This window comes from Leiobunum rupestre, chromosome 1 (assembly GCF_980474605.1).
Source record: "Leiobunum rupestre chromosome 1, qqLeiRupe1.1.hap1, whole genome shotgun sequence".
NCBI lineage: Eukaryota > Metazoa > Arthropoda > Arachnida > Opiliones > Sclerosomatidae > Leiobunum > Leiobunum rupestre.
Genome location: NC_143384.1, coordinates 80,468,323 through 80,708,039, shown reverse-complemented (window position 1 = coordinate 80,708,039; position 239,717 = coordinate 80,468,323). Strand labels below are relative to the sequence as shown.

The window sequence follows — 239,717 nt, the reverse complement described above, 5'->3', positions numbered from 1 at the left end:
TTAAAATGTTAAAAGTGATTGATCACGCAATTGATCTAAGTTAAGTAAGTTTTATTATGGAATAATTCGAAACAAATTTGTTTTTAGAACTAATAAATTAACTGAGTATCAATTTAGGAATTATTGATAGGCTGGCAATGATTACATAAATATTATTTTATTTCAACATCGTTACGTCCTCTTTTGGTTGTCATCGAAAACTAGATAGGTAGCAGACGCTATTAGCGTTTTACAGTCAGTAACCTAAGGACATTTTATGGTAATTATGTGTATTAGATGGTTATGATGGATAGAACTACAAATATGTATTTTAATATGATTTTACACAGTTTTGGGTTTTCTCCAGGGTAACACAGACCAACTTTTATCTAATTTGACAATAGGAGACACTAGATCATACCAGCTACCTCGAAACCACTTGGCACTGCATCGCCGCCTAGACTCACTTCGGTTGCGAATACATTTTGCCGCCATTTTGAACATAACATGACTGGCTACACTGTATCAGGTTTATTTACTAGTAGGCGCCTAGTTACAGCATTTAAATACCAGCTCGCATCATCTCGCTCACGGTTTTACAATTACTTCTTAATCGTTTTCGGGATTCTTTTTTAAGTTAACCAAAGTATAACCATTATATATAAAAATCTGACGGACAAAGTAAATATTTCATTTTGAAATATACTCCCCTCGTGTCGGTTACCTTGGAAATATAATTGAAATAAATCTAACTGCAAAGTAAGAATGTTATGTGGCAGTAGACTAAGCAGTAGACTAAGCAATAGACTAAGCAATAGACTAAGCACTGGCAGCAGTAGCCAAAGCAGTAGACTAAACATTACACTCAACAGTACTCAACAGTAGACTAAACCGTAGACTAAGCAGTAAGTTTGGCAGTAGGATTTCTCTAAGATGGCAGTAGGATTACTACTACCTTGGAAATATAATTGAAATATATTTAACTGCAAAGTAAGAATGTTATGTGGCAGTAGACTAAGCAGTAGACTAAGCAATAGACTAAGCACTGGCAGCAGTAGCCAAAGCAGTAGACTAAACATTACACTCAACAGTACTCAACAGTAGACTAAACCGTAGACTAAGCAGTAAGTTTGGCAGTAGGATTTCTCTAAGATGGCAGTAGGATTACTACTACTACAGTCAAATACTGTTCTCACAATAGTTATTAGTAATAGCAGCGCACACGTTTCGACGCAAAACAAAGTCAACAAGTACGGATTGGAACGTTGGGTCCGACAAAAATCAAGACGCGTTTTTCTTTTAAAATAGGGCGGAGCCGGAATAAAGACCAGTAGTCCAAAAATTATTCATAAGTGGTGATAATGTAAGTCATTTGAATTTCGACCGAGATAAGAAACGTTGGAAAATGGGGACAGCTGCATCCGCAAAAACACATTTTTTTTAAATAGCAGTACTTCTATAGTTATAATTTTTCAGTAACAACGCTGTACCTTCTATAAAAGTCCTTCAAATCTTTTGATTGCCTAAATTTTATTTTGTTAAAAAACCAAGAACAAACGTCAAATCCATTACTCCCACAAATTTGCATTTTTGCAAGAAATTCGAAATGTTTAAAATTTAGATTTGTCCTAAAGTAACTGTCCGTCTATTTGGCTCAAGTATCAAGAATGACAATTAGCAAAATATATCACCGAATTAATTTTCAGTGTTATCACGCAATCAAAGTTAAGTTCAGCTAAGGTATCCAGGGTGTTTACAATAGGTGGAGTCTCTTCACTTGCTCTGGGACAAAAAGGTGTACGCCTTTTACGCTAAATTAAACTTTGCTTGTTCTGTCGGAGATAATTACTGTATACAATGAACTATTTGGAAAAGTCAGAATATCGGGGCTAAACTTTTAGCTGCTCCTTAAAAACAAGAGACATGTCTCCTAAATATAGTAAAGACAGTAAACTGATCGTCCGCTTATCCAGAGTTTATCTCGGAAATCGTTTTTATTCTTGCTATTCGCCACCATAGAATCGGAGTAAAATAACGTCTTACCCTACTCCGAAATCCCAGAGCAAGATAAAAGTATCCACTTAATATGCAAAATAAACTATTATCAAGTACTGTAATAAACTAATCAGTTCGGTTGCCAATCCAAGTCGGAGAAGTATTAAATGGTTATTATGTTACTTAAAAATATTGCAGTTAAATTTCAAATACAATTTCTAGACAAGATTTTTATCAATCAATAAGAAATGCTAACTGCAACTACGCTACAAAAACTATTAATCAAGGCCTTGATAAACGTGTAATCCATATGTTTGTAAATACAATAAAATCATACATAAAACACATCTAGCTGTTGAAATTATATGCTACTTTGATGAATTTGACGTTATTTTTAACCTATAGAAAACCCGGGGGTATTTCAAAAAAGTAGTAGACCTGAGTAGTTTAGTTCGGTTAAAATCATTATATTTGATAGCGTGTCTTTAGAAACGTATAGAAGCATTTGGTTTCGTATAAATGAAATCGGGAATAAATAGGTGTCACTAGGAATTATTATAGAATGGCCAAAATATGTACCTTTACATAAGGTTCTGTAGAATTTCGTTTAGTCCAACGAAACGGGTTTTTAACAATTTAAAAGATCAGAGGTAGAACTGATTTTATATTGTCATTAGTATATGCTTTAACATAAGAAACACTATCTTGTTTAATTTTTCATTTCCGAAATAAAACGGAAGTTAAACAGGCAGATTGATTAATTGAGGGCGGAGTTGAAGGTGACCCTCTGCTGCGGAAAGACAGCTTGCGTATCCCCGAAATTGCAACGATGATAATTCTACGATAATAGGAGCCCATTAACCGCAAATAATAGGGCTGAGAGTTTTGAAAGTACTTTGAATAAATCATTTAGCTGTTGAACGAGTAACTGGCGATCTGGACGGAATTTGCATAAAGTCAAAACATACATGGTCCGATAAGAACTCTAATGGATAACTTCTATTACTTCTCCCTCGTCAAAAATTCTCAAAGTTTAATTTTTTAGCTGGGCGTACCACTCGTTCGGAGTGGCGGATTACAGGGCGGACGGAAATTTTTATAAATTGTCCCGACTTCCGCCGCCCAAAATACCGCCTTCGCCATCAGGTCCTCGCTCGTTACAACGACAAGGAGGATCTAGCCACTGGGGGGAGACTCTGGAAATTCCCCTTGTTACATATCTATCTATTCGAAAGAATGATGGACGTAGAAACATTATTTCGTTTATTTGCGTAGAAAAAAAACAGAGAATTATTCTAGGAACCACTAATGACTATCGCCGAAAAAGGACGTTGCAACTTCATTAACTTCGAGATTTTACGAATGGGTACGTCTAGGGTTGAAGTTCTTTAAACTCAAATTTTTTAAACCACAACTTTTCAAATTTATTTTAGGGCTGTGCAGTTAATCAATTTATATTAGGGCTGTGAATTTAAACAAATTATTTTAGGGGTGTGCATTTAATCAATTTATTTAATACGGATTCCGTCATTTAAAAATTAAAATATTTCAATAAATTCAAACTTTTTTAGGACTGTGAATTTAATCAATTTATTTTAGGACTGTGAATTTAATCAATTTATTTTAGGGCTGTGAATTTAATAAAGTTATTTTAGGGCTGTGAATTTATTTAATTTATTTTAGGACTGTGAATTTAATCAATTTATTTTGTGGCTGTGAATTTTAGCAAATTTATTTTAGGACGGTGAATTTAATCAATTTATTTTAGGGCTGTGAATTTAATAAAGTTAATTTAGGACTGTAAATTTAATCAATTTATTTTAGGGCTGTGAATTTAATCAATTTATTTTAGGGCTGTGAATTTAATCAATTTATATTAGGGCTGTGAATTTAATCAATTTATTTTAGGGCTGTGAATTTATTTAATTTATTTTAGGATTGAATTTAATCAATTTATTCTAGGGCTGTGAATTTAATCAATTTATATTAGGGCTGTGAATTTAATCAATTTATTTTAGGGCTGTGAATTTAATCAATTTATTTTAGGGCTGTGAATTTATTTAATTTATTTTAGGATTGTGAATTTAATCAATTTATATTAGGGCTGTGAATTTAATCAATTTATTTTAGGGCTGTGAATTTATTTAATTTATTTTAGGATTGTGAATTTAATCAATTTATATTAGAGCTGTGAATTTAATCAATTTATTTTAGGGCTGTGAATTTAATCAATTTATATTAGGGCTGTGAAGTTAATCAATTTATTTTAGGGCTATGAATTTATTTAATTTATTTTAGGGCTATGAATTTATTTAATTTATTTTAGGGCTATGAATTGATTTAATTTATTTTAGGGCGGTGAATTTAATAATATTTTAAGTCCTTTTCTATATAATTCAGTCTTTTTAAAAAAATAATTATGTAACTTTAAATTTAATTACAACGAATTTAGTGATCCCAAAAAAAAATTAAAATTCCGATGATGGAGTAAAATGTAAATTTCACAGTTTTTTATACTAACTCTATTATTTATTTCAGAATAATTATAGATAACTAATTTCGTGGGTCTCCCAAATAAATCTGAGGTTCTCATTAATCCGTCTTCACGATCATCGCAATTCGGTAACGCGAACCTCATTGTAATTTCTACGTTAGAGAATTGCATCGCGTGGAGCCCTTAAGCCGAGTTAAAGTTCGTCAGAACTATTACTGTTCTTCTCCGCGACCCAAGATAAATAAGAATAAATGTATCGACTAAAATGACTGCTTCGAGACACTGTCCTCGTTATAATATAAATGACGGCAGCGCAGGCGGAGTCTCCAATATTTAAAAGCTATGATTGAAATCATCTTCCTTCTCCGACTTTCTGATTATACAATTTTCGGTTTTCCGTCCCGCGCCGGGGTAGAATTCCGTAATAATGAAAAGTAGGTTGGCTAATGATAGGTTTATGAACGGTTTCAATTGTGTTCGCGCTATTCATTCGTCGCTGCGGATGAAATCGGCGAGAAGAAGAATTTTCACGGCGAAACCATTTTTCCTCCACTGATTACATTGTTGCCTCGTCTATCAGCGGGAAGGGAAGCTCGATTCCAACCCTAATTATCATCATTTGCAGCCTTGTTGTTACTTAGTTATTACGAACGAAAATCCCATTGAATGGGAATAAAAACAGATATAATTAACTTTAGCGAGGTTAAGTAAATGTTAACTTTAAAAAAAAATGGACGTAGCAAAAATGAGGTAACTTTATTTCTTATAAAAGTTCCATTTGTTCACGATTCTTTGTTCTTAAACGTTAACGATATAAAAAAATTCATATTTACAGTTATTATGAGGATTTGTTCCTGTTCTTCAAGTTTCAAAAGAAAAGCCCGTACACTCTAGAGAAAAATGATTTTAGAAATCTTGAAATCAGTTTGAAAATCCCGAAATCTGTTCCAAAATCTCAAAATAGGTCTAAAAAATCAGACATCAACACGAATATCGTGCACTGAAATCCTAAAACAGTTTCTGATTTCTGAAATCAATGTTGGCTCGCGTGGCATGAAGAGCTTGCCACCAGCCTTCTATGCATTTTAACATGGCCATCCGAATTAATAGCTTTATAAGTCGCTTGGTGACTTAGGCCTAAGGTGGTGCCTTGGGTATTAGCCTAGCTGATTATTATTATTATTATTATTAAATCCCGCAAGTGTTTGATCCTGCGAAGACGATTGCTGAGTTTAATTCTGGTTCTCTACTATGTGTTTAGAATAGGTTTATTTTTAGTTTTACATTTCAAGAGCACTGAATACACGTAACCTTCAAATCTTGGAAAGTGATGATGCAATTTTTTTATTTATACACCTTGTATTCAAACAAGACCAATGAATGACACTACAAACGCTGCAACTGATTTTTTGTTTAAACGGCGGACTCAGAGGAAGGGGGAAGGGGGACTCACCCCCCCCCCCCCCCAAGAAACAAAATCCTGGGTGCACCACTGCGTTTCAACTATTTATGCTAACTATAGTATTTAAGTATTACGTTGCTCTGCACGGATGATCTCGCTTTAATACTTAGTATTCAATACTTCATTGAAGACAAATACTACAGCTTTATTGCTTATTTGTAGTTAGGATTTAAGAAAGTACAAAAAATTTGTGAAGGGAGATTGGGCACTCTACTTGTAGTTTTATTGCGCATTATATATCTTCTACCTAGATATGTTTGGTACCGTAGCTATATCTCCCTTTAATTTGAACATTCTCTGTTGCAATCCAGACATCCTATAGAGAGCTTACTTTAGCATTTAATCACGTCCGAAGATAACGTAATAGAAAGCATATTTGTATCGTCTGCTTAGTGGCTCAACAACATATCAAAGGTGTTTATTAAAATAATGTAAACTCCGTCTTACTATATCTATTAGTGTTGTTGAAAAGTGCGACATCAAATTGTCAGAAATTCATAAAATTGAGAATGAAAATTTAAACAGTCCTTTCTCTTCTTCAAGTATTTTACTTTTTGCGTTTACTTATTATAGGATTTAATGCATTTCTTAAATTGGGGTACCAATATTATGGAAGCACTATAGGTAATGGCGTCCAGGTGATTTTCGATGGAAACCTCCCAGATCACCGTAGAAACTTGAAGCATTTGTAGACGTACAGCACTCTCCTTTATATTTCCATATTTCTTCTATATTACTGTACGTGTTCCATTCCTCTACAATCGGGGTATTGAAAAGCGAGTAGGAGACTGCGGGACTGGAAATGTTAAGCGGCTAAAAGTAATCGCAATATGAATTCGATCACGCGACGACCGCGAAAATACTTTTCTTTTCTTTTTTATTTCGCAGACAAAACATCGTACCGTGAAAAGTGGCGGCAGCGCACACATAATCAAGAGAAAGAGCGAGTTCGAAGCCGACGGCGGCAAAAAAAGGTACGTTAGTTCTGTTGGCTGGCCGAGTATAATTGCGGATACTCGGCGGGGTTGACACGCGCAGCGCGTGTTTGATGGATCACTTATAACGAGGAATCGTTGGCAGCAATGACATCCACGAAGCGGCGCAACATCGACCCGTGTTATTTTTTCTCTCTTTTCGTTATTAGCCTTTCGGGGATCATTCACGCAGAAAATTAGATTCGAGCGTGTTTCAAAGGGAGATCGCGAAGAGCCGAGGCTGGAAAATTGAAAGGTAATCCATAAATGAAAAGCAGGCATTGCAATTGAATTATCTACGATACTTGGGTCTAATTCAATGCAATATTTTAAATGATAGTTTTTTAATAAATAAAATTGTTTACAAGAATTTTTAAAACACCACTATTGTATAATTAAAACGATACATTTAAAACCACTACGTTTATATTTTTTGAATTTATATAACTTTAGAATGATGCCCAATTATTGCTTAGTTTCAATTTGGTTATTTGTTTAATTTAATAATAATAATAATAGATTTAAACTAATTAATGAAGTAATGACTGGTTAATTAACATTAGATTCGTTCTTAGAGAAGCTCACAAATTGCTTAGCAAACAACTTGCTAATATGAAATGCAGCTTAATTAGCAGACTGAAACCGAGCAATTTATAGTGCCCATTTTATTTGATAGTTGTGCCGTATTTGGGTAGTTCTAAAATTCAGAACTAACAAAAATTTTCATTCGGGAAGTCATTTTGGATAGTTTAAAAATTGAGTTTTGACAATTATGTCATTGAGAACCGTATTTGTAAACTGATGATCACTTGCAGGTCATCACGAGGAGACACTTGCTATTGACAAAATGACAAATTATCACGTGACTTAGTTAAATGTTATACTTGCTCGACACAATATTTCTATCGTAGATTCATTTAAGAGCAATTATCATTTAAGAAACATTTCTTACCTTATACCACAACGTCAATCACTTCATATGGATAACATTTTTGAATAAATATTTAAGTACTCAATTGTTGTTTCACGTGGTCGTAGGTTCCCCTAAACTTAAACCTCGAATATAATAATAATAATAATAATAATAATCAGCTAGGCTAATACCCAAGGCACCACCTTAGGCCTAAGTCATCAAGCAAGGATGGAAAATAAAATTCAATTAAAATCAGTTGAATTCTATTATATTCAGTCAATAACCTATAGTCCTGTCAACGCTTCTGTCAAAACCTCACGTTTCAATTGTATAACAGATTTTAATGTTGACATAATTTAAATAAACAGAAGTATCAAAAACGTGTAGGCTTACTATCACGTGATAAAAGCTTCGAAAACATGTAGTTAACTAATATGTGGAATTTTGTGGATAGGCACAGAATTGGAACCAATTCGGTGAAAAGCCAAAAGGCGAAACTATAAAATGCAGGGGGGCTGAAAATATGGTAGTCACGTGACTTTGTGGAGAGCTGCAGCGCCATCTATCCTAAGAAATTCATTTTATTTTGATAGTGTCGGTTTACATTTTGATTTTTATCTAATTATTATTATTATTTAAAACATCTCGTAATTGAAAGGTGGAAGTTAATTAGCTGCCTGCAGTATCTGGAAGGAATAATTTTTTTATTTACCGTCGCACGGCCAACTATGAACACGAGTTACCTAATCGAAGTTGGCTGTGATATGGTAGTCCCGTGATTTTGTTTTCCCATTTTAACAAGTTAATTAAGACCAAATTTACTTTATATTTTCGCCTATTTAGGGATGCCGGACTCTTCTTGAATAGAACAAGTCAGATACGTAGATACCATGTCAAACCCAAACCCATAATATATTAATGCCATGAACTGTTTCTTCAATATTTCGGCTCGAAACTGATATTGACGGTGATAAATAAGTTGTACATTCTCAATTTTGGGAAAAACATCGTGAAACTGAATTTTCCCATTGGTCAGCGAAACTTCACCCCGGGTCACTGATTGTGGTGAAGTAGAGTTCCAGGATGTTAGTCCTGAACAAAACCAAGGAACATGGAGAAAGGTAGCAAGAAGAACTTAGTTTCCTTTTGGAAAAGAAGTTTCATGTAGGAGATCTCAAGTTGCGGTGCAGGTCGTCGCCAAGTTAAACGCGGCGCGATGTTAGTTCAAGCCGCCGAAATTAAAAATAAATTATACTAACAAAAAAATATGTTTTAATATATTGTAGTTCGCCGCGGAATATATTAACAGACCACAAGTACATGATCGTATTTATTTTCTTCACCATGATCTCATCTTGGGTCTTCCTCTTTGGCGCCAACGATTCCGTCCTTTCATTTCATCGAGACTTTGACTTGCATCATGCGCACGTAAAATTGATAAGTACTTAATAATAAAGTTTGACATATGGTATGTTTTAATTTTAATTTTAATCTGGCATCCATCTGCCAATTATTATAGTTAGTTTTAATGTATTATATTTCGTTATAGCGTGTTGCATGTTTTTGTTTCGGGTTTATTGTCGGGGTTATGTATTTATTTCTATAATTGTCGGGCTTATGTGTTTATTGTCCATAATTGTCGGGGTTTTTTGGGGGATTAGTATCGCGTATTGTAATAAATGTGAAACTTAGGTATGGAAAACTAAGCCTTATCACTTCACCTAAACTCTAATAGAATTAAGTTCCTAGCTGCACAGTTATAGTAGTAGTAGTTAATGCTAACAATTGGCATACGTAGTAGGCCTACCAGACATAGTAGAGGTCAGGTATTAAAAATTGTTACAAAATTAAATACTTATTTCATTTATACGAATAGAAAAATGGCTTCCATATGCACGATATAATTGTTTTGTCAATTAAAGGTTCAATATCAAATCATTTCCTAAAAGAATGGTTTTATAAAGGGGTTTTAATACTCTTCTAATAATGATGTGATGTTAGGATAGATTAGGTGTGGTGAGGATTGATTAGATGATGTTATGTGAGGTTAGATGAGGTAAAGATAGGTTATGTGAGGTTAGATGAGGTAAAGATAGGTTATGTGAGGTTAGATGAGGTAAAGATAGGTTATGTGAGGTTAGATGAGGTAAAGATAGGTTATGTGAGGTTAGTACAGATTGGATGAGCTGAGGTGAAGTGAGTACAGATTGGGTGAGCTGACTAGGTGAAGTTAGTATAGTTCGGGTGAGCTGAGGTGAAGTTAGTATAGATTGGGTGAGCTGAGGGGAAGTTAGTATAGATTGGATGAGCTGAGGTGAAGTTACTGTAGTTCGGGTGAGCTGAGGTGAAGTTAGTATAGTTCAGGAGAGCTGCATGAGGTGAAGTTAGTAAAGTTCGGGTAAGGAGGATGTTAGATTAGGTTAGATGACGTAAGGATATATTAGCTGAGGTTAGGAAAGATAGCATATGATTTTAAATGAAGTTAGATAAGGTAATGATATATTAGCTGAGTTAAGGGTAGATTAGATGATATTAGCTGAGTTTAGGGTAGATTAGGTGATATTAGCTGAGTTTAGGGTAGATTAGGTGATATTAGCTGAGTTTAGAGTAGATTAGGTGATATTAGCTGAGTTTAGGGTAGATTAGGTGATATTAGCTGAGTTTAGAGTAGATTAGGTGATATTAGCTGAGTTTAGGGTAGATTAGATGATATTAGCTGAGTTTAGGGTAGATTAGGTGATATTAGCTGAGTTTAGAGTAGATTAGGTGATATTAGATGAGGTTAGGAGATATTAGGTGAATTTAGGTGAGACAAGGATATGTTTCAGTATATTTATACTTCTCTAATATTGAAGAAATGTAGCTCAAATATTCCTTTCGATCATTTGCCTTATTAAATACATTGTGGTACATTAAAAAGGAAAGAAAAAATTAATATTTATATTTTTGAACATTTAAGCCACTTTTTTAGAGTTCAGACGAATGTATAAAATCAGTTTCACATAACATATAATTTTAAAAATTCTAAAAATTATGTATTTTTTTAAATAAAATGGTGAATTTATATTCAAAGATGTCAGATTATATTCAAAGGTTTCATATATATTTTTAATAAAATGTTCAATTTCATTTTCAAAAATATACAAATAATTGAAGAAGTTCAAATACTCTGACGTTTTTCTTATTTTACTCTGAATGACGGCTGAAACGGAGTGAAACCTGTACGGCTAACGCGAAGATGTAGTCTATATCGTTCATAATCTACACGTTGTTTTCCCCTCACGCTCGGTAGCTTAATCTGATCATCTCTTATATCGATCGAACGACTATAGTTCCGTTTCCGCTTCCTAGATGGCGTTAGCGACTCGTTGGAAATCGACTTGGGCAAAAAGAAAACTTTCGTAAACAAGACCGTGACTGGGATAAAATGCAGTGAATTTTTCAGGTGTGTTTATATTTTGTGGGGGAAAATATCGGATCCCTATTAATTTCCAGGGTTTGTATTTTCTCGTTATTTCAAGACCTGTAATTTAAACATCAACTCTAGCTGTTATTTGCACATTTTTTTCCATATGTTATAAATCCACTAACACAGATTTTCAGAAAAACAACGACTTTTAATAAATTTGTATTTATATTTTAAATTAAATATAACACGGAAAAATTGGTTGATATAAGTATAGATTTTTTAAAAATTATATAGTAGAAATTATTTTAAATGAATATTGATATAAATTAAACAAATAGTTTAAAAACATTTAATTTGATAAACAATATTTAAAATCAATTTATTTTGATTTATCTATCTATTTATTTTAATTTTAGTAATTTTTTAATTTCTATAAAATAAATTCAATTAAATTTCAATTTCAATTTCAATTCATTTATTTAGTTATCAAAATATCACAATGCCTTAATACAAGGAGTTGACGGCCAAGTCAATAGTGACTTATATTAACAAAACGTAATTTTAATAATTTTTAATTTCTATAAAATTAAATGAATAACAGAACGCAATTTTAATAATTTTAAATTTCTTTTAAAAATTAATAACATAATTTTACTAATTTTTAATTTCCATAAAATAAAATAAAATAAATTAAAATGAATAACAACGTAATTTTAATAATTTTGCAAATTGTATAAATTAAATAAATAATAACGTAATTTTAACAAAATTTTAATTTGTATAATATAAAATTAAAAACACAATGTATAATAAATTTTTAATTGATATTAAAAACAAATAACGTAATTTCAATAGATTTTTTATAGTGTTGTTAATTTTCCGGAAAAATAAAATGCGGCAAAATATCCAAAACATTTTTCACAAATCGGAAAAATAAAAAATTGAAACATAAATTACTTTTTAAGGGTTTTTATTGTTTTTAACTTTTCTTTGATATAAAATGTCTAACATCAGTAAACATACTACAAAATATTAATAGTGTTACATTGTTAACCAGATTAAACTAGTTTAGAGGTTTAGTTTTACTTTCAGATTCGAAAAATTGAGGCGAAAATGCAGCTTTATTTAAATTTGTAAATAATATATTAGACTAATCATGGAATGAAAACTTTTTAATTTTTTTCGGAAAAATGCCTCGGTCATTTTCTAGAAAATGTTTCGACTTACAACACTAGATTCTTAACTTCTAAACTAATAAGGTAATTTTAATAGATTTTCAATTTCTATTAAAAAATAATAACGTAATTTCCATAGATTTTCAATTTCTATTAAAAAATAATAACGTAATTTCCATAGATTTTCAATTTCTATTAAAAAATAATAACGTAATTTCCATAGATTTTCAATTTCTATTAAAAAATAATAACGTAATTTCCATAGATTTTCAATTTCTATTAAAAAATGATAACGTAATTTCCACAGATTTTCAATTTCTATTAAAAATAATAACGTAATTTCCATAGATTTTCAATTTCTATTAAAAAATAATAACGTAATTTCCACAGATTTTCAATTTCTATTAAAAAATAATAACGTAATTTCCATAGATTTTCAATTTCTATTAAAAAATAATAACGTAATTTCCATAGATTTTCAATTTCTATTAAAAAATAATAACGTAATTTCCATAGATTTTCAATTTCTATTAAAAAATAATAACGTAATTTCCATAGACTTTCAATTTCTATTAAAAAATAATAACGTAATTTCCATAGATTTTCAATTTCTATTAAAAAATAATAACGTAATTTCCATAGATTTTCAATTTCTATTAAAAATAATAACGTAATTTCCATAGATTTTCAATTTCTATTAAAAAATAATAACGTAATTTCCACAGATTTTCAATTTCTATTAAAAAATAATAACGTAATTTCCATAGATTTTCAATTTCTATTAAAAAATAATAACGTAATTTCCATAGATTTTCAATTTCTATTAAAAAATAATAACGTAATTTCCACAGATTTTCAATTTCTATTAAAAAATAATAACGTCATTTCCACAGATTTTCAATTTCTATTAAAAAATAATAACGTAATTTCCATAGATTTTCAATTTCTATTAAAAAATAATAACGTAATTTCCACAGATTTTCAATTTCTATTAAAAAATAATAACGTAATTTCCATAGATTTTCAATTTCTATTAAAAAATAATAACGTAATTTCCATAGATTTTCAATTTCTATTAAAAAATAATAACGTAATTTCCATAGATTTTCAATTTCTATTAAAAAATAATAACGTAATTTCCATAGATTTTCAATTTCTATTAAAAAATGATAACGTAATTTCCACAGATTTTCAATTTCTATTAAAAATAATAACGTAATTTCCATAGATTTTCAATTTCTATTAAAAAATAATAACGTAATTTCCACAGATTTTCAATTTCTATTAAAAAATAATAACGTAATTTCCATAGATTTTCAATTTCTATTAAAAAATAATAACGTAATTTCCATAGATTTTCAATTTCTATTAAAAAATAATAACGTAATTTCCATAGATTTTCAATTTCTATTAAAAAATAATAACGTAATTTCCACAGATTTTCAATTTCTATTAAAAAATAATAACGTCATTTCCACAGATTTTCAATTTCTATTAAAAAATAATAACGTAATTTCCATAGATTTTCAATTTCTATTAAAAAATAATAACGTAATTTCCACAGATTTTCAATTTCTATTAAAAAATAATAACGTAATTTCCATAGATTTTCAATTTCTATTAAAAAATAATAACGTAATTTCCATAGATTTTCAATTTCTATTAAAAAATAATAACGTAATTTCCATAGATTTTCAATTTCTATTAAAAAATAATAACAACGTAACTTTAATCAATTTTAATTTCTATAAAATAAAATTAATAAGTGCAACGAAACCAATAAATGATCATTTAAAAACTAAAACTTTAACAGTTTCAAGATACAAATCTTCAATCGTCTTTGAGCGCTTAGATTATGACTCTCTTTGAACTGGCAGTAATTATTTATGCGCAGCTTCTCATCACGCGAGCGCCTTAAATTTATTCCGTAGCGCCATCTACATTGAGCAGTTTACAAAGCGGAGTTTATTGAACGAATTCAGTCTCTTTATCGGGTTCGATCGACGTATCACGCTAAAAACGGATTTGACACGGATGACTTTGTTCAATGGCACGACTGCAAAGAGCGATTATTAATTGCGTATATTTGTAGCACAAACACCAGATCGTTCTGTAAATGGGCGGGTTATCAACACCTTGCCTCTCTACAGGTATTACTGACTACTACAATGTTATTGAGAAAATGTTATCTAATCTGCTTCGTTCATATTTGAGATTTTTTGTTGCGCAAGTCATTGGGCAGCATTTGTCGTACTACTTTGGTCGCGCTACTAATCGAACAAACTTTGTCGGACAATTATTAGACCAACAACTATCGTACAACTTAAGCCGCGCACTTCACGCATACCCATAGGGCCAATCAGGGCCATCTTAAGACATGGGCTAAATGGGCTACAGCCCAGGGCCCCCAGCCAGTTTTGGGGCCCTGGAAAGGCCAGCCATACAGCTTCTACTCTAGGGATAAGGGTTTAGTTGGTTAAATATTATTTATGCTCATTTAATATTATGTATCTTTTAGTTACGTCTAAAGTAATTTGACTCATCGCCATATCGCGTATCATACGGTACCTAAAATATCTGTCAGTAAAAATCTTATTTTCAGTAGGCCTATGTTATACTTTTGAAATTAAAAGTTTTGGTTGATTATTGTGTAGTTGATCGCAACGGTCTTAAGAAATAATTTAGCCCGGGGCCCCAAAAGGTCTTAAGACGGGCCTGGGGCCAATCTCTGTCGTACAATTTTAGTCGGGTTAGCTCATAGGTCAACCTTTGTCGACAATGATAAAATTCCCTCGAATTAGTTTTAAATATGCTCACTTTAATATGATACTATCAACAAAACTTCATATTACGGGAATAAAACTGTTTGGATTTTATTATGCGATAAATTTTAAAATAAAAGTTATTGGGTGAATTGCACAAAAAAATATTGTAAAAATATTTTTTGCTTCTATTGATATGCATATCAATTGCAAAATAATTCGCGTATAACAAAATTTAAAATTTTAATGTCAACATATCGATTTCGTTTTTCGTGAGTAATACCTGACTTGCATAAAAAAATTGCTTGTCGGTAAAAATTCGACAATTAACGTCAAATACGAATAACAAAATTAATGAATACTTCATATCATATTACATTTAAAGGTTATTTATCGTAATACGACATTGAATAAATGAAACGTAATTTGAATATAAACAAAAAGTTAACTGAAAATTAAAATAAGTTTATAAATTTTATTACGTCCGGAATAAATTTGTAGTTCGAATTTTCCGACGTCGCGAGTGCGGTGGCACACAATATTTGTAACGAACCAAATAAAAAAAAGTATCGATAAAAACAATCGATTTATAAGAAACCCCACTGAGGTTATTAAATTATTAAATTCAATATAAATGGTAATTGGTATCGTCCAGCAGTGTTATCAGCCGAATCTAATTGTTTCGGGCAAGTACGATTAATTCGATAAATTAAATTATCGGACTCTTTTGAAAGGTTGTTTTTCCATCTGACCGTTATCAATTATTTAAAAGACGACCTCAACAAAAACATTATCCTGACGAATATTGTTCCGCGAATATCGATTTAACTTCGATATAGTCCTGATCTGACTTTGTCTCCTATTAACGGAGAATGGTCTGACTTGGGCGAATGGTCGGACTTGGGTTCCGTGGATGGTAAATCAATCTGTTTAATGGGATTAAAAAAACCCAATTCCCTGAATAATTAAAATGAAAGTACCCAAGGTACAGACGGGGGGAAAATATAATACAATTACTTATATTTTTTTAATCCGTCGATGATAGTTCGTTGATAAATAATTGATGACACTATGTCTTTAGAAAATGACCCACTTGCCAAAAAAAAGGGCAGATTTCGGGGTATCGCCACAGAATGATGGAATATTATTTTATTCGAGGTAACTACGACTATTAAACACTCTCTCTTTCTCGCAGTAGGACTCGCGAAGAGCAGCTTTTCGGCAGGGGGGAGGGGAACTGGCGCGAAAGGGGGGGGTGCGGGCGACGTGGTGGAGCAGGGGGGAACGGGAATCGGAAGATTTAAGCACGTTATATTCGCGTGAAAACACGAAAAAGGGATTTTAAATAAATACGCCTTTTATTCGATTACGAGCGAATTTGGCCTCCTATTTTGATCGTCGTGAAGGGAGGCTGGCTCAGCTCTCTCGCTTCGTTGGAAACCTCATTGGACGATCTCGATCGAAGCGCGGGCGGAGCCTGCCGCTCCGACTCTCGATTCCGACCGGCCCCGCGCGCGCCAAGAGGAAGCCGGGTCGCGCGATTTAGGCGCTGCGAGCGGCGACGGCTTCCACCTCGTCCATTTCCCCTCCGTTTCGCTTCGGTGCCGACTACGAACGAAACGCGCCACCTCTCCGTCCCCCCCGCGCGTTTTATTTTTTCCCGCCCCTTTCGTTACGCCGGAGCGCGAACGTTTCCCACGCAACGCCAGCCGAAAAAACCCGCCCGAGTAATAAGACGCTACAGTGCGCCTAAACTGCGCGCTCGGTGCTGCGTGCGTTGTCCCGGCTACCCGCCAAATTTCCCTTCGCCCCGAAAGCGCGTGAAAAAGCCGCGCGTCAATTTAGCGTCTCAGAAAACACTGATATCGGACCGAGATAAACCGGAGAAGAAGATCAGTCCGAAAGCAGCTTTCATCCCTTTCTCCTCCGGCCACGCCGCGCGTGTGTGTTGTGTGCACGCGAAACAACAACGCGTCTTTGGACCAGATTAGGACAACTTTAATTCGACGCGGTACAGTGATGGACGGAAACTTTCGCTTTTGACAGTTTATTTTTGCTTTTCGCCTCTGATCGACGAAATTTGGCGTTTCGCGTTTCGTTTTCACCGTCCGTTTTTGGCAAAATGCCGGTGCGATATCTCCTTTTACACGACAACGATTGTTTTCAACGATTGACTTTCGAATCGCGAAAAGTGCGTAAGTAGTGGAGCATTCCTTTGGGACGAAACAATTATAGCGCGGCGCGGTCAAGTACTTGACCATTAAATCCCCCCAACGATTTGCCGGTCCGCGTGAAATCTAGGGAAGCGTCAGTCCTCGCGAGAGAGGGGGACCCGTTACGGTGGCTAACCGTCAAGGACCGCACCAACCCCCTTCCTCTCTGCCGAGTCCGTCGGGTGGCGCCGAGCTGTTCGTCTCGGAGAGTCTCGCCGGTATCAAGACTTTCATAGGCAACGGCCGAAATATGATGATGGATACCCGATTGCTGGAGACGTCGTTCGCGTCTTCGCACAACCACGTCCTGGCCCGTCTCGGGAGACCCATTCCGGGGCCCTTCGCCCACTTTACGGCCCCCATCGCGCCGTACAGTATGCCTCTGCCCCATCCCTACGACTACCGGCAAACGACGCATCATCACGGAGCGCCGGCCGCCGGAATCCCGTACACCATCGACGGCATCCTCGGCACGGCGTCTCCGCAATCGGCCGCCAGCATCGCGGCGTCCGTCGCCGCCACCGTCTCCGGCGCCGTCACCACGTGCGCCGGAGCCGGAGCGCCGGGACAGATGCACCATCACTTCAGGGCCGAAGGACTCCTTTCCGCGGCTGCGGCTGCCGTCAGAGCCCAGAATAAGAAAGGTAACGTACCCGTTTATATCGAAACTAATTTTCACTTTGAGTACTAAGACGCGTTATCTATAAACATTAATATTAAGGATTGTGGCACCTTTTATTTTTTACACCTTATTTATTAATATTTGTTTGTTAATTGTATGAAGCGCGGCACTTTTAATTAATTGATTAATTGCAGGGTTTTTGGCAAAATATGTTTATTCTTGTTCACTAAGACTTTCTTTAAAAGCATAAATTATAGAGTTAAATACACTCTTAATTATGGTTTCATAAATGGCACAAAATACCTCATGAATCTAAGCCATTATTTAATTGAAATCGCTATAGTTTAATCGAGGGTTTCCTTTATTATTTAACAAATTCAACTTTTAATTACTCGTTTTCAGAATAATAAATTCAACGTTAAATAACTGGTTTTCAGAATATTAAATTCAACGTTAAATTACTCGTATTTGGGATAAATCATATTCAACTTTAAATTACTCGTATTACTATTCAGAATATTAAATTCAACGTTAAATTACTCGTATTTGGGATAAATCATATTCAACTTTAAATTACTCGTATTACTATTCAGAATATTAAATTCAACGTTAAATTACTCGTATTCGGGATATATCATATTCAACTTTAAATTACTCGTATTACTATTCAGAATATAAAATTCTACGTTTAATTACTCGTATTCAGAATATAATATTCTACGATTAATTACTCGTATTCAGAATATAATATTCTACGTTTAATTACTCGTATTCAGAATATAATATTCTACGTTTAATTACTCGTATTCAGAATATAAAATTCTACGTTTAATTACTCGTATTCAGAATATAAAATTCTACGATTAATTACTCGTATTCAGAATATAATATTCTACGTTTAATTACTCGTATTTCGAATGTAAAATTAATATATTTATAAATAACCTTCAAGGGTTTTAAACTTTACTGAATTAAAAAGTAAATCTAAATTTTCGTAACAAAAATTGAACTCAAAACACAACAAATACTCGCTTCAAAAACAGGACCTTCTATATCGTTAAAAGTAACTAGTAGCCCGCCAGGCTGATTAATTTCATTGGCTACTGTATTTCCTTGTCTCTTTTACATCAATCTTCGACATTCTGAAGTTCCAATACACTGTCTATCACCGTCTTCTAATTTGGCTGAAATCCAATATTAAGGAATGCTGGTCGTAGACAAAGTCCGTCCAAGCCCAATTTGTTATCCCACGTTTATGAACGGATATTCACACTTTTCTGAAAGTTAATTTGCTTATAAAGTTGGTATGCAACTTACGTTAAATGGTGGAAAAAAATATAATTGAAAAATGTTTAATGTGGGGCTTTGCGATTGGAGACGGTTGATCAAACTAACTTGGCAGTTCTAACTGAGGATTATAAAAGTGTGTATTAGCACTTATTAAACTATTGAAAAGAAATGATTATTGCCATTGTAAAATGGTAGGTGATAAACTTGAACCCATATTTCTATGCAGTATTTTTCATCATTTAGTACAATTAAATACCTGTGATATTTCGTTTGTCTTTCCATAGACCCGGATTTCCTTCGTGTTAAAACATCGAATGTTCGAAGCAGTTTTCATAAAACACCAAACTATACTGGAAAAGGTCACCATATTCTTTATCTTTTATTTTAATATTTGCAATCGAAAAACTGAATTCCGTATGAAGCAAGTACTATAGAGTAGTATCACTCCGTAGCTTTGGCCATGGCCGCCATTGTGGGCGCGAATTTTTTATGAATAGGAAAAAGCATGGGGGACGTCGTGTGACGTAGCACTGCCATTACTCTATTGACTTTGCTTGGGCAAAACCAGTTTCCAGTAGAACTTCAGACCTTAATTGTGTCTTCACGTCACTTACCTAATTACCAGATTTATTGGAAGCATTGAGATAGTTTTGGGAAGAGGTTTTGGGTGTAAATATGAAATGTAAAAGCTTAAATTCTAAACTAATAATCTTATAAAGATGAAAGAATATTAACAGTTAACTCTTAATTTTCTTTTAAAATTTTTAAATCCAGTCTATCGGTGACTCGTATTAATTAATTTAATTAATTTGTTTAATTGACTTTATAAATAATATAGAATTGTATATCTAATTATTACATAAGTATCATAAGGCTATATGTCTAATACTTTTAGAAATTCGTCATTTCGAGTTTAATTTGGTTTTATTAAAGTTGATCAGTCAAATTCCTATTTAGCCAATCGGATCTTAAGCAAACAATGTTGACGGATGTTGATATAAACTCCATCGTGACTTGGTGCCAAACGCATTTAAATCTAAAATTCAAAACATATCACCTTCGTTTTCAGTAGTTAATTTTATATATTGCATCATTATTTTGTCCAAGTAAGCGTTAGTTTTCATTTTAAAGGTGTTTTAAATTTCGATAAGCGTTGGCCTCAATTGTAAAACTATCGAACGGAGGAAATTATGTTCCCCAGAAGTATAGTTATATTATGTCGCCATTAAGTGCCTTTATATGTGTAGTATTTCTTAAATGTCGTACTTATATTACTCATGTTACTTATGGCTCTAGCTTAAATAATATTGTACTTTCAATATAGTTAGACTGCAACAAATGGCTTAGATTAAATATTATTATTGGATAATAATATACCGTGATGAAAATGATATAATTTGAATCCTGTAATAGAATCTCAAGGTGACCTTCAACAAAGAGTACAGACTTCTTAAAGTTTAAGGAAGATCATTTACCGTTATGGTTATATTATCATTACGACATTTAAATTCCAATCAAGTCTTCATTTACGCTCATTTAGGAGTACAATTTATTTAAATATGGATGGTATTGGCTCTAGGACCATTTACGTAATTTTATACTACAGCACAAGTAATGCAAGAACATAAACAAAGTATGAAATTTCCTCTTCTTAAATGCTAATTTTCTGACCGAACCTTTTTTCGACACTGACACTGGCATATTATCGTTCTTGGTATATTTGCCTTGGGCATATTCAGACACAAAGTTTCAACGTGCTGAACCAAACGTTGTTTGCTCAATATATGCTGAACAAAACATTGATTGCTCAATATGTGCTGAACCAAACCTTTATTGCGCAAATGTGTACCAAACCAAACCTTGATTGCACAAATATATGCTGAACCAAACCTTAATCGCGCAAATGTGTACCAAACCAAAACTTGATTGCACAAATATATGCTGAACCAAACCTTAATCGCGAAAATGTGTACCAAACCAAACCTTGATTACACAAATATATGCTGAACCAAACCTTAATCCCGCAAATGTGTACCAAACCAAACCTTGATTGCACAAATATATGCTGAACCAAACCTTAATCGCGCAAATGTGTACCAAACCAAACCTTGATTGCGCAAATATATGCTGAACCAAACCTTAATCGCGCAAATGTGTACCAAACCAAACCTTGATTGCGCAAATATATGCTGAACCAAACCTTAATCGCGCAAATGTGTACCAAACCAAACCTTAATTGCGCAAATGTGTATCGAACCAAACCTTGATTGCCCAAATATGTACCGAACCAAACCTTGATTGCACAAATATGTACCGAACCAAATCTTGATTGCCCAAATATTTGCTGAACCAAACTTTGATTGCTTAATAACTCTGACAATCAATTGAGTGAAATTTTGGCTAATTCTAATACTTAACTGTTATTATGTTACTTATGGTTGAAGGATACGCAATCCCCTCGTGTTTGCTACTTAAAAGTCGCGTTCACATCGAAAACCTTTGGGAACAACGTGGAAATCAATATACCGCGCAGTAACCCAGTGAATAAATAAATATTGACTGGATCTAGTTTCAATTATGTGGTAATTTTTCACTATACAAATAATCGAAGGTGCCAGCCATTGAATATACCGGTACAACGGTTATTTTGGCTGCAAAACCACGATTGAAACACCGCTGTAACCGAAGCTACAACTGTGGCTCCTCGCACACTTCGCTATAGAGGACATTCGCGCGTGTACTGTGCGGAACAAAATACGTGACCACGGTACGGTTGACTGTTTTTCTGGCGATCGGATTTTGACGAGTTGAATTCCCAATGAGATCTCCTATATGTATAATTGAATGCCTATTAAAATGACTTAACAATTAAGCACGCCAATCATCAACTCTCGGGGTCACGGGTCACCCCTGGATACCCCTTCCTTTTGGGAATAAGGCGCAGCCTACGACCGCGTGACCCAGAATTCGAAATCAACATTCTTAGGACCAAAATAGGGACGCATTTTTGCTAATTGAAACTTAATTTGGCTGATAGTTTCAAATTCGCTTATTTATTTCGTCGATCCAAAAAAAAAATAAAAATAACCTTTTTAGGCTAATTCGACAAAAGGCTAATTTAGCAATTGAATTTATTTGGCCGATCGACATTGCTGTCATAGGAAACGCGAGTTTTATTGGCTCTAACTTATCGCAATATAGTTTCTTTAGAGATATTTATTTTATTTGATATTATTGGTTAAATTTTTTAGAACTTTCCAGTAAGTCTAAATCATATACAACTTTTAACCCTGAGCCCTCTCATTTTGTTAATCACCATAAATTTGTTTAGTGAAACAAATGTTAAAGTAGTGTAAATTTAGAGCATATAATATTTAATATAATTTACATTTATTATTTTAATATAGTTTTTTTATTTTTTAAATATAAAACACTAAAGCATTTTTGAATAAATTACTTCAGTTATTACGTCACTAAGATTCAAGCTAAATGTTTTTGACCCGGCAATAGAATTATTATAGTATAGTTGAAATTATAAGGATGTATTTTCCTAAAAATCGTTCTCATAAATCTTATTTATAAACCGACAACAAAACTCATATTTTTTCTTTATAAAATATCTAGGACTTTCCTGTGGACACTCCTGGGTTTAATAGTACCATTTTACTGATAAGCATTTAATATATTTTAAATTAATTTTCAAACGATGAATAACAATAAATCTAATTAAAAAGCACTTTAGAAATAAAATATAACTTATATAATAACTTCGGCCAAAAAATATGAATATTTGAATTCTTTTAGTACACACAGTAATTAATAAATTTTTGTTAATACAATACACTTGATTTGTCAATACATTTACACAAAACACTCCTGAAATAAAATATAACTTCTGCCAAAAAATATGAATATTTGAATGCTTTTAGTAGACATTGAATATTGAAATATGTACTCTCATTTTTCGTATAATTTCCCATCTACTTTTCACGCGTAAGTGTTTACGCTTGGCCCAAATTAATATTACTTTTATACATTAAGTAGTTGTTAATTATTTTCAACTCGAGCGTGTACGCCTTAAATATACGAAGGGAATCATTTAATTCTTTTATCACGAAAGGTTCGTACTTAACACTAATGGATTTTTCTCTTAAAACAGATGCATTCTTAATGATTTGATATTATTTACTTCATCTTGGCGAACACGGCACCCTGAGATTGTACACGCTCCGTGTACGCGACAATTCAATGCGCGCGTTGTATTTATTTTGGTCATAACAAGGCAAGAACTTAACAACAAACGCCGTACGTGACTGATGTTTGTAAAACGCGTGGATAATTACTCTCTTAAAGAGGGCCGTAGTTGCCAATGCCGCGAACCTGACTTTGATTATGACTACAAACGAAAAGTCGATAATCGGAACAAGACCACGTTTCTTGGCGACCGTTGAACTGGGGAATTTTCTTATTTCGTCGACGCCAAAATGACCATTGCAATCAAACGCGATGTTTCAATAAGAAACGATGAAGAAGCCTGCGTGCTTGGCGCACCGATATTTTTTTCTTGCGAAACGCGCAAATCGCTTTAAAGGGAGTAGAAAATTTCCTAGTTATGGTGGGATCAACCTAATTTAACATTTATTCCACCAGGTTTAACAGAAGCTTGGAGTATATTGGCGCTATAGTTACCATGGTTCATACAGTCGCGGAAAACCTGGATATATCATGGAATTAGATTGTCGACAAAGTAGTTAAATAAATATCAGAAAAATAAATTGTCCAAAGAAAAGTGAGGGATATATCGGGGAATTAAATTTTGACAGAAAGTCAGGGAAATGTCCGATAATTAAATTGTTCGAAGAAAAGTCAGGGAATTAAATTGTTGAAAGAAAAGTCAGGGATATAGCGGATAATTAAAGTCTTACAGAAAAGTCAGTTAAATATCCGATAATTAAATTGTTGAAATAATATCAGGGAAATATCAGGGAATTAAATTGTTGAAAGAAATGTCAGGGATATAGCGGATAATTAAAGTTTTACAGAAAAATCAGGGAAATATCCGATAATTAAAGTTTTACAGAAAAATCAGTTAAATATCCGATAATTAAAGTTTTACAGAAAAATCAGGGAAATATCCGACAATTAAATTGTTGAAATAATATCAGGGAAATACAAGGGAATTAAATTGTTGAAAGAAAAGTCAGGGAAATATCAAATAATTAAATAGTCGACAGAAAAGTGTAGGAAATATCACATAATTAAATAGTCGACAGAAAAGTCGGGTAAATTATCGAAAGTTTAGAAGGTTCCGTATGTTTGCCCTAAAGAGTACAAAAATCAGGAAATTATCAATGGGAAAACCTAGAAATATCAGCGATATCGGTTTGCTAGTAGTTGTATGGACCATGGTGACGTTTAGAGCCAGTTGTAACGCGTGTTAGAAGACGATTTATCAATTTAGAAAATACATTATGCAAAGTGCTTTTGAAGCGTAGACCTTCCAGTTAGAACGTCGTATGCTTAACCTCTCGTTTATTTTTCTACAGTAGCAACATTAAAATATAGGCCTAGATAGTTAATAATTTAATTTAATTTAGATATAAATTAATACAAGGGTAAATCGTTTAAATTCGTGATTTCATTGTTTTCCGTCGAATCTCAATGCAATTTTAAAGGCAAACACCGATATTCTAATAAAATTGGAGAAAATCAAGTAGCTCCGCCTCCTTGCCGTAATTGTGACGTTTGTCTAGTCGAACCAATAATATTTTTCCGCAACGTCACACGGCGGAAATCTATATTTAAATGTAAGCGTTAGGGTGGCGCTTTAAGCGTTGTGGTCAAATGTTTAATTTTCACGCATGGTTGATGGGAAAGACAATGCTGGAAGCTGATACCGTATTATTTTCGTTATTTCAGAGAAGTAATTATATAAGATTTATTAGGTATAATTTAAAGTAAATGTATTACGATGCGGCGCAATTTTAAAAATTGTAGGGTTTTGGAAAAATAAATTTTTACAATAAAGCAGCATATATATATACTGCAGATATGGGACTGGTTTCGTACCATTTTGTGCAGTGTAATAAGTTAGCTACAATAACCACACCGCCATCTGTCGGTAACCAGAAAACTTCAGGTGACGTCATAGGTCATTGAGGTACTATCCTTCTTCAGATTGGTTTCAAATTAAAAGTACAATTCAGCAATTTTAAATTCACCAGTCAGAAAGTATTCGTTTGGAATATAGCTAAGGTGACCTATGTGAATAGAATATTTTTCAAAATACTGCAATATTAAGAATGGAATAATAATGCAACATTGAGAAATCATTATTTCACTGTATGTAAAGGTTTTGTTGAAATCTTTGAGAAGCAAAAGCGACTCAATGTGGAGCAGTCTCGAGGGGTCCGACCTTCGTAGAGATCCCGTACACTACAGATTTTAGAAATCATAAAATCAACTTGGAAATCCATAATCAAGTTCGCAAATGTCTAAGAAACAGAAATCAACACGAAAATCATGCTCTGAAATCTCGAAATCAGTTTCTGATTTTGGAAATCACTTTGAGTTTCAAAATCCCGTACGAAAAATTTCGAATTGTCCGACCCCTCGAGCAGATAGCATTTAAGGTTTTATGCCATAGCGAGTCCCTTTTAATATTTCTTTTTCCATTGCCGGCTAAATACGACACGTGCTAACAACGTCTTAATCTTTAGGGCCACGTACGTTATATTTACGAGTGTATACACGTAGAAAATATATCCTTAATTCAAGAGAAATATTCCTTTTAATATTCTGGTGGCGATTTCCTTTCGACTGGGGTCGGTAGTTTCTCGTAACAAGAAATAAGAATACCCTAAACAGGAGCTTAAGAGCTACCACCCACATAAAATCGTAAACACCGTCTTTCATATCTTAACTATGACTCCGCGTTGGGGTACTTAGCGTTCACGGTCCATATAGTATGGACCACCTTTATGTATAAATTGTTTAAATTTTCTAAATCACAGGCGTCGTTGTAGAACGGCATTATTACGACCCGGGTTTACTGTTTACGACACCGCAGGATATAGAATCCAGAAAGTATTGAGATTAACTGAGAATATGTACCCGCCGTTATAGTTTCTGTTTTCATGATCCCCTGAAGATAATAATCAATCATCCAAAAAATATCCGAAAAAAACCATTATTTTTGCATGTTAAATCGTTGTTTATTCGTATAAAATGTTCAAAAAGAAACAGTTAACCCAAATGTTTATGATTAATCGAAATTTTGTTGGTTAATTTATTTGTTCCGCTGATCTCTACACAGAGAGAGAAACTTGCACCGGGGCCATATTCAAATGCAAAAGGGGCGTGGTTTTTCGTCCGGGAATCACTATTCCAACAGGATGGTGATTCCATTTTCTCTGTCCACTCAAATAGAAACAAGATAATGGAGTCGAATTTTTACACTGGCTAAGCAATATTAGTTTCCTTATGCAATAATATTATGATTACTATTTTGGTTGTTTTTTTCCCCTCAATACTCCGAGTTTTATTGACATAGAGTTAATTTTTAATAACATGATATATTCGTTTGGTGACACGTCTCCTTTATAATGATTATTTCAAACGTTGTTTTGGCGTAATGATCTTGTTAAGAACCAAAGTGTGTTCAGTGGGAGGGAGAGGGATCTGGCATTGTGTATTGTAGAGACAGCTGCTGCTGTTTGCGCTAGTCATCGATCTGTTGTGGACGTGCACTCTTATTGTTATAGATTTATTATTTAATAAAGCAGCGTCGTCAGCTTAATGGGTTAATTTTGGAACAGAGCGTCGTGTTGATACCACGAGTAGGAAGCCGCCATCTTTGTTTCAAACGTTCCACGTTTTTAGCTTATTGTAGCCAAAGACTATATAACGCTTCGCCACCTATACTCGAAATCACTGTTACCTGGGTACACTACCAAAGGCAGGGATTTTTCTACGTCCTCCGGAAATATAATCCCCCAAAAGATAGAAATGTTTGCTGAGAGAAAAGTTTGATATATTGATTGACACCAAAATAAACTACGAACGTAAAAGAGCTTGTAAAATATTTACTATTTAAATAAATACATTTTTTAGCTAAAATTCAAATTTGAAGTATCACGGTGACCTCACTATCTCGACCATTTTCATTGGTCTTAACAACGGTTTCTTCGCTAAAAAGGACGTGGCAACACTGTTTTAAAATAATACATAACCAAAGACTAGCGATTGGACAGAAAACCTTTGATTTTTCTATGTAAATTTACACGTTGATTTTCCTGTGCGAGCTTGAGTGCAAAGTCCGTAAGTTCGTTGTTGCCTGGGTGCGATTATTTATAAGTAGCACCGCTAAAACCACTGTGGACGATTAACGCCATCTACTGATCAGTTAATGAAGTTCCGCGTATGAGTATTAATGTTAAATGCCGACCAATTTACTGCCCCAGGTAACAGTGATTTCGAGTATAGACAGGGGTGTTCCTAGGGAAAACCTGTTAACACCTCTGTAGCACTGGAAAAGCTTGGGTAATATTTGGACCCGCGGCTAGAGGCGCCACTAGTAACACAGCTCAAGGTAGGGAAATTTTGCGCCAGCGTCGAGATGGAGCCACAATCGGTATGCAAGTTGAGCCATAGAACACGCCTGTCTAGTAAGCGAAGCGTTATATAGTCTTTGATTGTAGCTTACATAGCTTAGCATTTTAAAACGCAAAAGTGTCTGCTTAGATGACGTAATCCAGCCGTTAATTCAATGATGATATCATAATTGACTCTTAAATCTTTGCCAAAGTTGAAGCTGGTCAGCTTGGTCCACTTGAAATCGGATCTATAACTTTGCAGTAATTAGAATAGTTAACATATAGCAAATGATTATCATTTTCTAACTTGTATAATTAGCGTTTCCAAGTTTACATAAATGGACTGCTTTGTATTCTTGTATGACAGCGATTCATAGAATGTATGTTTTAGGCTAAATAGTTATCATAATAATTTTAATTATGATAACGTAGACATATGAAACCATCGTAAGTTAAGAAATAATAAAACAAAAAAATGCTAAATCTTAATTTTTAAAGTATATATGTAAATTAACCTACCGTATTTTCTTACGAATAACTGTTATCTGCCATATAGTCAAAAGTAACAGAGTAATTGTAGAACGATTTGCAACACAAAACGGGTAACAGAACTATATGAAAATGTTCCAATATCGATTATTCTTTTCTGAATAATAATAGATCAGAACTAGAATATTTCCTATGTTAGTAAATACACTTCAAATTCAAAGATTTTATTTAGAGCATTAAAAAACATCGTGCTTATAATGCGCTTATGTGTTCTAGTAATGTGTCAATTGTTCCCCATGCGTAGATCATTTTTGAAACAAGTTAATATAACATCACTTCAAGTACACATAATTATCTATGTGATCTCTTAAGTACAATCGGTCTCGGACATAATTTCGTCTACTAAGTTTACTAGTTGGTCTCGTAATTGCCAACATTGATATAAGTTTTGTTTATCTCACTAGAGAAATTCTTTAAAGATTATTTATTTATGGCAATCAACAAACGCTTGTTAGTTTAATTTAACTGAATGCGAAATATCAAAGAACTCAGGGCGCAAGAAGTTAATCAAGACAACCGTATTGACTAGAAATGTATGCTAATTGTTGATGAATATATTATATCCCCATTCTCAGAGTCTGGAATTGTGAACTTTTAACCCTTTTTCGGAAACGGCACTATTAAGTTACGTAATCCAATTTCGAATTAAAAATTTAATGAACGAATTATATTTACCACCTTATTACGTTAACTAATTGCCGAAAGAAATTATTTCCATAAACGTGAACCTCATATTGCGCGTAAAATTTTAAAAATGGCGAAACCCTTAAATCGCGTAGATAGAGGGTTGGAGAGAATTGCCTCCTGGTGTTTATAAATAAATTAAAACACATGCAAAGGGTAGCTGCGCTAATGATAAGTGTCTATGTTGACTCTATAGTTTGCGAGAGGCTTTTATTAAAGCTCACACAACACAAACATTATTATCTCACCGGCATTATACGGACACGCAAATTGTACAGCGCTTCTATTGGAAGGCTGGTTACGTGATAATTACTTGAGGAGTCTTAATTACGTACACCGCGACGCGAATATTTTTCACCGCGCGAATTTAATAGAAATTGTATCTTTGCCAAAGAAATACCCCCGAAATTAGTCTCTTGAAATTATATTAAAACGGCCAATTAAATATCGCTTGCAAATGAGATAACGAAGAACAGACGCTGGTCGGTACAACGCCACTCTGAAACGGTTGCGTTTTCGTCGATGAATGTACGTCATTAACCGGCGTTTGCGACTGTAATCGTACGTGTAGAATTGTGACGGGCCATCTCGTTAAGAAGTATTTTCTAATTAGACTCGGGTTCATTATTCGCTCAGCCAAAAATTACCCATCTTCATTATTGGCGAAACTTTGAATAAATTATGTCAATGCGATGGGATCTGCTAAATCCGTTCTGATGGATGTCTTTTTATTTACCTTTCTTTCAGCCTAACGAGCTAACTTAATTTACACCTAGTGTTATAATATATTCACCGTCCCCTCGTTGCTAAAATCCACATAGGTGGCGGCACTTGATGAGTCGTTTCTTCCTCCACCCATTGCCCCAAGGGACGACCGTGATCGCGTCCCGGCATGACTTACAACCAGATTCGTTTTTTCCCGCTTCGCAGATGAAGTTATAACGCGCGGTTAAGACTTATTTTAAATTTAAACCCGCGTTTTTAATTGTCCTATTTCGAGAAAAATTTGTACGCTTTCCTCCGACTAATATTTGTTGGCATTTTGAATTAATTAAGTATTAAAGCGCGGAGATTAAATTATTCAATTTCGATAATTGTTTTTGACGTAATTCTATAACGAATGTCTACGCCACACGTAGTCTGCTGAAAGCGTTGTATTTTAAAGAATTAGATATGTCGTACTTATGAATACATATTATAGACTTATGACTTTAATGTGCTTTATTTAAAAGTATGAACCAAATAGGAAAATTGGCTGCTTACATGTGCAATGATTTGTTATTAACGCCAACATCACTAGCTTCTGTTAAACCTAGTGGCATAAATGTGAAGTTCGTTGATCCACCATGAACATGGAAGTTAATATTCCCTTTAATAACAACTATAATGATACTTATCAAATTGGTAAAGCTTAGAAAAGTTAGTAGACTAAACATCATTTCATTACCGGACTTAAAAGGTTTAACAATATCGTTAAATATTATTGAATTTGATTATAATTCAAAATTGTCCACGTATGAAGCATTCAAACTAACTAACGCGGTGACTAATATGTACTATTTCTTATGATTATTATTATTGAGTTGTTATTTTTGTAAATGATATTTTTAGCTTTTGTGTTTGGTAGTACGTGTCATTGTATTTAAGTGGCATGATGAAATTTAATCCCTATAGGCTTTATTTAAGCTTATCAATTCTAATTTTCTTCTCTGAAATTTGAGCCGCGAAACCCGCAGAACTTGAAAAAAGTAGCTTCCATAATTTGAAACTTGAGGCGTTTAAAATTTGCATGAACTCCTTAAAGAAAGCAAAGAAGCTCGGAATTCTTTATCGAAACTATATATTTTAACTTACTTGATGAAACTTGAGATGGCAACAATCAGTATGAATTCTTTGATAGAAGCTGCGAAGGTTTGAATTCTTTTCGATATTCCAACAATTCTAACCAACTTGATGAAACTTGAGACGGCAAAAATCAGTATGAATTCTTTGATAGAAGCTGCGAAGGTTTGAATTCTTTTCGATATTCCAACAATTCTAACCAACTTGATGAAACTTGAGACGGCAAAAATCAGTATGCATTCTTTGATAGAAGCTGCGAAGGTTTGAATTCTTTTCGATATTCCAACAATTCTAACCAACTTGATGAAACTTGAGACGGCAAAAATCAGTATGAATTCTTTGATAGAAGCTGCGAAGGTTTGAATTCTTTTCGATATTCCAACAATTCTAACCAACTTGATGAAACTTGAGACGGCAAAAATCAGTATGAATTCTTTGATAGAAGCTGCGAAGGTTTGAATTCTTTTCGATATTCCAACAATTCTAACCAACTTGACGAAACATGAGGCACCTAAAATCAATATGAATTCGTTAATGAAAGCAGAGGTAGTTGGAATTCTTTCCGTTATTCCTACAAATCTAACCAACTTGACGAAACATGAGGCACTTAAAATCAGTATGAATTCTTCATTGAAAGCATTGAAGGTTGTAATTATTTCCTTTATCGCTACAATTCTAACGAACTTGACGCATTTTCGGAATGCCAAATTTCGTAAAAGTTTTGCCCAATACCGCGGTAGTAATTTCCAATGTGGTTTATATTTTGCTAGTTTAGAAATAAATCGGTTTCTTTGTGTTAAATAAGATTTTTGTGTCATTTTTATTAATTTTTTCTTTTGGAAATTTCATAATAATTTGTGTATACGGGTAATGTAACCCTAATTTAAATGAATCAGAAATAAATTAAGTTCTTGAAATTATTTTCATTTCAACAGCGGAATTTTTTTGTAAATTTTAATAAATATATAAATGCATAATAAAAGGTTTAAATTAACGATTTCAATGAAATCAAACTAATTTCATTCAGATAATTCCGGTAATATGAATGTGGTACGACAACAATTATAGTGATTATTCATAGGTGAGTAGAAGTATAGTAAATGATTTAAATGAATGTTCTTTTCAATTCCTGTATTCCTGTAATTTCTTAATTTAACATTCAAAATTCACAGTTTTACGGTAACTACAGCAACAATTATTGTGATTATTCATAAGTATATAAAAATATAATAAATGATTTTTTAAACCAATTTGATTTAAATCGCTGATTGAAATCAAATTGATTCAAATCGGACAATTCCTGTAATTTCTTAGTTCAACATTCAAAATTCCCAGTGGTAGAATAGGTCCAAATCCCTCAAATTTCCCCCAAATGGAACTTAAATTTACGTGTCTTTCAATGAACTCGCGCTGTATGCAGATACGCGCGGCGTTTTGACAAGGAAAAAAAGCGATTGAATCGTTAACAAATTTTACACGTTAAATGGTCTCGCAGTGTCTGTATGGCAGCATGATGGTTCTGGGCTACTGCTGAACGCGACTCTAAGCGAGACGCGCAACACGTTCAAAGACGAAATTAATGGTCTTCACGCATGAGCGGCCTTACCCTTGAAAATCCAGCGAAAGCTACGCTGCAGGGAATAAAAACACGGGACGACCAGGGGCAAGCATATTCATTCGGCTATGGGGACTTGTTCGCATTCGTATATTGATCTAAGAACTGGATTGGACGTTTTATTGTTCATTTGATATGGTGTATATTCTTCTTTAAAGGGACTGATTTTTAAGCAATTGTAGTATAATTTTAATCAATTGTAGTATAATTTTAATCAATTGTAGTATAATTTTAATCAATTGTAGTATAATTTTAATCCATTGTAGTATAATTTTAATCAATTGTAGTATAATTTTAATCAATTGTAGTATAATTTTAATCAATTGTAGTATAATTTTAATCCAATGTAGTATAATTTTAATCAATTGTAGTATAATTTTAATCAATTGTAGTACAATTTCAATCAATTGTAGTATAATTTTAATCCAATGTAGTATAATTTTATACAATTGTAGTATAATTTTATACAATTGTAGTATAATTTTAATCAATTGTAGTATAATTTTAATCAATTGTAGTACAATTTTAATCAATTGTAGTATAATTTTAATCAATTGTAGTATAATTTTAATCAATTGTAGTATAATTTTAATCAATTGTAGTATAATTTTAATCAATTGTAGTATAATTTTAATCAATTGTAGTATAATTTTAATCAATTGTAGTATAATTTTAATCAATTGTAGTATAATTTTAATCAATTGTAGTATAATTTCAATCAATTGTAGTACAATTTTAATCAACTGTAGTATAATTTTAATCAATTTTAGTATAATTTTAATCAATTGTAGTATAATTTTAATCAATTGTAGTATAATTTTAATCAATTGTAGTACAATTTTAATCAATTGTAGTATAATTTTAATCAATTGTAGTATAATTTTAATCAATTGTAGTATAATTTTAATCAATTGTAGTATAATTTTATACAATTGTAGTATAATTTTATACAATTGTAGTATAATTTTATACAATTGTAGTATAATTTTATACAACTCTAGTATAATTTTAATCAATTGTAGTATAATTTTGTCAATCGTAGTCTAAATTTTAATCAATTGTAGTCTAAATTTTAATATATTTTAGTTGAAATTTAAAGATAATTGAATCTGAATTTCCATACATTTTTCCTCAAAAATCTTATAAATTTTGATAATTCTTTTTATTAACTTAACTAAACAATTTTACAAATTTTACTAAAAAATGTAATAAACTTTACTAAAATTAAATATTTAACAAATTTTACTAAAATATTTTATAAATTTTACTCAAAACATTTATAAACGTTTAATATATTTTACTCAAAACTTTTATAAACGTTTAATATATTTAACTAAAAACTTTTATAAACGTTTAATATATTTAACTAAAAAATTTAATAAACGTTACATAGACTTTAGTTAAACATTTTATAAACTTTCCTAAAAATTCTACAGTTAAATTGTATAAAGTTTAAAAGGCTCGAGGCTCTATAACCTAGTTGGCAGCCATTAAATCGGTAAATATTTGCATTTGGCTACTTTTCCGTGACGTCACTGGCAAACTAAACATTGCGGGCGTGGTGAAAAATGCGCACACGTTCGGGCTAACGATGACTTCAGGAATACAGATAAAAAAGGTAGTTTATAGACATAATTTCGGTCATTTTTCCAATATTGAAAAATACGTTAATTCAAATAACCTAAATTAGGTAAACATAGATATCATTTTGAGTAAAAATATACTCATGTATTAAAATAACTTAGGCTATGTGTCTTACTAACATTGGTTGTTGTAATGCGAATAACGCCATTGTTTGGTTTCATTTGACTCCCTAAAGGAATTTGCGTACCAGCAGCCAGAACCCAAAGCAGGAAAATGTTTCATTGAAACGTGATTGTAGTTAGATAAGATAAAGATCAAATGACTTGAATTCGCTACAGCTAGAAGATGCGACGTTTGAACCGAATTATGTATGACAAGATAATTTTTAACCTTTCTTAATGGCTACAAAATGACTTTATGCTGGTTGTCTCTTCGATTTATCTTATGGCCGTGTAAGCTGATGGCCTACGAAAGTATATAATGACACTCAAGCCCTATTTACACGTGCCAACATTTTAGTTCACAGAACACGTTGCGCTTACGTTCACACGCTCCAAGAAATGTTTGTGGAGATTTCACGCGTTAACCGACAAAGGAAATTACTCTACATTTTTAACAAAAAAAACCCCTTACCTAATAAAAAAATATATTAATTGACAATAATAAAGTTATTTTATTTTAATATTATCATTTAGTTTTGTGTAATAGAAATGATGTGTTCGAAAACTATTATATTTAAACATTTGCAGTTAAGCCATGGTCTGAAAAACCCGACAAATAAAGCATTTCTATGGCCAACACGTTGCGGAAAGGTTTTACCCGTTCGGTTTTTGACTCTCGTATTGGCCAACAAGGTTTGGGAAAAATGTTGACTCGTGTAAATAGGCCTTCAGTGTTTTAGATGCGGTTCATTAAAATTACTACATGAGAACTAGCTATCATAGTTTTAGGATTTTTTACCTATGAGATCTATCTATACGTCGTCATGACTGACTGCCATAGACAACAATGTTATCAAGGAGTAAGTGTAAAAACAATGTGTTAGAGACAATATTTTCTGAGTCTCATTTGCTTCATGGATCTAATGAAATATCTTCATTTTTGCACAACAGTCGTTTGGAAGTTAAACCTACGTGTCAACAACCCATAATTTCACACAGATAAATGAAGTCTAGCTTTAGAAATATAAAATATAATTTGTTTTTCAAAATAACGCATCAATATTATTCGTTGTGGCTTATTTCCTGAGAAAGTTTACAAAGTACCGAAAATAATGTTGAAATAATAGCCAAATTTCAAACTCACAAAGCAATTTTTAACATAATTTTATCAGGGCTCCAAGGTCCCTAAAGTACATTATTTTCAAAACTTACAGTGGAAAGCACCAACAGCTTAAAACACCGTCGTTTAAGTACCAAAATATTGTGTTTGATGTTGAAACACGAAATCAATTTTTGAGATTCAAGAATTTAAAAGTTATCTTTTGAGATAATTAAGTTTAAAGAAAGATTTCACATTGGTTCTAATTCGGTTTTCTATTTTGAAAAAGGTGCTTCCAATTTTACCCTATTATGAACGTGAAAATAAAAAGTTTGAAAAGTTCCCGTACAACAGAACATGCAGGTCACAATAATGAATTCTTGTTTTCGATATTGCACACGCACCACACAATAATATTCTTGTACATACGGGTCGCGTTATGGAAAATAAATGTTTTTGGTAATAAAACCTGTAACAATAGTCACTATGTCTTATCCATATTTGATAAAGCGATCAATGGAGATAAACAGAGATACAACGCGACCTTTAATTAGAGATATTTAATCTCTCAAAGGTTCATGATTAATTTCGTGACCTCTAGTCGAGCAATATTAACGCGAACTACCGAATGATATTAAACATACATGTTTAATGCATACTGTATGCTCTTCAATAATACAGGTCGTTATACAGTATGTATATGCAATTGCGCGAATGTCCCGTATTTGATGGCTCCCTAGAGATAAAACTCACTGAAACATACTCGACCACTTCGTTTTCACTTTCGTGTTTCATTTCATGTTCACTTTTTTGGTACGTGTCCGGCAAATGCTTTATAGCTTTCTTGTGGCTTTGTAATTTGGATAGAGGTTAGCACCACAAATTTAGGGTAAATTGGCGGCGGGAGTTTCGAATTTGACCTGTTTACGGTTGAATTTCTAAGTATACCCGCGCCCGTTATACAATTTTGGAAAATACCGTCTATTTCTTTATATTTTAAAGTGATGATTAATTAATTTAAAAGATACCTCAAAAATTCCGTTCGGCAAGTCCAGGGTAAGTATAGAACGGGTAATGCCGAGATTACCACGTTGACGGACATAAACGCGCGATTTGATGATTATTTAGGAGCATAATACTATTATGAAGCTTAAAAAAATAATCTACATGAAATATTTATTGACCACTTTGAATTTACACAATAGATATTTCTTAAAAGGAATAATATACCTTTAGTATTTCAACAGAAAATAGACCGAGTTACCGGAAATTCGTATTAGTATCTTTCCGCCAAATGTATTAGATATTTTCCTTTCTTAACCTGTGACCAATCTCATTTTGACTGTTTTAACGGTTGAAGAAGAGTTTTATCATCAACTTAAACTAACAGTTGAACACGAGTTGAGTTTCATATTGAGTAAGATATATATATTTTTTAATTTGTACAAGATTAAATTTTCTCCTTACGATATCATTTACCGAAAGAATACCTGAAAAATAACAACGAAAAATATTAATTACATTCGGAACCACTTTTCAGATTTTAAAAATAAACCTTTACCTTTCTGGTCAGTTTTACATTTCGTCAATAACCACCCAAATTACGTTTGGTACAAAAATGACTTGATAAGATTTATTGGACCTGTAATACATAAACTTATAGGTCCTTTTTGTAGTAGTGAGGAACCATTTTAAATGATTCGCAAGCGGTGGTATTTTTTTCAATATCCAAATATGAATCCAACTGGAATCAAGAAACACCCCAGTTTCCAACCAATTTTATTTAGATCAATTATATTTGATGAAATCTGAATACAGCGGAATTTCATACGTTGTAAGTGGACCAAATCGAGGGGTAAGACAGTCTCAGATAATCTGTACACCGAGTTCGCGCATTTAGCACTGTTAAAGGTACATATTTTCAAGAGTTCGTGAGTTCCATTTAGCACTGTCAAAGGTACGGCAGCGTACACCGAGTTCGCAGAGTGTCTTACCCCTCGGACCAAATATAACACGTTTTAAATTGTAAAGTTCGATCAAAATCGAATTTCGATTTTCCCAATTTTGGATGTAAATTTGCCATAAAATTTAATCCACCATTTTTGTAAGACGTACAACGATATTGTCTTGGTCACGGCGTAAAAAACTAGGCTAAAAAGCGCCACAATATCACATCACGTAGTTCATTTTCATTATATGAGTGTTATAGTAAATTTTCAACGCATTTGAAACCGTTTCCAGCGGTTCTTGGATCGATTGCGTTTCCCGACTCTTTATATCTAAATTTCGTGTAAGCTTGATGTTAGAAACTATGAGAGCTTGATTAAATGTAAACAAAGGGTGCTTGACGGAAGGGATAATTTTAGCTTGTAAGCGAATAATTACTGGAATAATATAGTCGTTTAACGTGCGTGGTTGCTCAGCCCTGTTTATATTTCTGGCGACCGAACGGACACTTTGAGAACACGCCTCGGACGGTAATTTAAATTTTTTCCCTTCAGTAAAATTATCATTTAATTGTCGTTACGGAAGAAATTAAATTCTACCAATAATTAATATCGAGAAAAGACGCCCCTTAAACCCGAACCAAATGCCTCTTTTATGACGGGCCAAGGGTCGTCTCGCGCATGCGTTTGTCTCATTAGAACTTTTCTCTAAAGTGTGCCTGTTTCCGTCATTAAAGCTTCTTTTCTCTAAAGCGTGTTTTGAAACCGAAGTAAATAGATACACTCTAGCGATAGAAGTATCCGTCTTTAGCGCTGAAGAATAAACTGAGTTGCCACGGGTCAGGGAAATCGGGAGAGGATCGATGGATTTTGAAAATGGGTGTAAACCGTTCGGGATATGTTAAATGTCAGGGAATTTAAACAATTTTTTAAACGTCAGGGAATTTAAACAATTTTTAAAATGTCAGGGAATTTAAACCATTTTTAAAATGTCAGGGAATTTAAACAATTTTTAAAATGTCAGGGGATTTAAACCATTTTTAAAATGTCAGTAAATTTAAACAATTTTTAAAATGTCAGGGAATTTTAACAATTTTTCGAACAATCCGGAAATATCAGGGAATTTTAAGAAAATTTTGAAAATTAAGGGAAGTATCAGGGAGTTTTAAAAATATTTCAAAATTTAAGGGATAATTTTAACAATTTTTTAAATGTCAGGGACCGTAATTATATACTCATGTAGCTACACTTTTCTCCCATCTTAACTTAGTTAATTGAAAGGGGAGTTTTTAAAAGTGGTATATGAAAGGTGTACCCTGGTAATGATAGTCACTACTCGGTGTTGCTCCTTCATACTCCCGTAGGTGTGTTTCACAACGATTAATTTCTTCTACCTTTGACGTTAATTGTACTACTTCGAGTTAACGATGAAGCTAAATTATACTTATTTTACTTAGTGTAGTTGAAATTTCGATGAGTGAAATTGCTCGACAAGGCTTTGCCAAATTAATATTTAATTCCTAGAATGTCTTCGGGTGAGCGTTCAAATAGAGGCTATAGTTGAGGCTACATATTCGCTGTTAAAATCTCAATGCAGTGGTGAAAAAGACAATGTACAAGTTGTCGAGCTATTCAATTAAACAATGGAACAATGAAATACCAAAACAACTATGAAATACACCTATATATTTAATAATCCTGACAAATAGAAATACAATTAAATCAATTAATCCAAAATTTATAAAATTTATTTTCAAGTGTCTTTGAGTGTTTTTACATTTTCATAATTTATAAACTTTGTGTACTTTTTCACTGAACTATAGTTTAAATAAATATGATCATAAATATCATTTACAAGAAAAAGGTTAAACTACGAAGTTTAATTTTTACATTTTAAATATTTACACTGGCAGCGGCTGACTGTACATAGAGTGGGCTTCTATTGAAGTGGGCCCTCGTAAATATTAGACATAATTAGACTACATAATAGCCTTGTACTTTTGGGTGGGGCCCTTGGTCTAATGGGAATTCTAATATGTTTGTAAAAGTCTGTGAATTAAACACAGGGAATTTTAACATGTTTCTAAAAGTCAGGGAACTTTAACATGTTTCTAAAAGTCAGGGAATTTTAACATGTTTCTAAAAGTCAGGGAATTTTAACGTGTTTCTAAGAGTAAGGGAATTTTAAAAATTAGTATAAAGGTCAGGAAGTTGTCAGGGATTTTAATTTCGGTTGCAAATAGGAAATATTTACTTAAATATAGAAAAATACAACATTTTGGCACTAAATAAGTCATGGAATTTGAATCGGAAACCACTAGAGCCGTGATGCTGTCTACAAATCCTTTTTTTTACATTTATTTAAATCTTAAAACCCTTTGCTGTAATGAATTTATTTAAAGCAAACTCGCTTTTTAAATCGAAATTTATCTTCCGTCAACGTCTAGATTGATTGAATAAAACGCAGTTTCTCACGAAACTCGTTGTAGTCTCTTTGATACAAAAAAACGATAATTGAAAATACTTTCACTTCGAGCGTGTTTTCTAATTCGCTAGAGCGCAACGGCATTCAAAAGGCAGTCGTAAATGAAACACTTGACTGTGTAAAATCGTCTTTACACGCATTGCGTCGTAAGTAACGTAATTTCTATAAGTATGACTTTCTTCCCCCGCCCCTTAAAATATGGGAATAGTGTATTGGTTAATTTTTGGTAAAGGTTAGGTGATCACTAAGAGTTGGTCTGTACACTGATTACGCCGAGTACGCGCAGTAAGTTAACGTGAAAAGTACACGCAGTAAGGTTACGCGGAGAGTACGCGCAGTAAGGTTACGCGAAGAGTTCGCGCAGTAAGTATACGTGAAGAGTACGCGCAGTTAAGAGTACGCGCAGTAAGGTTACGCGAAGAGTTCGCGCAGTAAGTATACGTGAAGAGTACGCGCAGTTAAGAGTACGCGCAGTAAGGTTACGCGAAGAGTTCGCGCAGTAAGTATACGTGAAGAGTACGCGCAGTAAGGTTACGCGAAGAGTTCGCGCAGTAAGTATACGTGAAGAGTACGCGCAGTTAAGGTTACGCGGAGAGTACGCGCAGAAATGTTATGCGGAAAATACGTGCAGTAAGGTTACGCGGAGAGTACGCGCAGAAATGTTATGCGGAAAATACGTGCAGTAAGGTTACGCGGAGAGTACGCGCAGAAATGTTATGCGGAAAATACGTGCAATAAGGTTACGCGGAGAGTTCGCGTAGTAAGGTTACACGAAGGGTACGCACAGAAATGTTACGCGGAAAGTACGCGCAGTAAGTTTACGCGAAGAGTACGCGCAGTAAAGCCCCATTTTCATGCTCGCTGGTAGCGGGTAAAAATCGACAAAATCCGCTTCCGCTATACACTTTTTCACTTTCCGCGTTGATCTGATTCAAACAGATATTTTAGCTTTATTTTCACGCTTGCGAGTGGCGGAAGCGAATTTTGACGATTTTTATCCGCTACCAGCGAGCATGAAAATGGGCCTTTAGTATACGTGAAGAGTACGCGCAGTAAGTATACGTGAAGAGTACGCGCAGTTAAGGTTACACAAACGGTACGTACTCATTACGAGAAACGTGTACTTCGATTACGCAGTTATTAAATTAATCCGGGTTAATTTAAGTTACAGTATTACGAACGTCATGTCGATGATCTTCTGCTTGAAAACATTAACTTGGGGTTATGAAATAATTGCTACCTTTAGTCACGCGTGTAATAACGCATTGTTTGAATTAAAATTTCGCTAAACAAATATAATAATAGAAATCCACAAAGGAACAAATCTTCAAGTGTCCTACTTATGATTTATTATGTGACTTATGACTGCTCTTTAAGTTCCTTTCCCTAATTGATTTTTCGTGCAAATGCAATGTGCACAAAACCGTGCATAAACAAGCGAGTACAATACATGGATCCTCGGGAACGGGTGCATATTGTCTCCTTGTAAGCCAGTGTGTCGCATTAGAGGTAGAATGTTGGATTATTCGTTCACTGAACCGGGAAAACTGCATGGCTACTTGATTCGCTCCTGCCTAATGCGTTACAGTCTTCACTCGATAGCGGGATAGACTACCACCGCAAAAAAAGCCAAATCGAAATTGAATTAAACTGGTTCGTTCCGGTTGTTAAGACTTAATTCCGTGAATAAATAATTCTTCACAATGGACGACCATTCATTTTGTTTTTACCAAAATACGTCAGCGTTAATAACAGCGCCAGGAAACTACAATTCCATTTGATAATTTCCACTAAGAAATAAGAATATTTACACTTTTCGAAATTGCGTTCGTACACCGCTTACTATAAGCAACATGAAATATGTTCACGAGTGCTTCGATTGGTTACGCTTCTAGTCAGCACTTTCCACTATAGCACTTATTTTATTTCTATGATGACGTCACTACATCACTGCTTTTCTACGGCCTTACATTTTTAGACAGGGGTTATGAATGTAAACAAATAATAAACAACGATATTCGATTTGTGATAGAAAATATGTATCACGTAAAATGAAAATAAACATATTCTGATATGCTCTTGCAAACTTTTTTTCATGAAAAATTGGAATAAAATGGTATACCAGTGTACTCTAAACCGTCATATACAATAATTTTATTATTTACACTACATAACTTTGTTAATATCGGCAGATATATCGTCCGATATTACCGCCGATATATCGGCCACGAATCAGGGTTGAAAAAAAACATTTTTTTTAATAAAAACCCAAAAAACATACATATTACAAATCAACTGAAAATTAATATGAGTATTACTAACAATTGTAAGTCTCACGTGATCAGAACATAGTTTTAGTTTCATTTTTTACAAGTCTCACCAGATCGAAGTTTCAGTTTAAGTTTCATTTTTGATTTTGTATAAATGCAGGGTGACTAGGAAAATGCCTCGAATTATTATAGAAAAAATTGGAAATTTTCAAGCGAATTTAAGGAAAATACAGGAAAAAGCATAAGCAAAAATAAGGATTCTTATCGAAAAACAGTAGATAAAATAAAGTGAAATATAGGATGAAGAAGGGTACACGACGATGGAATATTTTCGGGTTACACTACATAAGAAAACCTGAAGGGTGAATAGGAAGGTATTGAAAATATAGGAAATGTGGTCACCTTGTAAATGTTTTAGAAATGTAATAATTTCGGTAAGAAAATTTACAAACATTTTGGAATAATTTTAGTTAATTAAAAAGCAATTGTTTTATTTCCTAAAAATCACTCGGTTAAAGCCATAATTAAAACCACGAATAGCCGAGATATCGGTGCGTCCCTAATATTATATTTATACTTATTTATATTCATATTACGGATACTTCTCTCATTTAAAAGAGATATTTTATAAGCTTCTGTCAATACGTAATAATAGTATCGTAGATTGTATGAATTCGTAATTTATATTCATATGTCGGAGAAGTGAAATAGAAACGTTGTTTTGATATTTTTAATATAATGGCCTTTATGCTAAAAAGCCGATTATTTAAGTTAGTATTGGGTAAACTTTTCAACGCCAAATATTCCGACGAAACGCGAGAATATTAACGAAACAGCAGCGACGAAATGATCAAATGACAATTTTTAACTATAAAACTAAAGAACTACGCAATTACCACCAGAAAGCATTAACAAAATGTTTACCGCTACCAGGACTCGACATTAAATAACCTCATCGCTTAATAATCTTAAAATTTAAATAAGGAAACCATTTACCCTGCACTTTCGGTAATTGGTAATTTGCAAACAGCCGTTTTCTACGACCCCCCGTCAGATATTTCAACACGTTAAAGCGCTTCTTCATTTTCTGTCCATATGTGTACCTTAAAGCGCGACTCTCTTGGCCTATGCCTGCCGGATAGCAGCTGCGAACTTGACGTATATCCGTTAAGAATAGAGAGGTTAAGCAGATCGCTCTAGAGGTTTGAACGACAACGTCGAGAGTCACTTGATCATTCCACGGTTTTCGTTTCGCGTTTATACTTCGAAGTCGGAACCTTAGGCGCGTTTTAGTATTGGTTAAACACTTTTTTATTTTCGTCATGTACCCGGGTTTAGCCAATATTTATAAAATGTGTTAAAATTCTCTTATAACTGTACTTGTTTTCTTTAGCGATCAAAGTAAAAGCACTGATTTTAAAGAACACGGACGTCTAGATACTCCTGACGTTGTCGATTAAATTTCTAGAGCATTCTACTTAAACTCTATTTTGTAAACTTTTAAAGAGGTTAGGCAAAGCCCTCTAGAAGTTTGAACGTTGATGTCGAAGAAAAATAGGTACGGTTCATATTTAATTTTAACACATTTAGCTAAAGCAGGGTACACGACGGAAAGAATCCTGTGTTTGAACAATACTAAGACACCACCGTCCTCCTACGCATTGTAACCAGGAGCCCTGATTTAAAGGCATTAGAAGTCGCTAGTTGACTTGGAAAAAGTTAGTGGACAATTTTATAGTGTGGAAAATAGTGGAAAATTCCGGTCTTGGCAAAAGTGAATTCACTGGCCAATCTGGCCAAAAGTGGCCATTAAATATTTTTACCACAGAAAATTATAAAATAATAATAAACAAATATTTTAACAAATAAATTTATTATTTGGGCTACTAAAGGCAAATACGTATGCATAGTAATGGTCAGATTCTGATTAACATTAGAAGAGCCTGTTATTTTTTTGAATAATTAATTCTAACATTGTAATTTCAGTGTAAACTAAGACATTTTTACAATAAACTTCTTAAAAATTTTATTCCAATTAGTGTTTTTAGCTTTTAATTGCAATTTTCCTTTATTAGCCAATCTTTTAAACGTTTTGCCAATTTCCCACTATTTGCCACTGGCCTGGACTTTTCTAGCTGACAATTATTATTATGGATGTGCGGTAAGCATAAACACCAATTTTATTTTCGTGTACCCTGCTTTACCGTAAATGTTTATCTTTGTATACTCGTACCGATTTCTCATCAATTTAAACATAAAGTATTTATATTTCATTACTATACGTATTGTATGACTTGTCACATAAACTCGACAGAAATATGGCGTCGTTTTCCAGTTCTAAAATATTCGACTTCGAAGTACAAACGCGTTTCGCTTAACCTCTCCATTGTAATAAGAAAAACGGCGAGTATTCTCATTTCACGAATACTAATCGGTGCAGCGACAATTCGCGTGCGAAGGATCCTTGGCGACTTAATAAAGGTTGAATCTTGATAATAGCGCCAACACAGTGTATTCGTGTTCTCGCCCTCTTGCGGGAAATTGAAAGCCGAAGGGCTTCTTTGCCAAGGCCCGTCGAAGTGAGAATGGTGTGTTGGCCATCGCCAAGGCCTATAGATACAATTTTTGCGTCAAGAAAGAAATTGGAATACTCTTAAGATATTTTTTTTTCGTTTTTCCGAAGATGTTTGTTTTAAAATACGTACACTCTTTAAAATAAATTAAGAATTATTTTTATAAATCTATTACAAAGACAATTTCTAAGATTTTGCATTATAACTATCGTTGGGTTCCCATAAATTATTTAAATAGCTTTTAAGGTTTCTTTAGGTTTTTATAGAAAGGTTTTGTCGTGACCTTTATTATGCAACTTAGAAATAAGACCAGTTAATGAAGTGTGACCAGTTATTTAATTAGAATGGATTGGGCTCACTGGTCATATTGACCAATTTATTTTGTAAATGTAAACAGTGGGTTGATATTGGATAGTTAACTGAATAGCAAAATTCTGCTAAATTAAATTTATTGTACTTAAAAATAAAACGTAGAACCTGAATCTAACTTAACCTTATCGAAGTTAAAATTCCGATTGATGAAATGGTTTGCAATAGTATTGTCCTAAACACAGTAAAGGCCCATTTTCATGCTCGCTGGTAGCGGATAAAAATCGTCAAAATTCACATCCGCCACTCGCAAGCGTGAAAATAAAGCTAAAATATCTGTTTGAAACAGATCGACGCGGAAAGTGAAAAAGTGTGTAGCGGAAGCGGATTTTGTCGATTTTTACCCGCTACCAGCGAGCATGCAAATGGAGCTTAACATGCCTGATTTCTACGGATGAATATGTAAAGAATTATCAGTTATTATTAGAGCTTTATTAGATTTCCATAATTTTTTATCTGATGACAGAACTAGAGCGATTGAACTAGAACTGAAAAATGAATTCGATATGTTTATTTCTGGCAAGGAGGTATACTTGAATTGGCAAGACCATATTTAGGGGTCTGAGTGTGCAAATATATCACACTAATGAAATGTGTATACTTTTTGCGTTGTACATAGTTATACAAAAGAATCAGATCATTTGAATGCACATGATAGAAACTAAAGATCCTTTTTCGTTAAGAAGTTAGAGTTTAAATAATGAAGTATGATAAGTTATTTATTGAACAACCATTCGATTTTGATGGCTGACTCATGTCAGAAGAATAATTTTTATTTCATATACGCGTCACTATGGAATCGAAAAGCGCACGTTGGTGTTCCAAACTGTTTTTGGATAACTAAAATAAAATTACCTGAACACCTTAGGTAATTGTATTTGACCAAATACCCAGTATAGGATGGTCTGTGGGCGTCACTTCCAATACGTGATCTTCATCACCTACTGTAGTGTACAGGCAATCTAGCATTTTTTAGTACATATTTTTCTCGCTGAATTGAATTATAGGAATCGTACAGGTTTTCAAATACAACCAGTCGATGAATCATGAAAACGCTTCAAGGACCTTTCTTACTCTCGTACTAGTTACTTCATCATAGTTTAGAAATTCTATATACTGATATTTAATTTAAAATTTAAAATATTTTTCGACTCAATTGGTTTTTATTTGTTTAGAGGACGTATAGCTCGGGCACGCCACTAGCGGGGAAAGTTTTTGCGTCACTTTCAAAATATGGTTCGTTTTTTATCTTTTAAAAGTGTCCGAAACTCAATATAAGTTATAAAAAAGAGCCTTTCGCTTATTAAAGAACGTAACCACGTAACAAACGTTAATTTACAACGATCAAACCTTGTATTATCTCGACTGCAGCTCCATCTCTCGGCCCAGAAGAGAAATACCCGCCACCATCAGCTGGAGCCAAGGTAGAAACGGGAATTCCTGCAGCGCGCAATCGAAATCGAAGTGTGGAACGGTAGAAAACGATTTATTTGCGGGTAAAATGCGGGGAAGTGAGATGGAAGGTTTTCTGGCTGAGTTGGCGCGAATCAAGAGCCCGGAGTGGCGCAGTGGCGCAACCTAGCGGGTTTCCTCTTTGTCTTTATCCAGACTATTTCTCGTTGTTAGCCGTCCCTTAAATATTGAAGGGTGATTTATTCCTTTATAGCCCCTTTGAGTTTTTAGGATGCATTATAAAAAACCGCGAAACAGAATCGTTTAGCACTCTGCCCCGGCGCCCGAGGTGCCCAATACGCCATAAATCTCCGCCAGCTCCAGAAGTGACTCCCGCCTTCGAAGCCGAAGAAGCTGATCTTTATATCTCATACACAAAAACGGTGTTGGTCTCGAGGTGCTTGGCTAAAGTTCGTTCTTGTTGCTGTTCATATTACGCGGTTTCCTGCTCTGAACGTTATCAGGACGAAATCCTGCCGACTAAATTCGAATTAAAAGTCCTATTTTACGTGTGAAGATTAGAGATACGAATCGGTAAATTACCCTGGTAACAGTAATTTACAATTTTCTCAGGTAAATTACGAAAATGGTAATTACCCTGGTAATTTACCATCGTATTCGTTTTTCACTGTTTCTCAATTTTCTTTGATCTTTCGGGCTAAAATGTACCTAAAATACGTCGCACAAGATTACAAAACTCAAAACCTAACGTTATTCGCGTTTTAGTGTATTTTTGCATCGTTTAATAAAGTAATTTCACTCCAGCAAACACTAGGTCATAGGCGTAACGCACTAACTCGAAGAGCTAGGCACCGCTGCGCTACCTATAGATTCGTTTTGGTTGCGAATTTAAAAGGAGTCGAAGGCCGTGTTACAATAGTTGGATACGTTTAATAGGAAGAATACTTATGCCTAGCCCTGTTTGTACCGGTTCAATTAACTATCGATGAATCTGACGAGGATGAAAACGATAGTGAGTACCCTGAGGAATATGATGATACTGATCATGCATCTCAAAATGAAGATAATTGAACATTTTTGGGCATTCATAACCTATTGTGGTAATTTATAAAATGTATAAAACCCAACAAAAGTGTTTTTTCTTTGTATTCCTTGTTTTAATCGTAAAAAAAAACTTTTTAAAAAAAATTATGGTAATTACGGTAAATTACCGCGTAATTTACTGATTTCCTAAATTACGGTAATTTAAGAACTCTAGTGAAGATTGAGAGGGTGGCTTTCGGGCGACGTTGGGAACTTAAATGAAAATTTACGTCGTTAATGACCATTTCTTGCGGGAATTGATCGGAGACTAGACTAAATTATTCTTTGGTGCTTAGAATAGTTGCGCTTAATTTTGTTAGCATTGATCAAAAACTAGAATATACTATTCTTTGGTTCTTGGAATAGTTGGGCTAAATTACTTTAGTATGTTTGAAGATTAGAATATACTATTCTTTGTTGCTTGGAATAGTTGCGCTAAATTACGTTAGCGTTGATCGACGACTAGACTCTACTATTCTTTGGTGCTTAAAATAGTTGGGCTAAATTTCGTTAGTATGAGTAGCCTGCCCTTCGAGTGAACTAAACTATTTTAAAAGTTACAGGAACGCGTGTTCTAGATTCTAGAAAAAAAATTATGGAAGTGTAAATAATAATAATAATAATCAGCTAGGCTAATACCCAAGGCACCACCTTAGGCCCAAGTCTATAGCGACTTATTATGCCTTTAAACAGGTGGCCGTGTTACATTGCGTAGGAGGGTGGTAGCAAGCCCTACATTCTATATTGAATAGAAAGTAGAACTTCAACCAAACTGCAGTGATACGAAAATAAAAAGGAATTGTGATCGTGCTGGTTTCAAGGCTAAAGCACAGCAGCACAGACGAGGTAACTCATACGAAAATAAATTTTGTAGTGCGTTATAAGCTTCCTTTACGTCATCATTTCCGTTTGCAAAACGTCGTCTGCTACGAAGATATCTCTAGAAAGCAGACCTCGAGATATACTTCTAACTAAACAATTGGTTTTGGACCTATAACATTTTCAAAATCTTCTATTATAATTAATTTCTTCTAAATTTAGAGACGATATGAAATACGCCACACACCGTTATGGTCGCGCGCACGCTCATTCTTGTTCGAGAAGATAAAAAAACTAATTTCGAAGCAGCCGAGACAACGCGCGAATTCTCGTCATTACCCCTCGCGATATCAGACGGAACAGAGCCTCTGGGGTATCTTTATATAAAGCAGGAAGAAGAGAAATAGAGTTGTCGGAGTTCTGCCGATCCTGCCCTCCAGCGGTGATAAGCAGCGCCACTTCCCCCGCTTCTACACGCGCTGCACAGCTACAACGGCCCATTGTCGTTGTATACATTTTTATCTGGTTTTCTATTTGGTTATCTTGTCACTCGTTATTCAAAAAAGTTCTTTAAAAAAATGCGCAGGAAGGGGGCGCTTCCCCGCATCGCCCGCCAAAGAGAAAAAACCATTACAGAGTTTTTTTGTAGAATCGAGAAGAAAATCATACACTAGGAAATGAAATGATCTATATATTACGAGGCTGGTTGGACGCGTAGAAGGGAGGGCTTCTACGGGTGGGGGCCGACGCGGCTTGCCGCGTAGAGAGGTTCCTGGGCAGGCAAGAGCCCGTTCCATCTCTTCGCTCTATTGCAAACAATGTAAAGGAATAAATTGGTTACGGCTCTATCTCGCCATTTGAATATTTAATACGGAGATATTGGGAGCGATATATTTAAACTAAATGGGCAAGCAGCCACGTATCCAATAAAAAGCGGGGCTCTTTCTTTTATCAGCGATATTGGGCCGGCAACGGCTGATGCCGCCGAAAAAAAAGGCAAAAAGATGATACGTATATAAAACTTCTTCTATTCGCTAAGAAGAAGCGGAAAAAATTTAAAGTTTGAAAATACATAATACCTTATATAGACATCGACTATTCATACGGTTGTTCCACAAATCATTTTACATTTTTTTCGATCAAGATACTAGTCTCAGTTTGGCCTTGCAATATTAATAGTACTTTTTCTTCGCCTACCGAAAAGGAACGATCTATACTTTCATAGTTTTTTATCTCCAACGGACGCTCTAGCTCGAAAATGAACTATGAATCTTCATTTACTTTACGGTTACTTTAAAGCTCGTATAGTGCCGTAAAAATCTGAATTTATTTTTATACTGTACCCAATTTTTTTTTCTTTACTTTTACCCGGCCTTTTTTTTTGGTGGAAATAGTAAAACGAAGTTAAAACTTTTTTGTTTGAAAAAAAAACTTTCTCTGTCGATATCAATCTCTATCTATTTTTCTTCGAAGCTGAAAGTTAAAAAATTTATACCGCTTTCCAAAAACCAGTTTTAACGAAATTTGAAAAAAAAAAACTTTTACACTTTGAAAAATGGGAAATAATTTGATACGTGGATGATTGTAATTACGCGGAAAATATCACGTTTATTTTGGGTAAGAATTAAGATTTATTTTAAATATATCAAATATTTGAACCCGCGTGCTGGATAAAGAGTTGATTTTCTACTTTCTGTTGCGATCCTGTTTTTTCCCATCAATTATTAAATTTAAAAGCCGCAATATTTTTAAACAATTACAATACCAAATGAATTAGTCATAGATTTATGATAGTCAAAGTTGTTAAAAGCTACAGTAACCTCGTGCAATATGAACTTTGACCTGAATTGAAAACACTTTATTATGAATAAATAAATGTTGTTAACTCAAAACAAATAACATCAAAATAAGAAACGATTTTTAAACAATTGTTTGATGGAATTAATCGTGATTTTTTTGGACTTGATAATATCTGGTTTCTGGATTTCATTTCGTCGTTGGATTTATTTCGTCATTTCACTGAAGAGAAGGATATCATCTTCATTGAACGTTCCTTTATGTCCTAAAAGTATCTTAAATTACTTCAGACAATAGTAAATATTCCAAATGTTGTATTAGTATTTTTATTATTTCTAAAAACCAAAGTCATTATATAATCAAATTTAAAAAAACGTTTTAATCCAATTTCAATTATATTGTCAAAGGGAAATTCACTTTTTTAATTTATTATTTATTATTATGTATTTATTTAATTTATGAGGGTTCGAAAAGTTTGCCCTAAAGAGTACAAATTGCCATTAATAACATATTCTTATTAAAGATTGGACTTTATCTCTTAAATTGACATGAATAGTTACGCAACGTAATAATGTAAAAATCCTGGAAATAGCAGTTGAAAAACCTGTAAATATCAGGGAAATGTGTTGGCCAATAGTGGGGAGGCGAAGTGTTTAAAGACGGCTCGATCCCAGTTTGTGGCATTGGCACCTAGGAGCAACAAACACAAGGAGAACGCAGCTAGCCTTTAAACACGCTAATGCAGTGTTGTGTACAAATTTCATTGGACGAGCCTTTATGCTGAACGTTTTACGGAAAGGGGGAAGACAATTTCCGAATTTTCCCCTTCCGACGGCAGCAGGCGCTAAAGCGTCTAACCAATGAAAACTGTACGCAAGGCAATGCAAGACTTTTGACGGGTTGCGTTCTCCTTGTGTGGGGCGCTGTGTTTGTTGCTCCTAGGTGGCCCTGGACGAAAATTCGGAATTACACCTTCCCTAGTTCTTTGGTTTCCCCCTTCCATAAAAACTGGTAGAGGTTAACGGTAATAGTAAGTGTAATGAGCTGTTGGCGGGCGTGATTTGAAGGGCTTACCACCACCCTCCTACGCGATGGAACCCGGCCACCAGTAACTGGCTTCGCAAGTCACTAGTTGACCTACAATATAGGCCTTTGTGGTTCCCTGGGTATTAGTTTAGCTGATTATTATTTATTTATTGTGAGAACCCTGCTTATAACCCGTCAGAAGACTTGGTAAATGACATTTGTTATCATCCGCGGTTGACATTTCGATCAAACACGATAGTGTAATAAAGAAGTATTATGGGTGCTTAATATATATTTAATATCGAGCTCCTCGTGTTTTGTTTCTGATTAGTGAATAATGGACAGAGTGTCAGCGAACATATTAAAAGGAGCTGGTATTAAATAAATAAATTTATTGTTTCCGGTGTTCTCTTTTCAACATGTCAGCGCTACAACATAGCGCGTGCCGGTCGCCGAGAAGAGTCAATAAAAGGCTCAACATGGCTCGATTCGTAATTCGCCGTTAGCAGAAACGCCTGGGAATAAATCATTCCCCCGATATTTGTGGTTTTCGAATCAGAGATAGGCCTCGGACGATAAAAACCAAAAAGAGAATGATAAAAAAACTCATTTGAAAGAGGAAACTTGGAAACACGCGCTAAACCTTCTGATATTGGATATAGATTTAACATTATTCCATTCGACATCGTAATGCTACGTAAAACACTAGAATAAAACGTGCAAGATAATATATAACCCTACGACGATAAACAATTTTATTAAACGCTTTTCTCTTACTACCATAAGTATATTATGTATTTCTCTCATAGATAAGTATTTTTCATAATACTGCAAATGTGGATTTCTTAGAACGTACATTTGTGCTTGTTAGTCAAACCGATGTCGTTGAAAAAATAATACAAAGTTCTTAGTGACTTCATTAGGAAATTAAATTAAGTAAATATAAATATCCCTATATAAATAGTACAAGCTTTATATTTTACATAGCCAGATGCAGTGATACCTGGACTGTATTTTAGCCGCGATTCGGCTGTGCACTTTGGAAGGTGACTTAGATGGACACTTTCGTCGAGATGTTAGATACTTTTGATAAAAGAAATGAATTTCCAATAAAAGGCCAGATTGAAGGTATCGTCTTTTATGGTAGAAACGTTATTGTATTGTTATTATTTTCGTATAAGAAAACGAGAGATATATAGATCTGGAAATTTGTTTGCCGATTCTCATCAATTATGTATTAGTTGCTACCGCGAGGTTGGTTTCGTCGCCGCTGTTATCGATCATAGTTGAGCCCCTCATTTTTTCCATTATGATATTTGAAATATGATATCCAGATATAATAGTCTTTTCAATTTCCTTATAATGCCCTTACCAATGACATTTTTTTTCGCCATTCCATTTCTCGTGTTTTTGGGGGATCATTGCCGTAATTAAATTAACAGAAAAACGATTTGATCAAATTAAAGTATAGCTAAGATACCGCAGGGTTGTCACAGTACCTGGAAAACCTGGAATTCCTGGAAAAATCAGGGGATTTGAATATGGGTATAAAAATCAGGGAAAAGTCAGGAAACTTTAAAAATTAATCTAAAAATCAGGGAATTTTATTTTGGTTGCAAATAGAAAACTTTTTTTTTAAAATATAGGTTAAAAAATACCAAATCTTGGAACAAAATAAGTCAGGGAAAATCTCCGGAGATGGTCAGGGAAAACCTGGAATAGTCAGGGAATTTGAATCTGAAAAAACTGTGGCAACCCTGTACCGTGAGACATTGACAAGACTCTAAGAATATGCTTTTTATAGCATAAATTTAATACGCAATTTATATTCAAATCATATTTTCTTATCAATACTGGCAAATTAATTTGATTATTTAATATTTATTAGTAAGAGTCGAAAATCCACCAAATTTAAACATGAAGTCAAAATCCTAAATATTATTGGAATTTATTTTTGTACGTTTGTAGAATATAAATTTTAGATTAAATTATCGTTTACATGGAATTTGGTGTTTCCAATTTATTTCAGACGATTGATACAAATTAAGGCTAATCAGTAATCATTTTTTCTTCGTAGTGCGTTTGGTAATTCGACTCAGTTTGTGTCTTAAATATTTCATAAGACTTTATGAGATTGCATATAGCGAGTCTTGATTTACCTTTTTCATTAATTTCCCATTTAAATTTCCTTTTCAATTGCAGTCATATTGATTTTTTTTAATGAAACGGTCATGCACTATTACGTGTATTTTATAGAATCGGGAGCCTCTGCAACTTACGATTTATTTTATTCAAATTGGCCTATTGTTATTCAAGGCACTTTTTACCTTTAATCGAATCCCTAAATACACGCTTTTGCTTTTGCCCATTCAATCTTGCTTTCAATTTTCTATATAAGAACGCGTAGTTTTTGCATTCGGGTTGGGGTGCCCTTTGTATTTCGTGATTAGCTATTACCTAGTTAATATTTAATTAGAGATAGTTAAATTATTTTATTATTTAAGGTAAATGATCAACAGAAACTCACAACGTTACCACAGCCTTAATTGACAAGGTAATCCGCTCTCTTACGATTGAAGGAAATATCTTAGGCAAATAATATATAATCTTACGATTGAAGGAAATATTTTAGCTAAATAATCTATTCTCTTACGATTGAAGGAAATATTTTAGATAAATAATCTATTATCTTGCGATTGAAGTAAATATTTTAGCCAAATAATCTATTCTCTTACGATTGAAGGAAATATTTTAGATAAATAATCTATTCTCTTACGATTGAAGGAAATATTTTAGCTAAATAATCTATTCTCTTACTATTGAAGGAAATATATTAGTCAAATAATCTATTCTCTTACGATTGATGGAAATATCTTAGGTAGTGTTCGTACGGGGACAAAATAAAGTCGGGGTCGGGGTCGGGGTCGGGGTGGGTCTAACCCCACGAAAAACCAGTCGGGGTCGGGGTCGGGGATGGAAAATTCTTTGAATTTATTATGAATAGAAAAATTATAAAAATACCCCAATTTTACTGAGCCTAGAGACTATTAGTAATAGTAACAATAGATAAGATAGGTAGATATTAAAATAGAGGTCTATAGCTTAGGCAATTGTTTAAGTAAGTTGTTTCATAAATTCACAAGTTATTTACAAACGTTGTAACTCCTTAGCTGAGACTGAGACAGCCCGAAACAACGGAAATTATGAAAGTGAAACTAAAATTTAAAAAAGCTACTCAAGTCGGAGTTAAGCGTCGAGCGAGAACTACTTCAGCGGCATCAGCCGAAGGTCATTCGGATCATTCTATTGGCGCCCACGAAAAAAGGGAGAGAAGGAACCTATATATTTTATATATTTTTAGGATTTTAGCGGGGTGCGTTGGCGCGAAAATTTAAAATTACACTACAAAAACATAACCCCGAAAAATGGAAAACCCCGACTTAGTTTGCGACAGTCGGGCTCGGGGTCGGGGTCCCCGTACGAACACTAATCTTAGGCAAATAATATATAATCTTACGATTGAAGTAAATATTTTAGCCAAATAATCTATTCTCTTACGATTGAAGGAAATATATTAGTCAAATAATCTATTCTCTTACGATTGATGGAAATATCTTAGGCAAATAATATATAATCTTACGATTGAAGTAAATATTTTAGCCAAATAACCTATTCTCTTACGATTGAAGGAAATATATTAGTCAAATAATCTATTCTCTTACGATTGATGGAAATATATTAGGCAAATAATATATAATCTTACGATTGAAGTAAATATTTTAGCCAAATAATCTATTCTCTTACGATTGAAGGAAATATTTTAGATAAATAATCTATTATCTTGCGATTGAAGTAAAATATTTTAGCTAAATAATCCGTTCTCTTACGATTGAAGGAAATATCTTGGGCAAATAATATATAATCTTACGATTGAAGTAAATATTTTAGCCAAATAACCTATTCTCTTACGATTGAAGGAAATATATTAGTCAAATAATATATAATCTTACGATTGAAGTAAATATTTTAGCGAAATAATCTATTCTCTTACGATTGAAGGAAATATATTAGTCAATTAATATATAATCTTACGATTGAAGGAAATATCTTAGCCAAATAATCTATTCTCTTACGATTGTGGAAAATATTTTAGCTAAATAATCTACTCTATTTTTTAACAATACGCTTAAAATTGTATAACATATGATTTATTTACATAAAATTTTAAATTGGTAAAACATTGAAACTTTTTAACCTAATTCTTATCCTAACCTAAATTCAGTTATTTGATCCCGTCAATACGAAGTAAATATCCGGGAAATAATAATAACTTGGGAAACGTAACGTTGTACGTAACGCTGTACTCTTGTATACTGTTTCAAAACACGTAATTATTATTAAATACATACCTGAGATACGTACGTGTAATGACGAAGCTATCTTACATTAAATAAGTTATTTACTAGAATTTAAGTGTCAAAATTTGATTTATCGCGTAACAGCAAAAGCTAACGCGTATAGCTAACGTGTGGAGAAAAAATCTGGCATAGATGTATTCATTCCCAAATAGATAGTAATTTTCCCATCTCCAAAATGATAGAAAATGGAATTGGATTTGTACTTGTTGAAAGTTTGGGCAATCTAAAGTCAAAATGAAAAAAATGGCGTGTAAAAATTAGCATAAAGTGTATTCCGCCGGCCACGTCTGATTCCAGAACAAAATGTCTGTCTCATGGTTCGACAACTATGGCTCTCTCGGCGGACGCTTGAAATTGAAAGATGAGTGATGAAGGTAATGATTATTAGTCCCTGAGGCATGAAGCTAGCATTCTTTCAGCGGCAGAAACCAAGCATGAAGACGGTAGCTGTTGGTTGCCGCTACTGGCTCGGCTTTCGATGAAACAGCGCCGAATTAGAACTGAATGTCTTCGCGAAGTCGAAAATGAATCGCGGAGAGAAATCCGAAATGATCACACACGCGATGCGTTAATTGAAGAGCCGAGCAACAGGGGGGGACCATCGAAATGCCTTCCACGCTCGGAACACCGCACTTTCTTTTGTGTATTCTTATCATCTGATTCCTTAATTTTACACAGGTGAAAATATTATCAACTTCGCAGGTGTGTTTCGTTAATACAAACGAATGTAATTTCATATTTTTACTTTCTTGATTATAATTCTTGTTAATCTAGAGTAGGTGAAAATCCTCAATTTTTAACAGACCTAGAAATATCAAAGAATTCAATTGTCGACAGAAAGCTCAGGGAAATATCAGGGAATTATTAAAATTGTCGACAGAAAGCTCAGGGAATTAAATTGTTGATAGAGAAGTCGGAAAAATATCAGGGAATTAATTTGTTGATAGAGAAGTCGAAGAAATATCAGGGAATTAAATTGTTGATAGATAAGTCGAAGAAATATCAGGGAATTAAATTGTTAATAGGGAAGTCGGAAATATATCAGGGAATTAAATTGTCGACCGAGAATTCGGAGAAATATCAGAGAATTAAATTGTTGACAGAAGTCTGAAAAATATCGGGGAATTAATTTGTTGATAGAGAAGTCAGAAAAATATCGGGGAATTAAATTGTTGACAGAGAGGTCTGAAAAATATCGGGGAATTAAATTGTTGACAGAGAAGTCGGGGAAATATCAGGAAAATTATCTTTTTTAGTAAAAATTAGGGTAATCAGTTTTTTGTGAGAGTTCAGAATATTTGCCCTAAATAGTAAATTAATAAATAAATTTTATAATTAAAGATTTGCTTTTTTTACTTCTCATATATATAATAATATAGAACCAATTTGGTTTAAAATTCAATAATGAAATGAGTAACCCTATGCCTATGGTTAAGTTAGAAATGACATGGAGAGTAACACGAGGCAAGTGTTTGCAATATAATAAAACATTGGGTGGTCTTGCATCTGGAAATATCAGGGAGATCGGTTTTTGAACCCTTTTTGTTGATTTGCGATGGGAATTTAAAATGTTTTTCATGATTTTTTTATTTCTTATCTTAAATTTTCTCGACTTCGTGATTTTCAAACAAACAAAAATTTGATACCATTAAGAATTGGAAAAATTTCTAAATTTCATTGAACAAATGCGTTGTTCGCCAGGTAGGAAAAAAAAGAACATGAAATTTACAAAATCACGAAATTTACAAACACGAAAATCAACGATTTATGGAAAAACATAGTCTTGGCAAAATATATTTAAACTGTCATTGATTCAAGATTGACGTAACTGTTGATCAATTTAACAAATTTTTTAGTTGTTCCTACATGACGCAATTTGGCAATAACAGTTTCCATAATCCATCTACAACAGCCAAGATAACAAATAGCTTTCTGTAAGGTGTAACATTTTCATTGAACAATATTAGACACAATTTTTAAACGTTATTCATCGCGTATGGACTGTAATTTCATTTTTATTCACCTAAAACGTGTATACAAACTTTGAATTGGGCAGCATACTGTAGGGCACCTTATAAGGCCTATCGCGGCCGTTATTTCGGAACCATCTTTCTCTGCCTATCTGATCTCTCTCCAAGGACCAAATTTATTTCTCGTAAAAAAAGAAAGGTACCATTTATCATAGAATCTTTTTGCTTTCGCTCTGGTGTGATTTATAGCGCTGGAATTGACAGATGCCCTGAACTTTTGTGTTAGGAGCGAAAACACCGGAGCTGTTGCAGCCAACTTCGTGTGCCTATATTAACGACCCTTTCCCCTACACGCTGTCTTCCCAGAACGCCACTATAGGCGTCATTCACGCCGCTTCGAATGAGCAAAATCAATATTTTCATTTTGTAACTTATAGTTCGGCTTCGTGTTATATTTGCAGGCCTCAATAATTAATAACCAGCCTTGTGTGTTTTGGTCTCTTCGCTGCCTTGTCTCTTTTTACGTATTATAACATATTATGTTATTATATATACAATTATATTATATAATAAATTATTATTAAGGTACAGGTATAAAACAGTTGATTTATGTTCGCCTAATGTTATGTTTTACGAAATGATCAACATTGCATTTTCAGATAATTAATAATTATTTTGAATAAATTAAATAATTTAATAATTATTTTGTATAAATTAAATAATTTAATAATTATTTTGTATAAATTAAATAATTTAGTAATGATTTAGAATAAATTAAATAATTTAATAATTATTTTGTATAAATTAAATAATTTAATAATGATTTAGAATAAATTAAATAATTTAATAATGATTTAGAATAAATTTAATAGTTTAATAATGATTCAGAAAAAATTAAATAATTTAATAATAATTAAGAGTTAATTAAATAATATAATATAATACAATAATAATTAAGAGTTAATTAAATAATATGATATAATACAATAATATTTAAAAGTTAATTAAATAATATAATATAATATTAATTAAGAGTCAATTAAATAATATAATGTAATAATAATTAAGTGTCAATTAAATAATATAATATAATAATGATTTATAAATAATTAAATATATCATTAGAAATAAATTGCACAGTTTATTCGCTCCTAGTATCTCGATGTCAGATGGCGCCACGGAACGGTATCGAGCTTTACGGGTTTGAATATTGAAGTGCGATCACGCTGGCTGAAGATTCTCTATGGTTTCGTGGCGCCATCTACTCTCGTTTCGGCTGATAAATTAAAAAATTGCTTAACAGGAGTATGGATAGAATCGCTGCTAACACGGGCTTTGGTTTTTTTTAACGTAACTAGCGCCAGTCCTCCCTAGCTTCTGTTAAACCTAGTGGCAGAAATGTTAATCTACAAATAATCATAGACGTTCATAGTCCTTTTAAATAAAACAATAATAGTTATTAGAAATATTTATATATTTATATTATAACTTTTGTACGCATGAGGTTTGTAAGTAATAGGTCTTCTCGTACGTCATTAAATCTTATTTTTTTATCAGTCTACGAGCGCGTGTAAATCGTGTTCGTGAAAACTAATCAGATTCTCCATCTTGTGATGTAAAAGGAATCTGTTCCATTGCGCCGAATCCAATTCGACCGAACCCAATCCCATTCGACCGAAAAAGCCGCACTTTGGCGGATTTATAGGATTCGGTTTTATCCGTTTCAGCATCTGTCAGTACAGCATGCAGTGTTACCTAACCTAACCTAACCAGGCAATTTTTAAAGTGGTCAACTCTTTTAGAAAAATACAAAACCCGCCTTTGGGCTAATTTCATCAAAAACATTGGCGGAATTCGGTCGAATGGGATTCGGCGCAATGGGAAAATTTCCGTAAAAGCGATATTTTTTATTTGTACTCTTTATTCATTCATTTTTTGGAGAGGTATTTCAAGTAGGTGGAGTCCCCTATTTTTTGGGGCCCGTAGCTTAATTTAAGAGCTCCTGGTTATAATTCTAAAGCCCCCAAAATATGGGTAACCAACGGTACCAACCCCCCAAAATTTACATTTCTATGATCGTTCTGAAATATTTCAGATCTTATGACGTTTGAGGAATTTAAAAGTGTATCGGCAAAAGTGTTTAAATTATTGGGCCCCTTTACTAGGTTTTTGGGGCCTCTTTCAAAATGCCTTACCCCCTGGTGCCACCACTGATTTTACTCGGTAGAAACATTTACTAGTGGCGGAACGTTTAAACTTGCCTTCGGCGCAGTCGACGTTAAAGAGCTTATTTATGAGGGAAGGAATTCATAATAAATTGAAATTCTTGGCTACGGGGCATTTTAAGATTGAAACGGAAGAAGTTCAGGATGAAAAACACCGAGCTTATAATGGAATCCATTTCACGGTTTATCCTTCCTTGATATCCAAAATGAAATCGATGAAATTTGAAGACCATGACCAATCAACTAGAAAAGCGTCACTCTTAAACATAGCTGCTACCCACACTTCGTTTCAATTTCAGTGCCGATAAATCGACGGCTGTCAAATCCAAAAATTATAAATTCAGTAGTGAGGTTAAGTTATACTACGATGTCAACGGGAACGTTAAACGCACTGTTGCAAGCTCAAAATTTGTGTTAGCATCGAGTTCGGGACTACTTATTTTCTTTCAATTTTTTCTATTAGATAGTGGCGGCAATGAGAGTAGCGGAGGTTTCTCTAACTATGCTGTACAGCCAAAGGTAGCGGAGAGCGGATTTTCAGCCCCCTGGAGTGACTGATTTCTAACTCTTCGGGGCATATAGTTCATTCCTTCCGACATATACTTTTACTCTAAGGTTCGACTTTCACAATAAAGATTGAAGTGAGATTGGAATAGCTCGTAGCACGCGTCGCGATAGACTCCATCGCCATCTCTTTTTAATAAAAGAACTAAAAGAGAAAATTCAGCTGGCGAGAGTGCGTTTAAGTCTTCCAAAGTCATTTTTCTACGAGATTATAACTTGACTGTATTCTTAACAAACGTTAACAAATGATTTGTCGTCATGGTTAAATTTCCCAGAATTTTTTTCCATGTTGAGAATGCGGTTTTGTTTTAGCTTAATATGAAAATCACTGGAGTTAAATGTCAGGGGAACTACCGTGTCTCGTGATTAGTGTAGAATTTAGCATATATTTGAATATCGTACGTAGTAGCTCTTGTTGCCATACACCGCGAAATCCACCTCCGAGCTATAATAGAAAAATTAACAATAGGAAATAAGAACTTGAACTTTGTTTATTATTTTATCAATAAAAAACTTGATATTTAATGACGTATACGTACTCCTAAAATTACCAAAATTTTCTTAAATATTCATGAATCTTCCGTAACCGGAGTCGACTCTTCTTACCAAATTTTATTATTAAAACCTCAATTATTGTTGAGATGTCCTTGGGTTTTTTCGTGCCACCCACGTACAACCAGATTCACGTCAAATTACGGAGATTAAGCTCGATCATGAAATATGTAGGGATAACTGGTAGAGGGTGACTAATTTCGCGACATTTAGTTTTAAAGTTCCAATTTGGAATTAGGTTTTTGTCACTCTTATTTCGCGAAAATAGTCATAATAAATTCGGGGTGAAATTTACCAGTCATACTTAATTGTTAAAACCTTTTTAAAATTCATTTTTTAAATACTATTTTAAACTTTGTAATAGGGTATTTTCGATAGTAGATTATCTTAGCTGATTGATATTATTCTAGCTCAAGACTTATTTGTTGATTCGCTACCGAAACGAGTCTAGGTGGCGTAACGGTGCTAGGATCTCCGATGTAACGCGTATGATCTATCGTCTGATTCAGACAAATTAAAAAGTCATTAGAATGGTTTTTTTTAAATAAACTTATCAAACTATAAGCTAACGACGCCAAAATTATATTAAAATGCAAGTATCATTATTTATAAAGTAAAATTTACGAATAACGTCTGCTTTAGCCCTTACCTAGAGCGTAAGTAGTAATAATTCTTCCGATAAAACTAATAAATTATCTATAAATCCCACTTTCGTATCAATAATTACATTAATATAACACAAAAATCTAGATTTTCTCGAATAAAGTGTTTTAGATTCGTTTCACTTTTGCTCTGAAGTAATTAGAATAGTTAAAGTAAATTCCCGGCATGATTATCGAAAGATACGTAAAATTCATAGGTATCGTAAATGTTGAATAAATGTCTAAAACTCGTTTTTTACTTATAGACTAAATAATTTTATAAAAACCTTTCTTTAATATTTTAAAATATATATATATATATATATATATACATTACACAAATGGCGTGTTCAATACAAAGAAATGTATATTATTATTATTAAAAAACTGTAGAAAATATTAGTCGTTAGATGTCACTTACACCCTACAACGAACTAGCTGATCTTAACGACCTATTGTACATACCTCATTCCAACAGCTAGGTTTTTTTGTAAGCCTTGGAATACCTTCGATAAACAACACATTAAGAGGAAGAACAAACGCTCTAAATAGACTTGGTAAATGACTTTTTCTCCGTTTCATACGAGCTCGCGCCGGGGAAAACAAAAAAGAAGAACAACCGCGAAAATGGCCCGTAGATGGCGCTCGATTCTCTTTTATCTGCGAAAATAGTAGAGAGGGAGGCGAAAATAGTCGCTTTCTTGGCTGATGGGACAATAATAAGGAACTACTTAAGCGCCCTCTAGCGGCGTTCCGTTCCCCCTTCTCCGTCCCCCCCCCCCCCCCGCAGTTCTCGTCGACAAACTCGCAACGGAAATGAGTAGACCATTAATGTATACATCGCGACCAAATTACCGTGATTGTCGCCTCAAAGAGCTATCGGAGGTGGCTTCCACGAAGTTGGCCGTCGAGCTCCTGATAAAATGAGCCTGCTGGAAAGGGAGGCAACCCAGACGCGCGGGGAGTCGAACGTTCAAAAAAATAAGAGAAGTACCCAGGTTCTCTTTATCGTGACGATTTGCGACTCTTTTCTTCGGTTTGATAATGACGCGAGTGGAGTAGCGCTTTATAGCAGCGCCGTGTGGCCCCCTCCCGGCTTTTTTTGCGTCGTCGATTCTTATTGGCGGGCGAGGGCAATTTGCGGGGGATTCTGGCAAAACTGAAGCGACGGCAGCGCCTCCGCTCGGCGCGCCAAACGACACGGCATGCGATGATTGCGAGGGCGGTTCGCGCCTTCTCTGACCGTCAAAACTTATAGGTTTGGAATCGATAATGGCGCTTGTTCTTGATGCGAGGCCCCGTTTTGGGGTGTCCCCTGCACCAACAAAAAGAATCAAAAAAATAAAAACAGATAGAGTAAAAAAGCGACGTGCCGGAAATTGTATTTCCCCTTTTTATTTTCTGCCGATTTTATCGTTCTATCCGTCGAATAAAGAGATTTAATATCATTGTCGTATCGTTGCCCGTTTTTCATTTTATTACGGTTTTTTATATTCGGGGAAACGCCTTCGGCAACTCATTTATTCCGCCATTTCGCTGCCTTCTCTCCTACAACGGTGACCTTTATCTCATTCTCAAAGTGTTTTGACCATCGCCGTCGATTTATGTGGCGCTAAATCGACACTCGCGTTTTCGTTACGAGAAAACGAGACATCGTTTAAATCAAAATATTGAATCGCCCGATTGCGCCGCTTTCAACTCGTATTAAACGCTCAATCTATTTTAGCTTCCCAACGATTACTGGGGTAATAATCATATTACATCATATTTTGATGTTCTTTCGGAGATGTGTACAATGCACGAAATAGCGTGATCAATGAGATATAAAACTTGTTTATACGCCGAATGTAAAAGTGTTATTTTCTAGATAAGTGTTTTGCTGACCAAGGCTTAATGGTTGTTGTTGATACCGTTTTGAGTCGGTTGATGGTAATACTCGAGAAATTCGCCCTTGTATTTTCATGAATAATGTATTATGACATGTTTCAAGAATCAATTTGGCTTAAATTGTTTTTTAAGTTTGGCACTCGAAGGGTGGTCTAACACCGGACCATGAGTAGGTAATACCAGAAGTGCATAATATATATCTAACGAGATAAGTATTCGTCTACCTATCCGGAAGTAGTTTACATCTGACCCAATACTAGTTTTGGGTGACGTAGGGTACGCAACGATTGTATTAATAGTTGTAGACTAAACTAAGGCTTGTTTCAATATAAAACAGGGTATTTAAATACGGAGCAGCTACAAAAGAGCGAGAAATGGCTTGTTTCAATAGAAAACAGGGTAATTAAATACGGAATAACTACAAAAGAAACAAATTTTTAATTTCAATGGAAAACAGGGAATGTGCAGTCGGAGAAGCTACAAAGAGCCAAAGATGGCTGGTTTCAATGTAAAACAAGGTAATTAATTACGAATCAGCTACAAAAGAACCAGAAATTGCTAACCTAACCTAACCTAACCTAACCTAATGGTAGAATAAAAAAATAAAAAAATACTGGAGAAAAAACAAAAATTACAAATAGAAAACATTTTATAAGATAATAAGAAACTAAAATCTTAGTTTAGTCTACAACTATTAATACAATCATCGCGTACCCTACGTCACCCAAAACTAGTATTGGGGCAGATGTAAACTACAGTCACATATCCTGCTAATAATAAGTAACATAATAATAATAAGTATGTCAAATAGGGTAAAATATCACCGAACTGATTTTCAGAGTTATTGCGAAATCATGGTTTAGTGGTCAGCACAGAGCCTCCTAGTGTCTAAATCAGGGCCGTATTTCCGCATAGGCACACCTAGGCCTAGGCCTAGGGGCCCATCCTTGGAAGGGACCCTCCAGTGACCTTAAGTACCGTTAACGAAGGCATGAACCTATAATATCAATCTTCATTAAAATTTTAGAAATTGCTAGGTCGAGTGCAAGCCTTATGTAGATTTTTCAAAAAAACCTTTGGTAACATGAAATATATTGATTTTCTAATACTATTTCATTGGTGTAATTTTTACATTTCACATCTTTAATAATCTAATCAAAATCTGATAATTTATTGATGACGTCGTTTAAGGGGTTTCCCCCCCGAGTTCTTCGGTTTCCCCTTTCATAAAAACCTGTCTAGGTTAACGGTAATAGTTAGTGTAGGGAGCTGTTGGCTCGATATCGTGGCATGCAGGGCTTGCCACCACCCTCCTACGCATTGTAACCCGGCCACCTGAATTAAGGGCTTCAAAAGTCGCATGATGACTTAGGCCTAAGGTGGTGCCTCGGGTATTAGCCTAGCTGATTATTATTATTATTATTATCGTATCGTCATTTGCTTGATCCAGAAATAACCGCCGAACTAAATACAGGCCGGAAGGCAGGCAAGGCTGCCAGATTTAGATAGACTAAAAACCGCCAACTCTCTCAAATGTTTTCGTTTTCAAAACGAGAATTTTGTTTAGTCTCATCGTTATTTGACTTTATAAATAACGATACTGGCATTTTAATATAATTTTAGCGTCGTTTATATTATATATTTATATATTTTGATAAGTTTATTTAAGAAAAACAAACATTCAAATGAATTTTCAATTCGTCTGTAGCAGACGCTAGATCATAGGCGCTACATCGGAGAACCTAGCACCGTTACGCCACCTAGACTCGTTTCGGTCGCGAATTATGTATTTTCGAATTTTTCAATTGGGATTTGCAACATTTCCACCGATACACGGAGCTTCTTTCAATCACTGTTGTGTCCTTGGCATGCTAAAAAGTAAAAAAGAAAATCAACTAACATCTCTATATTTCCCCCTGTTCCCTCCCCCCGACGATGTTCTATATCGATGGGTGAGACAAGTCTAAATAACACCACCCGGAGATAGGAGAATATAAGTTAATTATTTTCTATTGGGAACCTTTCACGCGCCAAACTTACGTACGAATGCAACCCCCTCGGCAATCCCCCCCCGCCAACCTCTGGAAAAAAACTCCAGGTGTGGAAACAAAAATAATACAGACATCACCGCTAAATCATTTCGAGTTAGTAAGGTGAATTTCTCGCGGTGAGGGTACGACGAAATAGAGATGATGAGCCGCGAATCGGGCGGGGGACGAGATGCCAGACCGCTCGATGGGGGGGGAGGCACAGTCGTCAGAATGCTCGGTGAAAACTGCACGGCTCCGTGAGGGGGAGGGTGTACAACAACGAACTGCCTTTTTTCCCCCCTTCTCATCATTCACGGGCTTTTCGAAATTGGGGAAGATGGCGGGCAAAACAAGACGCAAAATTAGGCAGGCAGAGAGAGAGCAGCGTTGTCAATGGCGAAACCGAGACGGGAGAAAAAGAGGAGGACCGAAAGCGCTTCGGCGCGAAAAAATAATTAAATTGTCAAAGATGAGATTTTTTATCTCCCCCTCGCGCGCGCGCGCGCTGGGCTCATACGCGTACGAGGAGATTCGAACGGCAGATAGGGAAACTAGGCGAGAGGTATACCGCGCTGATGGGACTCGCCGCTAGGAACGGAATATACCTACTCGCTAGTTCGCGGGCGATGGGTTTTATGGCGGCATCGGCTCTGTTTCCACCCCGAAATGATTTAACGCGTTCCTTCGTAATAAAGCTATTTCCAATCTCGGCGAGCTCTGACGTCAGGCGCTACGAATTCAGGACCAACCTTTTCCCCTTCTTAGGAGACGGATCTCTCTCAGTTCCTCCCAGCTCGACTCGACTCTCAATGAAAATGTCAAGTGACGGTCGCCGTCGTTGATCCGTTATTGATTGTTTGCACGCGGCGTCGTACGGCGGCGCTGCTTTTTCGAGAATCTAATTACGGTCGCGTGAAAACGAAGAAGCAATTCGAAAACGAAATAGTTTTATTTTAAAATGGCGATTTTATACTGCTATTTTTATTTGTACACGTTTCTTACAAAGGCTTACATCTTTGTACACTGATAACTAATTTTTGAAAAACATTCGGTTTTTTAAGAGATTTCCCGTAATTAGCTACGATTGATACAAGTGATTACTTAAGTTACTACCCCCGCGTTGATACCAGAAGTAAATAAAATTGAGATAGGTATTGGAAATCTCCAATGAAACCGGTTAGGATTGTCATATTCCAATTCCCCCTTGCCCCCCGCACGAGAGGGGCAGGAAATACCAATGAGATACCCTCATGATTTAATTTTTTTTTAAAGTGTAAGGAAGGCGGTTAAACATACTCATACAATAATTTGGTATCATTAATAGTGAAACAGAGCTATATTACGACCACACAACAGTTTATACTATAATTACCTAGGACATCTTGTTTCTACTGTTTTGGCGATTATCGGCTTTAGTTTCTGCGGTTAGGATTGTTGGTGATACCTAGGAGCCACAAACGCAGCTAGCCTTTAAACACGCTATAGCCGTGTTGTGTACGAATTTCATTGGACGTTTTACGGAAAGAGGGAAGACAATTTCCGAATTTTCCCCTTCCGACGGCAGCAGGCACTAATGCGTCTAACTATATGTAACATAATAACTCATAAGTATGCCATAAAAGCATTTTCGTTAATGGTAACCTTTTCAATAGCGCAAGGATTATAAGCATGTTTGCATTTTTGGGTCCGCTCAATATATGTTCCACGTGAAACAAGGTCTCATTGAATTTTATTCAATGGAAATATTATACAGAGGCATACTTATGAGTAATTATGTTACATATGGTCTAACCAATGAATATTGTACGCAAGAAAATGCACGAATTTTGACGGGTTGCGTTCTCCTAGTGTGGGGTGCTGTGTTTGTGGCTCCTAAGTAAGGAGAACACGTATTAGTGTAGGGAGAAAATATATTAGTGTAAGGAGAACTCGTATTAGTGTAGGTAGAAAATATATTAGTGTAGGGAGAACTAGTATTAGTGTAGGGATAACTCGTATTAGTGTAAGGAGAACTCGTAGGAGTGTAGGGATAACTCGTATTAGTGTAGGGAGAACTCGTATTAGTGTAGGGAGAACTCGTATTAGTGTAGGGAGAACTCGTATTAGTGTAGGGATAACTCGTATTAGTGTAGGGAGAAATCGTATTAGTGTAGGGAGAACTCGTATTAGTGTAAGGAGAACTATTAGGAGTGTTGGGAGAACTCGTGGGAGTGTAGGGATAACTCGTATTAGTGTAGGGAGAACTCGTATTAGTGTAGGGATAACTCGTATTAGTGTAAGGAGAACTCGTAGGAGTGTATGGAGAAAATATATTAGTGTAGGGAGAACTCGTGGGAGTGCGAGGGGCTGATCACTCCGCGTAATCGGTGAACAGAGCCGTACCTTTGACTGTACTAATGGGACTACGCGTAATCTTTGAAGTCCCTGCCTTTGGCAGTGCTAATCTAAGCGTAATCCGGTGTACAGACTTTCTAAGAGTGGTTAGCCCCTCGTGGGAGTGTAGCAAAAGCTCGTAAAAATGTAGGGATAACTCGTTGGAGTGTAGGGCGTACCCAATACGTCTCCAATCGTACAAATTTCCCCTACACGTTTTCTAGCGCTGACTTGTAATATCTATTCTAGGTCGCATCTAGTTCAAACATTGTAGGCGTAGCAGAATGATAAAATAGCAATAACTATCGCCAAATAATATGAAAATATGGCGTTCTAGATGCGTAATACTGATATATATTTTTTTTTTCTAAAAATTGAAAACTAGTTTTCAATTTGACACGCGGGGTGGCCCATACCTGAGAATCACGCTGCCTAAGATGACCTGGTGTAGCTATCTACCTGGGCAGTTTACCCGCGAAAGCGACGGAGCGCGAAAGATCCGTTTAGTGTGAGGAGTCAAGAGTGTGAGAGGGGCGCCACGCAGCGGGAATCCCCGCAACCAAAAGAAACGCGTCTGCGCCTGAAATGAAGAGCCTCGCCGAAACTGACACTTCACGTCTAAGTAATCAAGCTTTCTGCGCCGTGTTATCTCCGCTCTCTCTCTCGAGATCGTAACATCTTCGTTATTTTTCAAACGTACCGCCCCAGAAATGGAAGTTGCGGGTTAAGCACTCTTTAGAATTCGCGTACGTCTGCTGATAAAATTGTTTCGTTGATTGCTCAAAATTACGAAACTTCTCAAAATTACGAGAAAGCCCATAATCTGTTTCGTAATTTCTAAAAATTACGAGAAAGCCCATAATCTGTTTCGTAATTTCTAAAAATTACGAGAAAGCCCATAATCTGTTTCGTAATTTCTCAAAATTACGAGACAGCCCATAATCTGTTTCTTAATTTCTCAAAATTACGAGAAAGCCCATAATCTGTTTCGTAATTTCTCAAAATTACGAGACAGCCCATAATCTGTTTCGTAATTTCTCAAAATTACGAGACAGCCCATAATCTGTGTCGTAATTTCTCAAAATTACGAGACAGCCCATAATCTGTTTCGTAATTTCTCAAAATTACGAGACAGCCCATAATCTGTTTCGTAATTTCTCAAAATTACGAGACAGCCCATAATCTGTTTCTTAATTTCTCAAAATTACGAGACAGCCCATAATCTGTTTCGTAATTTCTCAAAATTACGAGACAGCCCATAATCTGTTTCTTAATTTCTCAAAATTACGAGAAAGCCCATAATCTGTTTCGTAATTTCTCAAAATTCCGAGACAGCCCATAATCTGTTTCGTAATTTCTCAAAATTACGAGAAAGCCCATAATCTGTTGCGTAATTTCTCAAAATTACGAGACAGCCCATAATCTGTTTCGTAATTTCTCAAAATTACGAGACAGCCCATAATCTGTTGCGTAATTTCTCAAAATTACGAGAAAGCCCATAATCTGTTGCGTAATTTCTCAAAATTACGAGACAGCCCATAATCTGTTTCGTAATTTCTCAAAATTACGAGACAGCCCATAATCTGTTTCGTAATTTCTCAAAATTACGAGACAGCCCATAATCTGTTTCGTAATTTCTCAAAATTACGAGACAGCCCATAATCTGTTTCTTAATTTCTCAAAATTACGAGACAGCCCATAATCTGTTTCTTAATTTCTCAAAATTACGAGACAGCCCATAATCTGTTTCGTAATTTCTCAAAATTACGAGACAGCCCATAATCTGTTTCTTAATTTCTCAAAATTACGAGAAAGCCCATAATCTGTTTCGTAATTTCTCAAAATTCCGAGACAGCCCATAATCTGTTTCGTAATTTCTCAAAATTACGAGAAAGCCCATAATCTGTTGCGTAATTTCTCAAAATTACGAGACAGCCCATAATCTGTTTCGTAATTTCTCAAAATTACGAGACAGCCCATAATCTGTTGCGTAATTTCTCAAAATTACGAGAAAGCCCATAATCTGTTGCGTAATTTCTCAAAATTACGAGACAGCCCATAATCTGTTTCGTAATTTCTCAAAATTACGAGACAGCCCATAATCTGTTTCGTAATTTCTCAAAATTACGAGACAGCCCATAATCTGTTTCGTAATTTCTCAAAATTACGAGACAGCCCATAATCTGTTTCTTAATTTCTCAAAATTACGAGACAGCCCATAATCTGTTTCGTAATTTCTCAAAATTACGAGACAGCCCATAATCTGTTTCGTAATTTCTCAAAATTACGAGACAGCCCATAATCTGTTTCGTAATTTCTCAAAATTACGAGAAAGCCCATAATCTGTTTCGTAATTTCTCAAAATTACGAGACAGCCCATAATCTGTTTCGTAATTTCTCAAAATTACGAGAAAGCCCATAATCTGTTTCGTAATTTCTCAAAATTACGAGAAAGCCCATAATCTGTTTCGTAATTTCTCAAAATTACGAGACAGCCCATAATCTGTTTCGTAATTTCTCAAAATTACGAGACAGCCCATAATCTGTTTCGTAATTTCTCAAAATTACGAGACAGCCCATAATCTGTTTCTTAATTTCTCAAAATTACGAGACAGCCCATAATCTGTTTCGTAATTTCTCAAAATTACGAGACAGCCCATAATCTGTTTCGTAATTTCTCAAAATTACGAGACAGCCCATAATCTGTTTCGTAATTTCTCAAAATTACGAGACAGCCCATAATCTGTTTCGTAATTTCTCAAAATTACGAGACAGCCCATAATCTGTTTCTTAATTTCTCAAAATTACGAGACAGCCCATAATCTGTTTCGTAATTTCTCAAAATTACGAGACAGCCCATAATCTGTTTCGTAATTTCTCAAAATTACGAGAAAGCCCATAATCTGTTTCGTAATTTCTCAAAATTACGAGAAAGCCCATAATCTGTTTCGTAATTTCTCAAAATTACGAGACAGCCCATAATCTGTTTCGTAATTTCTCAAAATTACGAGAAAGCCCATAATCTGTTACGTAATTTATGAAATTTACGAGAATTGCCTTAAATCCATTCGTAAGTGAAAAGAATTACGATAAAAGCTAGTATAAACCTGTTAATATATTACGTATTTGCTCAAAATTACGAGAATGCTCGTTATCGTTTACGTACAAAGACTAAATATACGCTTCGCTAAATAGACTGGCGTGTTCAATGGGCCAATGGCTGAACTTGCATACGATAGCAGACGCTGCTCAAAAGTTTCACCGCGCTTCAGAGTGCTACTAGTGGCCCATTATGTCTATAATCTATTAATTCTATTAGACTTCGCTCGAATTCGCGTGGACGTAACCCGTTTAAATAATTTCAATTCTCCAAAAGAAAGAGTTAAATAGAAGAGGCAAAATATCCTTTTTGGTGTAGTGTCTGGCAACGTACCTACATTGCGCGCCCAATCATTTTCCATTCTGACTTTCGCCTAAAATCAGCTCGCATAAATGCGCCACCACGATTCGCTTTAGTCCAAAATTCACTCGGGCCATTCAAAGGTTTGAAGGAGGGTTCAGGAGGGCTGGTAAGCAACGCCAAGGTGTCTCGTAAATTAAGTCTTAACCAGTGTTGGCTTCAGTCCTTTTATTCTCTTTATGGGAACAATTGCTCTCTCGGACGGGCGCAGGTGGTCGAATAATGAACGCTCATAAACATTCGCGCGGACGATTATAATCATTTTTCCATTTAATTGGAAATTTGTATTCGCAATTTAACCGTTACTTACAATATATACCAAAGTTAAGATTTTCCCAATTTAAACACATCTATTTTATGTTGACGAGACAAATACTACACTTTGATCTTAGGTTGAAGAAGCTAATTATTAAATTTGTAAAATGTTTTTTTAAAGCCATCTATTTGGTAGAAAACAGAATATTTTTAGACGATTGAAGCACACTCCTGTGACGTGTTCCCCCCCCTTACTAATGCAGGTGTTAAATTAGACCGTGAAGCCCACAGATCGTCTCAACGTAATCATTCTCTCGGAGTAGAAATAAATGCGCTTTTACTGTGTCGTGTGCATCGGATATGAAATAATCACTAAATAACTTACTGTATTATTTAAAATTATTTATTAATATTATAATAATTATAATAGTTTTATTAATATTATAATAAAATTATTTATTAATATTATAAAAAATATTTATTAATATTATAATAAAATTATTTATTAATATTATAAAAAATATTTATTAATATTATAATAAAATTATTTATTAATATTATAAAAATATTCATTAATGTTATAATAAAACTATTTGTTAATTATAAATAATTTTATTAATATAATAAAAATTGGTTAATTATTAAATAATTTCATCAATATTATAATAAAATTATTAATTCAGTATTACTATAACCAAATTATTAATTCAGTATTACCATAACCAAATTATTTATTGATTATGAAATAATTTTATTTAATTTTATAACAAAATTATTTGTTAATTAAATAATTTTATTAATATTATAATAAATATATTTATAATTATTAAAAAATGATTAGGATTATAATAAACTTATTTTTAATTATATAATTTAATTTTATATTATATTATAATAATATTATGTATTAATTATTAAATAATTTTATTAATATTAAAAGAAAATTATATATTAATTATTTAATAATTTTATTAATATTATAACAAAATTATTTATTAAATATTAAATAGTTTTATTAATATTATAACAAAATTATTTATTAAACATTAAATAATTTTATTAATATTATAACAAAGTTATTAACTAATGTTAAAATAACTAATTAATAATTATATTTTTACGTTAAATTATCGATTAGAGGTATATGGAAAAACCAGTTTATTTTATTAATATAATAAATTACTTATTTGTTGTTTTAAAACGGTTATTACTTTGAAGGCAGCTTTAAAATTCCTTTAGTATAATTCGTGCACTTTTCTCGAACTTGGATGGGTGTAGAGATGTCCGCGGTAGCGCGTAATCGATTGCCTCCTTTTTCCACAGAGGTAATTAAGTGCGCGGGTTAAGGTTTAAAACTCGGCCTGGGTTGGGTGAGCGCCCGCTTTTATTCGTTTTCTTTCTCGGCAAACGCGTTCGCATACATTAAATGGTAAATTTATTTATTTCTTCGGATATATTATTAGACGCCGTAAATTATTTTTGGCTTCGGTGGGTGTGTGGAAACACATTTGCTCCGCTCTGCCCGAGAACAGCGGTGGGCGCTCTCCGCTCGTATTAGAGCGTGTCGGAGCATTTCGATTGAGAATGAGCGGTAAATTTTAAATAGTTGAAAAGAGATGAGCGGAGTGGTCTCTATATTTAACTATTAATGAGCGAGTGGATTTAGATGCCTAATGACAGTGAATGGCGCGTTTCGCTCATTTTAGAGAGGTTAGGAGCGTTTCGAGTAAGACTGAGCAGTTACTTTGTCAAACTAATTGAGAGGATTCAGAACGGAACTCTCTATATTTAACTATTAATGAACGAATTGTATGAGCTGCTTAATGACCGTGACTGACGCGTTTCGCTCATTTTAGAGAGATTAGAAAAGAAGTGAGCTATCACAACTAGTTTCTTAGCCTTCAGTCAAATCTGGTGGCAGAAATTTGTACACACTCCCTTTAAGAATTTCGAAATTAAATGATATTGATTAAAAATCCACTTGATTTTTCTTACCTTGATAAAATTTCACAAAAAAATTACATTTATCATAAGATACGGAAGTTCACACTCCCTTTAACGCGAGCGTCTTGCGAGGTGAGAACGTATTTGGTGAAAATGGCCATCGGTGGCCGAGAGTCGTGAAAAGGGCGCGTTGTGCCTGCGCATACATCCGATCCGAGCGTAAAACAAGTCTCGTTGTCGGGCAAGCGTATCTCTTTTATGGGCGAATGTAAAACGGTGGACTTTTATACTCTCTAACACGTAGCGTAATTTACTCAATTCTGACTTAATGGGCCGTTAAATTTCATTTCACGCGAAAATATTTTTGCCCCGTGTAGAGAAGGGGATGACCTATGCTTTGTTAGAAATCAAATTTACATGAAATTAAAAGCTTAACCGTACAAGGGTCGATCTTCTAACCTTCGATTGCAAAAGTAAATAAGAAAGTCTTGGGACTGACAGAATTCGCGTACATTATGGTGGATATGTTTTTAAATGACCTGCGGAACACGTGAAGTGTCAATTTAGACATGGGTGCTTGAAAGGGAGGAAGCCTAGAGTGTTTTTCAATAGTGTGCTTTACTAGAAGCTTCTGGGTAATAATTTGAGTCCTTTTTGATAATGACAAGTACTTTATTTAATTTTAATTAAATTCTGATACAGTTTAGCAATATAAATAATGGTTAAATTATAAAGCTAATTACTTTTTGCCGTGGCAGAGTACACTTTTTAACATAACCCCTGTAAACAGGTAGGTCAATTTACTTTTGTCGACAGTAATAGCAAAAACGTTTTTCTAACAATTGATTAGTTTTTAATGATCCCAGCCTCCCAGGGCTAGGTTTGGTCCATAGGTCTAATACGGGTTTTATTATTCGCTTGGATCTATTAATTTAAAAATTGGGGTCCTTTGTTCCATACAGGCCGATCTCTACCATTAGGCTGGGTAGGGCTAAGCCCTAGGGCGCCGAGCTCCGGACGGTCGTCGTCTGAGCTGATGTGGTGCCTTGGGTATTAGCCTAGCGGATTATTGTTATTTTTATTATAATTTTTTATAATTTAATTGTAAAGTAATCAATAAAGACCTGTTTATATGAAAAATTTCCGTGTTTTAGAGGACTAGTTGGAAAACCCTTATTGTTAATATTTCCACCTATGGACATGAATTGTAACTAAAATATTAACACAAGTAAACAAACAATAATAATAATGATCAGGAATAAAAACACCTTTATCCCAAATAGTGATGTAAAATATTAACAAGAGTACATTATCTTGGCCTTTATTCCAAGCCGTCTGCAATTCTATTAAACGTTACCCCTTACAAAGCGCGCTTCTTATCCCGTATGAAAATAACTTTATACTCCGAATATATTTACACTGCATTCAATTCAGTTTCTCATAGGGCCGTTAACGCATGATCCTTAGTGACTTCATTTCGTCGGACTATATTTACACTGCATTCAATTCAGTTTCTCTTAGGGCCGTTAACGCGTGATCCGCCGTTAACGTACGATCCTGAGTGATTTCATTTCGTCGGACTATATCTACACTGCATTCAATTCAGTTTCTCTTAGGGCCTTAACGTACGATCCTGAGTGATTTCATCTCGTCAGACTATATCCACACTGCATATACTTCAGTTTCTCTTAGGGCGCCGTTATCTCAATATATATACACTTAAATTCAGTAGGTCTAAGGGCCATTAACGCACGATTCTGAATGTCATTATGTTGTCGGATTATATTTACACTGCATTCAATTAGGTTTCTCTAAGTTCCGTTAACACGCGTTCCATATCCCGAAATTAATTTTCAAGGATCCAAGAAAACAGTATTAAGGACTCTAAGAACCCCTCTGTAATTGCTGCGACAATGAAATATGATTTAAACGAAATGGTGTGTCTTCACCGAGCCCAAAAAGAAAACGCCATATGGTTTAATTTCCCGGCTAATATTTTTTCGTTAAATTACAGAATTGAGGAAGATTGAAAAAAAAATTAAAAAAGCGTATATATACCGAGAAGGGAAAAGTATTTTAAACTTTCAATTTAATCTCGGCATAAAAAAATAAACCGTTGATGGCGGCGAAACCTACTGATTACTCTTAGAAAGGAAACTATTATCCGGCCAAGATGGAGAGATAGAATTTTAACGAGGGCTCTTATGAGAAAGGTTTTGCGTCGTATTTTTAAATTCTTCGACCTTTTAAAAGATTTCTCGCGTGTAGAGGGGCATTTTATCGTATATCATTCCGTGGTAGAAAGAGAGAAGATTTTTTCGTCTTTTACGGGGCATGGAAGCTCCCCAGAGAAACCGCCTCGCAAAATTGAGGTAAATAAATTAAACCTAAGAGCCACGGTAGAGAATCGGGTGGTTCTCCGCAAACTGGAAATGTATATTTTATACGATTTTTAAGGAACCGAAAAACCTTTAACGTTTAAAGTTGGCTTCTTCTATATGTGGTTTTCTCGTAAGAAGGCCTAACCAACGATTACAACATAATTCACGTGCACCCCGGAGAATAAGGGAAAGAGGCAGGCTCCCTTTTCTCTCAAACAGCGCCATCTTCCGCTTATATCTCTCCCTACCGCTGTCCTCCCCCCTGTTCGTTGTATAAATAGTCTTTAGCGCGTAAGTCTATTACGGTTTCACCCTCCTACCGTTATTGGAGGGTATGTATTCTTCAAGGGTCCCGAACGCTGCTTTTTTTCTACCTTTTTTATTTCAGAATTTAAGGGCCAAATATCCCGCGAATTCTCAGTGGGGTCGTCATTCATACGCCCCCCCCCCCTTTTCTTTTCATGTTTTTGGGAGAACGTACAACCGTTGAGGAGGGAGGTGGCGGACGGACCCCCAAATTTATATATCTGATGGGGATATTTTTTAGGAAAGTTACCTCGTTTAAGATTGCTTTTGAAATTATGGTGACCCGAAAGTTTATTTTGTTAGAATTATCGCAGTTTTTCCAATATTGACCTTTACTCGAAGCTCTTTCAGTTTCATTTGTGACGTCACGATTCAAAACGTATTTGTATCCATCCGCCGGGGGAACTGATTCGTAATTTTAAACATATTATATGGCGAAACCAACTTTAGGCAGTTTATATATGACTTTTAGAGACAGTGTAACTTAGAACCACTCCTCCGCGTTGACTTTGGAAGTTCTTTCCCGACTGCTTAAAGGTGTTTTCTTTTGAGATCTTCGGGTTCAATTTCAATTTATTGCTAAAAATTTAAAATTTACAATGGTTTTAGAGAGTTAAGTCAACTGGCGATTTGTAAAACCTCTATCAAAATAAATAAATAGATCCAACAAATTTAATATTTAGTGTCTTAAATTTAGTTATAGTCAATATGACAAATGTTTCTACACTCCGTCTATATATACACTACACTGGAAATAACTTTAGCAATCTTAACTATACTCCGTAGAATTGTAAATTAAATATCGGGTTTAATTAAATCACTCTTAATCTTCGAGTATGAAGAGGATTTGAAGCAACACTAATCGTCTTCTTCTCAATAACACTAGACAAATATTGAAATTTTTAAATACAATTTATTTCAAGAACAAAATGCAGTGTATAATATTGTGCATTTTTTATTCCAAAACGAAACTAAAACTTTACCTTCACTTTTGGTCTGCTACGTCGTCTTACGAAGTAATGAGGCTAAATATAAGCAATTGGGGGATCTTAAAATTAATTTGCACGTGAAAATATGCCGCCGTGTAAGGGTACAAAAGCGGGTAAATGAGCCTGCTATACGTCACAATGTAAAAGTACTGTAACGCGCTAAAACGTTATATTGAAATCGGTCAATTTGAGCATTTTCGAAGTAATGAGGGCAAGATATATGCAATTTGAGCATTTTCGAAGTAACGAGGGCCAGATATATGCAATTTGAGCATTTTCGAAGTAATGAGGGCAAGATATATGCAATTTGAGCATTTTCGAAGTAATGAGGGCAAGATATATGCAATTTGAGCATTTTCGAAGTAATGAGGGCAAGATATATGCAATTTGAGCATTTTCGAAGTAATGAGGGCAAGATATATGCAATTTGAGCATTTTCGAAGTAACGAGGGCAAGATATAAGCAATTTGATAATTTATTTTATTAGTGGTTTTAACCGGTGTAAGCCACTAGTTTTACAATAAAGTGTGATCACAATTCCTATATTTCCTATTTTTTCCTATAATTTTACATCTTTCCTTTTTCTCCTTTAATTTCATTAAATTTCCTATAAACGTCTGAAGAAATTAAAATATTTGATATTTTACCCTTAGAAGTCTTCATATTGTCCTAGTTTTTAAAGATGGTTATTTCCAACACTGTTTGCCGATAGTTTTCGACTATTTCTATCGGTTAACCATTTTTTTTAATGTTATTTCCAATTTTGACAACCGTTTTCTCTTATTGTATATTTATTTTTCTCCTATTTCGTCTTTTTTCCCCCCAATTTTCTTTCTATATTTTCTTTTCCCCCCAAATTTCATCCTATATATTTTCCTATATTTCACTGATAAATTTCCTATAATTCCTTTAAAGGAATTCTGTGGTCACCCTGAATACTGCATTTTTTAATTTTTAAAAAAGTCTGTTTTTTCCCAACTTTGATTTCTCGCGCATCTCTCGCGCTACAGCGGCCATCTCATTCGCTGACGTTTCTTTGTTAACCTATGAGCAAAAGATGTGTATGACGTCAGCGCCCCTAGCGGATTATTATTTTTAGTATAGTTTTTACATTGAAGACAATATAACAACCGAGCGTGGCGCTGACCTCCTACACATTATAGTACAGTTTATAGGGGGAAAATCCTTGCGCGTGGAATTTCGACGAATGTGTTGGCCGTAGTAGCGCGAACAGCGCGTGATCAAAGTTGGCCGTGGTCTAGCAGATGAAAATCTAGCTTTTGAGTTTCTCCCGTTGGCCGATACGTGACTTTACGTAAATTGAAAAGCCTAATTGCCGCGACTCTTAATTAAGACGAAACTAAAATGTATATGCCAAATAATATGAGATGAAAGAAATCTTGTATCTTGTTTTCTTATTTTAAAAGTCATAATTTAGGGGTCGTTCTTTCTCCCTTTCGAGAGAGAGTTTGTGGAAGCCGGGGCCGCAGCTGTAACGTGAGTGCTTCCCTAAACATGATTAGCCTCGGTGCTCCGTAAAACTTCACACGGTGCGTGAAGATGCGAACAAAAGACCTCATTTTCGGAGAAGATAAAAACCTCGTCTTAATATATCGAAGCGGAATGAACCGTTTACTCCGTATAACGGATATACGATCGTCTTTTCAATAAAGCGGCCAGCCGTTTCGCGAGGGGTCGATCTCGAGGTCAACGCGGTATATTCTCCCTCCGAGGGTCCACCCCGAAAAACTATTTCCGAAGACGTCGCGGCCCGCCAAAGTTCAACGAGGAAGTTCAAAATGTTCCACGTCATAATTTAATGTGAGGGGCACGTTCGGAATGCGTAAGATTTCATTAACGGTTTCAGCTGCTGGCAGCAGAAATGATTTTGACCTCCGACGTTGACCTTCCCTTTTAGTGGAAAGCTATCAGCGAAAGCCCCCGAGAAGAAGTAAAACTACAAAAAAGTTCTCCGAAAAGTCCTTCTCGACGCTGCCATTACGCGCGCATTCTTTCCAAAAGTGGGCCGTTCCTTTTCGAACCCCGCTTTCGCAACGAACTTCCACCAGGGTGCGCGTTTTTCATTAGCGATCACGCGATAGTTTTTAATTTCGGAACCTAATGATGGTTTACTCGCTGATACGCCTTCGTTTCGTTTAAAAAGAGAAAACTTAATTGTTTAGAAGTACGGCTTTTTTAGGCATACTTTTCGAGCGCCATCTTGGTGCAGTACGAGGTAACGGAATTAATAAGCGTCAAAGTTTGCCGCTGACGAGTTGGACGGGGGAGGGGGTTAAAGTGTACTTCATTCGCCACGCCCCGATCTGTAACAAAAACTTAGTCACCGCCCGCGTACGTTCAACCTCTCGACCATCTGTAAGGGTACTCACGACAGGGAAATTTCGCCGTATTTATAGTTCGAAGGCACCCTCTGTAAACTTGTAATTTAGTACAGTGAAAATATATGAAGATCGATGTTTATGAATTTTAAATATGGTTTCGTTCACGTGTAACCGGAGTTTTAATCGTTAAATGTTCTAGCCAAAAATCAATTGGTTCTAGGTCTGTTTGCACTAACTTCCGACTAATATTTGGATAAATAACGACTTGTATGTGTCGATTACGCTCGATTGTCTTTGACCGAGCGGGCAAAGCTAACTAACCGGTTCCAAAAATTTTGGCACTAAACCTACCTGACAAGATAAATGGCGTAAATTTAAATTAAATGCTATTTTAAAAGTAGTTAAAGTAATCGACTCGGTTTGAGATTTTGGTGTAATCGACTCGGTTTGAGATTTGGGTGTAATCGACTTGGTTTGAGATTTGGGTGTAATCGACTCGGTTTGAGATTTTGGTGTAATCGACTCGGTTTGAGATTTTGGTGTAATCGACTCGGTTTGAGATTTGGGTGTAATCGACTCGGTTTGAGATTTTGGTGTAATCGACCCGGTTTGAGATTTTGGTGTAATCGACTCGGTTTGAGATTTTGGTGTAATCGACTCGGTTTGAGATTTGGGTGTAATCGACTTGGTTTGAGATTTTGTTGTAATCGACTCGGTTTGAGATTTTGGTGTAATCGACTCGGTTTTGAGATTTGGGGGTAATCGACTCGGTTTGAGATTTTGGTGTAAACAATATCAACAAATTTGTAATAATGCAACAGTTTGCACGGTTCGACGCCGTATTTGTTTTTGGCTGTTGGTCTCTCGAAAGATGAAACCTTGAGCGCTGTTGCCTAGGCAACGAGGTCTAGATACGAGAGAACCTAGTCCTAGTGGCCAGAATTGTCGAACTAAAATGTCTGAAATGAACTGAAGAAATTTCCAGTGCGCGGTCTTGATAATTTACAATATAATAAAACGATTTTTTGGGTTAAAAACTCCAAAAGCTTTGGGCAGTAGATTGTGGTTTTTATTCTGCGTCACCCCAATATTCAATAATCCACCCAAAAACGCCTAATATTCGGAAAGACTACCATCTTAAAATAGCGCCAGAGAGCTTCAAAGTGTGGATTTCTAGCCCCTGGAAGTAGGCTGCAAGAAGCGCAAAACCAAGCAGCAGGGAAATGCGAACATTAAGGTTTGGGTTCGTGTGATAGGTAAAAAAGGATTTGTAAACCATTCGAGGTAACCAGCGTAAAAAAGTAACTTAAATAGTATTTAAAGTCCCTGCTGCTTGGTTTTGCGCTTGTTGCAGCCTACTTCCAGGAGCTAGTAGGCCACACTTTGAAGCTCTCTGGCGCTCTTTTCACTTACAGGCATGCTTCTCAACTCACCCCTTACAACTCCTTAACATTTTTGCATAACCTTTGGAAACACCCTGTATATTTATTATTATAATTATTTTCAAAACGTGGAATAATGAAAAAAGAAAATACAAAAGAGGTTATAAATAAAGTGAATTCTGTGTAAACGGGTCAAACCCCCGATGAAGGCGTAATAACTCGGCCGAAACTAGTCGGGCTTAACTTTTAATAAAAACATTTTATCTGGTGCACTTTTAAATATCGTTATTTTCATTTTATTCAGTATTTTTGTACAAGTAGCTAATAAAAGATTTGATTTTAAACAATTTTTAATTTTTGTTTCCAGATTCTCAAAGAGAAGATGCTCATCGTGGTGGCGGTGGTGGCCTGAACGGCATCGGCGGAAGTGAAAGGAACACCGCTTCCGGTGGGTCCTCGTCCTCGTCGTCCTCGTCGGCGGCCGCCAAGAGACGGCGGACCAGGACCAACTTCAACGGCTGGCAGCTGGAGGAGCTGGAGAAGGCTTTCGAAGCCAGCCACTACCCGGATGTCTTCATGCGGGAAGCGCTGGCCATGAGGCTGGACCTGGTCGAGTCCCGGGTGCAGGTAAGACGCAATTCTCACTTACCGTTTTCACGCGTTCATTTCAAACACGAATGTCGAACCATCTGGGGCTAGGGTGGGCGTAAAGTCTATCAGGAGACAGACGTTTATCGTTAATTTGATTTACAAAACCTTTCCTGGATTACGCGTTATTCTTAGACCAATACATCTACAACTAGAAAATCATTTGATAATCATAAATAAAAGTAGGGTTGTAAGTCGGAAAATTTTCCTTTTTTTTTAGGGTAAAAAGAGTACACTTTTAGACGAAAATAAACCACTTAATGTTGAAAATATATTCGTATTGGGCAGAGGTTCCAAAAATGATCCAAATCCTCTCCATCTAATCATTCTCCCTAAATATAAATAAATACATTGTTCCGGTCAGTCAACCAAGAAAAAAACAACTTTTAAAGAAAATTTAAATAAACGTTGATGTTGAATAATTAAATAATTAAACAATTCGAAAATTAAAATAAATAACAGCGATAAATATAAATTCACACAACTAATAGTACGCATGATTATAGGGTACAAAAAATATTTAAATATTAAATAGATTCTAAGATCAATTCTAATTAGTGGAATAATGATACTATTATTGTTGTTGTTGTTGAATTGGTAGAAATTTGAGTTTTAGAGTATAAAAAAAAAGAACAAGATGTAAAAAAACACATTTAAATCTTGACAATTTTTGGAACATCTTGCTATCGTATTTTATTTCGGATGCAACAATTAAATAATAAAACAATCATTACAGCGACTATTAAATAAAGGATGTACCGTTTTTTTTCTGGCTATTATATCGACAAATCGAACGTTTTTTTCTACATTTATACCTATTAAATTTCATTTTTCCCAAAGTAATTACGGACTATTGAAATGAAATAAAAACCATTATACAAATTGAAATCGCAGACGCCGTTGCTAAAAGAGCCATTGGTGCGTGAAAATGAAATAAAATTAGAAAAATTCTGCACTCCCTTCTGATATAATTACTAATAAATTAATAATAAATAAAAATTTCATATCCCCCCCCCTAGTTATATAAAAAAATCAGGCGTAGAAAAACTTATTAAAATTTTATAAATTCATAAAATAATTAGACGTATATATTTCGTTCTCTTTTATGGGTTTCTTTTGCTTCTAAGTTGGAAATTGTTAGTCCGGTTTTGGTGCAGTCGGACTCGCGACATTCCTTCTTAATCACGTTTCAATTAGGCGCGAATAATTTATACGAAAATCGAAATGGCCATTTCTATTTCTGGCGGTCATATGTTTTTTACTTTCCGTAATCGAAAGTGATAGTCTCAGGATATTTAGCTGGCTGGTCTGATCACATCTTTGAAGTTTTTGGAGATTATATAGTTTATCTAAATAATAATAATTAAAACCGAAATTTCATCGATTTTTATCGAAATGTATTTTAAATAGGCCTATTTCATTCTTAAAATATGCACGCCGAATGTGAGTAGCGAAAAAGCGTAAATTAAATAATAAAATACGCGTGAAGCTAGGGCGTGTATTTTAAAACTCCCAAATATCAAAGTGATTCTTGGGTATTAAAAGTAATTGGTCCTCATTTCAAATTTCCAATTAATGAACCTACCCCATAAGTTCATTTAATAAACTGGTCAAATCAATTAATGGTTTTGGACCAGTGTAAGAGACTCATTTCCCTGTTCGTTAGCGTTTTACGTGAAGGGTTAGTAACAGCGTATTAAAGGGAGTACGGACTAAATTGAAAAATTGTCTGCTAACACGCGCTACGACTTGTTTGTTACGTAACTAGCGCTAATCATCCCTAGCGTGTGTTTAACCTGGTGGAAAAAATGTGAAATTCGTTGATCCACCATCAACATGGAAGTTTAAAGGGAATATAACCTAATCAGGGAAAGTCCAGCTTCTGTCATTACTTCCTGGTGGCGCGACGGGCGTAGTAGAAAATATACCGACCAGCAGGATGATAAACCAAAAGCCCGACCTTCCTGCTGGGGTTTTTACTCCCTTTAAGAAAGAAAACTAATTGATTTCAAAAGTATAACTTGTCTTGACCAATCTTGTTTTCCCATGACGGTTTGACGGGGTAAATGAATACTTAACAAGCCAATAAAAAAGTGATCCTGCTAAATTAGTCGACGATATTAAAAAATGCAGCGAGAGAAGGATTATGAACCTCCGGCTTCGAAATGGTACGTGAGTCGTGGACCCACGTTTTCGCTAACTCGAACGGAGCGCTGTCTGTGGTGAGAACGCGCGCGAGGGGGAAAAAGCGCCATCTAGCTGATGGAATAACGACGTCATTTTCTCGCGCCAATTAGATTTCAATGGAAAGACGCGAAATGGCCCGGAGCGATGCGCGTACACACGGCTCTCGAAAAGCAAACAAGACAAATTTTAAAGACATGATTAAATCATCTTATCCACCCTTTTTATCGCCAGCGAAAATCGGATCATTTTTCTGACTCGGAGGTATATTGAACTCGTTATCATTTAGTTTTTCAAATTATTTATGCCAGAATGTACTTATCTATTTATGATCGTAAAATATTTTTATTAATTTGTTGTTGGAATTATTTAGCTTACTTTTCGGTTTTAAAAGGCGCTTCAATAAAACATCTTCAAGGAAATCGCCAAGAAGTAATGTTTCCGAGAGCCAGGACCTGCAAGTTACTGTTTATTAATAATGGAAACTTTTCACCTGTACGGTATGCAAATAGTGTTCCCTTTTAACCAGGTAGCTTTTTATTTTATTTAGGCTTAGCAAAAACACGACGTTCTGTTTACAGGTAAAAAGTAACTTGCGGGTCCTGGCTCTTGGAAATTTTATTTCTTGGCAATTTCCTATTTATTGAAGAAGTTCTATTGCGTTTAAAGTATCAACGATTTTTACAAAACAGAATGAACTTTAGGAACACGAACGAAACTGATTTTCGATTGCCACAGCTGTAACAATTCCATCATAATTAAGTTAATGTTACGAGATTTTTTAATTTTAGCTCGTAGCGAGAATAATTTCAATTATAATTAGAGTTAACGTATTTTACAACGACCGTTCCAATTAAGATCTCAAAGAAAGTATTATAAAAATATAAAATTAAAGACACCTGTGTATATTTTAATAAGAATAGAAATAGATACTTTATTTACACAGTAAAAGTTTAAAAGTACAACATTTGCCGCGTACTAAATGTTGTACTTTTAAACTTTTACTGTGTAAATAAAGTAGCTATTTTTATTCTTATTAAAGAAAGTATTATTGTAAATTTTTATTTTTATTTTATCTCTATTAATATACGTAATTTGAGCTAAATTTTACGTGCCCATAAATATATTTACAAAATAATCATTTAACCATGCAAATATTAGAAATTTAAATAAGCCAATTTGTTTAATTATCTAAAATTGACCGTAAAACCTGATAAAACCAATTTGGGAATTTGATTGCATATAAATCGCAATTTATACGGCCTCAAGCGCGAAAAATCAATTAAACCCAATCAATACATTTTCGATTCTTGGTTTGTTTGCTGCGCTTTGGTAACTCTGACGTCGACATTTTGATTTTATCAGCGTTTAATCGGGCAACTATTGTTACTAAAATGTACTAATTTCGAAATCGGTTACTAAAAGTTACCAATTTTGAAATCGGTTACTAAAAGTTACTATTTTGGAAATCGGTTACTAAAATTTACTAATTTTGAAATCGGTTACTAAAAGTTACTATTTTGGAAATCAGTTACTAAAAGTTACTAATTTTGAAATAGGTTACTAAAAGTTACTAATTTCGAAATCGGTTACTAAAAGTTACTATTCTGGAAATCAGTAACTAAAAGTTACTATTTTAGAAATCGGTTACTAAATGTTATATTGGAAATGGGTTACTAAAAGTTCCTATTTTTGAAAGCGGATACTAAAAGTTACTATTTTTGAAATCGGATACTAAAAGTTATTATTTTAGAAATCGGTTACTAAAGGTTATTATTTTCTAATTTGGTTACTAAATGTTACTACTTTCTAATTTCGTTAATAAAAGTTACCGTTTTGTAAGTTAATTGTTTATATCTACAAAAAAACATTTTGTTATAGTTTACAAACGAAATTTTACAGGAAAAAGATACTATTCTGACATAAAAAGTTAATAAGAAAAATAGTAATTTAATTACTAACATGTCATATAGAAAAGTACAATTACTAAGAAAGTAAAATTATAAATTTTAATTTTTACTTGAATAAAAGGTAAATTTTAAGTAACGGTTCGGTAAAATTTTTGGGTACTATTTTCAAAGTGGTTAGTTACTATTTTACTAAAATTCAGGCCAACTTTGAGCTATCAGCACTGCGGCTGTCCCATGGCAAAACCTTTTAACCAACACGAACGTAATTTCGAGATATTTGACTTTTTCAAAACCTAAGTTATAAGATTTTAACGTGGTTTTTAATGCGAAAATTAGAAAATCCAAAACCGTAAATAGTAAAATATTTATGACTTTTACCTAAAACTTTTACGGAACTTTTGTACATGCCTTAGTAATACTGATGCGTAAAAATCTAATTTTTAAAAAATTTGTTGGTTACAAGGTTTTGCCATGACAGTCTGTCATAGGCATTTCTATCGCTTTAGTCCCATTCGACCGAAATCCCATTCGACCGAAGGCGGTTTTTGAGTTGTCCCATTCGACCGAATTCCGCCGAAACGTGCGGTTTTTATGTGTCCCATTCGACCGAAATCCCATTCGCCCGAAGGCGGTTTTTGAGTTGTCCCATTCGACCGAATTCCGCCGAAACGTGCGGTTTTTATGTGTCCCATTCGACCGAACGCTGCTATATAAATTGGCTTTTGCTATGTTTTCAATTTAGTTACTGAAGTCGTTTGCAATGGAGCGAAAAATAAAATGGAATGAGCATGAATTATATTTTTATCTTCACCTAGTCAAGAAAAGTAACTGAACCAAAACTGAAATAGTAAACTTAACCAACTCTAACCTAACCTAACCTAACCTAACCTAAACATGGAGCTTCGATAGTACATACCTTATAAATAAAATACCAAATCACCCCGCCAATTGGGCTACATTTTAAAATTCTTTCGGTCGAATGGGAATAATCGTTTCTATCGACGCTTTTGATAAAGTTCGAGCAATGAAATCCTGAATTCGTGAGCGAATCGAATCATCCCAGGAATGTTTCGTTGCTGTTTCATTTGGTCCGATTTTTCTCACGACGGCCGACCGGGGGATCCGATCTGTTAATTTGACAGAAATGATAATATCTCGACCGATACCCAATTAAAAGCGCATTTTTTGGGCAGCGTATAAATATCTCGTTACGTAAACTATTGTCCCCTCGAAAAAATTTAAAATTTTAATTAGGAAAACCGTAAAAACTAATTAGTAATTCGTAATTAAAAAGGTTTTTTGTTCCGTTTCATACGTCACGTGGAAAATGGACATTAAGGCGATACCCATTGTCTTTTCCGCGTGGATTTCAGCTCATTTGAATTTGGACGAGAATTGCTTCTAACCTTTTTATAGCTCGGTAATAAACGTCTTTTCCCATCAAACCGTGTTACGGCCTAACGAGACGAGGAAGTTACATATTAATGGATTATTTAAGTTAATTATATTATCGATGGCTAATGCGGTTTAATTAAACACTAATTGGCTATTTTGCTTCCTAAATACGGGGGAGAAATAGACATTTTGCAATAACGATTCGATTTAATTTGAAAAATACAATTTACTAAAGAAAGTTATGAAATATTCATAGCTTATTTTTTCAACGCTATATTAATAAACCAACTTTATTAAGATTGTAATCAATAAAAATTACTATCAAAATTCAAATGGGCATTGATAATAATAGTTAAATGTAAATTCTAAATAATTCTTACCACGATATACCTGTAAAATAAATATAATAAATAAAGTAAATTATATTATATTATTTTATTTATTTACTTTGTAGATTTTAAAATATTTAACATATAATTTATATGCAAACGCCGTTTAACGCTCTGTTAAATAGATTAGATTTTTTTCAAAATCTAGTTGAGATGATTTTTAGCGTTATAATAATAAAAAGGTTAAAAACCCAATAACAAAAATAATTTAGACTATTCTACTTCGTATTTGTGTTGTTTTGATTAATAAACTGATAATTCTGCAGTTTTGTTTATAAATAAATATAATTATTATTATTATTACGAATAATAATTTATTTTTTTATAATTAAAAAAATCAGTTTATTTAATTCGTAAAATTTCAGAGCTTCCGCGTAAAATAAATCTTGAAAACCTCTGGCTTAAAGTATGAGATAATTCAGTTCAAAATACTAAAACTACAATTTAAGCTTATTCTTTATTAATTTTTTTCCACGATAACAATTTAAAAAATATCATTAAATAATGTCCAATTTGAAACGTTTTCTCGGACACTAATTGGATGTGGTTACGGCGGCTATACGTCCATCTGCTTAATGCGATAATTACTTTTGGTAATTAAGTTGAACCCGACAAACCGCCAAGTTCCCATACTTAAGTAACTTCAACAAATTTAATTCGTCATAAAATATCTCCGGTAAAGTCAACCAATATTTGGTAATATTTGTTCCCCAACATACGGGACTGGTTTGCCAAAGCACGGTGCTGTTTTTTTTTAATAATTACTGAAACAATTAAAGTTTGAATAAATTTAACTAGGAGGGTAAGAAATCGCCTTAAGTAAGTTCGGTTTAAAAACGCATTTAACGGAGCCTATATAATAAATTAATCCACAGCCTTATTATAAAATAATAAATTACATTTTTTCTTTTACCCGGAGATATAAAACTAGGCGTTCACCTTTATTCGGTAATTTAGCACGGTTATCTTTATAAACTTGATACGTCATGTAACGGTTTTTTTTCGTTAAAGATACCGTATAGGCGCAAACCGCGTTGCTTTCTCTTATCAAAAAATATACCAATCGAAAATAAAAAATAAACTTAAAATAAATGACAAAGAAAATTCTGATTTCAAATAAACCCAGTAAGTAAATACGACGAACTGGAAAAACGAGTTTGAGCGATATCAAATATATCAAAACTTGCCTCCCCTCCGTTCCCCCTCCCCTGGTGGCCTTTGTAAGATAGGGATAGTATAAAAAATAATATTTTTTTTATGATTGGCTGGAAGCAGCCCGCATATCTGTAGGCTGTTAAAAGGGGGGATTTGAAAAATACATTTAAATATGATTTTTTTTTGTATCTCGGTATGGAATGGATGTGCTTGGCATGAAATGAAGGAAATAGTATTTCTCTCGGATTTCGTAATATTATGGTAATTACCACGGCGTTAGTACTCGTTCCACTTACGAAACAGCGCTTATTAAATATATAATATATACCTCGGTAATTAGATATATAATTTTAAGTGTAGGGTTTTCTACCAGTTTATTTATATAGAGGAGAGAGTCGATTGTCAAATGTACTAATTAAAATAGCATTAACTATATAAAAGTCGAGAGCTCGTTAAGACGCGCTTTCCTCCGTCCCGTAAACGACCCTGATTGACCCTTTAGAAGCGCCCTAATCAATCCTATAGTAGCGTCAAACCAAGCATCAAGAAGGTGTTTATTTTTTTCTACTTCTACGACTACTTTTAAACGACATAATTTGGTTCTTCGTGCCCTATTATAACTCGGGAAACACGACTCTGTCGCCATCTTTGTTCATTTATTTAATTTAACGTTTTTACCCTTATACTTATCCAATATATAATTGTCGAAGTCAGATTAAGATCAGTTTATTATATGGACAAAACGATATATATTTAATTATTTTTTCATTCCAGAGTCTCGTATTTCGTCGCTTTTTTGATAGTTTAATGACTATTTCGTTCGTGATAAAATTATATAGCCTAAAATATAAGTCCTTATTATCACGACGAAAGAGGTGACGCTACCATTTTCGGCCTATGTATTTACCCGGCCACGAAAACAATTACTCGGCAAGATTTCGGTTTTTGGTTTAATAATAGGGACCGCGTTTTCGCGCTTTCCAAATTGAACGTTGCCGGCGTTTTCCAAAACGTCATTTGCTAATAATAATAATAATAATAATACTCTAAGACTGTCTAGAAAAAACCAATTTTCTTTTTACGGTCAATTATCTTAATTGAATTAGCGAAGCCGTTAATATTTTCAGTTTCACACTCTCGCCTCTTTTAGCCAGTTTCTATTGTGTTTTTAATTTCGAAGATGATTACACTCGCAAACGTGTATTTATAAACGGTGCCAAACAAGTTTTAATTACATTAACGTGGCCTTTTTTGAATGTGAGAACATTTTTAATTTATTTACAATAATTGGAGCACTTATAATAATGATGACAACAAAATCAAAAAACATATATTTCTTTCTAGTCTAAATTATTGTTGAAAATAATTTTGAAAACACGCCCATTTAATTGAGGTAAACAACGCACCAAGTTCAGCGCTCTGTTGCTTTATTTGCCATTTCATACGGTAGAATTAAAAATAGAATTAAATTAAATTTATTTATAAAAAATATTGTAAGCAACCTTTACACTATTCCTTTTAATTTAAAAAAAGTTTGAGTTTTTCATTTTTAAATTAGTTTTCCTAATTATGTTTATCCTGGCATATATTTTTAATACCGCTATTAAATATAAATTATATTATATTAAAGTAATTTTAAGAATATAAGCCTATTAATTTGCAAAATAAAAGCAATTTGTAATAACAAACGTTTAATTAAGAAAAATGATTTAATAGTGATCGATAATGTAAGGAATAAAATTTATTTTACTATATGAAAACATTTCCAATAAATATTAATAATTTATGTTAGTAACATTTATTTCGTATTAAAATATTATTTCCATAACATTTAGTTCATATTAACATTTCATTTCAATAACATTTATTTCGTTTTAATATTAAAATTTAAGTTCAGTAACATTTATTTCGTATAATTATTAAAAATTCATTTCAATACCATTTATTTCTTATTCATATTCAAATTTCATTTCAATAACATTTCTTTCAAATAAAATATTCAAATTTAATCACAGTAAAATTTATTTCATGTAGATATTCAAATTCCATTTCAATAACATTTATTTCTTATTCATATTCAAATTTCAATTCAATAACCTTTATTTCAAATAAAATATTCAAATTTCATTTCAATAACATTTATTTAATTTTATCAAAATAGCTTTTTGGCGAAAATAAAACAAATAAAATAGTTTAATATCTATTTATATAGGAAAATTAATTTAATATAATGTACTAAAATTTAAACTGATATTTCTTATAATCGTGCCTTGTCATTTTCAAAAATAGTGTCAATAGAATCTTCGATTTCCTCGTTCGTAACTTTTAATTTAGCTAAAGGACAATGAAGATTAAAAATTGCAAAAACCACTTCTTATGCAATAAAAAGTTTATTTAATAGCTAAAGGTCCTTTTGAACTGTCTTTCAAATTATCTGTTAATTAGAAGTGAATAAAAAAATGTTTTCAATATTCGAAAAATTCCAATTGAATTGGTCTTGAAACGAGTGACATATTTCGGAGACATGGGTGTGCCGTCATCCAACTGAGTCGAAAAACTTTTGACTATAATTATACTCTCACGAGAGAGAGAGAGAGAGAGAGAGAGAGAGAGAGAGAGAGAGAGAGAGAGAGAGAGAGAGAGAGAGAGAGAGAGAGAGAGAAAGAAGGATTTCAATTGCAATCCCCTTTTCGGCTTTAAATATCAGGATTGAATGTGGCGCACGCTTTAGATTAATTTATTTCACGGCTGTCAGTGTAACTGGCAGTGCCCCCTTTCCGTGGCGTGTCATTCTTTAGCGCGATAATTATTATCAAGAAATCCGCGTGCCTAGTTGAGCTGAAAAAGAGAGCCACTCATTTGTGTGAAGGAATATTAATCTCACGAAACCCGATACATCATGCAGAAATGGCACCGACAGCGAATTCATTTTAGATTCCTTTTTTTGTGACCAGTTAATTGTTGTACAGGGGGTTTCGGTGGCTCCTTTTCTACAAAATTATTCCGCTACGCGTCAAACCCAAATGAAGTTAAAAATTTAACATATTCTAAAAGGTAAATTATTAAAGAATTGTTTGAAATCGGGATCGAACCAATTAGACAGGGTATTTCAAATGGTTATGCAAAAATTTGAAGGAGTTGTAGGGGGTGAGTTGAGAAGTATGCCTGTTTTTCCCCATTTTCCTACGATGAGTTAAAAGAGCGCCAGAGAACTTCAAAGTGTGGCCTACTAGCCCCTGGAAGTAGGCTGCAACCAGCGCAAAACCAAGTAGCAGGGACTTAAAATACTGTTTAAGTTTACTTTTTTACGCTGGGCACCTCGATTTGTTTACAAAGTCCTTTTTTACCTATCACACGAACCCAAACCTTGATGTTCGCATTTCCCCGCTGCTTGGTTTTGCGCTTGTTGCAGCCTACTTCCTGGGGCTAGTAGGCCACACTTTGAAGCTCTCTGGCGCTCTTTTAACTCATCTTTTAACTCACCCCCGACAACTCCTTAAAATTTTGCATAACCTTTTGAAACACCCTGTATTTTATATGATAATTTTATTAAGAGCAATTTAGATAATGCCCACACAGATTGATTTAAAAATAAGTCAGTTTTGATTTAGCAACAATAGGGTTTTGGCAGCAGGACGTTGATAATTCGTCACCCGGGCTTTTTCCATTTGGAAAATAAGTATACCAGAATGGCGGCCATAGCCAAAGCTACGGCTTGACGTCATGCTGCCAAGTTCCTATTATGGGTAATTTGGTTTTTCAGAAAATATTAATATATGTCCAATATGTATACACTTCGTTTTCATAGTAAGTTATTTTTTTTAATTTAAAAATTTGTTATTTTAAAATTCTTCGTTTCCTCGCTTTTAAAACCAATGCCTTGATCAATGAAATGGCATCTTGATAATCTTGACCTCAGACCACTTATACGCTGCCATTGAGAAATTCACCTTGTAGAATCTCCAGCGACATCTGTTATCAGTTTTGAAGATGCTTCGTAAATTAGTATTTACTTAAAATATTAAATATAATACGAATTATTACAAATAATAGCTTTGGCGGTTTTTATTAAATTATTATTTTGTTAAGCTATTAAAAATATTTTAAGAATTATTAGGAATAATTAAATTGAAAGGCACCTCCAAAGTTTATGTTGTCGGGGGGCAAAAGATGGCGCCACCGAAATTTATCATTCGTCGTTATGTGACGAGTCCCGTTCGATATAGGTGGTCTGAGTTTTGACAAACTATTTATCTAAAACGAATGCTTTTAAAAACGCGAAACGGGAGGCGTGTGATCTGACTCGATCACGCCACTAACGGCGAAAGTGAAAGTTTATTCGTAAGGCTGGTTATCATTACGGCAAAAACGCCCCGACGGTGAATGTCGACGCGAAAAATTCCCGTTAGGCCTAATGAAATATTTTTGCGTCGACTCTCACCGTTGTGGCGTTTTTGTCCTAGTGAAAACCAGAGCTTTAGTCTTTCAGTGGCCAACACCCTGTGTACCTTTGAACCCGGGGCGGAGCTGGCTCCAAACTGAATATTAGCCGAGAGAGAGTTATATAGAATAAATTCGATCTGAATCTATTATAACCGATATTATAACTTCACCTGGAGCCAAAATAGCGGAGCCGTCGGACTGGCTCGTTACGATTCAATTGAGATTCAAAGTTTGCTTTTTTATTTATTGATATTTTATTTAATTGGTGAAAATTTAGGCGGCTGCTTTCTCTAAATATAATCTAACCTTTACTCATTCAGGTTTGCCGCACGTCAGGGAAAAGTCAAGGAATTTTAAAATGGGTCTCAAAAGTCAGGGAATTTTAAGAATTTGTAAAAAGTTAGGGAAAGGTCAGGGAATTTTAAGAATTTGTAAAAAGTTAGGGAAAGGTCAGGGAATTTTAAGAATTTGTAAAAAGTTAGGGAAAGGTCAGGGAATTTTAAGAATTTGTAAAAAGTTAGGGAAAGGTCAAGGAATTTTAAGAATTTGTAAAAAGTTAGGGAAAGGTCAGGGAATTTTAAGAATTTGTAAAAAGTTAGGGAAAGGTCAGGGAATTTTAAGAATTTGTAAAAAGTTAGGGAAAGGTCAAGGAATTTTAAGAATTTGTAAAAAGTTAGGGAAAGGTCAGGGAATTTTAAGAATTTGTAAAAAGTTAGGGAAAGGTCAGGGAATTTTAAGAATTTGTAAAAAGTTAGGGAAAAGTCAGGGAATTTTAAGAATTTGTAAAAAGTTAGGGAAAGGTCAGGGAATTTTAAGATTTTGTAAAAAGTCAGAGAGAGTTCCGGGAATTTTAAGAATTTGTAAAAAGTTAGGGAAAGGTCAGGGAATTTTAAGAATTTGTAAAAAGTTAGGGAAAGGTCAGGGAATTTTAAGAATTTTTAAAAAGTTAGGGAAAGGTCAGGGAATTTTAAGAATTTGTAAAAAGTTAGGGAAAGGTCAGGGAATTTTAAGAACTTGTAAAAAGTCAGGGAAAGGTCAGGGAATTTTAAGAATTTGTAAAAAGTCAGAGAGAGTTCCGGGAATTTTAAGAATTTGTAAAAAGTTAGGGAAAGGTCAGGGAATTTTAAGAATTTGTAAAAAGTTAGGGAAAGGTCAGGGAATTTTAAGAATTTGTAAAAAGTTAGGGAAAGGTCAGGGAATTTTAAGAATTTGTAAAAAGTTAGGGAAAGGTCAGGGAATTTTAAGAATTTGTAAAAAGTCCGGGAGAGGTCATAGTATTTTAAGAAATTGTAAAAAGTAAGGGAATTAAATTTTATCTGGACACTTTTTGAAGGTAATTTTACTCTAGAACAAATTCTATAATTATAATTTATTTCCTTGAAAGTTTGGCTAATTTTTTCAACATTGCAATAACCTCTCTACTGAAATATAATTTTATTTAAATTTATTAACTTTTGATAAAAGTAAAGTATAAAATAAAAAATTGGCCTAAAAAGGCGGGAACACTCTTAAAATGTTCAGGGAATTTGAATCTGAAAATTTGGTGGCAACCTTGTCATTAGTGAGATTAAGCAGAATGCTCTAGAAGTTTGAACCACAAAGTCGGGGGTACTTTGTGCCAGTGGTGGCGCTAGGACTTTTACGTTAGGTAGGCCGAGTAAACAATAGGACCTTTATTTTTTTTATTTATTCTTGATGGTTTTAGTATTTTTATGACTAATGATTCCGTTTTGGAATTTTTTTTTTGTTTTAAATTGATAACCAACAGAAATACAGGAACGAAATAAAAAATAATACATTTTCTTAAATAAATAAGCGAAGAAAAATATGAAACCTTTTCACAAAGCACTTTTTTGGATAGCGTTTAGCATTGGAAAAACTAATTGGAATTTCAAATTTCATAAGCAATTCTACCGTAATATCTATCATTTGTATATTTTCCTTAAAGCCATAAATATCACCGGCAAGTTTCATTCGTACCTGGCAAAAACTGAAGCTTCAATTTCACCTCTAATATTTTATTATTACTTTTATAATAATATAATATTATTACTTCTTCATGAGGAATAGTAATATAACAATATTAATGCTTTTGTTGCCTCAACATTTCCAAACAAACGTATTTGATAGAAGGTCTCACGGACTGATGAGTCAACTTCGTCCCCCAATTGCTCCCCCTCATCGCCAGCAAAATATTAAAATTTTATAAACCTTCAATTGAGGCAATTTATGAATCCCAAGATATAAAACAGTTTCGCCTTACAAAACACACATTTTTCTTGAATCGGCGAGGGGAAATTTAATACTTGACCACGCGTTTAGGGTGTAAAGAGGCAATTTTCGGGGTAAGGAGGGTGACCACGAGGGGAGCTGATGACGCGCCCAGAACCATTACGGAACCGTTCGGTATTTTAATCACGCTCTCGATTTGAATCTATCTTTTTATTAGTTTCACCTTTTATAATATTTTGTCAACGAAAAGGGGAAACACAAAGTAGTACTCCCAATAATAGATAAAAACTACGAAAATTATTTGAAAAACACTTAACTTCATAAACGAATGAAAGATAAAAAACATTAAATACAATGGTTTGCAATATGAACTGATTAAAGTTTATTTACTGATCATTTTTTGTAGGAAAAAGCGTGAACGGCATTATTGATGACTTGAACTGAATATAAACTGGGCAGTTTTTGCCATTGTTGATGACTTTAATCAAAATTCAATACATTTAATAACGCCGTTTTTGCCTCACCAAAATTTAATACATTTAATAATAGTGCTTTAAGGGTTTGTATGGATTTTTGAGACGCGTAATTTATTAAGCAAACCTTTTAAAAAAATCTAAAACACACAGCGGCTTTCGATACAAACGTATTTAAAAGGAGGTTTTGTTTGAGATGGGGGTGTCGCGGTTGTGTTACTGGAAGCGTGATCAGAATTTCTGATTATTTTGCCCCGACTATAACTTGACTTGAATATTAACAATTATTTAGTTTAAGAAATAAATTCGATAAATATTCGCGTGGGTGTAATAGAAAAATGTAATTGTAAATAAATTTTTACCGCGAGGACATTTGTGTAGTTTAATTCTAGACTATTTTATTTAGAAATAGATTTTGAACCGTGGTAAATATTATATTTAGTATCCTGCTAAATAAGAGATTTAATACCCTGGTAAATAAATGATTTAGTACCCTGGTAAATAAGATATTTAGTATCCTGGTAAATGAGAGATTCAGTATCCTGGTAAATAAGCGATTCAATACCCCGTAAATAAGATATTAAGTACCCTGCTAAATAAGAGAAATAGTACCCTGGTAAATAAGAGATTTAGTACCATGGTAAATAAGAGATTTAGTAAACTGGTAAATAAGAGATTAAGTACCCTGGTAAATAAGATATTTAGTACCCTGGTAAATAAGAGATTAAGTACACTGGTAAATAAGAGATCTAGTACCCTGGTAAATAAGAGATTTAGTACCCTGCTAAATAAGAGATTTAGTACCCTGCTAAATAAGAGATTTGGTACCCTGCTAAATAAAAGATTTTGTACCACGGTCAAAAGAAAATTTATTACATTGGTCAAAAGAAAATTTAATACCCTGGTAAATAACAGATTTAGTATCGTGGTAAATTAGATATTTAATACCGTGTTTACCAACCGCTTTAGTACCCTTGTAAATAAAAGATTAAGTAACGTGATAAATATTAGATTTAGTACCGTAATAAATAGGAGATTTAGTACCACGGTGAATATGATATTCAGTACAGAGGAAAACAACTGGTTTAGTTTCGTTGTAAATAACAAATTTAGTACCTTTGTAAATATATATATTTTGAACAAATATTATTTTGACGTTTGCTGTCAAACTTCATACACATTGAAAATAATATAGTTTTTAATGATTAACTTCATTAAACAACAAATAAGAATATTTTGCCTATGACACTGTACATTTTAATTTATTTCGATAAAAATCGTCAGTAATAAAGGTAATTTAACGAGATGGCTTCGTGTAAATCCAAAATCCATACATTGATAGGCCTCTTGGCAGGGTTGCCTGATTCAAATCCAATTTATTTAAATCGATTTTTTTAAAAAAAATCTTTGGTTTCAATCCCACGATAGGAATAAAAATTGGTTGTTTAGAAATTAAAATACACAGAAAATCTGAGCAAACTAAAATATTAAACAGTAATTAAATTTAATTACGATGTCTTTTAACTCAAGATTAGTTGCTTATAAAAGTAAAATATCCGTTAGTTATACATTGAAAGAGCCATAAATTGTATAAAAATAAATACATTCAATAAAATAAAAAAAATCCGATTTGAATAAAAAAAAAGATTGATTTGATTTTTTTAAGCCTGTAGTCTTATCTTGTAACTTCGCCTTGATTTTTTGCCAAAACTGGCCCTGTGGGCCCTCGTAAATATAGGCAATATTAGTTTGAATAATAGCCTTGTACTTCCGCGTTTGGCCCTTGGTCTAATGGCCACCAATATATTTGGATCACAGTCCGTTACTGTTAATTATTTCCCTTTTACAACGTCCTTCGTATAAAAATTTGAAACCATCGGAAAGTTTTATACATTTCAACAATTACTCTCACCAAGATCAAACAAATGAGCCTAGCTGATTATACCAGCAGACGGACAATTCCCGGAACCGATTTCGAGCGTCGAATCAAGTTGTTCCGTAGTTCGTGCATAAATAAGGCGCGAAACGACAATTGTCTTGTTGCGTTTGTCACTACGCGCCACGCGGGAAAATCCATTAAAGCAAAAGCGACACACTTAAGATACATATTCATAAGAGATCATTCTACCGCCAGCGCCGCGCCGCGTTGGCTGCCTTTAATGTCCTCAACGCCACCTTTAATGTCCTCGTTTCGTTCCCGCTTTCTTCGTGCCACGCTCACCACCCTGGCGAGGTGGCGCTGGATGCGGTTGTATTCGCTCTTAAAATAAATCGAATCACATAAAGTCTCGTTAAGTCGCGCGCTGTTTAAGGATTAAGGAAAATCCTATAAACGTTTCACGTTTATGCCCCTTATTTAAATTTGTGTTCACTTCCATTTTTCTTACTTTATTGTCTAGGTACCCGTTATAGTTTCACCTTCTCGGAAACTCAAATTTTAGATTTATATTATCCACTTCATTAAAAGGTTTCAACTAAATCAAATAGGTAGCCGTTATATTTTCAACCTCACCACCTCAAATAATAAATTTATATTATCCACTTCATTAAAAGCGTTTGAACTAAATCAAAATTATTCTACCTTACCACACGATTAAGTGGATCGTTAAGTCGGTCATTTCTGTAAGACTTATTTTAAACGTATACTTATTTCTGTAAGGTAAGAAATATTTTTAACAACTTTATGCACACAAATTGTTAGCCTAGCGTTCTAGTGCCAACTAGATTGAAGAAACGGGTTGATTTAATCATCGAATTCCAGGGTTTTTAAAAAAAAATCGTTTACTTAAATTGAGAAGTAAAAATGGCAAAATATATGAAATAGGAATTAAATTTAATGAAGACTCCGTTTCATTTAAAATTAATTAATTAACCGGTAGAAGCCAAGTATCCATCAATTAGATCAATAAATTCGAATAAATAAATAAACGATTTAAATAAAAACAATTTAATAATTTGATTTTTTATTTAAAAAGCATTTTCTCTAATACTGATGAACTAACCAGATAACTATCAGATTTGAAAACAGTTGTTAAGTAAATTCGCCTATAAAACAATACACCACTTCAGTAAAGCTGTGAGTGTGTGTGACTGTCATGCCAGCTACTAATAACGAAGAGAACCGCTTGCTATGTAATTTAAATAAAATCTGTTGTAGAAAAATACTTCAATTTTGCAGCACATTTTTAATAATAAAAAATAATTGCCTTTAATTCCGATGGCCGGGTTAAATGGTGTAGGAGGTTAGTGGCAAGCCCTTCATACCACGCGAGCCAACAGCTCCCTGCACTAACTATTACCGTTAATCTCTAAATGAACTCAAGTATTCCGTAATTTTCCATTTATTAAAACGTGTTTTAAAAATAAAATTGCAAAATTTCGAAGATTTTTCTGTTTGTTGGAGTTTATTGTAAATTAGTAGGTTACAATATGTCTAAAGACGATTCTGTTTTCTCATTGTAAACCAAACTTGTTTAAAACCTGCTGCTCTCCCATAGCAAAATCTAGTAAACACCATTTCATTAAATTCGGGATATTTAAATTTATTTATTTATTTCGATTTACATTACGTTAGTATAGTAGCTTTTTACTTGGGTAAATAACTCAACGTTTTGGTGGGCTGAAATTTTCCCAGTAGATGTACTGGAATTTACTACGAACGCCAAATTTTCAAAATTGGCATTTACTAGACTTTGCCTTTAGACTTAGCGTTTATTGAAAATCGTTTTACTTTTGAACCGTTAATCCAAATAAAACTAGAACTTAAAAGTGAAAGTTAAGCAAGTCTGAAAAAATTTGACAATGATTCCCGTGCATCACCTCATAAGGCTGCCACCATGGACTTTGAAAAGTCAGGGAATTTGAATATGCGTCTAAAATTCGGGGAAACTAAAATATATATTAAAAATAATAAAATTTTGGCGAAATAAGGGAATTTGAATATGCATCTAAAAAACAAGGAATTAAATTTCGGTTTCAAATAAGAAACCTTTACTAAGATATAGATTAAAAATAATATAATTTTGGCGCAATAATTTGAATCTGTAAACCTGTGACAACCATGTCTCAGCAAAATCATTCGCCTTAATTAGAAATAAATACTTTTTAATTATTGATTAATTTATTTATTTAGATGCAGGAAAGATTTATTTAATTTAAATTAATTAAATACCTTCTGGTCTCTAATTTGTAATTCCTTAATTGTAAACTGGCAAATACATTAAATATAGAATCAGTGTCTAAACATTTGTATAATAAAAATAATAATTATAACTTTAATAATAATCAGGTAGGCTATTACCCGAGGCACAACCTTAGTTCCAAGTCAGCTAGCCGGGTTACAAACTTACAACGCGTATAGGTGGATGGTGGCAAGCCCTTCGTGTCACGCGAGCCAACAGCTCCCTACACTCTCTATTACTATACTAAAAAGAGGTTAAAACTAATTTTATTAAAAAAATTAATAAGCCCGCCTAAATTAAAAACCTATCAATTAGACTTTCGTTCAAAAGTCAAACATCTCAACTTGCTTGACTTGGTCCCTCAGATAGCGATGTTAAACAAGCCTTATAGCTCTAGTGTATCACGAAACTCTAGGTAGACGTGATTTCCGTTACGTAAGCACCTATGAAAAAATTCTCTAAACACTCCATTATTATAGAGCGACGTTTCGGTCATATTTTAGAAGACAGAAAGATTAAAAAAAAACAGAAAGTTAAACCTCAATTTTTACCGCAATAATGATAACTCTGTACCGCCGACAACGGTGGAAATTACAGTTCTCGAGACGTCAATGATAATACTCATTTGCCTTTGTCCCTGGCTACTTCTGCGTTGCCCGGCCAACTTGGAAGAGTCTTTTTATACGTCCCTCGTTTTTTTGGGGTCATTTGGTTTAAAATATAGACCATCAAAAATAATATCTGCTTCGTGATATCGCGACACGGGGGCTTATCAGGCAAATTATATAACAATCAAGTGGTACAAACCGCAAAGGCTGTCATTTTCTTTTTAGCCCTAATAATAAGCGTTTCCCGTGTTCCCATTTATTGCTTTTATTCGATAAAAATTGCCTATTTTTAGGAAGTTCAAATATGACCGTCTATTAAGTGTAATCGTAAAAAGACAATTCGATATTAATTAGTGAATAAATCGAGTCTGTTCGTTTTAATATCATGTATGAAAGGCAAATCGTTAAGCCTTCATCATTTTCCTTCGTAAAGTCATCATGTACGGAATAATGATATGATTTTGAAAAACAAAACCCATCAAAAATAATTGAAAAACTTTTATTAGGTAGTTTTTCCTGGTTCTGGATAAACTTTGTTAAATGATGAACAGTTTTTTTTCTGTGAAATAAGTTATACTTTGTAGTGGAGTAAAATATTGATTTGGTTAAAACTATAAAGGTTAGGTTAGGTTTGGTTAGGTTGGGTTAGGTTGGGTTAAGTTAGGTTGGGTTAGGTTAGGTTGGGTTAGGTTGGGTTGGGTTAGGTTGGGGTAGATTGATTCTGCCACAAGGTTTAATAGAAACTGGAAGTGATTGACGCTAGTTAGGTTCATTGTTTATACTTAATTTAACGTTTAAATGTCAATAAAGTTTTTTGAAATCATTGATTTGAATCGCATAATCTATTTCAATGGTTTGGTAAATATGGCAAAACTAGGTTCTAAAACACTTGTAGTTATTGGTTTAATTACTTTTGCAACCCGTTTATAAACGACCAACCAAACGATATCAGACCGCATTTGTATCAACGTGTAGAAAATATTTTGAAATGAACAAAATAATGCCGTGGTATGAAAACTATATATTGATCAAGAGGTTTCAAAATGACCAAATACATACAGTTTTAAATAAATGTGTGAACATTAAACGTTTAGTATACATTATTTAATAAAGTAATATAACGCCTTCTTTATATAAAGCACCTGCTGCTTGAGAATTAATCCATCCTAAAATTTCATTAGTCGTTGTTTGAATTTTCACATTATATTTTCATAAACTATATAACGTGGGTCTGGAAGGTACACTCGTTCGTTCTCGGTAGCCTAAATACTTTTTTGATGATATCCATCGTTTTTGTGCTCGTGTGGGGCTGTCTACATGGTTGTTTAAATCAATTATTGGAAATTATGAAACTTTACTTTATTGATGTAAATAATTTAGTAAATTTACAGAACAATTAAAAATAATTTATATGTGTATTCCAACTGAAATCAATTAACCTAATTACGAATAGTTAATTACGACTAATTTATATTGTTGTTTACCTTAGCTACAAATACTACAACTATTATTACTACTATAACTATTAAAGAAATAGTAATAATGTTTAAAAAATCTAAATAAAAAATAAATAACATAAAAAATGAAACAATCTGGTCTAACAACATTCCACTATATAACAAAAGAAATTTTAAAATTTTTAGTTTGGGCAAAATAAAGTGGGCAAATTGATCTACGCAACGCAACATCTGTCTGATATTCATTGTTATACGTTTGTGCATTATTGATTTCCTTATAGAACAACGCGTAGAACTAGTGTTGTAAGTCGGAAATTTTTCCGGAAAATTTTCCATATTTTTCCGAAAAGTATTAAAAACGTTTTCATTCCATGATTTGTCTAATATATTGTTTGCAAATTTAAATAAAGCGGCATTTTCACCTCATTTTTTCTAATCTAAAAGTAAAACTAAACCTATAGACTAGTTTAAACTGGTTGAAATGTAACACTATTAATGTTTTGTAGTATGTTTACTGATATTAGTCATTTTAAATCGATAAAAAGTTTAAAACATTAAAAACCCTTGAAAAGTAATTTATGTTTAAATTTTTTATTTTTCCGATTTGCGGAAAATTTTCCGCAATTCGGAAAATTTTCCGGAAAATTTTCTGGAAATTTTTCCGCATTTTATTTTTCCGGAAAATTAACAACCCTACGTAGAACAATCCAGGAATGAAATTGAATTTACGAAACTATTTATGAAAATAAATATGGGAGGATTGGTTTTCTTTGGAAAGGTCAAATAAATTACCAAAATTGGTCATTTAAGAAGAATGATTCAAAATTGGTCATTTAAGAAGAATGATTCAAAATTGGTCATTTAAGAAGAATGATTCAAAATTGGTCATTTAAGAAGAATGATTCAAAATTGGTCATTTAAGAAGAATGATTCAAAATTGGTCATTTAAGAAGAATGATTCAAAATTGGTCATTTAAGAAGAATGATTCAAAATTGGTCATTTAAGAAGAATGATTCAAAATTGGTCATTTAAGAAGAATGATTCAAAATTGGTCATTTAAGAAGAATGATTCAAAATTGGTCATTTAAGAAGAATGATTCAAAATTGGTCATTTAAGAAGAATGATTCAAAATTGGTCATTTAAGAAGAATGATTCAAAATTGGTCATTTAAGAAGAATGATTCAAAATTGGTCATTTAAGAAGAATGATTCAAAATTGGTCATTTAAGAAGAATGATTCAAAATTGGTCATTTAAGAAGAATGATTCAAAATTGGTCATTTAAGAAGAATGATTCAAAATTGGTCATTTAAGAAGAATGATTCAAAATTGGTCATTTAAGAAGAATGATTCAAAATTGGTCATTTAAGAAGAATGATTCAAAATTGGTCATTTAAGAAGAATGATTCAAAATTGGTCATTTAAGAAGAATGATTCAAAATTGGTCATTTAAGAAGAATGATTCAAAATTGGTCATTTAAGAAGAATGATTCAAAATTGGTCATTTAAGAAGAATGATTCAAAATTGGTCATTTAAGAAGAATGATTCAAAATTGGTCATTTAAGAAGAATGATTCAAAATTGGTCATTTAAGAAGAATGATTCAAAATTGGTCATTTAAGAAGAATGATTCAAAATTGGTCATTTAAGAAGAATGATTCAAAATTGGTCATTTAAGAAGAATGATTCAAAATTGGTCATTTAAGAAGAATGATTCAAAATTGGTCATTTAAGAAGAATGATTCAAAATTGGTCATTTAAGAAGAATGATTCAAAATTGGTCATTTAAGAAGAATGATTCAAAATTGGTCATTTAAGAAGAATGATTCAAAATTGGTCATTTAAGAAGAATGATTCAAAATTGGTCATTTAAGAAGAATGATTCAAAATTGGTCATTTAAGAAGAATGATTCAAAATTGGTCATTTAAGAAGAATGATTCAAAATTGGTCATTTAAGAAGAATGATTCAAAATTGGTCATTTAAGAAGAATGATTCAAAATTGGTCATTTAAGAAGAATGATTCAAAATTGGTCATTTAAGAAGAATGATTCAAAATTGGTCATTTAAGAAGAATGATTCAAAATTGGTCATTTAAGAAGAATGATTCAAAATTGGTCATTTAAGAAGAATTATTCCAAATTGGTCATTTAAGAAGAGTGATTCAAAATTGGTCATTTAAGAAGAATGATTCAAAATTGGTCATTTAAGAAGAATGATTCAAAATTGGTCATTTAAGAAGAATGATTCAAAATTGGTCATTTAAGAAGAATGATTCAAAATTGGTCATATAAGAAGAATGATTCAAAATTGGTCATTTAAGAAGAATGATTCAAAATTGGTCATTTAAGAAGACTGATTCGAAATTGGTCATTTAAGAAGAATGATTCAAAATTGGTCATTTAAGAAGAATGATTCAAAATTGGTCATATAAGAAGAATGATTCAAAATTGGTCATTTAAGAAGAATGATTCAAAATTGGTCATTTAAGAAGACTGATTCGAAATTGGTCATTCAAGAAGAATGATTCAAAATTGGTCATTTAAGAAGAATTATTCCAAATTGGTCATTTAAGAAGAGTGATTCAAAATTGGTCATTTAAGAAGAATTATTCCAAATTGGTCATTTAAGAAGAGTGATTCAAAATTGGTCATTTAAGAAGAATTATTCCAAATTGGTCATTTAAGAAGAGTGATTCAAAATTTTTGGTCCAAAACCTGGTTGCGATTGTGTCACACCAAAAATGTACTTATATTCAGAGAAAATGACTAGGCTGAGACGAATCGCTTACATCATGGCCTGAAATTATAGAATCGATGCCCAAAAATTATCGAATATTCTTAAATATAATTTTACATAATTACGGCCAACTTTGATTACTCGCTATAGCGTGGTGGCACTTGATCATAGTCGACTGTGACTCACATATTTATTTTGGCACAACTTCCAATTCTTATCCTACTAGGAGTAATATCATAAGTCTATAATATTGTTCCATGAACTTTCTAAAATTTCTAGAATTATCGCACAAATATCGGAACTATAGTAAAATTATCGCAAAAAGCGTACTATTACATTACGGAGAAAATTGAAAGGTAATATTATCGAAATGTACTATAATTAAATTAATTATAGTACGGTTGGCAACACTGGTTTTAGAGGAACCAACGAGAGACCGAGCTGATTTAGTTTTATTTAAGGGGAAGGAGCTTACTGCTAGAGCTTGCAGGAAACTTGGCCTTCTTGTTTAAATGTTGCTGCTGCGTCACGGGTGACGTATCGATGACGTTTCATTACGAAAAGGCCTGGACATAAGAGTAAATTTCACGAGGCACCCTGTTTTTAAGCGTCAACTGAACTGAACTGAACTTCTACGTATTTCGTGACGAATGAGCTACATAAAAACAAGTAGCTTATTTTATAGAAAGGCCTATTTGTAGCAACGCCGAAAATCGTCTCACCATAGTGTTTCTCTCTAACAAGGAGACATCCCGAAGTGTAACCCACCGATTTGGTTGAAACTCGGGGGATTGGTAGACCTTCATATAAATTGAAAAATCCTAAAGGGAATTTATTCAATGGACAACCGTTTTGCCATGGCAACCAAAAATGTTTTTGACAACACAAAATATTAAATTTTCCCATTGAAAATAACATGGGATTTTGACCTCAAAAGTTGATCAATTTTGATGTTTTTTTTTTTAATTTTTATCTATTTGTTGTATTTTTGGCAATTTCGAAATTTTGAAATTTGTTAAAATTTTTCACAGGAATCGGTCAGAATCCCATGTTATTTTCAATGGGATAATTTAAATTTTTGGTCGTCAAAAACCTTTTTCGTTGCCATGGCAAAACGGTTGCCCATTGAATAAATTCCCTTTAGGGCTTTTCAAGTTACACGAAGGTGTACCAATTCCCCGAGTTTGAACCAAATCGGTGGGTTACACTTCGGGATGTCTCCTTGTAAGTAGACATAAGTACGTTCTTTGTCACGGTGAAAATAGCGGAAAATCTCCGTTTCGTGATCGTGTAGCCACGTTCCAAGTCCTACCGATATCAAGTTGAAAATTGCGTTTTATCCGCAACGTTGTCTACGCGGGAGATACACTAATAAAAAAATAATGTCTTTATCGTTATTCATATAGCTACCGTTAGTACGAGGTCTTATTTAATCGAAGCGTATTAGCGTAGAAAAAAAATGAGTGATCATTTTTTACTCCGAGTTTTCGCGATAAACGCGGTGAGGGACAATTTCGGGGTATTCGATTAAAGGGAGAACCACTCTGCCGCCATTTTCCAACAGGGCGGCGGTAGCGCGCGCGTTGGATGACGCGAGGAAGGGGGGGTGAGAGCGAGACGAGGGGGTGGTGGTTCGGACGTAAGTAGCTCGATTGGCCAATTAAGGGGCCTCCCCCTTTTTCCCTTCTAGGTACAAACCTCTTAATAGCTTAATATAGAATCGCGCGACTGTACTCTGGAGAATTATTTGGGGAATCGCCGGTTGGCAGAAACCCTCAATTTGGACAACAGTCGTAATTGGCAATCTAGCGGAGGAGAAACGCGTGCTCGCCTCGCGCGTTTAAATCAAGCGCGGGAGGCTCTCATTCCGGAGTGGAGCGGTCGACGGAGGGGAAAACGCGTCTCATCTATCAAGAGCGCCGGATTACCGTTACGCGATCCAGTTTTATTAAGCGTAATTGAAGATGCAGACTGGCCCGCGTCTTTGCGTGAAATATGCCCCCGCTTTATCATCGACTTATCAAAGCTGAAACCAAAGCTTACGATGAATTAATAACGCATTTCGGTTGCTAGGCAAATCGGCGCTGTCTCCATCGTTGAATATACACGATCTGTACTATCCCGCCAAGGCCTAACTCGATCGCCGCGCTTCGCTCGAAACGCAAACCGCGCGTTTAGTTGGCCGTGTCGCGAGGACAAGGCCTAAAGCGAGATCGTAACGGACGCGATATTACGCGGACCATATATACATTTTAAATTTATTACAGGCGCGTGTTGAAGCTTTGGACGCGAACTGCGATGTATCCATATGTAATTGACCGATTTCAAGATTATGTTATTGGTGGATCTTAATATTTTGGGCGTGAAAATATGCTGCCCTGTTAGAGTATAAAAGCAGGTAAAAAAGCCTGCTATATCTCAGAATGAAAAAGTACTGTTCCGCGCAAAAAAAAGTAATTTTGAAATCGGTCAATTAGGTCTTCTAGGCTGGTTTCATCGCTTTTATACCCTAACATGGCGACGTATTTTAACGCCCCAAATTTACCGCTCGCCTGTTTAAGGCATTATAAGTCGCTAGATGACTTGGGCCTAAGGTGGTGCCTTGGGTATTAGCCTAGCTGATAGTCCTGGTCGATAACTCAAAATAACGGTCGAAAAATCCGCCTATCAGTTTAAGAAATTATTTCGGCGGCGCAAACGTACGCCATTTTCGGTATCGAGAAACAGCGCTGCCAGGCAAACAAAATACACAGCCGGCCAAAAAAGAAGATAGCAATGTTGCCAGATTCAGATTATTTTGTTGCAAATACACCGATAATGGCCAACTTTCGACTTTGTGGCGTAGTATCGACTAGAACTATTACTTTTCCTAACCACGTAAAATACTTAAATTACTCTGAATAGTAATATGTACTATTTATTCAATAATTTTCGTGTTGTAATAGCTCTAGAAACGTTTCCAGTGATAATATTATTACGCTTCCAAATTGATATTGCATGTCTATCTTAATGTCATAACTTGAGGTAGCACGCTTTTTATGAAGGGTCAATATCCGATTTTTTAAACTTAGTGTTTTCACACGAAAAAGTTTTTCCCTCGTCATAAAAATGCAAAAACGAGGGTGAACTAATGACGGAACCGGTGCCCTGGAAAGTCCATTAGCGGCGATAAAATAATTTTCCCTGAAAGCTGTTTTTGCGTCTAATGATTTTTATCGACCGTCGCGAAATTTATTAAATCAGGTAAAAATATATTTAGTTTTGTTCCCGAAGCTACAGCCTGATGAGCCTCTTCCCAATGAATTTATAGTCAACAACAAGGGATGTTATTAAAAACTAATTTAAAACAATCGATCATGGCCAGTAGCTATAGCTCGTGTGTTGGCGGAGTTTGAAGTGGAAGGGTGTTTCCTATCTCGAATATAACTGGAACTAATTGCTTCTGCATTTTCATATACTCGCTAACGGCACTTCGATGTTGACTTTTCATTTTAACGGGGCTTCGAAGATTCATTGCTATGTTAATTAATATTTTTTCCCCACAGCAAACATAACTGTGACGCCTGAATGGTAACGTCTATAGCAACGGTTTTTATAGGGTTTTTTTTTTGTGACTCACCAGTCAGATAAAACCAAAAAACTCATTTGAGTGTCAAACTTCCCCCCTTACATAATCCAGTCATTGGTGTTGATACTTAACTATCTAACGGTTTTTATAATAATATCAAGAATAAATCAAGTCTTCTGACTCGTCAGAAACCAACGTCGGTAGAACATTTGACCATCATGCCATGTCGTTCTTTCTAAGTAGATACGTCCTTGATAATGCCAACAATTATTCAAACTTAAAGGGCCTTCAGACAACTTTCAAAGGCCAATTAGTTTGGTTGCAGATTTGTTCAACTAATTGGTAATGTGAACGGCTAACCTTACTACACTTTTTGGTGACCAACACCCAAAAAGTTTCGGTTAGGTGACTGATTTATGGGTGTAAAATTGGTTTTGAGATTTACAACTATTTTAAATTCAACGAATGAAATAAAGCTATTAGGTAACGTCACTGACGCGGGAACTTTGAATTATCTAACATAGCTATATTTTCGAAATAACAGACGTAAATAATTTTGACAGGCTAAACCTAATTTCAAAATAACATACAGAACAGTAGAACATAGAAAAAAGCAGATGAAAGTAAAAGACGAGAGCATAGTCCTAGCAGACGATAATAAGAAATACAGATAATGCCATTAATAATAATAACCAGCTAGGCTAATACCCTAGGCACCACCTTAGGCCTAAGTCATCAAGCGACTTTTAAAGCCATTAATTCAGGGGCCCGGATTACAAGTTTTTACGGAAGAACCCACCGAGGGGCTGATCACTCCACGTAATCGGTGTACAGAGCCGTACCTTTGACTGTACTAATGGGATTACGCGTAATCTTTGAAGTCCCTGCCTTTGGCAGTGCTAATCTAAGCGTAATCCGGTGTACAGACTTTCTAAGAGTGGTTAGCCCCTCGGAACCCACATCGTAAGCTCTCGTGTGAACCATTTTCTTACTATTATTTATATGAATATAAGCATTGTTCGATGGAAATTTAATTTCTATATTGGATTTGAACAACTAATTTTTTTAGCACCAATAAAATTGTATTGTCTGAACGATACTTTTAGCTATAGTAAACATTTTTGGCGAGTTTGTAATGCCTTGCAAGTTTTGAGGTAACAGGCAAATTGACAACACAAGGTTATCTGTGATTTTGCATCACAGTCTTGAGCAACACTTTTAACGTGAGTACAAACAATTGCTGTGCTCTGCCTGTGTGGGCTACACCATCAAGATTTATATATTTATATTTACACAAGCTAAAAACCTTTCTGTCATTAGCCTGAACTTAGAAACTATTTTCATTTAGCAATAATGACGTTTGGCAAAGATCAACAACGGGCTAGTGGAATTTAGTTCAATTTCATTGTACTTTTCCGTTAATGGATGAAATGTTTTTAAGTGTCCGATCTAAACATTTAAATATTTTTCTAGGGTTTCTATAAACTCTTTTACGAAGTCGGCCATTTCATTACAGGCCTAATTTAAAATAGTACAGGCTAGGGCGCCTGCATGTGCTCATCAGATCGAGACGTCGCGTGCACTTGGCCGCGTGAAGCGGCCTTGCATGCACTATTTGAAATCAGACCTGTAATGAAATGGCAGCTCTCACAAATAATGATATAAAAGAGTGTATATACTTTTCGTTTGTTAAATATATTTTTTAAGTCATTTTTCTTTGATCCAACACTCTGTAAGCGCTTCTGTTGACACTAGATTTTATCCGTTAGAAACCTTATAACCTTCTAAAAGATAAATGTAAATACGTAGTTAACTTAAAACTGTTACTAAGAAAGGCTGTACTAAGAAAGGCAGTACTATTAAAAGCTGTACTAAGAAAGGCTGTACTACTAAAAGCTGTACTAAGAAAGGCTGTACTATGAAAAGCTTTACTAAGAATGGCTGTACTAAGAAAGGATGTACTATTAAAAGCTATACTAAGAAAGGATGTACTATTAAAAGCTGTACTAAGAAAGGATGTACTATTAAAAGCTGTACTAAGAAAGGATGTACTATTAAAAGCTGTACTAAGAATGACTGTACTAAGAAAGGATGTACTATTAAAAGCTGTACTAAGAAAGGATGTACAATAAAAAGCTTACTAAGAAAGGTTGTACTATGAAAAGCTTTACTAAGAATGACTGTACTAAGAAAGGATGTACAATAAAAAGCTTACTAAGAAAGGTTGCACTAAGAAAGGTTTTACTATTAAAAGCTGTACTAAGAAAGGCTGCACTATGAAAAGCTGTACTAAGAAAGGATGTACTATTAAAAGCTGTACTAAGAAAGGATGTACTATTAAAAGCTGTACTAAGAAAGGCTGTACTATGAAAAGCTTTACTAAGAATGACTGTACTAAGAAAGGATGTACTATTAAAAGCTGTACTAAGAAAGGATGTACAATAAAAAGCTTACTAAGAAAGGTTGTACTATGAAAAGCTTTACTAAGAATGACTGTACTAAGAAAGGATGTACAATAAAAAGCTTACTAAGAAAGGTTGCACTAAGAAAGGTTGTACTATTATAAGCTGTACTAAGAAAGGCTGTACTATGAAAAGCTTTACTATGAAAAGCTGTACTAATAAAGGTTGTACTATAAAAAGTTGTACTTAGAAAAGCTTGACTAAGAAAGGTTTTAATAAGAATGATTTCCCTTTCAAAGGCTATGCGCAACTGACTAAGCAGTCATCGTTAGAACAGTACGATATCAGTTCTCCAGAAATGAATTATAGAGAGCCCCCTATAAATAGCGTTTTAAGCCTTTAATGAAGGCTCGCGTGATGCTCCGGAAAAGAAACCATTAAAAAATTCGGTGTGCTCGATTTGGTAACGCGGCTGCTACCATCAACGCTCGTGTCCCCTCTCGCGCTCCGATCCTGGTACGTCGCTCCTGGCACCAGCAGAAGATCCCAGCTTAAAAAAAGCATGGCGTGTCCTCCTCTTTCCCAACGCAAAGATGTGGTCGCGGTGGCAGTGCCTCCTCCTAACACGGATCCGCGTGTACCTCGAGACTATTAGCCACCTATCAACGTACAATTCATTATTCTCATCTCTTCTTAATTTCTATATCGCGTTAAAAGAAAATTCACGCTCCCCTCTCGAGAAAAAAAGAACAGCTAATGGAATGGATATAATGAACTCTCGGCAGCTGGCTGAAATTCTGGAGTCATGGTAAATATTATCTATAACTTCGGAGATTTTGTAAAAAAAGTGAAACGCCAATTACAGGGATGGAACCTAAAGGAAATAAATATTTTGTGGTTTCTATTTACTTTTTGTTTCGATTAATTATGGTTGCAAACGGTTATTGAAGCATAATTAACTGAATTAAAATTAGAGAAAAGTGTAACGTACTGGTGTATTACATTTGATTAACTTTTCTTTAAGGGCCACAGAATCATTTGAATTTCGCAAATAGGGTTAGAAAACTTGCCAATTATGATTAGTGGGAGCTATCTAAAATTCTGAACAAATTTTTCAAATGATTTTGTGGACTTTTAACAATAAGCTTAACTGACAAAGATCTCAGTCAAGAGCATCAGAATCATAAGCAGCCGATACTTCGGGATTGCCAGATAAATGCTATCGTTATTTCCCGAATCCGGTTGCCATATTTAAAAATAAGGATACAGAATATAAATAAAACCTTGAATCTCATTTCCTTTATTTTGAACTTTTTAATTTAATAAATAAGCAACCCTAAGTAAAATAACAAAGCTACCTATAAATCCACAGTCAAACGACCAGATAATAAACGCTACATAATTCACACACTACGCGAAAAGACAATATTTTGAACGTGGCGTGCAATCAATAAATGTACGAAGAGCCAAATGCTAATCTGTCTCATTCATGTGTCGATATTTTAAAGGGTAACTACTTCATTGTTTCGGGGCCCGCGAGGAGGGCTGGAAAGAAGCAGTATCCGTAAAACGATTTCATTTCAAGAGCGAAGTTAAATATTAGAAATGGTTTTCGCATTAGCAAAAATCAAAGTTTCGTTATTTTACGAATACCCGTTTTGCCGCTAGCCCTCTCCATATCGAAATTACTTTTTCGATATTTTTTCTCGTCGTCAGATGTTGACTGAGGCCATTAAATCGAGTTTTCTCTATTTGCGCAATATTTAAGAGCACGAATCAGCCGATAACGCCCTCTCCCGTCGACGGTGAGAACCATTAAAACCCCTTTTATACTAAGACTGTTATAAAGTCATTTGCCTATCCTTCAGTTACGGGCTGTACAGGGTGCCTAATTCTATTCGTTCTCAATTTAAACTTAGAGAGGCTAAAAGTTGAAAATTTCTATGGGAAATCTTTAATAATTTTTCGAAAATATTTTAAATTGAAAAGAAAATAGAGAAAATATACGCGAATCGTAAAATTTGACTTTTTTAAAAATGAAAATAAAGATGATTTTTCTATGTCTTTCAAAATTAGGATACTTTTTGATGCATCAAACTATCTTCTAAAATCGATTGATTAAACTAGTACTTTAAGAATAGTATCAATTAGTGTTTTCAATTTATATAGAGCCGCGTAGCGGGCAACGTGAGAAACTCATCAACTGCCGGATTTTCTTCTGCTAAGCAGACGAACATCTAGCAATTTATGATGGCTCTATATAAACTGAAAAGGCCCATTTTTTATATTAAATCCCCAAAAATGGTACTTTTTATAAATTGTTAGAAAAATATTTTCAATCTATCAAAACTCGAACACCCTGTATATATATTTTTCAAATAGTATAAACGTTAATACATTTGTTTTGCTTGAGTTATTTTGACGTCGAGGCAAAGTAGACACTAAAATAAGTCATTAGTAAAAGACCGAAAATATTTATTGAATATGTTTTTATTATTATTCGTACGAGTCGTTTGCATCAGTCGTCGTCTTCATTTCCTGCGTTAAATGATTGTTGTAAAAAGACACATCGGCTCCTAATTGTTATTTTTCGTTTTACAAATCAACGACCGAAATTATGCCCCTCTGTAGTATGATAGCGCTTATTTTTTGGCAGTGTGTCTGCGACATGAAACACGTGTTTTTTAATACGACGGTTATATAATATATATATATATATATATATATAATACCATAAGTCTATAATATTGTTCCATAAGTTTGTCACTTTCGTGAATATTTTACTGATAGCTAATAATGTGACATCATCACCAGAAGATAATCACCCCCTAGCGAGGCGCTGTCAAAAGCTACTTGTGACGCGGGAGCAAGCGGACGCAAACAACGACGAACACCGTAATGCCGTCGGTCTTAGGTCACAAAAGTGCAACACTTATGAAATAATAATATAAACTTATGATAGTACGTATGTATCTGTACGGTTATACGGTGGAAATAAACGATCAATGCGGGGAAATGTACGGATGGAACGTGATTGGAATCCCATTCTTCGATAAGGCGACATTGAACCGTGATGGCGTCTGCAGTTTCGTCTACCAACTCGAAAACCATAATTATATTCAGGTTTATTGTTCCGAAATTATCAGCGCAACAAAATTATCTTCAAACGCCACAAATTTTATATTTTCACTATTGGAATATTTTTTGCACTTAAGGTGGTAATAAAGGAGTTTCAATAAAATCTGACACACGCGCAATTAGACCAAAAAAGCAGACGAGGATGGTACTCTGACGTCATACCTCAGCGTGACCTCGGTGAGCTATGACGTCAGTTCAGGCTTCCCTTTGTTGTGACAAGTACCATGGTAGTTGTTATTTTTAAAGCCGATAGATGGCGGTGTGGTTATTGATACTCGCTTAATATCACTAAAATAGGATAGAATAAATTTCAGCTGCAATTTTATACGAAAACAATTGCGCATATTTTAAAATTCCGTAAAGAGTTAGGTTAGGTTGGGTTGGGTTGGTAAGACTGGGTGAGGTTGGGTTGGGTTGGTAAGGCTGGAATAGGTTGGGTTAGTTTGGGCTGGGTTGGGTTGGGTTGGGTTGGGTTGGTAAGGCTGGGTGAGGTTGGGTTGGGTTGGTAAGGCTGGAATAGGTTGGGTTAGTTTGGGCTGGGTTGGGTTGGTAAGGCTGGGTGAGGTTGGGTTGGGTTGGTAAGGCTGGAATAGGTTGGGTTAGTTTGGGCTGGGTTGGGTTGGGTTGGGTTGGGTTGGTAAGGCTGGGTGAGGTTGGGTTGGGTTGGTAAGGCTGGAATAGGTTGGGTTAGTTTGGGCTGGGTTGGGTTGGGTTGGGTTGGGTTGGTAAGGCTGGGTGAGGTTGGGTTGGGTTGGTAAGGCTGGAATAGGTTGGGTTAGTTTGGGCTGGGTTGGGTTGGGTTGGGTTGGGTTGGTAAGGCTGGGTGAGGTTGGGTTGGGTTGGTAAGGCTGGAATAGGTTGGGTTAGTTTGGGCTGGGTTGGGTTGGGTTGGGTTGGGTTGGTAAGGCTGAGATATGTGGGGTAGGGTTGGTAAGGTTGGGTTAGGTTAGGTTGAATAAAATGATATTTAATTATTGCTTATTAAAAGTCCATCGTAAATTTATTTGAAATCCGCCAAAATTGTAGGATTTGGTCGAATGGAAATTCGGTTGTATGGGAGACAAGCTGATCGCGGCAGATTTTCGTCTCGATGTGGCTGACGGTTTTTTTGACGTCACTATGTTAACTTAACCAACAACAACGTGAGAGGGGAGCGCGCGCAGAGGGGATTTTTTTCTCTCGTAGGCGGGGTCTAAGCCGTCAGAGCAAAGAAAGTAGATACAGGGACGAGAAAGCAGGAAAAAAAATTCGATTTTAAACGTCTTCATATTCACGGGGAGTTAGATGTAAACAAACCGCGGCCATTGTTAAGACGTGGTCCACCATGGACAGTATTATTGTAGTTAGTTTTTACCATTTTGATGTTAAATTAAAAATAAAACTACGAGCGTAAATAAAAAAATGCCCATTTGTTTGGAACACTTAGGCCTCGTCAAGAATCGCTAAAATTAGGTGACGACCATTTTTTATGTTTACAAATAATTCTCCTCGCGTTTAGGTCGTTTTAGGTGATATATTCCAACAGAGGCCGCCAATACGCTTTCTCGTCCCTGTATCTACTGTCCTTGGTCAGAGTGATCTTACCATACGCGATACGCCAGGATAAGCATTCCAAGTAGAGGTATGGATTCCTGCATCGGAAAACACGGGGCTGATTTAATTTAATTAGGTGGATTTGATGCAACCCTTCAATAAATTCATTCATGTAACCATTTTTTATCTTTAATTCGTCTATCTTAACTGACCAAAAACTCAGGGAGTCAATTACTTTAGTTTATCTCCTTCCAATAAGAATTTGAGATGGACAATGTCCACTAACCGGCAAAGCTGAACAACTGCGGACATAAATATTAAACAATATATGATTGCGAAATTTGTGTGATTTTATTACCCCTTCCAATAAGAATTTGGGACGGACAATGTCCACTTACCGGCAAGGGTAACTACGCAACTGCAGACATAAATTACCCCTTCAATATCTCTGGTAATTGTTTGGCTGATAGACAATACGAACACGGCAGCAGGTGATACACTGGCTCTCCCCAGCGAGACATTATATTCTTGGTCCTATTTGCGGCGATAGAGAAAGAAATTGTTTCTAGCGTGTATCTGTCACTTTGCGCCGGAGCATTTGTAGAAATCACCAACGCGAGAAGTTTTAATTATCTGTTCTTGGGAGTTGGAATTCGGTTTCGTGTCCGGACGCGCCACCTGGTGTCGGGAAAAATCATTAGCGTTTCCTCCTGACAAAATATTTTCCTTCTCGTATTGTCGGTGTTGACACAAATTTATCAACTTAACACGTAGTACTCTCTGTCTCTGTCGGCTGTTGGTGCCGTTCGACGTGTCGTCGCACGCGCTCGCACCAATCCTGATTAGATTGATTGGTATTGAAACGCCCACTGTTATCTCAATGCGACGAAATGCGTGTACATCTCACCTTCTCAACGAGTGTCGTTCGTTCTCTGGAATGATAACAAATACGATTATTGATGGCCTGTTAATAGATGAAATATTCGAAATCGAATTTTCGGTTGACACGTTGAGAATGGATTCAGATATTTTCTAGTTCTAAACAAGCGTTTATTAATCATTTAAACAAATAGCAACTGTTCAATGTGGCCAGAAAATAAGGTTTATTTCTTAACATGCCCTAATATCTCCAAGTATCAAATTCCAGAACCTTTTTACCTGTTGCTATAATGAAATGTTTATTTAATGAACCTTTCTTTCAAAACTAGAGACTCCCAGATTTTAAATTATATATTTTATGTATAATTATATATTTATATATTTATTATATTTATATATTTATTATATTTATATATTTATTATATTTATATATTTATTATATTTATATATTTATATATTTATATATTTATTATATTTATAAATTTATTATATTTATACATTTATTATATTTATATATTTATATATTTATTATATTTATATATTTATTATATTTATATATTTATTATATTTATATATTTATTATATTATATATTTATTATATTTATATATTTATATATTTATATATTTATTATATTTATATATTTATTATATTTGTATATTTATTATATTTATATATTTATATATTTATTATATTTATTATATTTATATATTTATATATTCATATATTTATTATATTTATATATTTATTATATTTATATATTTATTTTATTTATTATATTTATATATTTGATATATTTACATATTTATTATATTTATATATTTATTATATTTATATATTTATTATATTTATATATTTATATATATATTATATTTATATATTTATTATATTAATTTTATTTATTTATTTATGTGAATCAGCTATTTTTCTAACACTCAATTAGTTAGCTTAGTTAAAAAGCATTAATAAACTGTTTCCGAGAAGAATTAATTAATTTAAATGGTGGGTCTAAACCTTTCAGAGTGAAGTTTATAACTATTTTCGGAACAAAAAAAGATGTTAAAACTTAAAATCAACTTGAAAATCGCGAAAATTTAGCGTAAATCAGTTTCAAAATCTCCAAATAAGCATAAGAAAAAATCTACGTGAATATCCTATTCTAATAAATCTCAAAAAAAGATTTCGAAAATTCGAAAATATAAAATTTCTTTTACTAGCATCCTACAATTGGTTTTTCTTCCAAAAATCGTGCGACGAATGTAAACGAATGAATCAAAAATGATTTATTAAGATAAAAACGTCGATTTCAATTTGAATCCCTGCAAACGTTCAATAATTAAATAACGTAAAACAATTTTCCCCGCTAGTAAAAAAATGAAGGAAACAATTATGTATAGTAATAATACCGAGAAAGAATTAATTTCGGGAACATAAATTCAGGACCCTATTAACTTAGTCCGCCCCGAAAGACTATATACTTCGGCAAAATTATCAACGATGTATTTCATTTCCGCTAAACGTACAGAAATTTACGCGGCTATAGCTTCCGTGGACGGAATATTTGAAACAGGCTGAAAATGAGGTTCTTCGCCAGTACCGCTGCACCGCGAATGCCGACCGTGCAGGGACGAAAAGTGCGTACCATTTTTCTTCGGGAATCGTAACGTCAGTTCCACCGACGGTAATTACCGCTTATTTGGGGCCATTAGAAACAAAAAAGTAATAATTTTTGTCGCAGCTTGCATGCGGTTCATTTACACGCAGGTGACTATTTAAGTACCCCCCAAATATTGTATTTCGACGTTGGTGCCAACCTAGTTGGCCTTTTACTAACGAATGGGGGAGACAAAAATTGAAAGCATCGTTTGCTTATTAATTCCTATCTTGACTTCATTAAAGATTCACTGAATATAGGCCTTTCGTGTGAGAAAACGTCTTCGGGATGTGTTCCGTTGACTTGGAAGATGGCGCTCTGAAGTTGGCTGTGGGCGATATTCCGACGGACCACCGTGACACTGGCGTTTCCAACCAATGGACAAAGTCGTGAACAAGCGCCATTCGCGTGTCTGGCCATTAAAAAACGGAAACACGCTATTGAGGACAAAAATCTTCTGTTTCGTACGTTATTATTATCATATGGAATTATCTTCTAGCCTTAATAGATTAATTTACTTGTCCCTTGAATTTTAAATCAGACGACACTGTCAGAAAGGGATTTTATCTCAGTTTTGATTCAAATTAGTTATTTGAATATTAATTATAGCTATATCAAAAGTAAAATCACAGCTAACATCTTGTGGCTGGTCTTAAACGTATAAAATCAAATCTGTTGTTTTATTAAGACGTTTTGAGGTTTCAGGGATTGAAAAATACCAAAATTTGATTGGTCATATCAGCTATAATAATAATAACCTTAGGCCCAAGTCATCTAGCGACCTTTAATGACATTAATTCAGGTGACCGGATTATGAATACTATGAATACTATATAAATCAGCTAGGCTTATACCCAAGGCACCACCTTAGGCCTAAGTCATCGAGCGACTTTTAAAGCCTTTAATTCAGGTGGCTGGGTTACAATCACAGATATTAGAAATGCATATAAAGGTCTAGATAAATTTCGGGGCGATACGGAATTGACACCTAGCAGACACCGAGGAAGGCACGTGACCAAGAGCGCGAGCTCTCTTAGAATTTTAGTACTAAGTGCTTGACCTTTCCGCAGGCCGTAGTTTTTAGACACCACCTGTTGGTGACTTTTAGTATAATTTTTAAGCAGGAGACAATGGCTCTCGCGACGATAGCACGAGTTTTCTTACCGATAGATAGCGCCTTATAAGGATAGCCTGCAGAAATTACGCGTTTCTGCTAGCTGTCACCTCCGTATTCACTCCCTTTGAAATATTTTATCCAAACCTATATATACGTTTCCTATATCTATGGTTACAATGCGTAGGAGGGTGGTGGCAAGCCCTGCAAGCCACGCGAGCCAACAGCTCCCCACACTTACTATTACCGTTACCTGAAGAGCCCGGGTCAAAACCCCTTTAACCAGTGAGGAGATAACTCGCAAACTCGACGTGGAAGAAGTTGTTCCGAGTTCCCAGCGAGTGCCACGAGCTGGGATCGAACCCGGCTCCTCGGTTGTATACTATTGGACCGAATCCCGTTCGACCGAATCCCATTGAACCGAAAAGTATTTTCGTTTATAGCCCAACATGGCGGGATTCAGTTGAATGGGAAATTTAAATCTGTTTCGTTTTCACTTCGGGTAGGTTAGTTCAGGTTGGGTTAGGTTAGTTCAGGTTGGGTTAGGTTAGGTTAGGTTAGGTTGGGTTGGGTTAGGTTAGGTTAGGTTAGTTCAGGTTGGGTTGGGTTGGGTTAGGTTAGGTTAGGTTAGGTTAGGTTAGGTTAGGTTGGGTTGGGTTAGATATGGTAGGCAACTATTTCACGTCGGGTCTTATCAAGGTTATTTTCCAAAATTAAACCCGGAAAATATCAAATTTCAAGGGAAAAAGGTCTAAAAATACACGTCGGTAGGAAATAATAAATATTTAAGACATAGTTTAGCCCAAATTAGATATACTATCGTCACGTAGCCTACGATATATAAATATGTATCACTAACGGTATATTGAATGAATACCGCGCAAAATGCGGTTTTCGGTCGATTGGAATTCGGACGAATGGGATTTCGGTCCAATGGTCTACAATCGGCTCCTCAGGCTGCGAGGCTAGCTGAAATTGGGGTCAGAAATTTTTAAACAATTTCGAAGCCTTTTAAGTAAAATCAAATAATCCATAATTTGTATTTAAACTCTAAAATTCGATAAAACTGGTCTTGTAAAGTACCCGATAAAATTAAAAAGCGGAGCTTCGAGAAGAAAATAATATTCTCAATGTCTTTATTTAAATCGTGAATGATAAATTTATGATACGAAGGGTGGATTAAGTTTCAATAGCGCATTATTGACGGTGCTTCTTTGCCGAAAACCATTGTATACCAGGGTTATACGTTCGTAAAAACTTATTGAAAATAGGCGACCGTGGCTGGAAATTTTGAAAAGAATATCGATAAAACGTTTGATTTATGAAGAAGAAGGGAAGAGGCTTACGGAGGAACGCCACGATGACATTCCATTCCGTAATGATATTCCGTGTTTTCATTCCGCCTTCGACGCTCAATTCCTCGAACGAATTATTGATTTTTTGCCGGAGTAAAGTCTAGGCAAATCGAAATGGAAATCTCATCAGATAGACCCCGATGCGTATCTCGAAATGAAGAAAAATGGGGAAGGAAAGAGGACGAACTTCGGGCCATGGGCATTCTGATCCTATAGAGCGTCTCAACTCAAACTCCGCTCATGAGTGGGGTAAAGAGTTGGTGCTATACACTCTTTTTTTGGGAATTTTGCTGGGCGCGTCCATGTTGAGTTTACCCCCATTCTCCATATCCTGGGACCAAAGACCCGAGCCTAGACCCCCCACCGGTGGTTCCAGGTAATGGCCGACTAGCGGGCGGCCATAAAGAGGGGTCGAAAAGACCGCGAAAAAGAGTGTATTCAAACGTAGCTCGATTTATATGCGTTTAGTATAAGCGGGTCTCATTTTTGCGCTCGTTTGCGAAAACGAAATAACTTCTACTTACTTCTCGGGTTCATAGGCGAAACTATAAACTCAAAGGGGACTTAAAAGATGGTAGTCGCGTGACTTTTCGGAGAACTGCAGCACCATCCTAAGAAATACGAACTATTATTCATTTAAAATGGTTTAAATTTTGATCAATTCATCTAAATTATCTAATTATTATTATTAATTAAAACATTTTGTAATAGAAAGGTGTAAGTTAATTATCTGTCTGCTGTATCTGGAAGGAATAATTTTTATTTTACCGTCGCACGGCCAAGTATGAACACGAGTTACCGAATCTAAGTTGGCTGTGATATGGTAGTCACGTGATTTTGTTTTCCCATTTTAACAAGTTGGTTAAGATCAAATTTACTTTATAGTTTCGCCTATTGTAAAAACTAAATAACCTCTATTTCCTTCTCAGGTTCATTATATAAACGAAATGACTGCTAACCCTTTTATCGGGTTCATTTCAATAACGAAATGACCCCTAATCCTTGCTCGGGATAATTTGAGAAACGAAATGACCCCTAATCCTTGCTCGGGATAATTTGAGAAACGAAATGACCCCTAATCCTTGCTCGGGATAATTTGAGAAACGAAATGACCTCTACGTCCTTCTCGGGCTCATTTCAAAAACGAAATGACCTCTACTTCCTTCTCGGGCTCATTTCAAAAACGAAATGACCTCTACTTCCTTCTCGGACTCATTTCAAAAAGGAAATGACCTCTACTTCCTTCTCGGAATCATTTCATGTCCTTTACCAACATTTTTCGGGCTCATTTCAAAAACGAAATGATCTTTACTACCTTTTTGGGCTGATTTGAAAATCTAATTCTAAATCGTAGCTCCTCTGATATCCGTCTCATTTTATTCGAAGACGGCAGAATTTCGCTCAAAATGCGTCGATCGTGCCCACCACTGCGGACAAAGCGAATGGGGGGGGGGCTTAGCAAAGCATAAAAAAACGATATGAAAATGAAGGGAAGCAAATGGAAAAATTCATTATGCCGAAATCCATTTTTGGGAAATAAGGTTCCTATATTGATGTGGGGGGGGGGGGGGAGAATAAAGGTAGGAAAAAGGCCAATCCTACATCCCACCAAACTAATCTTCGACTCAACTCTTAGTTATACATTATACATAAGATAATATATTTATATCCGCTCCCTTCGACTGCGCAACAATTCTTCGCCCAATCATTTCTTTTTTGCATTTTTTTCAACGTTATACGCGAACAAAAAGCGAATCAAAATATTTTATTCCTCGAAGCACACTCGTCCTTCCCCCTGGGGAGAATATCTCGTATTAAATCATAACAAATGGTACGTCATCAGTTAAGATAGGATCACGCGCCCACCCCAAGCGCCCAGCCCAGCTCGCCCCATCACGGTGAGCTCTAAGCCAATCAATTCGCCGAATCTCCTTGACAATGCACCGCTCTCTCCAAATGTCTCAATCCCCGACGCGAAAGCGTGCTTTCAATATGTAAATTCAATCTTTTGTAATACACGAAAATGTTGGCCCGGGGGGGGGGGGGACACGGAAATATGTCGTATCTTACGTCCCCCTTTTGCTTTTCCCCTCCCTCGCTTTCCGCCATTTGGGCTTCTTATACGCCCAGAGCATCACGGGATGTTCGCGGAAAATGTAAACCGCTTATTGCCTATTAGTTTAGATCAAGCGATATCGCGATAGGCCTAACAACAAATTTTACATAAATACGTCGTCTGAAAAATAGGCTGCTTTGTCGTTTAAAAAAGCAAGTTCATTGTTGTCGCTGCTGCCCCCTGACGGACTAAAACGTGAACGATAAACAAGATGAAGTCTAGCATACCGATGCCGCTTCCCACCCCTCAAAATTTGCATTTATTTAAATTTGAAGAAAAAAGGAATACCCTTGTGCTCGGGTTATAAATAGGGGCTCATGGACCCAAAGGGGGGTCAGATCCACCCCCCTCAGGGGGAGGCACGGGGGCTGCTCGGCGACGTCTTTATGCGGGGCGGATGAATGGACAGGGATGAGATACCCGACGTTGTCGAATCTGCAGAGATTTTTCACTCGAACCTATTCTTTCTTTTCCGATTTTCAATACCGGAGAATGGTTTATGCTAATTTTCTCCAAGATGCGGAGAAGTCTTTATCGTATATCGCATTAACCCGCTACATCATTCATTTTCGTCTAGTTTAAAAAATTAATTCAATTCTGTATTTAATCCACCATGCATGATAATCACACTTGGAATGTTGTCGTCATGGCTATGGATGGTATTACTCATTTTTTTGTGAAAAACACATTACATTTATTACATGAAAGATCCAATTCGCGCCATAATAAAAATCACAAATAAGTGCCTTCATAAACTTTAGAATCGAAGCTCTGGCGATAGGATTAATAACATCAGGATGGTTTTCAATAGGGCAGCGTCGACGCGAAAAGTCGAGGGGCTAACCACTTCCTAAAAATCTGTACACCGATTACGGGAGTCCAAAAATGAGTACAGCCTTTGGTAGTACTAAATCTGTAATCATTTACGTAATCATTTTAGTACAGTCAAAGCTACAGGCTTGTACACCGATTACGGGGAGTGATCAGCCCCTCGCGAAAAGTCTCCTTTTGGCCTAATTAAATAAAAAAAAATTGCTTCGACGCAAATAGTGTCCTCTAGGCCTAATACAATTTATTGCGTCGACGATAAAATCCCCGTTAGGCCTAATACAACTTATTCGCGTCGACGCAGAGATATCTCCGATAGGCCTAATACAACCTATTCGTGTCGACGCAAAGATATCTCCGATAGGCCTAATACAACCTTTTCGCGTCGACGCAGAGATATTTCCGATAGGCCTAATACAACTTATTCGCGTCGACGCAGAGATATCTCCGATAGGCCTAATACAACTTATTCGCGTCGACGCAGAGATATCTCCGATAGGCCTAATACAACCTATTCGCGTCGACGCAAAGATATCTCCGATAGGCCTAATACAACCTATTCGCGTCGACGCAAAGATATCTCCGATAGGCCTAAAATCATTTTTGGAGTCTCCATTAGGCCTAAGGCCTAGAGTCCAGGCCGTTACGGGCGCTAGTGGAAACCCAAAGCAAATACAATTTTTGGATGTGAAGCTCACTTTGGGCGTTGTGGCGACATCTCTTGTTTCGAATTGTAGCCTAATTTAAGGACGTGGGTTCGAATCTCGGTGCTGAACTGAACATTTTTTTATTAAAGAACGAAAAATTGTAACTATAGAAAACTTAAAATAAAAACTTTTAAACACGTGATAAGGTTTAGAATTTTCTTCAGATAGATTCATGCCTTATCACAAATATTTGGAGAACTTTAAAAACTGGAATTGAAGTATTTGGAACCAGGTCATAGTCGACATTTGAACCAACTCGACAAGAGCGTAAGCTACCAATAGACCTTCGCGCAAGTTTACAGTGCGTAAAAAGGCAATGCTCGTCCGCCATGGTTATATAGTCCTACTGTGTCCTTGGTATTGTCTATGACCTTTTCCATTGCCGTTAAATTGATTTTAAATATTTTTACATTTTGTATCGACTTAAATATAAGGTAATAAACCACATTACAATAATTTATTTTTATTTTTTCCCTGATAGCATATAATTATTATTACCGTAGAAAATTCAATTACGTACATTTCAACAAAAAAGTCAACCTCAAATAATTATTTTGAATGTACGCGCGAGTCTGTAATTACGGTTTGATGCTGTCCATGTCGGTTTGGTAAGTCTGCAATTATTCCCTCATAATTTACGCGCATCCACTCATTTGCGATCTTAATTCGTGTTTCATGCTTTTTTAACTCCGCTGTCTTGGGAAAGGGTTTCACTGGGCGTCTCTATGGCTGGAAAACGAAGTATTTTGACGGCCTATAATTTCATGGTCTGCTTCGATCTATACACAGGAAACGAAATCGAACCATTGAAATTAATTTTCGCGTCTATTTTGGCAAAATTCAATGTCCAAGACGAATTTATAATTTGTAGTCGCGCGCTTGCCGTAAATAATTCGCGACGGGCGTTTCATTTTTCATTTTCATTCAGTAAGTTCTTCAACCGTTTAACTGATCTCAAGTAGTTTTTGGTCCGTATTGACTGTTGAATACTCGTTTCATTAATTACCCATCCTTGAATCTTTATTTAGCGAAAACACGCAATTTTCTACTGATTCCTCATTCAAGGAATGTAAAGATTCAATGGTTTTCAAAGTCAGTGTAGTTCAGTTTTCTTTCAGCGTAACTTAACAATTTACTCTGATGTGAATAAACATTTTAGAGCGTGTGCAATTAGGTCTTTGCCCTAAATATATCAATTTTACTTTTATGATTTCAGCACCAATTTTCGTGATTTATGGTTTGCTGTCACTAACCACCTGATTCCGACTGTAATATTTGGGGTACGTTCAGTAACGCTCATCCAAAACATCGATTAGTAATCGATGCCAACATTTTGTTACTGTACGATTTTTCGCGTTTCCGATTTAACGTCACGATGGGCATCATAAAAACCTTCTCTCCGAAATGGTTTTTTTGATGTCTTGACGTCAAACGCGTCGGTGATTACAGTTTAGCTGGCGGAGGAGTTAAAATTATATAACTGTAGTTTTAAACAACAATTCTACTGGTTTGGTCAAAGGCCTATCATTTAATTGGAATGCCTCACCTACTGCAATGTCCGTTTTCGCTTTTTTAATAAAAGACTGGTCGTTGCAACAACAAAGAATATTGTCGTCAACGATTTCGTCATTTAGCAACTCATTAATTATTGAAAATAATATTTTTCGCTTCTTCTGATTTACGGGCCCCGTAACATTTATCGCCGCCATCTTTAAAACCGCGCTGACTAGAAATAAGTTTAAATAACACCGTTCAGTACGTCACTATGACGACAAGCGCTCATCAAGCAACATCAAGTACAAACCAATTTTTCCCAGATTTGCGTGACTGAACGTACCCTTTGTGTTGTTATAGCCCATTTCATTTTCATTTAGATAAATCAACTAAAATTATTTGAATATATATTAAGACCATTTTATTTGGAGCCTCATAAACAGCGGTATTTTCGTCTGTTAGCAGACGAAAATCCTGCTGTTTATGAGGCTCTTCGCATTGGCCCCTATGTACACTGAAAAGGCTAATTAAGTGCACCGTGAAATTTAAGTTTGAAAAATATATTTATTTTATGTAGGTATTACAAATCTAAAATTATCATAATTTTGAACCATTTACATTCTAAGGGAAGTAGTATCATAATTTGAAATGACCTGAGTACTCGTAGTAGTTCAATGTTTAAGTACAGTAAAGTGCGCTTCACTGCCACTGATGTAATAATATGTAAAATATGCATGATTGTTTTGCTGTTTAGCTCTTAATACTGTTAGCGAGTGAAGTTCAAAGACTACAGTCTTAAAACCTTTTAAAGCTATATTTTACTTTAAACTTTCGAAACTAATATTTCCTCCGCAACAAACCACTAAGCAGCGCCGTAAATATCAAAAACTAAAGTAGGAAGCGGATAATATTGGAAACACCGAAATCCTAGAGGTTATATTTCCTTTAAGGCAATCCCTTCATATTCAAAAAAGCTTAAATAATTTTTAATCTTTTTAATAATAATAAACGGTAACCTCATTAATAAATATCGCAACTAATTTCTTCTGTCATATAATTTATTTAAGCTTCGGTACATTTTAAAAAAAATGACTTTGAACTAACCCAGCAGTAGACCTTATTAGTTATATTACTTCGTTGAATTATCTAAATCGATCTTGATTAGGCGTTAATAAATTTGTGGCTTGGCATCTCCAAAAAATGGGTACGTTAGGTGAGATAATTATTGTCTTTGGCGGTTCTGGATACTTACGGCGAAGGATATTAATCAAACGCCAAACGAGAGAATCGGACAACCGGCTATCTCGAAAAACGAGTCCTTATTCGTGATGGCTTCAACAACTGCCGCTAGGAGGGGGTGTTGTTCCGACAGACGCGTTATTATACGCGGATAACATTGCCATCGTATCTTCCACTTCGAGCCCACTCTCTAATGGCAATGTCCTAAACCAATGCCACCTAGGTTGCTGCCTCGAGTTAGGATGAGAATGATGAGGCGATTCAAAGACGCGAAGCGCCAGGAATGTTCCCTCTAAATAGAAGGGTGTAGTTTTAAATTGAGACGCGTTGGGATGGTTCCTCAGGCCGAGGATGGCGCATGCTTGGAATAAACATCTGTCGACGTTTGAAATCGGCAGAGAGAGAGAGAAGCGACGCTGCCAACTACCACCACTAGAGGGCCTGCTTTATTTCCATCTCTGTAGCGACTCTAGCGAGCGCGCGCGATTGCGGCTAGGTAAATAGGACCGAGGCTTAACCGATCAACGTTCTTCGGACCATCCGTGTCTGGGAAAAAGGGAGTAGCCGACGGGGCGACGGGGCTAAAACAATCATCGACTATAAATCATCCTTTATAAGGTTTATTCCCGGTACGTACGTAAAACCCTCGGACTACGAACTATAATGTTGAAGCGTTAAGGCACGATTCGCCGAGGCTTAGTCGCTCGTCAACGCCGAGCGTCGCCAAAGCTAGATCCGAGGGCCGGCCCGCCAAATCTTACTGCGCGCGGACGTGTGTGAGTTATGTATAAAATGGTTGTTAGCTTGCCTCGATTTATTCTCTGCTGGAAGATTGAGACATCAAAAGAGAGGGGGGTTCCGTGAGGGGCCAGTCAGCCAAAGCGAGTGTTTAAAAAACCTACATATCCCCGTACACCCACCGATGACGCAAAAGACGATCTATAGTCCAAATAATAAAGAACTGTGTGCGGTTTCACTCTTCACTTCTGCAACGGAGGGGGCTTAGCTTTTTCATTGTGTTCTTTGGGTCTATTAGTATGGGCGTTGTTATTGCTTTCTTATAGAGCTCGACAAAAGGGAAACCAATTGTAATTGACTTGTAAGCTAGCCCAAGAACCCACGTACTCTTTTCATAATCTAATTTATCTCCTTTGGCCAGTACAATATGGTTCATTCAATTGAATTCAATATAATTACAAACTAATTAAAGCGAGAATGACCAACCCGACTAACCACCCGCTATATGTTGAATACTTTGGTAAATAAAACCTATAATGTAATAAAATTATCTTACGAAAAAAGTGTTCAATATTCATCTACATATCTTAATTGCTATGGTTATCGCTTGAATGTCCCTTCGCATGCTCGTTTTGATTTTTCCAACCATCATATATTGATTTTCTAATAATATCTCATGCTTTATCAAAAGGTAAATATCCCTGCGCAGTGTAATTTTTGATTAGAAAAACTGAAGTGGTTCATTAGTTCAGTCAGATCAAGTATGAAACTGTAATTTGAACCGAAACGCAGCTCGTCAAATGTAAAAATATTAAAACCACCAGATGGTTATTTCAGAAGATTCCTCTAGGCTAGACTTTTAAACTGAAAAGTGCCAGGTTAATATACAAACTTAGCCCCTTTTTGTGAATCCTATCCATGTATTAAATTTCATTTGAATACATTGGCATTGAATTTAATTCTTAAATTTCGGACTTCGTCACGACTTGTACAACATAAAATTCCCCTTATGCACCAAACTAAAAGAAAATTGGCCAAACAGATGTTAAGATGTGATATTTTAAATCCCTATGCACCAATCAACAAGCAAATTGATCAAGTAGTTGTACAGATGTAGTTATTTAAATCCCTATGCACCAATCAACAAGCAAATTGGTCAAATAGTTGTTCAGATGTAGTTATTTAAATCCCTATGCACCAATCAACAAGCAAATTGGTCAAATAGTTGTTCAGATGTAGTTATTTAAATCCCTGTGCACAAATCAACAAGCAAAGCCGTCAAATAGTTGTTCAGATGTAGTAGTTATTTAAATCCCTATGCACCAATCAACAAGCAAAGCCGTCAAATAGTTGTTCAGATGTAGTTATTTATATCCCTATGCACCAATCAACAAGCAAATTGGTTAATTAGAGGTTGACATGGGGTATTTTAAATCCATATTCTCCAATATACAAAAATTGTTATAGATTTATCACTGACTACGATTAAAAGTATTTAAAGGGAACCAATTTAAAATCTGCTTCAACTTAATTATCAATACAGGCCTAATTATGTCTTCCAATAATTATAGGAATTTCAATTTACTGCACTTTGAAAAATAAACAAGGTAGTGTTGGTGCGAATGATTAGGGTGAGGGCACACGCCTCTTATTTGTGTGCCCGGAGCTGAGAAATCCGTGTCCGCGTGGCTGCAAATATTCATTAGATTGATGCTCATCTTCCAAGCGAGCAGATGGTAAGCGTCTTTTCGGCGTGTGAAATTGACAGCTTGTAACCATCTCTCCGTACAATGAATTTCAACACCACCAGCATTCGGCATTTTAATGTATTCACGCGCCAAAAAGGGGCTGTTTCCGGTGAAAACGCGTCGGAAGTCAAACACTTTCAACTGCGCTATTGGAAGGCAGTTTTCACGCGTTAAACTGGTTCATTTCTAAAACATATCCTCGTATAATGTCGGGGTCTCTCTATACTCTCTAGCAAGGTGATAATTCCATTTTCATTCTTTCGGGGTTTTTGTTGCCGCTAATTAGAGGGTTTGTCTCCCTCTCCAAGTACAACGGTCTCCATTCGCGCTTCGACACTGTTGTCTGCAAAATACCGCCTCAGGGACCGCCAAGGCATCGGACGAAACCAGGTACGCCGTTACCCGCCAAATCGCCTTTTTTTCTCTGCATGCAAATAACTGTAATAGATATTTGAATAAATAACTGTTATTTGGCCGGGTCTCGTTAGTGTTGATCAGAATATGTTTTCCATTCTCCCACGGAACGCCGATTCACGCCTATATACCTATACTTTAGGTGGGCCTCTTGCTGAAGCATGAAAACATAAACCCACTCCTCAAGTGTTCGAAAAAATATCCTGATGCGTACACTATAGAGTCCGACGCCGCCGCTGTTTACGCCGCCACGCCGGCTTTTCCCTTATTTTCGGCGCGCCACGCCGCCGCCGACCCGCCGCCGACGTTTCTTCGGCGCGACGCCGTACTATATGCCTATTTTCTAAAATAATCCAAGGGCTCTTACTCTAGTCATTATAATTATTGTTCGTAGGCCTTTTTAATGATTTCGCTGCAGTAGTGGATACAGAAAAACTCAAAGGGACGCTAAATGACATTTTGAGATATGAGTGTATGAGCACTGCATCCGCCACTGTTACGCCGGCAAGCGCCGCCGCCGCTGGTTAAATTATCCTTACGCCGCCGCCGTTGAAAATTTGTCGGCGCGCCGCTGGCTCTAAAAATGAGACATTTTAATTTTTACATCGGCGTCGGACTCTAGCGTACACAAATTTAATCCATATTTTTTATTTCATAAGGCATTTAACTGGCATTTGGCTTATAGTTAAGACTATCATGGATGTCATTATAGGATAGCGAGGGCTCCGACATCCGTACACTCCAGAGAAAATGATTTGTGAAATCACTTGAGATACAAAATTTGCAAATGTCAGACCTTTCGCATTATAAATAAATGGTTTTTGACTCAAAAATTAGTAAGCATTATCAGTTTTATGGCAATAGATAATTATATTTCTCGATATCTTTAAAATTGGTCATATTTGTTTTCACTATAGTCAAGCAGAAATATTCGGTAACTATTATACATGTATAACCTCAAGTTATAGGTATAACACTGCCCTACGTTGCAGAAACGCTTTATCTCCAAAAATGGCATTTCGAGATAGATCGATTTTTTTTATTCTAATGAAAATTAACAATACTACAGTATTTAGGTAACTCGGGGTTTCGTTTAGTCCGCAATCTAAATATGACAATGAATATCGCCAAAATTAAGTAAATCTCAGAATAAGTTGACATAATGCGTTTTGTACGTTTCTTTTGGCTAAAACCCTTGGCAGAAACGCATTATGTGGTATAATAATATTGGGTAACGGCCATTGTGACTGTTACCCTGGGAATGCTTCCGAAGAAACTAGAGCAGCCGAAATTATACGAAATGAAGACTCTTATTTGTTAATAACGACATAATGCGTTTCTGCAAATTTCCGTCGGTCGTTAATGCGTTTCTGCGCAGTATTTTCGAAACTTTTCGATTTTAATGGGCTTTTGCATTTTCACATCTCGGAAACTAGACCAGGTAGAAGAAAACGGACTTCAAAATTAGAATCAGTGCTCTAAAATTAGTATGAGGAGCATAATCAAAAAGTCAAAAATGTTCGATAATGTGCTTCTGAAACGTAGGGCAGAACAGTATCAGGGTTGTCACGGTACCTGGAAAACCTGGAATTCCTGGAAAAGTCAGGGAATTTCAATGTGGGTTTAAAAATCAGGGAAAAGTCAGGGAATTTTAAAAGTTAGTCTAAAAATCAGGGAAATGTGAGGGAATTTAATTTCGGTTGCAATTAGGAAACCTTTACTAAAATTTAGGGTAAACAAATACAAAATTTAGCCACAAAATAAGTCAAGGGAAAATCTCCGGAGATAGTCAGGAAAAAACCTGGAAAAGTCAGGGAATTTATATGAGAAAAAACTGTGGCAACCCTGAGTATAAACGCAATTACACTATTGGTTACCAGAAGCACTAGCTGTTCAATCAATTAATAATTTTACTTAACTATTATTTTAGTATATTTTTGCACTGATCATACAATACAAAGTTGTGTATACACTATATTTATGTATATATATATATATATACCATACAGATTTGTATGTGTTTGTATATATGTGCATATCTAAATATATAGCACGCATCTATGGCATATAAAGAGCGTCTGCATTTTGGTGTGGCGTGGAGTAGATACATCATCAAAGACAAGCCGGTAACGCCTCCTTTATCTCGATTATTTATCCCCATGAATTTTAATCTCACCCCCCTTTCTGCCCTCCCCCTTTATGCAGCCCGTTTTCTTCCGTGCACCCCAAAAATCTCTGTCTTTGGGGATTTCGGTCGGGACCTTCTATTCGCTCTATGCCGACGGTCGGTGTTCCGTCAGCTCAGGCCCACGATCAGGAGGGAGAGATCTGAGATTCTCGACTCTCGATCTGGGCTGGGCGCGCGGACTGATGGGATATACACCCCCCCCCCCCTCCGCGGGTGGGTTTGGTGGGTGGGCAGGAGATGGGGGAAGGGAAATAACCGCTTTGACCCCCTCTTTTATCTCTCGCTAGCTAATGAAGGGATCTTAAGGGTACAATGGAACCCCCTGCGCGAGCGAAACGCAATTTGTTGGCGTTGATTTCCTTATTAATAACGAAGCCTTCGCGGTTCAGAGGGGTTTTCAAATGTATCTCTCTCTCTCTCTCTCAATACGATAATATGAATTTAATTCTTATAAGAGGAGGGGGCTAGAAGGGGTCACGGCGGTCGAATGTGCGCCCGGATAATCATTAAAATGAAACAGTGATGAATTAGTTTAATCGCGTCTCTTCCATAAGCTGGAGTGAGAAGAACTCATTTCACGGAGGTAGGTCTCTCTCTCTCTCTCGTAAAGGGTGGAACTATTTCAGATGGGCCTCTCCAGGTATTGATACAAATTAATCTTCTGGTATAAATTGAAGAGGATTTCGTGTATCGACGGGGCGTTGCGATTTTCCCGACTGAGGAAAATATATTGATCATTCCGGAGTATGAACTTACCCTTTATCAATAACAGATATGACATGTCCTCCTTAATTTTATGATCCTTCCTATTAATTAATTTGATTGAAATTTTAATTACTGGAATTGGAAAAAATGGGCCGACCGCATATTCCAGCTTAATTTTTTAAATTAATTAATTAAGTTTGTGTAAAATGTATTTTTTGTATATCAAGGGTTGTTTTCTTTTTATAAACTAATAAATCGTTTTCTGGTAATATTTAAACACTTCTGCTTTCTTCAGTATTTTAAAGTGATATTGTAGACTTCTGCTATTATCAGTATTTTAAAGTGATATTGTAGACTTCTGCTATTATCATTATTTTAAAGAGATATTGTACACGTCTGCTTTTATCAGTATTGTATAAGTAATATTGTACATTTCAACTATTATCAGTATTTTCATATGATATTAAACACTTGCTATTATCAGTATTTTACAAGTAATAAAGTATTACTATTATCAGTATTTTACAAGTAATAAAGTATTATTATTATCAGTATTTTACGAGTAATATAGTATTACTATTATCAGTATTTTACGAGTAATATAGTATTACTATTATCAGTATTTTACGAGTAATATAGTATTTCTATTATCAGTATTTTACGAGTAATATAGTATTACTATTATCAGTATTTTACGAGTAATATAGTATTACTATTATCAGTATTTTACGAGTAATATAGTATTACTATTATCAGTATTTTACGAGTAATATAGTATTAATATTATCAGTATTTTACGAGCAATATAGTATTACTATTATCAGTATTTTACAAGCAATATAGTATTACTATTATCAGCATTTTAAGAGTACTATAGTATTACTATTATCAGTATTTTACGAGTAATATAGTATTACTATTATCAGTATTTTACGAGTAATATAGTATTACTATTATCAGTATTTTACGAGTAATATAGTATTACTATTATCAGTATTTTACAAGTAATAAAGTATTACTATTATCAGTATTTTACGAGTAATATAGTATTACTATTATCAGTATTTTACGAGTAATATAGTATTACTATAATCAGTATTTTACGAGTAATATAGTATTACTATTATCAGTATTTTACGAGTAATATAGTATTACTATTATCAGTATTTTACGAGTAATATAGTATTACTATTATCAGTATTTTACGAGTAATATAGTATTACTATTATCAGTATTTTACGAGTAATATAGTATTACTATTATCAGTATTTTACAAGTAATAAAGTATTACTATTATCAGTATTTTACGAGTAATATAGTATTACTATTATCAGTATTTTACGAGTAATATAGTATTACTATAATCAGTATTTTACGAGTAATATAGTATTACTATTATCAGTATTTTACAAAAGGAATTCGAAGTTTATTTGGTTTTACATTATTCGAACCTATTTTTAGTTGAAGTATATGCACTCGAATTATTTAGTTTTGGTCTTAGTGGTCGTTCTGGTAACAAGAATAATGATCCTGGCATGTATCCTGCTTCTGGAGCAGCCCATCGTCGAAAAATATACCATATCTTCGCGTGTGTACTAGTGAATAATCTCACCAAATCCGGTAAATTTACGGTGTGAACGCGTCTTTTCGAACACGCTGAAGATTTACTTAAACCTAAAAAGAAGCCTTAATCACGCGTTCAAATCGACTAAGCAAACCGATTATTTCGCAAACGGCAATAATTCATATTTTTTTGTTGGTTTTTTAAATAATCGGAGGGCGTTTTATCTTTTTTTTTTGGACTGTGACGTCTTAATAAACTAAGAGTATTAGGCTCGCACCATTTTATTTATTTCCAACGCGTTCACGAATTGTAAGTTTGAAAAGGGGGCTTCGAGATGGAGAATTAGTCAGTCTTTCGGCAATTTTTTCGGTGGAAATGAGGCGCAACCTCTCATCGCAGTGCAAACATCGTGAAGCCGAAATTGCGGGCATTAAAATAAGTTCATCAAACAACTCCTCCCCACTTCGTACGAAACCGAATATAGAAGTCTCAATTTAAGGGAAAAAATCTATCACGTATTTCTGGAAAATTGCCGGTTACGGTTACTCCAAAATCATGTCGGTTGGGCCCAACCCAGATGCTTTTTATATTTGTTAAGTAAAAAAAATAAGTGATATTACGTATGATCTTAACGTAGTTAACCTTGTAGCTCCGTTTTCGACGCCACAAAAAGATTAGATTCTGCCATGATTTGTTTTTTAGCCTTACGCCCTTTTCTAAAACAACGTTGATCGTATGGAATTGGGCGCGCGTAGCCGTCTTAGCCGCCGCGAAAGGGTTAAAGGTTCGAAGAATCGTTTGGAAAAGTACGGGACGAATTTCGCGTAGCTCCTCCCCATCCGTCACGTGAGTCGCGCGTACGTTGTCGCATCCTAAAACACGGGTCGTATTACAATATCTTATTAATTTAGCATACAAGATCTTTTTTGTCAATAATTTAAAATAATAACTTGCAATCTCAACGCGGAAGGAGTTGTTCCGAGTTTTCACTCAAACGTATATATATCGCTGTCAATGATATTACTACACCTTTTCAGGTTGTACATAATATAAATGGCTTTGATACTGCGTCGAATAGTTTAATAGTAGTATAGTATGCAATCGGTGACCGAAAGCTACAATTGTTTGAGCCACTATAGGGATCTGGTGTACAATTAGCGAGAAAGCCATTGGAAATATAGGAAATGTCGTAAATATTGCAAGAAATATCAGTAAATATCAGAAAAAAAACCAGATAAATATAATGTATATCATAAATGTGGTGAAACTAGCTGTCCCGGCCTTGCGAGAGTCTTAGCCGTCTTGTCCGTGTCTTGTTTGTCGAAATATGATCCCGGCGCCGCCTCCAAAATGATTTAACCTTCTGCTCGCTCTGAAAGGTGTTATTAAGGCGACTCTTTGTGCGCCTGCCTCATCGTTACCGGCGACGCTTCGGGCATCTCGCATCTCTTCGAATCCCACCACAGCCCAACCAACCCGATGTAATACTCACGTACGCCAAAAAAGAGAGAAATCATACTCCTTTCACTAAGAAATTCACCGAGACTTTTAACCGCACCTGCGTAAGAGAGTTTTTTCTTCATATTTTCGGGTACATTTACGGGACTTGATTCTATAAAATTACTTAATTATAAACCTTAGTGAATCTTTACATGGCCCCTATTGAAAAAAAAGAAAAATTAAAATAACTTAACCACGTACGACGAATATTTAATAGGAGCTATAATTGAATTATCCGTCATGCCAAAGGTTACGTAAAATTAAAACGTGTGCCTCTATGTATGATCAAAGAACGTCGAGATATTTACGAAGAGTTCGTCGCCACCAAAAATATTTTACAGTAGAAACTGTAGACCAAACAAATAATTTTCGCCAATTTTGGAATTGGAAATTATGAGTACGCAAACGTTTTTGCGTTCCTTTGACTCGGACAAGAAAATGTTACCACCTCATGTAATAACCATCTACTTTTATTTAAATTAACATTTCAATCAAATTGTAAAGTTTAAAAAGTTTCTTAGTATATCGTCATTTTCTTAATTTACACGTTATGAATTTAATTTTCTTAATTTTAACATTATGAATTTAATTTTCTTAATTTTAACATTATTAATTTAATTTTCTTAATTTAAACGTTATGAATTTAATTTTCTTAATATTAACTTTAGGAATTTTATTTTATTAATATTAGCTTTAGGAATTTTATTTTATTAATTTTAACGTTACGAATTTAATTTGCTTAATTTTAACGTTAAGAATTTTATAATAATAATCAGTTAGGCTAATACCCAAAAGCACCAAATCATCGAGTGACTTTTCATGCCTTCAATTCAGGTGGCCATGTTGCAATGCCTAGAATTTAAATTTCTTAATTTTAACAATTTTAACTTTAAGCATTTAAATTTCTTAATTTTAACAATTTTAACTTTAAGCATTTAAATTTCTTAATTTTAACAATTTTAACTTTAAGCATTTAAATTTCTTAATTTTAACAATTTTAACTTAACGACTTTAATTTTCTTAATTTTTATGCGCAATCTATAGGCTTTTATAAAATTAAATTTATAAACTCGAAATTCGGAAAAAAAAATGTGATCAAGCGTTGAAAATGCATTTGCGAGCATGTTGGTTTTTCCAACAACTGAACAAGCTTCCTTTTTGGAATATAAAATGACCATATAAATCACTCCGCCGAATCGAAATGTGTCGAGAAATAAAATAAATATAAATGGCTTTGAGTCGTGGTGAAGCCGAGATATAGGAGTGCTTCAAACATTTATGCCGAACTTCCATTTCCATCTCGCGTACACTCCAAGAGTCCAAACGAAAAAAGAATTGACTTTAAATGCTCCGAATATCCGAAAAAGGTTAAATCCGAATACATGCCCCTCTGCGAATTATTCAACAGCAAATAAACTTAAAAGCTTTTGCTCCATTCGACATTTTTCGATTATCGCAGTGCACTTTCAACAAACATTTTTACAAATCATTTCCCCCTTATACTACAGTTTCCTATAGGTTAGGTAGCTTAAGTTAATTCTGTCGATAATTTCATTTCCTAGTCGTTTAAATACATTAAAATTATGTTATGAAATTGTCAATAAATTAAGAAAAAAAGCTTTATTTGAAATTGGACGTTTAAAGTAATGAAATTATCATCAAATTAAGAAAAACAGTTTTATTTAAAATTGTACATTTGTAGTAATTAAATGGTCGTTGATTTAAGCAAAAACTGTTAGTTAAAATTGGACATTTAAAGTAAAGAAATCATAGTTGATTTAGACCAAAGAAAATTTTATTTAAAATTTTACATTTAAAGTAATAAAATAGTCGTTGATTTAGGCAAAAACTGTTAGTAAAAATTTGACATTTAAAGTAATTAAATGTTGATTAAGTAAGTTCAAATTGAACATTAAAGTAATGAAATGGTCCTTGATGTAGGCAAATAACCATTTTAGTTCAAATTGGACATTTAACGTCATTAAGCTCGAAAAAACTAGCGTTAGGTCATGAAAAGTAGAATGTATTTGGTTTTTAAATATTCAGGCCACATTATTCACACGCGACAATAATTTGATAAATCTTTTATGTGGACACTCATCGTAAAATAGTGACTTTTTTAAACTCGTCTATTTAAAAACAAAATAAATAACCTTAAACTAAATTAAACACTTTATTGCTGTTGGTGAAATGAACTTTTACGGAGAATGACTGTTGAGACGATTAAGCTCCTTCCCATAAAAATAATCAAATCATTCACTGGCTCCCTAGAACTGACGCCTTTCTATAGAAGGGCATGCAAGTGAAGTTTTATCTTCCGCTCTCTCGTGCCCGCTGGAAATTGGACAGTGTCAAACAAATACATTATTGATAATATTCAATGGTTCTGATAATTGAGACGCTTTAAATACTTTGGTTCTTGGTACTATCATGGCAAATACGTCGACTTAAATACGTTTGTTCTTGGTCGGGTCCATTTCGAATGTGTCGCTTTAAATACGTTATTTCTTGGCAGGATCATGGCAAAAACCTCGCTTTAAATACGTTTGTTCTTAACAGGATCATGGCAAAAACATCGCTTTAAATACGTTTGTTTTTGGCAGGATCATGACTAATACTTCTCTTTAAATACGTTTGTTCTTGGCAGGATCATGATTAATACTTCGCTTTAAATACGTTTGTTCTTGGCAGGATCATGATTAATACTTCGCTTTAAATACGTTTGTTCTTGGCAGGATCATGACTAATACTTCGCTTTAAATACGTTTGTTCTTGGCAGGATCATGACTAATACTTCGCTTTAAATACGTTTGTTCTTGGCAGGATCATGACTAATACTTCGCTTTAAATACGTTTGTTCTTGGCAGGATCATGACTAATACTTCGCTTTAAATACGTTTGTTCTTGGCAGGATCATGACTAATACTTTGCTTTAAATACTTTTGTTCTTGGCAGGATCATGGCAAATACGTCGCTTTAAATGCATGTGTTTTTCGTATAGGATCAACTCAAATACGTCACTTTAAATTACTTGCGATTCCGTCATTTTAAACACATTTGTTCTTGCTAGATTCAATGCGAATAAGTAGCGTTAAACACATTTGTTCTCGATAGAATCAATTGAGAATGCGTCGCTTTAAACTCATTTGTTCTTGGTATGACCAGTTGCGAATTGGTAATTTAAAACCCATTTGTTGTTAATAGGATCAATTTGATTTGGTCACTTTAAATGCATGTTTTCTTGATAGGATCAATTGCGATTCCATCACTCTAAACACATTGGTTCTTGATAGAATCAGTGCGTTTCCGTCACTCTAAACACATTTGTTCTTGATAGAATATCATATCAATGCGAACACGTCACTTCGAATAAAATGTAGTTGTTATCCGTGATACTACGTGATTATAAATCTATCAAGTATATTTTATCGTGCCTGATATAAACGTGAATCTTAGTTTTTATTCTGAAATAAAAATAATTGCCCAATATCTGTCGGCCGATATACAACGATGCTGTAAATTAAGGTTGGTGAAATTCCGTCTCTTGATTTGTTTACACCTCGAAACGAACGAAATCCCGTTGTCCTAAATCGTTGTTTGAGAGCTCTTATAAAATAGACAATGAAAGTGCGCTGTTTGAAAACTGCCCATGACACAAAGGGTATAAAATATTTTCCAAGGTTGTTCGTTTTTTTGCGTATGTTACTTAGAAGTCTAATCGTGATAACGAAATTATAACGAATATAAGACGTTCTTTTATGAGCGGGGACCCCCTGAAACAAATTTTCCATCTGTAAAATTTAATTCAAACGGATGTATGGTAATGGCGCATTCGCGATATAACGATAACGAAAGTTAGGCCTAAGTAATGTTTATAACGCGTCCTAGATGGATTTTCATTATTAGAATTAGCATAACACTCGAATTCACACCCGTTGCGTTCCTCCTTCCTTCCCTTCTCGGTTTAATACTGGCGAAACAACAAAGAACTCGATTTTGCTCGTTCAAATAGGAATAACAATCATTCTAATGAGAATTATAATAATAATAACATTTTGAGGACGCGAAAAAAATGCACGTAGCGGCGCCATCTAGCGGCGTTCTATGGCGGAACGCGTTTCGGTTTCCCGCGCGCGCTCTCGCAGCCCCCGCCCACCTCCCCAACCGAGAAGCCAGCAGGCTTTGTCGTGGGTGGATGTCGCGGACGTGAAGGGGGGGCGACCGGCGGCTAAGCCCCTCCCTCCGACTCCCCCGCAAGCGACGGCCTTCTCTCTTCGTCGTCGTCCTGGTCGCCAGGATTTTATTTCGGGGTGGACGGTAGGGGTTTCGGCGGCGCTGCAGTCGCCTATCTTTTTGCGTCTCTTTTGGAGAGGGCAGCGACGCTTTTAATTATGGCGGTTTCGTGTAAACCTAATTGGTTCATTACGTCAGACGCGGCCGGATGTCGGAGCCGAAACGTAAACCTTGACTAATCTGTAAAACGACTTTGGGATTTCTGCGGCACCCCCCTCTCGCCCTCTCCCCCCCCCTACTGGTTTTTTTTGTTCATTTACGCTCCGATGATTTTAATTTCGTTTTTCAACGATTTATGTTTGTAAGATTGTTTTAAAGCAAATTCTCGTGTGATTTCGTAGAAGGAAATTACCATATTAATTATACGGGACGCGCCGATTACAGCGCACGCTAAGAAAGCGAACGGGGCAAACACTTACTTACAACACTTACAGGGAGGTTGGATACCGTCCCGCATTGCGTTTCCGCTTTGATCGATTAGAGACGTTAGAAAGACGCAATTTCATTTGCCGAATGATTTAATGATTGTTGAGATTCCAAATCGTCGAGGCACGGCTATATATGGAATATCTGAATGTACAATTTTTGAACCGGTGGCATTCATTATCCCGAAATTTAATACATTCTTTAGAGTATACAGTGTCAATAACATTTCAAAATCCTTCGTTAAATCTTTGATTTACGTTTTCAAATACATTCACGTTCCATCACAAAAAAGTAATTTCTGAATTTTACTTCAAATAACATACAAGATCAATAACCAAAAAATATTTAAAAGTATGTGATGTATTTTAAAAATGCACAAATATTAAGAAGCTTTCTGATTTCAACAGATTTTGAAAACTTCAAATAGCTTTGTAGTCATTAATTTGTGAAGAGATTTACGTTCCACCGCGTTAAGAAGTAATTTCAAAATCTTAAAAGAAATTTCGACGAACCCAACAAATGAAAAATAACAAAAATATATAAAGACATGACCTTAACACGTAAGACCTATTCACATGTGCCAATATTTTGGCCAAACTGTTGGTGAGCGTAGTTTTCGACTTGAGTTCGGGAAACTCTTTGGTTCACACCCTCCATGAAAAGTTGCTGAACCGGCGTAGAAATTTATTCGGAATTCTTAAAAAAAAAATACATCTGCAACTTCAAAATATCTAAATTTATATAAATAAAGGTATTTATTCTTATTATTATTATTATTATTATTATTATTATTATTATTATTATTATTATTTAGTTTTGTATAATCGTAAGGATGTGGGTTATTATAATAGGTTTAAATATTATGAGCTAAGCCTCGGTCGTAAACACGGGCAAGCGAAAGCGTTGTGAAAATCTTCGCCATTCACCCGGAACAACTTTTGCGACACGCGTTGGCCAAAAATGTTGTATCGTGTGAATAGGACTTAAGATTGCGGCTCTCCTCGATAGTTAGAAGATAAGAATCGAATCCTCCCCGCGAATAGACACGTCGAGACACATAATAAATATGGCGAACCAAATAAATTCGTAGGTGTTCACGACTGCTTCGCCGAATCGCAATTAAGCTTTTGCACTTGTATTGAAAAAAAATTCTTTTACCGCGTAAAAATAACGTTTTCTTTGGGCTGATACCGCCACTGATAACGTTTCTAGGGGAGGGAGAGTCGCGGAGGGGGCTAAGGAATAGGGTATTTCATCGCACGTTGATGATTTTCCATTGCCTTTATAGTTGGGATATATCTCAATCTGGAAAATGGAGGCTCGTCCGTGATTGAAACGCGCGCTCTTTTATGTATTACGATGGCGCTTGAGATGGTGCCGAATCCCGGACAGTAAAAATGCGATACAGAAGAAAGATGGAAAAACGTTTAAATATTCGGTATAATTTTTAGGGAGGTTACGTTGATTTTTTCTCTCTTCGGCAACGTTCCAGCCAAGGCTATCATTAAATTGTCTCAAGTCTTAATTTCCGAAGATGAAATGTTTTCTCTCCTAAAGCAATTTTATTTTCTCTCCCCAGTTCGTTTTATTCCTGTTGAAAGGACCATATCAATCCCCCCCCCTCTGACCCCCTCTATAAAGAAGATATCTCCTGATTTAACATTACGAGGTGTGTTCGCACTGTAACGATCGTGTCAGGAAAATTATAGAGATTATGGAAGCATGTAACCGAACCTTATGTTCACAATGTTTGTAATTGGGGGCATGAGTTTAACCGTAAGTCTTTAATATTATTTCATACTCTTCGTATGCTAAATTTAACTCTTCTCATTCTTCTGATGCTAAATTTAACTCTTCTCATTCTTCTGATGCTAAATTTAACTCTTCTCATTCTTCTGATGCAAAATTTAATATTTCGTATTCTTCAGATGCACAATTTACCGCTTCCTATTCGTCAGATCCCAAATTTTACACTTCCTATATTCTTCAGATGCTAAATTCAATGCTTCCTGTTCTTCAGATGCAAAATTAACGCTTCCTTTTCTTCAGAAACAAAATTTGACACTTCCTGTTCTTCAGATGCTAAATTTGGCACTTCCTATTCTTCAGATGCAAAATTCAACGCTTCCTGTTCTTCAGATGCTAAATTTGGCACTTCCTATTCTTCAGATGCAAAATTCAACGCTTCCTGTTCTTCAGATGCAAAATTTAACGCTTGCTATTCTTCAGATGCTAAATTCAACGCTTCCTGTTCTTCAGATGCCAAATTTAACGCTTTCTATTTTTAAGATGCAAGTTTAACAGATACACTGTTACACAATTTAATACTACCTATTGTTCGCTAGAGGGCGAAAATAGAAACTGTCATTACAACTATGAATGCTTACAACCTCTACACTAAGAGTCGCAGCATTAAAAACAATTTGAAATATGCATTCCGACAATTCACCGTTAAATTTAAGAATGGAAAAGCAAAAAAAGTTTAACTAATGGTAAATGGTTGACGGTAGTTTTAGTTTCCAAACTATTCCCATTCTTAAAATAGAGTGGGCGTTTTAAGGTTTAGAGATATGGTAAAATATAGGCGTGAGGAACAGTAATTAGGGATAATTAATGTATTCTTGGTATCCAACATATTTTATGGTGGCGGAGCGCTAAAGTCGTCAAGTGTGGCCAGACTTATGCCCGTAATATTAGACAGGCTAACCCAGCCGTCGAAATCGTGTAGGTGGAACCAATAGAAGTGTAGATTTTACAGAATAAAACTACGTCTACACTCAGCTACAAGTTTTCCTATACACGCTTTATGGCGCCAGCTTAGTAAGTCTATTATTGAGGAGTTACGAAAATGGTGGACCAATTTTGATTAAAACAATTTATCCAAAATTTAACAAAGATCCAAATTAGACTTTAAGCGTAAATTGTATACAACGATGTGTTATATTTGATCCAATTTCACGGTCTGAAAGTCAATTTGGTAAAACTAATTTGATGGGTATTGATTCCATTTGTATCCAAATTTGGATATTGAATCAAAGAAGTGGTTTTGCCCGAACCCCCCCCCCCCACCCTTGTACGCCCCTGACAAGAGGGTTTTATTTTAACAATGCGATGACTTCTTTTTTTGCTTTTGGCTCACAGGATATTTGGTCTGCATTTTATCAGGGGTTTTCAAAAAGTTAAGCTTAACCTTTCCCATTAAGACACAACAACTATTTTCTTTGATTTTTCTTTTATATTAAATTCTGTTAATTAAACTTCTTTAAAGAAGCTAAAAAATCGCAAATTTGTTATAACAAAACAGTTTGCACTTTGCCACGCCATATTTGTTTGTTGGGTCTTGATTCTTGAAAGTGCAAATCTTTTTGTTGCCTGGAAAACAAGGCCCCAGATGCGAGAGAGCATAATGGCCGGCATTCTCGAAGTAAAATGCCCTAAATGACTTGAACATATTTCCCGTACACGGGCCTTAATAATAACGCTTTTTGTAAATAAAATGCATCATTATCCTTTTAACTATCTGTAGCCTTGTACATATATATACACCGTATAAGAGTGACAGAGAACCTGTTTTTGACAAAATGTTGACCCACAATAAAAAGTGCAATAACGGCGAATATGAGAGTCGCATTTCCAGATGTCATGGCCTCAGAATATCGCGAGGCGTAGCTTCTAAATCGTCATTTTATGTTAAAACGTTAATTTTAAATGCTAAAATATCGATGACATTTTACCGCATATCCCTTAAAAATTATCTAGTCCATTAAAACTCGTATAGAAAAATACGGTATCTAATTTACAAGGTGTTTATAATGAAGTGTACAACACTTTTCAAATTATATTTTAGTTAACGTATAACGGAAAATGTACGAGCAAAATGCAATCTTTGCGCGAGAGAAATATTACAATACGCCTTTTCTATCCGGAAGACTGTTTATAGTTAATTTAAAATCGGCTACTTTCCCTCGCCCTTTATTTAAAGTACCAAATAGACCAACTCATTTACGTGGAATAATGAGAATACGCGGGGGGAACCACGCGTCGAAAACATTTAAGCTTTCGTGTGGGTCTTTAACGAAACTATTAGCTTGTGTAGGCCGTTACTAGTTGTTTTCCATTATAAGCTACGCCGCGTTTAACCGTAACATTTCATGTTTTTAGATTGTCTTTTAATAGAACGTCCTGTGGCAATTTATATTTAAATATTCTCCTAACAAATTTTCTTTTGTATTAAAAGGGGGGTAAACCCGGAGAGTTCTAAATCGGCAATTTGGGAATTCATTTCCAATTGAGCTATATCGAGGCCGCTTTCGCGTGCGCGGAGTGTTATTCGCAGCTTATACGGTTGTTCACACGATTTCCTATTACATATATTACAGCCCGGGACTAAAATTGTAACGCGCTTCGTTTAAAATCAACGGCATCTGTTTTCGGCGTAAAACAAGACCTTAAAACGACCAACCCGGTCGATAAGCGACCACGGACGTCACTTCTCTTTGCTTTACAACGATCCCAACTTATCATTATTCAAAGGTTACTACGATATATAGCGCGTTATCACTAATGATGTGCAATTTTTCAACCAAATGCACACGAAACTCAATTCGGTGGCGCTAATTTTACGAATGCAATAGGCGTTTCAATAAAGGCCGCTCTCATTTTCTTCCCTCCCCCTACGCGCATGCGCGAGTCACTGAATAAAATAGTCACGTGTTTATGTTAGTTTTATTTGTAAGGCTAAAGTTGATAGCGCGCGCTCATTTTTCTTTCAGGAGGCGCGTGCGAAATTGAACGAGCCCTTCTTTAGGGAGCTAACAGTTCTACGTCTCACGACGTCACCCATGCTTTTTCCTATTGAAAAAAATTCCACCCAATATGAAGCAGCACGCTCTTTATAATATAACGCTTTTACAAGTGTGTCCTGGCTTTCTCTATTACTACTTCTAGGCAAATCGCTGAACATGTTTTATTTAAGCGTTTATTTGAGCACTTTTACATTTAAATATTTAAATGCAAGAATCCATACCGCTACTTGGAATGCTTATCCTGGCTCCCCTCTCACGTTGTTGTTTGTTAAGATAACATAGTGACGTCAAAAAAAAACCATGAGCCACATCGAGACGAAAATCTGCCGCGATAAGCATTCCAAGTAGATGTATGGATTCCTGTTAAATGTTAATGGTATAATGTATAATAGACAGGTGAAGTCACCTTCTTGTAGCGGAGATTAGATTTTACTACTTATACACTCCTATTTCCCCTACACGTTTACTTGTCTAATTACACTTTGAACGACCAATATCTCTAAACTGTTTAAACGGAGAAATATATTATTCATCAAAAATTAATAGAGTTGAAAGCAAATTGCCGCGATTGTAATTCCTATATTTCGCAGGTAAATGTCTCTTTAATGGTGTTCTCGCCTGTTTTACGAAAACATGTTATTTCTTTTGAAATTATTCCGATATTTTAATGATAATGTTAAATGTTATTAGTTTTATAATTAAAGTTTGGCTCCTCAGAAATGTTTTTTTTAAACATTTCAAGCGGTTGAAAGCGGATATAATTTGGTATGGAACCGTGGAATACTAGGTGCTATGTGCTATATGGCACATACAGAAATACATTATATCATAAGTAACATAACAATAAGTATGACAATTAACGAGATTTACAAGCAAACTGATTTTCATAATTATTGCGTAATCAAGATGTTTTCTCAGCACAGAGCCCTCTAGTGTCTAAAGTACGCGAGACTTCCGCTAAGCCGAAATATCTGGTTTCCGATAGATAGGCGGAATATTAGGCTAAAATCATAAAAATTAAAAACGTTTCTCGAGGCGCCACGAGCTCATGTTTTTTTATCACGCGTAATTCGCACGCGGGCTTCAAAACAAAGCCAAAGCCCATCGCGACTCCAGAACGTGCTCTCTGATATTAAATTTTTATCAAAAAGTAGTAGTCCAAAACGGTAAGTCGCGAGTCCCAAGTCACAGCTTGAAGAGAGTATCGGTGCCGATAAAAGGTTCGGTTAGAAAATTAGCATTAAAGCAATAGGAAGTGTCATACTTATTGTTATTACGTTACTTATGATTATATTTTTAACCCTGGGAAATTGAAAAGCTAGAGGTGGTTGTGTAGTTTCAGAACCAATAAATACCGTAGTTATCTTATCTTTGATTGCTAACATATGTAGTAAATTCCTTTTACAATAACTATTTTCATTCACTTTTAATTGAAGGAAATATTTTTATAAGAATAAAGGAATTCGTAAACGGATATTTGTTAAGTGTGTATTTATTTCAGAAATCAGAAACTGGTTTTAAGATTTCAGTGTGCGATTTCCTTGTTGATTTCTGGGTTTTAGACTGATTTCGAATGTTTTTATTGATTTTCACCCACATTTCAGAATATCTTTAAAATCAGAACGAAATCCTACTGCTTTGTTAAATGTTTGTTAAAGAGATAAATATTATCTCAGAGTTTTTCGTGTGCAATATCAATACTTCATTTTTCTGCCACTACCGGCGCTGACGCATACTATTATGCAGAATTCCAAGAATTAGATACGCGACGGGGACCAAATTAGGTTTAGACTTGACTCCACGATTCATTTTGAATTTAATTTAAAATGCTTGAAATTGACAGTGGAAAATACTAGAATATTTATATTTTCACGATTATCTTAAGAGCATTAGTATATAGCATAGCCAATTATACTTTAATAGTAGGCCAAAACTATTCGCCCGCTTTGGGACCTAAAAACTACCAACTTCTTAAATACAATAACAGCCAAACTGTTGAAGTTGTTATATAATTTTTAATTGAAAGCTTAACTTATTTAATTATAAATAATGAAAATCCGTCCCATGGTAAATTACATTTAAGGTTAATAATTGGATAAAAGTACTGCTTCTTCATGGAAATGAATAAAATACGATTTATTGTCAGAAGCTTTCGGACCGATGTTACAACCATACTAAAATTTATTACATTTTTACAATTTTGTCTAAAATAAACTAAATCCAAACGTATTTGACAATACATTTGTTGGTCTTTGCAGGTGTGGTTTCAGAACAGGAGAGCGAAATGGCGCAAGAAGGAGAACACGAAGAAGGGACCCGGGCGGCCGGCCCACAACGCCCACCCGCAGACGTGCAGCGGGGACCCCATCCCACCCGACGAGATCGAGCGCAGAGACCGAGACCGCCGCGAGAAGAAGTTGAGGAAGCAACTGGACAGGCAGGCCAGACGCCTGCAACAGGCCAAGTGCAAACCCGGCGTGAACCTAGCCTCGCTCACCGAGGCGCTGGCCCAAACCCTGGGAGAGTTGCGCTCGGTCAACAGGAAGAAACAGCCCGAGGAACTCGTCGGTCTGGACCTCATGAACCTGCTCTTGTCACTAGGAATCGAAGTTAGACAGGTACTGATCTATTTTCATCGATCTCTTTATCGAAGAACGTACTGCGGTTCAAAAACGGCTAAAGCCTGTAAGGTGGGGTGGTCGTAAGTAGTTAGCACTTTCACCTCGCAGCGAGAGGAGGCGGTTTTGATCCCGGGTTGTAGCACTGGGTGAAATCTCGGAACCACTCCTTTTGCGTTGGTTCTTCGGTTTCCCCTTTCCATTAAAACTTTTTGGGGTTAACGGTTATAGTTTGTGTAGAGAGCTGTAGGCTCGCGGGGTATGAAGGGCTTTTCACCACCACTATTGAGTTGGGAATATTAATCTAGAGATCCAATCAAATTTGCTCCCCGCGAAACAAGTTTTTGAAAATTACGAATGTGCCGTCTCCTCTAAAATGACGAGAAACGTTATCATATGACCCGTGGCGCCATCCATTATTTTTGAAAAAGAAAATATTTTTGCCGGAAAACGCGTCTTATTTGAACGAACCATTGAGAGATAGACGGCGCCACGGGTAGAATGATAAAGTTTCCTTGTAATTTGGGAGCAGTATTCTTATTTTTAAAAACTTGTCTCGCGAAATACTGAAAACCGACGTTTTGATTGGACCTCTAGATTAATATTCCCAACTCAATGAGCCCGACCACCTAATTGAATTGCATAAAAGGTCGACAGTTGATTTTGACCTGAAATTTGGGTATTGGCCTAGCTGATTAATATTAAAAATAAAGCACCCAAAATAAACCTTTTTGGCACTTAAATTATATGTCGACCTGATAACATAGTTCACACATACGCCGCAAACGAGCATGGCGCTGTTTTATCTTTCGGGTAAATATGGCCGAAAATCACTTCGCCAGCTAATTTTTGCTTGAGGCCAAGGCCTATTGATAATTAAAACGCTTTCAGAATAAAAACTGGTGGTTATTTTGGCGATATAATAACAATTTACAAAATTGGAACATAAATTTGAGTGTTATAAACACTAGTTTCGTTTCTGAAGGTACTTATTTTGAAATTTTAGGTAAAAAAAAAAGGGTTTTAAATGGTATTTATCGCCATCTACGTAACCTCGTAGTAGTTCTGTCAATAAATAGAGATACACTATAGTAGCTTGTTAATTAGATAAAGTACAGTGTTTCGTCTATTTAGACGAAGTTTATAGAGCTTATAAATTGAGTTGGCTTAAGCCTAGGGCCCCCATCTTGCCAAAACGAAACTGGAGAGGGGAGTAAGATGGCATGGGCCCCAATAAAACTCAAGTCTAGGGGCCCGGGTGGTAGTTAACAGGCAAGAAAGGCAATTGCCTAGGATCCGCTCTTTCGAAGGGTCCGGTTTCTTTATGTAGGTTCACTTTGTTATTTTTGGTGGAAAGAATGCTTCGTTAGGTGGTTTCTTTTCGACTGTTCTCGGACTAAAAGTCTACTCTTTTTACCCTAAAACGTTTTATTCACTTGTTCCGGGGATGATAATTACTCCGCCCCATAAACTATTTGCTGGTTCCGAAGTATTAGGGCTACTCTTTTTACTCCTTCTGTAAAGGAGGTGTAAAGGAGTAAATCGGATTTTGTCGTCTGCTAGCTAGAATTTACCATCAGCTAAAAAGGCCACAGGCAGACATTTTGGAAAAACGTTTTTACTCCGACTCAAAGTATTCGCCACCACAGAATCGGAGTAAAATAACGTTATACCCTTACTCTTCTTACCCTACCCCGAAATCCAGGAACAAGCGAAAAGAAACCACCTATGGGGGTTCAGCTAGAAGACTTGACCGCGGTAGTCAATTTGCCACTGATACCCGTATAGATGTACCGCGGATGTCACGTTTAAACGTCATGAAATTCTCTGTGCTTTCAGATTCTGGCCAGAAGAGAAGAAGACTTGGTGATTGAATGCGGCGAAGACCTGAACCGGCTTCCAGCGTGTTGCTCTTCGGGCCGGGAATCGCCTGACCTGGACATTACGGACGATTCCAATCTCGGCGTTCAAGACGAATCGCAGTCGTCCTGCATGAGTGACAACGCCACCAATGTAAGATGTTCCTTCAATCATAAGTCACGGATTTTATAAATGGGCCTAAAAAATCAGGGAAAGGTCAAGGAATTTTAAGAATTTGTAATAAGTCGGGGAAAATCCGGGGAGTTCAGTTATCTTACATAAATGTGACACTTCCTATTCTTCACGTGCAAACATTTTAATGAGAGCTATTCGCTAGACAGACTGCATTACGGGCTTTCCGCTTGCTCACGCGTCACACGTAGCCTTTGACAACTCCTCGCTAGGGGGAGATTTTCTTCTTGTGATGACGTCACTTCGCTACTAGCTCTTAGTAAAATATTCCCCAAAGTGACGATCTGATGAAAGATATTATAGACTTATGCTATTACATTACATTATTTATTACACAATGTTTATTACAATATGTATATTATATGTTGTGTGTTATGATAATTTATAAAGAATAATATATAAGTAACATAATAATGTCAATTGGGAAAAATTATCACCTAACTGCATTTCAAAGCTATATTGCGCCATCTAGGTTTAGTTCCCAGCACAGAGTGTCTAAATATATTACTACGAGGGTTGTTGCAAAATACTTTCTCCATTATTGAAAATGAACAATACCAAATGCAGTTTGAAAATTTGGTTTTTCTAAATACAAAATGTAAAATGGTTTTTTCAGCTCAAAATAAAAATACAAAATGCATTTTGAAAATGTCGGAGCTTGGTGAGAATTTTAGTGTCGAAAAAAGGTTAGGTCAGGAAATTAACACCATAGGAAATATCAAACTTACTGTTATTATGTTACTTATGATATTATGTTATATTATATATTACCACATTACCATAAGTGTACAATGCATCTTTTACGAGAGAAGAAAAAATAGTGCGGATTTAAATCCATTTAAAACTATTACATCACGAAATGATTTATTAATTAATAATTATTTGTACGCAGTGTCATTTCGAAATTTTAATAATAGTAATACGCGCGGTAAACATTGAGCCGTGATTCGGTGTTCACATACGGGAAATTCGGTCATTAACTTCTGATATTAATCATTTAGCTTAGATAACATTTAATTTTTGTACGAAAAATTTCACATTTTTCATTAGAGATTTTAGATTGTATTATATTATATTATGTTATATTATATTATATTATATTATATTATATTATATTATATTATATTATATTATATTATATTATTCTTTCTTATGATAAACATTCTGTAATATTAGCATTTATAGTGGTTAAGATATTTGTTCCTGTTGGCCCCAGCGGCTAGATTGTTATTAATTTTTAGAAAGACAATTTACACTTGGTCGTCCGTTGTTTAAAATCTCATAAAGGCTGGTTTTCATTAGGACCGAACGTCTCAACGCAAAAAAAATAAATCCCTTTAGGCCTAAATTATGGTTTTCACTACGGCAAAAACGTGTGAAAGATGACCGTCTACGGAAAAAATTTGCAATTTGGTCATAGTAAAAATCGGTCTTAAAACAACAACCCGCAACGGACCCGTTTCTGAACTAAGCAGTTGTAGGTAATTAGGTTTATTTTTTGTTTATCGCAGGCCGGCGGAAGTCCCCGAGATTGTTTTTTGTCACCTCAGTCGTCTGGTTCCGTGTCATCCTCGATCGCCAATCACAGCCTCGCAAGCACGAACCACATGCTGCACAAGCCGAGTCCATTCAGTATCGACAACATCCTGGCGGCCGACCGGATGCGTCTGAGCAGCGGGGCGATTCCCAGCGACATTCAAAGGCATCTCTACCAACTCAGCCAACAGCAACATCATCATCATCAGCAGCAGCAACAACAACAGCAACACAACGCTCGCAAGGAGAACCAGCGACTAGCGTCTCTGCAACTGGACCGGAGGAGAGCTTCTGGCGGCAATGCCTCTTCGCCACCAACGTCCAGCGGCACCGTCTTCGGAGGACCGGATTCGCGATGTGGTAGCGCCTACGCGTTGTTCGCCGTCACTCAACCGGTTGGATTTCTTATCAGAGCGGAGAGCCCTAGCGTCGAAAATAGAGACAGTAATAATTCGCGGTGCAGCAGCAATTGCAGCAGTCCCCCGGTGAGTCCGGGTGCCGAAGACGTCGTCACACCGACACGACGCCCCTTTAGCGCCGCGGACGAACCGGGTTCCCCCGGGATCCGGATGGTCAAAAGTCCCGTTCGTCCCTCCAGCGATAAATCAGGGTTTGGAAGCCCCGTTGAACTGTCCCCCGTTGTCAGGGAACCCTCTAGTGACCGACCCGTACTTTCCACGTTTTCGCCTTTGACCTTCACGGAATCTCCTCTCACTCAGCCGCGTCAAGAATCGTCTTTGAAGGTGTCCGACGTTGACGGTGACGCTGATGACGAAGAAGAATACAAATCCTAATTTTAAAATCCATCTGACCTCTATCTCTTCTCTCTTTATCATCATTTAAATCAGGCGTGGCACTATTATGGTTCCCGCGGTAGGACATTTGGGCCGTTGGTGACGACCGTGGAAAGTGTGAACTTTTCTTCAACGCTGATATTTATAGTTTTCTCGAAGAAAATGATTTCAAACCGTTTCCCGCGAAATTGACATTTGTCATTCGAGATGATATTCGTTCTTTAATTATATAAATTGAATTTTTTAAATTCGAAATCAAGTGCAAATATAAATACGTATAATTTTCAATGTTTTAGTTTTTTAGAACCCGAATTATGCTAATAGTGTTTCACCCTTTCGTTCGATTCTTGTAGAGAGAAAAATTATGATGATAATTAGGGGAAAACTCGTGTTAGATCAAACGGTGAATGCCGATTTATTTATTTCGTAATTATTAAAACAAAGTATATTTATAATTATTGTAAATAATTGCAAAAGTTTACTGCCTACGGATTAAAGCTTGGAAATTTCAGTTCCGAATCAATTTGTTTTACTCAATTCGTGTCGTGACGGAGCCGCGACTTTCCAAAATATGATCGTAATAATTAATGATTTAGGGGTTCACGTTTCTCAACAATTACAATGATTAAAGTTCCTAAAAATGAATGGGTTCGACAGACTGTCAATTAGACGAAGATGTCCAAATCGCGACAACCAATAAACATCAAATGCGATTTACGACGTTTAAAATTGTGCATATAGTGTTTCGGTGTCTTTGCAGTAATAAAATTCATGTTATTTCAAAAGCTAAATTGTATTTTTTTCATTAAACAAACGCCAAGGATGCCAATGATTTGGGGGAGAGAGAGCTTTCGACAAATCATAGAAACTACCACAGGAATAGAAGGCCCTGCCTTTGTACTAAGATGACACGGGCAAAAGGTTCTCCCTTCATTTCCGGTTATCTCTGGTCCAATCAAAAAAAAAGCTTTGGAAATGACGGCCAATTAGATTCAAGCGGAAATGAACGGAGAACCTTTTGCCCGTACCGAGCCCGTAATACTTTTCATCGACTCTTTCTATTCCTCTTGTAGTTTCTATGGACAAATCCTCAGATGTATTCAATTGAACTGATCTTAATTAATTAAACAAACGTTAAATTAAGGCAACATTCTAGTGACAAATTATTTTCAGATTAGTTCTTATCTGTGATTTGGTCTGATATTAGCGAGATTTTTTCAACTGTACAAAAATCAGATTAGTATGTCCAACACCGATAGGTTATCTGTCATTCTGTCGGATAACACTTAGATTATCCAGGGTTCATACAAACCTGGAAATATCAGTGAAACAGATTCTTTCCAAAAAAATCAGGGAGATATCAGGGAAATTTTAAATATTTAACCAAAACCTGGATATATCAGGGAAATTCGTTTGAGTCTGGAAGCGCCTCAATAATTATATATAATTTTTTTCGATTAAACGAAACCATACGGTGCTTTAGCACCTGGATATATCAGGGAAATTTCCAGGAGAAAACCTGGAAATATCAGGGAAATTTCCAGGAGAAAACCTGGAAATATCAGGGAAATTAATTTTCCAAATGTTGTATGAACCCTGTTATCAGATTAACCCATTTTTAAACCATCTTCAGCTGGCTTACGGTAATCTCAATAAACAAATGAAGATATAAATATATCTGTTTTCTTCAACCGAGATATAACAACCGAAAGTAAACATTTAAAAAGCTTTACACGAGGTTATTATTTTTATTATTTACCAATAAGACAACGTAGTTTTTCTCTAAAAACTGAAGTGGATAGCTGTTTAACTAACTGATATTTTAACTTGAAAAGCAGATCAGTTAAGAAATTATGATATGAGTAACAGATTTGAACTGATCAGATAAGATTAAGTGGGATGAACGTGATTTTTATGCTTTGTTATCTGTAGGAAACCATTGTTTGATAATCAAATACAGATGTTCCTTAACATTGATTAGTTCCTTAACGTTGATTAGTTCTTTAACGTTGATTAGTTCCTTAACGTTGATTAGTTCCTTAACGTTGATTAGTTCCTTTAGTTTCTCACTCAATCGTGTCGTTCACACAAAATGAAACTAAAACTAAGTTTTCAAAAACGCTTCGTTTACTGCCGTGATAGTACACCAGCTGGAAGGAGACTAATTACTAGACTTAAAACATTTGTATTGATGAGGTAAGTATTATTTTTAAGTGGCTTACATTGTTTGGGTCATAATTCTTTAACATATTAATCTTAATAAAAAATAAGGAAATAATAATGAAATAGGTTAATTCCCAAGGCACCCCCTTAGGCCCAAGCCATCTAGCGACCTTTACCAACTATTGATACAGTCTTTGGTGTAAAGCCCACAAAAACGGCTTTCGGTGGTATAAAAATTATTAAAGTCATTTCAAGATTTTTTCAGGAGTTGCAGAACTTGAATGTCCGGGGGGAGGGGCAAAACACGTCAAATTGAATATGTTTTGGATTTTCAATCGAAATAGTTATTGCATAATTCAGGATAATAGAGATAACAAAATGTTGTATCCTGGGAAAATGTTTTGTTCTGTCTATTTGCGAACTTTTTTAGTGAATAAAATATCAGGGAGAGACAATGCTTTACACAATGACGTCCCTGCCGCCAGCTGATTCAGGTCGTCATTTTAAGATATCTGAACTTAATCAATTAGTCAGATCTGATTTCCAATTAAATCTGATACATTATACCAAGCAACCGAATCTCACCAGATTCAGATAGCTGAACATTTACCTGATTTGTATATTTCGTATATATTATCTTGTGGAAAGGAAATTAAAATAAACAGTAATTAAAATTTCGAAAGGAATTTAATCGGCGGGTAAATGATAACTGTGAGGCAACTGAAAGATACTAACTTTCTATTTGTTGGTTTACAATGAACTCAGATTAGTTTCGAGCTTAAACTATCTGGTTTGCATCTATAGACCACACTCTCAACTGATCTGATTATTCCCTTAGGTCAGATAACGCAAGTTCTATAATCGGTTGGAAGCCCTAAATAATCTAACATCTTTGCTCAGTGTCTCTAAATTAATAACTACTGTTTATTAGATTAATTTAACCATTAATTAATTAAATTACGTTTGGAAAGTCAGGTTTAGTTTTAATTTTTGAACAGCAACTTTATTCATAAAAACAGAACTAACGTAATTTAAATAAGTATGATACTCCTTTGGTTCTGTGCTGAACTAAACCTTGTAGCCTATTTCATGTTCAGCATATTTAGACACTAGAGGGCTCTGTGGTTGAATAGAACCCTGTAGTTTATTTCATGTTGATCATATTTAGACACTAGAGGGCTTTGTGATGAACTAAACCTTGTAGTATATTTCACGTTGTGTATATTTAGACACTAAAGGGCTTTGAGTTGAACAGAACCTTGAAGTATATTTCACGTTGTGCGTATTTAGAAACTAGATGGCTCTGTGATGAACTAAACATTGTAGAATTTTTCACGTTGTGTACATTTAGACACTAGAAGGCTCTGTGATGAACCAAACCTTGATTACGCATTAATTACTAAAATTAATTCGATGATAATTCTTGTTAATTGCCATACCTATTGTATTATGTTACTTTTGATAAAACTTGGGGTCTTCTAAACAAAATTCCGCTTAACTATAAAAATGTTTTTCCTCTTCGTCTTTAGAGTCGCGTCGCGGATTCAACTCAATCCTAATTACAAACGAGAAATGACATTTCGATAACTGAAGGCTATAATTACATCGCGTGCACCTTTATTATTATTTAAAAAAATGTATTAAATTATTTTATAATACATGCGTTCGTCATTCAAATGATTCGAGGTTAAGTTAGGTACACCTGCTTACCTGCCCACCGAAGAGGAAGTGAGATAACCCAGAAGAGTTTTTTCATACTTTCTCGCTTGGCTTCTAATAACGACTACAGTTTTCTAAATCTAAAAACCCCGCAATTAAATCTTAAAAAGAGAGAGAGAAAGATAGACCGTAATTATCAGGGCGCTGGTAACGCTGTTTCTGGCAGTTAGTATTCTATTATCACGCGGAAGGACATTTCCTGTGTCATGGCCGCTCATGGCGCACACCCAATTCGCGTCGGTTATTAAATGGAAAAATACTTGTCATTCTCGTGAGACTTTTGGGTTCAAGCTACCAGCTATCCGGAGATAAATCAGTTCTCACAGTTACTGTTATAGACTACCGCCGTAATTAAACTCAAGAAACGGGAACAAATTTAATTACCTGTAATTTATACACGTGAAGTTTCAAAGGATGTGTCTGTTTTACATTTTATTGCTAGTGTCAGCTAATCATTTCCCTTGTAAAACTGATTTCACAATGTTTTAATTTCAGTTAATTTCCATACACTTACTCTATTGGGCTTCAAATATTTAAACCTAAATTCGCGATAGTTTAGTTTCAGTGAATTTCCATACACTTACTCTATTGGGCTTCAAATATTTAAACCTAATTTCGCGATAGTTTAGTTTCAGTGAATTTCCATACACTTACTCTATTGGGTTTCAAATATTTTCGGCAGTTTTAAATTAAATAATAAGTTTTTTATTAAAACATATATAAATAGTTATAAGTCGGACTATGTGTAACATTTCCATGGAAGCTATTTCAATGAGACCTTTTTTCACGTCGAACATACAACAGGTCACTGTCTCTACCATTGAATTGGGAATAATACTGGTAGAATTACAATTACGATTTCGTTTGGCATGGTTACGCGGGACCTGTTCTGATAAGTCTGTACCAAATTCATCTTTATAATTAGGTGGTAGCGCCATCTATATTTTGTAAAGTGATATGGCTAAAAAAATAATTATTAGCTAACTCACCGTAACTTGAGTTAAAAAGGATCGTGTTGACAGAATAAAATTATTTTTAAACAACTTCAAAGGTTTGTTTGTTACGAGTAATCAATTTCAATTTCGCATCAGATTCGCGAAAAAATTCAATTGCAATATAGTTGCCACCACTAGAGACAGATGCCGCCACGGTAGAGCGATAAAGTTGATAAAGTCTCCTTATTGAACGAAATTGGTCCCGCGCCAGCCAGATTTAATTGTACCTCTATTTATTCCCAACTCAATGGTCTCTACTTCTACAAGGCTGCGATCTCGTGATAAGAGTTACTATAGGTATTTCCGATTTTTAGAAACATACATTCTTAGTCGACCCTAGGAGCAACTAACGTAAGGAGAACGCAGCCCGTCAAAAGTCGTGCATTTTCTTGCGTACAGTTTTCATTGGTTAGACGATTTAGCGCCTGCTGCCGTCGGAAGGGGAAAAATTGGATTCGACCCGTAAAAGGATCTCCAATGAAATTTGTACACAACACTGTGTTAGCGTGTTTGAAGGCTAGCTGCGTTCTCCTTATGTTTGTTGCTCCTAGGTGGACCGTAATTGTAAAATTCTTATATTCTTTGTGCTATTGAAAAATGGTTATGATGGTTGGCGTGGAAACCAAATCTCGTCATCACGAGGCACGAGCCGTGGGCCCAGAACCTAAACGGACTCACTGTTCCCGACATTATGACATGGTAGGCGTGGCTTAAATCGGAAGGCTTACCGAGGTACATCAGCCGCTTTGAAGCGCCTTAAGAATTCTGTTCAACTATCACTACGAGAGGTTTAGTCGGGGCTTAGGCGAGAAAGTTATGCTCGCTTAGTTCATTAATTTATTTCAGTTTAGAAATGAAATGGATTCCAGTGAATTTGATAAAAAAAAACCTCAGCCATACGCGGCTTACTGGTAATTTTAACTTAACACAATGGTTAATTACAATTACTTAAACTTTTAAAGAGCCAATTTCAAAAATAAAAGGTCTAAATCTTTTGAGCCTTAACCGATAACAACGGCGCCATTTTGTCAAAATTGAACGTCTCTACGGAACTACGCCGGAAATCGACTACAGCGACGCCAAGTCTGTCCACATTGAACTAAAATTAACCGTGATTTTCCTATTCCGAGTACAAACACGTGCTTTTTAAAAGCCTGAACAGAGAGTCAGCTTAGATTCTTGGTCCATGCACGAGCTAAACTGTGAATTGTCGAACACAGAAACGAATGAGCTACGCTAACTTCGGTGTCCGATCTATACAGTTGTTGACACTAGCAACCTGAGTTCGAACAAAACTTCACTGGAATTGTAATAGTGGGGTAGGTCCGATGGGCCGAAGACCAACCGATCGAAGGGGTCCAACGGATCGAAAACTCACGGCCCGAAAAAAAAGGACCAACCGACCGAAATTTAACATACGTTTTTTATAGCAACAAAAGGGAAAATGTTTCAACGGACCGAAAAGTTGTATATCGTTAAATAAAAATTAAAATAACTTTTTTACTGTTCAAGTTTACTGTTTTGTTTTTTACTTCTGCCCCGAGATATAGCAGGGTACGCGAAAAACGTTTTAGATTAGATTTGTTCGGATTAGGTTAGGTTAGGTTAGGTTAGGGTAGGTAAGCGCGCGGAGCGCGCAAAGGTTAGGTTATATACGCGCGCCGAAGGCGCGTAGGCACCGTTGGATACGTCCGTGACTTATATATATCTATAAAAAAAACCTTAATTCGATGCACTAAAAAAAAATATAACGCTGCAAAATTGGGCTGTAAACCGCACAATTGGGGTATTTTCGATCGATTGGAACTCAATGTTAAATCGTTTTCCAACGAATTGGATTTCGGTCGAATGGGCCCAAAGCAAAATTATTGCATTAAATTACTATTCTTAATTACTATTCGAAAGGAAAGGCCTTGTGGGGTGTATATTTTATGCCCTTTCAAGGTGGTCTGCTTTGCATGTTCTTGTTTTGATATTTATTTTTAACAGATAATGCCAACATAATCCACCTGGTTTCAATTATAGTAACGTTTTTTTTGCTTTTTAAAAATATATATTTCGGTCCGTTGAAACCTTCTGCAATTAACTCATAAAAAAGAATTTTTTTAATTTTCGGTCGGTTAGTGCTTTCCTTCGATTGGATGGACTTCGGTCCGTTGGACCCCCTTTCGATCGGTTGGTCTTCGGGCCATCGGACCCAGACCGTAATAGTATACTTTATTTGCTAACCACCTAAATAACCCAAAAAAATACTAAATTAATTATTAATCTTATGTATAGAAAAGTGGTTTCCACTGTATGTATACGAAATGAAAGACCATTGAATGGAACTACATAATCCTTTTAAAAGCTGTAACCTTCCGCCTCGAGGGGTCTCTTTGTACAGACAGCGAGTCAGGAGCAATCAAAGATAAGTCCAATAATCAAAGGTTACTAAAATTATGCTGTTTATTTCAGCTGGTGGCTCAAAGGCACTGACTGGATTGGTAGTTTGTCAGTGTGCTATGTTCATTTGGCACCTGCGACAGTCCTAAATTCGGATGTTATGTAATCATAAATTTGGCCATACGGATAGGAAAAACGTTACAGATTTTATTTCGGCGCCATTTTATACAAACCAAGAGTTCATGACTATTATCATATGTAACATAAATACTCATAAGTGTGCCAGAAAGAACTTTTTTCAATGAGACCTTGTTGCAAGGATATGACGTAATTGGCGTCACTTCCCAATCGATGACGGTTTTATCGTCATCAAAACTAGTTCTGGCGGGGAGGGAAGGAAGTTAAAACCAGTTTTACGCGAAATGCACGTGCTAATAAAGTACTAAAAAGCTTAGGCAGAAAAACATTTAATACTTCTAACTTTTTTCTTGTTATATTTTATGGAAACACCTATTAAGTATTTTTCAAAACATAAATAATAATAAATAATAAATTGATATGGAATATTAATACAACATTGAGATATCGTTATTACTTTAAAAAAAATATTTTAAACATTGCGAGAAGGTTTCCAACATATATTTACATGGGCAAGTCATGGAATGTGGAAATGGGTATAAAATCCAGCGACAAATTAGTATAATTTTAAACGCTTCTAAATCAGTCCGCGAATTTCATTTTCGTTGCAAATGAAAAATGTTTACCGAAATGTTGGTAAAAAATTGCAATTTTTTTTTTAAAGTTACGGAAACTCTTAGGAAATAGTTAGGGGAAAATCTGGGAAACTTAAATATTTTTAACGTAATGTTAAGTTAATAGGAACCACCTATGGACTGCATTGTAATTTAATTATTAATTATTTAATTTAATTTAATTATTCACTCGAAGATCTATTTGGTCCGAGTTTCGCGTTTTTGTCTGCTCGAAGACCTATCGGTACGAGCTATTAGTAAGTTTTTAAATTTCTTCAAAGTTGTTGAGGTCTTAGCTTTTTTATCCTTTTTCATTATTTCCTTAAATATTTTTAATATTTATATTTGTAATATTTGAAAATTTTTAATTATATTTTATAATTCTTAACTTAAAATTCAAAATGCCATATCAATTTAGAGAGTAGTCAATTAGTTATTGCTTATATCTTTTTAAATATATAAAACCAAGGACTTCACGTTTAATTTGTCTGTGGAAATTAACAACATAAATAAAAACTGACCAGTTAATTTTCAATAATGGTGAAAACGTTTAAGTATAGTATTTTTGATAATCGTCATCCCCATGATAAAATTCGGAGAAAGCTTGAGGGTGAATAATTTAAAATACAGCATTCTCGGAGTAAAGTATTTTTATTAATTTTCATTACCATGACAAAAATAGAAAACGTCTTGGGGGTAATTAATGATAAATAATGAGTATAATACAGTATTCAGGGAGTATAGTATTTTGGTTAATTCTCATTTCCATGACAAAAAATCGAAGAAGTCTTGGTGGTAATTATTGATAAATAATCAGATATAATACAGCATTCAGTGAGTATAGTATTTTTGTATTGGAGTGTTGGTGGTAATTAATGATAAATAAGAATAGAATGGTTGTTTATTGTGCTATAAAACAGTTTACATGAAGCTAACAAGTTATTTCTCAGCAGTTGTCACTATCTCGATCCAAAAAAAACAAAAAAATAAATTAATTTACATTTACAAGTTTTTGTTATCCTTTTAAGTGTCTCGTCTATTTAAAAAATCATATACGCTACAATATAACAACGTTTAAACATTCATAAATATTAAATTAGAACCTACGCTACATACATTTTGACAAATATTTTTTTAAGTTATAAGATATCTTGGTATTTACACATGTTGATTTAGACATTAGGAATCTCGCCAAAACAGATGACATGTTATTCTTTGCCATTTTGATCTTTGGCATCGCTTTTATAATGGATACGTGAAATTTGAAAGATTGCGCGAAATCGGAATTGTTAGAGTTACAAAGAGTTTTTTTTAAATAATATTTCTCGTTTTGTGCGAATAGCTATATCGATTAGTATAGTATTCAGGGAGTATAGTATTTTAGATAATTTTAATCCCGTTGAAAAAGTTGAAGAAGTTCTTGGTTGAAAAATTTTGTTTCCGCCGCCCAATTTTTTTTGAGTTTTCCAACTTAACAAGATTTTTTCTTTGAAGGGGGGGGGGGGACGAATTATTTCCCCTTCACACCGTCGCCGCCGAGGATTTTTGAAAAATCGGCGAGCCCGCCGCCGCCGGGTGTTTTTTGCCAAACGCCGCCGCCGACCGAAATTAAATCGGCGCAATGCTCTATATGCTGGTCGTTCCGAAAAATCGAATTAACTTCCGATTTTCGGGAACTTAGCAATATATATATTTATATATAACATGAAATGATTATTTTTATCGCGTCTCGGGGTACTGTCCTTAATACCCTCGAATTTGGGAGGTTCCATATCCGGGTGTATGGTCGAACCGAGAGACGTCAGACCCCCGGGATTTCGAGTGAAAGTGGAAAGTTCGTCGTCAAAAGTGGATGAGGGACACCCTCACGCTTCTGCGCGCGGGGAAGTGTCCAGGGACCATCAGTCTCATCAGGGGCTCACAGTCGGCCACTCAGATTTACATTTTGAATTAAAGCGCTAGTATAAACTTTCCAAATGAAATTGGAATTTTATGAAATTCATAATATAATTTACCTCATCCTATATCTCCACGCGATTTCGTAAAAGATAAACCTTTAGGGTTTTTTCCGGTTTGATATCGGGTTCAAACAATAATCGATTATTAGGGAAACGATTAGGGGAATTATCTAGAAATGAAATTAACTCGGTATAACTATGAAAGGCCAAAGTGAAACTCTCATTTAATTTATTGCTCTCTTAAAAGGAAGTTTGACTGTTTAATGTCTAGAGCGCCTAATGGATCAGAGCGAGATCTGACGGATTTAGTGTAGATAAAAGAGTTTCAGAATTATAAATACAGAACTTTGTTAGTGACTCCAATTTTCTATAAACATAAGTAACATAATAAACATAAGTATGATAATTTTCTTACCGAACCTTTTTTTCGACCCCGACACCCGCTTCATGCTGAGTGAGGGACTCTCAACCGATCTGAGTTGAATTACGGTTAACAGGAATCCATACCTCTACTCGGAATGCAGAAACCAGCAGATTTTTGTATCGATGTGGCTGACGGTTTTTTTGGACGTCACTATATTACTTAACCTAGGAGCAACAAACACAAGGAGGACGCTAAGGCCGTGTTTTGTACAAATTCCATTGTACGAGCCTTTACGCTGAACGTTTTACGGGCGGGGGGAAGACAATTTCCGAATTTTCCCCTTCCGACGGCAGCAGGCGCTAAAGCGTCTAACAAATTAAAATTGTACGCAAGAAAATCCACGACTTTTGACGGGTTGCGTTCTCCTTGTGTGTGTGTGGGGGGGGGGGGGGGGGGGGCTGTGTTTGTTGCTTGTAGACTTCAAGACTTCACAAACAACAACGTGAGAGGGGAACGCGCGCAGAGGGGATTTTTTATCTCGTAGGCGGGGCCAAAGCCGTCAGAGTGATCTTACCATACGCGATACGGCAGGACAAGCATTCCAAATAGAGGTATGGATTCCTGCTGTTAGAATTATTCTAATGACACGAGTGGGGGAAAAACGTCATTTTCAGGGAACCAATAGGCCTTTCTATGAAGTAACATTGGCCTTCTTGTTTTGATGTTGCTGATGCGTCACGGGTGACGTAACGATGACGTTTTACTACGAAAAGCCCTGGACATAACAGTAAATTCGACGAGGCACCCTGTTTTTAATGGCTTTGAAATTCACTTGATGACTTAAGCCTAAGGTGGTACCTTGGGTGATTAACCTAGCTGATCCTTAGGTTTAAATTTTTTTTTACGTATTTCGTGACAAATGAGCTGATTTTAGGGGAATGAGCTTACTTTTTGAGCGTGAAGGACATTCGGAGCAACGCTAAAAATTGTTTTAAGTTCGGTTAAAATAAACCTTAATTGCGCAATAACTCTGAAAATCAGTTCGGCTAATCGTTTCGTTAATTTTCATACTTATTGTTATTATATTACTTATGCTACAAATAATAAGGGAAACGTTTGAAATTTCTAATATTCAACGAGCTAATGGGGTCAGGAATTATATTTAAGATCTTAGAATATCGGTTTTACTGTTAATGTTATTCCAAGTTCCTTAGCTGGATTAGGAATTTAATAAAACTATTTCTTAATAAAATACGTAAATGCACCATGATTACCCATCTACGATTAATTTTACCAGAAATTATATCCTATTAAAAAATGCCTAAATATTTAAAACTAATAATTTTCGTAAAAGAACAAAACTAAATTAAGATATTAATTTTAAAATCAGAAATCTGATTAATTAATCAATTAATAATTCTATGACGGACTATAAGACAACATTTAAATCTTGCGCAATTGGGCAGTACGTGATCAGAATAAAAATTTGAAAATTTTGATTTTTTAAAAATTCTTTAAAAACGTGATAATAATTATGGTTATGTTCATCATAGCGTGCTTCATAGTTTTAATTTTCAGTTTTCTCTAACTTCAATTTTTTTCTTTAATAAAAATGTTCAATCCAGCGTCGTTACCCAGAATTTGGTCAAGAGGGAATGGTCAAACTACGACTTAGAAGGGGGTAAATCTTGGTACACCAAAGCTGTGCCGAAAAGGGGAGTAAATACTAAACCACCCACCACCAATAATTTTCATTTAATTATACATCATAAAATCAACTACAAATACGGAATAGAAACCGTATTTTAGTCAATGGTCGAAAATTTGACGTCACAATAAATGACTATATGTCACAATAAAGTGCTAAACAGCAATTAGTCATTGTCGAATGAGTTGGTTCCCTTGGCACTTTTTTAGTGCAACACATCATCAGAGTAAATCATCAACAATATAAAAAATAGCATTTATAATTAAGCGCATCCTAGTTCCTTCAATTAATAATAATTAAGATAAAAACGGCAATTACTTCATTTACCGCGCGCCAGTTGTCTCTTAATTCATTCCCTGCAAATAATATCTCCGTGGGGTCCCTCGCTTTAAATAAATTGGTCGCTTTGAAAGGCAGCCAGGACGCGAAAGAGCCGAGAGGAGAAGGGTCTAAAAACACCTTCGAATTTATTTTTGTTGAACGCTAAAAATAAAACTAACGGCTTCTAAATTCTTCGTTTCGGCTCCGGCAGAGGGCGCTGCTCACGGAGGGATATTAATGGGCGACATCGACACGCAGTTTGCGCCGAGGGTGGAGGAGGAGGACTGCCGGGTTCGAGCCACCAATTTTCATTTCTCCTTCTCTATCAAACCACCCACGAGGGAAAGTAGTTTTCTAGAAACGGAAAACTAAATTTTTGGCTTTTACTTAAAGCGGGCTAAACTGGCGCGCGCGCGAACGGCGATTAAGACTAATGACGATTCCCTGTCGCCTTTTCCTAGCGCCAAGGCTTATTTCGCGCCCGCGCGCGCGCCAAAGAGAGAGAGAGAGCGAGAACGGCCCCAGCGCCCTCTATCTTTCTCTTTCCTATTTTATCTTATTAACGGTCGTGCCACGCGTAGCCATCTTCAGTTTTAGGGCCTTTGATAAGGGCTATTTCCAAGCTAAATAGGCAATAGGCATATTGTACCTAGTCTCTCTCTGTACGCGTATTAAGATGGGGAGGAATGAGTGGCCCACTTGGCGTTATTTCTTTCCGGGGATAAGTGGTTTTACTGAAGTCTTCTCGTGTCAAATCATCTCCGTCAACGTCCTTTCGCCCGGAGAGAGCTCAGAGAGGGCGCGTGCCAGTTAATTTGTCCGCCAAAACAGCAGGGGGGGGGGGGACTAACTCGAAACTGGTGAACGACGCAATTCGGATGACGAAAACGGAAGATGACGATTGAACCATGGGCCAAATAATGATAAATCCAGGACAAGACTCTGGTACCTTCACACGTACTAAATCGGTCGTCCACCAAAAGTAACAGGCGGCCATTTTAGTAGGTGGGGAAAAGGAGCAAAAAAAAAATTGGGAGCAAAATCAAGTCGGAATTCGGAAATAAGTGGCGGTTGTTATTCAAAAATCCTGCCATATTGGCCTCTCAGTTTAAGATTAATTTTAACTATTATTTGGCCCATGACTGAACCAAGGATTAGTTATGGCGAGTAGAATCACGTCGAAATTGTAACAGACTAAAGCCAGATAATCATTTTCTAGAACAGTATGAATAGTCCTAGTCGAACTACGCCACAAAAAAATTATTTTTCCTCTCCTCATTTTGGCGGGAAAACGAAAGTTGACCAATGGCACTTTAATAAATCATCCTCCCAGGAAATCGCCAAGAAGTAATATTTCCAAGAGCCAGGACCAGCAAGATATTGTTTATATAGTGCATGTGGAAATAATATAAACTTTTTATCTGTAAACAGTCAAAAAAGCCCAAAATTTGGGTGGGAAAACGAAATTTGACCAATAGGCACTTTCATAAAACCTCCTCCCAGGAAATCGCCAAGAAGTAATATTTCCAAGAGCCAGGACCAGCAAGATATTGTTTATATAGTGCATGTGGAAATAATATAAACTTTTTATCTGTAAACAGTCAAAAAAGCCCAAAATTTGGGTGGGAAAACGAAATTTGACCCATAGGCACTTTAATAAATCCTCCTCACAGGAAATCGCCAAGAAGTAATATTTCCGAGAGCCAGGACCCGCAAGTTATTGTTGCTATATAGCCCAGGACAGATACAGTTTGACCCGGAACATTACCCCATAAAGATGAAAATTGGTACATAGGTAGTTTTTGACCCAAAAAAATATATACTAAAAGTAACCACCTCTAGAGCGTGAGCTTCCGACGCCATCTTGGAAAATGGCCGCCAAGCACGCCTGACGTCATAAATTTAATGAAAGTGTCCAAAAATGTTAAAAATTGGTACATTATACATTTAGGGCTTTCTGAATTGTATTGTAATTTTGTTTTTGGTTATTTTTGCCGCCATCTTGGAAAATGGCAGCCAAAACGGTTTTCCACGTGACTTTCCACTATATGTTTCAATATGATTGAAAATTGGTATATAGTTCGTTTGCGGCTGTGTGAACATAATTACAAAATCTTGTGGATCTGCGTCCATTATTTCGTCCACCATCTTGGAAAATGGCGGACTGCAATGCTTAATTTGGCCTTCAAAATTGTATGATATAGTCCGATTGTTTTAAAATTTGGTATATTTTCTGTTTAGGACGCTGAGAACACTATTACAAAATCTTAAAGGTATCTGACGGTTACTTCGTCCGCCATCTTGGAAAATGGCCGTCTGGTAAATATTCAACTTGTTGATAGCATTCTTATAACTATTTCGAATCACTTTAGGGTTAGTTTGTTAGCTTTTAAAATCTGGAAAATGAAAACCGGTGATACACATATAACGCATTTATTTGTAGAAAACATTTTATTAGGAAATGCCCAAAACTGTTTAATTAACTATATAATAAGCACATGATGTTTTCTTTGGTTCGTATTCGCCATTTGGCGATGTATCGTTTTTCATCATTTTGGATTAGAACTGTCCATGGGCTTTCCTTTATCTCTACAGGCCGCGTGTGTTCATTTAATAGAGAACGGTCTATATCCCCGGGTCCTAGCGGTAAAGGGCCCATGAGGTACTGATTGGGGACCCTAGGTCAAGGAGGGAGAGAAAGTCAACAACATTTTGAAAACGTTAGTGGAGCCCAGGGTCTAAAACATTTGTCAAAAACACTTAGCACGGCTCTGGCGGTAGTATAAAGAGGTTCATGGGGCTCCTTATAAGAGTACACCGATATTAATAGAGGAACACGGTACACGACGTTACAGGGATCAGCTAGGTTACTGATATGAGTACGAGTTCTAAAGCAGTCTAAAAGGTTTCATAGAGGAGTCTATAGGAGTACTTCGAAATTTTTGAGTATAGGCGTTATACTATCTAATAAATCGGTTCTAAAGGATGAACTGTGTTTCTTATAGTGGTACACAGTTATTTTTGGAGATACAAAACCTTTAATATATCAGTTATTAAATTTATGGCTTTACGAATTATACGATCAATGCAACTATGTGGAACCCGGTCGAAGGTCGGGCTCCCCAGCTACTTCCTAATATTTACAAATCGCAAATTATAAATCTTGTCGTCTTCTTCAATCAAATATATCTAAGGGTTACTTCAGCTCATACCACACATTGCAGAACAAATGAGACCAGATCTTTTGCAATCGCAGTTTTTAAGGAAAGTCGTTCTACAGTTACACGAAATGAGTGTGAATATGTGTGTGTACGTGTTTTAAAGGCAAACGCTCTATCGTAAAGTGGTAATTTCAAAGTAATCAGAAAACGGTTACTTCCACCAGAATGGTTAGTTAGCAAAATATAAATCATGTAACGACTACTAGATTTTAAATTTTAATATCTACATAAATAAACCGGTGTATTTTAATTTCAAAATGTCTTGCTAGGCCTATAGAGAGATGGGCAACGACATTTATTATTATTTGGGATTAGGACTGTACGAGCTGCAGTAACTGATAAATATTTAATTGAGTATTTTAAGAATATTTAAATAGTTTTGGGAATTTCCTAATTAAATGTGTTATATTATTATTATTTAATGTGTTATATTATTTATATATACATATACATTTGTATCACTGGTTTTCATTTTCCGTATTTTAAAAGGTAACAATCTAACCCTAAAGCGATTCGAAATAGTTGTAAAAATGCTATCAACAAAGTGAGTATTTACCAGACGGCCATTTTCCAAGATGGCGGACGAAGTAACCGTCAGATACCTTTAAGATTTTGTAATAGTGTTCTCAGCGTCCTAAACAGAAAATATACCAAATTTTAAAACAATCGGACTATATCATACAATTTTGAAGGCCAAATTCAGCATTGCAGTCCGCCATTTTCCAAGATGGTGGACGAAATAATGGACGCAGATCCACAAGATTTTGTAATTATGTTCACACAGCCGCAATCGAACTATATACCAATTTTCAATCATATTGAAACATATAGTGGAAAGTTACGTGGAAAACCGTTTTGGCTGCCATTTTCCAAGATGGCGGCAAAAATAACGGTTTTAAACCAAAAACAAAATTACAATACAATTCAGAAAGCCCTAAATGTATAATGTACCAATTTTTAACATTTTTGGACACTTTCATTAAATTTATGACGTCAGGCGTGCTTGGCGGCCATTTTCCAAGATGGCGTCGGAAGCTCACGCTCTAGAGGTGGTTACTTTTAGTATATTTTTTTTGGGTCAAAAACTACCTATGTACCAATTTTCATCTTTATGGGAAAATGTTCCGGGTCAAGCCCTTTTTTAGTCTATCTGTCCTGGGCTAATAGTGCTTGTGGAAATAATAGAAACTTTTCATGTGTATACAGTCAAAAAAGCTAAGTGGTTAAAAGGGCACGCCATGTGGATCGCTTGTTGCTTGTCGTAAAGGTGAAAAATTTCCATTATTTTAACAAGCACTGTATAAACAGTGACTTGCAGGTCCTGGCTCTTGGAAATATTACTTCTTGGCGATTTACTTAGAGGATGAATTATTAAGCGCCTATTTCGGTGTATTTCAAACCAGATAATATGAATCTGGCAACACTGCTAAATTTTCTGACTTTAAAAGTTTTTTCTTTTTGCCTGGCAGCGATGTTTCTCTAGACGCTATTTTAACAGGGTTGCCATACATGTTTTTAATTCATTTAAACTTAAAGAGAATGACTATTCGCGAGCGAAACGAGTCTAGGTGGCGTAACGGCGCTAGTTTCTCCGAGGTAGCGCCTATGATCAAGCTTCTCCTACATACCAATTAAAACGTTTTTTCTTAAATAATCTTATCAAAATAATACAAGCAAACGATGCCAAAATTATATTAAAATGCAAGTATCATTATTTATGAAGTTAAATTTACGAATAGCGATGAAGAAAAACTAATAGCGTCTGCTTTAGCCGCTACCTATCTAGCTTTCAATGGCGAACCAAAGGGGGCGTAGCGATAGTTTTCGGTCGCGAATAAATGAGATATCGGGCTGAATGGATTTATTTTGAGGGGGCGGAGCTTACTGTTGGAGCGAGAGGTGGATTGCTGGAGCGACGCTAGAAATCACCGAAGTAGAAACCTGTGTAATTCTATGATCCACCATAAATATGGAAGTTCAGACTGCATTTAATAAAACGTGGATATCACGTGTACTGCGTGTAGACGTAACCTTTTGTGCAAGTGTATTTCGCGATATGGAACGGTATTACCATCACCGAACAAAAACCTTGATATCTCTAATAACTAGACGGTAATAGTTAGTGTTGACTCGCGTGGCTTGAAGGGCTTGCCACCACCCTCCTACGCATTGTAACCCGGCCACCTGAATTAAAGGCTTTAAAAGTCGCTCGATGACTTAGGCATAGGGTGGTGCCTTGGGTATTAGCCTAGCTGATTATTATTATTATTATTATTATTATAGTCTGAAATTATTCTATTAAAAATCTTAATAAAAAAAGATAACGATTATTAGTAATTACTAAAAATAACACGACATTTACGAAAAATCAATTCCTAAAAGTTATTAAACACTTTCTATTTAATTTCAATTAATTAATAATTTAAAAAGGTTTATAATTCAGCGCGTCAGTTAAATTAAATAAGAAAATTTAACTCTTAATTAAATTTTAATAATTTTAGACGATTTTTATTTAATTAAATTATAAATATTTATTATGAGAAAATTGAACTCTTTTATTTTATTTTATTTTATTTAATTAAATTAATTATTGAATTATAAATATTTAAAATTACTTCCGTTACTGAATTTAAATGAAAAATTAAACGATCTAATTTGACTAAATTAATTGTTAAATGATTAAATTGAAATCTCTTAATTAATTAAATTAATTATTAAATTATAAATATTAAAAATTGAGCCCGTCACCGAAACTAAGTAACAAAATTAAACTTTATAATTTAATTAAATTATTTAACAATTAAAATATTTAAAATTAATCGCGTCACCGAAACTAAATGATGAAATTAAACTCTAATTTCATTTAATTAATTATTAATTTATAAATATTTAAAATTATGCCCGTCACCGAAATAAAATGAGAAAATTCAACCCTTTTATTTAATAAAATCAATTATTAAATTATCAATATTTAAAATTAAGCCGGTCACCGAAATAAAATGAGAAAATTAAACACTCTTATTTAATTAAATTAATTATTAAATTATAAATATTTAAAATTATGCCCGTCACCGAAATCAAATGAGAAAATTAAACCCTTTTATTTAATAAAATCAATTATTAAATTATAAATATTTAAAATTAAGCCCGTCACCGAAATAAAATGAGAAAATTAAACTCCCTTACTTAATTAAATTAATTATTAAATTATATTTATTCAATTATAAATATTTAAAATTAAGCCCATCACCGAAATTAAATGAGAAAATCACGTACACTTTAGCACAGGCAGTATAAAGGGAAATGCGGTGTAATTCTTCTCCGAGTTATAAATGCGGTCTTTATCCAGCGTAATTATCTCGGAAAAAGTTTGCTAGAAGCCGGAGTCGCCATCTCTCTTTAATTAACACGGAAAAACCATTTGGGGCAAACCTTCTCAATCGTTACTCTTTGAAATTGATTGAAATGTAATTTTCTCTTTGCTTCTTACTTTCTTTCGGGGCAGCACTATTGCATTGTCATCACGATAAATTGCTTTCCATCTCTGCATTTTCTCTTTTCAACCGAAATACGGTTACATTTGATTTTCGTATCTGTCTTTTTTGCTCATTTTTTGAAAGGCTTATTACAAAAAAATATTTAGTTCCTTTATTTCAAAAACATTTTATTTAATTATTTTAAATTGATTTGACTATTTCGTGTTAGTTTTTATTGAAATATTTTAATAATAGATATATTTTTAAGTGCTGACAAAAAAGCTTGTAAAAATTTTATTGAAATATTTTTTAATATAAATATTTTTAAGCGCATACAAAAAAGCTTGTAAAAAGTGTATGGAAATATTTTTAATATCAATATTTTTAAGTGCATGCAAAAAAGCTTTTAAATATTCATCTGAAATATTTTTAATATAAATATTTTTAAGCACATACAAACAAGCTGGTAAATATTTTTTTGAAAATTTTTTTAATATAAATATTTTTAAGCACATACAAAAGAGCTTGGAAAAATTTAATTGAAATATTTTTTAACATAATGTTTTTGAGCCTAAAAAAGCTTGTAGAGTGAGAACTGTTACTACTTGTAGCGTTTCTAACAATAACAATGATTAAAATTATATTTTCTAAATATACGTGTTCAAAAATTTACAAAACCATTTTAACGCCTTAAATATGACCAATATTATCCTTATTAGTGCGAGTAAATTCACAAATTTAACTCCAAATTATTACATTGGTGTAAATTCACACTATCAAAATTAAAATCTGTTTATGTAAATCAATTTAAACACTGATAAAAATAAAAGTTTAAAATTGGTTTATATATTTTTTAAACCATAAATACCCTAATTTTAAATGTTTAAACGTTTTAGTAGTACATTAGACCATTTATAAGTATTAGCTGGTTTTGGGCCATGGGCCTTATGTCCAGGGATCCGAAGTGGGTTTTAACAGGTGGTACATAAAGTGGTAAATAATGGTCAATAATGTTAAAGAATGTGGTAAATAATGGTTAAAAATATTATAAATAATGGTTAAAAATGTTGTAAATAATGGTTAAAAATGTTGTAAATAATGGTTAAAAATGTTGTAAATAATGTGGTAAATAATGGTAAGTAATGTGCTAAATAATGGTTAAAAATGTTGTAAATAAAGAGGTAAATAATGGTTAAAATGTTGTAAATAACGTGGTAAATAATGGTAGATAATGTGTTAAATAGTGGTAAATAATGCTTAAAAATGTTGTAACTAACGTGGTAAATAACGGTAACAAATGTAGTAAATAACGTTATGTTTTAAATTGGAAAAGTGGTAAATAATGGAAAATAATAGTAAATCATGTGATGGTATAAAATGTAAAAAATAATAAATAATGGAAGATAATGGTAAATATTATATTTCCATGAATTATTTTCAGTATTTAAAACTTAAACCTACATTTAAGGACACTTGTAAAGAAATGGAAATAAAGTTTAAGATCTTCTAAAGTTGATATATTGCGTTTTTTTATGATTTTCTTGATTTCATAAATCATTATACAATATAAACCAATATTTACCATTATTCTTCGGTTTCCCCTTCCCATAAAACTTGTAGAGGTTAACAGTATTAGTAAGTGTAGGGAGCTGTTGGCTCTCGTGGCATGGATGGCTTGCCACCGCCCTCCTACGAATTGCAACCCGGCCACCTGTTTAAACGCATTAAAAGTCGCTCGATGACTTGGGCCTAAGGTGGTGCCTAGCTGATTATTAAAACAAAATATTCTTAATCATCTAGTTACCATATAATTTGACACGATTTACCATTATTAACACTGGTTACCATATAATTTGACATGATTTACTATTGTTTAACACTATTTACCTTTGTTTAACACTATTTACCTTTGTTTAACACTATTTACCTTTATTTAACCATATTTACCTTTATAAAACGCTATTTACCTTTATTAAACCATATTTACCTTTATTAAACCATATTTACCTTTATTAAACCTTATTTACCATTATGTAACACTATTTACCATTATTAAGCACTATTTACCATTATGAAACAAAACCTAAACATTTTTTACAACAAAAACCTCAAAATCAAAAAACATGTATAAAAAGAAGTTTGTCTAACCAATTTTAATTGTATGTACTGGCCCCTTTTAATTTAATTCCACACCGATGATGTACAAATGTACTGAATCTCGACGTGCAAATACTTGTTGGTATTAATCCAAATGTACCGTTTATCTGCACGAAATAAACAATTATTATTATTATTATTATTTACCATTATTAAACACTATTTACAATTATTTGACTATATTTACCATTATTAAACACTATTTACAATTATTTGACTATATTTACCATTATTAAACACTATTTACAATTATTTGACTATATTGACAATTATTTGACTATATTTACAATTATTGGACTATATTTACAATTATTTGACTATATTTACCATTATTTGACTGTATTTACAATTATCTGACTATATTTACCATTATTTGACTATATTGACAATTATTTGACTATATTTACAATTATTGGACTATATTTACAATTATTTGACTATATTTACCATTATTTGACTGTATTTACAATTATCTGACTATATTTACCATTATTTGACTATATTTACAATTATTTGACTATATTTACAATTATTTGACTATATTTACAATTATTTGACTATATTTACAATTATTTGACTATATTTACAATTATTTGACTATATTTACCATTTTTAAACACTATTTACAATTATTTGACTATATTGACAATTATTTGACTATATTTACAATTATTTGACTATATTTACCATTATTTGACTATATTTACAATTATTTGACTATATTTACAATTATTTGACTATATTTACCATTATTAAACACTATTTACAATTATTTGACTATATTTACAATTGTTTGACTATATTGACAATTATTTGACTATATTTACAATTATTTGACTATATTGACAATTAATTGACTATATTTACAATTATTGGACTATATTTACAATTATTTGACTATATTTACCATTATTAAACACTATTTACAATTATTTGACTATATTTCCCTTTATTAAACACTATTTACAATTATTAGACTATATTTCCCTTTATTAAACACTATTTACAATAATTTGACTATATTTACCATTATTAAACACTATTTACAATTATTTGACTATATTTACCATTATTAAACACTATTTACAATAATTTAACTATATTTACCATTATTAAACACTATTTACAATTATTTGACTATATTTACCATTATTAAACACTATTTACAATTATTTGACTATATTTACCATTATGAACTATTGTTTGCCACTATTTACCATTATTTACCACTATTTACCATTTTTTAACACTATTTACCATTATTTAACACTATTTACCATTATTTTTCATTATTTACCATTATTTTACACTATTTACCACTATTTTTCATTATTTACCACTATTTACCATTATTTTTAATTATTTACCATTATTTAACACTATTTACCTTTATTTTTCACAATTTAAAATTATTAACCACTATTTACCACTATTTACCACGACTTACCATAATTTACCAGTCGTACGCACAATATTCGAAAAAAAGTGGTATTATTGGCAGACTGGGTTGTGACGGGCAATGCAGTTTAAAAACGTTCAAATCTTTCTAGTGGATTTAAGGATCAATGAAATGCTTCTTGTTTAAAAGCGCCTAAAAACTTTTTTCATTAGAAATCGTCCGCGAAAAACGTGCCTTTTTTGTCGCCCTGGTCCCGCAGGCCTGATGTCTTTGCGAGTACCCCTCCGCTCGCAGCCAGATTTAGTGGTTCATTTGTCTTCATTAAGGGTTTCAACGAGCTAATGAGCCTCTATGGCGAGGAATTATCCTTAAGACCTTCGAACATTAAAACTCCTCTTCCGGCCCTCGTTTGCAGCCGCGGAGCAGCCGACAGCGGATTTTCGAACGCTAATTTCGTTAAAGGATGTCTTCGGCAAAGAGAACGGAGACAAAAAAGACCTTGATCAACTCTTCGTCTACGGATAACGAATATTTGAACGTTCATCATCTTCAATCATTTTCAAGATGTTCTTTACTTCGCTAAATTTAATTAGGGATGAGATTAAATTTATAGTTGAAGATTATAGATAAAAAGACACGTTTTAAATATTTAACGCCTACTGTTGTACAATAATATCATAAGTCTATAAAAGTATTTCTATAAGTGTAACAATTTGTGATGGTAAATGTTTTCGCTTAAATGCTTAGGTTTTCTTCTGCCTGTCACCCTTTAAATTTACTTTCCTTCCAAACAAATACCCTGGTGGTAGGCCAACAGCAGAACACGTTGGCCTACCACCAGGGTATTTGTTTGGAAGGAAAGTAAATTTAAAGGGTGACAGGCAGAAGAAAACCTAGACCTTTAAGCCTTGTCTTTATAGAAGTTACTTACGGCAGAAGTGGGGTGGCGGAGTCGTTAGCACTTTCACTTCGCAGCAAGAGGAGCCGGTTCCATTCCATCTTGAACCACTCCTTCCGCGTTGAGTTTCCAAGATATCTCCCCACTGGTTTAAGGGGTTTTCCCCCAAGTTCTTCAGTTTCCCCTTTCCATAGAGACGGTTATAGTAAGTGTAGGGAGCTGTTGGCTCGCGTGGCATGCAGGGCTTGCCACCGTCCTCCGACGCATTGTAACCCGGCCACCTGAATTAAAGGGGCTGGAAAGTGGGGTTTTGAAAAACGTCATCTGTGACGTCATTAACGAAAATTGGCGCGTAGAACTACTTTTTCTCAAGTTCGCGAAGACGTAAACAGGCACCGCTGTGTTGGGATTTTTGTATGGCGAAATCCAGCGTGGTCTTGGTTAGTGTTAGCTGAGCTCGTAGGAAGTTTTAAAATTTTATTAATCTTTATTAAGAATTAGTTTAGTGAACAACAAATGTTTCACGAAAAATTCATTTGAGTGATAAGGTCTTTGGGTAGTAGTGTGTTCGTAATTTTTTAAATCATTATTTGCGAGTTTCATCGAATTTTGTAACAAAACGCTAGATGAATCGAAGCTAATTTCTCAGGGCCTTGGAGCATTTTGATAAACCTTAGTACTCAACCACCGTTCTTTTGCCTTTTCCCACTTATCTAATCCACCAACAAGAGATATTTTCGTATCATCACGTTTCCGGTTTTTTATTTGAATTAAACTCGTTCATTATAATTAAATAAATATTAAAATACTAGAACCAAAACCACGTCCACGAAGGCCCGAATATCTTAGATCGCGTATGAATACCTGTCACTAGTCTCTCTCGGGTCGCTCCTCACTATTTTCAAAACATCTCCGTCAGATCCAAATTCCTCAAGCGGGGAAAAAAGAAAATAAAGCAGGGTCCGGATTTTTTTGGAGATTCTACGTCACTAGACGATTTCAAAACCCCACTTTCCAGCCCCTTTAATGGCTTCAAAAGTAGCAAGATGACTTAGGCCTAAGGTGGTGCCTTGGGTATTAGCCTAGCTGATTATTATTAGGTAAAATTTTATTTTAACAATAGAAATATGTTTCTTTTTGTTAATTTAAAATTTAATTTACTACGCGGTTTGGAACTTTAATTTAATTCGTTCTGCAACTTGTAATGTAATATAAGTTATATAATATGAAATAATTATAATAGTTAATTAGTAAAATGCTGAGTAAGGACGATGATTACATATTGCATAAATGAGGAAGGATACGCTATAGCACAGCTGTATAGAGCTGGAAGGACAACCTTTATAATGAAGGTCACAAACGTCGCCACGCCCCCTTTTGCAAATTACAGACTAGCTCCATTTTCCGCTTTATATTTACATTTCATTTAAATAAACGTATGAAATATTTTGAGTGTTCTTTTAATTTTTTGGACCCCTTAGAAGGATTTTGGAGGGCCGTTTTCACATCTTAAAGCTTGCCAAATATAGTTATTCGAAAATATAGTTTTTTATTCCCAATATTTTAATTTCAATGCTTTTTTAGAATTGTAAGGAATTTAAAAGTTAACCCCCAAAGGTTTTGATAGGATTTGAGAGCCTTAACCCACCTTGGGCCGTTACACATAATTTTTTTATGTTACTTCTTAATGTAATTTAAAGATAGATTAGATACTTAAGTTTTGCGACTAATTAATTTTAATCAAATTCATAAATAATTTAAAAAAACACTTGGACATGTTAAAGAAACATAAGTGGAAAACGAAAATCATGTTTTGTACATGTTATTTGAACTTGGTAAATATTTTTGATTTTGTATATATGTGGTGAATCAGTTTTAACTTATTCGGTGGGTTTTATAACAATTAGGTGGAGTTTTAAGACAAGTGGAAATGACAGAATCTGTCCCTACTGCAACATGAGGACAGCGCCGCATGTAGACAACATTTTGAACTAAATATTCAAGTTAATTCAACTACTCTTTAAACAGAACCTTTCTTTTACCCTTTGAAAATATTCCTTAGTTCACTTTAACTATTACATTTCCGAAATCACGGGTTAACAGATCCAAAACTGGGAAGTTGTTTGTCTGAACAAAATTTAGCAACTTATAGAGAGCCTGGTTTTGCACGAAATAATATCATCTTAATATTGCCAAGTCGGATCGAGTACCTTCGTTCTTATATGGACCTAATAACGCACTCGTTCAATTGGCGTCAAGAAGGGTTAGATGGAATCCAGCTTGTCACCCGTTAACCAAACTTACATGTTCATAATTAAAGTTCTAATAATAATGCAAGCCGATTTAGTATTATTTTTGGGCAGTTCTTGTAGTGACACCATCAAGATATTGGTTTGCTCAAAAATTAAATAATTATCAATAATACCAGCAGTCTAAAGCCCCATTTTCATGCTCGCTGGTAGCGGATAAAAATTGTCAAAATTCGCATCCGCCACTCGCAAGTTGCGTGAAAATAAAGCTAAAATATCTGTTTGAAACAGATCGACGCGGAAAGTCAAAAAGTGTGTAGCTGAAGCGGATTTTGACGATTTTTACCCGCTACCAGCGAGCATGAAAATGGGGCTTAAGTTATACTTTTAGACATTAGCGCACACCATCAACATACTTATTAACACAAAAATGAATTACTTTTAGACAGTACTACAGTATTAGTAGGGACACCAACAACAAACTTGTTTGCTCAGAAATGAAATAATGATTAATACTAGCAGTTTAAATACTTGTAGTGGCACCAACAACATACGTGTTTGCTCAGAAATGAAATAATGAGTAATATTAGCAGTTTCAATACTTGTAGCGACTCTAAGAACATACTTGTTTGCTTAGAAATGAAATAATGAATAATATTAGCAGTTTCAATACTTTTAGCAACTCTAACAACATACTGGTTCGCTCAGAAATGAAATAATGAATAGTATTAGCAGTTTCAGAACTTGTAGCGACTCTAACAACATGCTTCTTTGCTTAAAAATTTAAATAATGAATTATACTAGCAGTTTTAGTACTTGTAGTGAAACCAACAACATATTTCTTTACTTAAAAAATGAAATAATGACTTATACTAGCAGTTTCAGTACTTGTAGCGACTCTAAGAACATACTTGTTTGTTCAGAAATGAAATAATGAATAATATTAGCAGTTACAGTACTTGTAGTCACACGAACAACATATTTGTTTGCTTAAAAATAAAATAATGAATAATACTAGCAGTTTTGGTATTAATTTTAGACAGTACTACAGTATTTGTAGTGCCACGATCAACATAATGGTCTGCTAATACACTTCAACGATGTTAATAAGTACGAAATGAAATTTATCAATTTTGGAAAGAAAATATACAAATTTGTTGTTATGTGCCTGACAACTAGGCGTGGTCCTTAAGTACCCCGCCCCTTTTAGTAACGCTACCGACCCCATTACCACAATGTTTCGTAATATATTAATAATATTTGTTAAAAAGGGCTTGACAAGAAATTTCAAAAATTGAAATGACATTTCGAAATTAAAAACTTCATAGAATCAGTGGCTGCTGAAGGCGGGTAAATACGACGTGGCATTTTTCGAACAAACCGAGCCGTGTTGCTACTGACTGGCACGCGATTTTGGAGTACAACAAACCACTTGATCCAACACGAGATAGGTTTTCCCTTCGACGCTAATAATAATTCCCCAGAGCTTATTTTTTTAATAAAATTGTACGCCCACTTGGTGTTAGGATAAGTCCACCTCGATGAAGGATTCTAGCAAACAGCTCTACATCCGATGAAAAAAAAAACCGAAAAATAAAAATGAATTATGTCAGATTCGACGATTTGGAGGCAGCCGCGAATATCCGTGTTTTGTCACGATAGAACATTATTAGGAATAATTAAATACGCTTAAAAATCATTAATGCGCCGTGTGTCAACCTTCTCGTAGGACATACATTGAATAAATATAGAAAAATGTTTTTCGTATACATTATTTACTTAAAAATCGAAGTTTTAACAGCTGCTGTCGTTCGCGAATTTACAATAACAGCGTATCTCCTCTCAAATAATTTACCTACATCTCGTTTTTCACTACAATATACATTACAACGTCGTCTTTTTTCCCGCCGGCGAGGCTAATGATTCTGTATTTAATAGCGGTTAATGTTACGAAACCAAATCCACTAAAATATTCGCTAATGAACATTGAACACGGGAATTCTCAGCGAGGTCGCGACGGTTGTAACACGTATATTTTTAAAATGAGAACAATTTGAATAAGGCGAATATTTAACAAAAAAAAATCATTTTTTAATTTAAAAGAGCCACGCGTAATTAACGTATTCCAACGCGTGACATTTTCAAAAAACCGAATTTCGTTTTGGGTAAAAAAGTCCCTTTCTAAAAGTAATCGTAACCAAACCAACCCCGTAAATCGGTCTCACGAAATTGAAGTTTTGAGACATACAACTAAGTATATTTCCGAGTCTTGTTCTCACTGGGAAACGGAAAGAAAGACCACAAGTGCGGAAATTGTAACGTCTTAAGATGAAGTTTTGGCACCGTCATTACCTCTGCATGTTTGCGTCCATCAGGATTATATACCTGTAGATTAGACCCTAACATGTACTGCTATTTTCACCGCCAAGGCTTGGCCGGGCTCCTCGTAGGCTTTGCTTTACACCGATTTAATATTTTAAAATATTTTTTTATCATTTGTGATACCTAACTTTACCAATTAATATTTTTTGCTAATCTCAATATGAATAAATTTAATAAATTATGTGTAAAAAAATACAGAACGTTATTATTTACATTACTTTTACATGCCAAACATTTATAAATGTTGTTTTCCATATAGACTCTTAAACGCGCCTTCTCAATCGACTGCCATTACCTTACAGTATACGGGGAGGGTGTTGAAAAAACCGGTTTTGGGGGATGAAATTTCTGCGGTAGAAGGCTGACTCGTTGGTTGTCTGTACGATAATGGCGGCCCCCAATAAACGTTTCTAAAAAGAGTACATATCTGCATGTAAAATGTTTACTGAGAGAACCTTTAATTCTAGAATGACCACTCATTTTTGATGAACTTCAAACCAAATCGTTAGACCTAATAGACCGATTTCACTACCACGACATTATGAGGTATATCAGGCTTATTGACCCACATTTATACCTAACACGGCGGCGTATTTTCACGAAAAAAATTAAGATCCATCGATACGAGCATAGAAACTACCACAGGAATAGAAGGCCCTGCCTTTGTACGTGCTTTACTAAGATGGCACGGGCAAACGGTTCTCCCTTCATTTCCGGTTATCTCTGGTCCAATCAAAACAAAGCTTTGGAGATGACGGCCAATTAGATTCAAGCGGAAATGAACGGATAACCTTTTGCCCGTACCGAGCCCGTAACACTTTTCATCGACTCTTTCTATTTCTCTTGTAGTTTCTATGATACGAGCTTTTCGTCAAAATGAACGCGTTCAGGGAGACTTGCCAAGGCTTAGGATCAACGCGTGATAGTTCATTTTTAAGTCTCGTATTTTTACGGTATGACGAAAATTCTTTGTATCTAAATATGAACCGACTAATAGACAAACTTATGGAGGTTAATTTAATAGACTGATGGTATCAAAGTGAGAGTTTACCACGATGGTAAACGCCATTCAAATGTTTCAGAAACTTCCAGTGCAAACTAGGCCTAAAAGAGGGGAAACGCGGGAAGCTTTACGCGTTTAGGGAACATGTCATTTTCTTCGTCTTCCTAATGATCGCGGCTGCAGCGGTCGCTATGGGAAGGGAAATTCCGTTAAGTAGTCCCCCTCGCGAACGAAGGCAAGGCTTCGTGGTGTTTATATGATAGGTGTACGATCTAATCTTCCACACTGGCGTGCGTTAGGTTTAAATTGAGAGGACAAAACCATAATGCGCCTATCTGCCGCTATCATTGCTAATGGTTCGGTAAATTGTCCCACAAAGTTTAACGCGTTTTTCTAAGTCTTCATTTGTTTCTCTTAATACCAGTCGTAGAACGACGACGCTTTTGGCTCCCTCTGACGGTGGAATATATTTCGAGGGCGGAAACTTTTAGTTCTAAAACGAGCCTCTCATTCGCAACAATTTAAAACTTTTTCGAAACTCACCCGCAAGACGTTATTACGCGTCTAAAACCAATTTCACGGAAAAGAGTCGTTTTTGGTCAACGCAGTTCCAACAGTGTCTTTTTCGTATCTAATTAGAAACTACAAATAAAGAACCTTAATTAAAAATACACGTTTACGAGTGAAAGGATGGGGAATTAATGAAGTTGGTCGTTATATACGTTTCCATTTCTAGAAAACAAGGAATCGTTTTGGAAAATTTCATTAAAAATCCATAAGAATGAGACTACTAACAGAGTAGATGAATAATACTGAAATGGGATGTCATTAGATTCAAGCCGTAATCAGAATATTTTCTTTTCATTTCGATGTACGCTTTTCAAGTCGGAAAATTTCGTAAATAAAAGTTGCGAAGGATTTAGCTGCCTCCACTACCACCCTAATAATAGTTTTCAATAACGAAATGGGATCAGTTCCAACCTAAATCTGTTCAACTACAAATGATATAACAATTGTTACCTTTTTGACTGTAATTATAAGGTGGTATTTGGCTTACAATAGACGCTTCAATAAATCATCCTCCCAGGAAATCGCCAAGAAGTAATATTTGCGAGAGCCAGGACCTGCAAGTCACTGTTTATATAATGTTTGTTAGAATAAGGGAATAATTTTCACAGTTTTATTTACTTCAACATAACCCCCCCCCCCCCCCGCGTCTAAATTTGCCGAAGCCAAAATATACGACTACCAAGGATGTTAATACACTACTCAGTTAGGTTGCTAATACAAGTCAAATCTAGTGTCAGTGTTTGTAAAAAAAGTTTCGTTTAGTAAATTACCATTAAAACAATATAAAGTGTTAAACTTATTTTATTGTGCTATTTATACACACCAATAGAGAAAAATAAATAAAACTTTGTGTTGCAGTTAGCAGTTCAAATTGACTTCGAAGTTAAGGAATTTACAAAACTATAACACGCTCCAAAAGAATTCCTTATAAAATTATCTTAAACTTAATGATTGATGATGAAATGTTAATTAAAAAATACTTTAATTGCTACCCTATATCCGAGTGCCATAATTATTTAATGGTTGCAGATATACCTCAATTTCCAATTTTAAAGAAATATAAATAATATAATTTAGAAAATAAAAATTTAATTTCCCTTTTAGCTTCGAGACATACAGTGTTACTTGAAATATAGACATTATCTAATAATTAACGTTAAGCCTTCGTTGAGTTCTTCAGATTCATTTTTACCGAGAAGTTTCGAGTTAATAACAGTAGCCAATACAAAGCTTCTAATTATACTAAGATCATTTAGAAAGATTACGTTAAGAAAATTATAACTAAAACAATATAATACTAAGAAAACTGTTTACCAACAGGGTCGTTAATTTTCTCCCAAAAACAGCTGAAGACCGTATCTAATAACAAGTTTGGTTTTACAAGTCACTAAAGACTATTATAACAACAACGAAATTTGGTCAGTATAGCTAGAATAGGAAAATGGTTCCGAATAGACCTATAGTTTCGAAATTAAGGGGTGTAATTAGGGAATGAACTGGCTATAAGCGGGGTTGACCCTGCCCGGTAATAGACGGCGGAACGTTAATACGATGTGTAATTAGGTAGGCCGTGTCCGATCCGGGTTCTGCCGGAAGAGTTTCTCTGGAAATTGAGATTTAATAAGGAGGCTTGACCCACTGACGGAAAACCTTCCAAATTAAGAAGTTCCCTCCGATAGAGTCATTTCCTACAGATAGCCTTTTCCGAGTAAACAAGATCACGACGAGCCACACAGATAACGGCCCTCCGCTAATGAGTTATTGAAACGTTACAGGACCGTGAATCGTAGAAATATATTTGGCAGGAAACACCAGGTGTACCCTTCATTTCGGGTCTTCCACCTCTCTATCTCTACCATTGTAGATGGAATTAATCGAGGGATAGCACCGTCTGTAGCAAACTAGCTCCGATGTCCCTGATATTTTGAGAACCGATCTACCTATATACAATTGTTATTCTTTCAAGTGTACAATTTTAAGTTTCTTTTCTTTGCACGCCCACCGTCTGTTCAGATAATATTGTTTAAGTTTTCTCAATAGCAAAATAAATATAGCTTATTACTGTAATTATTACAACGCGAGCTGGGGGCAATGGTAAAAAACGGTTAGATTAGATTAGAGTTAAATCGAATTTATATAAAAGGTCACATCCTGCGCTCTCATGGGAGGTTAATTTTTATCAGAAACTATTGAAAATAATTTATTTAAACCTATATTTATTTCAAAATAATTGATAATTTAACGGTAGGATATCCTTTAATTTTATATAGTGTTATCAGACTATTATATTTTACGTAATATTAAGTAATAATATGGTATAAGTACTAACAATTATCTCATAATAATTTATTATTTTTGATTAATATATTATTCCATAAAATGGTTTTTGATTTGAAAGCCGTCTATAGAAATAATTACAATGTTTCGAGTGCATTGTTAAACTATTGATAATAATGTAACTTTTTATATTGGTGTTAAAGTATGAAATCTAACTCCACGGGATATATTATTCAGGCTGTTTTATCATCACAATTATATTGTTATACAAAGTAGATTCGAAATCTTATACCAAGAATGACGATGTTGAGACTATCTGATCTACATCATGGTCAATTAAATGCAAAAAATTTCCGCAAATCGGAAAAATAAAAATTTGAAACATATATTACTTTTTTCAGGGTTTTTGTTCTTGACTAGTCTAGAGGTTTAGTTTTACTTGTGAATTCGAATAAATGGGGTGAAAATGCTGCGAAATTTAAATTTGTGAACAATATTAGGCTAATCATGGAACAAAATCCTTTTTTTTTCCGGAAAAATACGGATATTTTCTGGAAAGAAATCATTGGTAATTTTCAGGAAAATGTTCCGACTTACAACTCTAGTACCAACTTTAAAAAAAAATTATCCTGACCTTACGTGTCGAGTTATTCGCGTTGAAATTCTGACGGTTGAAAATTAACCAATAAAGTTAAATTTTTAACTCTTCTATTTTTTGCTTTAGAGGCATAAATATTGTAAGTAATATCACACTTCTGATAATGGGCAGTATGTGAATTTGACAGCAAACGTTGGAATTTTAAGTAATTAAATTCGTATGGTTAAATTACCTGTATAAAAAGTAAGTATGAAACTTGAGTACCACTTTTGGTAATGTTAAAAACTGTAATTAGTTAGGTAATCAGCATAGTACCGCAAAAACTGCAAGGTTTACACCAAGTAGTGGTTAGTCCGTCGTACATGCCGAAAGTTAAAACTACAAACAATTAAAATATATTTTTTATAACGGAGTAAAAATATTTAACAAGCGCTTCTTAAGAGATGCAAAATCCCTAAGTCAGTATAAAAAATTAGCAAAAAAATTACTAAACAATCAAATTTATTCCAAACTATTTTCAGACTAGAATATTTGGCAGTTAATTTGTATACTCTAGTAATGATTTATTTTTTAATTTGTTAAATTTACCGAAATTTTGTAACTAATTATTCTATCTGTGGTACATGGCCTAAAATCATCTATGACTCGGTCTTTGATTAATGTACGTAAGATTCAATATTATCAATTTAAATAATTTTATTTATTTAATAACTAATTAAAGCACACGTTGGTAAGAGATTTTGAATTATTATTATATTATTATTATTTCGATTTGTGAAATTTTTAGAAGATAATTTGGAACCATGTATATATTTTTCTGATCTCCGAATTAATTTTGGAATACCCAAAATTATTTACCACCGAGGACAAACTTATTACAAAAAAATTCTTTTTAAAAATTGTGAATAAAGGCCTAAATTAATTCTACTATCAATTCCGACGGTTTTAAGTATTTATCTGCAAACTAATTTCAGTTGTAATTAATTGACACCATTAGCCTCATTATTTTATCTGATAGAAAAACTTCAATATACCTTCGATACTAGCGTCGCATTTTGATTGACCGAATCGACAACATGGGTCAACAGTCCGACATTTGAAATTCATAAAATCGAATTGCTTTTAAACATTAATAGAATCAAAATTGATACGCAGTTGATATCGGCTGTAGTTTTAAAATATTTTTAAGGCAGATAAATGTTATGGCGACTTTGGCGAGGCAGCCTACCAACATTTATCCTTCCATTTTTAGCCATTTGTTTAGGCCTTAAGCCTCGCGGGTGGATGGGGAAGGCTGGTCTTTCAAACAGTGACATTTGGCGGCTCCCTCCAGGCGTGTCAAAATCGTATGATACAACGAGGCGCTCGAGGGAGGCGATGGTGTCGCCCTCCAGTGGAGGAGCGGGGAGTCATTCTCACTCTCTTCATCGTTGACGCTTTGTTGTGACAAGTGAGAGGTCGCTTGAGAATTGAAACGCGGACATATTCGTCCAGTTTTCCCTCTGCCGATCTGCAGGGAGGGACATCGCGGGGGACTCCAGAGTTTTAATATTCACACATTTTCAATAAATAAAATTATCAAATATATCTTTTGGTCAGTGTAGAACTAAATTAATAAAAAATGGGCTTTGACAATAGATGCTTAAATAAAAAAATTCAAAGAAATCGCAAAGGAGTAATAATTAACAATTTTTAACTTTACTATTGCTTCCATCTCCATGGTAACGCCGGACCTAGCGAAAGTGGATTTGAAGGGATATCACTGAACTACGTAATCAAGGTGATGGGTTTGTGGGGTTTAGAAAACCATTAATATGCCCTTAAATAAAACCTCTTCAAGGAAATCGCAAAGAAGTAATATAGTGCTTGTTGAAATATTGGAAACTTTTCAGCTGTAAACAGAACGTCTTGTTTTTGTTTAGCCTTAATTTGTCTAAAAAGGCTACCTGGTAAAAACGAAAAACTTGTTACATACGGATGATACGGCACCGTACAGGCGAAGGTTTCCATTATTTCCAGGGTCTCGGAAATATTTCTTCTTGACGATTTCCTTGAAGATGTTTTATTTAAGCACCTATTGACTATAGGATTTTAAAGTGCACAAGGATACGATGTTGGAAACTTGAAGGATGGGAATTTTCAAGAAGAACGCCGATTTCAAGTTGTTAAAGCAACAGATCTTGTTCTTGAATTTCGAAAGTGAACAGATCTAGCACTCGAAGTTCGACCTTATTTATTCCCAGATGCTACGGGGAAAAATGTCAAGTTGAATAATTTTTTTGAAATAATGAGTTTTGTCAACCAAGTATAGCACTCGTTTATGGCGGTGCTAAAACCCTCTCCAATTTTTGATCTTTTGGCAAACTTAGATCTGTGAACATGTCTCAAGTAGTTTTCAGTGTTCAACAACACTGTGACGTTGTATATGGCGTTAATATTATAAGATCTCAGATATGTTTTAAAGCTAAGCTCTTCTTAAAACTTTGAAAAGGATTAGGAAAGCAGAACGCAGAATGCAATCTCGGAATAAACCGATATACTCTTGCCTACACCCAAAGAATAAATTAATGTTGTCTTTTACGTCTATTTTCATCACTGAATTCTGTAAAACATATGCCCTCAGATAACAAACAAAATTGGCCAGTCTTAGGTTTACATAATAGGCGTATTTTTGGTTTTCGTCATTTAGTCCTCTGAAAGCCATATCCCCGTATTTTTGTCAGATTTGTGTATTTAGTTACGTGGATTTGCTTTCTGGTGACCATTTTCATTTCGGCGACATAGGTAAACATAGATAATCAGTTGTATTTGCTTGTTTTGATGAGATTTTAAAGCGCGAGACAGCCTAGATTGTCAAACAAAACGAACCGTATGTAAACAATAATATTAGATTTTAAATTATTCTTAGTTCGGTACTTCAACTAAGGTCGAAAGTGAAGAAACCACACTATGAAAAAAGGCTACAGATCTGAATATTTAAGGTTTGGTTTACGCTTGTGCAATAACTACACGACGATGAGCGTCAAATCAAAAACTCCGTGTTAACGCAAAAAATTGATTTAGGCCTAACGGAAATTTTAACAGTTAACGCTCACTGTCGTGGCGATTTGTCTTACTAAAAATTAGAATTTAAGATTATTAAGAGAGCATTTTTGACTACCTTTACTTGAAACAATATAAAGTCTTTTGACGAACGGTAATTTTCGGTTGTTCTAAATTAGGATTGTCTTGCATAAATATGAAATATTCGAGTTCACAAGCAACTCAAAAGTTAGTGTTTATAAGAAAATTGCAACAGATTTTCGAACAATGACCTGCAGCCCGAGATATTTAAAGTCAAAGGTCACCCAATATGATATGTCTAAGGCAATTATGTCCTGAAACTTATTTCAGGGCATAATTGACATTGTTCAACCAACATCAACTATTAGTCTCGTAAATATTACTGTCTCATTTCTGCGTGCTAGTGAACTCTTCAGTTCCACCTAAACAGTGCCGAAAATGTAAAATTCGTTTTTTTAACGTAAATTTACGAAAATATAACACGATTTTCGTAGTATTCCGTAAATTGTTTATCATTTTCTATTCAACCATTTAAAGAAATTGGGCAATCAAAGCCAGGCTACCGACATTTGAAAGGATTATGTCAACATTTACAGCTGAAAACATTTGAAGTATTGGTTGGTACAATTTTCCAGTACCATTGTCCGATGACGTTTTTGTACAGTCTTTCGTGTAACGAATTTTTAACACGCACTGAGACAAATCTTAAATTAAGAATAGAACTTTTTTATGTACACGCCGCATCGATTTCGAGGGGTTGGTTGATCTTCTTAGAAACGAGACCGGAGTAGAGTCCGACGCGGATGAAAAATGGTTAACTGCCTTGTTAAATATTGTTCGAGTTAAAAGGCATCACCGCAAAAGCCTAATTTGATAAACTTTACTAACTTCTTTTCGTAGATAATCCTGTCATAATTTTCTATTTTTTTTAAATAACCCTGATTTAAAATATTATCAGGTTTTGTTTAGAGCCCATAACGACATAAATTTAAAAATTTTAAAGCATAAATCTAATTTCGTCGCTTTGATGAGATTACCAACCAAATGGCTACCTAATTTTTATCTCCCCTCCTGGTTTCTACGGGGACCACAGACCACTCCCTTAGCTGCAAACTATGTATTTATAAAAATAAAATTTCCGCTTGAAACTGAGTACAAAAATGGGTTTACAATATTTCAAAATGAGGTTTTAATAATTATAATTAATTCCTATAATTTTTCTACAGTCGGCTTCTGATATTTTTGCAGAGAGTAAAGATATTTAAGCGACTATTGACAGTGCCGTATTTCCGCCTAGGCCAACCTAGGCCGTGGCCTAGGGGCCCATCCTTAGAAGGGGCACTCCAGTGACCGTAATTACTGTATTCGAAGTCCTAAATCTATAATATCAATCGTAATTTATATTGGAGAAATTAGTAGGTAGAAGATTTGGTTTTAAAATTACCAAAATTTCTGCCTGGCAGTTTACGGACGCAGCCTTAAATCACAATGTTGCATAATTATCGCATATTTAGTCGACGATTGTTAAGAGCTTTTATTAAGTAATATAACCGTAGAGCTCAGACTTCTACGCTGAATCAGGGAAATTCAGGCACAGCCTAGTTCTAGGGATAAGAGTAAATGCAGCTAGTGAAAAGGGGGCCTAGACTCCTTATCTGCCTATGGGCCCAGGATCTCTAAGTCCGGCACTGACTATTAACGTGGTCTCCAGAGGTTATTAAGCAATAAATACATTACATTGTTATAACTGAACACTGTATTTGAGTTAACACAATGCAAGTTTACTTTTACACTACGTCAACTAGAATTGTTTTAATCAGTTTGACTTACATAAATAATGAATAATTCGTTAGCCATAATGTATATCGTCGAAGACACCCTATACAAAGTTTACAAAGAACGCTACAAAAGTAAAGCGCCTTTTAACACGCTGTAAGTGAGTATAACGATTAAATGGGTCCCTATCATAATATTTCTTTTTACGGTCCGCGGTGTAACACGTCTTTGATGTAGCCCCATAAAAGAGGGAGTAGTTAATATACGAAACGGGGACAGGCCGACAAAAGACGGATTACAACCCAAATAAATGCCACGTGGCGAAAGTGTGGTTGTCTCTCGACGCAAAAAAACCCGACCGACGTCACGGGCGTCGGTCGGTGCTCAGCGCCTATTTGCGCCCAAATATAACACCGACCTCCGGAGCAGTTTGCCAGTCGGCTCACGCTTTCATTTCACGGGGGACTGGTGACGCGATTGTCGGGCTTACAAAGAAGGGGATTTGGGCCAGGGTGTCCACAATGGGCGCGTCCCCGAAAAAAAAGATAGGACGGTCGCGCGCGCGTCGTCACGTGAGAAATGTCGGCACCTTTCTATCGAGGAATCTCCCGTTTTTATATTCGGACTTAGCCAAATTTTACGGTTTGAGCCCGACAGATAAATCTCCGTGGCGAAACATGGCCGTCGTTCTTCGCGATTTGATCGTCGGAATAAAGTAAAGGTTTCTATTCTACGCAGTTCGTCATACATTAATTTTAAATCCGAATGCGTGACGAACCACGTAGAATCTCCTGTTACGGATGCAAATAATTTCTCACGATGCTGTTCATGTTGGCATGGTGCTAATAATACTAGGGTTTAGTTGAATCTACGAGACTATTGTTAGACCGAACGTACAGATCGATCAAATTTAAAAGGTATTCATTTGTAACATCTGATGCGAAAATATACAAAATTTTGATCTTATCCAAACGAAGATCAAGCTAATAATCAAATTTAAGTTTTTAAGTCATCTATTTGGTACACGACAATATAGTTTAGGGGTGGCTATCTACAGGCACAAAAGTTAAGATGTGGCTATCTACACGACCATATATTTTGGAGGTGCCTATCTACACGAACAAATGTTAGGGAGTTTCCTATCTACACGACAAAATATTTCGGAAGTGCCTATCTGCTCCATAAAATACTTTGGGGGTGCCGATCTACACAGCAAAATACTTTGGGGGTGCCGATCTACACAGCAAAATATTTTGGAGGTGCCTATCTACACGACAAAATATTTTGGAGATGCCTATCTACATGACAAAATATTTTGGAGGTGCCTATCCACACGACAAAATATTTTGGAGGTGCCTATCTACACTACAAAATATTTTGGAGGTGCCTATCTACACGACAAAATATTTTGGAGATGCCTATCTACACGACAAAATATTTTGGAGGTGCCTAACTACACCACAAAATATTTTGGAGGTGCCTAACAATTTCAAATATGTTTAAATCATACCATGGCATAAAACAAACACGATTACGACAAGATTAATTTTTATATTTACCAGCTGGATAGTTAATTATAATTAAACTATGACACGTGCCAGCCCTTCTTATTAAGAGATAATCAATATTCTACACATGATGAAAATCTTTTGGTTGGCGCCAACGAGGAAGGTTACTGATGATGATAACGAAGGATAAATCTAATTATTTATTTTTATTTTTACAGTTCATTTTTAAATCTCGACTGCTATTAGTTATTAAACTTTTCTGGAAATCTAGTAACTTGAAGGCAGATGTTCTGATTATATTTCCTCATTGCCCAATGCATTTGAAAAGAAGTGCTGTACCTTTTCAATTCCACCCCAAGTAACCATAGTTGGAATCGTTTACCAATAAAAAATTAGAATTCCCCAAATTTACGAGTTCATAGCTTTTTTTTAACATTATTTTATTGGGTTTTTTTTAATTGGTTTGTGGGTTAGTGTTAAGCATATGATTTCCGCATGGAGGTCTTCAATGTCGTTCTTCTAAGTCCACGATGTTTCTCGTCATATTTGTTGCAATTTATTCGTTAAATGTCATTGCTGGCAAAGTCGCCGTTTTAAAGTTTCTACGTTCATTGGCTTCTTTACGCAGGGCCGTTTTAACCTTTCCGTAGACCTTAGGCAAAAGTATCTCATTTTCGACTTTTCGGACCTTCGTAGGCCCTATTATATGGAATCGTAGGCCATAATGTCTCCTAAAATTGTCGTAGGTCCTAGGCACTTTGCCTAATCTGCGTTATGGATAAGACGACCCTGTCTTTACGTCTGGGGGAGTTAACTGTTCCGTACTCAGAGAGCAACGCTAAAAATAATACTAGTAAGACAGATCTGTTTGTGATCATTGTGTCCTTCCAAGTACCTGTCTGAAGTACTTCAATATTCCGACAACAAAGCTCACGATCTGTAGAAGACAGAAAATCCACTTGTCTACATTCTCCCGAACCATCCATGAGACAAAAACAGCTTTGCAACAACCGTAAAGAAAAAAGACACGCAAAAGAAGATAATGCGACATCTTTCTCGCAAATTTAGCCATTCTATGGTGAAAAGCGCTCAGTACATAGATTATTCTGTCCCTTTGCGGCAAGCAACCGCTTACCCTCGCCTCCGTACAATGGTCAGGACGGTAATACCGTTCTACGAATGCTGAGTGGATTACCATTCGATATTTAAGAGCGGAAATCGTTCCTTCCAACAACGTGTTATTGGTCCCGTCTCCCACGTTCGCATTAATCCGCTTAGAATGGCAAAGTACCTCGAAGGGGTGAAAACGCGGGAAGAATGTATAAGTCTTTTCAAGTATTCAAGAACAGATTTCCCCCGGGAGGAGTCGAGCAACAAATAAGTAGCTTTTACCGTGAAGCAGGGTCGCAGTCAATCGAGCGTTCCCCGCTCTTAAATGTTTCAGGGCTCGCAAAAAGGCTCAGGCTCGTCCCTAATAGTAAAGCGGCTGTTCGCCATTGATGTTTTCGCCCGGTACCCGGCTAAATACCAATTAGGGCCGCGCCAAAGGGAATTTTACGAAAAGGCCCAACAGTAATGCCACGCCGATGTTGCGAGCGGAAATAAAGGATCAGTGTCAAGGACAAAGCAAAGTAATTGCCTTCCTGACTTTGCTAAGCCAAGTAGCCTATAATACGCCTCTTCGATAGCCATTTTCAGGTATTACCAAGAACTTATTTAGGATAACTGATTGTATTGAGTTATTAATGTTTTTAGTTATAGTTATTTTTAAATTTTCGAAATTGACAAGATAAACGGTAATAGTTTAAAAGTAGTTCAGTATTTGACCAATCTCAATTTAGAAAAATTAATTCTTATCACAAGATCGTGATTATATCTAAGCACCATGTTTTTACTGTACGAAATTAGTTTGAAATGCTTTTTCTTAAATACCAAAATGGTTGTCATTTAATTTAATGTTTAATATCAGTCACACGAGGGGAAAGCCACTAGGACTTAGGCTGTTACAATAATCGCGATTAAAATTTAATCGTTTCAATCACGATTTAATCGTTTCAATCACGATTTAATCGTTTTAATCACGATTTAATCGTTTCAATCACGATTTAATCGTTTCAATCACGATTTAATCGTTTCAATCACGATTTAATCGTTTCAATCACGATTTAATCGTTTCAATCACGATTTAATCGTTTCAATCACGATTTAATCGTTTCAATCACGATTTAATCGTTTCAATCACGATTTAATCGTTTCAATCACGATTTAATCGTTACAATCACGATTGGATCGTTTCAATCACGATTTAATCGTTTCAATCACGATTTAATCGTTTCAATCACGATTGAATCGTTTCAATCACGATTTAATCGTTTCAATCACGATTTAACAGTTTCAATCACTATTTATTCATGACAATCACGATTCAATAATTTAATCTTGATTTACACATTTTAATTATGATTTATTCTATTTAATAATTTTAACCTTGATTTAATCTTTCGAGGGTGTTCTAATAATCATAATAGTGACCCGCCCCTCGCAGTCACATGACGTAAAAATAGTTTTTCTGAAGATCGACTAGTGGTATACTACTTCGGATGTGGTCGTACCTGACACGATTTTTCCAGGTTGTCAATCAGAGGCGGTAGCATTGGTATGCTACACAAAATATAGCCTACTCAGGGCCTACAGAGACATTTTAAGGGACCCGGAATAGTGGAACCCCAAGAAAAGTCATTTAGCTTCGATATAATTTGTAAAGGCTTAAAATGATACCCACTTGTTATAAAAAATATCAGCCAACACGTCTTATAATCCTGGCGATGACATTTTTCCAACTGTACCATCCTCTCCTCACGTCTCGGTCATCACTACTTCTGCATTACGAACACATTACGAACACTTAGACCTATCTACTATATCACGATTTTCCAAGAAATCCAGAAATCATATGTGAAATCACGAAAGTCCAGCAAGAAATCCCAAAATCGTGACGGGAAATCTCGAAATCCAGCGAGCAATAACGAAATCCGGGACAAAAGTTAATAAATCCGAAATCAAGCAAGTAATCTGGACACCAACGTTTGTAGCTCTGGCCGCTCTTGGGTAATTTTAAATAATGAAGAGGTCATCCATAAAAATTGCTTTGCAGGTTATATTCCCTTTAAGTTTAAATAAATACATTCTTTCATAAATAACATAGTAAAATAAGAATCCTGCATTCAATGGTTTTAATGCTGATTTTCCTACCAAATAACACAGACACTCTCACCCAGCTCCGACTGGGACTTACACACGATCCGAGTAGTAAATTACCATAGGCCTTTTGAATGTGCAAATTACTCTTTATATGTTTCTTTTATTGGGCTGGTTTTGAAAAGGGCAAGACTAAGAGACTCCACGCGAAAAACTTGTGTTAGGTCTAGCCAAAGATAATAAAAAACTCTGTACCCTAGATTCGAAATCTGAGAGCTTTTTGATTGAAGGTTTTGTAGCGAAGCGTTTACCCACTTCCAGCACGTGACCTCCGAAAAATCGGCCTCCGTCGGTCGCTGTATTGTCAAACAGCGCATCATCAAAGTTGGCCGTGGTCTTATCTATTGTTTGTTAACATGGTAACTATGGAACTCATTTTGTTGGAGTTCCGGAAGAAAGTGGGTAAACGCTATTGAGTACGCGCGAGGCAGGACTAACTGAGATTTTTTGCGTCGTCGTGAAAACATTATTTTAGGCCTAACGGTCACCATAAATTAGTGAAGAATATAATAATAATGAAATAAATAATAATTAAATAAAGTAATAATAAAATGAAAGAAGATAATAATAAAATAAATAATAATAATAAAATGAAAGAAGATAATAATAAAATAAATAATAATAATAAATAAATAATAATAAAATAAATAATTACAACAAAATAAATAGTAATAATAAAATAAATAATAATAATAAAATAAATAATAATAAAAAATAAATAATAATAATAAAATAAATAATTACAACAAAATAAATAATAATAATAAAATAAATAATTACATCAAAATAAATAATAATAATAAAATAAATAATTACAACAAAAATAAATAAAAAATAAATAATAATAATAATAATAAAATAAATAATAATAATAATAATAAAATAAATAATAATAAAATAAATAATTATAAAATAAACAATAATAAAATAAATAATAAAAATAAAATACATAATAATAATAAAATAAATAATAATAATAAAATAAATAATAATAATAAAATTAAAATTATAGTAATAATTGGTTTTCTTGTAGCTGGCGTCTTTGGCTAGATAGGCGAATGTGGTAACCGACCAACCGGAAATATTTAATTCAGAAATCGCAAGGTTTTTATTTATTGTAGCACCTATTACCATACTTTTTGTTATGACGTTACTCCTGATTCTTGGTATATCGTTGATAGCTGTAATTCTGAGAAAACATAGTGTCTTCGATCCAACGCAGTTTGAAGTATGCAGCGCCAACGAAGAATGGCTGCCGATGAAAGCAAATCACGCACGCTTCGTGGCCAAAGTTTCTCGCGAGCTGTAAGAAGCCAAACAAAAAAGGACTGCTAATGAAATGCGTCTCTTCAATTTGTTCCATAACGGAGCAGTGCCTGAGAATTTAATGGAACGCGAAATTTCTCTCAACGACCGAATAACAAGAGGGCCACGTTGCGTTCCTAATAATAGTTTCACACGAACTACAATCGTCAAATGTTTCAAATTTCATTGATTTCTACTTTCTTTAACGTTCAGGATCTTCTCCAAGCTCTGTTGCAATCTCCATCTTCAGAAAAAGCTAATAATAATAATCAGCTAGGCACCACCCAAGACTTCTAGCGACACCTTAGGCCCAAGTCATCTAGCGACTTATAATGCCTTTTTACCTTAGGCCCAAGTCATCTAGGGACTTATAATGCCTTTTTACCTTAGGCCCAAGTCATCTAGGGACGTATAATGCCTTTTTACCATAGGACCAAGTCATCTAGCGACTTATAATGCCTTTTACCTTAGGCCCAAGTCATCTAGGGACTTATAATGCCTTTTTACCTTAGGCCCAAGTCATCTAGCGACTTATAATGCCTTTTTACCTTAGGCCCAAGTCATCTAGCGACTTATAATGCCTTTTTACCTTAGGCTCAAGTCATCTAGGGACTTATAATTCCTTTTTACCTTAGGCCCAAGTCATCTAGGGACGTATAATGCCTTTTTACCATAGGACCAAGTCATCTAGCGACTTATAATGCCATTTACCTTAGGCCCAAGTCATCTAGGGACTTATAATGCCTTTTTACCTTAGGCCCAAGTCATCTAGCGACTTATAATGCCTTTTTACCTTAGGCCCAAGTCATCTAGCGACTTATAATGCCTTTTTACCTTAGGCCCAAGTCATCTATTGACTTATAATGCCTTTTTACCTTAGGCCCAGGTCATCTAGCTACTCTTAATGCCTATTTACCTTAGGCCCAGGTCATCTAGCGACTTATAATGCCTTTTTACCATAGACCCAGGTCATCTAGCGATTTATAATGCCTATTTACCTTAGGCCCAGGTCATCTAGCGACTTATAATGCCTATTTACCTTAGGCCCAAGTCATCTAGCGACTTATAATGCCTTTTTACCTTAAGCCCAAGTCATCTAGGGACTTATAATGCCTTTTTACCTTAGGCCCAGGTCATCTAGCGACTTATAATGCCTTTTTACCTTAGGCCCAAGTCATCTAGCGACTTATAATGCCTTTTTACCTTAGACCCAAGTCATCTAGCGACTTATAATGCCTTTTTACCTTAGACCCAAGTCATTTAGCGACTTATAATGCCTTTTTACCTTAGGCCCAAGTCATCTAGGGACTTCTATTGCCTTTTTACTTTAGGCCCAAGTCATCTAGGGACTTCTATTGCCTTTTTACTTTAGGCCCAAGTCATCTAGCGACTTATATTGCCTTTTTACCTTAGGCGCAAGTCATCTAGCGACTTATAATGCCTTTTACCTTAGGCCCAAGCCATCTAGGGACTTATAATGCCTTTTTACCATACGCCCAAGTCATCTAGGGACTTCTTATGCCTTTTTACCTTAGGCCCAAGTCATCTATTGACTTATAATGCCTTTTTACCTTAGGCCCAGGTCATCTAGCGACTTATAATGCCTATTTACCTTAGGCCCAGGTCATCTAGCGACTTATAATGCCTTTTTACCTTAGGCGCAAGTCATCTAGCGACTTATAATGCCTTTTTACCTTGGGCCCAAGTCATCTAGGGACGTATAATGCCTTTTTACCATAGGACCAAGTCATCTAGCGACTTATAATGCCTTTTACCTTAGGCCCAAGCCATCTAGGGACTTATAATGCCTTTTTACCTTACGCCCAAGTCATCTAGGGACTTATTATGCCTTTTTACCTTAGGCCCAAGTCATCTATTGACTTATAATGCCTTTTTACCTTAGGCCCAGGTCATCTAGCGACTTATAATGAATATTTACCTTAGGCCCAGGTCATCTAGCGACTTATAATGCCTTTTTACCATAGGCTCAGGTCATCTAGCGACTTATAATGCCTATTTACCTTAGGCCCAGGTCATCTAGCGATTTATAATGCCTATTTACCTTAGGCCCAGGTCATCTAGCGACTTATAATGCCTTTTTACCTTAGGCCCAAGTCATCTATCGACTTATAATGCCTTTTTATCTTAGGCCCAGGTCATCTAGCGACTTATAATGCCTATTTACCTTAGGCCCAGGTCATCTAGCGACTTATAATGCCTTTTTACCTTAAGCCCAAGTCATCTAGGGAATTATAATGCCTTTTTACCTTAGGCCCAGGTCATCTAGCGACTTATAATGCCTTTTTACCTTAGGCCCAAGTCATCTAGCGACTTATAATGCCTTTTTACCTTAGACCCAAGTCATCTAGCGACTTATAATGCCTTTTTACCTTAGACCCAAGTCATTTAGCGACTTATAATGCCTTTTTACCTTAGACCCAAGTCATTTAGCGACTTATAATGCCTTTTTACCATAGGACCAAGTCATCTAGCGACTTATAATGCCTTTTACCTTAGGCCCAAGCCATCTAGGGACTTATAATGCCTTTTTACCTTACGCCCAAGTCATCTAGGGACTTATTATGCCTTTTTACCTTAGGCCCAAGTCATCTATTGACTTATAATGCCTTTTTACCTAAGGCCCAGGTCATCTAGCGACTTATAATAAATATTTACCTTAGGCCCAGGTCATCTAGCGACTTATAATGCCTTTTTACCATAGGCTCAGGTCATCTAGCGACTTATAATGCCTATTTACCTTAGGCCCAGGTCATCTAGCGATTTATAATGCCTATTTACCTTAGGCCCAGGTCATCTAGCGACTTATAATGCCTTTTTACCTTAGGCGCAAGTCATCTATCGACTTATAATGCCTTTTTATCTTAGGCCCAGGTCATCTAGCGACTTATAATGCCTATTTACCTTAGGCCCAGGTCATCTAGCGACTTATAATGCCTTTTTACCTTAAGCCCAAGTCATCTAGGGACTTATAATGCCTTTTTACCTTAGGCCCAGGTCATCTAGCGACTTATAATGCCTTTTTACCTTAGGCCCAAGTCATCTAGCGACTTATAATGCCTTTTTACCTTAAACCCAAGTCATCTAGCGACTTATAATGCCTTTTTACCTTAGACCCAAGTCATTTAGCGACTTATAATGCCTTTTTACCTTAGACCCAAGTCATTTAGCGACTTATAATGCCTTTTTACCTTAGGCCCAAGTCATCTAGGGACTTCTATTGCCTTTTACTTTAGGCCCAAGTCATCTAGGGACTTCTATTGCCTTTTTACTTTAGGCGCAAGTCATCTAGCGACTTATAATGCCTTTTACCTTAGGCCCAAGCCATCTAGGGACTTATAATGCCTTTTTACCTTACGCCCAAGTCATCTAGGGACTTCTTATGCCTTTTTACCTTAGGCCAAAGTCATCTATTGACTTATAATGCCTTTTTACCTTAGGCCCAGGTCATCTAGCGACTTATAATGCCTATTTACCTTAGGCCCAGGTCATCTAGCGAATTATAATGCCTTTTTACCTTAGGCGCAAGTCATCTAGCGACTTATAATGCCTTTTTACCTTGGGCCCAAGTCATCTAGGGACGTATAATGCCTTTTTACCATAGGACCAAGTCATCTAGCGACTTATAATGCCTTTTACCTTAGGCCCAAGCCATCTAGGGACTTATAATGCCTTTTTACCTTACGCCCAAGTCATCTAGGGACTTATTATGCCTTTTTACCTTAGGCCCAAGTCATCTATTGACTTATAATGCCTTTTTACCTTAGGCCCAGGTCATCTAGCGACTTATAATGAATATTTACCTTAGGCCCAGGTCATCTAGCGACTTATAATGCCTTTTTACCATAGGCTCAGGTCATCTAGCGACTTATAATGCCTATTTACCTTAGGCCCAGGTCATCTAGCGATTTATAATGCCTATTTACCTTAGGCCCAGGTCATCTAGCGACTTATAATGCCTTTTTACCTTAGGCCCAAGTCATCTATCGACTTATAATGCCTTTTTATCTTAGGCCCAGGTCTTCTAGCGACTTATAATGCCTATTTACCTTAGGCCCAGGTCATCTAGCGACTTATAATGCCTTTTTACCTTAAGCCCAAGTCATCTAGGGACTTATAATGCCTTTTTACCTTAGACCCAAGTCATTTAGCGACCTATAATGCCTTTTTACCTTAGACCCAAGTCATTTAGCGACTTATAATGCCTTTTTACCTTAGACCCAAGTCATCTAGCGACTTATAATGCCTTTTTACCTTAGACCCAAGTCATTTAGCGACTTATAATGCCTTTTTACCTTAGACCCAAGTCATTTAGCGACTTATAATGCCTTTTTACCTTAGGCCCAAGTCATCTAGGGACTTATAATGCCTTTTTACCTTAGGCCCAAGTCATCTAGCGACTTATAATGCCTTTTTACCTTAGGCCCAAGTCATCTAGCGACTTATAATGCCTTTTTACCTTAGGCTCAAGTCATCTAGGGACTTATAATGCCTTTTTACCTTAGGCCCAAGTCATCTAGGGACGTATAATGCCTTTTTACCATAGGACCAAGTCATCTAGCGACTTATAATGCCATTTACCTTAGGCCCAAGTCATCTAGGGACTTATAATGCCTTTTTACCTTAGGCCCAAGTCATCTAGCGACTTATAATGCCTTTTTACCTTAGGCCCAAGTCATCTAGCGACTTATAATGCCTTTTTACCTTAGGCCCAAGTCATCTATTGACTTATAATGCCTTTTTACCTTAGGCCCAGGTCATCTAGCTACTCTTAATGCCAATTTACCTTAGGCCCAAGTTATCTAGGGACTTATAATGCCTTTTTACCTTAGGCCCAAGTCATCTAGCGACTTATAATGCCTTTTTACCTTAGGCCCAAGTCATCTAGCGACTTATAATGCCTTTTTACCTTAGGCTCAAGTCATCTAGGGACTTATAATGCCTTTTTACCTTAGGCCCAAGTCATCTAGGGACGTATAATGCCTTTTTACCATAGGACCAAGTCATCTAGCGACTTATAATGCCATTTACCTTAGGCCCAAGTTATCTAGGGACTTATAATGCCTTTTTACCTTAGGCCCAAGTCATCTAGCGACTTATAATGCCTTTTTACCATAGGCCCAAGTCATCTAGCGACTTATAATGCCTTTTTACCTTAGGCCCAAGTCATCTATTGACTTATAATGCCTTTTTACCTTAGGCCCAGGTCATCTAGCTACTCTTAATGCCTATTTACCTTAGGCCCAGGTCATCTAGCGACTTATAATGCCTTTTTACCATAGGCTCAGGTCATCTAGCGACTTATAATGCATATTTACCTTAGGCCCAGGTCATCTAGCGATTTATAATGCCTATTTACCTTAGGCCCAGGTCATCTAGCGACTTATAATGCCTATTTACCTTAGGCCCAAGTCATCTAGCCACTTATAATGCCTTTTTACCTTAAGCCCAAGTCATCTAGGGACTTATAATGCCTTTTTACCTTAGGCCCAGGTCATCTAGCGACTTATAATGCCTTTTTACCTTAGGCCCAAGTCATCTAGCGACTTATAATGCCTTTTTACCTTAGACCCAAGTCATCTAGCGACTTATAATGCCTTTTTACCTTAGACCCAAGTCATTTAGCGACTTATAATGCCTTTTTACCTTAGGCCCAAGTCATCTAGGGACTTCTATTGCCTTTTTACTTTAGGCCCAAGTCATCTAGGGACTTCTATTGCCTTTTTACTTTAGGCCCAAGTCATCTAGCGACTTATATTGCCTTTTTACCTTAGGCGCAAGTCATCTAGCGACTTATAATGCCTTTTACCTTAGGCCCAAGCCATCTAGGGACTTATAATGCCTTTTTACCTTACGCCCAAGTCATCTAGGGACTTCTTATGCCTTTTTACCTTAGGCTTAAGTCATCTATTGACTTATAATGCCTTTTTACCTTAGGCCCAGGTCATCTAGCGACTTATAATGCCTATTTACCTTAGGCCCAGGTCATCTAGCGACTTATAATGCCTTTTTACCTTAGGCGCAAGTCATCTAGCGACTTATAATGCCTTTTTACCTTGGGCCCAAGTCATCTAGGGACTTATAATGCCTTTTTACCATAGGACCAAGTCATCTAGCGACTTATAATGCCTTTTACCTTAGGCCCAAGCCATCTAGGGACTTATAATGCCTTTTTACCTTACGCCCAAGTCATCTAGGGACTTATTATGCCTTTTTACCTTAGGCCCAAGTCATCTATTGACTTATAATGCCTTTTTACCTTAGGCCCAGGTCATCTAGCGACTTATAATGAATATTTACCTTAGGCCCAGGTCATCTAGCGACTTATAATGCCTTTTTACCATAGGCTCAGGTCATCTAGCGACTTATAATGCCTATTTACCTTAGGCCCAGGTCATCTAGCGATTTATAATGCCTATTTACCTTAGGCCCAGGTCATCTAGCGACTTATAATGCCTTTTTACCTTAGGCCCAAGTCATCTATCGACTTATAATGCCTTTTTATCTTAGGCCCAGGTCATCTAGCGACTTATTATGCCTATTTACCTTAGGCCCAGGTCATCTAGCGACTTATAATGCCTTTTTACCTTAAGCCCAAGTCATCTAGGGACTTATAATGCCTTTTTACCTTAGGCCCAGGTCATCTAGCGACTTATAATGCCTTTTTACCTTAGGCCCAAGTCATCTAGCGACTTATAATGCCTTTTTTACCTTAGACCCAAGTCATCTAGCGACTTATAATGCCTTTTTACCTTAGACCCAAGTCATTTAGCGACTTATAATGCCTTTTTACCTTAGACCCAAGTCATTTAGCGACTTATAATGCCTTTTTACCTTAGGCCCAAGTCATCTAGCGACTTATAATGCCTTTTTACCTTAGGCCCAAGTCATCTAGCGACTTATAATGCCTTTTTACCTTAGGCCCAAGTCATCTATTGACTTATAATGCCTTTTTACCTTAGGCCCAGGTCATCTAGCTACTCTTAATGCCTATTTACCTTAGGCCCAGGTCATCTAGCGACTTATAATGCCTTTTTACCATAGGCTCAGGTCATCTAGCGACTTATAATGCATATTTACCTTAGGCCCAGGTCATCTAGCGACTTATAATGCCTTTTTACCTTAGGCCCAAGTCATCTAGCGACTTATAATGCCTTTTTACCTTAGACCCAAGTCATCTAGCGACTTATAATGCCTTTTTACCTTAAGCCCAAGTCATCTAGGGACTTATAATGCCTTTTAACCTTAGGCCCAGGTCATCTAGCGACTTATAATGCCTTTTTACCTTAGGCGCAAGTCATCTATCGACTTATAATGCCTTTTTATCTTAGGCCCAGGTCATCTAGCGACTTATAATGCCTATTTACCTTAGGCCCAGGTCATCTAGCGACTTATAATGCCTTTTTACCTTAAGCCCAAGTCATCTAGGGACTTATAATGCCTTTTTACCTTAGGCCCAGGTCATCTAGCGACTTATAATGCCTTTTTACCTTAGGCCCAAGTCATCTAGCGACTTATAATGCCTTTTTACCTTAAACCCAAGTCATCTAGCGACTTATAATGCCTTTTTACCTTAGACCCAAGTCATTTAGCGACTTATAATGCCTTTTTACCTTAGACCCAAGTCATTTAGCGACTTATAATGCCTTTTTACCTTAGGCCCAAGTCATCTAGGGACTTCTATTGCCTTTTACTTTAGGCCCAAGTCATCTAGGGACTTCTATTGCCTTTTTACTTTAGGCGCAAGTCATCTAGCGACTTATAATGCCTTTTACCTTAGGCCCAAGCCATCTAGGGACTTATAATGCCTTTTTACCTTACGCCCAAGTCATCTATTGACTTATAATGCCTTTTTACCTTAGGCCCAGGTCATCTAGCGACTTATAATGCCTATTTACCTTAGGCCCAGGTCATCTAGCGAATTATAATGCCTTTTTACCTTAGGCGCAAGTCATCTAGCGACTTATAATGCCTTTTTACCTTGGGCCCAAGTCATCTAGGGACGTATAATGCCTTTTTACCATAGGACCAAGTCATCTAGCGACTTATAATGCCTTTTACCTTAGGCCCAAGCCATCTAGTGACTTATAATGCCTTTTTACCTTACGCCCAAGTCATCTAGGGACTTATTATGCCTTTTTACCTTAGGCCCAAGTCATCTATTGACTTATAATGCCTTTTTACCTTAGGCCCAGGTCATCTAGCGACTTATAATGAATATTTACCTTAGGCCCAGGTCATCTAGCGACTTATAATGCCTTTTTACCATAGGCCCAAGTCATCTAGGGACTTATAATGCCTTTTTACCTTAGACCCAAGTCATTTAGCGACTTATAATGCCTTTTTACCTTAGACCCAAGTCATTTAGCGACTTATAATGCCTTTTTACCTTAGGCCCAAGTCATCTAGGGACTTCTATTGCCTTTTACTTTAGGCCCAAGTCATCTAGGGACTTCTATTGCCTTTTACTTTAGGCCCAAGTCATCTAGGGACTTCTATTGCCTTTTTACTTTAGGCCCAAGTCATCTATCGACTTATAATGCCTTTTTATCTTAGGCCCAGGTCATCTAGCGACTTATAATGCCTATTTACCTTAGGCCCAGGTGATCTAGCGACTTATAATGCCTTTTTACCTTAAGCCCAAGTCATCTAGGGACTTATAATGCCTTTTTACCTTAGGCCCAGGTCATCTAGCGACTTATAATGCCTTTTTACCTTAGGCCCAAGTCATCTAGCGACTTATAATGCCTTTTTACCTTAGACCCAAGTCATCTAGCGACTTATAATGCCTTTTTACCTTAAACCCAAGTCATTTAGCGACTTATAATGCCTTTTTACCTTAGACCCAAGTCATTTAGCGACTTATAATGCCTTTTTACCTTAGGCCCAAGTCATCTAGGGACTTCTATTGCCTTTTACTTTAGGCCCAAGTCATCTAGGGACGTATAATGCCTTTTTACCATAGGACCAAGTCATCTAGCGACTTATAATGCCTTTTACCTTAGGCCCAAGCCATCTAGGGACTTATAATGCCTTTTTACCTTACGCCCAAGTCATCTAGGGACTTATATGCCTTTTTACCTTAGGCCCAAGTCATCTATTGACTTATAATGCCTTTTTACCTTAGGCCCAGGTCATCTAGCGACTTATAATGAATATTTACCTTAGGCCCAGGTCATCTAGCGACTTATAATGCCTTTTTACCATAGGCTCAGGTCATCTAGCGACTTATAATGCCTATTTACCTTAGGCCCAGGTCATCTAGCGATTTATAATGCCTATTTACCTTAGGCCCAGGTCATCTAGCGACTTATAATGCCTTTTTACCTTAGGCCCAAGTCATCTATCGACTTATAATGCCTTTTTATCTTAGGCCCAGGTCATCTAGCGACTTATAATGCCTATTTACCTTAGGCCCAGGTCATCTAGCGACTTATAATGCCTTTTTACCTTAAGCCCAAGTCATCTAGGGACTTATAATGCCTTTTTACCTTAGGCCCAGGTCATCTAGCGACTTATAATGCCTTTTTACCTTAGGCCCAAGTCATCTAGCGACTTATAATGCCTTTTTACCTTAGACCCAAGTCATCTAGCGACTTATAATGCCTTTTTACCTTAGACCCAAGTCATTTAGCGACTTATAATGCCTTTTTACCTTAGACCCAAGTCATTTAGCGACTTATAATGCCTTTTTACCATAGGACCAAGTCATCTAGCGACTTATAATGCCTTTTACCTTAGGCCCAAGCCATCTAGGGACTTATAATGCCTTTTTACCTTACGCCCAAGTCATCTAGGGACTTATTATGCCTTTTTACCTTAGGCCCAAGTCATCTATTGACTTATAATGCCTTTTTACCTAAGGCCCAGGTCATCTAGCGACTTATAATAAATATTTACCTTAGGCCCAGGTCATCTAGCGACTTATAATGCCTTTTTACCATAGGCTCAGGTCATCTAGCGACTTATAATGCCTATTTACCTTAGGCCCAGGTCATCTAGCGATTTATAATGCCTATTTACCTTAGGCCCAGGTCATCTAGCGACTTATAATGCCTTTTTACCTTAGGCGCAAGTCATCTATCGACTTATAATGCCTTTTTATCTTAGGCCCAGGTCATCTAGCGACTTATAATGCCTATTTACCTTAGGCCCAGGTCATCTAGCGACTTATAATGCCTTTTTACCTTAAGCCCAAGTCATCTAGGGACTTATAATGCCTTTTTACCTTAGGCCCAGGTCATCTAGCGACTTATAATGCCTTTTTACCTTAGGCCCAAGTCATCTAGCGACTTATAATGCCTTTTTACCTTAAACCCAAGTCATCTAGCGACTTATAATGCCTTTTTACCTTAGACCCAAGTCATTTAGCGACTTATAATGCCTTTTTACCTTAGACCCAAGTCATTTAGCGACTTATAATGCCTTTTTACCTTAGGCCCAAGTCATCTAGGGACTTCTATTGCCTTTTACTTTATCCCCAAGTCATCTAGGGACTTCTATTGCCTTTTTACTTTAGGCGCAAGTCATCTAGCGACTTATAATGCCTTTTACCTTAGGCCCAAGCCATCTAGGGACTTATAATGCCTTTTTACCTTACGCCCAAGTCATCTAGGGACTTCTTATGCCTTTTTACCTTAGGCCAAAGTCATCTATTGACTTATAATGCCTTTTTACCTTAGGCCCAGGTCATCTAGCGACTTATAATGCCTATTTACCTTAGGCCCAGGTCATCTAGCGAATTATAATGCCTTTTTACCTTAGGCGCAAGTCATCTAGCGACTTATAATGCCTTTTTACCTTGGGCCCAAGTCATCTAGGGACGTATAATGCCTTTTTACCATAGGACCAAGTCATCTAGCGACTTATAATGCCTTTTACCTTAGGCCCAAGCCATCTAGGGACTTATAATGCCTTTTTACCTTACGCCCAAGTCATCTAGGGACTTATTATGCCTTTTTACCTTAGGCCCAAGTCATCTATTGACTTATAATGCCTTTTTACCTTAGGCCCAGGTCATCTAGCGACTTATAATGAATATTTACCTTAGGCCCAGGTCATCTAGCGACTTATAATGCCTTTTTACCATAGGCTCAGGTCATCTAGCGACTTATAATGCCTATTTACCTTAGGCCCAGGTCATCTAGCGATTTATAATGCCTATTTACCTTAGGCCCAGGTCATCTAGCGACTTATAATGCCTTTTTACCTTAGGCCCAAGTCATCTATCGACTTATAATGCCTTTTTATCTTAGGCCCAGGTCTTCTAGCGACTTATAATGCCTATTTACCTTAGGCCCAGGTCATCTAGCGACTTATAATGCCTTTTTACCTTAAGCCCAAGTCATCTAGGGACTTATAATGCCTTTTTACCTTAGACCCAAGTCATTTAGCGACCTATAATGCCTTTTTACCTTAGACCCAAGTCATTTAGCGACTTATAATGCCTTTTTACCTTAGACCCAAGTCATCTAGCGACTTATAATGCCTTTTTACCTTAGACCCAAGTCATTTAGCGACTTATAATGCCTTTTTACCTTAGACCCAAGTCATTTAGCGACTTATAATGCCTTTTTACCTTAGGCCCAAGTCATCTAGGGACTTATAATGCCTTTTTACCTTAGGCCCAAGTCATCTAGCGACTTATAATGCCTTTTTACCTTAGGCCCAAGTCATCTAGCGACTTATAATGCCTTTTTACCTTAGGCTCAAGTCATCTAGGGACTTATAATGCCTTTTTACCTTAGGCCCAAGTCATCTAGGGACGTATAATGCCTTTTTACCATAGGACCAAGTCATCTAGCGACTTATAATGCCATTTACCTTAGGCCCAAGTCATCTAGGGACTTATAATGCCTTTTTACCTTAGGCCCAAGTCATCTAGCGACTTATAATGCCTTTTTACCTTAGGCCCAAGTCATCTAGCGACTTATAATGCCTTTTTACCTTAGGCCCAAGTCATCTATTGACTTATAATGCCTTTTTACCTTAGGCCCAGGTCATCTAGCTACTCTTAATGCCAATTTACCTTAGGCCCAAGTTATCTAGGGACTTATAATGCCTTTTTACCTTAGGCCCAAGTCATCTAGCGACTTATAATGCCTTTTTACCTTAGGCCCAAGTCATCTAGCGACTTATAATGCCTTTTTACCTTAGGCTCAAGTCATCTAGGGACTTATAATGCCTTTTTACCTTAGGCCCAAGTCATCTAGGGACGTATAATGCCTTTTTACCATAGGACCAAGTCATCTAGCGACTTATAATGCCATTTACCTTAGGCCCAAGTTATCTAGGGACTTATAATGCCTTTTTACCTTAGGCCCAAGTCATCTAGCGACTTATAATGCCTTTTTACCATAGGCCCAAGTCATCTAGCGACTTATAATGCCTTTTTACCTTAGGCCCAAGTCATCTATTGACTTATAATGCCTTTTTACCTTAGGCCCAGGTCATCTAGCTACTCTTAATGCCTATTTACCTTAGGCCCAGGTCATCTAGCGACTTATAATGCCTTTTTACCATAGGCTCAGGTCATCTAGCGACTTATAATGCATATTTACCTTAGGCCCAGGTCATCTAGCGATTTATAATGCCTATTTACCTTAGGCCCAGGTCATCTAGCGACTTATAATGCCTATTTACCTTAGGCCCAAGTCATCTAGCCACTTATAATGCCTTTTTACCTTAAGCCCAAGTCATCTAGGGACTTATAATGCCTTTTTACCTTAGGCCCAGGTCATCTAGCGACTTATAATGCCTTTTTACCTTAGGCCCAAGTCATCTAGCGACTTATAATGCCTTTTTACCTTAGACCCAAGTCATCTAGCGACTTATAATGCCTTTTTACCTTAGACCCAAGTCATTTAGCGACTTATAATGCCTTTTTACCTTAGGCCCAAGTCATCTAGGGACTTCTATTGCCTTTTTACTTTAGGCCCAAGTCATCTAGGGACTTCTATTGCCTTTTTACTTTAGGCCCAAGTCATCTAGCGACTTATATTGCCTTTTTACCTTAGGCGCAAGTCATCTAGCGACTTATAATGCCTTTTACCTTAGGCCCAAGCCATCTAGGGACTTATAATGCCTTTTTACCTTACGCCCAAGTCATCTAGGGACTTCTTATGCCTTTTTACCTTAGGCTTAAGTCATCTATTGACTTATAATGCCTTTTTACCTTAGGCCCAGGTCATCTAGCGACTTATAATGCCTATTTACCTTAGGCCCAGGTCATCTAGCGACTTATAATGCCTTTTTACCTTAGGCGCAAGTCATCTAGCGACTTATAATGCCTTTTTACCTTGGGCCCAAGTCATCTAGGGACTTATAATGCCTTTTTACCATAGGACCAAGTCATCTAGCGACTTATAATGCCTTTTACCTTAGGCCCAAGCCATCTAGGGAGTTATAATGCCTTTTTACCTTACGCCCAAGTCATCTAGGGACTTATTATGCCTTTTTACCTTAGGCCCAAGTCATCTATTGACTTATAATGCCTTTTTACCTTAGGCCCAGGTCATCTAGCGACTTATAATGAATATTTACCTTAGGCCCAGGTCATCTAGCGACTTATAATGCCTTTTTACCATAGGCTCAGGTCATCTAGCAACTTATAATGCCTATTTACCTTAGGCCCAAGTCATCTAGCGATTTATAATGCCTATTTACCTTAGGCCCAGGTCATCTAGCGACTTATAATGCCTTTTTACCTTAGGCCCAAGTCATCTATCGACTTATAATGCCTTTTTATCTTAGGCCCAGGTCATCTAGCGACTTATTATGCCTATTTACCTTAGGCCCAGGTCATCTAGCGACTTATAATGCCTTTTTACCTTAAGCCCAAGTCATCTAGGGACTTATAATGCCTTTTTACCTTAGGCCCAGGTCATCTAGCGACTTATAATGCCTTTTTACCTTAGGCCCAAGTCTTCTAGCGACTTATAATGCCTTTTTTACCTTAGACCCAAGTCATCTAGCGACTTATAATGCCTTTTTACCTTAGACCCAAGTCATTTAGCGACTTATAATGCCTTTTTACCTTAGACCCAAGTCATTTAGCGACTTATAATGCCTTTTTACCATAGGACCAAGTCATCTAGCGACTTATAATGCCTTTTTACCTTAGGCCCAAGTCATCTAGCGACTTATAATGCCTTTTTACCTTAGGCCCAAGTCATCTAGCGACTTATAATGCCTTTTTACCTTAGGCCCAAGTCATCTATTGACTTATAATGCCTTTTTACCTTAGGCCCAGGTCATCTAGCTACTCTTAATGCCTATTTACCTTAGGCCCAGGTCATCTAGCGACTTATAATGCCTTTTTACCATAGGCTCAGGTCATCTAGCGACTTATAATGCATATTTACCTTAGGCCCAGGTCATCTAGCGACTTATAATGCCTTTTTACCTTAGGCCCAAGTCATCTAGCGACTTATAATGCCTTTTTACCTTAGACCCAAGTCATCTAGCGACTTATAATGCCTTTTTACCTTAAGCCCAAGTCATCTAGGGACTTATAATGCCTTTTAACCTTAGGCCCAGGTCATCTAGCGACTTATAATGCCTTTTTACCTTAGGCGCAAGTCATCTATCGACTTATAATGCCTTTTTATCTTAGGCCCAGGTCATCTAGCGACTTATAATGCCTATTTACCTTAGGCCCAGGTCATCTAGCGACTTATAATGCCTTTTTACCTTAAGCCCAAGTCATCTAGGGACTTATAATGCCTTTTTACCTTAGGCCCAGGTCATCTAGCGACTTATAATGCCTTTTTACCTTAGGCCCAAGTCATCTAGCGACTTATAATGCCTTTTTACCTTAAACCCAAGTCATCTAGCGACTTATAATGCCTTTTTACCTTAGACCCAAGTCATTTAGCGACTTATAATGCCTTTTTACCTTAGACCCAAGTCATTTAGCGACTTATAATGCCTTTTTACCTTAGGCCCAAGTCATCTAGGGACTTCTATTGCCTTTTACTTTAGGCCCAAGTCATCTAGGGACTTCTATTGCCTTTTTACTTTAGGCGCAAGTCATCTAGCGACTTATAATGCCTTTTACCTTAGGCCCAAGCCATCTAGGGACTTATAATGCCTTTTTACCTTACGCCCAAGTCATCTATTGACTTATAATGCCTTTTTACCTTAGGCCCAGGTCATCTAGCGACTTATAATGCCTATTTACCTTAGGCCCAGGTCATCTAGCGAATTATAATGCCTTTTTACCTTAGGCGCAAGTCATCTAGCGACTTATAATGCCTTTTTACCTTGGGCCCAAGTCATCTAGGGACGTATAATGCCTTTTTACCATAGGACCAAGTCATCTAGCGACTTATAATGCCTTTTACCTTAGGCCCAAGCCATCTAGTGACTTATAATGCCTTTTTACCTTACGCCCAAGTCATCTAGGGACTTATTATGCCTTTTTACCTTAGGCCCAAGTCATCTATTGACTTATAATGCCTTTTTACCTTAGGCCCAGGTCATCTAGCGACTTATAATGAATATTTACCTTAGGCCCAGGTCATCTAGCGACTTATAATGCCTTTTTACCATAGGCCCAAGTCATCTAGGGACTTATAATTCCTTTTTACCTTAGACCCAAGTCATTTAGCGACTTATAATGCCTTTTTACCTTAGACCCAAGTCATTTAGCGACTTATAATGCCTTTTTACCTTAGGCCCAAGTCATCTAGGGACTTCTATTGCCTTTTACTTTAGGCCCAAGTCATCTAGGGACTTCTATTGCCTTTTACTTTAGGCCCAAGTCATCTAGGGACTTCTATTGCCTTTTTACTTTAGGCCCAAGTCATCTATCGACTTATAATGCCTTTTTATCTTAGGCCCAGGTCATCTAGCGACTTATAATGCCTATTTACCTTAGGCCCAGGTGATCTAGCGACTTATAATGCCTTTTTACCTTAAGCCCAAGTCATCTAGGGACTTATAATGCCTTTTTACCTTAGGCCCAGGTCATCTAGCGACTTATAATGCCTTTTTACCTTAGGCCCAAGTCATCTAGCGACTTATAATGCCTTTTTACCTTAGACCCAAGTCATCTAGCGACTTATAATGCCTTTTTACCTTAGACCCAAGTCATTTAGCGACTTATAATGCCTTTTTACCTTAGACCCAAGTCATTTAGCGACTTATAATGCCTTTTTACCTTAGGCCCAAGTCATCTAGGGACTTCTATTGCCTTTTACTTTAGGCCCAAGTCATCTAGGGACGTATAATGCCTTTTTACCATAGGACCAAGTCATCTAGCGACTTATAATGCCTTTTACCTTAGGCCCAAGCCATCTAGGGACTTATAATGCCTTTTTACCTTACGCCCAAGTCATCTAGGGACTTATATGCCTTTTTACCTTAGGCCCAAGTCATCTATTGACTTATAATGCCTTTTTACCTTAGGCCCAGGTCATCTAGCGACTTATAATGAATATTTACCTTAGGCCCAGGTCATCTAGCGACTTATAATGCCTTTTTACCATAGGCTCAGGTCATCTAGCGACTTATAATGCCTATTTACCTTAGGCCCAGGTCATCTAGCGATTTATAATGCCTATTTACCTTAGGCCCAGGTCATCTAGCGACTTATAATGCCTTTTTACCTTAGGCCCAAGTCATCTATCGACTTATAATGCCTTTTTATCTTAGGCCCAGGTCATCTAGCGACTTATAATGCCTATTTACCTTAGGCCCAGGTCATCTAGCGACTTATAATGCCTTTTTACCTTAAGCCCAAGTCATCTAGGGACTTATAATGCCTTTTTACCTTAGGCCCAGGTCATCTAGCGACTTATAATGCCTTTTTACCTTAGGCCCAAGTCATCTAGCGACTTATAATGCCTTTTTACCTTAGACCCAAGTCATCTAGCGACTTATAATGCCTTTTTACCTTAGACCCAAGTCATTTAGCGACTTATAATGCCTTTTTACCTTAGACCCAAGTCATTTAGCGACTTATAATGCCTTTTTACCTTAGGCCCAAGTCATCTAGGGACTTCTATTGCCTTTTACTTTAGGCCCAAGTCATCTAGGGACTTCTATTGCCTTTTACTTTAGGCCCAAGTCATCTAGGGACTTCTATTGCCTTTTTACTTTAGGCCCAAGTCATCTAGCGACTTATAATGCCTATTTACCTTAAGCCCAGGTCATCTAGCGACTTATAATGCCTTTTTACCTTAGGCTCAGGTCATCTAGCGACTTATAATGCCTATTTACCTTAGGCCCAGGTCATCTAGCGATTTATAAAGCCTATTTACCTTAGGCCCAGGTCATCTAGCGACTTATAATGCCTTTTTACCTTAGGCCCAAGTCATCTATCGACTTATAATGCCTATTTACCTTAGGCCCAGGTCATCTAGCGACTTATAATGCCTTTTTACCTTAAGCCCAAGTCATCTAGGGACTTATAATGCCTTTTTACCTTAGGCCCAGGTCATCTAGCGACTTATAATGCCTTTTTACCTTAGGCCCAAGTCATCTAGCGACTTATAATGCCTTTTTACCTTAGACCCAAGTCATCTAGCGACTTCTATTGCCTTTTACTTTAGGCCCAAGTCATCTAGGGACTTCTATTGCCTTTTTACTTTAGGCCCAAGTCATCTAGCGACTTATAATGCCTATTTACCTTAAGCCCAGGTCATCTAGCGACTTATAATGCCTTTTTACCTTAGGCTCAGGTCATCTAGCGACTTATAATGCCTATTTACCTTAGGCCCAGGTCATCTAGCGATTTATAAAGCCTATTTACCTTAGGCCCAGGTCATCTAGCGACTTATAATGCCTTTTTACCTTAGGCCCAAGTCATCTATCGACTTATAATGCCTATTTACCTTAGGCCCAGGTCATCTAGCGACTTATAATGCCTTTTTACCTTAAGCCCAAGTCATCTAGGGACTTATAATGCCTTTTTACCTTAGGCTTAAGTCATCTAGCGACTTATAATGCCTTTTTACCTTAGGCCCAGGTCATCTAGCGACTTATAATGCCTATTTACCTTAGGCCCAGGTCATCTAGCGACTTATAATGCTTTTTTACCTTAGGCCCAAGTCATCTAGCGACTTATGCCTTTGAACCGGCTGAATTACACCACCTTGACCTATAGCTACGAGGGGTTTCATAAATGTGCAGTTGGAGTAGAGTAACAAGAGTAACACTATGACGTTACTTTCATCCCATTCTGAGGTTGAGAATAACTAGAGTCGGAGTAAAATTATTTTCCCAAAATGGCTGGCTGTGGCCATTTTACCAGATAAATTCTGGATAAGCAGATAATTTTATCAGTTTACTCTATTTACTACCAATTTTTAGGGTCAGTAAAAAGAGTAGACCCAATACGCTGACCTTGACGATTAGTTCACGGTGTTGAGTAATTATCTCCACCAGAACAAGCGAATAGTTTAATTGATCGTAAAATGTGTAGAACTTTTGGTTCAGAACAATCGAAAAGTATTCACCTTCTGTAAACACTCATGAACAAAGGCTTAACAAAGGCTAACGGTAATAGTTATAGTGTAGGGAGCTGTTGGCTCGTGTGGCATGAAGGGCTTGCCACCACCCTCCTACGCTTTGCAACCCGGCCGCCTGAATTAATAGCTTTAAAAGTCGCTTGATGACTTACGCCTAAAGTGGTGCCTTGGATATTAGCCTAGCTGATTATTATTAGTATTATTATTAATTAAATTCCAAAGTATACGAATAATCTAGATAAAATAAGGATTTTTTTATTATTTGGATTTTTATTAATTACTTTGATGTTTTTTTAAATAAAGTAATATAATTATTAATAAATTGATTGTTTTTAATTTAATGTTCTTTAGCAACGAAAAACCTTCTTACAAACCAATGTCTTCATTGAGCAACTGATTAGCAAATTGACAGTAAGAACAAGAACCGATTTAAGCAAGAAAGAACCTGGAACTGTAATTTATAGCTTCGGAGATATGCTGTTATACCAACCACCCCCAATTTCAGGATCTATCTTGATTTTAGATCTAGAGTACCATCTCTTGAACGGAACACGAGACATTTTGCATATGTATTATTATTTTAATTATTATAAGTATATTATTTTTAAAAATACTTTATATTTTATAATATTTGCATATCAAGTAGAAATTAAATTTATAACTTAATAATTTAATTTATATTTATTTATGAATTATTTCGTAGTTTTTTATTTATAACGTAATATTATTCATAATTAATTAATATTATAAAAAGGACTCCGTTTATAAAAAAATATCTTTGCAGCATTTTTCAAAAGTATATTTAGAAGTAGCTATCCATTTTTTAAATTTTGTATTTGTGAAATTTGCTATTATTAATACTTTCGATTCCGCTCACTAGATGACCACTCTTCAAAAAAAATGGTATAACTTAATGGAAATTAAAACTGTGCCAGTTCCAAGTTCTTCCTTGCGTAATTAGGCGATAGCATAAATTGTTTTGGTCTTAGTTAACTTGTTTTAAATGTTTCCGGAAATTCATCATAGCACTGTCAAGTGTCAACTTCCATAACGCGCCTCCGCGATCGGGGTTGGCCGTGGTCAAAACATAAGGGCTGCGTCACTAAGCCTAGATTAAAAACGTGTTTTAGTCATTCATTTTTTTTCAATTATAGTCCATTAACTAAATTACGTTTTACAAATTAATATTTTTTCAACTTAAAAAGTGTAAATATTTAAAAACATATCTTACCAGAAAATTTTAAGTATGACTTTCTTTAAAAGTTAAACTTTTAAAGATTTAATTAATGAAGCTGGAAGTCGCGGTTCAACGGTAAACGTTAAAGCAATTTTATAACCACGTGACTATTTTAAAAAGGTTTCTACCGTTTGATGGCGCTCAAATGTTTCCCGAGATAAATTTTACCCAGTATACCTTGCAATTTACGCTATTGGCTCTTGGTAAGAAACCTGACATAATTTTTTACTCAACCGTGAGTTCGTTGAACGTTACTAAAGCAGCCTTTGTTGCGAGTCTTGCTTCCAATGAGGTAAAATATGAACTAGAGATAGAAACAAATCTGGGATTCGCGGGACACGTTTTATTTGAGTAGGAGAATTAGGGTTATGTTACACATTTTCGTGTTGGCGCCATCTGTTTCTATAAGTAAACACTTTTCCAAAATATGTTAAGGTTTAGTTTTCCAATAAAACGATAGATGGCGCCAACACGATTTGATTGAGTTCATTTCCTAGGCCTAACTCTCCAGCTCAACAAATACTGTCCCGCGAAACGATAAGTCCTGGAAGGCGGATTTGGATCTCTATTTATTCTACCTCATTGGCTACGACGGCGGCGACGGCGGCGACGGCGGCGGTGACGACGGGGACAATAGCGAATGCATGAGTCTTACACCAGCCTATTCTAGGCCCGTGTAAAACTAAAAAATACGAAACGATGTGTGCGAAGCGATGGCCGGCGCCTGCGAGCGAAGAAAGAATTGCTTAAGAGGATCTAATCACGCCACTATCTCATCAGAGTTCGTTTATGGAAATAACGCGCCAGAAATTTGTTTTATCCCTTCGAAATAATGGACAAAAAGGGGGAACCGATCAAGTGATGTTGAAACTATATTTTCCGGCTCGATATAAAAAAGCGCAAAGACATTTAGGTGCAAAAATGCTTAGCTGGAATTAATAGATTTTTGCCCAACAGCGAACCTTCTGACAGCTCCGTTTATTGATGAGCCTCTCGTCGCTTTCGAGTGCTCTAAAAGCTTTATTTACACTCGTACACAAACAGACGAGAGGGGTTTTATTAGGCGGAATACATTTACGTTGCTGGCACCTAGGAGCATCAAACACAAGGAGAACGCAGCTAGCCTTTAAACACGCTAACGCAGTGTTATGTACACATTTCATTGGACGAACCTTCACGTTGAACGTTTTACGGAAAGGGGGAAGACAATTTCCGAATTTTCCCCTTCCAACGGCAGCAGGCGCTAAAGCGTTTAACCAATGTAAAATGTACGCAAGAAAATGCAACGACTTTTGACGGGTTGCGTTCTCCTTATGTGGGGTGCTGTGTTTGTTGTACTTACACTTGGAGAGCCCTCTTGATGACAAAACATTTCTACCCACTTTATAATATTTTTCATAATACAATCAGTCTTATTTTCTATAAAAGCGACAGAAAAATCAAAAATGAAAAGGTACACAGAATCGTTTGAAAAATTCGGGTTGAATTTCTCGTAGTTCCCCCCCTCGTGATTCAAAGCACGTAGCCCCACCCACAAAATTCAAACGATTCTGTGGTCTTTTAAATAAGTCAATATCTGAATAGTTATATTAAAAGGTAGGTGAGGAAAGGAAGTTCGGCTACAATTTCAGAGTATTTTTAAGATTCAATAGCTGATTTTATAAAATAAAAAGTGGTCTTGCGCAACTTGAAAAAAAGGCCAGCTTTATTAGTATATTAATGGCACGCGTGATTTGCACGCGCGCTAGTAGACTTGTAAAAGTAGTTGCCTGTAACGTAAGAGCACTATTTAAACAAGAAGGCCACGTTACTTTCTAAAAAGAACTATTAATGGCTTAAAAGTTGCAATAGTACTGAGTAGTTTCTTGGCCATATATAGGCGACTGATAAATTACTTGGTTGCTGATTAATGTAAATTCATTCTTGTGATTGCTTATATATACAAGTAATTTTTCTTTACGTTCTTAAAAAATGACTTCGTACAAGCAATTATCATTATTCCACCTCTACGTCTAACGTAAGAGATCTGATACATATATCTGATTATAATAATTTCCCTGGGAAATTAAATTTAAAAATATATACGATTTTAATTAAGTTTTAATGATATAGAACCGAAACTGAACTTCTTGAACTTTTACTTCAAATACCTCAAGTAAGTAGTTTCATTTCAAAATAAGTATTTTGGCAGGAGAGACTAAACGAATGGTTTAAATTTCATTCAAATGGTTAATGGTTAGTGTTTTGAAAGGACAAATATCCCTTAAAACTTACATGACGTTAATTTTGATATTGATATTTACAATTCGCGTTTCGTCAAAACGCAGTATTTCGTAAAAAAAGATATTCAACCATAAATCAACTTCCGAAGCCATTTAGAGCTTTTGAATTAAAGGGAATATAACCTCAATTATTTCTGTCATCCTGCCCAAAGGGTTCCAATACTGTCCACTTCCTTCTTTGGCCTTTGACATTTTTGGCGCTGCTTAGTGGTTTGTTGCGCAGGTTATCCCTCTAAATATATTATAATGCCTGCCACCAGGTTTAACAGAAGCTTGGGATAATTGGTGCCAGATTAGTTAAATACATTTCGTAGTGCATTTTAGCAGTCGATTTTCATCATCTTGTTTGCAAGCAGCAAGTAATTAAACCATCTTATGGTAAACACCTACACGAATATAATAGATTTTCATAATAAAGAACACATTGGATGTTATAGTCTTTTTAAAACTACAGCTGTTAACTAAATTGAGAAACTTAACTGCTTGTAACAATTAACCGAAGGGTAAGACACTTATGATTTTTGTGTACACCGGGAGTTCGAACTCTGTAAAGTTATCGACAGCTCACGGGAGTTCACGGGAGTTCGTGGGAGTTCTCGAGAGTTCACGAGAGTTCACGAGAGTTCACGAGAGTTCTCGAGAGTTCGTGAGAGTTCTTGAGAGTTCAAGGGTGAGTTCCAGAGAGTTCATTGGTGAGTTCGGGAGAGTTCTCGAGGAGAGTTCTTGAGAGTTCTTGGGGGTTCTCGGGAGTTCGTGGGAGTTCTCGAGAGTTCACGAGAGTTCACGAGAGTTCACGAGAGTTCTCGAGAGTTCGTGAGAGTTCTTGAGAGTTCAAGGGTGAGTTCCAGAGAGTTCATTGGTGAGTTCGGGAGAGTTCTCGAGGAGAGTTCTTGAGAGTTCTTGGGGGTTCTCGGGAGTTCGTGGGAGTTCTCGAGAGTTCACGAGAGTTCACGAGAGTTCACGAGAGTTCTCGAGAGTTCGTGAGAGTTCTTGAGAGTTCAAGGGTGAGTTCCAGAGAGTTCATTGGTGAGTTCGGGAGAGTTCTCGAGGAGAGTTCTTGAGAGTTCTTGGGGGTTCTCGGGAGTTCGTGGGAGTTCTCGAGAGTTCACGAGAGTTCACGAGAGTTCTCGAGAGTTCGTGAGAGTTCTTGAGAGTTCAAGGGTGAGTTCCAGAGAGTTCATTGGTGAGTTCGGGAGAGTTCTCGAGGAGAGTTCTTGAGAGTTCTTGGGGGTTCTCGGGAGTTCGTGGGAGTTCTCGAGAGTTCACGAGAGTTCACGAGAGTTCACGAGAGTTCTCGAGAGTTCGTGAGAGTTCTCGAGAGTTCGTGAGAGTTCTTGAGAGTTCAAGGGTGAGTTCCAGAGAGTTCATTGGTGAGTTCGGGAGAGTTCTCGAGGAGAGTTCTTGAGAGTTCTTGGGGGTTCTCGGGAGTTCGTGGGAGTTCTCGAGAGTTCACGAGAGTTCACGAGAGTTCACGAGAGTTCTCGAGAGTTCGTGAGAGTTCTTGAGAGTTCAAGGGTGAGTTCCAGAGAGTTCATTGGTGAGTTCGGGAGAGTTCTCGAGGAGAGTTCTTGAGAGTTCTTGGGGGTTCTCGGGAGTTCGTGAGAGTTCTCGAGAGTTCACGAGAGTTCATGAGAGTTCACGAGAGTTCACGAGAGTTCACGAGAGTTCTCGAGAGTTCGTGAGAGTTCTTGAGAGTTCAAGGGTGAGTTCCAGAGAGTTCATTGGTGAGTTCGGGAGAGTTCTCGAGGAGAGTTCTTGAGAGTTCGGCGGGAGTTCGAGAAGAGTTCTTGAGAGTTCTTGGGGGTTCTCGGGAGTTCGTGGGAGTTCTCTAGAGTTCAGGGGAGTTCTTGAGTGTCATACCCCTCGGTAACAACTAGCTGTAAACCCAAATCACCATTTATGACGTCTTCAGCTTCTTGCTAGCAACAGCAAGTATTTAAGACATCTTCTCGCAAAAAGTACATGAATATAGTACAATTTCCATAGTCCCTTTAAAAATAAACCTATTGACTAAATAGAGCCACTTAACTGCTTGTAACAACTAGCTGTAATCCCTAATCTTTATAGATAACGTCTTCATCTTCTTGCTTGCAAACAGCAAGTAATTAAGACATCTTCTGGAGATAAAAAGTACATGAATATAATACAATTTCCCTTACAAGTCCCCAGTATACCATTAAAGGAATGTTAGTAATAAATTTAAGTTGCCTACATTCCTAAGAATAACTGGGTTGTCCGGAATTGAATATAAATTGGCTTGGAACATCTTGAATCAATAAAAAAAAATAGTTTCATCCATGTAACAAAAAAATAAAATAAAAATCAATTTATTCCCTGCTACGAATAAAATATTCCGCTCCGCCCAGTCCATAGATGGCGCGTCATTGCTCATAAAACGTAATTGTGAAGGCTACAATTAATTAACTCGTCGCGGGGAAAACTCCCGGTCAATTACTGAGAACATGGAAACCAGTCCAATACTACTTAATAAATCTTCTTTTAATTTTTTATCCGTGGCTAGCACCACCTCATAATTCCAACTATACAACGCAAGAACCTATTTAGCTGAACAGAGAATACGTAACCTCAACTATAACCTCTATTTTCATGATGCCCTGAAGATATTCTCCCCCTAGAGGTAGAGAAAGAGATAGGGGAGGGGGAAGCAGCGCGCGATCGAAACGGAGTGTCTTCCCCCCTTACCGGCCGATCGCGGGGCAAAAGATTACTCACGAAACGGCGGATATATTCCACTCAGAAAGGAGAAGGGGGCGTGGCTTGCTTCCAGGACATCACGAGTCGAACAGGGTGCTTCCTGGATATTCTCCGTGCATTCTTGGTATAAATAAATTTAACCAAAAAAATATATTTTTATTACCCAATATTTTTTCCCCTAGATTTTTAAAATAAAAAAAAATCGAATCATGTTTTTTTTTTGTTTCTGTGGAGGAAAACCGATAGTATCGCTGACCTTAAACGAAAATGTATTATTCCTGACGGTTTTCCTAGTAGAAAGCAGACCGCAATAAATAACCGATGGAGAACGTCTCCGCCCAGACTGTCAAAAGAAAACATTCCCCGAGAAAGGGCTCCGTCTAGCGGAGGGCTGACGAACAAGTTACGGGGAACAGTCCGCCCGTATCCCTCCGCCGCGAGAGGGTATCTTTCAATTAATCTCAACCGCGTAAAAAATGAAGCCATCCAAAAAGAGGCAGACTCTCAGAGTTTTAATTAATTTTCGAGTTGCGTTTTTTTCCTCGGCTCTTAAATGTCCGAGATTGAAAAAGAGAGAGATGGCTCTCCTTCGAGAGCCTCGGTGGGCTGCCGTGAATGTTTGTGGACCCTGGCGTTCCCCTTTTGTGTGGATCAGAAATTAATTATCGCCAGAGACAGCTACCCCCGGGTATTACGGCTCTGCTGGCGAAAGAGCGCAAAATTTCATTACTTCAAAAATAGGAATATATATACGTTATATCGATATACAGAGCACGTCTAACTTGTCTACCGCAGTCCGTCTTTACCCCCTCGCGCTGGTAGTTGCCAAAGCTGGGCCCGCGGACCAGCCCTGGTTCCTTCACTTTCATTTGGAATCATTTTGAGGTTACTTACTTTTTTGGCACTCCTAAATTAAATATTTTAAAACTATTTTTCATTTAAATCAATAGATCTTAAAAGAGATTGATTTGAAAATCTTCATCGGTTCATTGTGTAAATTGGCGCGTGCTTGCTCGGAAGGGATAATCTTATTGGCTAAGACAAATGCAGATAAATATTGCTAAGCCCACGTGATTCTATTTTATTATCAGAATAAATAATTACACGTGCGACGAAAAAATGGGCGATATCATCGAGATTCACGCGTTTTTAATTTAAAAACCCTTCCTTTTGACGGTTTTTATTTTGGAGCGAATAATTTCTTTTGGCGTCTATTGAACTATTTTAAAATTAGCTTTTAGCATTTTTAAGTTGAAGACAGAATTTTTATAAATTATTTATTTTTAATTTTTAATAGACAGGTTAAACAAGCGCTAGATAATGTGTTAAATAAATTAGAGTTTGAATTTGGTAGATCACCGAAAAATAAATTTGATTTGATTCGAATTTCAATTTCGCTAAGTAAAAAAATATTGGATAATCACAATTTTTTTAGTGGTCACCAAAATATCTCACAAAATTATTAAGTTTTCATAAAAATATTGGGGGATCGCCAAAATTATTAAGTGGTCACAAAAGGTATTGGGGGGTCGCGAAATCATTAAGTGGTCACAAAAATATTGGGTAACCATAATTTGTTTTAAGTGGTCACCAAAATATCTCACAAAATTATTATGTGTTCACCAAAATATTGGGTGATCGCTAAAATTATTAAGTGGTCACAAAAATATTAAATAATCACAATTTCTTTTATTGGTCACCAAAATATATCACAAAATTATTAAGTGTTCACAAAGATATTGGTGATAGCCAAAATTATTAAGTGGTCACAAAACGTTTTGGATAATCGCTAAATTATTAAGTGGTCGCAAAAAGTATTGGGTGATCACAAATATGATAAATCAATTCTTAAGAAGAAAGGCGATGCTAGCTGAGACGATTTTAAGCATTGCTCACGCTTTAACAGTAAGCCCCTCCCGTTAAATATCAATCAAATCGGCCCGGTATCTCATTGGTTCCCTAATACCATCTTGAATTCATTTTCTGTTAATTCCATTTTCAACTCAGTGAAATACCTGGGAGAGAGGTCCCATTCACCCCGCCACGATACGCTGCTACCAGAAGTGTATCACCACATCTCTTACGAGAGAGGTATCCATTTAAGCCATTGAAATTCGTAGGCTCGACGTGGATCCGTTGGGTGCGAATTTCCTGCCAAACAGCGGATGGGAACACCACATCACTTCTCAAAATTTAGAAAATCTTATTATTTTTGCAAAATTTTAAAATTACATAGTGTAGGTATATTTAGTGCTCTGAATTGTTTATTCATTATCCACAAATTTTCCGATTTATTTAAAAAACGTTGGTAAAAAGAATATCATTTTAACTTATTTAATTATGTTTTTTACGCAAGCATTTATTTGAATAAAAGTGGCATTTATTTAAATAATTGTTTGATTTATTTAAATAATAGGCTTGTTCACTTTCGATTATTTATTTACAATTTTTATCCAACTATTGGTTATTTAAATAAATATTATTTAAATATCGCCGAGCTTATTTTATTCATGGATAAAAATTAATCGAAATCCGAGCACTAGGTATATTTACCTACTGATAAAGCATATTTTATCGATGAAATGCTATTAGAAAATTGAAATATGGCGGTCTTCGCCGCGCACTATTTTTCTTCCCAAAGGTTTTTGGAAATATTAAATTTGACCTCAATAGCATATCCAAAAATTGTTGTACCACAGTCATAATTTTAGGATGCAATTGCATAGGTACCCGAGTAAAAATGTCATGGGCCAGCTCCATAGGTTGTACCTTGCCAATATTTCAGGGGGACAATTGCATAGCTGTACCCGAGTCAAAATGTCAGAGAGACAATTGCATAAGTTGTACCCGAGTAAATCTTTCAATGGGCAATTGCATAAGCTGTACCCGAGTAAATATTTCAAGGGGCAATTGCATAAGTTGTACCCGAGTAAATATTTCAAGGGGCAATTGTATAAGTTATAGTTGAGTCAAAATGTCTGGGTGAAATTGCATAGTTTGTACTTGAGTAAAAAATTCAAGGGCAATTGCATAAGTGGTAGCCGAGTAAATATTTCAAGGGGCAATTGCAAAAGTTGTAGTTGAGTCAGAATGTCCGGGGGTGATTGCATAATTTCTACCCTAGTAAAATTTTCAAGGGGCAATTGCATAAGTAGTAGTTGAGTTAAAATGTCAGGGGGAAATTGCATAGTTTGTACTTGAATAAACAATTCAAGGGCAATTGCATAAGTAGTAGTTGAGTTAAAATGTCAGGGGGAAATTGCATAGTTTGTACTTGAGTAAACAATTCAAGGGCAATTGCATAAGTGGTAGCCGAGTAAAACATTCAAGGGCCATTTGCATAGGTTGTACCCCAGTCAAAATTTATAGAAGTGGACAATTGCATAGATTGTACCCCAGTCAAAACTTCCCCATGTCTCCCCAGTTCCTATACGCCCCTGATGTAACTTTCAACCCATAGCATTAGCAAGATATCTAGCTGAATTATTTTCTCGTAAGAGATACACGATATAATTCTGCTCCTTGTGAGGAGATCCGGAGCCCTGACTGCGGTGGTCCTGCAGCGGCGGGAAGTTGAAGACGCGACGCTGAGTTCAGGAAAATTTATTGCTTGTCTCTTTTTTCCCTCCAGAGATTGTTCGGGCGCGGGCCGGGGGTCATCGCGGAGGTCATTCCTGGCCATCTTGATATTAAGATCGATAGCACCGAGAAATTTCGTTGCCTGAGAATTGGGCTTATCCACGCCTCTCATTTATCCGCGCCCGTAAACTCAATTGAAACGTTTCGTCCTTTTTAATTTCAATTATTTTCGCGTCGCTTCGAGCTGTTGGTTTCATCTTGGGTAATTGGCCGAATGTCGTTGAAGTAAGTTAAACAAAAACATTCATTCGATATCAAAGGTTGCAGCCGAGGGGCAGATCACTAGAATGATTATTAGGTCACCCTCAAATGATTAAATCGGATTTAATCATGATTGTAATGATTAAATCGGATTAAATCATAATTGAAATGATCAAATCGTGATTGTAAGGGTTAAATCTCGATTAAAATGATTAAAGCTCGATTAAAATGATTAAATCTCGATTAAAATGATTAAAGCTCGATTAAAATGATTAAATCTCGATTAAAATGATTAAAGCTCGATTAAAATGATTAAAGCTAGATAAAAATGATTATAATTATTAAATCTCGATTAAAATTATTATAATGATTAAATCTCGATTAAAATGATTAAAATGATTAAATCTCGATTAAAATGATTATAATGATTAAATCTCGATTTAAATGATTATAATGATTAAATCTCGATTAAAATTATTTTTAAACCCTTAGAAAAACACTACTTTTCTTAGTATTTTACGAGGTATTTTATTAAGTTCAATGATATTAAAAATTAGACTACTAATTAATTAAAATATGAAATCAAGACTGAAAAGATTAAATCTTGATTAAATCATGATTAAATCGTGATTAAATTGATTGAATCGTGATTAAAATGGTTTAATCATGATTACATTTTTAATCATTTTATCATGATTATTAGGCGACTCTAAAGCTTAGTGATCTGCCCCTCGGTTGCAGCGGGCTGGCTCAAGGGAGTACCCTATAACTTATGGTAAAATGGGGGAATCAGATTTTTCGCTTTATTAAATAAGAAGCCAATAGGGGTTTTTTTTAAGTAACGTGGCCTTCTTGTTTCAATGTTGCTCTTACGTCACAGTCTCTTACTTTTACAACTCTAAGAGCGCGCGCTACAGTCGCCAGATGAATATAACTTTTTCTAGCCATCGTGCGAAGAATATACAAATAAAGTTGTCTTGTGACGTAAGAGCAACGTATTACATTTTTGGTTTTTATTTATGTTATTTTATGGGAACATCTATTAGCTAATTAGCTTTTCCAAAGCGATAAATTTATTAAAGGGAAACTGAATCGTGTGAAATATTTAGACTGCATTTTCAAAATTTTACATTTTCAAGCCTATTTTCGAAATTCTAAAGATTCTATAGCCCATTACAGAAAAGAAATCCTTAAGCACTTAGCACATTTAATTAATTTTAATGAAATTAATTATTAAAATTCTTTAATTTAAAACTTTTATTTGAACTTTAATAATAATAATAATAATAATCAGCTAGGCTAATACCGAAGGCACCACCTTATGCCTAAGTCATCAAGCGACTTTTCAAGCCTTTAATTCAGGTGGCCGGGTTACAATGCGTAGGAGGGTGGTGGCAAGCCCTGCATGCCACACGATCGAGCCAACAGCTCCCTACCCTAACTATTACCGTTAACCTTTACAATTTTTTACGGAAGGGGAAACCGAAGAGCTCGGGGGAAAACCCCTTAAACCAGTGAGGAGAGAATTTGCAAACGCAACGCAGAAGGAGTTGTTCCGAGTTTTCACCCAGTGCCACAAGCTGGGATCGAACCCGGCTCCTCTTGCTGCGAGGGGAAACTGCTAACCACGTTCCCGCAGAACACGTTGGCCTACTACCAGGATATTTGCGCGGCGGGAAGTAAACTTAAAGGAAAACGGGCAGAAGAAAGCCTAGGCCTTTAACAGCGTACGGTTCAATTCAGTATAAAATAAAGGTTCTTTAATTCGAAAAATGTTATCGAAATATTTGCATTCCAAAAGAAATATCCAATATTCGATTGGCCATATTTCGTTGATATTAATAAAAGCAAAAGTATGTTTGTGGAATTGCGTAATCAATCAACGCGTCAATTGGCAGGAATTTCCATTTTTTCCATTTTCATCGAAGACATATTTTATCACGAATCCTTTCTGGGACTTTTCAATATAGGCTAAGCATAATACATCAAATTTACTTAGTGGTTTAATATATTACAATCCGACTCGGTCTTTGGGCCGAAAAACTATAAATAATAAAGTGAATGGCTTTCTATACAGTTTTACGTCTATACAGCAAAACCCACGGAACCAGTTTTCTCGAATGGAGGGATGGATAATCCAAATAAGAGAAAGCTAGGGACAAAAGAGACTTGGCAGCGTTGGAGGGGGTAAAATTACTTTTCTTCTTCGTGCCAAATAAAACACGCAACGCGATGAAGATGTCAAACGGCAGACATCTCCGCCGCGCCGCGCCGAGGCTTCGTAATAGGCCTCGGCCACTTTCGCGTCTCATTCTGACAGCGGCCCGTTCTCGTGAAAAGGTGAGGAGGTTTCTTCTTTAGCGCGTTCGGATATTTTTCATTACAGACAACACGGTCTACTCTACGGGATATCTATTATTTCTTCAGCGCTATTGAAAGCAGCGCCTTCTAGCGCCTCTATTTGCAGACAGTCGAGTGGAGTTGATGCGCGCGGAAGTGGCGAGTGCTCGCGAGAGAAGCGATAAAGTTATTAACGCGTGTGTCAGATCTTTAAACAAGTTTTTCTCCGCGGAGCTCTCTCTCTCTCTCATTCTGATAAACGACGTTAGATCACGCGAGACTAGGCCTATTAGTTATTTATTTATTGAAACCAAAAAGGGGAAGAATGAAGTCTTATTTGAAAATGACAGCTGCGCTCTAGCTCTTCTCATTCTTCTTGTTCTTTTTATCCACTTTTTTTCCTCTTTTCTCGCTGCTGGAGAGAGTGCTTGACTTAAATTTATTAAGGCTAGACGTGAAATGCCCATAAGGACGAAACCAGGATTTAATTTAAGGCGCCTTATCCCCGATTTAAGACGAATTTATCCATGAAAATAATTACCAGTAAATATTGCTGTCATGGATATCGGGGAGGGTATGCGAGCGGTTTCGTAATAAAAAGCGTGATTTCGTAATTATGGTATACTTTAATAATAAAGTGTAATTATATATTTGGTGTGGTAAATTGTGATACGTTTATAGGTTGAGTAGACCTGGTATTTTATTTCTAGCCAGATGAAAAAATTTCAAGTCAACAAAGTTCTCCGTGTCAAAAATAAACTACTTGAAAGAACACTAAATAACCAGCCAGCCATTCGTTCGTCCTGCCATTCTAGATAAGGTGAAGACTTTTGATCTTAAAAGAAAAATTACATAATTAAGTCGCTTGAAATTTTATTTTTTAAATTTGCAAAAATTGTTCGATCATTTCAATCATTATTTAGTCATTTCAAACGCGATTTAATAATTTCAATATTATATAAAAGTTTTAATCATTATTTTACCATTTCAATCATTATTTGATCATTTCAATCATTATTTGATCATCTCAATACTTAAGTGATCATTTCAATAATTATTTGATCATTTCAATCATTATTTGATCATCTCAATACTTAAGTGATCATTTCAATAATTATTTGATCATTTCAATCATTATTTATCATTTCAATCATTATTTGATCATTTCAATCATTATTTGTTCATTTCAATAATTATTTGATTATTTCAATCATTATTTGATCATCTCAATACTCAAGTGATCATTTCAATCATTATTTGATCATTTCAATCATTATTTGATCATTTCAATCATTATTTGATCATTTCAAACATTATTAGAAAATTTCCATTATTATTTGATCATTTCAAATATTATTTGATCATTCAATCATTATTTAATCATTTCCATCATCATTTTATCATTTTCATCATTATTTGATCATTTCAATCATCATTTTATCATTTTCATCATTATTTGGTCATTTCAATCATCATTTTATCATTTCCATCATTATTTGATCATTTCAATTAATATATAATCATTTCAATCGCAATTTTAAAGTTTTAATAATTTTTAATATTTGCAATTATTATTTGATCATTTCAATCATTATAGGATCATTTCAATGGTGATTTTATCATTTTAATATTTTCTAATATTTGGCGATCATTTTTCAATCAAGATTTTTAATCAAAGATTTTTCCCATTTTGCTCAAGATCTTAATACAGATTTTTCCCATTTTGCTCAATATCTCAATAAAGATTTTCCTCATTTTGCTCAAGATCTTAAAAATAGTATTTCCCAATTTGCTCCAGATCTTAATAAAGATTTTCCCATTTTGCTCCAGATCTCAATAAAGATTTTCCCAATCTGCTCCAGATCTTAATAAAGATTTTTCCAATTTTGCTCAAGATCTTAATAAAGATTTTCCCATTTTGCTCCAGATCTTAATAAAGATTTTTCCCATTTTTCTCAAGAACTTAAAAAGATTTTTCCCAATTTGCTCCAGATCTTAATAAAGATTTTCCCATTTTGCTCAAGATCTTAATAAAGATTTTTCCCATTTTGCTCCAGATCTTAATAAAGATTATTATTATTTACTAAAATTTTTAATAAAGATTATTATTATTTCCTAAAAATTTTAATAAAGATTTTCATTATTTTACTCAAAATTTTAATAAAGATTTTTATTGTTTTACTAAAAATTTTAATAACGATTTTTATTATTTTACTCAAATAACGATTTTTATTATTTTACTCAAATAACGATTTTTATTATTTTACTCAAATAACGATTTTTATTATTTTACTCAAATAACGATTTTTATTATTTTACTAAAATTTTTAATAAAGATTATTATTATTTACTAAAAATTTTAATAAAGATTTTCATTATTTTACTCAAAATTTTAATAAAGATTTTTATTGATTTACTAAAAATTTTAATAACGATTTTTATTATTTTACACAAATAACGATTTTTATTATTTTACTCAAATAACGATTTTTATTATTTTACTCAAATAACAATTTTTATTATTTTACTCAAATAACGATTTTTATTATTTTACTCAAATAACAATTTTTATTATTTTACTCAAATAACAATTTTTATTATTTTACTCAAATAACGATTTTTATTATTTTACTCAAATAACGATTTTTATTATTTTACTCAAAAATTTTATTAAAGATTTTTATTATTTTGCCAAGTTTTTATAATGTTAATCAGCATGATTATTTACAATATTTCCAATCATTATACAATCATTTCAATCACAATTTTACCGTCATAACGTATTTTAAACTCTCTCAATATTTCGTCGGCGTCCTAATAATAACGCTAGCGATTTACCAGCTACAAAATGCCTAAATGTTTAAGTCTGAAGAGGCAAGACAAATATTTAACCCATAATTCCCTAAACCCATAATCCAAATTCATAGTTTCCCATCTTTTCTCCATTTAAAACGACTTATTCATTTTTATTCCCGGGGAAGGAAACAAGGATAACCTTGTTTGGTTTATATTAAATGACTAACAAAAAACGGCTTCGGTGTACATAACGCGTCTCACACGGAGACAGCTTGGGGTTCCCACCACAATAGAGGGCTCTTTTCCGGGGCCCTCCCCAACCCCCGTGTCCCCCTTTACCTAGCCATGCCCCCCTCTATACGTTATAATACGGGGATTACACTAGTTATTCCTTCTTTGAATAAAAGTCAGAAGGGGAAGGGGCGCGTATCGTTGTCGTAATTCCCTCCATTACGGGAGAGAGCCCGCGGATAGGTGGCGCTGAAAGCGCGGGCCACGTGCGGCCGCGCGTGCCGCCATTTCTCGGCGCGTGTCCCTCTTGGAAAAATAGAGCCGATTGTTCCGAGGGCTCATCCTATTGACGAGAGGCCATTTTCAACGCCGGCACGTTCCCGGGCACGTGGACAAGGACGATTTAGGCGAACTTAATCCTTCGAGAAGAATTTACCAACTGCAACAACGTGAACTACGATAAATTTTATTTGTCAGTCGTGGACGAAAGTATTTCGCGTCCGTGAGAAACAAATAGGACATACTGTACAGCGATTAGGATATACCCGTTCAACTCTGTTGTTGTTGTAGATAAGGAGAGTACGATCTGGTTATATTCGTCATATCCTTGTCTTAAAACGGTGTTTTGATGACGTTGCCATCGAGGGGTAAGACAGTCTCAGATAATATGTACACCGAGTTGGTTCATTTAGCACTATTAAAAGTACATATTTTCAAGGGCTCGCGAGTTCTATTTAGCACTGTCAAAGGTACGGCAGTGTACACCGAGTTCGCAGAGTGTCTTACCCCTCGGTTGCCATTCTATGACGTCAATAGGTTTGATAAATATCCCTCATGAAGACACTTTTCTTCTGGGGCAGGTAAGCTGGGAGAATGGAAAATGAGAGCATTTACTCTTGGCTTATATCAAGAATGTATTTATTTAAACTTATGGAAAATTACTATTCTGAGACAATCCGAGGGCATCATGGTCAAAATTTCCACCGACACAAGAGGGATAAAGGAAAACGTCGCCGGCGTTCGCTCGAATCGCATCTTAACACGTCAGTTTTAGGAAACCAATGAGACACAGGGCTAAATGATTTGTTTTAGAGGGAAGGTGATTACTGTTAGATTGGGAGCAACGCTCAAAATCAAAATACATTCTTCCTTGGTGAAGTTGGGTCCACAAGATAGTTTAAGACGAAATCCGGTTTGAAAAATATTCAGTGGTGGTTTTGTAAAGCCACGGCCAACTTGGATCTCGTGCTATAGGGGCCAACCCATTCACCGAAATTCCGCGAGCTAGAATTTCCCCGCTATAATGAGAGTGGCGCTGAACTCATACAGTTTTTTATATTGGCTTCCATGCAAAAACAATTCTAAAAATAATAACGCTCAACTCATACAGATATCTTTGGCTCGTATGGTAACATAGAAACTTCAACTAATGGGCTAGCCGCTATAGCGCGAGATCAAATTTGGCCGTGGTAAAGCATTTTTAAAATTTTGCTTTATCATCACTGACTTACTACAGCGCCATCTTCTGAAACATTTCTGAACGTTAACTAGCGTTCTTTCGTAACCATGGCGATTCGGGCGTCGCGTGAAGTTGCTCGTGTCAGCAGCGCGCTCTTTGGTACTAACCAAGTCTGCTGATTATTATTATTTGTTTCCGATTATTTGATTTACTCAATAAACGGTAAATTAATTTTACAAAGTAAATTATATCTTTTTGAAAAAATGCCTTTAAACCTCCGAACCTACATATTTCATTTTAACAGCTCAAATATTTATATCTATTAAGTTTCGTGATTGAAATAAACCAAATTAAGGACTGGAACTACATTTTTTATAAATCTTGCGCAATTGAGCAAAATCTGATCAGAAAGAAAAAATTCATTTTCGTTTTTTAAAAGTTCTTTGAAACTTTATTCTGGTGATAAAACCTGATAATATTTATAATGAAATGAATTGAAATGATATGACATGTTTAATTTATGCACATCAACAGTACAGACATACTTTCAAGGATATAAACCACAAATAGCACAATATTTAAATATTCATAAATAACAAAAGTTAAACTTGGTCATATTTACATTTTGTAAATATGGCATGTATCAATTGTTCAGCTTTAAAATATCATGGTATTTACATGACAAAATATCAATTTGGCCACTGAATTTCTTACAGGTCATTTGGAATCTCGTTAAATATTATTTTTAGTAAATGTTAACTTTGGCCACTTTTTTATCGAGGGTACGTGAAATTTGAGAGATTGTGTTAAATCTGAATAGACCTTTCTATAATATACTACTTATGTGGTTATTTACTTTTGTATAAAGAGAGGCTGAAGGTTTGGCCCGATTTTTCATGAACCAGGGCTGCTCATTATTATCTTTTATCTGGCAAACACGCAATCATGGTTGGCTGGTTACAGACTTGGAAATAGCCCCACTTAAGTTTATTTTTAGGGGGGTTGAAATGGGGGAAATTTTAAAAATAGGGAGGGAAAATACGATAATAAAAATTGGTTACGTTACTTACGCAAACATTTATTTATTGACTTTAAAACGTTAACTTTAACACTAGATTTCGCTCTCGACTAGGGTAGGAAAACAGCGTTACTGAAACGGCGTAAAAAACAATTTTCCGGAAATTATTTTTATAGATATTTTTATTAAATTTGGGGGCCCCGGTGCCCCGCAACCCCCTTTCACATGATTTATTTTAGGGGCCCACTGATTTTTTTAAGAGCCATGGGCCCCACGACTCACGCTATTTCCAAGTCTGGTTGGTTAATCAAGCTAAATAAATTAATATGTCTAGCCCGTATAAGGACGGAACATAAGCCAATTTGCCAGTCCTACAGCAATAGCTTTAAGGTCTTTGCACAGGGGTTTGGCCGGTTTAGCTTCAATGTAAAAACTATTCTAAAAATAATAATCCGCTAGGGGCGCTCACGTCATACACATCTCTTGCTCATAGGTTAACACAGAAACGTCAACGAATGAGATGGCCGCTGTAGCGCGATAGATCAAAGTTGGCCGTGCTGTAGGAAAGCATAACGAAATTAAGCTTTGATCGTTCTAACAAGTAAGTTGAGGTAAAGTGTTTTCACGCAGTTAACTGATCTTAGGTCCTTGGCTAGACGTGTTTCAAAGTTTTCATTTTCAGATTTCTCTAATTACAATTTTTCTTTCTTTAATAAAAATGTTCAGTCCAGAATTTGGCAACCGAAAATGTTTTTGACCACTTACAACCAAAATAAGATTTTTCCCTTATTTTACCCAAAATTTTTTACAAATTTACCCTAAAAATGTTTCAATTTACCCAAACTTGATGAAATTTACCTAAATGTGGTCCAAATTACACATTTCGTGATTTTCAAAATTTTTCAAAACCGAGAAAATCCCATGCTTTTTTAAATGGAGATTTTATTGTTTTAAGTGATCAAAAACATTTTCGGTTGCTATAGCAAAACGAATGGGTAGTGCAACGTCTCCTTTTGGGAAATTTCATATCTCATATAGGTCTACATTACGGCCGACTTTGAACAAAATCGGCAATAAACACCTCTGGTACTCTCCTTGTAAGTTGGTGGGGGCGTATGTAAGCATAAAAACGCAAAACTCGCGTGTTCCGAAGCTGAGCTGATGTCATGATAATAATGATTTTTCAACAAATAAAGCAACAAGCCTGATTTGTTTTTCTCTTAAACCTAATCAGTGAAAAATCCATTGATTTCATCAGTGAGTGAAATTTTCACTGCAAAACCAGTGAAACAGTAAAAGTCCACTGATTTTTCAGTACACAATTTTGTTTATTTGCGGTTGGTGGGGCCCATAGGCCTTTGCCTAGTAGGCCTAGTCCTTAATTCGGCACTGAGTAACAACACTAAAACCACTATCCGTTATTTTCATTTTGAAAGTGCTTAATCGTACAATTACATCGTATAATTTCAATTTATTGGTGTAGATTTCTTCCACAATAATCTTCTATTTTTATTTAATCCAATGTCTATATCAACCATTATCATCGTTAATTCCATTACGAGAGGTATAATTCATAAATAAATCTAAAGGCTTCGTGATAACAAAATGGTAGAAAAGATCTCATTATGGGATTTGGGCAACCGATATATCTACTATTATCTTTGGCGTCGTCTCATTTTTGATCCATCACTCGGCGGGCGCCAAAAGGCATAGCGTCAGAAGGGATGGCAGGAAGGTTTCGACAAAGCCGAAAGACAGATAAAACCGAAGGGGTCGTTAAAGAGACGCCATTCGCCTCCAGTAGCGAACAGCACGTGTAGAATGGTACGGGAGGTATATAGGGGAACCACCAGCACCCAACGGTACCCGTAAAGCGAAATTCAAAGCATTAGCTACACTTTACGAGGCGTATCCCCAGAGGGTCATCGTCGTCAACCATTCTATTACTCTCAAAATGCGCTCCCCCCTGGAGACGATGCCCATCGGGGGAATTTCCAGGATGACCCCTACAAAAAAGCGGAGCCCCAATGTGTTCCTCGTGGAGCCCGACTACTCCGGCAGGACTGATCCAAACTGCATTAGAGACCCGTAGGCCACAATGCGGCACGCGCATGAACAAATTTCACGCGTCGATGAAGATTCAGATGATACGGGCGAAATGCAGTATCAAAATTTAATCCTTATCCATTTATGGAGGAGTCATAAGGGTGAAATTTTTTTCTATACTTTCTGCCATAACACGCGCTGTTATTTTTTCGCCTTCACTAATCCACGCGCGTCGAATCAGAGAATCGGCTATTTATAAAAATGGATCACCGTCACAAATTTCGACGTTTATATCCTATTATTTTTAGTCTATCCCGTGGGCCGGTCACCCTACTTATTAAGGGCCGCAGTTCTAATACGATTGAACATTTTATCATTTTAATCACGATTTATTCATTCGAATAACTTTTTAATCTTACCAAGATTGTATTTATAAAACTTAATTCCCTCCCCTCATTTTCTAACCACGTGTTATACGTAGTGTGAAATGCAGTGTTTTTTGAGGAATTATCCCACTAAAAGTATCCCCGCTTTGGTAATGCTTTAATTTATCATATCTACTAAAACGCCTTTCGTGAATCTAAAACCACGTACCTCATTATTAAGAAATTATATTTGAATAAATATCCAAACTATAATGAAAATAATTTATTTATAGCTCGGATATTGTTTTATATATGTTAATTAAGTGTACATTTAAAAAACAAACACTAAATATGGAACAATAAAGGTTTCAAATGAGAAAACCTCATCAGGGCGGGCACGCTTCCTCTGATAGAAGAATTGGGTGTTTCTACTATCGTTCTAGACTAGCGCCATGAGCGAGAAAAGAGAACAGCTATGGCGCATCCTACTAAGGAATGGTTTCAACGTAACTAATGCTATCGTACCCCCCTCCCAAGTTTGAATTGGACAAAAGGCGAGTGTATTCAGCACTAGACGCACTCGGGATAAATCTAAATAGAATCTACGCTACCTGGCGGAGAAAAAGAGCAAATCCTGCCAATCCCCCTCACCCCTACCACCATTCAGTTTTGCACCACCAGATGGACTCATGTAGCCAGTTGGGACAGTCATTAGCCTACATATGAAACTAATTTTAAAGGGCGAAATACCTAAATCGTAAAATCGTCTGCGAAAGAGTGTTACTTATTTGTCAACGTAACTAGCACCAATCAATCCTAGTTGCAGTATTACTCCTTGGCGATTTCCTTGTAGATGTTTTTAAGCACCTATTGGTTGTTTTCTAAGCCCAACAAACCCATCACCTTGATTACGCACAGTGTTATCGCTTCGCTAGGTCTGGCGTTACCATGGGGATGGAAGCAAAATAATTTGTTTTTTCCCCATTATGTATTGTCCTAGTTGATATAATATTCATTCCTACCTCCTCATTTTGCGTGAAAACGAAAGTCCGCCATTTTCGGTGTACACAAAATTACCTGACACTGGCAACACTGTTTTATTATGTTTGGTTGACTGAGAAAAATTTGCTTGGCAGCGTTGTTTCTCCACACCGAAAATAGAAGCATCAATAAATTAAGAAAAGCTTAACCTGAATTTCAACAATTTTTTTCCACAAAACCTGCTTCTTTTATTTGACAATGCAAATTTATTTTAGAACGTGAGTCTCCGAGAACTTCATTATTTTGCCAATTAATTACATTAACAGAACTTGACACTATATTGCAGTTCATTTTAGCTCTTAAGCCTTGGTTGTTCAAACTAGTTTGTTTACTATAAAATAATGGCTGTTGGTTTATCAAACGTAGAGCTAATTGTGCGACGGCATATTCGGCATTTGAGATTCGATGACGTCAAATTTTACACCGAATAATTCTGTAAAACAAACCGTTAGTGAAGAAATAGAGCTAGTGGCATACTTAGGAGTAATTATGTTACAAATGGTAATACCATTATAAGGTATCGATTTTCAAATTACGCCGTGTTAAAACCGTACAAAATAATCATTTTTCTGTTATATTCATACCATTATTTTACCATATTTAATCCTTTATCGCTTAAAATAATTTTAAATGTATATATTCTCATCCCTCCAAAAGGTTCATAGGGATATGCCTTTTTTCCACTCATTTTACGTACAAATGTTTTGACGGCGTAAAAAAAAAAATTACGTGCTAGTAGAAGAATTTTTTGGCGTAAAACACATTTCTTTGCGTCGACAATGAACGTTTTGCTCAAGACTAGTACCAATTTGTTTGTGTCGACTCAAAACAATCTTTGTTAGGCCTAAAACCATTTTGTTTACTACGACAATCATCGTTATGCTTAATGCTTGGTTTCCACTAGTGCCCTTCCTAATACATTTCTCTTTACGTCAAACGCTTGTACGTCCCAAAGTTGAGTGAAAAATGCATTGTGATGCACGCTAATACAATTATTTTTGAGTGAACGCAAAACAGTCATCGTTTGGCCTAGTACAATTTATTTGCGTTGACGCAAAACAGTCTCCATTAGATCTAATGCTTGGTCTCCACTACGTATTTTTCTTGACGCGCTTTAAAACGTTTGCACGTTAAGAAGTTGATTGACTCTCTATTTCGCGCGCTAGTGGAAACTATGCCTAAAGTTTGGCTTCCACTACTTTTTACGTCCCAAAGTTGAGTGACGCGCCGTTTCGCACGCTAGTGGAAACCAAGGGTAATACACTATTTTTCTTCGACGCAAAACAATCTCCGTTAGGCCTAATAATTTTTTTTCGTCGACACGAAACAATGTTCGTTAGTCCTAATAATTTTTTTTTGCGTCGACACGAAACAATCTTCGTTAGGCCTAAATACGTGTTTATGTTCTCGGTACGTCACAATCTCCGTTAGGTCTAATATTATTTGCGTCGACACGAAACAATCTTCGTTAGGCCTAAATACGTGTTTATGTTCTCGGTACGTCACAATCTCCGTTAGGTCTAATATTATTTGCGTCGACACGAAACAATCTTCGTTAGGCCTAAATACGTGTTTATGTTCTCGGTACGTCACAATCTCCGTTAGGTCTAATATTATTGGCGTCGACACGAAACAATCCTCGGTAGGCCTAAATGTGTTTTTATCTTCTCGACGCACCACAATCTCCGTTAGGTCAAAGATAATTTACGCGAAAAAGTAGATTAGTCCATAATTAAAAGGGATAATATATCTAAATCCTAAACAAATTTGAAGAAATTAAAAAACTTACTAATAACTCGTACCGATAGGTCTTCGAGCGAATCTCGGATCAAATAGATCTTCGAGTAATAAACTACATAAAAACTAAATAAAATAGCCAGAAATTCCAACGGTAGACCGGTTTCGTTCTATTTGTAACTCATCGGTACTGATGAGTTTACCCACTTCCCGCTGGAACTCAGAAAAAATTCGCTACATGGTTTGCGCCTTACTGCAACCGATGGAGCCTGATTTTTCTGAGGTCACGTGCCGGAAAAGGGTAAACGCTTCGTAATAAAACCGTCAATGGGAAAGCTCTCAGTATTCGAATCTAGGGTACGAGTTTAAATTATCTTTAATTAGGTCTATTACAATTTATTTGCGTCGACACGAAACAATCTTCGTTAGGCCTAAGTTTGTTTTTATCTTCTCGACGCACCACAATCTCCGTTAGATCTAATACAATATATTTTTGCGTCAACTCTCACCGTGACGTTATATTTCGCTCTAGCGTAAAATAGGCTTAAGGATCAGAGTTCTTGAACGAGCTGCGAGTAATGGAAAGGCAAATACGATAAAGCCAACAAAAGGAAGAAAAGGAGAGGGGGGGGACCTTTTTGCACACGATTGTCGTTCCTTTTTCCCTAAACAGGTGTGTAAGCCCATTTTCTCTGGTTAAGCGGGAACAGCGATTACATCTCTCCTGACCGCCCTCTTTTGGAGGACCCAAGGCGTCAGTGATGTCGAGGAGAGCGTGACTAGTGAAGAGGAAGAGTTTATGGATCGGAACGCGATTGTGCGGAAATCAGAGCTCGATTTTTGAAAAGGGAGAACTCCGTTATTTATGACGCTTCCCTCCCCCCCCCATTACACCCCTGGACACTATCCCCTCATGCTCCGAATTTGAGATCGAAAACCACTTATCTACATTTTTGTCACTTTAAAAAGACTACACTCTAGAATGTACGTAAAGCATGAGAAACCGTAAATAATCCATTATAATCCTTAGAAAAGATACTGCCGAAAGATTTCAAGTTCGTATAACGCATTCTATGTAATATACAATCTTTATAATTAATTTTGTATCGATTGTAATTAATAAACAAATTATGAATGATTTAATTTGATATAGATATAATTAGGTTAATATATTATTAAATAAATTACTACATTATTAATTCAATTCATTTGATATAGATTGCAATAAATATATTAATAAATTATTAAATCAAATCATTTCATAAAATTTTAAATAAATAAATTAATAAATTATTAAAGCAATTCATTTCATATAGATTGAAATTAATAAATGAATGAATTAATTTGATAGAGATTGAAATAAATAAATTAACAAATGAATGAGTTAATTTGATATAGGTTGAAATAAATTAATTAATTAATTAATACTTGAATAAATAAATCAGTTCATTTGATGTCCATTGTAGTAAATAAAATTAAATTTATAAAATAATTCACTTAATATCGCTTGTAATAAATAAATTAATAAAATACTTCATTTTATATCGCTTGTAATAAATAAATTAATAAAATAATTCATTTTATATCGATCGTAATAAATAAATTATTAAATAAAATAAAATAAATCACTAAATATCGATTGTAATAAATAAACCAATAAAATAAATCACTTAATATCGATTGTAATAAACAAACCAATAAAATAAATCACTTAATATCGATTGTAATAAATAAACCAATAAAATAATTCACTTAATATCGAATTTAATAAATAAACCAATAAAATAATTCACTTAATATCGATTGTAATAAATAAAACAATAAAATAATTCACTTAATATCGATTGAAATAAATAAAACAATAAAATAATTAACTTAATATCGATTGTAGTAAATAAAACAATAAAATACTCACTTGATATCGAATTAAGAAATTAGTTCTTCGATAACTATTGTAAAAAGTAAATTAACTAACTCAATAAATAAATTAACCTATTATTTAATTTGAATATCAAAGTTTAATTTAAATAGCCTGAGTAAACAGTTTTGCACCCTTGGTTCGGTTGGGTAATTGTAGAAATGTACAATATAAAAATAATCAGCTAGGCTAGGCTAATACCCAAGGCACCACCTTAGGCCCAAATCATCTAGCGACTTGATATATGTCTCCCATATATACAACATTACAGATATTTAACTTTAAATACGTTAGTTTACACTTTCGCCCTTTGGCGCCCCAAAAAACCCAATATTTCCGAAAACAGTATTTTTCGAATTTACCTAACTTTGTCTTTGAAACTGTCTAGCGTTCTGTGGATGTTGTGACGAGGGGCCGACACACTTTCACGCTTCCTCTAACTTCTATTAGGAGCGGTATGGATTTCGGGAGTGAGTTGGCCGAAGGTGCTGCCGGGGACAACAGAAAAAAGAGCAGTCAAATGCCCCGCGCGGTTTGTAATTCGCGCGGGGAATAACCCCC

General features: G+C 35.4%; 1 protein-coding gene across 1 annotated transcript; it reads left to right on the top strand.

Annotated features, from left to right (window-relative positions):
* The first annotated feature begins 17,285 nt into the window (after positions 1–17,285).
* LOC149967052 (uncharacterized) lies at positions 17,286–152,821 on the top strand. Its single transcript, XM_090167611.1, has 6 exons — positions 17,286–17,354; positions 17,465–18,020; positions 81,284–81,543; positions 147,394–147,753; positions 149,593–149,766; positions 151,317–152,821. The coding sequence occupies exons 1-6, from the start codon at positions 17,286–17,288 to the stop codon at positions 152,133–152,135; spliced, it is 2,238 nt and encodes a 745-aa protein (XP_090023737.1). The 3' UTR covers positions 152,136–152,821.
* Positions 152,822–239,717: the final 86,896 nt, after the last annotated feature.

What these genes read in the sequence shown, in the direction of transcription:
- LOC149967052 (XM_090167611.1), top strand. Translation starts at nt 17,286, where the DNA reads ATGCCGGTGCGATATCTCCTTTTACACGACAACGATTGTTTTCAACGA. An exon ending in CAGAGCCCAGAATAAGAAAG is followed by an intron (nt 18,021 to 81,283) that starts GTAACGTACCCG and finishes TTTTGTTTCCAG; the next exon opens with ATTCTCAAAGAGAAGATGCT. An exon ending in TGGTCGAGTCCCGGGTGCAG is followed by an intron (nt 81,544 to 147,393) that starts GTAAGACGCAAT and finishes TGGTCTTTGCAG; the next exon opens with GTGTGGTTTCAGAACAGGAG.